The following is a 288358-nucleotide window of genomic DNA, read 5'->3' as shown; positions in this document are numbered from 1 at the left end:
CTCTTTGAACAAATTGGCAATGCAAGGACACAGAAAAACAAAGAGAAATAAAACAAAAAATACGAGTGGTTAAAGTAGAGTGGCTCCAGAAATGAAAGAATTAGAAAAGAAGTATGTCATGTTCAATTTACAGCACAAGAAGGTTCGTGAAATCTTTGGCCTGTATAATAAAAAAAATACTCATACTCTGGTAGATAATGCAGGAAAAGCTATCATTGATAAACGAAAATTATTTGAAACACATTTGAATGAAATTTTAAAATCTAAATTTCTTTATACAATAAAATTAGTCAAAACCAACAAAGCAACTGGATCAGATAACACCCCAGCTTCTTCTTCACGTACCATGTCCTTTCAGAAGGTTACCATTATAGCTGTCTTAATTTTATTCATTGTCACCCTAAATAATACCCTAAATAACAGCTGAACTCCTAAAAATTATACAAGAGGACCATATCAGTGCCATTGTTAAGTTTTTTAATCCTGTATATACTACCGGTTAAATTAACTGAGGAATGGTTAAAGTCTGTTTTTATAGCAATTCCTAAGAAACGGCGGGCAAAAAGGTGCAACGAATACAGATTAATTAGTCTGATGAGCCACACATTAAAAAGTTTTTTCTTCGCATTATCCATTAATGAATAGACCTAGATGAAACCCAGTTTGGATTTAGGAGTGCGCTGGGTACCAGTGAGGCAGTTTTTGTCTTAATTGTACTTTTCCAAAAATGCCGCGACCAACGTAAAGATATTTATGTGGCTTTCATTGATTACAAAAACGTTTTCGATAGGTAAAATCTTGAAGGATTTTGAACATATTAATAACCATAGTTATTGGTTGTAGAGATCTACGTTTCTATGAATGTTTTTAGGACAAAATTTATTATTTCAATCGCCAACCTCACAACAATACTTCCCTACAGATAGACCAACAATACATTCAGGGAGTTACTAACTTTAAATATTTGGGATGCTATATTGCAGACCAACTAGGTTCAAGTAAAGAGACTACAGCTTAAATTCAAAATTATGTCAAAGAATGATCAAATACTATATTTTCTCATAACTGTTACATAACACCCAGACCTGGACTCTGAACGGCAATGCGATCGATTGTATCGAGCGGCAAATACAGCACATATGTCCTATGTTATTAAAAACTATTATAATAAGAAACATTTCATACCTAGCCCATATTCTTCGAGAACATTAGTAGAGAATATTTCAGCCTATCATAAAAGGTAAAATCAAGGAACGCAGAAGAATTGGAATAAAGATGTCATGGCTCAAGAACAAAAGAAGAATGTATCTACCTCGTTAGTTTATTTCTAACTTTTGTTAAAAATGTGATTTTAATTTAAATAAAATGTTTGATTTTAGTTACATTTCTAATTGTATTGCCAAATGCAGAAATAAATATATGAGTTTATAATATTATAAAGTTCTGATAAAGCCAAACATGTATGTAAGAATGGAGTATGGAAAACAAAAAAAAATTGTAAAATTAGCAGCAAAGTTTATTATTGCAAGAAATCTCTTGTTTTATTTACTATTATCGCAAATACGATTAAAAGAATAACAAAGTTATTTTACCGAATTTCCGGTAATTTTCGCAACATAATTGTTAGTTTTTGGTAAAAATGATCACTTGATGTTACGTAACGTTTAGGTAGGGGGAGGGGTCACTACTAGGAGAGATCTCATTTGGTAAAAAATGACAGAAAATTTTCTTTTTAAGCTGATTCTATTACCAATTATTTATTAAAAACGCACAAAAAGACTGTATACTGGACTCCACAAAAACACATTAAAAAATTTGGTTTTGGTACGGGCATCAGAACCCGACCATTTATTGGAGTTGAAACAGCAGATAGAATTCTATCTATATATATCTATAAAGAGTGTCATCAACCAGATTCTATATCTATCTATAAAGAGTGTCATTAACCAAATAGGTACCGGTAGATTCATGGGAGATGTTAAAAATCGAATGTGCTCTAAGTGGACAACATTGCCATGGAGGATATTGAATTGGAAGGAGAAATACTATAACAGAAAATTAAATATATTTTTAATATATGCCTGGATAATTCTATTCCATAAAAATTGAGACTCTCTGTAAAAACTTTTCACTAGAGTTATGAGAATAAGACTTAAAAATGTTAGATTTAAATAGCTGTCAAAGAACTTAAATAGATTTGAGAAGAAAGTGATCCTTGGATTGGACAACATATGGTAAACTAGGACAGATCCTTGAAAATAATACATTAGTTTTATTAAAACCTAAAACTTTTTACCTGTGTATGTTACCAGTTTTAACGTACCGAGCCGAACGTCTTCCCTCAGTAAACCATACCGATCAAATTGAGAGTCGTTCAGAAAAAAATGAACAGGTCAATGCTTGTAATGAATAACAGGGATATAATTAAAAATGAGGAATTACGCAAAAGAACCTAAAGATATGCGACAAATGAATATCAAACGAATTGACAAACTAAAGTGAAACTGTCCCTGGCAGTCGAAAATGACAAAATAAAATATGGCAGGATAAGAAAATCATGTTCCTTTTTGTAGTTTGTACTTTGCAGTTTTGTAATTACGTGTTGATTTCTGATTCTTATAATAAGATTTATCTATTATAATAGTTTTAACGTCCTAATTGACTAATAGGATTATTAACGATATATCTTTTTCCAAAGATATTATTATGTTTATATTATATGTGTTTATATTATTTATTTATGTATAAGATATTATTTGCGTTTCAGATTATTGGACCTTTATAGCTCTGTTATAGATAGAGTTATATATTTTTTATCTACAAAGTAAATGAAAAACTTCGATTAAAGATTATCCAAGTACATATTCTCACCTATAAGTGCCCACACAGACGAACAAGTTGAATGGTGCTACGATGACGTTACACTGCGATACAAGAGGTAATCTTCATTTATACTATACTGATGGGAGACTTAAGTGCCAAAATAGTGATATGGCGATAGAAACGAAAGGGGTCAAACTGTTATAGAATTTCTTCTGTAACACATGCTATATATCATGAACACTTTTAACATATTTTAAAAAAAAGTCCCCAAAGAAAGTGGACAGTCACCAAATGGCTTAAACAAGAACGAAATCGACTTTATTCTACTAACAAAAAATGCGTTATTTAAGACATAACTATATTAAATCAATTTTTAACCGGAAGTGACAATAGAATGGATAGAGCGAAGATAATCTTCAAAGTAAAGAAGGAAAGAGGAATTATGGTAACAAGGATTAAAAATGTCAGGTCACTATTGTTACTAACTTATATTAATAAATCAGTATGAATACTAACATGAACGCATACCAATGAGTAACCTACAGAAAGACATGCAAGATGAAACCAATATTAAACAGCTTAACGAAGTGTTCGTGGACGAACTAAATAAGGCACAGAAAAAGTACCAAGCTAAGCAAACAAAGAAAAATGAAAAACTTACAGAAGACACAAGAAACCTAATGCAGAAAAGAGGGAAATGAAAGATAAGTACACAACAAACATTGCAGAGCTAAGAAATTTAAACAAAACTATTTCAAAAGCCGTTAGGAAAGACATAAGGAACTTAAGCACTAACGAAATAACTAATACCATAGAACAAAACAATAGCCATGGCAACTCTTACCAAATGATAAATTGCGGCAAGTAAACCCAGATCTATCAGCGAAAGCACCAAATTTAGTAAAGGACATGCCATATATGAACAACAAAAAATCCTGAAAATCATCGAAGAGTACTATAGAACATACAGTAGAAATGCTCACATTCCTTCTTCTTCTTCTTCTTTTTCTTCTTCTTTTTATACAGACATGACTCTGTCTGTTTTTCAATGTGCCTCCAGTAAGTTGTCATTCCATCGTTTGCGTGGTCTTCCTACTGATCGTCTTCCTATTGGGGAACCGCCTCTTGCCGTCATTACTACTCTATTTGTTGTCATTCGGCTTATATGATCGTTCCATTCTACTCTTCTATTTCTTACCCAGTTTTTGATGTTCTCCACCTTGCATCTATGTCGTATATCTGTATTTCTAGCTCTGTCCCATAGTGTCTTACCAACAATTTTTCTAAGTGTTTTCATATCTGCTGTTTCTAACATCCTTTTTGTTCTCTCTGTGTCAGGTCTTGTTTCTACCGCGTATGTCATTATTGGTTTGATGACTGTTTTGTAAATTCTGCCTTTCGTTTCTTTCCGATATTTTTATTTCTCCATATTGTTTCGTTTAGGCAGCCTGCGGCTCTATTTGCTCTATTCACTTGATCTTCCACTTCGGTTTCGAGCTTTCCGTAGCTAGATAATGTGATGCCTAGATATTTAAACTCCATCACTTGTTCTATTATCTGACCTTAAAGCTCCAATTTACATCTTAGTAAATTTGCTGTTATAACCATGTATTTTGTCTTTGTTGGGGAAATTAACATGTTAAATTTTCTGGCGGTTATATTAAATTGGTGCAGCATACGTTGTAAATCATCTTCAGTTTGAGAGAGTAGTATTGTGTCGTCTGCATAGCAGATTATTTTAAGTTGTTTTTCTCCTATTTGGTATCCTTTTTTAGTTCTTACTTTTTTTATTATTTCGTCCATAATCAGGTTGAACAATAGAGGACTCAGGGAATCTCTTATCTTATCTTATCTTATCCCATTGCCAGCTTCAATAGGGTCGGTTAGTTCTTCTTCTACTTTTACTTTTATTGTGTTGTTTTGGTAGATATTTTCGATCGTTTTGATTATTCCTAGAAGTATGTCTCTTGCATTCAGTAAGTGGATAACGTCTTTTAATTTGACCCAGTCAAATGCCTTTTTAAGGTCCACGAAACATAGATATGCCGGTTTGTTGTATTCTAATGACTTCTCTTGCACTTGCCTCTTTATAAATATAGCGTCGGTGCATGATCTTTCCGACATAAAACCTTGTTGTTCTTCTGCTAGTGTTATAATTTCATTCAATTTATTTGTTATCACTTTGGTTGTTAATTTGAGTGTTGTGTTTAATAAATTAATTCCTCTGTAATTTTCCGGGTCCGATTTGTCTCCCTTTTTGAAGAGAGGTATTAGGATGCTTGGTCTCCATTCTTGAGGAATTCTGTTTTGTTCCATTATTTTTTGAATTAGTTTTAGTAGTTGTTTGGTCAGATCTGGTCCTCCATACTTAGGAGTTCGTTGGGTATTCTGTCCTCTCCTGGTGATTTTCTATTTTTTAATTTCCTTAATGCTTCCTTTACCTCTTCCTCCTCAATATTTATTTCTTCGTTTGTCGTCACCTCTGGTGTTGGTGGTTCATCATCGTCACCTTTAGCAAACAAGTAGTCTACCCACGTTTCCTTCTGAATGTGTTTCGTTTTTATTAGTTCGTTCATTTTTTTTCTTTGTCCTCTCATTATTCTCCATATTTCTTTTTGTGTTTCGTAGAAATCGTGTTCCATCTGTTTTGAGAAACTCCCAGTGTTCGTTTTTTATTTGTCTAACCAAAGTGTTCGTTTCATTTCTGATTCGTTTATAGTGGTTGTATGCCTCTTGTGTTTGTTGTGTTATGTATTGTAAAAAGGCTTTCTTCTTTTCTTCACATTTTGTCTTCACTTCCTCTTTAAACCATGGTGTTTTCCTTTTTGATATGTTAGTGTTGGTTACTTTCCTCTCTCCGAGTGATTCTTTTGCTTCATTAATTATATTATTTTTGAGTTTTTCCCAGCTTTCCTCGATGTTATCATCGGTTACCAGTTGAACTGCAGTTGGATCCTTGAGGTAATTTAGATGCTTCCGCACTCAGCGGATACGTAGCGTGAGCAACATTAATTTGAATATTTACCAGAAATTATAATAATAAATTTTTAAAACTTTGAAAAATAATTAGAAACCTTTAAAACGGTTATAAGGTCTTTGACCAATGTGTACTGCCAGTTCTAAGGTATATCTCGGAAACATTGACCTTTACCAGAAAAATAATCAATAAGATACAAAATTCACAGAGAGCAATGGAGAAGTCAATGTTGAATATATCCCAGAGACACATATATATATATATATATATATATATATATATATATATATATATATATATATATATTAATACAAAGTTTCATATCATATAATTAGGAGAAAAACTGGATTTACTCTACAGGACATGTTGCCAGAATCAGAGATGGAAGATAGACCAAGAAAATTTTAGAATGGAGACCTAGACACAATGCTTATTGTAATCGAGGACGTCCTCCAACAAGATGGTCGAATGGCATCAAGCACATGGGAGACCTATGTTTAGTAGTGGACTCAAAACGGCTACTAATCAAGACTCTGTTATATAAAGAACTCTATACAAGAACTTTATATGAAGGTAAACTCCCTTTCTCAATCGGACTAAGTCGTTAGTTAAGCAAAAAATTGTTAGTAATAGGAAAGTTTATTTTTCTTAAAGATATTAAAGAAATTCTATTTTTTATTGGTTTATTTCTACTAATATAGTTAATAAAAGACTATCCACTAATCACTAGATTATAATCTTGATCTAATATCAAAAGGCACTGCCATTGATAAATTGACTGGGTCGCTAATAAATGTACCCCATTTCTTTCCAAAAAATGAAATGCCTGTCCTGTCGACCATGACATTTATTTATTATGTTATTATACGAGATCCGATTAGAGGCAAGTACAGTCGTACCAGGTGATAGATGAAAAAACGGGCATGTCGGGAGAAAGTTTTGACAATGAAAAAAAAATAAACGAGAGGACAATTTGGGGACGATTTGCTCTAAGGGAATTGTAATGGAATTCGTTGGACGTTTTAATCTTAGACAATGGGAAGGTTATACACTGGTGGAATATAAATCAATTTTTGTTTTTGGGGGGAAGGGCATTTTTGTTAATGTAGATGCCAATAAATACGAGGATGTTTGTTAGATTTGTATATATTATAGAAAAATGTGTTTTCCCATAAATAATAAAACAAAATCCAAATTCATGACCTATACTAATAACTTCTTTTTCCCTTCAGACTGCTTGTACCTGGAAGGCGCATCGGACACATAGTTTCCATGTATAAGTCTCTTACAGTTCTTCCGGTATCTCTCGAACTATTTTGTTCAGTGATATATTTTTTGATTTTTGTCTTCCCAAATATTATTTGATAGCGAGAGAGTAATAAATCGCTACCAAGTCTATATATCTTACGCGTACTTATTTATAGTACTAGTGGGCACTATAGCTGCAGAATTAAATAATACTTTGATTGGTTTCATAATTCTGTTACGATAAATATATACTGGCCTAAATATATGATGACTAATAATTCTGTTTTGTTGTAGAAATTTGGCGAAGGATCTAGGTTCAAATTATGGTGAATCCTCCAAAACTAGATGCTTCTCGATTTTTCGATGCAAGACAATGCGATCTTTCGATGCTGTTCTAGTATATCAGGATTTCGTATATAAATACAACATTTTTATATGGAGGGCCAGTTAATTCTCAACACCCGCGCTCGCGAATTTGTTACGTACGGATATAATAAATTATTGTCAGATAAGTTAATATAAATAAAGAAATAAATTAAATCCGTAAGTGTTATAAATATTGAACCTTTTAATAAATTCACAACAAATGGTGTCAGAGTGAGATCGAACATAAATTAGACTTATAATAATAATACAAGTGAATATAAAATAAATTGTGAACATGGCTACGATTTATGAGCTCACAGTTACGGATTTAAGAAGGCATCTTGAAGATAGGGAATTAGCTTCTACCGGGAAAAAGGCTGATTTAGTTCAACGACTAAAGAACGCTTTAAAAGAAGAAGGTTTGGATCCGGAAACTTATATATTTGAAGACAAGCATATTGCTGTTATCTCGTCGATTTCGAAAGTTTCTGGTGACATCGCATCATTAGAGAACAAAGTTTCCTGTGACATCGCATCATTGGAGAATAAAGTTTCTGGCGATATTTCGAAAGTTTCTGGTGACATCGCATCATTGGAGAACAAAGTATCCGGCGACATCGCTTCATTAGAAAACAAAGTTTCTAACGAGATTTCTTCTCTGGAAAGTAAAGTTTCTGCTAACATCTCTAAAGTCACTTCTGAGATGTCTGCCCTCGACGATAGAATGTCTTCGTTAAAAGACCAAGTTGCTGCCGATATGTTGGCCTTCGAAGAAAAGATATGGAAAGAGATGGAAAGGAAGATGGAGGAAACAGGGACAGCAGAGAGAGGTAACAATCCGATTACAGTGGAGATAAAAAAAGACGAGACGAAATTTAAGTTGGAAACACGACCGAAATTTGAAGGAAGTGGAGGTTCTGTCCATGTGAAAGTCCCAACTTTCGACGGAAAATCATCATGGAACAACTACATGAAACAGTTCGAATCAGCCGCAAGAGCAAATGGATGGTCTGAAAAAGAAAAGGCTGTAAACCTGACTATCGCTCTTCGAGGAGATGCCTTAGATGTGCTTCAGACCATAGCCGTAGAGGAGACCGATGATTTCGAACAACTGAAGAAGAGGTTAAATATGCGATATGGCCACGAACATTTGGAGCATGTATATCAGTCACAGCTTAAAAATCGTAGACAGAAGAAAGATGAGGCTCTTCAAGAATATGAGGTAGATATTGCCAGATTAGTACGATATGCTTATCCAACAGCTCCCGAAGACATGATGGAAAAATTGGCCGTTCAAACGTTTATTGATGGTCTTCGTGATCATGAAATGCAGAGAACACTGCGATTAGCTCGTCACAAAACGCTGGTTGATGTCTTATCCGCCGCCCTCGAATACGAGTCAGCTACGCAGGCCTCTGGCGGGTACAGTAAAGTTAGAACTGTAAAAGAGGAAGGAGATGAAGATAAACTTGACCAGCTCGTTAATATGATAAAAAGCATGACATATAAGAAAACGAAGACCATCAGATGCTGGAATTGTGGCGAAATAGGACACGTACGAAGCTCCTGTAAGCACCCTAGGTACGACGCAAATCAAGAAACTCACCATCAGGAAAACTAGAACGGGTCAGCCTTAGGGGGGCAGCTTCGACCCAAAACTTTTCCAAAGACCCTCTCATACTAATAGCTTCTTTGAAATGTCGTGAAGATAGTGTATATGTAGATGGAGACATAAATGGTAAAAAGCATACGTTGTTGGTGGATACCGGAGCGACCAGAACCATTATACGCCCGACAGTTATAAACAGCCGAAAGAAACTGTTACCAACGAGGTTACGACTTCGGACCGCTACAGGTGAAAATGCCAACATTCATGGAGAAATCCAGGTACAATTGGGAATTGGGGCAGAAAAGTTTGTCCATACTGTTATAGTTGCTGACATCGAAGAGGATGTTATATTAGGAATGGACGTAATGAATATGCATGGATTCCAATTGGATTTTAAGAATAAGGTAATCAAAGTTGGCAACGAGGAGGTATTTCTCCATCCACATAATGACAACACTGTGCAAGCAGCCACTACAGAAGATACAGTCGTGCCTGTGAGAAGCGAAACGATCATAGTAGCGCGACTACAGGGAATTGTAGACGAAGGGAGACCTGTTATGATGGAGCCTTGGAACCACGACGATGAGGTTGGCCGTGGAATCATAATTGGAAAGGAATTGGTGACTTCGGCTAAAGAAATTCCTGTGAGACTTATCAATGTCAACGACTACCCAGTGACCATAAAGAAAGAGACAAAAGTAGGAACTTGTGTACCTGTGACATCCATAATTCGTCAGGCGACAACATCTGATAATTCCAACGACAAATTCGACCAAATGGTTGCAGTTGCAGGACAGTCTCTAAATCAGATGGAGAAAAGGAAATTAAGGGAATTTCTTCGGCAGTATCGTGATATTTTCGTACCGAAAGGAGGAAAGACGGGAAGAACTACCGTTGTTAAGCATAAAATTGATACTGGTAATGCTAAGCCAATTCGTCAAACAGCTCGACGATTACCACAGGCGAAGAGAGAGGAAGCTGAAACGATTGTTCAGGAAATGAAGAAAGACGGGGTGATAGAACCTTCTACGAGTCCATGGGTCTCTCCGGTGGTCCTGGTTAAGAAGAAAGACGGAACGACGAGGTTCTGTGTGGATTACCGTTTGCTGAACAACGTTACCAAGAAAGATAGTTATCCTCTGCCTCGGATCGATGACACATTGGACACATTGGCTGGAAGTAAATTGTTTTCTACTTTAGATTTGAAGTCTGGATACTGGCAGGTAGAAATGGACCCAGTCGATAAAGAAAAGACAGCCTTCACCACAGGATCTGGATTGTGGCAATTCAACGTTATGCCATTTGGACTTTGTAATGCTCCTGCGACATTTGAGAGGCTTATGGAAAATGTGTTGAGAGGGTTATCTTGGAAAACATGCCTGGTTTATTTAGATGACATAATCGTCTTGGGGGAGACATTCGAAGATCATTTGAGAAATTTAGAAAACGTTTTTAATCGACTTAAAGCTGCCCAATTGATGCTAAACCCCAAGAAGTGCCAGCTATTTCAAGGTAAAGTCAATTATCTGGGTCATATAGTCAGTAAAGAAGGAGTGGCCGTGGATAAGGGAAAAATCGATTCCATTAAGGAATGGCCAAAACCAACTGACAAACATCAAGTGAGAAGTTTTCTTGGACTATGTACTTACTACCGGAGGTTTATTAAGAAGTTTGCAGATATCGCTAAGCCATTAACGCGACTTACAGAGGAAGCAAGAGAATACCGCTGGGATATAGACTGCCAAAATGCCTTTGAAACGTTGAAAAAGCATTTAATAACAGCACCAATTTTGGGGTATCCACTGCCAGAAGGAGAGTTCATCTTAGATACGGATGCAAGTAACGTGGGAATTGGAGGAGTGCTGTCTCAGATTCAAGGAGGACAGGAACGAGTCCTCGGATATTTTAGTAAAGTCCTTTCAAAACCTGAGCGGAATTATTGCGTCACGAGAAGAGAACTTCTGGCAGTAGTGAAATCAGTAGAGCACTTCTATCAATACCTCTATGGAAGGAAGTTTTTAATCCGAACCGACCATGCCGCCCTTAAGTGGTTGATGCAGTTTAAGAATCCAGAGGGTCAGATAGCCAGGTGGATCGAACGACTCCAAGAATACGATTTTAAGATTGAGCACCGAGCCGGAGTTAGCCACAGAAACGCTGATTCTCTTTCCAGAAGGCCATGCCCAGCAGAGTGTCCTCACTGCAACAAAACGGAATCCAAGGAAGCAGCAGTGCTAAGAACGACGATTGTCACCGACGACTGGACGCCTACTAAGATAAGGGAAGAACAAGAGAGAGATCCAGTTATACAGAAAATCCGAAAATGGAAAGAGGAAAACCGTCGACCACCTTGGCAGGAAATATCAAACCTATGCTCAGTAGTTAAGACGTATTGGGCCCGGTGGGACTCATTTATCATCGAAGATGGCTTGCTTAAACGAGTCCTGGAAAATGATGACGGTTCAGAGAAGAGAAGACAGTTGGTGATCCCAAAGAGCAGAATAGCCGAAGTACTTCGTCAGTTACACGACAGTCCATCGGGAGGGCATTTTGGTGTAAGGAAAACCCTTCAGCGAATTCGGGAACGGTTTTATTGGATGAACAGTTCCGACGACGTAAAAGACTGGTGTAAGAAATGTACTATTTGTGCTACGAGTAACGGGCCTCACCGGAAAAGGAGAGCTCCTATGAGACAATATAATGTTGGAAGCCCGTTTGAAAGAATAGCTTTGGACATTGCAGGGCCATTTCCAGAAAGTGAAAATGGGGGCAAGTACATGTTGGTAGTAATGGATTACTTCACTAAGTGGGTCGAGATTTATGCACTTCCAGACCAGAAGGCCGCCACCGTTGCAGATAAGTTGATCCAAGAATATATCAGCCGATTTGGAGTGCCTTTGGAGATCCATAGTGACCAAGGCAGGAACTTCGAAAGTGATCTATTCCAAGGAATATGTGATAGACTAGGCATGAAGAAAACAAGAACTACCGCGTATCATCCGCAATCGGATGGTATGGTAGAACGAATGAATAGGACAGTTGGCAAGTATTTGACAAAGATGGTGTCCGATCATCAGCGAGACTGGGACCAATACCTTCCGTTCTTCACAATGGCCTACAGATCTGCTGTTAACGAATCAACGGGCCAGACACCAGCCAGAGTCCTATTCGGACGCGAAATGCGACTACCTTGTGATCTAGAATTTGGGTGTCGACCTGGAGAAGATGTAGCAGGTGAAGATTATGTGATCGAATTACGAAGAAGAATGGACGATGTCCATGAGTTGGTCCGTTCCCACCTTCAGATCGCTAGCGACCGAATGAAGAAACGGTACGATACACAAGCCGAAAAGGGTTGCTTTAAGAAGAACGACAAAGTATGGCTGTATAATCCCAAGAAGCGAAAAGGTTGTTCTCCCAAATTGCAGCAGTTTTGGGAAGGTCCATACCTCATCATGGAGAAGATCAACGATGTCATCTACCGAATAAGCAAGATTCCGAGGGGAAAGCCGATGATAGTACACCATAACCGGTTGGCATCTTTCGAAGGTGACCACGACGTAGATGAAGAAGTGGAAGTAAACCAAGTCCAAGATGTGTTTAACCTCACGTTTGAGGAATTCATGGGTGCCTATGGAGGTACCGGTAAAGCAAGACATGGTGTTACCACTGAAGAAAAGCAAGATCTACTCGCGCTCCCCGATAACTACTCGCTGGCCCTTACCATCCCGGCCAGTATCAAAGACGCACCAGGGTTGGCATCCGTCTTTCGAAGGAAGTTTGGTCGAGTTGCAGAACTGCAATGCCAGGTGCCAGCTCCCGGTAAAACCTTGAAACTCCAAGATGCATCACGTTACCTTTTCTACCTGGTAACAAAAGACACTGCCCGTGACCAACCTACCTACCGAGATGTATGGGAAGCCTTACTTCAATTGAGAGAGCACGTACTAGAGTCCGACGTGCAAAAGTTAGCCATGCCAAAGTTGGAGTGCCGCCAATTAGATTGGAGGGTTATCCGAAATATGGTGGAGGAGATCTTCAAAGACACCGAAGTCCAGGTGTTAGTCTGTTGCAATCCGCTAAGTACCTTGTGCGGAGAGAAAACCGTCCCTTGTCATTTTTATACAACTGGAAGTTGTAAAAGAGGGTCCAGTTGCCGATACCAGCATACAGTTCCGGTTCCAGTCCCGACAAGGTTCCAGGAGGAACCATCTTTTAAGAGGGGGGCAATGTTACGATAAATATATACTGGCCTAAATATATGATGACTAATAATTCTGTTTTGTTGTAGAAATTTGGCGAAGGATCTAGGTTCAAATTATGGTGAATCCTCCAAAACTAGATGCTTCTCGATTTTTCGATGCAAGACAATGCGATCTTTCGATGCTGTTCTAGTATATCAGGATTTCGTATATAAATACAACATTTTTATATGGAGGGCCAGTTAATTCTCAACACCCGCGCTCGCGAATTTGTTACGTACGGATATAATAAATTATTGTCAGATAAGTTAATATAAATAAAGAAATAAATTAAATCCGTAAGTGTTATAAATATTGAACCTTTTAATAAATTCACAACAATTCGTAATTAAATATTGTTACTGAAGACGATAATGTGATAACAGTGAACTCGATACATTTAGTCGTAGAAAGAATTTATTTAAATACCTACTTACCCTTTGTAGTTGCAATTATTGTTGTAGTAAGGGCTGACAGAAGACGTCTTTGTTGCACCCGTAATGAAGAAAGTTGATTTTTTGCATACACTCTGCGAAGATCGATAAAATTCTGGTCCATTTCGCCGGGCAACGGTCTTATTGATAAAACGACGATTATTTGCCTTCCTTAAGGCCGTATGACACTATGCATTTTCTTGTATCATTTATTATATCGTTTCTGATATAGAAAGTTATTTATGTTTTCTTGTATCGTTTCTTGCACGTACATTTGTGCTCTGTATGACACTATGCAAGTTCTTTTACCGGAAATTGTATGTGATTCGGCACATGATTGGTCGAAATTTTGACACATATAAAAATATGTATAACTACAGTACCTGAGGACCCCAAGCCAGATGCTACTGATTATTTTTTAAAATACTGTGGTTCAAAAATGAAAGAAATAAAATGTCTCAATATTAAAATTAAATTGGAAACCACAATTTTTGAAAATATTCAACAGGCTGTAATGGAAGACAGAAATAATAAATAATTTGGATGTAATAATTTATTTGTTTTTTTTTACAAATTATGTGTTTGAATGGCATGCTCTTGAAATTCTACTCTCTTATTTGGAGATATAAAATAATCTTTAAACTCATCACGAATTTTTAAAGCGGTTATGTATTGTTTTTAGTAATACATCTCCTCCTACTTTCAGTAGTTCCGATGCTATTTGATCCAATCCCTGTGATTTATTGTTTTTCAATTTGGCTACTGCTGTTCTAATCTTGGTTATTGTCACAGACCATACATACTTTGTTGGTGGGCACTTTTCTCTGATGTCTGTTTGGTCTAATTGTATATCAAAGTTCTCCTCCAGCCGCCATTATGACAGAAGTTTTACGTTTTTGCTCAAAAATTGGCGCATTTCTTGTACAAGAAACTGCAGCAGACACAAATTCTTGTATCGTTTCTGATATAAGAAATATAAGCTTGTATGACACTATTCATTTTTTTGTTATATCAGAAACGATATAAGAAATGATACAAGAAAATGCATAGTGTCAGACGGGCTTTAGGCAAGCGGTACATGTTCTAAGTCAAGAAAACGCATGTAAAATGGAAATCTTGGTTCGCAACCTTATCTCGAAGTAATAAAAAACCGAAACACTAGTAAGTTTATTAATAAGATTGAAATATATGATTCGGAGTTAAAGTTACTAATGTTTCCCACACACGTGTTTAATGATATATTCTAATTTACTGTCATGGTTAGTAAAAAACGTTGCATGCTGTTATAAAATATGTATATGTTGAAAATTTTAAAGTGGAAAAAAGATAACGAAGATAAACACTAAACAGTGTTCTCTCTCTCTCTCTCTCTCTCTCTCTCTCTCTCTCTTTTTTTTTCTTGTTAAATTAATGGAAAAAGAGTACAGTAACAAAAAAGCTATCTTGACAAATGAAACATTTAATAACAAAACTGTTACTTTCATAACGTTATATTGTATTCAAAGACTTTAGTGTTCGTGATTTTGGGCTGATTACAGAGTGACAAAAAAATGTTCAGAACTAGAAAATATTTGCAAAAATAAAGCATGTATTTATTCTGTTCTTTTATTTAATTAAAAACATAAACAGTTTTAATAAGTTCTCTGGCTTTATTTAATTTTTCATTTAAGAATAATAAATGGGTGTAACCTTTAGTTAACGAAACACTAACTTGAAACAACGATCAAAGACTATATAAATAATTCAATTCTGAAATATTTATCCAATTCCAGCTTCTTCTTCTTGTAGTACCTATCCATTTCGGATGTTGGCGACCATCATTGTAATCTGTAAAGATTTATGGTTGTTGTGTTGAATCACGTACGTAGATTCTTCAGCCAGGAAATACTTGGCCTTTCTGGGCCTTGTTTCCCTTCTACTTTTCCCTGATAAATTAGTTGCAGCAATCCATATCTTTCCCTGTTCCTCTTAATGTGACCGAAGTATTCGATTTTGGCTGTTTTTATCATGGGTATTGATAAATCATGACATCTGAATAACTAAGCCATTTTCTGAAATTCAGATCTGGCTTTCTCTACCCTACATTTGATTTCAAAGGAATGGTCACAATTTTCATTGACGTTCGTACCATGTTAGGTAGGGAAGAAGAGGGAGACTTGATCCCACCGTTAAATTTTTTCAGATAACTTTTTTTATAACCGATCTAGAACCTTAATAATTTAGTGGAACATTACAAATTTATTAGGTTTTGGGTGTCATACACCCGAAAAATATACTGCTAATAAATAACGATATTTTGTAGAATCTAGTAATAGAGAAAAACTAATCATGTCTCCCCGTACTTCGGGAGACTTGATCCTTGTGTATGGGTGACTTGATTACACCTTCCCAGATTTACAATATTAAAATAAAACCAAAAATTGGATGCTGAAAACTAACTTTACTCAGTCATGGCATAACAAATAATATTATTAAAAATAGAAACACTTTCTGGCAGAAAATTATATTCAAAAAGTTATAACAGTGAAAAAAAAATTATTGTTCAATATTGAACGTTTTCAGTGCTTTAGGAAAGACAAAATATCCTATGAGCTTACTGTAGCTCCTAAAAGTCGGGCTTGGTAACTTTTTTAAAATTTTGTCACTCAATTCAAACTCGTCACTTTCTGCTTCTGATTCACATTCAGTATCTGTCTCTACTTGCATTTCATCATTAGGATCATATTCAGACTCTGACGATGGTAGCATAATGTCACTGCCCCCCGAACTTGAAGATTCTCTCAAATTCCCAAAATTTTTGTTTAGTCAATATTTTTAAGTGCTCTTACTTTGGCCTTTTGCTCCTTTTCTATTTTTTTTTTCTTTAGCTCAACTTCAGCTTCAAGCGCAAGTTTTTCTGGTGTAGCTGTAAGAATTTTTGTAGTTGCTTGCTTTCTACCCTTTTTTGAAGTCCTGGGCCCGGCTTTAGGATGAGGTCTGATCATTTCTGGGCTACTAAAAGTGGCAGAAGTAAAAGGCTGGTTATTGTGCTCCATTGATGTTTGTTGTAGCTGATAATTTTGTGAAGTATCTCTATTTACAGGATGTGATCTAATTATTTGAAGTGTGGTAAAAGTACTAGTAGAAGTAGAAGGCTGGTTTTTGTCCTCTATTAGTGTTCGTCGTAGTCGTTGATTATGTGAAATCGATCCAGTTGAAGATGGTCTAATTATTTCATAGGTGGTGAAAGTGCCAGTAGAAGTGAAGGGTTCGTTATTGTTATCTATTGCTGGTGTTGCAACATCAACCTGAGATAAAGTGGAATTATTTTCCGGATCTTCTCGATCAGTAACATACGCAGACATAAAATCTTCATCGGTAAAAATATTGGAATTGAAAGACCATACCCGTAACTCTGAATCCGCTTTTAATATTACGTGGACTAAATGCTAACTGGAAAGCATAAGCTAAGCATCCTCTGACTTAGTATATTGTAATCGTCCTTCCTGGGTGGGTCACCATTCAATCATTACAGGCAGTATTATAGAAACTCTTGAGAGGGCCAAATACACTCCTGTCTAACGCCTGGAGCTTATGCGACGTGTGTGGTGGTATGGTAGGAAGAAATATTTCGTGTTCTTTGTCATATGTTATGGCTTCGAGAGTAACGTGACTATCATGATTGTCCATTATGATTTAACATTTATTGTCGGTAGTCGCCTTTACATGTTTTTGAAAATGTTCCAAAAATTTGATAAAATTAGAAGCGGTCATCCATCCACTTTCATAAACTACGTAGTTAGAAGGTCTTCACTGTCTTCAGAAATCCGTATAACCAGTGGTAACTGGCTTGCTTATGTTTATTCCACGAAGCAGGTATTTTTTCACTATTTCTCACGACAAACTCGTACGTCAGTTCTTTTGCTTGTTTTCTTGTAAGGCCATGGTGTAATTTGCTGACAACACATAAATAATTTTTAAACATATTTTCCTCTGCATTTGTAAATATTTGACCCTTCTTGTAATCAGGAGAGAAGGATATTTCAACATTTTCGGATCGTTGTCTGCAAACGTATCTTTTTAATGTCATAGTATTTATTTGAAAACGACTTGCCGTTCCCTTCAGAGACGTATTATAACGTTATTTTAGACGTTATTAATAACGTCTAAAACAGCTTCTTTTAACCTCTGGCTGTCGACTGGTGTTCTTTTCTTGGCTCCGTTCCTCTTTTTGTATTGACGTGGCATATCTATAAAATAAAAAACATTTATCTATAAGTAGTTTCTGAGAGACTTGATCCCGGGATTATATCTCCCAGATAAGAAGGAATCAAGTCTCCCCCAATAGGCCATTTTAATATTTTAGTCTATAAAAATATGGCAACAAACTAGAACTCACTGGAAACTATGCAAAACGTAAACTAAATGATTATGGTGTTAAATAAAAATTATACGCTCACCTAAACAAATAGTAAAGAAATAATTCTGAAAACACCTCTCGGTAGGGACAACATCATTGTAATGAACACATGCTCTTCGTTGTGTATTCTAACGAAAACTAAATTACATGGGATCTACTGTCATACTAACAGCTACGCTATATTGCCGGTTTAATAATTATAGGCTGGTTATTTACTGAAATTTTAAAGAGTGATCAAGTCTCCCATATGATCAAGTCTCCCTCTTCTCCCCTATATGTTTTAATTTTTTCTATTCGTTGACCGTTTACACTGATTTCTCTAAATTGTTGTTCAGTCTTAGAGATCATCATACATTTTGTTTTCTTAATGTTTATTGAACATCCATATATCTGACTTACTTTCTGTGATCCTATTCACTAACTCCTGGAGGGCTTCATAACTATCAGAAAATACCATAGTGTCGTCCGCGTATCTGATATTATTAATATATTCTCTATTAATTAAAATTCCGGCTTCAACATCCTCTGTTGATTCTTGAAATATTTCCTCGAGTATAAATATTAAATAGCAGAAGTAGTAGTATACATCCATGTCGGACCTCCGTTTGATTTTTATATCATCGGATTCTCCTGCCTCTGTTTGGATTGACAATGTTTGATACCTCCAGCTAACTGGTAGTTAATTAGCAGTAAAATGTTAATAAAAATAAATCTGATTCACAAAGTATAGTAAAATAAATTCTTGTATACATAGACTTAAGATTCTTCTTTGGAGTGGTTTGATACACAACACACACCACTGCAGAATAGTATTTTCTGTAGTAAAAGTTGATAAAGAGTTTCTAGCTCCACTCTGTTTCGGGCCATGATATAAAATATTTGCCGGCAAAATCAAAACATATTTTTTGAATAATTTGCTACTAAAAATCCAAATAACAAAAATAACAAATAAAATCTTATTCTGTGTCAAAAAATGTATTCTCTGCCTATTAGATCTAGATCTAAAACTCCGGTGAAGAGCAAGAAGGTCTAGATCTATCACAAAAAATAGCTTACACGAGAAAGCTCCTAGAATCAAAGGATGAGCTAACTCAATATTACGATCTTCCCGTAAGGAACTTAAAAGAAAATCCGGATGGTTTATCTGAAGAAATAAAGGCCGTATACCTAAAGTTATACAAATAAGGTAGCACAAAAATACCAAATAACAGTTGTTTTCGAAGGCAGGAACAACTGCCAACAAAACAAGGAACCGCTTAACAGACAAACGATTGTCCAAATTAATATTTTTAAATTTACCTTCACAATAATTACATTTATAATTTAAATTTTTAATGTCATAATTTTAAAAACTTTGTATTGATATTTTTTTCTGTTAAAAATATTAAAGTGATTTTAAACATAAGTGCATCTTTACTTTTCAATTTTAAAGAAAGTCTCATGCTTGTAATTGTTATTGTTTATCTTACTTAATTACACAATAATGTTTCGATATATTGCATATGTCGATATACTTTTTCCGGTATATATCGAGCCTCCGAACGAAAACTGTCGTAACTCAAAATCTCTCATTCCGAGATAATTGCGTTTAAAAATAATTGTGAAAAGTGACGTTATGTAATTTTTTAATTATCATTACTACGTTTTTCATTTTTTCACTTAGTAATTATTTGTGCAATCAGAATTATTGCAAACAACTATAAATTTCATAAAAATATTCGATTTTGGATTTTGAAAGAGTTACTACAGTCTTCGTCGACAAAAATGTTATATATAAAAACGTACTACAATAATAAAACAAATAAAATTAACCAATATTTTATTTTTGCAATGTGTTTATAATGACACTAATTATAATAATAATTAACGACTAATTTCTTAGTACAATACACCGCTATTGTTCAGATTTGGAAAGAGTTTCTTGATCTGTAGAGCACTCTGGTAGAATGTCTTCACTAGCAGGCCGCAGGGAGTTATAAAACCTATGGTACATTGCTGGTATCAAATTGGCTTTACACAAACTTAATAGACCATTTAATTTTTACTGTCAATTGATAAAAGACCTTGGTATAAACTTGGTAGTTTATATTCTTGGGGTTTACGTAATTTTGATGTTGCGATGTCGAGTTTTTTGTAATTTTCTGCAAAACTGTAGGTCTTTTTCTTAAAGTTCCATCTCCTATCAGAGGTTGGATATCATAACGGCTATGGTCACTTTGTTGGCTGCTGCTCTGAAAAGTTGTAGTGAACTACAGTTAAACCATTCTCTAAAGTTCTTCAGCCAGGAGATGCGTCTTCTTCCTATGCTTCTTCTTCCTTGGATCCTTCCTTGCATAATAATTCTCAGCAGCTCATATTTTTCTCCTCTGGTTATGTGGCCCAAATATTCTAGTTTTCTTCTTTTTATGCTGTTCATAATTTCTAACTCCTTATTTAGACGTCGTAGTACCTCAGCATTGGTAATCCTTTGAACCCACTGAATTTTTAATATTCTGTAACACCACATTTCGAACGCTTCTATTTTTCTTATGTGTTGTTTCTTCAATGTCCAAGCTTCCATTCCGTATAGTAAGATAGAAAATATGTAACATCTTAGAGCCCTCAATCTGAGATGCAACTGAAGGTCTCTGTTGGTAAGCATTGTCTTCATTTTCACAAATGCTTGCCTTGCAGTTTGAATTCGGACTTTGATTTCTCTGCTTTGGTCATTTTTGTCATCAACCCAGGTTCCCAGATATTTATATGTCTCTACTTTTTCTATTTGGGTTTGCTCTATCATTAATCTTCCATTTCCATGTTGCGTTTTTGAGACAATCATAAATTTAGTTTTTCTCTTATTTATTTTTAGTCCGTATCTAATGCAATAGTCTTTAATTCTATTTACCAATTCTTGTAGCGATTCCAGGGTGTCTGCCATTATAACGGTGTCATCAGCGAATCTTATGTTATTTACTATTCTTCCGTTTATAGAGATTCCATCACCCAGATCCGCTATCGCTTTCTGGAATATGGCTTCACTGTACACGTTAAACAGTAATGGTGACAGAACACATCCCTGTCTTACTCCTCTCTTTATATCTATATTTTCGGACTTTTGTTCTTCTATCTTTATATTGGCCTATAAAATGGCCTACCTGTAGGTAAAATAATCTTTATAAGGATTCTTCGGATCGAGGTGAATTTCTATAATTTTGCTTATCTTTACCACCTCCGCCGTGTTAGTTCTCTTTCAGTTCTGTTTCTGAATCATTGGTTTAAAACTAAAAAAGTCTTGTTGAGATATTTCTTTCACTCTCTACTGTGGGAAAGTAACTTTTGCCATCTTTATGAGGCTAATCCACTGGTCAGGAGTATAAATATTCGAATGTCGTTAATTTACAACTTCAATCACAGCGTGCATGCTGTCATTTTCGTTCTGGATATGACCCATCTCAATTGTGTTATTTCCAGATCCAAAGTCACCGATGCATGAGCGAACATTGAAAAAATAAAACAATTGCGGTTTTACCCTCCTCAATTATCGGAGTATAACACGACTTTTCGAATGCCATCTTGTTTTGCACCTTTTAAAATATGTCATAAACAGCTTGAAATATTTCATTTGGCTACCTTTTTGATATTTGTTCATGACATACGTAGCAATATCCTTGATTATTGCTCAAGTCGTAAATAGTAAAATTATAAGTTGCAAGCTTACTTACTCTTAAAATAAAAGTTACTTACCTCTGACTTGGGCGTTACTAATACCTTCTGCAAATCGAAGCATATTGTTAAAAACGATTTATCACTTTTTGACAATTTCTTTATTAAGATCTCTAACAGATTGTTTGTTTAAAACATGGCTAGTGTAATTTTCTTCCATCGATTGAGTTCTTTTCCCCAAATCTGTATTGTTATAAGCACTGCATACTGAACACTGATCTATCTTGGGCTTGAAAAATGCAATGTTAACATTGTGAGTATCCCTGTATTATCTTACTGTAGCGACGGCATCCCATTTTTTGAGTTTGGCATATTCCACGTACATTCGGTGCATTACAGATATGTTTAAGCCCTCTTCTAAATACATGCGTTTTGAGTTCTTCCTTGTATAATGAGAAAGTACAAGTGGAGATAATTTTATGTGTTCTACAATATTATCTTTTACACTATCCATGATCTTGTGCGGTCTAGTATTATGTTTCCCTCTCTTCTCTGCTTCTATGGTACCAGTCACTAATTTGTTTCAATGCAGTGCTAACAAAAGTTTCATAAATCGGAAGCGTATTCAAGAACATTGTCTTGCAAATTTGTTTCTCGTCATTACCAATAATAAATTTATATTTGCGCAAAAAGTTTCTCCCAGAATTGTTTACAGTGATTTTCGTTTTACCTTGTTGTGTCACGCACCTTGCAAGAAAATCCCACTGCCTGGTATGATCTCCAAGTTTTCAAAATTCATCTTGGTATTACTTGTTTTGTTTCAAAATTGAATATGCTATTACATTTAAATCTGCCACTATCCTTACAAGGCACCTTCATCTTCTTTGCAGGTATAAACCTATTCTTGCGGTTCTTATGTTCCAGACCGCTAAGTTCTCTTTTGACTTTTTTGTCAATCCATTCGTTCTCATTTCTAACTCGTTTTCTTCCTATCTTAACCATTTCTGTCACTTTTAGCTTTCTTTTTGATGATAGTTTGTCCAATGACACATTACTTCTCTTGTTATCAGATAGATTCAAATTTTCGCTTTCGGCTTCTGATCCTGAGGGAATATAGTTCGGATCATCATCGGAATAATCAGAAGGAAATATATATTATATAAATATAAGTATGATTGTCTTCATTACTTTAATTTTCGGTGTCTAAAACAAAAAAAAATTAAAAAAATAAAATTAAAAAAAAGAAACGTTTAAATAATTAAATACTTAGATTGTCCCTTGATCCTAAGGGAACACAGTTTGGATCATTATCGGAATAATCAGAAGGAAATATATTGGTATCAATGTCAACGGTGTGATTGTCAAAACAAAAAATAAATAATCGGTAAAATAGTTTCGAAACAAATTCAGATTTCTGCTTTAATCTGAACCTTCTAAAAATTGCAAGGTATAACAGACGTTGATAAAGATGTTAATAGAGACATGGGGAATCTAAAATTTGCATTCCACGACATATCTATCAACTAAGCAGAAATCCTTAACGAACTTGTTTCTTGTACTCATACAGAGTAGATCCGAATAAAATGAACTACTCTGTATGAGTACAAGAAACAAATTCGTTAAGGATTTCTGCTTAGTTGATAGACATGTCGTGGAATGCAAATTTTAGATTCCCCATGTCTCTATTAACATCTTTATCAACGTCTGTTATACCTTGCAATTTTTAGAAGGTTTAGATTAAAGCAGAAATCTGAATTTGTTTCGAAACTATTTTACCGATTTTTATATCAGATGTCGCTATTGCGTCCATAACGAAGCCATTTTATTGTTGCTTCTTAAGACAGAAAAGATTTATTTTTCACGTTGAGAACGCATATGAATAACTGTTCTGATGAGACTTATTAAGTCGAAATACGTATCAACAGATACATAGACGCTTTGTGCGTGAAATCAAATCTTTGCTGTCTTTTTCATTTTATTCGGATCTACTCTGTATGAGTACAAGAAACAAATTCGTTAAGGATTTCTGCTTAGTTGATAGACATATCATGGAATGCAAATTTTAGATTCCCCATGTCTCTATTAACATCTTTATCAACGTCTGTTATACCTTGCAATTTTTAGAAGGTTCAGATTAAAGCAGAAATCTGAATTTGTTTCGAAACTATTTTACCGATTTTTCTATCAGATATCGCTATTGCGTCCATAACGAAGCCATTTTATTGTTGCTTCTTAAGACAGAAAAGATTTATTTTTCACGTTGAGAACGCCTATGAATAACTGTTCTGATGAGAATTATTAAGTCGAAATACGTATCAACAGATACATAGACGCTTTGTGCGTGAAATCAAATCTTTGCTGTCTTTTTCATCAAAAAAAAATAAATGAAATTTAAATGAAAAAAAAACGTTTAAATGATTAAATACATAGATTGTTCCTTTGAAATTAACTTTTTTACTGTCCATGCTATTTAAAACATTCAGATTTTAATCAGATCATCATCATCATCATCATTCAATCTTCGCTTATCCACTGCTGGACATAGATCTCCCTCATAATTTTCCATCTATTTCGATCTTGTGCCTCTTGCATCCAATTCCTATGACAACGTTTTAGATCGTCAGTCCAACGTGTTGGTGGACGACCTCTACTTCGGTAAGCATCATCTTTTGGTCTCCATTCCAGTATCCGCTTTGTCCATCTATTGTCTGTTATTCGAGCCACGTAATCAGATATTCAAATAAATATAATGACAGCAACTTACCTGATGCTATTTGTGTATTATTATTAACAAGTAATCCCAAAATTCGTTTAGTTCTCTGCGACATTATTATAAATTATTATAGCAATAAACAATGTTCTTTTTAGTACTTCATCTAATGTGAAAAGACATTTAACATAACTTGAACATTCGCTTGAAACGTATAGCCGTATCTAGGACCCTTGTCACAAAGTTACAGCGAATACTATAGTAACTCCATAATACTACTTTCTTCGCGGTAAAGTAGAGAGAGCATTGAGATATTATTAGTGAGACATTAATGTATAATGTGTTGTCTATATTACGATATGAGTTATTATAGTATTCCCTGGAAGAAATTTCGGTATCATAAAATCTGTTTATGGTAAGAACTTAAAATTGAAAAAAAAATAGTTACAACAGTTTTCGTTGGGAGGGTCGATATGATATATCCATATCTTCACTCAAAGTATCATATGATACGATATATCGATGTTAAATTTTTTTGCCATCCCTATATGCAGTGGATGAACTAGCAAAAACACATGGAATTGATGTTGCGTTGCGCGTCTTCCTCCCTAGTCCCTACCACTGCCAACGAAACCATATTAAACTGACATGGGCAGAAGTTAAAAGATATATAGCTCGACATAATACGACATTTAAATTAAAATATGTTTGTCGCACCACCAAAAATCTACCCATTTTAAGAGATTTGCGTAGATAATAAACCCCCAGTGTACAATACCTAAATTAAATTCACTGGACAAGTTTACGAAGGTTGGATTCGGTTTTATTTGCTTTTACACAGAATACAGAATTACAGTTACTTAAAAATTATATATACAATATTAACAAACTTGCAACACAATAACAACATGACATTAATTGCCTACTTCATACTGTCTCTTATTTCTTCTTTTTCGTGGCCAAACACCACTACGCCTTTCATCCAACAAATTGTTCTAGGTAAAGGCAATCTCTGACATTGTTATTGTTAGAAATTGCATTGTTCGAAAGTTTCCTATTACATCCGACCAAGGAAAATTAGCAAAAGACGATTGAACATGGTGTTAAAAGAAGAAGAAAACATGCGTAATTTCGTCAAAATCTTAATAATAGAGTGTCACTGGTAATATTATCTCTAAATAATGATTCGTCAAGTGAAGATAGTGATTCAGAGACTTTCATATTTCCTGATCTTGACTAGTACACGGAATTGTGAAACTACAGCTAAAATTATTGGTTAGGATAGTGTTTTAATCTGCATTATATGCTGGAATTGTAATGTAGAATAAATTACAATTTTTTTTACAATATATTATATATCTACAAATATTTGTAAATTACTCCATCTTTGTATTTTCACTAGACAAAAGATTAATGAAGGGAAGCAGATCGATTGTTCTTATTGTAGTGCCTATCCGTTTTGGATATTGGAGATCATCATCGCAATCTGTATTTTGCAAACTGCTGCTCTGAAAAGATTTGTGGTTGATGTGTTGAACCATTTACGTAGATTTTTCAGCCAGGAAATAATTCGATTTCCTGATCTTCGTTTTCCTTTTACTTTTCCTTGTAGAGTTAATTGCAGCAACCAATATCTTTCGCTGTTCCTGTGATGATATGACCAAGTTATTCGATGTTGGCTGTTTTTATTGTGGATAACAACTCTTTTCCTTTTTGCATTTTTAATATCATTCGCATAGCGATAGGGTCACTAAATACAATATTGAAAACAAAAAATGTGTCAATCAATCAATCAATCAATCAATATTCTTTATTACATTTGACTTTTATAAGTATTGAATAACTATAAGTACATAAAAGCAGTTAACATAAAAACATATAAATTATACACAAAAACATACAAATTGTTAAAAGGTTGCCTGCAAGTATTCCTCTAACGAATAGAAACTGTTTACCAGAAGTAAGTCCTTAACTGTTCTCTTAAATACATAAATATTTAAATCTTTAACATAATTGGGTAATTTATTATACAAACGAACGCATGTTGGGTAAGGACCCTTGCCCACAACGGTCAAGTGACGAACAGGGGTCACCAAATCATTTCTGTGACGAAAATTGTAGCCACTCATTAAGGAAACATCCTTTCTGTAAATAAAATTGCATCTATGTGACTTTACATAAACAACACAACTTAAAATATACAGCGAAATTACAGTTAAAATATTTAACTGTTTAAAAACTGGTCTACAGGAATCTAAGCTCCTTCTAAACGTCATGGTACGAATAATTTTTTCCCAACAAAGTAAGCAGTATTGCAAAATTGACTGTACATGAGCAAAATAGTAAAGTTTTAAGATATCTAGGGAGACAAAATTCCTGAGTTGCCATAGAACATAACAGTGCACAGACAATCTTCAAGTGTCAAGAACAGCTAAACTGCGAGTCTACGAGTTAGTAATCAGACCCACAGTGATTTACGCCAGCGAAACATGGATTATGAACCAGCAGAAAAAAAAAGAAACTAGAGATCTGGGAAATAAAATTGATCAGAAAAATCTACAGCTACACAGGGTAAGTCCGGTCGCCATTCGACACTGAGAAGTAGGCAGATTGAGACCTCAGTGCCGGTTTGACGGTTGTCGTATTTCTGGATAACAAGATACTGGTATGTCACGAGTGAGAGGAGTAGGTAAATTGAGACCCCGAACTCGAACGGAACCATATCACTCTTTTTAATGGCTCCAAAACGGGTGTCGAAATAAAAAATACTGCAAAATTTGAGACAAGAAAATTTCAAATGATTTTGAAATTATTTGTCACGGGTTTATGACGTTACGTTTGGGAATATCAGCTGTGTCATAAAAATTGTTAATAATTTTCAACTGAAGTATAACGTACTGTAGGGTATATTTTATGCTGAGATTTAAGTTTTGAAATATATATTTTGCCCTCCTAAGGATCGATAAAACAGATCTAATTGAAGGAATTGGATTCAAAATTAAAAATGTACTATAAATTTACTATTAAATGTACTAGGTATATTAAATGTACTATTAAAAATGTATTATAACCATGTGAAATAAAACTTTAGTTTTAATACTTAGTTTAATATTTTTATCGGGTATAGAAAGTTGACGAATTATAATCTTCCCGGCGCGAAGCAAGATTGTGAATTAGTTACATTTCTCAAATTGCTAGCAGACAATATAATTTCGTAAAGTTTTCCTGCAACTCCGCTCATACAAATTCGGCTTAAGTTTACCAACAGTTCGGTAAACACGGTAAACACGATGTAGGAATGTGCGCGCCACTCTCACTGAGTAGGATAGATGCTTGCCGTAATGTTTATAGGAATCTAGTCAGCTTTTATGTTCTAGTAGATAATGACTGTTAGATGTCGCCAGTAGTATAAAATTATTTAAAACATTAATAAGATTTAGTTTATTTTTTATAAATATTCAAACTATAACAGCTAATTCGATAAAAAGTGTATAATTTATAAATGGGTAACTTTTATAACGGATATATCTAATATAGGGTGTTCCAAAATTAAGCCTGATTTTCCTAAGGAATCTGATTTAAGACTGCCTTAAAAATGTTACAATTTTTTAATACTAATACATGTAGGGCTTATGTGAAACTGTTCATATATCTCCTCTTATTCGCTATTTCCTTTCTCAAATATTAAATATATGTATTTTATAATTTTTTACGTCTGGGTGCGAGTTCTGTGTAAGCAACAGCAAAGTAAGGTACAGGCGGCAGAGATGAGATAGGGTGCAGGTAGTGTCTAAAAGAGATCGGGTAAAAACAATGTTTTAAGGGCTTAATTAAAATAAAGTCGATGGCAGAGAATCTTGAAAAACGGAGGATATTTTCTTCTATAGTTTTTATAATTTTCTCATTCTTGTATTTCCTAATATCTCATCTGATAACTTAAGAGATTGCTTTATTTATGGTATAAAAATTTAACTTTAAACCTTAAACCTTTTTAAAAGTGTTTGAAATATCATTTTGATCGATACTACATTTAAATTTTGTTAGATGGCAGAAGAGATTAAGATTTCAGAAGGTGGAGATTCAAATGTTTTATGCAAATTTGTTTATTTGCAATTGTTTCATTATAGTAAACAAAAGTTTTTGAATCGATATGAGACCTAAATGACCAATGGGAAGGTCACGTGGTCGATATAACCGGACCATTAGAAAGAGAGGCAGGGACTGCTTAGCGTCAGTTTTCTCTGTCGCACTGGGGGAACGGGCCTGTATTGCAGCGCTCAGTCTATTTGTATCATATTTCTATGTGTTTGATATGAGTAAGCGCTTAAGCACCCTTCCACACGACCTAAGAAGTCTATTGTGGCTCATCCCTAAGTTAAAGTTGTCCCTTTAGCCCAACCTTTTTAACAAAGTCTATTATGGCCTTTGATGACACCTCTATGAATTCGAAGGGCTCGAGTTGATATTGCCCATTTGTATTAAGCTTTATCCTATCCAAACTTGGTCACTTGCACCGAAAGTGTTCGTCTTCGCCCTCTCGTCTTTAGCCTGATAAAATCTGCGATTCGCACTTTCTGTCAGTCCGTTTTTGTTCATGATTTTCTAGCCGATAGTGTCCTATTAGGAGACCCACGATAATTCGCAGATCTCTTCTTCGAAGGTTGATGTACAAAAGCCTCCGAAACATTAAGATCCACTAGTTCGTACCAGTGGTTACGTTTTATCCGTTTCACCCAGTGAAGAAAATAAATCGGGGCTTGAGAATGCAGGGATGGAAAGTACTCTACTGCGAGAAATCTAGTATAGAAAATACCTAGAATTTCTCATTAGACGATACATTTATGAAGGTTTTGGAGAAATTAAAATTTAGGCCTTTTTTCAGCTTTCGTCAGATCATCATCAGATCAAAGGATGCAAGGATATATGAGATATCTTCTTCTTCTTAACAATTAAGGCCAAAGAAAATGAAAGCAAGGAAAGAATAGTCAAACTCTCTGGAAAATTTAAGCGTATTGGCCAAAGAGAAAAGGAAAACTTCCTTTTCATCACAAGGGCATCAACCGCGAAAGAGAAAGGAGAGACAACTAAAGCTTAAATTACCTCCTAGAAATAAAGATAAAAGTGGGTCCAATAAATATGGCTCTACTAGTCTGAGAGGAAAGACCCTCCAAAAGAAACAATGATTAAATTAATACAGGAGAATTTTCAACATGTCTGCGATGCTTCATATGCCATTAAGGTGGGTACACATATGCGAGCCGAACGGTATACGTACCGTACGCGTACAGATCCTTGAAAAATATTCTACATCGTACTGATCGCATACTTATCTCGATCCATGGAAAGCGACAAACCAACAACGAACACACATGTGCGAAATGATTCATTTTATTTATAATTTGGGTACTGATTTATGTTCCTGTTTTTGCTTGTTTAACAAAAATAAAAATATGTACAATAATCAGTTTACTGTTTTCTCACGTCTCTCTAGGAAGGAACACGTCATTCACACAATGTCGATTTGATGACACAATAAAAATGTTCGCTGCGTCTAGTAAGCGCCGTCCAAACTGAAAGACGAGCTTCCTTTGAAGTCGTGAAATAAACCGCAACAATTTGGTTCGCGACGAGTCACGATGAAACAGTACGCAAGCGGTTTTTTCTGCCGTACACATTACCGAATATAGCGTTCGCATACCGTATGCATACCGTTTGGTTCGTATATGTGTACCGACCTTTAGGTTACTAAGACAGGCCGAATTGGTGGCCTGCGATCGGTCTCAACTAAGGTACTGTATTACTCAAACGTGACAAATCTCAGAGCGTGTATTATACTTAGGAAATATATTAAACATATTTTACTTCTAGGTTTCTGCGCGGAAGAAGCGGGCAGATTGCATACAGTCGTATACTCTACATACTTCCCAGGTGATAGAGTAGCAACAGATCCCCTCTTAGTGCAATTCTAAAAGTAATCCAACACTGTAGAAGGAATGGACTACAAATCATCATCGGCTGTGATGCTAAACATCACATAGACCGATGAACGAGGTGAGTAACTTTTTAACTATAGTCTAGGAGAATGGCTCATATTGAATAATAAAGCTAATGATAATCTTTGTCAACATAAAAACTCAGGATTTTGTTAACGTAACTTTAAGTTCTATACAAATTATTAACAAAATTGTTAACCTTTTGTGGGTCAGTGGTCCCATAGTGGAACCACAATTTCACGAATTTTTATCCTACTGTCCCGGTATGCGTCGGCCGGAACCACAGACCAATTCTATAATCTCCTCTCTTACACTGTCGTCCATGCGGTACGATCAGGTTTTAGAGCCCTTTAGTGTGTTCTAGTAGGTGATAGACGTGACACGATTTTCGCTACTTTGCGCGCCAACTACTAAAATTTCTACTGAACGTAAACAAATTGATAATGGCAGGTAAGAACAGGTAAATTAGGTTAATTAATGGTTGCTAAAGAGAGATTGTATACAATTTTTTTTGATATTTGTGTATATTTTTATATTTTCAAGTCGTCTAAAAAAGTGGTTCCGTATGGACCCACAAGTACTGTTTATTATTTTTGTTGTTTTTTTTTATTTTACAACAGAAACGAAGGCTGAAGGCCTAAATACTTGGTGTATTGTGGCTGTCCAAATATTAAACTAATGGTTGGGGAGGGGTAATTTATTGATACGGGATTTGAAAGACTTTACAGTTCATGACCAATTTTTTCACTTTTATTACAGAAAGAAAACAATGGACAATAAATAATTTAGAAACTATGGAAAATGATGGTGTATTTGGATTGATTAAGGAAATACCATCTGACGGAGAGTCAGAAGCGTGAGATACTAATTCTGATGTTAGGGATCTTGGAAATAGTGAATCAGATAACGGCATCATGGGCACTCAACATTCATTGGAAGAAATAAATCAAATGGTTGACGAAGATGAACATGAAACAGAAAATAACGAAAGTGTTTTCAGTGATTTGGATGATTGTACGCCGCCATCTGTTTCTGGGAAAAGGAAAATAAAGCTTACAAAACAAAAACAAACTTAAACGAAAAAAAATAATATCGGTAATGCAAAGAAAAATGTTAAGATTGTCAAATGGTCAGAAAATATTCAAACTTGTTACAAGACACCTTCAGCTTGTGTTGAAGAAGTGGGTCCTGATATAACGGATTTACTTGAAGATCCGTTGGAGTTGTTCATGTTGTTATTATCAGAGGAGCTGTTAGATATATTAGTGTTTCAAACAAATCTCTATGCAATATGCAACCCAAATGAACCAGGGAAATGCCAACAAATTTACTCCCACTAATCGTCAAGAAATGAAGTGTTTCTTGGGGATAAACATTGTGATGGGAATAAAGCATTTACCAAGCTACAACGATTATTGGTCTTCAAGGACAGATCTACGTGATGGTTTTATTGCATCTTATATGTCTCGCAATCGATTAAGTTGGTTACTGGGACATATTCATATAAATGATAACAGTCTTGAATCGAAGAAAGGTGAAGTTGGCTACGACAAACTATATAAAGTGCGACCAATGCTCGATAAGTTATCTGACAATTTCATTCGATATTACAAGCCAAGTGAATGCCAGTCAATAGATGAGTAGATTCAAAGGTAGAAGCATTTTACGCCAGTATATGCCCAAGAAGCCTGTAAAACGGGGCTACAAAGTTTGGATTCGTGCTAATTAATCTGGTTTTGTTTCATAATTTCAAATCTACACTAGTAAACTTAAAAACTTACCTGAAAAAGGCTTAGGTGCACGGGTTGTGAAAGACCTCACAAGCAGTCTTACTGGTAAATGCCACAAAATATTTATGGACAATTATTTTACTTCGTGTGATCTTTTGGAACAACTTAGGTCCAAGTATATATATATATATATATATATATATATATATATATATATATATATATATATATATATATATATATGGGTGTGGAACAGTAAAAGCTAATACTAAATTTCATTTCATTTCATTTTATTCGGATCTACTCTGTATGAGTACGAGAAACAAATTCGTTAGGATTTCTGCCTAAATGAATAGACATGTCGTGGAATGCAAATTTTAGATTCCCCATGTCTCTTTTAACAACTTTATCATCGTCTGGCCATGTCTTGCAATTTTTAGAAGGCTCCAGATTAAAGCAGAAATCTGAATTTGTTTCGAAACTATCTTACCGATTTTTCTATCAGATGTCGCTATTGCGTCCATAACGAAGCCATGTTATTGTTGCTTCTAATAAGACAGAGAAGATTATTTTTCATGTTAAGAACGGCTATGAATAACTATTCTGATAAGACTTTTTAAGTCGAAATACGTATCAATAGATACATAGACGCTTTGAACGTGAAATCAAATCTTTTCTGTCTTTTTCATTCTAATACTAAATATTTGTCAGAAAATAAATTTTCTAGAGGACAAAACCATGAAAAGGGGATACACTCAATGGAAGATAAGTGATGTTGGTATACTTGCTGTGAAATGGATGGATAATAGAGCAGTTCACTTTATGAGTAATTTTCATGATTCTACAGATGTTCAACTTATTTCAAGAAAACAAAAGGATGGCTCCAAACAAAACGTTACTTACCAGTGTTTGTTCAAAGATTACAACGAGTAACATATGGGTTATGTGGACAGGTCAGATATGCTCAAATCTTGTTACGAAATTAACCGCAAGTTAAAGAAATGGTGGCATAGAATATTCTGGCATTTTGTTGAGTTAACGGTTGTTAATGCCTTCATTATTTTTAAAAAACGATCTGGTAGTGCATTAACACTTTCCGTAAAAGAATTTCGGTTAGCAGTTTCTACAGGACTTATGGGTACTCCTTCGCTTACTCAGAAAAGAAGAAAATCGTCCGATTGTGAGGTAAATAAATTTAAAATCTGCGTTCCCATTGAAATAAGCACCAACAAGTCGGAGCATATACCAATACATGGAACGAAAGTAAGATGTGCACGATGCAGTACAAGAAACCAACCCCATGGACTGAACGAGGTGGCATTGCACTGTCTGTAAGGTGGGACTATGTTTATCTGAAAAAATCAATGTGAACTTACCTCCTTTATGAATATTTATTATCACGTTACTCAATCAACTCAATGGTAATCAATACCATTGGTTCCACCGTGGAACTACCTCCAAACTAAAACACCCCTTATATAAAAAAAAATTATTTGACACTTGACGTTCTCTTTTGTATCACTGTATCCCTAATTTGTAATAACTTTTCAGTTTTTTATTTAATACTCAATTTGGTCCGCAAAGGGTTAACTAGCATGTGTAGCAAAGTCCCCTTGAGCTTGGATCACCAACGCATTGACTTTAACTTATATACAGGTAAACTACCCTTAATTAGCTACAAGGATCCAAATTGCACAAATTGGAAAGGATATCAAACCGATTTGGAAGCAAAGATAGGAAATACAATTATTAATATCAAAACATGTTTAGCCAATCATATCCTAAAGCGATCTTTTAAAAAAGATTATTGTAATATTCCATATGTGGGATATGATTACTACAGACACAAGAACACGTAATGATAAGAGTATTAAATGTTATTCAATTTAATAAAGAGAAAAAGGTCACTTATTAATTAATAAATATAAATTATAATTCAAAAAATTAGATTAAACTTTGAATGTTTGCATGTCATAAGACTAATAGTTATATTCCAACACAAGATTATATCTACACTTCCATGCACCCTTCCGTATCCAACTAGTTTCCTCCAGCCCAAACCTCTCACAAATTCCAACAATTCTTCCTTTTCCAATCTACTTTTTCCGAACCACCTCATTCTGTATTCACGTAGTACTGAGCATTGCCCTATGAAATGCAGAATATTTTCCTCCTCCCTTTCATTACACAAAACACACATTTTTTTCCCATCAGCCCTACCAAGTCTATCACTAAGATAAAATACACCACATAGAATCTTAAATATTCACCTTATATCATTAAAATACACTCAGGTACTCATACTCATATAACCCATGTGAACGCCGAGTTGAATTTAATCTCTATAATGATTGCAGAAATTTGTTTCGGTTGCTCTTTCCAATGCTCTTTCCTTTATCCCAGCAGGAATTGCTCCTATCACCTGTTCCGGGTTATCTACTCAAAAATTTCTATCCTCGCACTCTATGTTAAATTCCATTTCCCATTTTTCCCCTAATTTTTCCCAATCTCTCCTCTAACCACAGTTTGCTCTTGTTATTTCCTGCAGAAGATATTTTGGCAGGAGCCTTCCTCATACTCTAGCACTCTGTTGACATAATTTGTATGTAATTTTATCGTAAATAGATACACATGTTAGTTTCTAAATCCAACTTGTAGTTTGGACCGTACCTAGGAATGTTCAATATTTTTTTTTATAAAAAACTATCTTACCTACTTAACTTCCTTAAATTTCGCAAGTAGTCAAACTTGAGCTCCATAAGTCAGAATAGATCGGACTATCCCTTCATATATGCGCACCTTAGACGACAGTGGATTCGCCTTAACTAAAATCTGTCGCCAAGCGATGTTTATAGCTGCTCTCGCCGCTCATCGTTTTTCGATAAAGTGGGCACTAAAAGAACGCCACAGTGTTAATTTCACTCCCAAATAACGATTATTATTAATGACTTCCACCGTTTCTCGATTTATTTTCCACTCTGGCACCTGCCTTCTCATCTGGCACGTGACTTTTTGAGTAGTTCTAGCCACGGAGTCATGTCCATTGCTTCCATTACCTCGTTTCGAAAAGTTTTATTTAAATGTTTATCGTTATAATAGCCAATGCGGTAAATTCAATAATAATAATTAAGCTTGTTTAATATTACTATATAACTTAATTTTTTATTAATTCTTACTTTATTGCAAAAACAATACATGTGCATATCTTTAAAATATTCATGTCTTGTTAATATTTTCCAGCAGATAAAAACACAGTTTCGACCTTCTGGCTTCCTCGGCATCGCGAATGAAAAAGTTTATTACTTTTAACACATTAAAGTTTCAAACCCTAATAATTCGACGGCATTATCAAACACCCTTCTCCCCTTTTAATGTAGCTACTTTTCCTTCCCCAGAACGAAATATTTTCTTCTCCGTTAAATTTCATTGTGAAGGAAATCATCTACCCTGAATTAAAATATAATTCGGTTTTTTATCTCAGTAAACATTGCCCCAGAGAACGTGATTTAAAATGCTTCCGACAACATAGGCGGGGCTCCGTTAATGAAAGAAAAAACAAAAAGACCTTCAGTAGTGATGTATCTGGTTAAGAGTAATCGCCAATATATATTCTTCAAGACTATCCATAATGTTACGACGTATTTACAAGAATACTTTTAGATCTAAATAGTTTTAAAAGAAGCTAGAGCTAATTTGGCCAAATTCTAATTTTATTATTCTCTAGAAAAAATAGACACATAAAAAAGGAACAAATAACACCAGCTTTTAGAACAAACAACAATTTAGACAAATATATTAAAAACAACAAGAGAAAAAATACAAATCACTTACACAGTGGTGTATACAAACTTAAATGTGGCGACTACCCAAAAACTTACAACGGTCAAACTGGTAGAACCTTTAACAAACGTATAGCAGAACCTAAAAGAGCTTTCAATAATAAGCTATGTTTATTAGAATCTATGGAAATTAACATTTTAAAAATGTTTAAAACACAGACATAATTCTGAATGTCCAACTTGAGACAAACAGTTCTCCCCTCCTCAACCCATTTTGTTAGACTATAAATTGTATATATTCCAAAAATAGATCACTTGAGAAAGGCACTCTAGCGAAACAGCTGTAGTAATAAAATATAATAATAAATTTTGTGGAAGTTTTGAAAAAAAGTTTTCAGTGTTTTATTGTTATGTAAAATGAGTTTCCATCAAGTAACGGTCGAATCCATCACTTATATTATTTTATTAATTTCCATTCAGACGTGAAAAGTTTGCCAATGCTATAATATATGGCATATATATATATATATATATATATATATATATATATATATATAGAGAGAGAGAGAGAGAGAGAGAGAAAAGAAATTTAATCTTTGCAGATTAGTTAAATAGTAAACTCTTAAATATTGGGGAAATCTGCAATTAAGACTCTAATGTGTATCAATTGTTTCGCCGAACGTTTTCGCCAAAGAGAATTAATTTGGCTTCTTCAGGGCTGAAAGAGAATAAATTATAATTAGCTACCATATATTATCTATTAAAACATTATTGATCTTACCGTAACTTAGAATTGTAGAGTTAGAATATTAAAAAACTTAGCTAGTAACATAGTGGTGTTTTTTGTTACTATGTGCAAAAAAAGTTTTTTTTAAGGTTTGAAATGTATGGTAGCTTTGAACTTGACACGTAAAGGCTTACCCAAGGTTAATCGAAAAACCCAATGTAACTACATTTAAAAGGAGGTAATTCTTTGAATTGTCGGCAATAACTAAATTTTTGATTTTTAGATAGTTTAAAAGTGAGGTTCTGTTTTAGCCAGAACGCAAGCGCTGACAACTTCATTGTTCTTATGAATCTTTATGTCGTTAAGGTTCATTGGTAAAAAACGAATGAATTTAAATCCCAGTATAGGGAAATATTATTTTGATTTACTTTATTTAATTATATTATATTGTTCATGTATTATTGCATCTTATTGAGATGTATCTAAGAAAAGCAAGGGAATGTTATATATTTTTTTTTTGTGTTAATGAAAATTAATTATAAAGGTATGTTAGTTGTTAATGGATATATCAGTCAAGTTAGTTATCTGTGATATAGTATTGTTCTTGGTATCTGATTTAAGTAACAAGTGGTATATATCGCTTAGATTCTTGATGTCACTCTTAACTTCTCCATTAATGTTAAGTTAAAGTTTTTTAATTTGTAAACTGTACCCAGTTTCAATTAATTGTTTATACAACTTGATCTCAAAATGTCCATTGTCGTAAGCTTTTTCACAAATTTAATATCATTGACTGCTACATGTCTTTTTAAGTTAACACACATTGGCCACCTTCTTTGTCTTTTATTTCTCCACTTTGACCGAAAAACCCACCACTCTTCGAGTGTTCCTTAATTTATATTGGATTGACGGTCGTACTCCTTTTCTCGATATATATATATATATATATATATATATATATATATATATATATATATATATATATATATATATATATATATATATATATATTATTGTGATATTTAAAGTCTTGGTGCGCCAAGCTATAATTAGCTAATTAATTTTTTTGATTAATTAAAATTATTTAAATGATATGATTATGACTCTATCACAATTTTTAATTCTTTTATCTCAGGGTTAAATTCGTGCTTCAATATCTATGCTATTACATGTGAAAGGTAAGGTCCAGAGAATACCGGAATAATAAAAAACACATATGATCTAACACTATATATTGAAATAAAAATAATGAAATAATTCACACTCAAAAGTTTTCAATAAACAAATCTCATATAAGGATTCTCAAAATTTTGTTCTCCGTACGTGAACAATCAAAAATTAATGGTACAAACAATATTAATTGAAATCTCAAAATCCCAAACTATTCTAACTCTCCTAATCCAAATATTTATATCCTTTCTAAATTACGTGTAAAAATTGTGTTATCAATAAAAGAAAAAACTGCAGAAAACAAAAATATCTCTCTCTGATGATGAGTGGTCCAAATCCTTGTTCCTTGTTGACTGTATTATCTCCTCTCAACTGCTCCCTATGTAATCAGCAATCTTACAACAGATTGTTGCAAGTATATCGTCCTTAATGATCTCCTTCAAAAGCACAAATCATTCAAATTATGATAGCCTTTCTCCTCTCGATAAACTGAATCTCTCGTTGGCCCGAGTGATAAAATGACTCTTGGAATATCTTCTCTTTACGATAAACTGAATCTCTCGTTGGCCTGAACAGTGACTCTTGGAATATAAGTAGAAAAAAATGACTTACAATATTTGGCTGCTATAGCTTCTGTCAGATACACTAACTCCACAAAAACTCACTAACATTCAACACTACTGCTTGCTACTTCTTCGGAATCGCCAGAGAACAAAAAATGTTCTTCTCAAAGACTTGGAAACCAACTGCCTATATTTTCTCTCTCCTCAATCTAGCTAAACTTTCCTTATCCCACCTTTTTCAATCTCCGCCAATCAAAACTCGTCACAATTCCCCATTTTTTCATTTCGATAACAAACAAATTTTTACCTATAATTATAAATTTCCTAAAACTTATTTACAAATAATATTTTTCTATAAATCTTAAAAACTAACAAAAACCTCTTTCTATAATCCCTTCTATTGTCTTTAATCACTGCATTAATGGATTTTGAAAAACCCCGTTCAATTCTTTGGCTTTCACTTAAACTTATGCGGGTCACTTAAGTATAACAAAGAAATGATTGATGTAAAGCTTACATTTTGTTTGGTACAGGTAATTCAAGGATTTAATAACTTTCCTTCTCCGAAATGTTTGTTGGATATTATCCTAAATTATTTTAATTTTTTGTTGAACTTTGAAATATTTTAAACAAACCAATATTTTCTTGATTTTACATATCATAACAAATCCCCGCCATTTGATCTGCCGAAAACTCTTTGTTAAATTTTAAAATGACAAAAGTTTTCCAGGATCAAATCATTTCACTATGCTATTAAAATCTACTTATGGTACTGATAAATGTCGTGAATGTTAAAATACCCCGTATATTGCCTGTCTTTATACGGGATTGGATATATTTTCGTTTTAAATTTTTCCAAGTATTTTCCCTTCAAAGAAAGTTCATAATTTTTAGCCACTCGGTTTACTTTATTAACAAGATCTCCATGGTTTCTTAAAATCTTCTCTATGTTTTCTCCACAATTTATTTTTCTTTCATCCTCCTTTTGTTCATATGTGTTCACTGTCCATAATACTTCTTCACACAATTCTGGATTCTCGTCCATTAGTGCCATTTTTTCTTCTGTTTTCCTTTTATCCTCTAATTCCCTTTGGTATTCCGAGCACCATGTTTCTATTCCTTTCATTTCTCTGATGATACTTTCTTTTTCTTCCTGCTTCCATTCTGTTTTATCGTCGGTTGCCGACAATTCTTCTGTACCTTCTATTTCCTGTTTTTCTCTGGTCTCCATCTTATTTTCCTGCTTCCTTTTCGAACTCTTCTTCTTTTTCTTCCTTCTCTTTTTCTCTTCTGTTAGATCTTGTTCTTGTACTTTCGGTTTATTCTCTACAGTCATATCGATTTCTTTGTGTTTTTCCTGTGCATTGATCGTTCCAGAATTTGTTTTCCTATCTGTTTGCTTTTCTTCTCCTGTGTTGTCTGGTTCTGCTCTGATTTCCATTTTATTTTCCGCAAAATTTATGGTGATATCTTTTTTTCTCAATTCATCAATTCCCGCTATCATATCATGATTTAAGTCTTCAATCACCACACATTTCATAATATGGAATTTGTTTCCCACTCTTATCTGTACTCCCAAACCTTCGTTTACTGTCGTCAAATTTTTATTGTTTGCACCCACTAAATCAACCCTAGGAATCTTATACACAAATCTGTCCAAATTTAATTCTTTTACTAGTTTTTTATTGATTAGCGATATCTCCGAGCCAGAATCAATCACAATTTTAATTGCTTTATGTTTTATAAATGCATCTAAAAATATTAGATTAGAATTAGAGATTTGTCTTTCGTTTCCTATTGCTACATGATTCATCTCCCTTCTATTTTGTTGTTGGAAGCTCTGATTATTTCTATTGTCCCTTTGTTCGTTCGTATTCCTATTCGGAGGATTTTGTGCATCTCTATTCCTGTTGTGATTTTCTTTTGTTCTATTTTGTGTATCATTCCGGTTATCGTAATTTTGTTGTCTATTGTAATTATTGTAATTTCTCTGCCTATATTCGTTTGTTGATCTGGGATGTCGGTTTCTCTGGTCATAATTTGATGAATACCTTCTTTCCGGTCCATTATATTGGTCATGTTGTCTTCTATTTCTCATTTCTTTTCTTTTTGCTTCTTTTAATTGAAGGAATTGGCACAAACTATCAATATCTTGATAATTTCTCAAAATCACGTGGTCTTCCAACGTTTCCTCAAAATGTCTGCTGATCATTTCTACCAGCTGTTCGGTAGAATATTTGTATTCTAGATATTTTGAATTGTTATATATCTGCAAAGCATATCTTTCTTCAGATATTCCCAATTTTTCGTGATATTTTCCATTCTGTAGCTCTTGGTTGATTTCTCTCTGTTTATTTTTCCCCCAGAAATAGTTGAGAAATTTATTTTCAAAATCTGTCCAATTTTCAAACTCATCTTCCTTGCTTTCATACCATAACGCTGCTCCTTCTTTCAAATGGTTTCTAATTGTTTCTTTGCAATCGTCAAAATATCTAATATGTTGTAATTTGGTTTTCAAATTTTTAACAAACGGTACTGGGTGTGTTTTCCGAATATCCCCGCCAAATTGTATTTTCGCCTCGCTTGTTCCATGGATGATAACTTCTTTCCTGTCTCCCGTCTCTCGTTGTTTTCTGATATCCTCAATTTGTTTTTCTATTTCTTTCTTGTCTTCTTGTAACGCCATTTCAAATTTTGTTTCTAACTGTTCTAATTCCTTTTTCTGTACAGTCTTAATATCTTTCATTTTAGTTTCTATTTCTTCTCTCTGTATCTCTAGTTTCCTCTCTGTTTCTTCTCTGACTTTTTCTAAACAGACTTTTACCTCATTTTCATATTTGTCCAAACGCTTTTCCATTTTCCTATCATTTTCTTCTAATTTTTGTTCATAGTTTTCCAAACGCTGCTCTATATTTCTGTTATTTAGTTCTATTGCTTGCCTTGTTTCCCGTTGGTTTTCTTCCATTGTCTGTTTTGTTTCATCCATTTTTAGAGATGTTTCTTGTTGATTTCTATCCATTTTATCCATTTTTTGTGACTGGAGTTGCATTAGTTGTAATATTTTATCTATTCCTGATGGTTCTTTTCTCTCCTCGACTATTGTAACATTTCCTTCATTATCCGATCCTTCTTCCAAAATTGTTTTATCTTCTCTGTTATCCTCCTTCCTTTCCTGCATTTTGCTTTGACTCCTTGTGGTCGACATGTTGTTTCTTTTCGTTACTGTTTTTGTCCCCGCCAAATGTGAAATTTTACAACACTCTATATGTTTCAGAACACGACAATATTTCTCCCCAAATGTATTAAATTTTCACGACAAATATCAAATATGCAATCAGTAAAATTCAAATAATTCAAAATAAATATCAAATGTACGATTGGTAAAGAAAATAAAATCAAATAATTCAATAGCAGTAAATATCCACTAACTACGATCAATCAATAAATCAAATTTATATTCCCTGGAAAAATTGTCAAAATACTTTCAAATTCAAATTCCCTCAATGTTATATGTTTTTATCTCTGGATCACCTGTACTTATTCCAGATCTCCTTCCCTTCCTTCAAATGTAAAGCTGCGATATTTTCAAGCCCCACGTTTTGGAAGCCAGTTATTGTGATATTTAAAGTCTTGGTGCGCCAAGCAATAATTAGCTAATTAATTTTTTTGATTAATTAAAATTATTTAAATGATATGATTATGACTCTATCACAATTTTTAATTCTTTTATCTCAGGGTTACATTCGTGCTTCAATATCTATGCTATTACATGTGAAAGGTAAGGTCCAGAGAATACCGGAATAATAAAAAACACATATGATCTAACACTATATATTGAAATAAAAATAATGAAATAATTCACACTCAAAAGTTTTCAATAAACAAATCTCATATAAGGATTCTCAAAATTTTGTTCTCCGTACGTGAACAATCAAAAATTAATGGTACAAACAATATTAATTGAAATCTCAAAATCCCAAACTATTCTAACTCTCCTAATCCAAATATTTATATCCTTTCTAAATTACGTGTAAAAATTGTGTTATCAATAAAAGAAAAAACTGCAGAAAACAAAAATATCTCTCTCTGATGATGAGTGGTCCAAATCCTTGTTCCTTGTTGACTGTATTATCTCCTCTCAACTGCTCCCTATGTAATCAGCAATCTTACAACAGATTGTTGCAAGTATATCGTCCTTAATGATCTCCTTCAAAAGCACAAATCATTCAAATTATGATAGCCTTTCTCCTCTCGATAAACTGAATCTCTCGTTGGCCCGAGTGATAAAATGACTCTTGGAATATCTTCTCTTTACGATAAACTGAATCTCTCGTTGGCCTGAACAGTGACTCTTGGAATATAAGTAGAAAAAAATGACTTACAATATTTGGCTGCTATAGCTTCTGTCAGATACACTAACTCCACAAAAACTCACTAACATTCAACACTACTGCTTGCTACTTCTTCGGAATCGCCAGAGAACAAAAAATGTTCTTCTCAAAGACTTGGAAACCAACTGCCTATATTTTCTCTCTCCTCAATCTAGCTAAACTTTCCTTATCCCACCTTTTTCAATCTCCGCCAATCAAAACTCGTCACAATTCCCCATTTTTTCATTTCGATAACAAACAAATTTTTACCTATAATTATAAATTTCCTAAAACTTATTTACAAATAATATTTTTCTATAAATCTTAAAAACTAACAAAAACCTCTTTCTATAATCCCTTCTATTGTCTTTAATCACTGCATTAATGGATTTTGAAAAACCCCGTTCAATTCTTTGGCTTTCACTTAAACTTATGCGGGTCACTTAAGTATAACAAAGAAATGATTGATGTAAAGCTTACATTTTGTTTGGTACAGGTAATTCAAGGATTTAATAACTTTCCTTCTCCGAAATGTTTGTTGGATATTATCCTAAATTATTTTAATTTTTTGTTGAACTTTGAAATATTTTAAACAAACCAATATTTTCTTGATTTTACATATCATAACAATATATATATATATATATATATATATATATATATATATATATATATATATATATATATATATATAGATATATATATATATTGATACGATTAGGGTTTATAGAAAATAATTTATAAGTTATATACTACATAATATTAGATATTTGGTTGTTTAAAATAAGTTATATACTAGAGAATTTAATAAAAATTATTTATGTGAGGGTATTTTTAAGAAATTAGCATATAATAATTGTAAAAAGTTGTATTTTAGTAATTATAATGTGGCAGATATATGTAAGTGAGCCATGTGACTAGGCAACCAACTATACAGTGAGTGATAGACAGATATTTATACTCTGAAGTGACGTTTAAGAATATTTACGAATATAAAGTGGGGTTATAATAATATATTGTTTGAAATGTGTATTTTATTAAATTAGAATGTTAAGTTACTAATTTAATTATATATTCTGATCTGAAAAGCCTAAATGTAAACAAAATTATTAATAGAAAAGAATGGAATTCTCTGGATCTCCGGAGATGGCCATGTTTGCGAAATGGTTTGTTCCAGAAAATTCAGACGACAAGTATTTAATAGAACTAAATAGAACATGATCTCTTACCAGATGGTTCTGGAATATCCAAAAGGATATAAATACCCGTGATTTGGATTCAAGAGAGGCAGTTTTTTTAGTCAGAAGTCAGGCCAGTTCATTATGAAAGTTAGTAGATTAGTTAGTGAAGTCAATTGTTCACAGTTTTAGTAAGTCAGTCAAGCAGTTTAATAAGAAATATGAAAGTTAGTTGGAGATAGTCCAATTGTTTAATATAGTGAGTTAAATGAAGATTAAAAATTATGCATATATTTAATGCACATTTATAATTATACACAAATAATTATTGAAGATTATAAAAGTATATTAGAAGAATATTGGATGGACATTGGAAGGAATTAAAATTATATTATGATTGGAGATTAGTATAAATCAACTTATAATAATTGGATATTGGTATATTGAAAAGAAGAATAAATATAAATGGTGTTTGCTGGTGGTGTATAAATGCTGGTGAAGAAAACTATATCTTAAATTGGTAGAAGCTGATAATTGGAAAAAGTAATTTCACAAAAACAAGGATAACCGAAGTACGAAGACATTCAGTGGTGATTAGAATCTATATAGTGGAAAACAGTTCATTTAGGCATTCAGTGAAAGAAAGGTACAAAATTTTGTTAATATAATTTAGTTAATGTCATAACAATTTCAATTTTGAAGATAGTTTGTTTAAATTTTACATTGTCTATAGAATTTAATTAGTTTTATAAGAGTATCAATTTAAAGATAGTTTATTTTAAATTTACATTGGCTAGGTTAGATATATATGTGTGTTTCATAATAGTTTAATAAAGAGAATTTAAAAAAGTACTTACAAACTAATTCTTTGAGAACCGCGATAAAAACCCTATATTATTAAAATACTCATTGCTCATCATTCAAACAAAAAACACATCATAACAATTTGGCACCCAACGCGGTGGCTCTCTATTTAAAAGAATTAGTTTGGGAAGATAAGTGCTCTCATATAATTAAATTAATTATCAGTAGAAAGAAAAAATTATAGATTTTATTTTTAATTATATTTGAACAAGTAAAGTCTCAAAATGTCTCAAGGAAAGAAAGGTACAAGAAACAAAAAGAATGAAGAAGATGTGGAAGTAGAAACACAACCTATACAAGAGGAGAGTTTAGTTCAAGTTCCACAAGATACTGCAGAAATGAATCCAGAAAGAGAGGAAAATGTCAATATGTCAACTTTGATGTCATTAATAATGCAGATGAACAAGACAATGGAAGATAATTCAAAACAAATCAAAGAAGCCATGAAAAAAATGGAAGATAATTCAAAAGAAATCAAAGAAGACATGAAAAAAATGGAACAGAAATTGGAAGAGAATTATAGAAAATTAGAAAAGAAAATAGAAGATAATAATAATAAAATTGTAAAACAAATGGAAAAACAAATGGATAAAAAACTTGAAGCTGCAGAGAAAAGAGTAGCAAATGAAATAAAAAGTATACGGAATGACTACAAGAAAAGGATAGACAATGAGAGGACAGAAGTAAAGAGGATTATTCAAGATAATAAGATAGATATAGAACAGAAAATAGAGTTACAGAAATGTAACTTAGAAGTAAAAATTAACGAAGACAGGAGAAACACAGAAGAAAAATTAGACGATATACAACAAAATATCCAAATAAATAGTAATCAAATAAGAAATGTGGAACAGAGAATAGATGATATTTCACAAATGAGAGACATAGGGAGACCTTACTTAAATTTAACAAATGAGACTGGGATTAAATTCTCTGGTAATATAAAAAATTTGCATCCTAGAGTATACATAAATAGTTTAAAACATAAATTAAGATTTGTGAATAATATTAATGATATTAAAGATTATATTAGAATGACATTAAATGACAATGCAGCAACGTGGTTTGCTAGTATTGAGAATGATTTAGATAATTTTCAAACATTTGAAAATAAATTTTTAAATTATTATTGGGGTGAACTACAGCAAGCCAAGTTTAGAGAAATTCTATATTTTGGAAAGTATAATCAAAATTTAAAATCAAATATGGTAGATTATGCATTGAAATTGATAACAGTTGCAAAATATTTAGAACCACCACTTAGAGAGGATGAAACAGTCTTAAATGTATCTAGACATTTTGATGCTGATGTTGTGCAAACCGTAACTGTACAAAATATTCAAACAATAGATAGTTTTATTAATTTTATTCAAAGAATACAAAGAGGCAATATGACAAGTAATAATAACAACAGAAAAAACAATAATAACTTTCAATATAATAAAAATGATAATCAACAATATAGACAATCATATAATAATTATAGATATGGTAATAATTTACAAAATTTTAATAATAATAACAGTAATTATAATAAACAACATTTTAATAACAGTACTAATAATAATAGACAAGATTTTAACAATAGAAGAAATACAGAGCGACCTAACTATAACAGACAGGTAAATTGTGTTCGAAGGAATAGAAGCTGCGAAGACAGGGAACGAAGTACTAAAAGGCAGGAAAATGTGAGTAGAAGTAATAGTAGGGAAAGACATAGGACATCAGATCCAAGTGGTCAGATACAATCTGACAATTCTAATAATCAAAATTTTGTGCAGTAAACTTTCTGAATTACAAGTTAGGCCATTGCTATTATGAAAAACCTTCTAAATTTATTTCTCTAGATGAAGATAAAATTATTGAATCTATTAATTTAATTTATATAAATGCTTTGGCCAAAAATAAAATGATTAAAATTATGATAGATACTGGTTCAGAAAGTACTTTAGTCTCGGAGAATTTTATTTTTAATACATTAAAATTATCAGATATAATAAAGATTCCAAAAATTAAAATTGTTGGTGCAAATAATAAGAAGTTGGGTGAAATTGATAAACTAGCCAATTTTAAAATTAATATTCTTAATAAAGAAATTAATATGCAAGGATTTATTGTCAAGGATTTATGTGTTGATATATTAATGGGAAATGATGAATTGGAAAAGAAGAAAGTAAAGATAGATTTTGAAGAAAGAATGGTAACTTTGGAAGGGCAAATAATTAAATTTATGCAGAAAGATGAGGTGGAAGAAGGAATAAGAGTTGATAGGATATTATTAAAAGAAAATAGTGATGTTTATGAAGAAGAAATGTATTTTGATGAGAGGGATATGTCCCAAAAGAATGTAAAGAATAATTATTGTAGTGAATATTTAAGGAATGGAAATTTTAAGCAGATGGATGCCTACGAGGCGGAGTGCGTAAAATTGGAAGCAAGGAATAATGAGTACATAATGAAGAATAATTTTATTTGTAAAAAAGAAGATATAATGAAAGTTTTAAATTGCCCTGAAGAATATAAATCAATAGTCATTTCCATATTGCAGCAACACAAGGGACTTGTCAATAAAGAAAATAGAATTGCACAAAATTATATCCATAGTATAAAAGTTAAAGAAGAAAAAGATTTTAAAACAAAATCATACCCAATACCATATAAATACAGAGAAGAAGTAAACAAAACAATTAATAATATGTTAGAAGATGGGATCATTGAGAAGGCAGACACACATTTTATTAACCCCATAGTAGTAGTACGAAAAAGATCAGGTGAAATCAGGTTATGTTTGGATGCAAGGAATATTAACAAGATTACTGAAAAGCAATTTGAAGCACCAATGAGTATAGATGGAATATTAGGAAGAATTACAGGAATGTCATTTTTCACTAAAATCGATTTACAGCATAGTTTCTGGTTAATACCTCTAGAAAGAAAAAGTAGACAGTATACAGGATTTCAGATAGATGGAGTAGTATATCAATTCAAAGTAGTACCATTTGGACTTCAATCATCTTGCAGTGCTCTATGTAGATGTCTTCATGATATTTTGGATCAATATGAACATTTTGTAATTCACTACATTGATGATATATTAATTTTTTCTAAAACGGCTGAAGATCATGAGAAACACCTAAAAATTATAATAAATAGATTAGACAAAGTTGGACTAAAAATAAATCAAGAAAAATGTACATTTTTTCAAAAAGAAGTCATATATCTAGGTTATAAACTTAACACTAAGGGAATCGAAATGGATCCAGAACGGACACAAGTCATTCAGGAATATAAAACACCACACAATTTAAGAACTTTAAGAGGATTTATTGGAATAATTAATTATTATAAAAGGATGATACCAGATCTAAGTATAAAAGAAATTCCATTACTTGAACTACTGAGAAAAGGTGTAAAATGGAGATGGGATCAGAGAAGAGAACTAGCATTCCAAGAAATTAAAAACATTTTTCTGTCAAATTTGAAAATATACTATCCTGACTACACACAGCCATTCATATTAAGAACAGATGCATCAATAGAGAGATTATCAGGGGTATTATTACAAATACATGATGGGGTCGAATACCCAATACAATTCATTTCAAGAATTACAAAGCCACATGAAAAGGGTTACTCAGTTTCAGAATTAGAACTAGCAAGTATAATACACTGTGTCACAAAATTAAGATTTTATTTGTTGGGTAATGAATTTACTATAGAAACAGATCACCAAGCTTTAACGTCTATATTAAATAACAAATATGGAAACAGTAGAATACATCGGTGGAGTCTAATACTTAGTGAATACTGCTTTGAAATCAAATACATTTCTGGAAAATCCAATATAGTGGCAGATGCTTTATCAAGGTTAGAAAATACATCACAAAAAGGGCAGCGAACAATAAAAATTGGATTAAATCAATTAGTAGAAAGTACTGGATTATATTCTAAAGAAGAAATTATAAGAGATCAGATCAATTTGAGTGAAAAACAAAAAGTTCTTAGGAAAGATGGAGTATATTATAAAATAATAAATGGCATAGAAGTATATGTAATAACTAGAACTTTAGCAAAGAAAATATTGAAAAATTTACATAACGATTATATGCATATTGGTTCAAGAAAGCTATGGATGCTATTTAGGGACAATTATTTTGCAAAGAATGACATAAGTATAGCAAAAGAAATTAATACCCAATGCCCAATATGTCAACTAAACAAAGAAAAGAATTTAAAAAAAAAAAAAAACTTACTGATAGATCCATTTCATAGATAGATGGTAGATTTCTTTGGTGTGAATAAATTTGACATCATACTTGTTGAATTTTGTACATATGGAAATTGTTTGGTACCCTAAAAATCATAATTTGGGGTTAGATACAAAATTGATTCTATAAATAAATGTCTTTCTAATATAATAAAGTGGAAAAACTTACCAATTTATATTATTGAAAGTTATTTTGAATGCAAACAATTCCTAGATTTTGTCTATAAATAAACAGAGCACAATATAGATTATATTTTTAATTAAGGTTATATTTTATTCTCTGATAAAATCCATTCTCCATTTGACATGACAGTTTGACCATAGAATAGCCGAACTGTGCAGCGTTGTTCTCTGCTTTGACATAGACAGCGAACAGGGATGTATTTAACACATTTTAAATAATAAAAAAAAATTGAATTATTAATTTATTAAATTTAATAAGGTATGAGAAAATTAATATTTAAAAAAATAATAAGTAAATTATTTATTTTAAATATTATTTTGGGGTATTGATACGATTAGGGTTTATAGAAAATAATTTATAAGTTATATACTACATAATATTAGATATTTGGTTGTTTAAAATAAGTTATATACTAGAGAATTTAATAAAAATTATTTATGTGAGGGTATTTTTAAGAAATTAGCATATAATAATTGTAAAAAGTTGTATTTTAGTAATTATAATGTGGCAGATATATGTAAGTGAGCCATGTGACTAGGCAACCAACTATACAGTGAGTGATAGACAGATATTTATACTCTGAAGTGACGTTTAAGAATATTTACGAATATAAAGTGGGGTTATAATAATATATTGTTTGAAATGTGTATTTTATTAAATTAGAATGTTAAGTTACTAATTTAATTATATATTCTGATCTGAAAAGCCTAAATGTAAACAAAATTATTAATAGAAAAGAATGGAATTCTCTGGATCTCCGGAGATGGCCATGTTTGCGAAATGGTTTGTTCCAGAAAATTCAGACAAGTATTTAATAGAACTAAATAGAACATGATCTCTTACCAGATGGTTCTGGAATATCCAAAAGGATATAAATACCCGTGATTTGGATTCAAGAGAGGCAGTTTTTTTAGTCAGAAGTCAGGCCAGTTCATTATGAAAGTTAGTAGATTAGTTAGTGAAGTCAATTGTTCACAGTTTTAGTAAGTCAGTCAAGCAGTTTAATAAGAAATATGAAAGTTAGTTGGAGATAGTCCAATTGTTTAATATAGTGAGTTAAATGAAGATTAAAAATTATGCATATATTTAATGCACATTTATAATTATACACAAATAATTATTGAAGATTATAAAAGTATATTAGAAGAATATTGGATGGACATTGGAAGGAATTAAAATTATATTATGATTGGAGATTAGTATAAATCAACTTATAATAATTGGATATTGGTATATTGAAAAGAAGAATAAATATAAATGGTGTTTGCTGGTGGTGTATAAATGCTGGTGAAGAAAACTATATCTTAAATTGGTAGAAGCTGATAATTGGAAAAAGTAATTTCACAAAAACAAGGATAACCGAAGTACGAAGACATTCAGTGGTGATTAGAATCTATATAGTGGAAAACAGTTCATTTAGGCATTCAGTGAAAGAAAGGTACAAAATTTTGTTAATATAATTTAGTTAATGTCATAACAATTTCAATTTTGAAGATAGTTTGTTTAAATTTTACATTGTCTATAGAATTTAATTAGTTTTATAAGAGTATCAATTTAAAGATAGTTTATTTTAAATTTACATTGGCTAGGTTAGATATATATGTGTGTTTCATAATAGTTTAATAAAGATAATTTAAAAAAGTACTTACAAACTAATTCTTTGAGAACCGCGATAAAAACCCTATATTATTAAAATACTCATTGCTCATCATTCAAACAAAAAACACATCATAACAATATATATATATATATATATATATATATATATATATATATATATATATATATATATATATATAGATATATATATATATATATATATATATATATATATATATATATATATATATATAATATATATATATTTTTTGAGTAATTTGAGATTTTGAGTAATTTAAATAATTTGATTAATTTAAGTAATTTGATAGATTTTGCGTAATTTAAAATTTTCTTTTTGATTTCAAAATATTTATAGTTGTTACTCACGATTTTTAAACTCATGATTTTGACGTATTTGTTATAAATTAAACCAATGTAGTTGTAAACAAATGTGTCTACTTTATACACAACGAATTAGAAAGAATTTTAATAAAACTAATAATACAAAATAAACCACAACTTACTACATTATAATCAAAAAAAAAGCTTTTTTAAAGAAGACTCTTAAAAATTTTCTCTTACAGCGAAATAGTTGGATAATGGTTAAATTTATTCCATTATTGATTATTAAACATTTATTTACAGGGTGTTAAAAACTTAGTTTCAATTTTGGATTATTCAATATCTAATATGAGGCTTATTTTAAATGGAACACCATGGATATTAATTAATCGTAATACTAAAAAAAGTTTCCTCTTTTGAATGGTATAAAGATGTCCTATACTTAACTCTCATAGTTTTTGCGTAATTACAATTATTTAAACTCTTCATCGGTATACATATAAAAGATATAGTTAGTTAATGTCATTGTCATTTTCTGACATTACGGTCTGGTAATTGTCAAAATATAAATATTCGTGTGTAATTTTTAACTTTCATTGTTCCTAAAAATGAAGAATTACGCTATCCATGAAAGAGTCGACATGGTACTTTGCATTGGAGAATGTTTGGAAAATTGTCTCTTGGCTTCTAAAGTTTATGCCCAAAAATATCCTGATAAAAGACACCCACTAAACGAAAAGGTAAATAAAAATAAATCAGTTATTGGTGACAACGTTAACGAACTTAATGTCCTGCTTTTTGTTACGGAAAACCCAAATATTAGTACAAGAAAAATTTCGGGTGAATTAGAAATTAATCAAACTAGTGTATGTAGAATACTTAAGACCAACCACTTTCATCCGTATCACATTCAACTTTACCAGCATTTGACAGAACAAGATTATGGTAACCGTTTAAATTTTTGTTTATGGACTTTAGATAAAGTTGGAGAAGATCCTGATTTTTTTAAAAATGTTTTATTTACAGACGAATCGACTTTTCATAATAATGGTCTAGTAAATAGACATAATTTTCATTATTATGACACAGAAAATAAACATTTACTTCGTACTGTTGATCGTCAACACCGATGGAGTGTTTGGGACGGCATTATGGGCGAGTACGTTATCGGCCCATATTTTTTTGACGGACATCACAATGGGACAAATTTTTTAAATCTTTTAAAACAAGATTTTTGGACACTGCTTGAGAACCTTCCACTTAGCCTACGAATAAAAATGTGGCTCCAGTTGGACGGAGCTCCTGCTCATTTCTCACGTGAGGAACTACCTTAACAGAAAATTTACAAACAGATGGATAGGTAGAGGTGGTTCATATAAATGGCCCCCTAGGCAACCATGACTAACCAAGATGGATTTGTTTAAATGGGGTTATATTAAAAATATTGTATATGCTACACCTCCTACTACTAGAGATAACATGAAATTCAGAATTACAAACGCGTTTGCTTCAATAACTCATGCTATGTTAAATAATAATGTAAATAAATCATTCAAAGATAGAATCGCTTGTTGTATTGCACAAGATGGCAAGCAATTTGAACATCTGTTACAAACCTGAACATTTTTTACTTATAGTAAGTTTTGGATTAATTTGTATTATTTATGTTCATTATTTATTTCGTATTATTTGTTTTATTAAAATTCTTTCTGTTTCGTTATGTATTTAAATGTTTTCAAAAAAAGAGTCTGTGCTCGTAAGCACGTAAGGTACATAGGTACATCTATTATTATGACTAAAAAAGAAATAAATATATTTTACAGTTTTAATTTTATTTAAATATTAAACTTATTTTAATACTTAAAATAATTCAAAAAATTAAACCTAACGTTAATATCTACGTCAGTTTTGAAAACGGTATCCTCGCGCAGTTGCCTTTCACTTGATGAATCGTAGAAAATCTAAAACATCAGATTTTCAACAAATTTTTTTTTTTATTTTCTTTTCATTATATTTTAATACTAATTATCCTATTCCCAACGAATATAATTCCCAAGACATCAAAATTTTAATTTATTTACAAAAAATGTATTTACAACTATACTGGTTTCGTTTATAAGAATAATAATATGTCAACATGATGGGTTTAAAAATCGAAAGTAACAATAATTATAAATATTTTAAATTACGGCAAAACTATCAGTCCTAGTTAAAGGACATCCGTATATCATTCGAAAGAGATTTTTTTTTAAATTTATTAATTCATTAATATACAGGGTGTTCCATTGAAAATAAGCCTTATATTACACATTGAATAATCCAATAATGAAACTACAAATTTTGAACACCCTATAAATAAATGTTTAATAATTAATCATGAAATACATTCGACCAATATCCAGCTATTTAGATGTATGAGTAATTTTATTAGAATTGCTGAAATAAATTAAGAATGAGTTCTCGTTTAAAGTTTTACATTTTAAAAAAATTCGACATAACTCAGAACACTCAGTACATAGGTATAGGGAAGTCTTATGAAACTATATCTTATTTTTTGCAGACATTTAAAAAATCCAATAAAATACAGGGTGTTCCATAAGAAAAAATATAACTTTGAACCTCCGCGCTTTATTGTGGCATCCTGTATATTTCAGAATAATTTTAAAATGTAGCCTTTATCAACCTACATACTATACATTTAAAAATTTTTCAAAATCTTTTACCGTTTCGCTGTAATCTTCCGTCTCGTTAGTGGTGACTCACCCTGTATATATATACTGTTATGATTTTAAGACACCCAAGGCAAATCACAATTAGAAGAATTAATATAATGTGATAATTTGACAATGCCCAAGGTATTCAACGATGATAATGAAAAATATCTTAATAATTGGTGGTGTTCAAGACATATCATGATTTAAAAAGATGAATAATGATAACAATATTACATGGATGTAGTGTTATGAAGGCATATTATATTAATTAAATAGTTTTAAGATGATATATTTATGAAGTTATGCAATTCAAATGACATAACTTTCAAAACAAGCGACCCTATATAAAGGATTCTGATTAAATAATAGAACTTGTAAATTTGTTTTTTTTTTGTTTTTTTCTTATTTTATTTATCCGCATGAACCACTGGGGTTATTAGCGGTAGGTTTATGATACAAATAGAGAAAATAAGATACATTTTAAAAGTCATAACTTACAACAATATGGTACAATGTACATGTATGTACAGTTAACAAAAATTAAATCATAATTTATTATAGAGTTTACAGTAATTTAAAAAAGACAGAACTTCATTGAATTTTCTAACCAGTGCTTCTTTCAGACTGTTGGGTATCTTGAATATCGCCTTGGCTGAGGTGTACTCTGGACATTCTATTATTATATGGTTGACTGTGAAAGGTGTTTGGCATCTTTGGCACATTGGAAGTGCATAAATTTGTTTACTAGACATATCTTTATTTAAAATTTGAGCAATACCAAGAAGTTTCTTTTCAATTTAATGTATAAGCGTTATATCATTGAAAGATGACTGTTCAAACATTCAAAGTTTCTCGATGTAGTTTGGAGAGACATTTTTATTGGCAGAATACATCCTATATTTTTGAATTTAGTTTGTAAGTATATGAAATTAAGTTATACCAGACTTGAACCTTATAATACAAAACAATAGGTAGATCCAAATTAGAATGAATTAGCTAAAATTTAAGAAAGCATCATGAAATGATTTGCTAAAGTCATAATTTTGGGTTAATGTTAAAAGTATACATAAGTTTGAACTTAAAAAATAAAGTTTCAGGCAAATAATTAATGCAAAATCAATTAGTAAAATCTTTATAAACAATGTAAAAGTTATTTCAATACTCTATTTATACTATTTGTTTAAATATTTGAATTTTCATTTGTAGAAGTAAAGTCAAAAACTATAAATTTTGGTGACATGATTTATTTTAAATGTCTGTAAAATTTTAAAGAAAGCATCCTCAAAAATGAGATATGTAGAAAATTATTGTAGATAATTTATTAACTATAATTCCAATATTCAATTTTACTCAAATAATAAGTGTTACAATTTTCTGATTGGTCCATTTAAAATTTCAAAGCCAGAATTCTTTATTTTGTTTAATTTTCATTGACGGAAAAGGGACGCAAGGGGGTAAAGGTATAAAAACAGTGCATTTGAAGGAATAGAGTTGAGTCCTTTGTGAAAAGTGTAAGGATCTATACGCTTTCTTTGAAGCTGCTTTCATAAAATTGCCAAAATATGGAAAATTTTGTGAATTCAATATAAAAATATGTCGCAATCCTTACTCTTAACATACATCCTCCATTTAAACACATTTATGAAATATGGAACTAACATTTCAGTAAAAAAAAAAGTATAAAAAAGTAACAATAAAACACTGAAAACTTTGTTTTCACAACTTCCACAAAATTTATAATAAAATCTTATCACTACAGCTGTTTCGGCAGAGTGTCTTAATTTCTCATTTTGCCTAAAGAATTGAGCACTTTAATAAAATTACAAAACTGAATTATTTAATTTCTCTCCGGCTTATAAATTACAAAACCAGTGATACCGTGTTATGTAATATTTGTACACTTACCGCAAAATAGGATTTACCTCAGTCAAATGGGATTTATAAGATTTTCCCAACTGCCGATTATCCCTCTCCGTCTCTGAATCTCTCTACTTCCTTCTATTCCCATTTCGATTTACATAACAATTACAGGTAGAGAGATTTCCACGAGATTTTGAGCTGGAACGCCGTTTCAATTGTTCGAATTTCGGGTAGGACCTTCCGGCCCTTTTTTGTATCCGTCCGAACCTTTTCGCACATTGTTACTCAAGGAGCAGGGTTGCCAATCAGAGTTTTTGCCGAATATTCGTTTTCATAAGATATCTGTGAATGCAAAAAACATTGAACGGAGTTTAGTGATAATTGTCTTGAAATGCTGAGATTTTCGCTCGATAGCTTGAAATTCACATATTGACCAAGAACACCCAACTGGCAGACGAAATAAAAAAAGTATATTACATCTATATATGTAAATACATCATTAATCAACATTTTCTTTGCTTCCATATATATATATATATATATATATATATACCCTAATTACATTTCTGCACAAGTTTATATCTTGGATAATATGGACGGAGGAGGAGGTAAGTCAAAAACTGTATGACGAATTTTTGAAATCAGAGGATTCCGAAATTGAAGACCATTTACTAAAGTCACTGGACTCATCTAGACTTAATAAATTAGACTTAATAATAATAAACTCATACATCGGCTGTAAGAGAAGCTTTTAAACAACCTAAAGCAAATACTCCAGTAACATCGGAATACTCTCGTTCCTTCTCTATGGATGATAGAAACGAAGCACTTAACCAAACCAAAACAGTAAAAGCAGCTGCTTCGATGGAATTTACCAGTCCACACTGGTACAAAAACATGGCTACATTTAAAAAAATTATTTAGCGTCATTGTGACTACAGCTGTGCTACTCCCAGAATTTAAAAGAACAACATATCGCAATCCAGAAGCCTGGCAAAAACAACAAGCTGTCTGAAAGATATCGACTTATTGCCTTACTCAGTTATTGTTATAAATTACTGAAATGTAAACTGAAACTCTTATATAACAGAATATGTAGACTATTAAGGCTACTGTATCAATTGAGCAAGCCGGTTTTAGAAGAGGACCAAGCTGCTGTGACCAAGTGCTGTCCCCAACTACATTTATCGAAGCTGGCTTTGAAAGACGTGAAAAATCTGCCTAAAAAATCTCACTTGACCTACCAGCTGCCTATGATACTGTGTGGAGAGAGGGCCTTATTTATAAGTGGATGAAAATCATGGCTCAGTGCTAGCTCCATTATTATTTAACCTTTATACGGCAGACATACCTGAAACAAAATCAAGAAAATTCGCTTATGCAGACGACCTGGCCATTGGCTTTCAAAACAAAATTAAAGAATGAGGAGAAGGAGCTCTAAACGAAGATATAATACCTACTGTAAGAACTGGAGCTTACGTCCTAACACAAACAAAACCAAAACCTGTCTCTTTCACCTGTCGAGTCGACTTACGGGAGATACTCCCTAAATGTAACAGCTATCAAACATAACAACAACCCCAAATATCTAGGCGTCACACTTAATAGAACACTGACATTCAAAAGTCTTGTTAGAAACGCAGCTGGTAAACTGAGAACAAGAAACAATATAATATCAAAACTTGCTTGAGATACTTCTGCGGATAAACTTCGAACCTCTGCGATAGCTTAATTTTTTTCAGTAGCACAATATACTGCACCCATATGGCTAAATAGTGCACATACCAGTGAAATTGATGTCCACCTTAATCAAACCATGAGAATAATCACTGGAACAATAAAATCCACCCCAGTGAGATGGCTCCCTATTTTGAGTAATATTGCTTCACCAGATGTACGCCGTATAGCAGCATTAATGAAGGAATACCAGAAAATTGTAGCCAATCTACAATTACCAATCCATCAAGATATACCACACATCACAAAAGAGTACCAGCGACTGAGATTTAGAACTCCACCAATCAAAACGGTCCGAAATATTGGTGATACTTATGATATACATTGGAATGGTCAATAATATGTATACCGACAATAGAATCAGACTATATCCAGATATTCACTTCAACTCAAGGCTTGTGCTGTTTCGGACTGTCCAAATCGTGCCTAGCGTGGAAAGTTTCATAACTTTGTGGAATGTTAACCAGAAGCAATTGAGAGTCTGTGTAAATTAGACATTAATATTTAGTATATAACAAAACTAATATAATTCCTCCTACTCCATCCATGAACTTAAAACTTCTTCGATTCTTCTCACCTGTGGACTTGTGACCTGTCGCCAAATAATTGTTATTGGATATAATTGTCAGATTCGATATAAAACGTTATAAATAATAATATGCAATATGTCATCATCATCATCATCAACCTGTATGCATCCACTGCTGGACATAGGTCTCCCTCAGCTCTTTCCATCTGTCTCTGTCTTGTGCCGCTTGCATACAGTTATTGCTAACACGCTTCAGGTCGTCAGTATATTTCGTTGGTGGGCGTCCTCTGCTCCGTATTGCTTCTTGCCTTGGTCTCCACTCTAAAACACGTTTTGTCCATTGGTTGTCTGATAAGCTGGCGACGTGTCCCGGCCAATTCCATTTTAATGATGCGATTTTTTTATGGAGTCTTTTGTTGTTGTTCTACGACGTATTTCTTCGTTTGATCCGATTTAAATACACAGTTTAATTTACCAAACGCTGCCCATGCTAATCATATGCGACGTGGGAGCTCACATGTCTGGTTCTCTCTGCCCAATCGAATTGCATGGCCTAGGTACTTATACGATTTAGTCTGCACAATATCTCTTCCATCAACAGCATTATTTCGATTTAGCACCAGATTAGTCATTATTTGCGTCTTGTTCATATCTTTAGTCCAACCTCCAAGTTTATATACGTGTGAAATAAAGCTGATAGAGCGGTAGTTTTTTAAACCTGTTATGTCTCCTTGCTCGTGTAATAAAGTAATGACTGCATTATTCCATTGAGAAGGAGGTATATACCTTGGTATATGCATTCGGTGAAAAGCTTGGCCAAAACCTGGATAATTTTATTTCCACCTAGTTTGATCGCTTCGATCACTACTCCGTCATTGCCAGGGAATTTGTTATTTTTCATTTCTAAAAGTGCCGTTTTGATTTCGTATGGAGTTATTTCTGGCATTAATTCTGGTCCCTGGTTTGTGATTTTGGACAGGGGCTGATCTTGCCTTCTGTCTATGCTCTCATACAGTTCGCGATAAAATGATTCGACAACCTCAAGGATTTTGATTCTATCAGTAGTAATGATAGAGTCTTGTATATGTCTGGTTGGTGTATCTTCATACAGGTCGTTGTTTTCTTGGGGAATCCATTTCTTTTTTCTTGCTTTTAGGATTATCTTTGTTCTTTCCAATTTGACATTTAATAATATCTTAGCTCGGATTAATCTGTGGTTGCTTCCTGTTGAAAATTTGTTGAGTACTTCGATGTCTTTGATTATTTCTTTTCTGTTTATTATGATATCATCTATTATATTTTTGACACTGCCATCTGGGCTGATAAATGTAAATTTACGCTGAGGCTTTTTATCAAAAAATGAGTTCATCATGAATAAATTTTCCTGGTGTAAGAAGTTTAATCAACGCAAAAAAAACAAAATGGATGGTGGTCGGAGAAAAAAATAATATCGAAGACTCAGAACTAAGATTAGATAACAAAATCCTGGAAAGGGTGGAACACTTCAGATATCTGGGTAGCTGGATTGATTGCAGGGTTGAAAGTGACGAGGAAATTTCGACCAGAATAGAACTCGCACGGAAAAACTTTATTAACTGGCGTTCTGTATTATGCAGTAGAAGTCTGTCCTTGACCACACGTCTAAGAGTATTGAAGTGCTACGTCTGGTCCACTTTGTTCTATGGATGTGAAACCTGGACAACAAAAATAAAAAATCTTAACAAATTAGAAGCGTTTGAGTTGTGGTGTTACTGTCGCATGCTCAGAATCCCGTGGACAGCACACATATCTAACGAACGCGTGCTAGAGACCGCGCACAAAGAGCGAGAATTCATCAACATCATCAAAATGAGAAAGGTCCAATACTTCGGTCATATAATGAGAGGACCTAAATATCGCTTACTCCGGTTAATCATTCAGGGCAAAATCGAAGGAAAACGTTGGGTCGGAAGAAAACAACTGTCCTGGCTGCGTAACATTAGACAATGGACAGGTCCAACGGTCAAGGAACTGTTTCATCTAGCTGCCGACCGAGAATCATTTCATCAGCTTGTGAATATGACGATAGCCAACGCTTGAATACAAGCACGGCACACAAAGAAGAAGAAGAAGTTCAGCAATCTTTGCCCTCGTACATTTCTTTCGCCATAGCCATACTTACCCATTGTTACTTCTGCATTATCTAATTAATACACATAATTTTTGTGTAATATGCTGGTGTGGCATGTAACGCTGTTTCTAGGTGCTCATAAAAATTTTTAATTTCTTCATCCGAGGGGGTAGTCGTTGGAGCATATGTCTGGATTACCTTAAGGTTATATCTTGCATTTAGTTTGAAGATGAGATATACAATCCTGGGGCTTATGCTGACAATTTCAGCAACTATATTTTGTGTGTACTTTCTATGTATAATGAGTCCCACTCCACCATTTGAAGTGTCTTCTTCACCTCTAAAATGAAATACGTGTACTGATTTAAGAGTAATTTGGGCCTCTCCTCTTAGTATTATATTCTGGTCTGGTATAAGAATTCTAACATTGTATGAAGTAATATACATTTGTCGCTCTTTGTAGTAGCCTGATTTTTTTCGCGGATTCTTAGCACCCTCTGCTCCAAACCTGTTCCAACCGCTACTTTGGTTGAGGGTGTTGGAGCCGCCGGAGACTGAGGGCCGTTCAGTAGTTTTGTCTTTCATGGAAAATAACTTTTGGGGTTTTACGCCATTAAAACGCCACGCTTGACTAGTGCCTGTTGGCGAGTTGGTTTGGAAGTGGTGGGAGGAAAGGGTGGAGATGGGATTGCTTTGGGTTTGAACATGATTTTCCTGGGGATAGAAGGCTGGGGAAATCCATGAGCCCGCGTGGGCAGGTTTGCTATTCCTAAACTAGATCTATTCCCTACCGGGATCGCAGAGAAGTATCCACCCGCTACCCCTGCATGCAATATGTATATATATATAAAAACTACTAATATATAAAAATTTTATAAAACTTACATAGAAAAATGTACCCACGATTTATGGTATCCTGGGATTCATGGATTATGGGGTAGACACTATAATTTTAAATATAATTGACAATGATGAGCATCTAAAGCTAGTTTATATCCAAATGCCGAATGCAAATAGAAGGAAATATATGACTAGAGCAAAATATAAGATCAAGTGGAGGAAACTCTAAAAAAAATCATCTGGTTGACAAATGAGTCTAACATTGACAAGCAAAGTAGAGCACACATGGGTGATACCGAGTTTCAGTCAAATCAGAGACTAATTTTCTATGCATCGGGCTTTTGGCGGAGATTATTGCGATATTAGCCTACAGTCTTAATGCGTGGATAATCTTAATGGTATTGCAAAGATTACTAGTTCTTTACTACTCTAACTGCGATGACCAACAAAGTAAATTTAATCTAGGTACTGGTATATTCGGGTATGAGAGAAATGGAAATATAAAGACATATTTATTTGTAAGACAGGCCTGATCCATCTTAGCCGTTATAAACTTGGGCGGTATTTATAATATACTCAAACTAGTAACATCATCATACGCCCTCTGTCAGTGTAGTCCTAGGCTGCCATAGGTGATCCTGTTGAGGACACTCTTAAAAGTCTTTTAAGCAATTAAGTTCTGAGGGTAGCGCTATGAATTTAGATCTGATGTAGGCTCTTATCACTACTCTTAGACAAACAAACTAAAGGGCGGGCATTAAGAGGTGATATGTGAACTAGTTGATTTTAGTTGAAATATCTTAAGAGTTTAGTAATAGGCTCTTAAGATATTTTTATTAAATACGGCATAAACAATAAGAGTAACAAACGAGCAATTCAAGGCAAATATTAGGAATAAACACTAATAATGGAAAAACTCAAGACTCACAAAGGTTTTTGAGCCACATAAAATCCAGAGCCAATTATTCATTTAGAAGATCCCTTTGGTACCCGGTCAACTTTTACGAAACCTGCTCCAAGTATTTATGGCATTGGCTAACAATTGCCTACAGTTGCAAACGGTTTGACTGTTCCTCAGCTGGCAATGTTATATAAGTGTTTCGAGGGACCATTCATAAAGACATTTTCACCAGAAAAGAAAAATTTGTTCATGACTTTTTCAGTAAAGGCTTCTACAGCTAAAATTAAATAGCCTTCAAATGATTCATTCGAGAGGTATTTCACATTAACGTATATTAACGGAAATACAAGAACAGAAGTTTTGAATTTATAAAGCATTTAATTTATTTATCGAACTGTTTCAGTTATAATTTAGACATTTGGGTGATCGTGGCCTCTCTCAAACTCAAACAATATATACATAGGAAATCATTTTGTTTTTATCACTTTGTCAATACTTTGTTTTTACCTTAGAGTTTCACATTTTTTGTCTCACATTTTGTCTCACATGCATAAGTGCTCAACACATTGTTTAAGCTTTTTCATAGATCTAAATTATTTTGTTGTAAAGTAACATTCGTTTTGACTTATGCTGTAGATTCTACTGTAAGATATAGTTTAGAATTATATCTAGTGAAATTTTATTACAGCAAACATTATAAAAGTCGCAAATTTTTATACTTTTTTAAATTGTGACAACTCTGGTTAAATATCCCACTTGAAATTGAATTTGTAATAAGCCAACAGCTTTTTCGAATAGAATACCTTCCTATTTAAGATTTTAGCAAGAAAACGTAAATAGGTACAGCTGTCCCAACAATAATAAGTTTTGTTGGTCACTGAAGCAAAAAACCATGGGTGGTATAATACACTTTGAAATCGTATTCCTACATTAAATCGAATTTACTGGTAATTTGTCTATACTGATGGTATTTTAATATTCATTGTTATTGGTTGAATATTGACATAAAGTGTTTTTTCACGGTGACTAACAAGGTTATGAAAAGATTTACTTTTTTGAAACATTTAATTTATTTTATATGTACGAGTATCTGTAAAATATTTGTTAGGACCTGATTAGCTTATTAATATTTGTTATAACTAGATTCTAATCAGCGAGAAATCGTAATTCTCTAAGAAATTAACATAAGCGTAGAATTTATTGAATCCTTCATAACCTGTCCTTGAGCTTTCGACCAATCGGAGAAACTAACACCTTACTTTAGCGATACTTCCAAATCTATTGCAAAGGAATGGTGTCCTAGTCAATTTGACATAGTAAGTGATTGGAAAGAGTTTGTTTGACAGCGAAAATGGCGAGAAGTGTATGTATCCACAAAATTTCGAATAAACCCATACTACTGTTAGAGCCTCACGTTCTGTTGTATGGTAATTCTTCTAAGAATCAGTCAATAAACAACTTACACAGATTATATTGGTTTTTCTTCGGGACCCTCCCCCTGAAGTAAAGATGCTCCTAATACATATGAACTAGCGTCAGTTCTAATGATAAATGGCTTCGTACGGTCAGCCTAATAGAGTATAGAGGTAAGTCAATAGCCCTTTTACTTCGGTGAATACATTTTCTTGGAAGGAACTTCATTCCCAAGTAGATCTCTTGCGGGTAAGTTGGCTTAAGGGTCTGGATATTTCTGCAAAATTTGGCACAAATCTTCGGAATCAAGAGCAGGTTTGTATAAAGTTAAACGCCTGTTTTACATTTTGAGGAGCGCACGTGTCCGTATATGCATCTAAAATTACTACTAGCATACACGTATGACATTGACATTGTGGGAAACACAGTGACCAATGTAAAGTAAACTTTCAAGAAATTGGAGATAGAGCCAAAAAAAAAGAATATAGTAAAATGGAACAATAGACCCATATAATTTAAAATAGTGGAGAGTTTTAAATATCTCGGAGTGTCAATCAGCGTATATAACGATATTACGGAAGAGATAAAATTGAGAATTCAGGCAGCAAACAGATGTATGTATAGCCTCCAAAATACTATTAAATTCAAGACATTAACATAAACAAGTGCGAGACCTAGAGGCTGACAAAAGCAAAGAAAAGAACACTCAGATGTTTTGAGAGACAAATCCTCGCGATGTTGTCCAAGAGATTAAATCCCAACGCTTAAATGAGCTGGCCATGTCCACAAACTCGCTACTAACCGCCTTACCAAGTTAATTTGGGAGGATAGGGAGAAGACCTTTAGGACGTTCACGAAATCGATGGAGAGCTAACATATGGTCAGATTCAACAACAGTGGGGCTACCCACTGACTCAACCATCATAGACAACTGTTCAAGATGGAAGCGGGTTGTGCAGTCAGCCAAGAGTCACCCTGGGTTGTAGTGCTACTAGAAGAAGAAGAAGAAGTTTCTTCTGATTTATGTAAGAAACACTATATTCAATTATATTTTTAATATCTCTTTTTAATTTTAAATTGTTTTTGTCCCCATTCAGAATATGTGGATCATATGTGTTTGGTTAAATTATTTTACTTCAAATTTACAAACACGTTTCTAATAATAATGTTAATGCTTCTAATAATCTTAAATCAACTAAAGCTCCAAAATGTTTTTTATCGACTGTGTGTATATGATGAACGCATATCTATCTCAAATCGATTCTATCTTGATTGATACGAATAAAAAATTTCTGCTATCAGTATCCCTGAAGGAACAAAAGCAAAAAGATAAAGTCAATAGGAACAAAAAAGGGGATCGCTCGCATTCCGGTCGTTAATACCACTCTGTTTCATTAAGTCCCTCTCTGGGTAGCTGGCTAAGGGCAGAAACCTCGCTTATTGATTATTACTACCCTGAGATCAATCAGTATGCCACACACCAGTGTTTGAACATCATGCTTTCATGTAGATTTCCCAGCACATCAATGAAATTTTCGTACGGCAAAAAATTTTACCTTCGTTATTCCAATTCGATTTAGATTACAGTGGCGTTCATTAAAAAAATGAAGAACATTACATATTTACAAAGACACACATAATTAACAACTTAGCCACATAGCTAATTAACGGAGGAGCCCGCAGAAAAACTATTAAAATCAGCAGAAAAAAATTACAGTAACAGTAAAGGTGATCAAAATAACAAACGAAACAGTGGCTCAAAAGAAAACAAAATAAAGGAAGGTAGGCAATATATGTCTAATTTTCCATTTTCTAGGTACCAAATGTTGCAAAACATAAAGGGCCTTTTATATTATAATCTTTAGTTAACAATAACTTAATTTAAAATTTTGTATAGTTGGTTGTATATCAGTACCCACAAAATTTCACCAAACTTCAGTCCACCTACACTAATAACAAAAAAAAATTTCAATGTTCTTAACGTAAATTTAGGACAAATTCATAATTCAAACTACAGCATTGCTGGTTGCTACTGTTATTTTATTATAATTTTAACTTATTCAATTTTAATTATTGCAGGCTACTGTCATATTTAGACAAAAAAATACCTTAGTTACACTGACTGATTTGTTCCGACTTCCGTCCTAACATGTCAATATTGTCATTTCAATCAGTTGTTATCAACAAGTCCTCGTAGACACTTTGTCTCAGGACCAGCAACCTCATGTAGAGTCTTACGTTGCCATGTCATCAATTCCACTTGTAACTTTAACATCCAGCCAGCTACAGGAACTTAATTTCCTTCTGGATTAAAATAAGAAAGTTAGAAAGTCAGAAAAAGTGGTGGGAGACTCTAAATATTTTAGAATAATTGAGCACACCAAAAACCCTAAATATATCCTAAATTTTCAGATAGTAAGTATACCTAAGTTTCTCTAAAAACTCTAATGTGAACTCCCAAAATGTCACCCTGTGTATATATAACGAAAATGACAAGAAAAACAATATTTAATAAAAACTGTATGAATTTAATTTGTTTTTTCGAAGGTGTCAAAGCCACCCGAGATTTACCAAATCCTTTGGTATATGTATTCAGAGACCGAAGTTAACTTTCTACCGCTTGCCACGCCTGTGATTTGACTTTTCCAATATTCTTCTTCTATATAAATGAGTTCAGACAATATGGCAATAAAGCCGGGGAAATATCTGCTGCAAATTTAATATTTTTCTATATTTCACTCAATCCGGAATATAACAGTCGGGAGAAATGCGAAAACATGATAATATGGTGATTAAAGAACATAATTCGAAATATTGTTGTTTGACATGGAAGACAAAAAAAGGATCCTTTAGAGTTTATAGATTCACAAAGCGGACTTTTGGACTGCTTTCTAAATAGGAAAAAAGTCAATTTTTAAATACTAAAAAAAACTGTTATATTTATGGTTATAATGTTTTCTATTCTTTATTAAGAAGGTTTTGGTACTTTTAGTTTTTTTTTTCGCCACTGTGGAGGTCGTCTTCCTCTCCTATTTGGGAGATACTTTTCTGCCTTTCTGTAACATTTTTTTTTTTAATTTCAACTGGATTCAATTTGTGAGTGTTCAAACTAATAAATAATAAACATATAAACCTGTTTTGGAGCTGAATTTATCCCTGTACTAAATAGGTGGGTTTTTTTTATTTTTTAGAGGTTTATTTAGTGTATCTATATATAAAGTTTTAAAAAGTGGTACAGTAGGCGGCACTGTAGACTAGCGCGAAGCTTCATACTATGTTTCTGTATTTTTAAATAAAAAAAAATTATGAAACATTTCAAAAGTCAAAATAACAAACTATGGTCAGTTTTGACATTTTGTATACCCCCCTCGTTAGGTACAGAAAAAGAATCTTTCGCTGTGACTGTATAAATACGAAAATTTTTAAAATGGTTTATTAATTTTGTTTACATTTTATATATTTTTTTTTTTCGATTCAGATAGTAAAAGTCTTAGAGAGGGAGTGTTTAGTTCTGGCATTTGACATAGGCGTTCATTAAGCGAACGATTGTTTTATTAAACATGAGAACTCATATTTCCAAAGGACAGGAAGAAAGACCTAAAATCTTTAGGTAGATATCTATATAATTGATGATATCCAGAAGAGGTTATGTAGCATAAAAGACACAGTTTAAAAAAATGAAGGTTTAATTTGAATTTCCTTCTAAAAAAAATCGGAGCTCGAACAGTTCTACCCTGCACTTTTATGTGCCGGTATTTTACGAGTACCATCATTTTAACGGGTTATAACTTTTTACTCCTTCATTTATATGCTATCTATAAGTTTAATCATAAAACCTAGATCTTCATTTAAAATCAGTTCAATTTTCTGCTCTTAATATTAATAAACAATGGAAATATGATTTTAAGAAAAAAATGTTATCTTGGTTCGTATTGGTCTTAAAATGTTCTGTTTGTTTTTTGGAAAGTCTGTTTTTTCACCAGGTTTTTTGAATAAACCTACCTATAAGTATGTGACCTAAAAAATATCAACGTTATTATAAATGTTTATAAGCTTAAAAGTCAGACCTTTTTCAAACTGTTTTTAATATTCCCTAAAACTGAAAGAATGAATTAAAATTCACAAAATACCTATAGACACACTGTTTGGGCAAATACAATAGTTTAAATAATCGCTCTCCGGGATGATTGAGGAAAATTGTATAACTTATAAACTATTTGGTCTATCCATCGAGTTAGAATCTATAGAGAAGCTATGAGCATATTAACGTGTGTATTAAAAACGGCGTAGGTAGGCGTGGCTAACGATGATACTAATATGGCGGTGGGATCATGACCGGACTCAATATTATTAAAACTGCTATAAAAATATGACTAGTTATTCAGAAGATTTAATCATAATCTAAAAAAGTGCAATACATTTTTAATAAACTATGATTTATTTATCCCGCGGTAAACACTAAAAACACGATATATTATACATAAAGATAAATTAATACAGTCAAATACTATTAATTTATTCTCTGAAGTACGGGCCATTACTTTGTTTACATATTTGTATACTAACCTGTAGAACGTTATTCCTGAAGATTTTTTATTAACATTGCTTCTGCTACTTCAACTACGTTGAGAGCAAGAAACCATTATTATGCACTATCACAATATATTATTACAGTTTTTATAAAAGTATTATAAAACTAAAAATATTCGAAAAACAACAAACGTAAACATACATATACGATCTGTTAAAAGTGTCAAAACAATCTTAACAATATGGCCGAAGTGAGGTCGTTTTTAGTCAGGTGATGCCCTCTCCAAAGATTCTAACTCGATGGATCGATCTAATTAAAAATTAGCACACTTCAAATAACTCATTAATTTCCATAGTTTCACGTGGTTATAGTACATGTAGTTATGCAAAAAACAGATTTATGAACATTTATAAATTACTGTAAAAATAATGGTTTTTTGCAATTGTCTCGGTCAATTGATTATGTATTTTAATTTGGAAGCACTCAAAATTACAGAATTTTTTATGATCTAGAACTCTTATTTGAACCATTTTTCTCTAGAATGTATAAGAAACGTTTTATTGGCAAAAATATTTTTTTGACTTTTCGGCAAAAAATATTTAAAAAAAACAAAGAAAAATCGGCTGTACGTCTTCACGAATTTTCATCAGCTACCCCTCATATACCTTTTTTAAAACCTTTAAATACCTGTAGAAGATTTTTTTCAGTTTTTCTTCTTCCTTGACTGGGGTATTAGTAGTAGAAAAGATATACAATGTTTTAGAGGCTATAACTTCGTTTTTCAATACCATTTATACCAGCGGACAACTACCTAATGGTTGGTCTAATTCACTGTTTATAGCTCTACCTAAGAAAACAACAGCAAAGACCTGTGCTGATTATAGAACCTTCAGTTTGTTAAACCACTTATTGCACTTTTTTCTGAAGGTAATACATGGTCGTATCTACAATAAATGCGACGAATACCTGGATGACACACAGTTTGGTTTCCGTAACGGGTTTGGAACGAGAGAGGCACTGTTTGGAATGAACGTACTTGCTCAAAGATGTCGAGATATATCTGTAGACATATACTGTTGTTTTATTGACTTCTAAAAGGCATTTGATCATGTTAAGCACTCTATATTGATCGAAGCTCTAAAAGACATTGGCTTGGACGGCAGAGATGTTCGAATAAATGCAAATTTATATTGAAATCAAACAACATCCGTTTTAGTAGATGGTGTGTAATCACAGGCTCTTAATATTAAAAGAGGAGTACGGCAGGGATGCCTCTTGTCACCCCTGCTTTTCAACGTTTAATCCGAAAAAAATTTCAGAAAAGCACTTTCTGAAAAACAAGAAGGAATACTTGTGAACGGTGAAGTCATCAATAATTTGCGATATGCGGACGATACAGTACTCCTAGTTTCTAGTAAAGACGATCTGCAAACACTACTTGATAGTGTCGTTGAGAGTTGTAGTAGGTCTGGATCTGAACATACGGAAAACCAAAATACTCGTAATAAGTAAACAACAGTTACCAGTTATTTGTAAATAATACCAAACCTGAGTAAGTTGATAAAATCGTTTACCTTAACAACGGTACAGCCTTTAAATTGTAACGCAGAAAGTCACGGCGAAATTAGATCTAGGATAGAGCAGACTAGAGAGGCTTTTAGAAGGATCCACAAGGAAACTAAGTTCCTGTAGCTGGCTGTATACCATGTATCACAAAAAATTTTTTTTAGGAGGATGTCCAAGGTGTTATGTAACAGAGACTTAAAATTGGCATTGAGGATCCGCCTACTTCGCTGCTACGTGTTCTCGGTCTTACTTGTCGAGTCTGGTGTTGAGTCCTGGACTGTGAATAAAATCGATCTAAATCGCCTTGAGGCTTTCGAAATGTGGTACTATAGAAGAATTTTAAAAGTTTCCTGGGTGGAGAAGATTCGAAACTCTACAATACTAGAACGTCTCAGCAAAACTACTGAGATCATAAAAAGCATCAAGCAGAGAAAGCTGGAGTATTTCGGACATGTAATGAGAGGTCCCAAATATAGGTTGCTACAAAATATCATGCAAGGAAAAATAGCAGGCAAACGCAGTCCAGGACGAAGAAGAACCTCATAGTTGAGGAACTTGCGAGATGGGTATGGTGTTGATACAAGCATGCTATTTAGGGTGGCAGTGAATAAAATTAAGATAGCTATGATGGCAACCAACGTTCTGAAAGGACATGGTCCATGAAGAAGAAGAAAGATATACATACCTTTTGTGGAAAGACACCATAAAAACATAAACGAAGAAAATAAAATATACCTGTTGAATATAAACAAATAAAAAAGGATATAAAAAAGGTATCAGAAGAAGCTTGAGAAAAACAAAATCAAAGAACAAACAGACCTTATTGACGGGACCAGGAAATCGGTATACTGTGTCAAAAGTATTGCGTAAAGGACACGGACAAACAAAAATGCAATATAAAAATGTAATTGAATATAGAGGTAAAACAAGAAGTAATAAAAAAAATAAGGCCTAGGAATAAAATTGCAAATAAAGAGACAACCATCTAAAAGGCACAAAGAATTCAGAAGCATATAAACCATTAGAACAACTAATAAAAACAATGTTAGATTAAGTGCAGTATCTGTCGAAACATGGATAAAGCACTTCGATGATCTGCTGACGGAAAAAAGAGAATAGTTCAAGTAAACACACTTTCAACAAGCTGAAGAAATGGTAGAGCTAAAAATACAAAAAAATCCCCAGATCCAAGTGAAATACACCCCGAGCTAATAACATACGCTTTACAGAAACTGTTTAAGTTGCTTCGCAGATTATTTGTTTAAACACAGATTCCACAGTTGTGGAAGTAAAAAACGAATTTGATACTAAATTAAGTTCTCATTCAGGCTAATCAAAAATATTATGAGGAGAACTGTACAAGAATTAAAATAGGAACAGAAATTTTTTCTCCGTTTAAACTAAAAGTTTAAGACAAGGATGTAGTTTTTCACCCGCCCTATTTAAGATTTATTTAGGAAGATACAGGAATGGGTGAGAAAATACCGAAAGAACAGAAGGTTTTTCTAGAAGCGAAAGATGAAGACGATCAAAGCTATCGTCGGCGACGGTAAAGATTACTTCAGGCCTAAAAATGAATAAGCACAATGTGAATATCTAATAGTGGGCAATGAGGAAACACTCGATTTAGATATAGAAAATGAGAAAATTAAGGTTGTTTGCCTTGATCCCTATGCAGAGTCAGCTTCCCTGATTTCATTTTTTATAAGTATATATAAGTGTCTATTTTGGATCATACGAATATCAATCCCCTTTACAGACATCTCCTGCCCAAGCCTCTCACCCCAGGTCTTCTTTGGTCTTCGTCACCTACTCCTGTCAGAAACCCACGGATTAGCAATTCTTTGTATTGGGTGATTAACGTCTCGACGTTGAACATGCCCAAACCATCTCAACCTATGCTCTCTCATCTTGACATCAATCGGTGCCACTCGTAGACTTACCCTAATATACTCACTCCTAATTTTATTTCCACTTATCCATCTAAGCATTCTCATTTCCGTCACATTCATTTGTTGTTCCCCTTTGTTTTTAACATCCCAATATTCAGTTCCGTACATTACGGCTGGTTTTATTTTTTAGAATTTTTCCTACAGCTTCATTAGACTTTTGTTGTCCCACAACACAGCACACGCTTGATTTCACTTTATCCATCCAACCCTAATTCTACTGCTGGTAGGTCTTTAAAACTACTTTAAAACTTACTTTTCGCAATAATTTCCCCATCCACAGTTATTTGTAGTGAATTCCATCTTTAAATGAACATTCTAAATACTCTTTTTTTGTCCTACTCAATTTTAATCCTTTTTCCTCAAGAGCCTGGCATCACTATTACAGTTTTATTCTAAATCGCTTTTACTGTTTTCTACGAATGCTACATTATCAGCATATATACATACCAGGGAATGTTACCCTGCAGTTTCGCTGTTATCTGATCCAACACTAATGAGAATAAATAAGAACTAAACACCGAGCCTTGGTACAATCTTACTTTCACATGAAGTTTATCAATCTCTCTCTCTCACTTGACCTAAAACTAGTTGTTTCGCTCTCATGCATGTCTCTTACAATCTTTACATTGTCACTGGGAACCGTTTTCTTATTGAGCGCCCACCCCAGAATCTGTCGAGGAACTCTATCATATGCTTTACCAAGATCAAGAAATACCATATGAGCATTTATTTCTTTATATCTGTATTTTTCCATCAACTACATTATAATAGAAATTTTATTTGTTGTTGATCTGCTTTGTATAAAGCCAAATTGATTATCGGATAAATGGTTATCGGTTTCTTTAAGGATACGTCTAACAATTATTAATGTTTCTCATATTTTTATAGTGTGACTATCAGTTTTATGGTTCTATAGTTTGTGCATTATTCATCTGGCATTGGTCCCACTTCCATTCTTCTTCTTCTTCTAGTACTATAGTACCTCTTGATTTTCTTAAAAGCGTCTGTGTGTTTAACCCAGTCCAGTCGCGAATGTTTTTCAGCCAGGGTATTTGTCGTCTACCATGCCTCTGTTTCCTTTGATTTTACCCTTCATAATCAGCTGCAACAACTCGTACTTCTCATTTCTAAGTATGTGCCCCAAATATGCTGTCTTTCTTCGTTTAATGGTGGTCAAAAGTTATGAGATAAAATGATAATATTGGGAGATTTTAACGCTCAAACAGACAATCAAGTAATACCAGGAATTAAGCTAAAACATAACGAGAATGTTAAAAACGAAAATGGAGAACTGAACGAATAGGGAACTTAGAATAAACAACACATTTTTTGACCACTAAGACCAACACAAATATGCATTTAGTAACACCCGTGGACAAAAATCTATGATAGATTATGTTATTACCAATATAGATATACATCCATCTAAAATAATCGACGTAAGATGTCTCAACTCAGCAGATGTAGGTAGCAACCATAGTCCAGTATTATGTAAAATAAGAATCATCCTGAAATAGTTGATACTAAATATGGAATTCACGGACTATTTATACAGAAAACGAATATCAGAGAAGATCGCTGGGAATAAAATATTAGAAAACGATAACATCGAGGAAAGCTGAAAAAAAACTCAAAAATAACATAATTAAAGCAGCACCATAATTACTTTAAGAGAGGAAAGTAACAAACACTAATATTAAAAAAGAAAACACCATGGTTTAGAGAGGGAGCGAAGACAAAATATGAAGAAAATAATGGAACAGGTGGAACATGAGTTCTACAGAACACAATAAGAAATATAGAGAATGATCAGAGGACAAAGAAAAGAAATTAACGAACTAATAAAAACAAAACACATTCAGAAGGAAACATGTGTAGACTACTTTCGATCACTATTTGCTAAATGTGACGATAATGAACCACCAATACCAGAGGTGGCGACGAATGAAGAAATAAATATTTAGGAGGAAGCATTAAGGAAATCAAAAAATAGAAAATCAGCAGGAGAAGACAGAATACCGAACGAACTCCTAAAGTACGGAGGACCAGATCTGACCAAATAACTATTAAAACCAATCCAAAAAATAATAGAACAAAACAGAATCCCTCAAGAATGGAGATCATGCATCCTAATACCTCTCTTCAAAAAGGAAGACAAATCGGACTCGGAAAATTACAGAGGAATTAATTTATTAAACACAACAATAAAATTAACAACCAAAGTGATAACAAATAAACTAAATGAAAATATAACACTAACACAAGAACAACAAGGTTTTAGGTCGAGAAAATCATGCAGCGACGCTGTATTTATAATGAGGCAAGTGCAAGAAAAATCATTAGAATACAACAAACCGGCATATCTATGTTTCGTTGACCTTAAGAGGGCATTTGAACGGCTTATTTAAAGGACGTTATCCACTTATTGTACGCAATAGAGATACCTCTCGGAATAATCAAAATGATCGAAAATATCTACCAAAACAATACAATAAAAGTAAAAGTAGAGGAAGAACTAACCGACTCCATTGAAGCTGGCAATTGGATAAGACAGGGAGATTCACTAAGTCTCATCTATTGTTCAACCTGATTATGGATGAAATAATAAAAAAAGTAAGAACTAAAAAAGGATACCAAATGGGAAAAAACAACTTAAAATAATCGGTTATGCAGGCGACACAATACTACTCTCTCAAAGTGAAGATGATTTACAACGTATGCTGCACCAATTTAATATAACCGCCAGAAAATTGAATATGTTAATTTCACCAAAAAAGATAAAATGCATGGTTATAACAGCAAATTTACTAAGATGCAAATTGGAGCTGGAAGGTCAGATAATAGAACAAGTGATTGAGTTTAAATATCTAGGCATTACATTATCTAGCTACGGAAAGCTCCAAACTGAAGTGGAAGATCAAGTGAATAGAGCAAACAGAGCCGCAGGTTGTCTGAATGAAACAATATGGAGAAATAAAAATATCGGGTAAGAAATGAAAGGCAGAATTTACAAAATAGGAATCAGACCAATAATGAAATGCGCGGCAGAAACAAGACCTGACAGAGAGCACAAAAAGGATGTTTTTGAACTAGTAAAAGACACTATGAAACAGAGCTAGAAGTACAGATATACGACGTAGATGCAAGGTGGAGAACATCAAGAACTTCAAGAACTGGGTAAGAAATAGAAGAGTAGAATGGAACGATCATATAAGCCGAATGACAACAAATATAGTAGTAAAGACGGCAAAAGAGGGTTCCCCAATAGGAAGATGATCACTAGGAAGACCACGAAAACAATGGAACGACAACTTGCTGGAGGCTCATTGAAAAACAGACAGAGTCATGGCTACATAAAAAGAAGAAGAAGAAGATATCGGATTTACAGATTGAGACTTTGGTTACTTACAAATTTCCTCATCTTTAAAAAGGCTGCTTTTGATTGTCTATTCTTGATCAAATTTTTGATACACGAAGATAAGTTTTGAAGATAAACGAAATACAAACGTATTTCGTTTATCTTCAGCAACTGAGTATGCACCTTAGAACTTTTGGGGTTTTCTTTCCCTCAGTTTAATTTTTGAGACAAGGAGGTTATGGTCTGGTGGGACATATGCTCCAGGGTAAATCGTAACGCTCTCTAAATGTTAGATTGGTTAGTATTAAGTCGATCTAATTTTTAATGCAATTTTGTTTATTATCCTGTGGTGATCTCCAGCTATACAGTTTACGGGGTGGTAATCGAAACCATGTGTTCATCATCGCCTCTTCCATAATTCTTTTAAATAAACTTGTTAGCCAATCTTTTTCCTGTCTCTCCTAATGCTGTCCACACTTCCCCAGAAATATCGTCTGGTCCAACTGCTTTATCTTTTTTTAAAGTGCTTCATTAAGATAACATAGGAAAACAAATTGTCCCACATAACAGTTTAAATGTTAATAACGAGAGCATTGGAAGAACAGATACATATATATTTAGGTATAACGATAAATGTTAAATCAGACTATTCTTTGAGATCTGATGTAAAAAGCAAAATTGTCCTTTTAAAGAATGTCAAATTGTTCAAAAGTTCAGCTATTTAAAATTGTTAAGTTTTTACAGTACTTTTCTACGGTGCTGAAACATGGACTCTTACCACAAAAAAAAGTAAAGAATTTTAAACTGTTACATTACAGAATAATACTCAGAATTTCCTGAAAAGATCATATATCCATTGAAGAAGAATTATGAAAACTACATGAAAATATAGAAGTCTTTCAAACAGTTCAAAACCGCAATTCAACATGGTTTCAAATGAATAATATGACATGATCATCATTACCATCATGGCTCTACAGCTCTTAGTTAGCCTTGATCTGCTTTAGGATATCCTTCCATTCGTCCCTACCAAATGTCTTTCTTCTCTATCGTCTCATGCTAACTGTTTTGAGATTCTCTTCCACTTCGTCGAGATATCTTACTCTAGCTCTTTTTCTAGTTCTACTTCCTATGATTGTTGGAATACATGGATATTCTTGTAAGGTTTCCAGAGTTCATTCTTAACACGTGGCCATTCTATCTTAAGCGGTTTATCTTTATTACTTTTACTATATGTGAGTCCTTATAGAGTCTGTACAGTTCAAAGTTATATCGTTTACGCCATATAGCATTTTCAATTATCGCACCGTATATTTTGTGCAGTAATTTACGCTCGAAACATCCTACTATCTCCTCAGTAGGTTTTGGAGCCATACTTTAGCACCGGTAGTATCAGAGTTTTATACAATTTACATGTTGTTTGCCTGGACAGGTTTCTTGATCTAAGTTGAGGGAGATGTAGAATAAGCCGTTTGGCTGCAGTACGACCGGTTTATAATAAAAGGCCTCCTGAGAAAAAAAATTAAAAGAGAAGACCATTATATTATTTGCCACGATTACACGGCGTTTTATTTTTATAATAGCATCGTTTTGGTGGTTGACGAGTGAGTCTAGATAAACGAAATCACTGACACACTCTATTTGTGATTGTTATATTTGCAGCCTTCTATTCTCTATTGGTTGCATCGTCTGGATATACTAGTGTTTATCAGCAGCCCCATATGCGGCGCTGCCATTTCTAGTGCTTAATAATCTTCCGCAATAGCGATTTGGGTTCGGCCAATAATATTTACAACATTGGCATATTCAAGGATTTGCGTGCTTTCCTAATAAATTGTGCACCCTTTATCTAAGTGCACCAGTATCTTCAAAGGCTAAAGACAAATTTCCCTGTACACATACTCGACACACTACGTTCTCAATTACTAACTTCACGAGATTCATCAAATGATTTTGTATTCCCACTTCCTGCATTGCTTAAAAGAACTTGTTTCTATTTATTGTGTCATAATCAGCCAGTCCACAAACAGGTGATGCGTTTCTATGTTTAGTTTCCTTGATTTCTCCAGTATATGCCTCAGTGTGGAAATCTGTTCAATAGTGAATTTGCCAGATATAAAATCCATATTGTATTTTCCAACTAACCTTTCAGCATACGGTTTTAGGCAACTAAAACGAAGTGTGGAAAATATTTTACAAGCGCTATTTAATAAAGTGATCCCTCTATAGGTCGATAATTCGAGACTGTCAACTTTCTGGTATATGGTACAAATTATGTCTTATGTATTCCAGTCGCTACGGAAGGCTTTTCCTGTTCAGATATACAAAATCAGTGTATGTAGATATTTGCTGAGGTTTTCTCGGCACTTTTTAAACAGTTGCGCTGGCACATTGTCGGACCGGATGACATATTGGTATCCTGTCTTCGTTTTTTCTTTCTTATTCAATTTGTGGGTGTACGTATATGCGTTCTTCCCGATGTTCTGGTTCACTTTCTTAGTTAAGAAGTTCACTGAAATGTTCACTTGATCGAAATAATATGTCTTCTTTGTTTGTAATGAGATCGCCATTGTTTTTACTTTGTAATATTCTAGGTTGGTATCTTTTTCCTATGTGACTGCCATTTTTGTAAAATTTTCCACTTTCATTTATATTATTCATTTCTTCAATATTTCGTAGTTCTTGTTCATAAAAAGTTCTTTTTTTCGCTATAAGTACGCGTTTCTATTTCGGTCCTTTGTCCTTATAGCAATTAATATTTTAATGGGAATAAGCGACAATTGAAGTTTAAAATAAGTTTATTGACGTTTCAATTTCCACTTATCAAAATCGTTATCAAAATACAAACATTTCAGCCGATCAGCAGTTTCGACACACATTGCAAATAGGTCGTCATCAATTATTTTCTAAAAAATAGTGTAAATTTCTATTTTACAGTCAGTTTTAATTTAATTAAACAAAGTGATGTTACTCTGTTAGTTATACCTTTAAAAGGGCCTTATTAAAAAGTACCTTCGGGAGTGACAACCCTTTAGTGGCGCATTCAGTGGATTAGTGGGAGAGTCTCCAGAAGATCCTCTCGTTTTCAAACGTTTATCCGCTACCGAACCAAAATCTAGGAATAACTGCAGCTGTTTAACTCAGGGATACCAGGAAAATTGGCACAGAAACATATTTATGAAGAAAGCTGAAAATAAACTTAAAGAAGAAAACAAACTTATATCAAAAAGGAATGCATCCAAGCATCATTCTATACCTGTAAGCAAATTTTATCTTCTAATTCTAATTCTAATATGATTTTGCATGTATCATCCTTTAGAATAAGCGATTCTCTTTTAACAAATTTTGAATCTAACATGGAATCTCAGTACATTACTACCAACAGAGCAATAGAAATGGACTGTCATCCATATTCTGACAGCCTACAAAACTTTGATAAAACTGTACAGTCCCTTTTCCAAACAGCAAAAGAGAAACTATACACAGTATATCCAATATCCAGAAGCAAAAGAGGACATAAACGGATTGGAAAGTGTAACAAAATCTATTTCTGGTAATCTAGATCACGAAGATGCTGAAAGATACAACGCTTCCATTAAATCACTTAAAAATAACCAACATCAATAGCCAACTCAGTCTCAATAAAACAATAATGACAGTCCTCAAAAACAGTACAGAGTTTTGTTCATCCCTCACAAACCTTCCTCAGGGGATGGAGAAATTACGATACATTAACCCCGATTGTGAGCGGTATTGCAGTTCAATAGTCCAGCAGATGAGCAGTTTCGACAGATATTGCACACGGGTCGTTATCAATTAATTTTTTATAAATACTGTAAATTTCTATTTTAAAGTCAGTTGTAATTTAATTAAATAAAGTGCTGTTACTCTGTTAGTTGTACCTTTAAAAAATCCTTTTTAAAAAGTAGTCAAGTCTAGTCAAATTTATTGATCACATGCGACATTATACAAACTACATGTATGAGACAAGTCAATGTTACAGACATACATCTTAAAAGTATATAAATTAATAAACACGATAAAACATACTTAAAAGTTATTTTTAGAATGTGGCTCTAGCTCACAAATGTATTGATGTACACACCTCCGAAAGTTTGGCTGATGTAAATTCATTCGTATATCTATTGGTAATTTGTTAAAGAAACTTATGGCTGCATAATGTGTGCTACCTTCCAACAAAACAAAACGATGTTGTGGAAGCATAAAGTGATTGTCTCTGAATCTTGTTGAAAAAACATGGTTAAATTGAAATTTATTAAATTCATAAATTTTGCTATGTAAATACATTATACACGAAAATATATACCGACCAGGAATTGTAAGAATATTGTTTTGTCTAAAGATGCCTCTACAAGAATCTCTAAATTTCATTTTATACATTATCCTAATAGCTCTTTTCCGAAGTACGAATATCTGCTCTAATTTAGAGGTACAACCCCAGACTTCAATGTCATATTTGGCTATTGAGTAAAAATGGGTAAAGTATACTGTTTTTAATATTGGTGTATGAAAGAGACGTGAAAGCTCAATGCATAACATGCGCTACTTAATCTGGATTTCAAATTAGAAATGTAGTTTGACCATTTACAATTACTGTCTAGAAGTACTCCCAGCAACTTCGTGCAGTCTGTTTGATTTATGGCTGCTTCTATAGTGGCTTGATGGTTTAATAAATTATTTGACGTGAAAATCATATACTTTGATTTCTCTTCATTCAAAACTAATTTGTTGGATAAGAAATAACTGTTGATGGTGGATAGTATCTGTGTAGTTTTATTTTGCAAATTTTGATCAGACGTTCCTGTGACTACAATGTTGGTATTATCCGCATAACTGATGATGTTAACCCCAGTCAATGAATTAGATACCAAAGCTATATCATTAATAAATACTAATAAAAAGTAGAGGACCCAATACACGACCCTGAGAGATACCATAATGGATATCCAATGTGTTTGTTACAAGTTCATTAGATGTTATCTTTACTTTTTGTCTTCTATTCTCTAGGTAGAAAGTAAACCATTTTAGAACTACACCACGAATACCAATCCCCTCAAGTTTTATTAGCAACAAATTATGATCCAAAGTGTCAAAAGCCTTGGACAAATCTAGAAATAAACCACATGCCTTCTCTCGTCTGTCCAAAGCATCCAACACTAAGCTAACGCAATTTGCAAGAGCTGTAGTTGTATACTTAGAAGATGTAAAACCGTGTTGAAATTTATGCAAGACACTATGCTTTTTTAGGAATGCGTTCATTCTAGTATAAATCAGAGTTTCAATTATCTTTTAAAACACAGATAAGAGACTTTATCAAAATCACAACTGTGTTTGGATTTAAAACTTTCGACTATACTAGTTATTTCGTGTGGGTTAGTTGGATATAAAAACATAGAACAACTATTACGGTTTTTTGATGCTGATGTAAACCCACCTGTTTTAGTAGGATCCAAAGCGGCAAGTAACTTTAGAGCCATTTCAACAAAATGATGGTTAAATTTGTCTGCTAAATTACTGTTATCATCACTAGGTACTTTCGAGTTATACCGACTGTTAAGTTTACTAAATGCCAAATACATTTCATTTTATTTGATGATTCGCTTAACTGTCTCATGAAGTGACTACTTTTAGCTGCTTTTAATTTAATTGAATATTCTGCCTTTGCCAAATGAAGGACTGGCCTAAGATTACTATTTTGCTGACAGATCGTTTCTAACAGTTTTAGCTGATCCCTTAAATTGTACAGTTCCTGCGTAAACCAATTCGAACGCGTACATTTTTTATGTTTACATTTAAGTAGTGGAAAATGGGACCGAAAGTAATTTTGGATAGTATTTAAAAAAGCTAATGATTTATCCTCAGCAGAAATTGTATTAAATACCTCTGACCAATTTGTTAACTCAAGGGTTTGAACAAAACGATTTATGTTCCTTTCACTATATGAACGGATGAATATATAAGCATCATTGTATGTGTTAATGCTACATTGGAACAATTGCGCACGATGGTCAGAGATAAAACCTTCCACAACCATTGTTTTTTGTGGGTGATTTATGTTAAGTTCTGCTTACTTAGTGCATTTGATTTGAAATCTATATTAAAATCACTTGTTAATATTATAGCCTTACCTTCGGAGACTAGCACATCAAGTATTAGATCCAGTTTTGACATAAAAATATCAATAGAGCCACGTCCAGGCAGATAAATACACAACACAATACAATTAAAAAGGCAATAGTCTATTTCAACAGCACTCACTTCAAAATTATATTTTTCAGATTGAGAATATATATTAGAACGTTCCTTCCAAACCACACTCTCTTTCACATGAATTGAAGACCCTCCATGTTCCCCTTGGCCACGGCAGAAAGATGAAGCCAGAGAAAATCCATTTATATGGTGTAGGTCTAGTTGTTCTTTAGATTTCCAGTGCTCAGTTAAACAGACACATATATTATGTAGACCTTCGCAGTGCAGGAAGAACTCTAGTTTTTCAATGCTTGTTGATATACATTGTATATTTCGATGAAGTAAGCAAAAACTTTTTTGATTGAAAGTTGAAGCATTTTTACCAACTGTGTCAAAATTAGGAGAATTGAATACTTCTAACTTATCCAATTTAAAACCAGTTTTCTGACACTTGGGATATTTAATAATGTAATATCTGGATCAAAAACTGAGCTTCCTCTGTCTGTTTTTTCTTGCGGTAAAAAAAACGACTTACAACAGCTCCGTGAGGCCAAACTTCGGGATTCATGGCCTTGTTAAAGTTCCCTGAACATATATTTACTTTGAACGATGAGTAAATTGTTGGATGTTTTGATTGAATCATTTCACATGTTGCTTCAGGAAAACTCACTTTAATTAACTCGGTTAGAGTGTCAGTTGTAGTTTCTTTATTAATTCTTGTAACATGTAGAGTTGAAATTTTTGGAACACCCTTAACCTCATCGCTATCTCTATTGCTACCTACTATAATTTTTCTTCGTCCGTTAAACTGATGTCGCCTAGGCCTAATAGTTTTCCATTCATGATCATTTTCCGCCTCATTTTTCAAATTACCTTCGGGAGTGACAACTCCAGAAAAAGAAAATCTCCTAAGGATTTAAATTACTGATATTTATCAAAGTAAATTATAGAACACAATATATCCATTTCAAACATGATCCCTAAACTTTCCGATATATATAAAAACATATAGGAAATGTTTTCGAAATTTAAGCCTTCATAGTTTTTTGTTTTTATAAAATTCCTTGGGTTAAAATTTCTCTGTGTTTTCCTTATACTAGGATTGGAAAATAAAAGCTTGCACTTGAATACAAATACATTTTATTATCATAATTATATATTTCACTAGATATAATAATATCCCTATGTATGTATAATTACTGGTGTATGATAAAATAAATTATAAGTATAATAATGGTATAGCAACATTTATATTATATGTACTTTTATAGTATGTAGAAAGATAATATTGAGTAGAGAATATATAATATTTTCCGAAAAACGTGTACTCGTAGAAAATACAGACCGCATAATACAACTGGAGTGTCCTAATACTTCAAATAGACCAAACATCTCGTTTATTTTAAAAATAAGACAAATTTATACAATCAGCTGTGCGGAAAATAATTAGTAGTCTCGATGAAAAATGTTGGTTTATTCCAATAGGAAGAAAGAACAAAGGCGCCAAAACTAGTACTATTATAACTGACTTATTTTTAATCATATTGAATCTATTAATCCAACATAACCATATGTATGTTCTTTCTGGTTGATTAATTAAGGTTCCTGACCAGAATAAAAATTATAGTATAAAAAAACCAGCCAAGCACATTCCCTTGTTATATTTTTTTAATTTTACCCAATGACACAAATTTTTTCAATATAAAAATACAGAGTCTTATATCTATTCCTTTGTTGCTGCTATTTTTATCGTCGAATTGGAGGTGACATATTTGTTTAAATTATATAAACAATTCGTTATGATCTTCCACTATTATTGTCTGTATTATCAATGTCATCATTGTATTATCAAGTTCTCGCATCTGTCATTCTTATCTTTTGTAGATTTACTGTTAAATTCTGCTCCTGTCTTCCTTTGACCTTCTAGTTTGGGTACACATATAAACTCTTGAATGATTATGGTATGGTAGGTATGTACCCACTGCTGTGTTTGACAGCATTTCATCCAAACTGGGAAGAATATAAAATAAGTGACTCTTCTGAGCGACTCCACAACTAAAAGTTTAGAGGGAACGAGCAGTGAGGAGTGAGGCTACCTCGATGGCGGACTCTGTCTCCGCCAGAAATAGGTCTCAATCACCACATTCAGCGACCTACACACCAAACTTCAGCACAATAAGGCAGCTTAGGCAGAACTTACTATTGCTAAGGGAGGTTTCGATGGCGCCTTGACACAAGAGCCCTAGTTTTAACAGGACCAAATAAGAGATCAATCGGGGAGAGAAGAAAAAAGAATGATCTATGGTGCAGAGAAAAACAAAGAAAAAAAAATTAAAGAAGAATGGAACGATCAATGATATCTGTATATATATATACAGAGAGAAAGATCATAATGTGAAGTAAATATCATTAATAAAAGGAGTAGCAGCAAAGATTGTGTTCCTTTTTTTTTATTCAGGTGGCTATTGTTTCAAGAGTTACCATATTAGTTTTTATATAATATAGGGTCTTCTAGCATTAATGTTACAAAAGGCTTGCCTTCACCTGTAATGATCTTTTCCCAAGTTCATTTTACCTCTTCCAATTTATCATAATAATGGATTTCTAAATGGTAAAGGTCTCCTCTTGTATTAGGTATTCTTTTTGGTTGAATTTTAATAATTTTTAATATGGATTCTTCCTGTTCAAGGAAGTTTATTGGTTATATTCAATCTATGTGTTATGTATATGTGTTATTTCTTTTTAATAATTTGGCTGGAGTTAATGAAAAAAATATTAGAAGAATAATGAATGGAACAAAATATTTAACTTTGTTTAGCTATTTTTTTTATTTGTCAACTAAAAGATGAAAATATGGTCAGTTATACAAGCCATACTATTTTTTAATTTGTTTCCCCTAAAATAACTATATAAAACTTAACGTGCGTAGTAAATAACTAACTAATTTCCACACGCTTTGATATAGCATGTTCTATTATTTCTAAAAATAACCGAAAAACAACTCTATATAGAGTTTTGGGACAGACCTCACATGTGTACACTACGTATATATTTTTATCATAAGTATTAATATTAAAATATATATATGGGGAGGGGATAAACATGATCGGGAATGTACATTCACTTCTTATTATACGTCCTCATAGTAACAACCATTAATACATTAAATACAAATTGTTCCCAAACGACTGCTCTTGCAACTATTGGCAATATAGTATAGCTTAGGCATAATAAATAACGTCATTCAACAAGTTTTTAAGCAGCAAAATGAGCACTAAACTGGCATATACAAAAAGTAAACTGAGGAATAAAGTCTAAAGATTGTAAAGAGGCGTTGACAATTAAGGTTTGCGACTTTTCATTTCATTTTGAATATCAGTTTAAGACCATTTTAATACCATTCTCAGAATATTTAGAAAAATATATGACATCGAAGTAAAACACTTCTGTTGAAAGTGGTATATTTAATTAAAATTAAATTTAAAAATTCAAATGAATTAAAAGTTCAGAACGTTTTCGGACTAGTCAGTCCATCTTCAGTGAACTTTTGTAGTATTTGCGTAAATAACCGCAAAATCAAACAGTGGTTGGGTCTACATTGATGAAACCCTTCTTTAAAGTATTAAATAATATGGCAGTATGCCGATGAAATTGGATTACTCACGGGGAATATTTACTTCTCGAAAAAATTCAAACATCCAAATTGTCTGAATGGAAAATGCCAACTCAGTCAGTTTGAATATAGAAATAATTTTTTCGAGTAGGGATGTTTCCGGTTAGTAATCCAATTTCATCGGCATACTGCCGCATAATTTATTACTTTCAAGTATGGTTTCATCAATGTAAACTCAACCACTGTTTGGTTTTGTTACAAAGTTCACTGCAGATGGACTGACTAGTCCAAAACCATTCTGAACTTTTAATCCATTTGGATTTTTAAATTTAGTTTTAATTAAATATACCAATTACATCATAAGTGTTTTACTTCGATGTTTGAGTTTTCTAACTATATGGTATACAGCCAACTCCCGGGAATTATCCCTTTTAAATATATATAATATAATTATTTTCCCTTAAAATGTTTATACTTTATTTAGTGAATGCTTTAACCCTGTTTCTTAGCGCTACTTTTAAGGTTAAATAAATCCAATCTAATTCCTAAAAACAAGACTGCTAAATTAAATAAATGTGTACACAGTTTGTTCAGAAACTACCCCAGAAAATGTAACAGATGATATCATCAGAATGAGAGAACCGTCAAAGCTCATATTCTTTAAAAGTGTGGAATGGGTTTATATAGATTCACTTTATTTATTTGGGATAGACATGAAACTTTAATTGAATCAAATATAGAAATTAACGATTCTTAGGAAATAATTAAGAAAGCTATTATCTCTTTAAGCGTCAGATGTAATATATTAAAATGGTTATAAGTAGACGATTTGAAGGTAAACAATACATCTTACTTGATTAAGAAATAAAGTTATTTGACAAATTAATCTGCATTTAACGGAAAAATTCACGTTAAACCCATACATATAACGACATGATTTTTTCTAAAGAACCTTCCGATAAAGTTGTCTAACGCATTGTTGCCATAACCTCTGCTTTATTAAATATAAAGGACTGCTAACAATATACTGGTATATTAGATATTTTGAGCAACATGATATTTGGGAACAACTTTTCACAACATCAATGCATGGATATACATACCATGAACAAATGTATATTATTTCACACCGAGGACACGTTCAGTGGAACTTTTTAGTCTCAAACGAAATAAAAGAATTAACAGTATGTCCAAATGTTGTCCAAATCAGTTTAACACTTAAAGGAAAAATATCTCCCTTTAAGTTTCAAAGCGTCTATTTAGGACAAATTGGACTATAAAGGAAAATATCTTCTGCAAAAATATCTATTTTTAGTATACAATAAGCAAAATTTTATAATAAACATGGAAAATGTCATTCTAAAGCTGCATTTCAGATTTCTAGCGTTTCAGAGTTTACTGCGTAGAATACAAAATTAGGTATGTAATAAATATATTTCTATATATTATGATTGAAAACTGAATCTATTCCCATGAAGCATTATAGAAAAAGTCTCTAATACTTAACAATTTGGAACAAATATAAGAATAACTAGAACAAGAGAGAAATTTGAGTATGCAGAAAAAATGAACAAAATATTCCTTGGAAAGACAGTTAAAAATTAGGGAATCTTAGGAGAAACAACCAATCGTAATATAAAATCACAAATTTAATACCAGGAGCACAAAACAGACAAGAGCAGAAAATATTATTAGAGAAAGTCAATCTTCAGAAATGGAGTCCTTCTCCATTGACTGACAGAACTGACAGAACTAATAATACAAATCCTGCCATTACATAGACACATAGTCTATAAACAAACCAGTTTTATGACAAGTCATTATAGTAGAGAATGGCATACAATTAAAGAATTTGGACATGAAAATCATGTCGTATATGAAGAAGTAGATTAGATAGTTAAATAAGTATAATAGATTTAGGGTTTCTTTGAATAAATAGATTGCATATTATGGAATAACACCCTTAAATTAGATCGCAAAAACATAAGTGAAAATAGTAGACAACATATTCTGCGGAAACATATAATGTCTAAATAAAACCAGTAACTATTTATCAAAAATATAGATGAATTTATTTATTCTTTGTTATATTAATTTAAAGCAATATCTAGATTCAACTTTAAATTAAGTATAAAAATACTTTAAATATAATGTTTTCTACAATATAAGTGGATTAATATGCCATAAACATATAATTTAAATATAAATAAATATAAGTTTTAACCTGAAATGCAGTGAATAGACATTATAAATTTTTTAGATAGATTATCTTGTCGCACGTTCAAAAATAGTTCTTATTACGAAAATAGATTAATTTTTCAAGCATTATTTAATATAAAAAGAGGGGTATACTATGGATTAAAAATTTGTAGTGCGTCTTTCTTGTAAGAAAAATGTATGATCGAAAATATTAAAACCTTCACCACAACGGCTAGTTCAATGAGTTCTTACATATGTTCTTCTTTATGTTTTTTTTCATAAACCTGCTGTTATAGGCAAGCTCATTGTCTGTGCCGGCTTTTGATCGGTTTCACACCATTGTTCCGTTCTTGCATTCACAAAAATACATTTAAAAACGTTTATAAAAAGTTTTTGCCGAAATATTAGCTCACATTTTCAGTCCTTTTCAGTAAAAGAACGGAACTACAGTGCGGCGTCTAATATTTTCGTCACACTTAAAAAATAAAAGCTGTCACTAGTTCCCTATACAAATGCTATATACCTTCACCATCTACTATATCAAAAGGTTATTTGTTACACTCAACACCAACCAAAGAGATTGTTATAGAAAAGGTACTAATAACCACAACATATGGCTACATTCTAAACTCTAGATACGCTCAGCATGTTCCAGGGGTAAAAAACGTGACAAAGAAGGAACATTCTGTGGGTAACTAGAGCCTAGGTTCAGGACAACAGTGAACATGCACATTCAATAGATAGAAAAGAAGGGACTTGTGGCGAAGTACACGAAAATTATCCAATATATGTCAAGGAAAGAAAATTCCTTGAATTTCTTTATATACTCATACTTTACATACTCACTACGTACATATTGTGCAGTTTATACAGAGTTGAGAAAAAGTATGAAACCAAGTAAATATCTTTGAAGCGATAAAGACAATATTTATGAAATTTTTTATGCAATAACAATGGCACTTAAAGCATCTGATGCCATATGTTTTTGTTACTATTCTACTTCCGATTTCAGCGAAAATACCATTAACTTATTTAATTTAAATAGGAAACCTTGTATAATATTGCAGATTTTAAAAGAACTTGTTATACCTAATTCATACATATCAAGTTTGGTAGAAAAAATGAACGAATACTATCTATAAGTATCTATAGTAGGTAACTTATTCACAGAAATAAGTTGTAGATTAAAAATGGTTCATTTAAGTGAAAAATATGGTATTGACATATTAATGAAGATCAGTTATGTTACACGTGTTAGAACTCATATAAAAGCGTGTAATATTTTTAATGATTTGCATCCTGAAAGAAATCCAATATCTCATTTACCGGTTACTAAAACATTGCATACGTGATAAAGTTACACAAAAACAGTAACGAAATAAAAGTTCAAGGAGGTGTCAGACAGGGTGACACACTATCACAAAAGCTTTCTATAACTGCACTAGAACGTGCTTTTAAAACCCTGAATTGGGATTCTAAAGGGATAAGTATCGACGGGAAAAGATTACACCACCAGAGTTATGCTGATGACATAGTTTTGTTAGTATATGTTAGGCGAAATCAACATTATGTTAGAATAACTGAAAAGAGCCTGCAGAGAAGTTGGTTTAAAAAGAAATACCCATAACACGAAGTACATGACTAACCTCGTGCCCAGTAACAATATAAAAATTCAGAAAAACGAAGTATAACATGATAAATCCGTATACATTGGACACAAAATTAGAATACACAAGGACAACCAAACAGGTGAGGTATCAAGAGAATGGCGCACATGGATGAGCAGCATATGGAGCTCTTCAAACGTATTTAAAGACGGCAAGATACCGATTACCGATATGAAGCGGAAAGTCTTCGTTCAGTGCGTTCTGATAGTAATGACATACGGTGCAGAAACATTGTCCCTAAGAAAAAACAATGCTTTAAAACTATAAGTAGCACAAAGAAGGGTAGAACATTCAATGATATAAGTAACAACAAAAGATAAGATCACAAACGAAGACCTACAAAAAGGATCCAGAGTTTCAGATGTTGTGGAGAGAGCTTGCAGATTGAATTAGAGGTGGGCTGGCCACATAGCAATAACTGAAAAGAGCGAAAATGAAGGTCAATAAGCAAGTTAACCGAATGGAGACCAAGGACAGATAAACGAAACAGAGGAAAACCACCTAAGCGATGGCAAGATGATCTGCGAAAGATGACGAAAAATTGGATCCATACTGCACAAGACAAGTCCCTCTGGATACAAACATGATGATGATGATGATGATGATAATGAAAACATTGCAACGTTTTAACGCGACTGGGATGGTCAAACATTTGCTAACAACTGATAAACCGCGAATCGCAATGAACGAAGGTATTATACAAAATATTACAATTGATTTACAGGAATCAATTCAAACTTCCACAAAAAATTTGGCACTAAACCATGGTATAAGTCGACGTTCTATGAGGAAAATATTTAAAGTTAAAAAGTGCCATCCTTATACGATACAATTGAATCAAGAATTATTAGACGATGATTTTGAGCTGTGGATAGAGCTGTGCGGGCGACACATGGGCAATAATTGTAACGACGAATAACATTCTGCAGTTATGTAGTATTTTCCGATGAAACTCATTAAATTCATAAAGCGCTTACCGACCATCCAAAAAATCTTTTAAGTTTGGATGAGAATTCTCCAGAATAGGTTTATATGTTCATGTTTTATGAACGGAAACTTGACTGGTGACAAGTATTTAGATTTACTAAATAACCAAATTATTCATGCAGCTGCACTTCAACAAAATGGCCATTTACCACAAAATGGAAAATAGACAACAATCATACTTGCAGGATTTGACACAAAGAATTATTGAGGAATGGAAACTAATAGTTGAAGAAATCTTGGAAAGAGTGACCCAAGAACTTATTAATATGAATTGATTTGATCTTTCCAAACTGTTATTCCGATTAATCTTAGTAAATGAATTTACCTATTCTTTAACTGTAAGTGATTTTTTTCTCGTTTTAACAACAAAGCTCTTTTAAAATATGCAAAAATACATAGGTTGTCACTTCTAAATTATATAAGTTGAAGATATTTCCGGGAAAACTGGACGTAGAGTGGTAACAATGAACATGGCACCAGAGGCGTTATATGTCATTGTAATTGCATGCAGTTTCGTGAATATCGTCTTTTTCGTTTTAAAGATATCTACTTACCTATACAATATACAATATCCCAACTCTGTATAAATTAAATTTAATACACTAAATAAGTTGTATTTAATAAACCGCCCATTGGCTGGATTGGACAATTTTTGGGAACTTCAGGAAAAACTGAGGAGAGGATGGTATTTAATAAGAAGTAGAAGTCGATTACGAATTGGTCACCGAATTAATACTTATCAAGTACGTTGCTATGCAGTATAAATTTGGGACAATCTAAACAACATTTAAGATCGCATTCTTCTTTCGTACTGTATATAGATTAAAATTAGTTATTGCTTCAATCAATAATGAATATAAAATTATAGCTGCATAACAATTGTTTTCTAGTAACTTTGAGTTTTGGCACCAGATTACGATTAAAAAATATTTTGTTTACTGTATAGAATCCACTAATAGTCGATGTTCAAAATGTTCCCCAATATATAGTTATTGTTATGTTTTTTTCTAACGTGCAAAACGGACCTAACAAGTGGATATTTTAACAAAAACATCGAAAAATATGTGACTATTAATAATTTTCAGAACAACTGAACACCCTAATTAAAGATTTATTTAGATATCTATTTAAAAATATAAACATAGTATCAGATAACAAGGAAAAAGAAATAGAGAAGGCCAAATAAAAGAAGGAAAAGAAGGGGGTAATGGGAAATATAAATGAAACTAGTAAACTAAAAATATCTTCATTGAGATTAAGGTCATATTTGTTTAACCTCCTCGGACCCCAGGTATCATATATATTATGATACTACGGCTCAACAAATTATTTTTCGCATTCGACAGCAAACGCAGTTATTAGAGAGTTAAAGTGCAGGTAACACGTAAACGTTAACACTGACGTAAACGTAAAGAAATTACGTTTACGGCCACTATACGTTTTAACTGTGAAGTGTAAAACGGTAAAACGTCTAACGTGCGTTTCTAACCTTACTTTTACACAGATTTGTTGTGGATTGTTTACAAATTTGAATGATTAGACAGTGTCCTTTTATATTTTTTTCCTGGTTTACGTAGATTTTTTATAAAATATTTTGATTGCTTTTACAGCAGAATGGAAGATATCCTTAATATTCAAATGTTTGGGGAATCTGATTTCGAGGATAATGACATGGACGATGCTGTACTTCTATATGTGTTTGGTAATCATTTATTGGGAAATTGGTTTCCGTCATTTTTTTCACTATTCTTAGGTTACAATAATACAAACAACAGAAAAATCTTTGGTTAAAATCACAAAACAACAAAAAGTTTTTAATTTTCGGAGATTTGGCAGACATTCGGTAATACTCGGAACAATTTGGATAACGTTAAGGGAATTCGTAAACGCACGCAAGGTTACGGAGACCCGTTAACGCAAACGTGTGTATTCCTCTACTGCGCACGAGTAGCTGTCAAATTATACGTTAACGTTAACGTTTTGCGCTGTACTTTAACTATTCTGACGCTGCACTATTCTGACCGTAAGTATCGCCCTTGTTAAACACCTACCATGCGTAGAAAATTGCGCCGTGGCATACTTCTCAATTGAAATGAGTTATAGTCAGACTTTTGTTGTGAGTAAGTAAATACGTCATGGCAGGCAGACGCTAAAAAATCAACAATATTAAAAGTAAGTACATATTTAGCATGTTTCTGTGTATGATCAATGCATTTTAGTGTTAAAAAAGGTACTAAATTGAAAGTTTGATAAATTGATGATAGGTACAATAGTTCTTTGGCCCTAAACACAAGGTATCATTGATGATACCTTGGGTCCTAAACGGTAATGTATTTTAAAATATTTCTCTTATTTTTAGGGCTTTAGGGCCGCTGATGACTCTGATTTGGATGTTTTTTCTTTTTCTTGACAGTAATGATCATGGGGATGAATGGAAAGAATCTAGAAATCTGGATGAGAATTAAACAATTATTGAAAGTGAGGAGGAAAGGAGTGACAATCACGCTGAAATCAGTGACATATCAGACGACGATTCAGATAATGACATGCTCTTGGCAACCCGGCTTTTAAAGGAGAGTAACACGGCAAATTATATTCCTAAAAAAGACATTAAAGAATGGAAGAGAACACATTTTACACCACAATTTGCCCAATATCAACCCTCTGTGCAAGATCACTTGAATCCCGAAAATATTCCAAGACCTATTGACTACTTCAATAAAAACATCCACAACAATTTTTTTGAATCCATGGCGTTGTACACAAATATGAAGAAAGTAAAAAAACTGGAAAATCTTTAGAGACTTACCACGAATCCGAATGTTTTGGCAAATGGATATCAGGGTACCAATAGTTTCAGACAACATGTCAAGAAATCGTTTTTTTTTGCCATTCGAACACGACTCAAAATTATTGTTGACGATGATTCTGTAACCAAGGAGACTAAAGAAAATGATAGATTCTGGAAAGTAAGACCATTGTTGGATCAAATTCAAAGGGCTTGTCTGAATAATGAAAGAACTGAAAAAGTATCAATCGATGAGCAAATGATTCCCTTTCATGGAAAAATATTAATGAGACCCTGTAGGATTGAAGAATTTTGTCATGACGATTACGGGGGGGGATTCCATTTGATTTTCACATGTATGAAGGTAAAGGCAGATTTATTGAATCCAGCTTGGTACTTACACCAGAACGGCTGGATATCGGGGGAAGGGTTGTTTTAAAACTTACAGATACTCTGCCAGTAGGAATATCTATTTGTGTTGACAGATATTTGACGTCAAAAATATTGATTGATGCATTACATTCACGGAAGCTTTATGTAACAGGAACACTAATGAAAAATACAATACCAAAAACTGATGTGACATTTAAGACAGATAAAGACCTAAGAAAACCAGGAAGATGCTCCCACAATATGCTCGTTAACAAGACAACAAAATAGCTGTTACAAAATGGTTTGATTCCAAACCAATCTATACGGCTTATGAGCATTTGGAGCTGAACCCTTGGGAATGTGTAGGCGCTGGTCAGTAAAAGATAAAAAATACATAGAAATAAATCATCCAGCAGTGATTAAGCACTACAATGAAAGCATGGGTGGACTAGATTTGCTGTACTCTATGAGCAGTAGAATAAATAAATGAACAATACGATGTATTTACGCCTTTATTGATTTTTGTATTGCAGTTAGTTGGCTACAATACAAGAAAGATTGTTTAGCTGCAGAAACTCTAAAAAAACATATTCAAGATTACCTGTTATTTAAGTTTTCGCTTGCTAGGTGGCTCTTGTACTCCAAGAACAGAAGTGAACCCACATCCGACGAAAGTGACGAAGAACATGAAAATGTAACCAGAAAAAGAAGAAAGACTGCACCAATCCCTGATAAACGCTTACGGTCAAAGGAAGCTAAACACCTCCCAGAATTCGTTAATGAAAGCCTAAAATCAAGATCAAAATGCAGGTATCCTGGATGCCACAACCTGACGTTTGTCAAATGTGCCCGGTGCAAGGTTTTTTTACGTTGTAGTGTCAATAGAAATTATTTTACTAAATTTCATCAATAAAAATGATAAGTGAATATTAATTTTTTTATTGTCAGTCCAGAACCAAAGTATCACTAGTGATACTACAATTTTTGAAAAAACCAAAAGGCTTTTTTTTATTTTTTTGTTTTTTATGATTAGTAATCCCAAATTGTAACATTCTTTTGATTGGCAACAAAAAAATCACTGCAATTCATGTTTGGGTCCGCGGAGGTTAATGAAATTGTGATTTCCTTGTAGCATTTTCACCCAATTTTTATATTTTTCCTCTTGACACCTTCGTGACCCTACTAGCTTTCCTAGTATTGTACTAAAAGTTGGATTGGCATGGGTTTTTTTTTCAATTTTTCTTGTTTTATACTTATTTTTTGCTGTACTTGATGTTTCTCGTCTCTTACTATAATACTATTATGTACATATATAGTATGTAATGTTATGAAAGGACTCACCTCATATTGTACTACCCATCTATTCCCCAGCCAATTCCTATTCGGATCGCAAATCCAGTTGTGATATTATACTAATATACATTTGCGACTATAATTTTCTTTCTTCGAGATGTTTCTATTCTGGTTTTACATCATTGTACAATTGCATTTATGATTTCCATCATATACCAGAATCAAGGATATTGGAATCAAATATATCTGGTTTATTGTTTGTTATTCCTAAATCTTTCAACTCAAGACGTTTTGTTTCGAATTCCTCACCTTGTAGTTTGAGTATTTTTAACGCTCTTTTTCCAATAGAATACAATTAAAATTAAAAATCAGTACGATCAAATGACACTCGCCTTGACATCTCTCGTCTACGACACAAAGATTTTCTTTCGCCTTGATTTTGTACTTTGTAGGCTCATCTTAACAACATTTATTTTTACAGAACTGCCTAGACAGCAGTGTCAGTTGTCTGTAAATCTTTGGCTGACGACGTTGTTTCCACATCAGGAATTTAATGTTTAGTATATAATAAATTAGTCATATAATAATTATTTACCTCGTAGTCCGAATTTATTGTATAAAAGATTATACAAAATGATTGTATAAATAATAGATTTCATTTAAATATGAACATACAGTAACTACAGCTCAATAATATGAATGAACTATACTTTGGTAAGTTATGTCCTAAGTCCAAAAGCAACTCATTTCTTACATGGAGATACATCAAAACAACTTATCAAAGAATTAATGAACATAAAAGTATAATAGTGTATATTTAGGTACCTATATTGTTTGACAGCTTTTGTTAAAATATCCACAATCTTCATGATTTCTGAAAAATAAGCAACAATGATGATACGACTGACACAAGCGATTCTTCAGCATTTTTGGCTAAGTTTTAAAATACCAAACTTTATTATTATAGTATACGTATTAACATATTATGATAGAAACATATCTAAATATTTTTATCTATAAGTTTATAATAACTGGAAAAATATTAATCAGACATACAGTCACACATATACTTTTTTAATATTTTCCGAAAGACTTTAGCGCTGTTGGTTGCACATGTGGTTAAAACGTACACCGGGGCATCAACAAACCTGTCTATTTTAAATGGAGCTCACGGGGTGAGCACCGTTTAAAATACAATGCAAAAATGGCCGTTTAACGCCCTCTTCAAAAATTGAATCAAGAAATCAATGTTTTTCTTATAGTTTAGAGGAGATTTCTTTATTTACTAGCCCGAAATAACATTAAAGTCAGTCTTACGAATCACAGTGAAGCTTTGATATGATGAAATTATTGTGCTCTGGTTACTTACAGGGTGTGACAAAAAACGATATTTTGAACACCTCTTTTATGCAGACAAAGTACCAAAACCTCACATACTTCTCTATTGTTTCCTATTAAGGACTCTATAAATAAGAGAAATTCGTGGTTTTGGTGTTTGTCTTTTATTATCTCTTACCAACTTTCTATAATATAGCTATAAGTTGATTCATATATATCTTTCTATAATTTTATTTATATCTGTTGAATTAAAATAGATCTACTATTATATAATAAATAGTTTATATAGTCTGAAAACACTGTGTTTATCGATAGATTCTCTATGTGTTATTATAAAACCATCTCATTAAGGCAATGATCCAAATATGGAAGGAAATTATTATTAACAAACTCAAGTTAAACGCCAAAAGACTATCAAACACGTTAAAAAAAAGCATTTTACCTGACGTAACATCGCAGTTTTAGGAATGAATCTTGTGGTGCTACCAGATCTTTTGTACAAATTTCGACAGAAGAATTACTGTTAAGTAGAAGTATCATTATTTCGTTAACTGTGACAGAAGAATTATCTATTAATTAGTCTATTACACACAGTAGACGTTGGAAAGCTGCTACTATCTTGAAAATGTTTGAAAAAGTTCACTGTATCGTATTAAACGACTGTCGAGTAAAAGTGCATGAAATAGTGGACCTAGTGAAGAATACACCGGTACAAAAGCTGTATAAATGTTTTTCGCAACCGTTTTTTATGTTAACCCCAAAATTCGATCGATTTTTTGCACCGTGTCATAACTCTCAATGAAAACTAAGTCTTCCATTAGAATCCCGAATCGAAAGAACAGTGAAAACAAAGGACATACGAAGGTTTTTCGGTAACCAATGAGTTACAATCGATTTTGATAGAAGAATAGTTTATGGGAACAAGATTTTAGCTTTCTCATGGAATGTTCTTGGTCGACTACTTAGAAAAGGGAAAAACAATAAGTGACGAATATCATGTCAATTTATTTCAATAACTTAGAAACAAAATCAGACAAAAATGGCAAAATTTGGTAAAGTACTTTTTCCATTAGTCTCCAATGGTCAATAATAGAAAAAATTCTCGCGACTGACATTTTAGAAAATATTTTAAGTAAACTGTTACAATAACCTTTTGGTGAAAAAAGTACTGCTAATAATTATCCATATGGGGATAACCTGCCTTCTAACAATCTATTTTAAAAATATCGGGTTTTTTGTCGAGCCGTGTCTCACATTACTTTTAACCATTTGGCTGATCTATTCTTATTGACAGCCGTTCTTTTCATTGGAATGTAAGATTGTGTACAAAAATAATGAATTTTAAAAAACTAATTTTCTTTTTCTAAAAGTTAACCAATTTGTGCTTGTGTTTTACATATTTCTTTGATGGACAAAAATCAGTCCCAAAATGTATTTTGCCGTCGAGCGATGTTCAAAATTTATTTTATGTTTTCAAGTTTTATTAGGTAACAAGCAGATATCGGCGACACCCATCTCTATTATTTTAGATTATTTTTACGAAAATAATCTGTAATTGTTTAAAGCGTTGGTATTTTGGGTGTATTAAGAGCTTACTTAGTACATCTCTCAAGAGAATTTAAGTTAATAATGTAATTTTGGATTATAAGTTGAACTTAAATCGGCACTGTGGATTTTATTGTTTGTTGAACCGCCCCATATAAGTAGAGATGAGTGCCGCTGTTGTAAAATAACGGGAGAAAATCACACGGCGAAATACATATTCGGGTATATCCGCCGAATTTCTGGCGTTTTTCGGGTAGAAACCAACAGCAGTAAAGCATAACTTGTTTTTTTTTAACATAAATAGTATGAAAGGACAAAAATCTAATCATATAGTACGTTCAATTCTTGCACACTCGTTAATATAGAAATACTTTTTTAACATTTTGCAGCTAAATATTTATTTTGGTATATAGTATATATACTTTCATAATAAATGCTGAGCGGTTTTTGACAGCTAGGGTCGTAAGGTCTTCTGCGTACGGTCAAAAATTCGTCTAATCTACACTTATTTTTAAATATAAAGTAGATAAATAGATTATAGATTTTACAATACTAGTTATTTCGTTATGTTATTGCTCTGAGTTACATTAGAAGACAAAATTTGGATATCGATTTGATATCATGGGGCTGTCTTTACTTGAAATACTCAAAATATGTGTATATGCCTAAAGCCGTTATTAAATCAGAGTGATCCACGGATTATAATACTCTCATTTCAATGATTTTTTTTGTGTTTTTCTTTTTATTTATTATTTAAAATTGTATTCAATAAAAATAACAAACTTGATATTATACTCACAGTGCGAGTAATAAAAACCAATACGTGAAAACAAAAAAAAATAAAGGACTGAGAAAATCAATTATACTACATACAACAAACAGACTATATTTAAGAAACATTTCCACATTATTGATTATATATTACATGTTTCATTGTGTTCATTTGTTTCTTTCAGATGTTAAGGTTCGAGTACAAAATGTTATTGGAAGAACCAATTTTATGCAGAAAGAACGTTTAGAAATTTTATAATCAGAATAGTTTTGATAACAATGACACCGAGTAATATATATATATATATATATATATATATATATATATATATATATATATATATATATATATATATATATCCTGAACATATACAAAACACTATTAAGAGAACGATGGATAACAAAACAAATTTTTTGAAAATTAACTGTTGATGCTTCAAATACTTATTTTAAAACATATGTAATTTTCTTAACGGTCAAACCAACAATACACATTTGTTAAATATTCTTTTCATAGTAATAAATCCTGTGGATATTTTCGTAGTTAACTTCTCTCGGTTTATCGTGCCAAATATAAAATTGTAAAAAAAATCATGTATTTTTTATTTCAGTTTTGGTTAGATGTTTCTGAGCAGCTAAAGAAACCATAGTGCGATGAAACATGGCATGTACCAGTCAATATACGGAAATGTTTCAAAAAAATAGTTTACATGAATTTATTTTGTATAAAATGGCAACACGTTATCTATAATATAATAATATATTTGAAAATTGTAAACTATTACAAATAGAAGAAAGATGGAGATGAATAAAAGGATACCTCATAATAACAGTGTGACTTATATCTTGTAAAAATTATGTTTATAAAAAATACTTTTTCCTACAAATGATTGACAATAACATAGAATCGTCCTTAATACAACTGACAGGACAATCAAAAGCTGTCAATAGATGATGACAAGCAACCCATTGCTTTAAGAAGAGAGATAGTTACTGGATGAATATTTTTTATTATGAAATAAATAAATTCAAATGAAAGTAAAAAATATACTACTATTGTATCTCCTTAACACTGTAACACCTGACGAAGTCAGAATGTTAAATTTTGTGGTGAAGCCATAATGTAGTGGTTATGTCATGTGGTAACACAGTCACAATCTTTAGAGCAGATAATTTAAATTTATTTATTTTAGAAAAATATTCACAAGAAATTTATTCGTAACTCGTAAAGTAGCAATTCTGCCTATTTTGGCATACGATATGGAGAGATTGTTATTACAGAAACAATAACAAAAAAAAAAAGAAAATAGAAAACTTTTGGTTTTCTTGAGGAGCACGAGTAAAAAGGTCATGAGATTATGAACCTAAGTTTGTAGTCTAAGTGTGGAAGTCTAAGCAGACTTTGAGAAAATAGCTGGGAGAAAAGATAGACGAAAAAAGCCGATTAACAAAACTGCAGAAAGACTAAAAGTTCACGATAAAGATGATAATAAATTTTAAATTAATAGCTTACTTCATAGGATTTGTTATTTCTATTAAATAAATATAGTTAGATTAGTTAGTTAGATTAGTCTTACTAATCTTGATACTGCAAATGCCGTTGAACACTCTGTGATTTGTAATGATTATAAAAAGTTACCTCAAAAACAAGTGCTCTCAGAGATGCTCGCGATTATCTGTTCTAAAAATGCATTGCAGGATTGTTCATCTATCCACAAGAACTGTCCTAGCGTGAATACTTGGTTTTTAATAAAATCTATTAAGTGCTTTCACTAAATATCAGTCGCCCTATGTTATAAACTTTGTAGTATATTGTTGCTGTTAGGAATGCGTGGTTGTCATCAGCTGATAAGCAGTCAATATTCGACTCATTAAAGGCACGTTGATTTCGATAAGAGGTAACAGTAGAATGCCATATCTGCTAGCTGTTCTCAACAACAAAAATCGTGTTTCACCGGCTCATTTAATACCCATAGATACCATGTGCGTTTATTGAAATTGGACTTAATTTCCTTTCCATTTAATGTAAGAGATAGGCATTTACAACCTAGACCGCTGAGGATTATAGTTTGTAACAATGATACATGAGAGAATGAGAACCTTTTGTTTCCTTGAACAACTTCATACCTTCCTAAAATCCTTATGCCTTCTAGTTTATTTCTTTTTAATATCTGTGATGAGAGCAAGCTGCTCATAACGTAAGAGGGAGCAATCCAATAGTGTTCATGAGCCGTTTGCCTTCTTTAGTCATGAAAAAAATCGGGTATCCTGTTATTGATTACACTTCAGTGAAACTCAGTGATCTCGATATTTGCTGGTGGTACACATATGCAAATGGAAAGTACTGTTATTTCCTATGGAAAGTTACGTATTATGGTTATAAAATGTTAGTATACTCTATCTAAAGTATGGAAAATGTTTTTATGTGATTTAAATATTTTGAAAAATCCTGTCAACAAACCTAGCTGGCGTACCAGAAGTGGTAGACCATCTTTTGTTGATAAGATTTGTGTAGGATGTCATTGCCCACGGATTTTTTAAAATTTATATATATATTTTTTTGGTTACATGTAGTGACGGCGAACTCGGTTTATTTTGTGAATCGGTGGATTTGGATCCGATTTTTTTCTAGGTCAAATTTGAAGTTAACTTTGAAACATCTCTATATTGTGATAACCGATAATTGCTGCAATGTTATGCTAATGACGTAGTTGCTTGTTTACGTGATGTTTTTGATTATTTAGGTATTTAATACTCAGTATTCAGTATTAGGAAATCCGACTCACCGATTCACTGATGATCCGATCAGCTCATCACTAGTTATTTTTGATATTATTACAACCCTATGAAACCTCGTAACAGCTGAACCTGCGACCCTATGCAATTGTCACTTACAGGATGCTACAAAAAGATATATCTTAATTATATAAATATTTTTCTTTACTTATATAAATACGGTATTTTTTTCTAAAAAACATCTATATGTATTTTTTCCTTAATCTAATTCAAAAAACTTTCATATATATAGTAAATATGAAATATAGATTATTACTTAAGATTCATAGTTAGGCCTGTATATTCAAAAATATGCTAATATACAGTGAGATTTGCAAAAATTTTTAAGTCGCAGTCAATCTGTGATAGATGAAGCTACCCCGCGAAGCAGCACTGATGATGAATATGCATATAAATACGAAACGAAGGTCCAGTGGCTGAGGTTACAGTTGCTAGTTGCAGTTTTTTTTCTTCGTAAAAAGAAGGTGGTGATACAAATCTCTGTATTTAACAAAATTCTTATTGGTTTCCCATATATCATGAAACACCCTGTATGTTCGTATTTTTTACGTTAATAACTTCTAGGAACAAACATTTTTACATCAGGAAATTAGTACATAATGAGAAACAATCTGAAAAATATATCTTATTTGATCTTTCCCTTTGAAAATTACGGGCTTACCCAATGTACTAGAAGTTATTTAAAAATATTATGTTAAATATTGACCAGCGCAAACTCTAAAAATTAATTTTCAGCAACATCCGCTTCTTTATTAAGAAAACTATATAAATAAATATTTCTCAAAATAGTAAATATATCCAAATCGTTTCGAGGCCAAATTTTATGTTCAGCTTATTAAGAACATAAAAAATGAAATGAAGATAATAATGAAGAAAACGTAATAACGTAAACGCAAAGAGAGCAAAGACGATAAAGAGTTAGAATAGAGAGATGATGTGTTAGAGAATGAAAAGTCAGATATATAAAATGGTTCAATACGACGATTTTATATCTTCTATCGCTTATGTTGACTATGCAAGAGGTGCAAATAGATTTTGTATCTGCACAAGTCCGACTACTTTAAACATCAACAAAATACTCAACATACCATTAGTCCGAAAAAAGAAAATGGGCGGTGCACATTGATAAAAAAAATTTACCATAGACCTGAAAATCAATCAATCAAACAAGAAACAGAAAAAATTATGGTAGGCGACGTAAATAATTTTTTTACAACTACCTAGAAGTAAGAAATAAGCAATGCAAAGTTAACTTGAAACCAAAGGAACCAAACGAAACTAAATAAAGTAAAAAAAGAGATGCGAAGGTGATGTGGTAATATTCTTTATAGTAAAGATGTTTATGAAAATGGGGTTTACAGATTGTAAGACGGATTGATGTGAGTTACAAACAGATTTCGGCGATTTCCGCTAAGATAAATTTAACTATAATAAAATGACACAGGTAAATACTTTCCATGGGATATAATCGCCTTTAAAAGTATTATAGAAAAATATTTTTAATAAGATGTTGCTGGTAATAATTAATAAGTACTTCTTCTAAATAACTTCTTGTATGGCGAACTGCCCCACATTAAACAATGTTTAAAACATTTTACGATATGTTTGAAGATTGACATAAACAATCATGTGATTATTTTTAATGTATGCCTCTTCATTCTGTCAATAACAAAATTTAAGTCATCTCCCATCGCATACCACATTCCACAACAGGCAAAAATTAAAATGGCAGTATACTTGGATTTTACAGATTTTGGAGTCCAATATTTTCGGACGATCCAGAAAGTCCGATGGGATATGACTTAAAGCATCATCCGTTTCCTGTTGAATATTAATCAAATACTTCTTCGACGCAACTTAACCTCATTTTTCCACTTTCGGCAGCTAAAAACTCGAGTTTGAAAAGCACAGTTCCTAGCTATTCTTATTCGTAATTTTAGCAATCATTATTTATTCAGTCTATCATACGAACTGGCCTATCAATCTGCGCGAATATACCAATTTAACTATCTAAATTTCAAAATTATCGATGAAAGTTATGTTGGCATGGTCACAAGCGATTGCAACCTAGACAAACAGCTGATTTAAACGATCAGTATACTTCGGTAGTTGCAAAGTATCTAGCAAACGCGTGTGATCATGATAGAGTGCTTTCAGTTTAGTCAGAAAATGATATGAGAGCTCTATTGACAGACAATATATTAAAATACAAAAACAATTATGGGTAATTTGTACTTCTTGTACATCAAATGAGATAAAGAAATGCAGCTCTTGCTCTATTGATAAAGAATAGTATATTCCCGTCCTTAATAGGTAAAACGAGAGGAAGATAGACAACAAATATTGCCATAAGATTGTTTCCTCAAAAGCGGCAATTAGAAATAATTGACTAAGCTGTCTCTTTACTATATATAAATTAAAAATTGAAAAATGTCAACTATATTTTTACATATGACATTTTTTTAAGTGTATCGAGGCTCTGCAGACATTGTTAGATACAGTGGTAATCAATGTATCGAATTTGGTTTGAAACTGAATGTGTCATAATGAACCCTTTACAAAATTTGTGAAAGTTATTTCTGCGAATAAACCGCGCGGGAATGCTAAGACCAATATGTCCATTGTGACTTTTTGAATGTGAAGAATATTAGAATTATGTAAAGTACATAATTTACAAGTGACGCCAACAATGTGAGACGAATTTTTTTCGCCTAGTCATGAATAAATTACATAAAGGAAAACTACAAAACTAACGCTCCAAGCCACTCATTTTGTTCAAGTACCCATAAAAACGTGATAGAAATGCTTTTTAAGTTGTCTGGTCATCAGACTCAGATAAAGTATTCAAAACTCGTCATTTCTTGGCACTATTTTGGTTTATTTTTAGTTAGTGGCAGTGTCTTTCTATACCGTCGCTAATGCCTTTAACAATTTGGTACAGATGTTGGAACACGTTAATAGGATGTTCGCTTTCTCTTTCTATTCCCTGGCTGGTGACATATTTCATATAAATTTAGAACTTCCGGAAGGTGTATTAAGAACGTTATGAAAGCCTTGATTTGTTATGTGAATATTAGATTAGAATTAAACTGTTTATTACGAGTAAATTATTTTCTTACGTTATTTATTTTTATTATTTCAATCTAAATTTCGAAATCTATGATGTTTTTGTTTTCACTGTACCAGAAATCATCGATTTATACTGTTCAGGTAAATTAGGATACATGAAACGGAAAAATAATCCGAATTACATAGTTTATCCATAAAGATTTATTTAAAAAAAGCAGTTGCAAAACAGTAACTAATAGACGTGAAGTAACTAAATACCAAGGTTTTGATTAGAGCATGTTCAATCTCGAAATGAGAATGAGAACGAAGAATCACTTATTGTTGTCCAATTTCTCATATAAGTGGGAAAGATCAAAAGTGGTAGTGAGAGACAGTTAGTCGAGACATCAAAAAGATTAATACTGATATCTATGATGCAAATTTATTATGGAGAAATTCAAAAATCCCCGGATTTTCAAAAACGAAAATAATATAACAAATTACGCAGCGAAAATATGTGCAAAATTCAAGAAAACCCACATATTTTTAAAAGTGTATTAAACACAAGTGAAAATGAAGGAAAATTAACTAGACTTATTATTTGCTGCGGTTGCTCCTTGTTTAGTTACGTCATTTGCCCAGCTTATTAATGAAAGTTTGATAAGTAAGATAAAATTAAATGAGTCAGTTTGAAGATTTTCGTGTATACATTTCACTATATTGGGTTTATTATTCTCTAATCGTGCTATATTGTCTAGTAGACATTTTAGGATGTGTATCAATTGGGCGCCTGTTATTGCATGTCTATCATTGGAGTTTCAACAAATTGTATTATACCCTACTCTCTTTGGAAAATTAATTTCAGTGGATCACGGACTTTGTTATAATCGCCAGGGAAACATATAATCTCAAACTTATATAAAAAGGCACGAATGTGAAAATGTTTTTATTCTAAAAAACTGTTTACAATATAACAGCTATTTTGAACGTTAATTGAAATTTTTCCAATTTAAGATTATAATAAATGACTTGTTATTATTGCGCCGTCTCCTTTCGAAGATTGGCGATCCAAATGGTAATTGTAGCTGAACGAAAGATTTCTTTCTGCGTATGAGCGGTCATACCATCTCCTCGGGTCTTCCAGCCATGAGTTCTGGCATGAAATTCTTATTCCATTGTCCACCTTTGTCATAGAGCAAGACAGAAAAAACGTAACATCTGATCATTCGGATTCTGACCGCTAAGACGCATTAGGCACAGCCAGGCTACGGCAGTATCCCGACGGCTTACGGGAGCCCGCTCACTAGAACGCGCCCGCTAGCGGACCAGTGGGTATTCTGAAGGAAAATGAAAATGGCTGCCTTCTGTCTTCGCGCACTTGTGTTAACCAGAGCTATTTCCAACGTTTTTACAGTCTCCGCACGTTTGTCGTGTCAAGCAGACCTATCGGAAAAATTATTTCGGTAAGTTGAAGCCGTAAAGAGATTTGGGATATATCTTCTGAAGAATACAGTGATCGAGAAGTGAAAAAACGAGGATGTCAAGAAATTACCAATATAATGTGAGAACGGTAAATAATTATGACCTCTTCCACGTCCATATCACTTTAAGAAACGGATAAAACTACCAGGTTGCTTAGTAAGCGGGGGCCCTAAGATCTAATCTCGTAAAAAATGTTTTTTTGTTCATGCTTGTTGATAGAATTTCTTTTTTTGAATTACACTTGCTGTTTATATTTGATCCCAAATATTTTATAGAAATTACCTCCTTGGCATACAAATGTACGTTTATTGGTATCTTTGAAATACAGTGGAACCTGCTTAATTCGAACGTCGCTAATTCGAAATCTTCTTTAATTCGAATATTTATCCTGGTCCCTAGCATTTTCTATATAAGTAATGGTAAAAAGTCGTGAATAATTCGAACTTTTCTACAAGTTCAAAATGCCGATTTCATGCTGGAAATTTCCGCGAAAAGAGGTAGTATTCTTTCCTGTTCACACCCCTTCAGTTGGGTTGCGTTGGCGTTGTCAATCACAGCAAATCACGTCAGTGTGCCACTTCGTAATGAGCGAATATATCGTCACATGGTAAACTTCGAACATACAAAACTTTGACGTAATCGGATAAAATAGCGACAGTTAAAGAAGTAGAAAAGGGGACGAAGAAAAAATCTGAGATTGCCAAGGACTTTGGAATTCCTCCTAACACATTATCCACCTACTTGAAGAATAAATAAAAAATTCTTAACAGTGAAAGTGAGTGCGGTAAAGACCGAAAAAGATTAAGGGAGCTAGAAAATCCAAATTTAGACAATTGTGTTTTAAAATGGTTATATTACATATATGAAATATAAGTAATAAATATTAAAGCTGCATTTCTTATCTATTGTATAGAAGATAACTTTTATTTAATCAATATAAATTTGGCAAATGGTGCTAATCTTGTTTGATGATATTCGGAAATTTTAATTGCTGTAAATAAAATTTATCTGTCAAAAGAACACTTTACATTTTCGACACCATTAGCTAGTATTATTAATTTGGAATATTTAACAATATTTAATGAAAATGAGTATGATTTTCAAAAATGTGTTAGATGATTTCGGGCGGGAAGACTTTTAGTAAAACCATCGGTTGCTGCAGCACCCTCGTAAAAGTCGTGCCCTAGAGAACGGCGCACGCCAAACTTGCCTATATAGTTTCACATTGACTACCTAACCTAGAAAATCCAACTACATGGCGCCGTTCTACGACCCGAAAACTTTAAAAGGATTCTCGAACAAAAGACGGCTTAGCTTAATACTATACCTCAAAAATATATAATAAAGATTTTAATTCAATAGTAGATTTTGTAACAAATGTATTTCCACTGCATTTATCATTAATGAGGTTAATGTTTGTTAATACTTACTTTCATATTGCGACATGTCTGACCAACGTATTAACTCTTGAATATACTTAAACTGCTACATACATATAGAATAGAACAGCTTTGTACTGTATCCCAAAAAATATTCTTAATACAAATGAGGTTTTTGTTCATTAATTATTTCTGTCATTTTAGCACATATCTGTATCAAATATAAACTCTAAAAGAATATAATTTAACATGTAACATGAATACAAATATGCTTAGAATAGATCCTAAAGGCTTGACATGAGGTGGAGGGGGAATATGTCCCTGAATTACAAGAAAGGACTAAGTAAACATATATAATAATGTGTGAAGACAATAAATATAAAGACAGCACAATGGCTAGTAAGATATATAAATATGGGACTATAGTTTCGATAATTCAGTCTACTTCGTAGATAACAAGCATTTCACCAAATCACCCATGACAAACGTTATAGAATTGTACATTTTTTTCATCATTATGGCCACAAACATTTAGTACATCAACAAAATTAAAATACAAATTGGAAGGTATAGGTACAACAGACACACGAACATTAAATGTAATGTTAAATAAGATCAATGCCTTTGATATATGAAGTAACTAAGACTAATTTTGAAAGTAAGTAAAATTAGAGAAACAATACACTGTTGAAAATTTCTGGGATAATCATAGGGTCTTGGCATGATCTTTAATGATTCATTTTACAAAAGAAAATACGGGAAATCGTTAATCAAGAACAAAGAAAACGCAGAAAATACTGCTTCCAGCGACTAATCCGGAAAAAAATCTCTATGGACTGCATTATTTATTTCCCATGTTTAAACTAAACAAACTTTGGCAGTCATTTACTTCAAAAGATATACGTATACTTATATATACAGTATACTGAGAAATATTTTTTAGTAAATGCACCTAGAGAGAATATAGAGTTTTACTACGTTGGACAAACTTACCGTTGTATGACAGTGAGAATTTGAAGACATAAAGATAAACAACACAGTCTTGTGAACAATGAAGTGATTTTTTTGTGTTAATGTGGATAGTAGAAATGTTATATGGAAGATAAGTACACATTGCATTTAAGAAACCATTTTTGGATGCCAATATTGTTATATTTATTATATGAGATTTTGAGATATAGTTAGCGCAAGTGGTTGGTTTTAGTTCGAGAATCCCCATACTTCACTCGCCATCAACCTTATTGAGCATTATACATTACTTATTTTATTATAACATATATATACTGAAAAAATGTCATTTAAAGTTGCTACATCTACTATTACACGCGTACTAAAATATCTTCTTATGATATTATAAAATATAAAACGCGATTTTCTTCTTTTCATGTTTTTTTGCTTATTTTTTTCTATAAATGTTTAATATAAATTGTGCCTTGTGAGCTATTCTAGAGACTACAGTACTCACTAACATGCAGGGAATGAAGAACAACACCCAACGACTAACGTAACCATGCGGGAACACAACGAAGCGGTGGTCTCGTATAATGAAAAACAAAAAATTTCTAATTTTCGGATGGCAAACATGTCTGAAAACAAAATTGGTGACGCTTTATCGTTTATACCTTTTTCATTGTCATTTTGAATTTTGTGTCTTTATGTAATATGTGTTAGTAGTAAAATGCTTTGCTTCTAAGTAAAGTCGGCGTCGTTATCTAAACAAAGAGACACTTATTATATCTCCGAATGATTGTGGTGACTCGAGCAACAAAGGACACGCGAAGTTTGATAATCAAGCATTTTTTCCACAGCTTTGTAAAGAGATACTCCACATAACTGATTTGTAATTAATTCTTGTCCAACTCCATAAAAACAAACGAAAGAGTAGTAAATCTTTTAGATTAATGTTAACAATTTTAATACTAGTTTTTTACATTTCAATGAATTAAGGGATTTTTCAATGGCTCATTGAAAATATAGAAATGTCCGAGATTGGTGTTTATCAGTGGATCAGAATGTCAGCTTAAGAAAAGGAAAAACTGTAAGTTCTGATAAACAGACTTTAAAAAGTAGTCATGTTTGAAGTCTTGAAATATAAATAGATGGATTAGGGCTTTCCCTTAAAATGGTTACAGTTCTAGTTTTACGTTGTTTTTGTAACTTTAATCCACATATTTTCCAATTTTTTCAAAATATGAACATGGCGAACCCTTGAGTTGAGATCTTTTAAGTTATTATAACTCATAATATTGTGTATATGAACGGTTTCCAACCATCAAGACGATACAGATCGCTAATTAGATTACTTACTGTTTAATAATATGTATATATTTTAGACATTTATCATTTGTCGACGATGTAATGAAGAGAGTGAATCGGTGCAAACAGCACGAAACATAGAGTCATATAAATCAGAACTAGTAAGATTGATTATGCCTTCAGAGGGAATTTGTGATTTTCACAACATTACTGTCTTATCTCCATATCTAACAAAGGGCCTATCGTGGTGAAACAGAAAACATTTTTTTGGTCCTTATTATGATCAAAAGAAAAAAATCACATTTTCTGTAGAACCTTTCGTTTCAAAAAGGTTCTATGTAGTACTTGAAAACTGTCCCAAGGATTGTTTATTGTACTCAACGAAAACGATATTAAAATATTGAAACATTTCTTAAAAGCTGTTAGTGCATCATATTTATCGAAGGACCAATTTTTGTGTTTAAACAGTTGCCATAACCGAGATAGCAAAAAAGGAAAATAAAAAAAAACAAAAAATATAAATCACGAAAATTTTATTTGGTAGCAATTAAATTTATATAAAAAAAGTCAAAAATCTTAATTATTATTTTGCTAGCGCTCCAAGGTTCAGTCAAAGTGGCTATTGGCGGTGTAGTCTTGTTTCGTACTCAGCATCTAAATATTAGAAAAAAATTTACCGCCCCCCGACTTTCACTGCCCTCTAGATTGAGACCGCTTAAGCGTAAGGTCAGTCACTATTTAAAAAATTCGTACTAATTTATAAATTTCTAAATAGAAAACACACTTATACATTTAATATTCAAAAACCAATAAAAAATTACAAAAAAGAAATCACTTCCAGGATACTTTTTGTCTAAAATATCAATATAAATATATAACTAATTAAAAATGTAATTATACTATTCACAGCATCCCTTAAACCAACACAGGATTTAATTTCGACCTTTAAACTCCTTTCATACTATATTCTAAACTTATGTATAGTTTTGTTTAAACATTTTAGCTTAGATCAGCGCAAGAGACACTGCGGTTTAGATTTCACTATTTGTTTTTAAATGTCAAAATATTTTGTCTTGGAGAAATGTTCTACTCGTAGTTATTAAATTTAATATTGAACTTGCGTAGCTCTATTGAAATACTGTATTATTTATTGCCTAGCTTTTGGTCCTGTTGATGAATCATGAGCAATTGCGCAAAATGAAACTACATACACACCGTACGAATGAAGGTGTTTGCTGTAAAAGCCAAAGCCTTGATCTAACATCAAGACTACTTCTAAGTATCTAAGAAAGCTATGTTCATTGTTATTATTCTTTTGAACAAAGTTGATACTCTCGTATAAATTGGATCTAGGTTATAAAACTGTCAATGTCATTGTAGTTTTATCGTGAATATTACTGTAAAAATTTATTGAGAAAATGTCAAAGAACGCATTAAGGATTATATATATTAAACTTTCAATGTTGTAAGGAATTTAATTTTTAAAGTCATCCAACTTCGTTTCGACATCCAAATGTCTAAGAAGTTATACTCTAAAACAATTACTAATTAGAACTATTGTGAAAGCTCAAGTGTCTATGGAAGCTTGAAGAGTTGATAGATGTTATAAAATTTACAAAAATATAAACTTTTGAGTAAACCAATTCATTAAAGAACTGACGAATTTGAAAGCAATTATAAAACTATATGCAATTTATAAAACTTAAAATTTATTTTTTAATCTTTATTAAAATGGATCAGAAAATAGCATTACAATGAATAATAGTTAAAAACATAGTTTAGAATACAGTAAAACTAAACCTAAAGGACATACATTAATACCAAAGGCATCCAGAATATCTGGATCCATTTGTAATAAATCCTGTGATGTGTTGAGGTCAGCAGCGTACTCTCAAACAGTCATTCTGCACTCAACTGTGGACATGTACTTGTACTAACATTCATAGTTAAATATCTTCACAAAAATATGTAAAAAAATAAAATAATAATTGTAATAATATGGTATTATAGTTATAAAACAACAACTTATATACAAACGTACAAACAAAACTAAGTCACGAACTATTCTCAGACTGACTCAGACTGGCTAAGCAATAATAATAATAAAATATATATAAATTTATATAATATCTAATAACGATTTTTTCCAATTCTACAATAAAAAAATAAATAAAAACAAAATATAGTTTCTTAATATATATTTAATAGGTATATAAGCGCATGAAAGCCAGTCTGCGCCAGGCATTGAGTTTCGATAGACCATTTTCTAGAGAACGGCTATCCTATCATCGACACATCATAACCACTACATCTAAAAGGCCTTCAAAGACATGTTGATGCTTACACGACGCGTGCGATGTAGATGTTTAAGTAATTCCAACAGATTATCTAAAAAAAATTTCAAATCTCAAAGGAGCTCTTGGCACTGTGAAGGAACCACAAGCGATACAGTTGATTTAGTTTAAGTGGCTTGAAGAGTTACAAACGTTTGTATATTAAAATATATTCCATGTATAGGTACTGTGCAGAAATAAAAAAAAAACTTATTGCAAAAGTGCCCATAAACGTAACGATAGTAACGATAAAATGAATTGGAAGAACTTGAAACAATTAATATACTGTCACCAAAATAAATATGGCGACGAAGAGAAATAAGAGAAAGGTGGAAGATATAAACTGATCAGTTAGTCATAAGGAAAACAGAATGATTCTTGAGTCAAAACTATTCGATCAAAAAATGTAACAAAGCTGTTTATGTGATAAAAAAATAGACATAGGATAATTTCGAGAAATTAAGTATTATATTTTTGGACTAAAAGAAGCTTATCAGATGAAAAACTGATGCGTATGATGAAAATAGTTAAATACAGTCTTGGATGGTTTTACTTTGTAGAGGCATAAACAGCTACATATTGTAATAAAAAAATAACAACTTTCGGGCTACAGTTGACTGCAATAAAATGGTATTTTCAATCCCAATAAATACAAAATTAGTAATGTAGATATGCAAAACAGCACTACCCTTTACCCTTTATATTACGATTTCTATGCGCATCATATGTCTTTGTGTGCATATTAAAAATAGTGGATAATGAATGGTCCCACTATCCGTCGCCTAGGATAATCCGACCCTAGGGTGAGGCCTAAATTGTCTACTAAAAAAAGTGCAGGCAAGGGGAGAAATGCACGAAAAAAACAACCCGGACGAACCGGGGTAAGGGGTGACATGTGAATACTGAAGGATCCAAGCAAGTGGCGCAGGAAAGGGGGCCACGCTAAATTCTATATTATTTTAATATTTAATTTTGTTCATAAAGGGCTGCACTACATAGCACTAGTTGGTTAGGTCTCCAACCAGTTAAAGAAAATTTAAAATTTAAAATGGAACAAACTAAAGATTTTTACATTATATGTCATTAGTATTTATGTGTCTTTCTTATTATTCCTTAACCATGTGCTTTGTAGGTGCCTCTTCTGTATTTATAGGTTCGTAAATTCTACACGTGATCAATTCTTAATCTTTTGATACAAAAAGCTGATCTAATCACAATAATACTTATTAAATACTTTTCACTGGGATACTCAAAACAGAATTTAATACTTCTGAATGAAAGTTAAAAATACTGAACAAAATTGATCCTTTTTTAGATTTACAGTTTGGGGGTTTAAGAATCTTAATACTTCTACGTAATAATGATGCTGCCATAAATAATCACAAGCCTAAGCCAAAAATCCCCAAAAGAATTGACGAACCGTTCAAGTTGGACCAAAATTCAAATTTATCTAATAAATATTTAGCTGATGGGCCCTGTTGGGACATAATTCAGTTTTTTATTAACTATCAAAAGCCGCATCGCAAGACTGCCGGTGTTCCAGTAGAGTTACACAATATAAATAATTTATATTACATTATAAAATCTCTCACAACTTATAGAAATATAGAAATATATGTATCACATCACATAACAGAACAATAGCAACAACCACTGATCAACTAACAATAAGGGATATGTATTTCGTTATTAGGGGGGTGTACTCCTTTCCGACGACTTGCGAAGCGGCGAGTGGCAGTTTTGGCATTGATCACAGCCGTGAGGCCCCCTACCAATCTCCAGACGCCGCCAATATCCCCTACATTCTCAAAATCTTGCAAACCTACACTCCCGCTAATGTGAGAGTTAAATGTAACTTTTACAAAATTGGCGCAGTCAGAGAGATTTGAGTATTAGTTAATACTGGTCAAATTTTTTTAATAAAATTAAAGAATTGGATTGAGTTATTAAAAAGAATATAAAGCACTTCTACTATTACTTAATGATGGTATTTGTAAACTAATAGATTCAACAAGATTGCAGTTTGAAAGAACTCTGTTAAGCCGTTCATTGTAAATTGTTAAATTATGTTCGTAAGGTGGTATCCAATCCTTGTAGTGGGTATAGATAGTAAAATTTTGTTGAAGATTTTAATACAACGAAACCATTTTATTGTTACAACAAATGAATGAGAATGTACAGGATGTTGGCAAGCGATGTGTTTAGTGGCCCCTGCTTCCAACCTTGCTAAATTTGCATTATTCTCACCGCACAACCAGGCATCTTTCTTTCAGACTACCAAACTAATTCTCACTTCAGTTATCATATATATTTTTTATTATTTTTGCTATGTTTTTTATCCATATATTATTTTAAAATTTTTCAGTTTTATATCTTAAATAATATTTTGAGAATTGCTGTTTTCAGACTTTCATAATGTGACACTTCACATGGCGAAACTTAAAAAAATATATTTAAAAAAATAACGAAACACTTACCGGTATCATAAAATTCTAATTGTAGTGTAGCGTCTTGTCTTTTTTATGTTTACGCTTATAAACGACGAAATTAGAATACATACACAAAAGTAAAAATATAAAATAAACCAATATAACTCTAATACTATCAAAACCGTGATACAATATAAAAGAAACTGTTTAAACTGGCATTAGAAGATGACTACGCTTCAATTCGGTCAGTCTCTTAACTACACACCGATTAAAATAAATTTTATACCTAAAATAACAAATTATAAAACAAAAAAGTGATTCCGAAAGTATAAGAAAATAAACTAAGACTAAAAGTAGAAAATTTAGCATTCGTTGTATGTTCGTGAGGGTGAAGTTAAGAGCGGTACCGAAGCTGAAGTTGAACACGGGGCATACGCGCCCAGGGAATGCGGAGGTGGTTGGAGCGAGATCGATCAGTGGCCGATGATGGGCTTAAGGGTTGGGCGAGTAGATGCGGATCGCTTGTATAGCAGGAAGGGAGCAAACTGGACATTGAGACTCGCTGCCCTCACATACTCTAGTCGCACAATCCATACAGAAGAAATTATGGCCGCAGGGTACCAATGCGTGCGTTACTTTGGCATCGGTGCACACTAAGCATTTGGTGGTTGAGCTGAGCAATGAATCTGCGGGGCTTGTGCTGTTGGCTGGTGATGGTCTCGATGGAGCTGACACAGTTGGATATGACCAGATGCTCGACAGCGCTGTGGATGTATCGAAGCTGGGGGAATCACCTAGACCTTCATCTCTGTCGTTGGAGCTCCAGATCGCTCCGAGGTCCCTGCCGCCGCTGCTGGAGGAACTGCTCGAGCACGAGCCTGAACTAGAAAAAGCTCCACTGCTACCGGTTGAAGATGTCATTGTCGGAAATGTATCTGTAGTGGGCTCCATGTAATTGAGAAGGGAACTCAGACCAGATTTATACAAGGAAGCAATCAGATCAGTATCGTCTAATCCGTTTAAACCCTGCAAGCCGTTGATGGTAGTTCCATTGCCAGTACGCATGGCGATATGAGCTTCGATTTCTCTTCTGGCTGCTTCTACACTTTCTGGCAATCCGGTAACTTCAAATACTGGTTCTTTATCACGGCTGGGTGTGACGATGTATGTGTGAGTTTGGTGTTGAATTCTCTTGATGGTAGCCCCCTTGGGTCCGACTACCAGACCGACTACGCGGTAAGGTACTCTTACTTGGATGGTAACGTGACCGGGGATATTAGCTGGTGGGCCTGGTGGTGTGCTGGCGCCTGAACCTAATCCAGCTAAATTGTTTTTTCGGGAAGCTCTAATCTGTGAGAAATGCTCTGCTGCTGAAAGAATTTCTCGTTTGGCTTTGGCGACATCCTCCTTGCGTCCTGTCACGACAAACACCGGTTCTTCGCCTCTAACCGGGGTCTTGATGTAAGTGTTGGTCTTTGCACGGAGAGCCTTGATTTTGCATCCTGAAACAAAGAGAAACAACATTAAGGATTTGCCAAAGTATCTTGTTAAATTAAATATAAATTTTTCGCCTTTTCGTGTAGTCAATAATTATAATGTCTGGGGTATCGGTATACCCAACCGCAAGTCCAGGTAAGAAGTTCACCGCGGTGAAGACAATAGATATTGGGTGAATGGACTTTGCTTTAATAAATAATTCGTCCGGGTCTGATGGTTCATAATTTACGTTATACAGGGTGTAGAATTATAACTAAAATCTAATAAAGTGGTGAACTGCAAATGCTCAAACCAGTAACATTGTATTTGTTATATTATTTATAGGCGGTGTTCTATTCAAAAATACTAAACTCAAACGATTTGAGAGTATAAAGTTATTTATACCTTTAAATTCATGTTTCTATTAATTAAAGAATTCTGTTCTAATCCTGAAATATCGATATAAACAATTAGCAAAACAAAGCTTATTTTTAACTACTACTAATCAAAACGATAAAAATGATAAGGCCATGGTAGACATAATGTAGAACATATATTATAAAATAATAGGTATTAAAATAAATAATAGATGAAAGAATAGATCTATCTGCCTTGCGAAGAATAAAAACCTTTATTATTTTCAATATAATTGTTATATATAAAAAAAGTTAGTTTGTTTGCCCTGTAGCCGATACACTTATTTTAGATTTTGTGTGTACATTGAAGCAAAAATTACTTGTATAAGGAAATATTCACCTTGGAACTATTGGTCTAATGATTTGGAATATTAATTTAAATATAAAATTAGTAGAAGTAATTTTAGTAATCATCTTAATAAATGAGTCTAAATATAGATAATTATCGGTTAAAAATATGATATTAATAATAAATAAGCAGAATAGAGAGAAATGAATGAGACTACCATTTAAAAGGAAAAAAGAGGGTACACATAGGGAACAGTTAGTCAGCAACTTAAGCACCCTCATATATTATTATTTGTTATAAGAAATAAAGAGTTAAAAAGAAAGAACTTTCGAATTAAAAGAACTGTTGAATGAGCAGGAACGCGATAAACCAACTTAACGGATTTCCTTACGAAAACATGATATTTCTTCTAGATTTGATCACAACATACGGTCGTTAACATAAAGTTCTCTTTAGATCGTCCAACACTCCGTACGGCCGAACAATCATACGCCGTAAGCGCAAACATTCCCACGATGCGGTGTCAACTTCAGACACTAAAAAATTAGAAGAGCGTCTCTTCTTAGAAGAACGGAAGTGCGACTATCGACCCCCCTTCTGGGCCCCCTTTCGACCACGGCGACGTCGCCCTTCAACCTGCCGCCAGGTCAGATGCACTTACCTTGTGCGCGGGCGCCTGTAACCGTTGCCCAGACTGCATGAGAATTGCATCGCGGCTCCTAGTTAAAGATTACCGTCATGTTATGCACTTCAGATCGAAATGTCTCATAAGTAGATCACATGAACGCTTGTTTTTATAATAATAACGGGTGATATGTGCGAGGCGTCATGAAGCTTATATCTTATAACTGGAGAGAATAAAAAGAGTAGAAATCATATTTGTCAATATGTTCCTTCGTTGTAATGTCTTTTAGTTGTACTGTTATTCGTATATAATATATACTGATAAGAATGTGTTATCTTTTCTGACGGTATCATTGATCCTTAAAAAAATTGCTGACACTACTCTCACAGAAAAGGAATAACAGCCAGTCACTTTGTCTTACCTTATATCAAATAGCCTTGTACCAAGGTATTCTTGTCTGACATCTCCTGTTTGCTCAGTGTCTCCATACTGTGACCGACCACAGTAATTGCAAGAAAACGTAGTAGACATATTCAAATCTTAAAGCCTCAGTCTGTTTTTGGCAATTGAAAAATGAATAGATTTTCCTCAACTTTGCACACAACGTAAAACAGAAAAAACTATATGTAACCAATCAAAATCAAGAAAATCAAGCCTGACACTTAAGACACTAAGCTCATTGTCAAAAATAAAAAAAATTCAATCCAGTTATTTCACCTGTTCTAATACACGATGCAGAAATATGATTTCGAAAATACGATACAAAACATCGTTTAATAACGCACTAGCAAGTCAAAAAAGTAACTACAGTTCCATTTATATTGAAGTGCACGAAATGACGTATTTTCATATCAAGTTGTCTGACTCCTCAACTGACGAAACAATTGAAAGCTCGGTATTTGTTTAGTGGCGTATCTGAGATACTTTAGGTATCTGAGATACGGAGGAAAGAAAAAATGAAATTAGTCATCCAAAACCTCGCGTCGTAAGCGGTGAAAAGTAGCCGAAATCACGTGTCAATCATGAATTCTCGAAAATTTTAAATTCAATCATTGGCGGCGCGTAGGGAAATGTTTCCTTGCTGGCCACTTTATATTGTAACAATATATTATATTTCTGCTTATAATAATAAAAATAATCCAATTTCAATATAAGCTGATCTTAGACGCATCCTTTCTCTGCTACTGACACGTTTCTTGGTAAAAATTATATCCACAGCTAAACGATACGATAAACCATAATAATCACGAGCATGATTCATTTCATTTTTTGCTTGCAGAATTATAGCTATTTACTATTCTGACCCAATTGCGCCCGCCATTGCTTTATTGCCACGCTTTACTTCAATTCCACTAAAATGATGGGCGACACAAAGAACAATAAACCGAAATTTACATTAAACAAAAAATTGACAAGAACACCATAAAAGTAAGCGACCAAAAAACAAAAAGTAAAAAGAATTCAATCAAAGGTATGTGTCAGTCTAAGGCTGATTTAGATTAAAAAATCCTAGAACACGGCATAAAAAAGAAGGATAACTTAAGCGAAGAAAAGACAGAAATACAGCACCGAAATTATATTCAACGATTTCGCCAGAACTGTAGAAAAGAAAGAAAGAAAACATATCTCAAAATATTATTTCTTCTCCTTACCAGTACAATAGAAACAATTTAAATTATTTTAACTGATGTGAGGTCCATTTTCATATATGTATTCTTTTTTTGTAAAAAAAACAAATGTGTATACCAACGACTTCTTATTGCTAAATTCTGGTCTATAAAATGTCAAGACAACGGCTGAACTTGTCTCATCGATCCTCAATATCATTGATCAAATTAAACATTGTTTATATTTCTCTTAAATCTGATAATAATGTTGTAAATTTAAATTACAAAGAGCCGATAACCGCCATTAAGTTTATAAATAGCCTCTTTTGAATAATTAATATGAAACCAGCTGAAAACAAGAAGTTTCTTTATTTTCGTTGCAGAACCACATACAGGACCGGCTTATTAACATTAGCACTACAAATGCTGGCCTATTGGTATTTAAATAGAACTGAATGAATGGCACAAGGAAGCATGAAATAAGCTTCAGATTAATTCATTTGACAAATGCTTTCGCCGATGTCTATTAGCGTCAAAAATTATAAAAAGTCCCAGAAGACACTCATCTAAAACAGTATAAGTTCACACATTTAGTGTAAACCCAGATTATAAACGTTAATTTTAAGTTTACAATCTGAAAAAAAAATTATGAAAATGCTACTAATATTACAATATTTCGGTCTTTTAGCGTCTTAAAATTTCCAGTAGGGATCAATAAATAAGCGACACATGGTACTACCCTTACCATACTAGTCAGTAGTCATCGATAGTCCGATTCGATTTTACTCGTAGCCTTCAATTCGAGACCACAGGCCCACTTGTGATTTACGTAAATCTAATAAATTACACCCTTCTTTTTCATTTTTCTTCCAGTCCACCGATACAATTATTATTCAAAACTAAGATAAAAAACTACTACGAAACCGTGGACCATGTAGTATTAAAGGAGCTCTTCATGCTCGATCGTGATCGCTATGTTATGTCATCTCGTTTATATAAGGGGTAAGCACAATTGAATGGAAGCTAAAGACTGCTTAACTCTGGGTATCATTCGCCTTAATCCGGCAAGCTCCTCCAAAAATGACCACTCATTTGCTAGCTTCTCGTGTGCAAGAATGGACAAACAAATAAACCAACCAAAGAAGGGGGAGGAAGAAACCAGCCTCAGTCAATAAGAAACTATGGAACTGGATTCTTTTACAGGCCATAATTTTGAAGATGAAAAAAAGTACAGAAGAATAGTCAGGAAAACACCAATGAAGTTCAATAAGAACTGAAAAAGGTTCAGCATGCTAGAATGCGCAGCGCAGAGACGAAAAGGTTTAAATACAGAATATGTAGTAAGCGCTAAAACCTTCGAAATCCGCAAAAATAGATGTAGATCTCTGTTGTATGCAATATTTATCTTTCAAGTCACAGAATGGAAACGTCTATAAGGCAAAATGATACCTTTAGCTACAACCTACAGTCTATAACAAAAGAAAATTAATAAAACCAGCTGATTCTTATTAATCTTTCAATATTTTGATGATTTTCTCTCATTTTTACATGTATTCTTTTGGTATTGTCATGATCATTGTGCAAACTTAAAAATAAACTCCGTTTAAAAATTATTGATCACGGCTATGTAGCACAGCTGATAATTCCTATAATGTACAGCTGTAATGTCTTAAATCAGTGACGAAAAATTTAAAAATCATTTGAAATTTCCTTGTCTCAAATGTTGTAGTAATGTTACTAAAAGCAATAGTGTACTAGGGTAGGGTAGGGTAGGGTACCTACATAGTATCATTAAGAAACACAGTTTCTGAGAAGGTATTAAAATTTCCAATCGTCATAAAATTTCTCGTTGTCATTTGATTCAGTTAAGATTTACATGTTATAATTGTTAGTTTACTACTAATAGCGATAAAACCACAAACGTCTAATTTTACTCCAATGAAATTAAAGTATCATTTATTGAACAGTGCATTTGAAGAATGTAGTGTCACTATTGTACATGAACACTGCACTAGTACTGATCGGGATATAGTTGATAAAACCTTGACTGCTGTCAGAGAAACAAATATTTATATATTTTTGAAACAACAAGGCACGCAAATATTACAGAAGCACCGAAAACATCAACAGTAAAAGAGCCCCAGCAACTAGACGATACTCTTAACCCAGTTCATCAGTGGCTGGTAAATTTGGCTTTACCCAGTCGTGGTCGTCATTTTCGTGTAAGTGCTCAATATGTTCCTTTTTAGTTAAATCTTTAATCACCATCAATTTTTAAATTTGAGTAACATTTTTAACATGTAAATCAAAGTTAAATATTGTATTTATACGGGATTAAATTACAATTGCTTATCACAATTGAGAATTACATTTTACAGTTTTTTTTGACGTTTGATGTCACAAGTTTGCTGTTGATCAAGTAGCAAAAGAACGTGGACTTACGGTGTTGTAATTACCACTTTACCATTGAGAATTTAACCCCATTGAATTAATTATGGTGCGCGTAACAACACCCCGTCTAATCTTACTACTAATCTTACGTCTAATCGTCAACTACTAAAGGACTAAATTCCATGTGACAACTGGCAAAAAGATAGAAGACATGTCAAAGAAGAGGAAGAAAATATTTTGCTTGGTTTTCTTTTCTATTCTTTGACCACGATCGTGTCATCAAGTTCTGAACATATGCATTCGCGTTGTGTCATCAATTATTGTTGAACGTGCACTCACCATCTTAATCTATGATCTCAGACCTAGAGTGTTACTACTTCTCGATACTCATTTAAATCTCATCTAAGCAGTCCTATTTCTGCAACGTACACTCTTTTTTTTTGTAACTGTACAACATTCAGTGCCGTATACTCAGGCTTATTTCATTCGAATTTCTCTGTCACACAACACATCATTCGCATCCTTCAATGTCATTTATCCCGTTCTACTGTACTCCCGTTCTACTGCATTTATTTTTCCATTGTTCTATAAACAAATTAGACATACATACACATAATAGACATATATAAAACAAGACGTGAAGAATAAATTCACAAGATATAAAAAGTATCAAATATTGATACTCCTGATATTATATGAGTCCAACTCTGAGTTTGCACAAGTTGCAGAAACCGTGGTGCTCTTATAAAATAAGTGAGTGTCGGGTCCATTGGCCAGAGGCACCCGTACACAAAGATAACCTTGGAACCACCGCAAGAATGGAGTACCACCGTGGTTCTCCAGGTAAGGTCGGGATTTATTATGAACAACTCTTCATTCTTTTTTAAGTCTTCGAGAACTGGTTTCGTTTGAGGAATTCTCTCACCGATGTTTGGTGCTCTCTTTATTTCTATTAGGTATTGAAAGGAGAATGGAACTTTTCTATTTTGGGCGTGATAAGTTTCTTTCGACTTAAACGGATAATTAATTAATTTGCTAAATATGTTTTTGTGTTGTAAGATAATGATACGGTAGGTTTTTTAGAACGTTTTTCGCCTGATTTAATTAAATAATAATCAATTGAACAATTCATTTACAAAATTTGAGGGCGAATAAAATAAATATAAAAATAAAGAAAAATAAAATTAAACAACTGTTTAAAACATTATCCTGGGACAGACCTGTAAAATCAAAAATTATTCGAATATCTTATTCATTATTGCAAATTTTTTAGTTAATATTCAGGGCATTAAAACAATAAACCAAATTTTATTTTATAATAAAATTCACAGTGAATAGAATGTTTCTATTAAGGTTTGATCGCACTAATTATTATTAGATGAAAATTAAATATGTTTAATTGATTCTTTTTATTCCACTAAATTGAAACCATTCAAAATTCAAGAGTAATTAATTTAATGGGTCCTAGTGTTGACAAAAAAGTCACTGCTGTGAGAGATGAGCATCAAATTAATTTATAACGGATCTTTGGAACGAATCATTGATTCAACTCAGTACTACTTGCTATCTAAAAATGATTTAGTTTAACTATATTCTTTTAGTGTGTATCAAACATCTGATAAAATTTGCTTGTTACAAATATACAACTTTATATTTATTTACATTTTGATCTCTGATGTAAATAGTATGTGTCCTGATTTGGACACATACTAAGAAATAATAAATATAGCCTTCTGCAGGTCATCATGCAGGGTAGAGTCGATGGCAAAAAGGGAATAGGTAGAAAGAGGAAGTCATGGCTGCGAAATATTCGAGACTGGACAAACATGACTGTAGACGAATTATTCCACGTTGCAAAAGACAGAGAAGCTTTTAAAAATGTGGTCGCCAACCTCCGTTAATGGGGACGGCATAGGAAGAAGAAGAAGACATTTTGATCATTTCAGTGGCAATCATCTAAAATGGCAGAATGTCCACATTTTGTAAAATTATTTTAAATGGAATCATACCGCAAGTACTACTTCATTTAGAAGCTCGTTTGCATTTCTTATTAATGAAATATGCAATTAAAATAGTAATTTGAAAACAACAGTTGCCTCATCTTATTTTCTGAACAATAAAACTATTGATTAATATGTTGGGTGGCTAAACTAAGGCAAAAGCTAATTATGGCATTTCAGTGAGATCATAGTTAAAAGTGACGGACTTAATTATGTCATTGACAAAAATTATGTTGGGGAAGATTTTAGAACCGAAATTATTATTATGGTAAAAAACAGAAAACAAAAAATTTTTATTTAAAAAATTCCTTTATAAAAGGTATTTTAATATAAAAACCCTATCGGGCCACATCACAGAACGTTTTCGGAATACCTATTCCATCATCAGTGCTATCTTAAAATAAGTATTACCACTTTCATTAAAGCAAACGTGAAAGTTCAAATTTTGACCAAGGTTATAACAATCCAGTAAGTATTAAACCACATTTTTGTTATAGCCTTAGTCAAAATTTTAACTTTCACGTTTGCTTTAATTACAGTGGTAATACTTATTTTATGATAGCACTGATGATGGAATAGTTATTCCGAAAACTTTCTGTGATGTAGCCCGATAGGGTGTTTTAATATTATACCTTTTATAAAGGATTTTTTAAATAATTTTTTTGTGATTCATGGTGTACACAGTCAACTAAAGGAATTCAGTTTTCTTGTGGAAACAGAGAACAGTTTCAGTTTTATCAATCAATACATTACAATCAACAATTTCATGTTAAATTAATTGTATCTACACATCTGAAGCAGCCAGAGAGTGAAAAAAGATGTGTCAATATATTGAAAATTTTATAGTTTTAAGTTTACTTTGTTTGAAAACCGTGTTAAATCTTTCATTAGAACTGAAATTTGTGAACCGAAGCTTCTATAGTGACGTTGTGTTAATTTTTCTCTACAGTAAAATGCTGAGGCGGTCGTCACGAAATTAGAGACACGAAATAGTTGGAAGAGTACATTTACTTGACAATGAGAGTCCGTTAGAAACATGTAATTTTTTTCAATTTTATTTCAATCTATAACCAACAGCGGTTTTATGTACTTTCAAATATACAAAAAATTGTTAAAATAAATAAACTTTGTAAATCGAAGATTGAAAAAAAAATTTTAAAATAAAAAAAATACATAAATAATAAATTTACTTTCATTGAAAAAAAAGATAATAAAATTTGAATCTTGAGCAATTCAAATGATTTGAATAAGAGAATATGAGTAACCGATTAAAAACACACCTCTATGCGTTTCACTGAGCGATAAACAAATATTTAAAGTGATCGTACACGGAGATATTCACATTTTAGTAGATGGGAAATGCTATAAAAATCCTTTCTTAATATAGCCTTGTGACCTCCGGATGGTCTCCTTGCTTATTCAACGTCCCCCGTCAGGCGGCTTCATTAAGAAACGACGTTGATATCATTAACGTTCCTTCGAGAATTTATCAGAGCAATTGTTTTGGGTAGAAGAAATGCGTCGTAAATTAAAACGACATAAATAAGTCAGATGATAAAACCTCGACTATTTTTATTGGATTTTTACTAAGAAATTAACAACGTATTGTATCGTGATATTGTAAGTTTACAGAAAATTTAAAGCTTTACACAAAATATTTTAATTAGAGAATCACGGGAAGAATATTGAAGATATAAGCACTCGAGATAAGAACCACACAAACAGTAAAAGGAACGTAATATAAAAAAACAAGTAAATAATAGTGACGTGTGTAAAGAGACCGATTTTTTCTTTGCCTTGAAATTTCATGGAGATCTATTTTCAGCCTATTTCAAGCAGTTACACGTAACAATTAGGCACAAATATATGTACATACACACTGGGTCTTTACAAATTCTTATAACAAACGAACTGTAGGCTCTTTCTTATATGCATTTATTAGATGAAAAAAACCAAAAACATAGTTTACAATAAAAAAGGGAAAACCTCGTGTTTGTTTACAAAAAAATTCAGTGTGCGTAGTACTGAAATTTTTTTTTTAATTTTTCAAAAGATTAAGAGAATATGAGATTCTGTTGATCTTCTTGTCATCTGCCCAAATATTTATAGAAACCGAATGGCAGATAACTAAATCACTCCCCTCTTTTCGAAATACTAATAGTCCATTTTGCTTTTTTTTTTAACTATGTCCTATATTCAGTTATCCGTACCAACCTGAAAACCCGTGTCAGATAATCTATTATTTTATAAACCATTAGAGATATTTAAATGTACCAAAATGCAAATTATTCGTTTTTGAAACTATGACCAAATTAAACTAGTAAGCTTTGTAAGTAAAGCTAAGTAAGTTTAGTAATCTTTGATCCGACATTTAGAACCGGAGTTAAAACAAAATTCGTGAAAAACAATTGCAAAATAGGCTTTCGATTTAAAAGTATATCTCAGCTTTCATGTATACTTGCAATTAACTATCAAACCCCACTTATTTTAAAGGTAATTGTTTCAGCCTAAAAAAAAACTTTTAACGCAACGTTCATAAAAGGCAAAGTTTTATCATTATTAATAAAAAGGTTATAACAATTAACATTAAAAATTTCACTAAAAAGTTGCGAATTAATTTGTTTGTAAAAGATCTAAATAAAATTAAGCTATCAACTTTAAAAATCTGGCTAATGAAAGATATAGAACAACTCAAAACGAACATTTTAAACTTTGGTAAATGTTTTTACGTTCATTTTTGATCCAGATATGAAACTTTTATTAACGCGCTTATTAAAGCTGAGTTATACTTAGAAAAGCCCCATCGAATCCCCATTTTGAAATTGTTTTTCACGAAATGTATTATAACTCCACTCTAATCTATTCTAGAACTCCATTCTAACAATCGAATTAAAGTTTTACCAAACGACACTGTTCATTTTTTCAAAAGGAACAATTTTCATTTTGGTAAAATTAAATATATCTAATGGTTTATCATTTAACCAATTAAATTGTTAATAACAAGTTACCTGACCGGTTTTTAGCCTGGTAACCTGGAAAAATAGAATCTACGCACCAAAAAACATAAAAAAACGTCAAGGTACCGAGGGACATAAAAGTGTATACTAAACCCCCGGCCTTCTAGACTATCGCCTTTATTTTTAAGTTACACTGGTTAGGTTTTCCTGTTTATTTAGTCCTCTGATTAACTCGGGTTGTTGTAATTAATAGAAATATTCAAACTTATCAAAAAGTAAAAAAAACTTAAAATTTAAAATAAATTGATCCATTAGTAAAGTAAGGTACGTCTATGGTCACAGTACTCTTATTTACGTTCTCGGAGAGCTCGACCTTACGTCGAGCAACAAAAAAATTGTCCAGACATACAAACAAACAGAAAAACAAAATAAAAAACCGATTCACGTATGTAGGATATGTTTTGCAATGGTAAGTGATAATGGTCGGTAGGCCAGGTACGCTGTATCAACCAATTAATTTGTCATTATGCCCTGATGATGGCAAAAAACGCGATGACCGATACGTATAAGGCCGTGGAATTATGATCTTTACAATGCTGAAAGGGAAACCCGTTGGTTACGGCCCCATAAAAAGCTGAATAATGTTAACACTTTACTGACAAGATTATTCTCGTTAACTGACTTGATTATGTACTTATTCGGTATAAAGGATGTCCCTACCGAGAGTTTACGGTGAAACGGGGCTATTATTAAGAAGAAAAAAACAAAAAGAAGATATTATAGTTCGAAAATGTCTCTATATATGATATTTCTATACCTTACAAGAACAGAATGAGAATAAAGACATTTGAACATAGAGAAGAAAAAATCGCACCAAATATGGGACGACCTAGAGCAAATATATCGAATCCAGGACAATTATAAAACTTATAATAGTTCCAAGAAGCGAAAATTATTTTAGTTGAAAATACTATGAAAACACTTGAAAATAATTTATTGAAACACAAGTCTGAAAATGTTTATTGTGAACTAAGAAGCCTGTCAGTACATCCTCAATATTCAGGGGAATGAAATTTACGGGCAGGTATTTTAAAAGGTATTCAAAAATTTACCAACAGAGAGCAACAGTTAATATTTGTTTCAATTTGATATTGTGTTTTCCTTAAAAGGCATACAAGAAACGCTTTAAATAATTGTCTTGTCTTTCCAGTTAATACAGTCCAATTAGAAGAATATCTACTTCATTATCAATCAGAAGAATATCTATCAGGCCATTGTCCTGGTCTTCACCGATTTTAAGCTTGTATTCCCAGCTGTGATGTTCACTGCCAACTATCTCGTCACCTGCTACAAGGTTTGTCCTAGTGGTATCTTGCCTGTTGATATTAAATATCTTTCTTATTTCGGGTGATTTTCTCTTTGCTCATTCTCGTGATATATTTATGACATACTATGTCCTGTAAGTTACAGAGATCTACTAGTTGTAGAATACTATCCTAGTTATCTCAACGTTCTCATTTCTGATATTCCCAATATTCTCTTGATTTCCGCTGTGTCAGCTCTTGTTTCTATCGCTTAAATCATTAAAGGCCTTACACATGATTTATATATACGTACTTTCCCTTCCATCGTCAATCTTTATTTCTCCAGATTAGATCCCTCATCCTGAACATAAGTCGCTTTGTTGGCCTGCTTTCGGACGCTCTCTGTAAGATCTTTATAGCTAAAGAAGAATATGATAGATGTAATTGATGGGCTTGATGTTAAAGCATCTCCGGTATCTCATTTAAACACACAAACAAGTGCAAAGAGACAAACATCTAAGGGTATTGGTCATTGTGATTAGTATCTTGTGGGATGTGTTATTGTTTAATTAATGCAATTTCTCGGTCACAAAGTCTTACCCATCCTGATATTAAAACACATTAATGCCGATGGTCATATCAGATAAGTTAATTACGTTTTAGACTTATTTAAACTAAGCGCGTGTTTTATGTTTATTCGTTGCAAGACTGTGACTTTATTTCACATTATATACTTTATGTTTTACCGCATTGTTTCTGTTTCTGTCTAAAAGACAACAGATTGCGTTTTCTTTTGTTGTATTTTTTCGACGCGCATGTCGGCGTCTCACGAGGTGTGAACTGTTCAGCCGGGACCTCAGCGCTCTTCTCCAGTTCACGTCGGCGAAGAGAAATAGATAGTAGTGAAAAGAGCGCAGTTGGCCCGCTACGTTACTGTGCAATTACCTTTTGATAACTACCCCAATGAAGCACGTCCCTTCAAAATCAATTGTTTAGTTTTGTCAACCAGCGTTAGCGTTAAAAATTTTAGTAAGTTGGGTAATTTATACAATGATAAAAATTCCAACACAACTTTGTTAGAACTGCATAGTAAAATTAGCACTACACTGACCGTACGAAATGATTGATGCACGTGAGATGCATCAGCTTCGAATCTTCCTTTGAACCGTGTTGATTTACCGATAAACGACGGGGCAGCACTCGCTCTATTCCATGGATAGTAAACCACAAATATAGATAGACGCACTATACTTGAAATCAAATCTTAACTGTCTTATTCCTTTTAAACCACAAATATTGAGAGGTATTCGTTTCGTCTGACGGGAAAAGACGGGAACTTTTGTCTTTTTCTATTATGCATTGTCTACTTCTCTTCGTCTATGAAGAACGCTGTTCCACGTTCAGTCAGATCCCGGCTTTACTTGATTTACGCATCTGTTACACTTGTTAGGTATTATATATTCGTTTATCGCGAAGACACAGTTTTTAGACGCCCTGATAATTAGCTGTAAAGAAATTTCGGTCAACAAGGGGCCGCCAGGTTTTTACTAAAAAGGAATCGCTTATTTAAAAAGGTTAAATAACATTTATCTAGACTATTATGTTTCTTGTTGCAGTAGTTTCAATTCCTTAAAGTTTTACATCCGGCACAGTGCAATACAACATGATTCAATAATTTTCAATGGAGAAATTAATAAGGATCAAACGTTGATGGGAATAGAGTGGCTATCAGGTGAAGCACGAAACGACAAAAGCTGGAATAAACAAGATAAAAATAATCTCTTTCTTAACGAGATGTCGAAACACTTGTTTACGGTTTTTAATCATTTGCAGAATCGATTCATGGCCAAATGGACAACATAATTCACGAGCAATTTATTTATTTCTGACATATCAAGAGCACCGTCGCTTATTTAATTAAAATATTTCTTGTAAATTTTAAACCGATTGCAACTGAGAATTTTGTAGGAAATGCATTCCAAAATATCGGCGAAGTGTCGAACTTATTTCGAGACAGCGATATATCACGGATAATTGCTTGTTGGTATTTAAAACAGTGTCTTCAAGTTCTTCGAATGATTGTTGCTTGTTGCAGATAGAGTGTAATAAATGTGTGATATCCTAGTCGGCCTTCCTACACAAATGCCAATGTTCTTTTTCTTCGCCTGCTATACAGGGCGAACTAACCGATAAGTTATTGGTACCAACTTAATTATTCTCGTAGAACTTCCAGATATCTCGTTCAATCCCGATAAAATACATAGTAAGAATAATGCTGCGCTAAGAATAACTAGAGAGTAAAATGGAACTGTAAATTTCATCTTATTTCCCATCAAGTTTTCCAACTTTCTCTATCTAGAAAACTCTAATACAAAAACCTCTCGAAATTCACGAGTATGTACCAAAGATTATTACCGTGACCAAATATGACAATTTCTGCGATGTTTGTAGAATTTGTAACCGCACGTGCTTACGCAGTTATTAGAAGAACAGCATAAAAAAACAGAATAAGACTATATAGATTATGAAAAGTTAATACTTGTTATACTGAGAACTGAATTGCCAATAACCTCCTTTTGAAATAATTGGCTATGATTGAAAATGGAGAAACACCAACACCCTGTAAGTGGAATTGTTGTAAAGCAATTACAACTATAATCCAAACAGACGACAGGTACAACGAACCTGCGGTCAGCATTAAACTGGCGTAAAAATGTATGTCGTATGTGATTTATCTTATAGCTTCCAAAGGTTCTTAGAAAATGCACAACTTTAATTGATATTTCAGACATTAGAAGATTGGAATGTGCAAAGAAAAAGATACGGGAGTATAACGATAGTACAGTTCACATAAAAATACTTATTTTTATAGATTTTATTGATAATAAAAGGCAAAATAGAAGGAAAGCGAGGAATTGGAAGAAAAAAATTGTCCTGGTTACGTAATATCAGAAACTGGACAGGACTTGGATTTGAGGAACTCTTAAGAACAGCTGAAGATAGACAAACGTTTGCCACCATAACCGCTAACCTCCATTGATGGAGACGGCACTTGAAGAAGAAGAAGACTATATAAATATTAACTAGAATTACAGCAAAACTAAACAAATTATGGTGTAGAGAATTTTGGGAATAAAGGTATCCTGGAACGTGCTGGAACAATTTTAGAGACTTTAGTGATATGTCTATTGGATTTATACATTTTTTATACTAATGTGGTATTCTGTACTTCTTTTCTACATGATTTCTTCCTGGTTCTCAATTTTTGTCCTGTCTTATTATTCACAAGCCATTTTAAACAAGCCTTCCCAATCGACGCATTCGGCGGTTATGATTCATTACATTACATGGATCGATTTATTACGTTAAGTCAATTATTTACATTAATGTGTAAACAAAATTAAAGTCAGCATCTTAATAGAGATCAATAGACTATCTAGAAAAGATGTACTGATATTTCCTTATAACTGCGTAAAAATCTGTTACAAGCATTCTAAAAATATTGCTTTTTACCAACGTGTCAAGCGAATCAAAGCACCTATTGTTAAAAAGACTGTAACCTGTCACCGTTCTGACAAACCCTCGGCAATGCTTCTAAACAATACACGTATTGAAAATCCCGCATTTTGTTTTTTCTGCAAAACACCTGAAAGAGGGGGATACTTTCGCATTGTTCGGGATTATTTTTACCGCTTTCCATTACAAACTTTACCATCTTTTCACGCGACGTGACAGATACATTTCTCACTTGAAATCTGACGAGCTTGTCGCATCATATTTGTTACACGTCCAACATATCACTTAGCAGAAACACCGGCGCAGGCAAACACGAAGTTTCTTGGAAAGGGATGAAATTTATAAATATGGCGCATATATATATATATATATATATATATATATATGCTGTCACTATTTTTCCGGGTTTGACTCCGCGTTGTAAAATGCTGGTTTTCTTGAAAACCATTGTTTTGGCGACGTTTCGGCAAGGTCTCACTTGCCATTCTCAAGCCTGGTGGAACTACTTCTCGTCGTTACTCGATTAGTACTAATCGAGTAACGACGAGAAGTAGTTCCACCAGGCTTGAGAATGGCAAGTGAGACCTTGCCGAAACGTCGCCAAAACAATGGTTTTCAAGAAAACCAGCATTTTACAACGCGGAGTCAAACCCGGAAAAATAGTGACAGCACATATAGCTCCCGCGGAAACCTCAAAACAAACATATATATATATATATATATATATATATATATATATATATATATATATATAAACTGCGATGTTGATGAACACTGAAAAAATTTGTAGTTTTTCTCAGAACATGAGCCAAACTAGTTGATAAATTCAACCCCGCTTAAAAGCGCATTAATATATCCATGACAATCCAAAGATTAAGTACGGTTTGAAACTAGCAAAATAGTGACTCATTTACAGTATTTTTCCGGGAATGATTCATATTAATGCAATTAAATCTTAATAATCAAATGCTTGAAACCCATTGTGGGTTGTAGCTTGTTCCATGATTTTGCGGTATTTGTTTCTCGTTTTGTTTTTCCAGTTGATACACTTCACAAATTTCTTATGATCTTATTCCACTTGTCCCATGTATTCCATTATTTTCTTTACTATTTCACTCTCCTGAATCCGTACAACATGGCGTAGGAATTTTTATGTAGTATTTTCAAACCCATATTTATCCGACTGATCTGTCATATACTTTGCGTATACATTATTTTTTGCTGCTAGTTCGGATATTATCTAACGATCTTTTCTTGGGTCTGCCTTATCTCTTTTGTTTGTCTCGGTCAGGTATAGAGCCCAACACCATTTTATTTTTGTCTCTTCTACTATATCCATGATTTTAATCTTATTTTTTATCTCTTCTTTTCTGTCTCTGACTCTGGATTCTTCGAAGTGTTTCAATTGAGGATCCTTCTTGATGTACCCATCCGTGACGAATGTTGGCGATCATCATGGAAATTTTTATCTTATCTGCAGCAGCGCGGAAAAGCTGCACAGATATGGTGTTGAACCAGGTTCTGAGGTTATTTAACGAAGATGTTCTTCTTCCTGGACCTCACTTTCCAAATATTTTTCCTTGCTATATCTTAATTTATTTCGCATAATGTGTAAAGTATTGTATCGGTATCGGTTCTTCATTGTCCTGAGAACCTCCTTATTTGTGGCTATGTCAATCCACGGGATCTTAAGCAATCTTCGATATTGATAAAACACAAAAGGATAGCATCGCAACATTCTTACTTTTATACCAGGACAAAGGTGGTGGATCTTGAAAAAGGCTCCCATCCGGTTGAAGGTCTTTCAACTAGGCTTTGGTTGACGTAGAGTTGGCTGTTATCTTTTTCATGCTAATTATCATGAGCTTGGTTTTCTTCACGTTTATGTTAAGCCTACTCTGTAATACGTGATTTTGTTCGTAAGGATTTGTAAGTCTTCTAGGTTGTCCACACATACTGTCATCTGTTGTTTAGCCAGTACTCGTGTAGAAGAATGCCTTTCTCAGTTTCGTACAAAGCTTCGATAAATATTCTTTCTCAGAGTAAAGATTAAAGATTAGAGTAGAAAAAAATACTGCATTGTCTCACTCCAAACAGGATTTTCACATATTCGGTGTGTTCACCTTGGTATGTGGATACCGAATATGATCTCAACATTTTGGTTTTCTGCAATTGGTTTCTTGATGTGTCCTAAATAGATATTTTTTGACATGCTGATGTTAGTAGCTTCTTAGTTCATAATTTTTGTTTTGCTGTAATTCATTTTTTAGTTTTAGCCTTGTGTTTTGATTTGATTGACCTTTTGATTAAACTGTTGAAACATTTCATTTAATTCGTTGGTTTTACTAGCTATTAAAACTGTCTTCCGATAATCTGGATTTGTGGTTTGATGGTTTAGGCAGCAGTCAACGATATTAATTCTTTTATCATTCCATTCTTCTATTTAGAATTCTCTAAGACTTAAATAGTTTCGGGAAGGTATTGCAATAAAAGTAATAACGCAGATTTGTGAAGTATGTATGTTTGTATCTATATGTAGATATAGTCGCTATTTATAATGCAGTTATTAAGAGACAATAAATAGGCGCCTATATTGATATTAGTATAAAACTCTTCGAAAGGATTTTTTTGTTAACTCATTTGTGTTTCTTGCTTCGTTTATCTATTTAAAGTAATAGTGTTCCATGAAATACTTTCATAATGAACTCTTTCACTAATTTCCGCCGAACTAATACAATCAACATAGACTCCGCTCATAAATAATCAGAAACGTGCCGACGGAGCGCCTCTGGAGGCTGGTGTTGGGAGCTGCCATTAATCTCGTGGCAATCTCGTCAGATAAATGCCCAAGCATCAATATTGATAATTCGCAGCAAAACCGGGAGCTCTCTAAACGAATGAAACACTATTTGTAATGGTAATAAAGATAAATAGGTTATGTTTAGCAAGTATTGCGATGTTGGGAGAATAATTTCAACCTGCGCTGTTTTGTAGATTACTCCAAAATACAATCAGTAGATAAATAGTTCGCTGGTGGTCATGAGTTTTTAATTTTTCATGTTTAATTAGTGCTATTGTACCATCAGGATACATTGAAGTTGATCATTTTCTATCTATTTTTTGGACATCCTATCGTCTCCTCAACTGGTCTCTATCAAGTACTGTTGTCATGCACCTTATTTTAGCGTGTTTCTGAATATGATCATCACTCCATCTCATATGAAGTTCCTCTCTTGTATTTCCATGGTCCTCTACATATTATCTGCTTCTTCCATATCTCATCATGTTGTCGAATAGTACAACAGAATAGTATGTCAAATAGTAAACATGTCGAATAGTAGTCGAATGTCGAATCTGTAATTTTTCATTTAGTTACACTACTTGCTCTCTCTCTTTTGTCTCTCTCTCTCTAAATTATTCATTTGTTTTTCGATATTGCGTTTGAATGGCTGGCTACGTTTCTGTATTAAAGGATTAAAAATAAATCTTGTGTATACGGTAGATAATTCGCGTATTAACCATTTATTTCAATATTTCGCTCCTCGTCAGTTGAACATGTAATGTTTTGACTGAAACCTTGTTTCGTTTCCGCCTTACTGGTTGTTATAGAAAACTAGGTTGTCATTTAATTTGTTTTACAACAAATTAATTTTCTTTTGCAGCTGCTACATAGTAATAACAGAAATAAGTCTTCTTTCATTCACTTTTCGAAAGAAGGTATAGCGATTTGGTTCAAGTGAATATTCATCCCCGAGGAATATAACTTAAATATGTACTACAGTAAGTTTCTAACAACTAGGTACACCGTAAATTATAGAAAAAGCTCAGTAAAGTCAATGAACTAGATACAAATATTTTTATTTAGACAAATGGACTGACAAACGAATTGATCTCAGGGAAACATATTACCTAAAACAGAAATAATTACCATATTATAATTTATCCTGACAATTATCCTGAATTATTAGTATCTTTGTATAAATTAAACAAAACAGAACAAACAGGATTGTGAATAACTAAAAATTAAGTCTGAGCTTTCAAAAGTCCAAAACAGTCATTAGTCTAAATTTTTGCACGTCATAATGTCATAATGTTTATTTTGAGTTATTGCCATTGAAAATAGATATAGTATTAACGATATTATAACTTACTGAACTTACCACGAAGAAAAGAAGAAATCAAAGAAACATTTATAAAATTACAAAACCAAACCAGGACAATATACACAAAATGACACAAAAATATAAATTCTAATATTCCAATTATTAAATGTTAATTACTTTTAATTTAAATATAATTTAAAACCTGGTTTGAACGAAATGGCTCATATCCAACGTGACATGTTCGTCAAGTAGAAAAATATCTGATCGCGGTAATTCCAATTTGATAATTGCATTTTATTTTTTAAATCCCTAGAGAATGTAAACTAGAAACCGTCTGGCAGTTTCCCCATATCAACATCATCATCATAGAGAATTATAACGGATAAATATGACTGCATGCTAGCCTTATCGTCGCCAGGAAAATGTCACAAATCTGGCTTGCATCCAGCCCAACTGGATTGCACTCATGCTTCGTTTTGTTGGATGAAGTCGGTCTAGCTGGTAAGTCTAGAAATATCTTAGGGTAAATGCCATTCGACGATAATAGACAGAGTAGTGTCGCTTGTTCTTAATGCGAGATGCTAGAGCGTCAAGCAATCACTATGCGCCGGCGACAACTTGAAAAAGTTCCTGAAATAAATACACCTATTCTACAGGGTGTTCTACTACGATACATAATTGAATGTATATAATCAAAACTATCTCAGCCCTAATATTCTAATCGATTACGACAAACGTTTACTCAATTTCTTAAGATGAATTAATTATTCGTAATTAATCTCCGGCTCCAAGTAGATAAAAACATGATTAAGTATATTATGACAAAACATCGCCATATTGCATATATAGAATGTTGTATGTATATTATTGAAAATGAAACATCTAATTCTTCGGTCAATATTACATTAACAGAGTTCCGGATTGCTATTTCGGGGACTAAAATTGTCAGGAGGGATGTAAATATGAGTACAGGAAAAAAAACCAAAACAATAAAAAAAAAGTAAATAACCAATAGTACCTTACGCAGTAACATTCGAACATTTCGTCATACAACCAGATGCAAAGTAAAGAAGGTAGTAACTATCATAATGAGCCTAAAACTGCAATTTCGAACGTGTAAGATTATGTAACAACTACAAGTAGTAAAAAACTGCATAAGGCATGGATAGCACCAGAGATAGATATTGGACAAACGTTAAAAATGTCAAAAGTAACAGCAAAGCTGGAAAGAAGTAAGAAAATTGAGGAAAAGAAGAAAAAACATTAGTCGGTCAGATAGTCCAGCGATCCAGGCGCGAGTTGCATTTACATTGATGGTTCAAACCCTGGCCAGAAAACAAAAAGGCTAACGTAGTAATATAAAATCTTGTTACTTGGACTAGAATACGCTGGGATATCGGATCAACCGAGTGCTGGAAGTACGGCCAGAAATGGGGGCTTGCGTCTCGGTGTTACTCACTCCATAGATTCCTAACGGACGAGCGTGTACGCTTAAGACAGACATAAATACAAAGTGTATTAGGTAATGTTTATATAATTAAAGTGCTTATTGAAAATGATGAATAGCCGAAATGTTTAAGCAATAATTAAGTATTTTAGTTTTAACTCATTTGAGTTTCTACACATCATGCATGCTAGATCCAAGTGTTTCTTTCAGTAGACGTTAATTTTATGCTTATAATTTGACAATACGTCAGAAACTATTACGTGAACAACAATATGAAAAAAACACCTTTATATACGTGGCTCAAAATCGAAGCCTTATATCAAATCATATTATCTCAGCAATATTTCATTTGCTATCCAATATCAAGATACTGTTAACCGCGTGAAATTAATTTATGATGGATGTGAGGGGGAAAAAAAAAGCAAAATAGTTTTAGGCTTGTTACCGTACTGGATAAAAACTAAGTGTCCCCGCGAACTTGACACGCACTCAAACGACGGTCTACGGGAGCCCACGCATTAGGCTGCCAAGAATCTCTGGCTGCGACAGCCACTAAAACGCGCTTGAGGCACTGGCAGCCCGTTGGCTGCTCGCAGCCAAAGCGAGTATGGATTCTGAAGGGAAATGAATATGGCTGTCTTCAGTCTTCGCGCTCTTGTCGTGTCAGCCAAATCGTTTTTAAAATGACTTTTGACACCGAAAAATTTATTCGGGAAATTGAAAGCCGTAAGGCGATGTGGGATATATCTTCTATAGAATATGGTGATCATGAAGGTTAAAACGAGGATGGGAAGAAATTACAAATATAATTTCTCTTATCTCTTTCACGTCCATATAGTTTCCGTTATTAAGGAACGTACACAACTGACCGTCGATTGGCTGCTCATATTTGTCGGCTGCCGCAGCCAGGCTGCATAGTGCGCGGGAGCTCTGAAACTTGAAAACAATTTTGTATCCCAAGATATATCAGGATATATTTTAAAAACATGTGACAATTATTCTCAAACAGATTTTGGAGTTTGGAAATCTACACCCAGATCTTGGTACTTACAATTTAATGTGATCAAAACCTATCGAGTAGCAATTAAATGTAACTCAAAAATGTGAATAAAAGTGCTTATCGGAAGTAAATCAATTACAATATATATGCAAAAATGGGTGGATATTTTCACGATATAGATCCAACCATCATGATTTTCCTCAGTTTCCATTTTTGCACTTATTCAGAGATTATTTAATTAATATATTTTTGGGAAATACTTTATTTCTCATTCTTTTCAAAAATCTTTCCTAAATTTTCATTTTGAAAACGATTTCGGAGCTGGAAGTCAAAACACGTCAAAACACTAAATAAACTATTTCTAATTGCATATGTGACACGATTCTTAAAAATATATTAATTACAAAGTAAAATTTCACAATTAAATAGCTTCAAAACCATATGTAGAGTCTGTTCAGCTCTTGATTTAATTTCTTTTAAGAACAGAATTCTTCAATTATGTTGTTGACATTTGAGTTCATGATATAAAATATATTGAAACGGGTAATTTATCGAAACAGGCGTGTTTCAAGGAACCGTGATATATGGAAACACATTAAAATTGTTCTAAAATTAAAACTTTTGTGTTTCTCTTTGTATACGTCCACAGGATTTTGAATCATTTGAGTTAACAGATGTCAACGTACTAAACCATTCCCCGTTTTATGATTTTTCTGTTTATTTTGACTCTCCGAGTTCATCCTACGAGTGCCCTTAAAATGTTCTATTAATAAAAACTAGTATGATTGCCAACTGAATAACACATTCAGTCACTTAATGAATAACTATCATTAGATTGCTCCATTTGTATCCGCTAGGTATTTTGGACAATGTTTGATGCAAGGACTGATTCTTTTTGGGTTGACTAGATCAATTCTTCTGTTTAGTGACTATATATTTGTTTATATTTTGTTTATATCAAACAGTTTATATCAAAATATCCAATATTTACATCTTTATACAGACATACATACAAACTATAGTTTTTCTAATAAAAAAAATAAAAACTAATTTGGATTCGATCACGCGTATTCTTTTGCAAAATATGCTTATTATAAAAACATATATCGTTTTAAAGTTTAGTGCTAATTGCAATAAAAATGTTTCCCATTTAGAAGTGCGCCCTTTCCAATATCCCGATACAAAATTCTATAACAGCACTAGTCTCTTATTAAATAGGGTACACCTTATTTAAATTTAAATGGGTAATGCCACAGAAAAACTAGAAAAATACGTATATCTGAGACAAAATCATCAAATTGAACAGAGAGATAAGACATACAATCAGTAATCCGTAGAATACCATATAGAATAGACCACACTTGTTCTGATAAAATGACAGAAGGCATTACAGAAGAAAATAAGATGATTGGTCTGTTAAAGACGTGACAGACGACATTTGATTGTTAGTCCACAAAAATAGGTTGAAGTTTTTGTTGTCTACGAAAAATACGGTCGCCATGTCTAGTCTCTAAAATACAGAGTAATACAGTCACGATAATTCAGAGAAATAATCGTTTGATGTTACGAGTGAGAGGAGGAAGATACATTTTCCAAGGCCCAAACCGCCCATTCTCTGATTAATTTGATAAGACATTTGACAGGTGGCGCAATTTTAGTCCAGGAGAACTTCACAGTCTGTGAAAAATACGGTCGCCATTTTTAGTACCTGATACGGTCATGATTTTAGTCAACGAGAAATCAGAGAAACAAGCGTGTAACGTCAGAGTGGGAGATGCTATTGAGATATAAAATTTTCCCAGGCCCGACCAAGCACATACTCTGCTATCATCTGTTGGATAAAGTTTCACTATAGGTAATTTTCACTGGTTTGAACTAATGAATTTTAATTTCGAAAATACCTTGAAATTTTAAGAAGATTTAAATATATGCAGATCCATATTAATAGAAGTGAATCACCAAAAGGAAAATGTGAACCAAAATTAAGACCAAAAACAAAGAAAAAGTATAAAAAGTAGCATGCAAGCAAGTAAAGCAGAAGAAAATCATTGGTGAAATTATTTCATATTAATAAAAATACATCAAGAGTTACCACTTAAAAAGAAAAGAATTGCTAAAATAAAATTGCTGAAAAAAATGGAAAATACAAAATATGTAGTCGTCCAAATAAAAAATAAAAGACAAAAGCTGTAAACTATTTAGACATATTCACCTAAAGTGTTGATACCAAGAGTCTCAGGAAGAAATAAAGAAAAAAACTAAACAAAAAATAGTAGTTTGGCTGATATAAATAAAAGAAAAAATCACCAAAAAAAAATGTACGTCAAATTTAACTCTTAGTACACATTAATACACCTAAGAATGGCGTTAAACACGTAAAAATGATATAGTCTCCAAACTTATTCAGTGAACATTATAATTAAAACTTTTTAAGGTTTCCTCTTAAGAGTTTTAACCTATTATTAAGATGAATGGGACCGTCACCCACCCTATACTTCCATAACAAAGCTCCGTAAAAAATGAGGCACGCAAAAACACGGTACGGGTTTCATTGTGGATTGTCGAAAAGGATATACAACAGCTGTTCGATTCACGATGGTCTTTTTTCTTTTCTCCACTTTTTTGTCGTTTGTTAATGTTGATTGGAAAGATATTTTCTAGTGTAACGATATTTGTGTTTCTCAGTAGTGGTACATATAACTGAAAAAATTTAATCGAGTCGGTCAACGTGAGTTTATTCAGTACCGTATGGACGTACGCTAATACATACGGAGTATGTAGAAATGATGTATGTCTACGTAGAGAATATAATCAAACTCATTATGCAAACATTACCAGAAAAGTAGATTGCAGTAAGATCAAGAAGGCGATAATAGAAGAGATCACGTGGACAAAATAAATTAAACGAGAACTGCAGAGTGGACAGATTAAAAAAATTTATTTAAAATCCTTTATAAAATACTCAATCGGGCTATATCACAAAACGTTTTCGGAATCTGTATTCCATCATAAGTGTTTCTATGTGTACATGTTTTGAGTCACTAAATATTTGGGTAAAAACCCGTTAAATGTTATTAATTTAAATTTAGATTACATTATTCGATCTTACATGTTAAGATGTTAAAGTTACTAGTGGAATTGATAACAGGAACTTAGTTTCCTTGTGAACAGATGAGATTTCAATAAGTATAAGAAATCTATCTCTAATGCAATACGAAAGAAGAATATTTTTCTGTATATTTATATATGTTCATGGCTTAAATAATTATTATTCGTATGTGTGACAATTTATGAAAAAAATATTAGGATTGAATCAACAAGCTATTTCTTGATATAAAAAATACAGTCGAAAATATGGTGGATGCGATGGGTGAAGGTGATTTCTGTGTAAAAAGTCTGTATACCTATAATTTTACATTTTTGTGGTAACAATCACACTAATTGTCATTGAAATTACGTGTTTTTAATATTATGACTTCATTATAATATTCAAAATATTGAAAGTAAGACGCCATAAGAAAATATTTTCAGAACCAAGAACAGAAATGCGTAAGGAGTGATAAATAATTTAGCAAAACTACTTTGAGTTATATGTTTGGGAGAAGTGATTTCCAATGAAAAAATAGGTCCCAAACCTTGTAGGTAGAACACACCTATTTGCTATATAAAATTCTTGTGTCGAGTGGGACTAGAATAGTTTACAGACTATTTTAAATGTATAATATAGTCCGTTTTTCTCTCAAAAGACGCCCAAAATTTTATTCTTGTGTGGCCTTAGAATTATGTGTTGTTTATTTGTATTTCATGGTTTGGAATCGGCACCTTTTGTTTACTTGTTTGAACTAGGCATGTTTTAAATAGTTAGTCGCTTAGATGGTAGTTTAATGTTTTGATAATTCCAAAAAGACGAGGACTCGATAAACAGTGTGGTGGGCCAGTTTTTAAACATTCCACCAAAAGAAATAACTCATAAATGCTGTTGAATAATCTTCAACGCCAAGATTATTTGATTCTTGTTGTTTCACTGTAATTTAGTTATTTTGTAAGATCGTGAATCGTTCCTGCACTGTATAAATATCATTTTTTCCTTCGTCATAATAAATTCTAATATAAAAAATAAACATTTCCCACAATCAATTTCATAATCTACTTGCTAATGTCATAAAAAATTAAAAGCAGATATTTATTCAAATAAAAACAGTATGATCAATATAACAGTTGATTCATCATTTTCCATAATATCAATATTTGCCTTTTGTCGGCCAGAAGTCAGATTATAATACGTTGTTTACTGCATAAATCCTAAAAGAATACAAAAGACTGTTGGTGACACGAGAACTGATTTATGTTCAGCCTTGTTATCAAAATAAAAAGTAACAATCCATTGAGACTGCTCGAAAACGGTCATGATCAGTTTGATTTATTCGCTGGACGTATTTGGTCAATGAGAAGCTTGCAAAATGAGTGGGTAAATATTGAAATGTCTGTTTATAAAGGTGTTTTAATTTAAAAGAATAATGAATGTTAACAAGACCTTATGAATATTCATTAAACGAATATTCTACGAAAACTGAAAGAAAATGCAATTTTTTTAACAAAAATCTGTTTTATTGTTCACAAGATAATATTCACACGTGAGTTTTAAAACATAATTCAGGAAAATAAATCCCAAAGTAAACAATAAGATATAATATGTCATCTATCCCGCCCACCGGACCTAAGACCGTTATATCACGGTACAATTACCCCGTATAAACAAAAATTACAAATCGGCACTAGCTCATTCACTCTAGAATTTCGTAGTTACTCAATTAACGGGACATACATAAAGAGTGGTCCTTCAGATAACCAAAATAGACACTTAGCGTGGAACCAGCGATATATTAAAAATAGATCAGGGAAGATCACGCAACGATGTCAAAAGACTTGGAGAGGTAGACAACCTCGGGTGATTGGTGCGTAGATGTATTAGTCAGTGACGTAGTATTTTGGTAAATTGTAATTAGTTCTAATGTGATTTGGCAGCGGATTTGAATTATTTCTGAGAGACAATGTCCGACGAATACATATACAAAGACAAATAGTAATTTCTTTCAGATTATCTAAATCATACACTTGAAAATATGAAGACGTGGTTGAAAAAAGAAGATGTTTGTATAGCTAGCAGGAATTATATTTACAAGAAAATCCTAATCCATATAAGGTGAATGAAAAATCTCGAAGACTACTTCCTAAAAATGTCAAATTAATCTTTCTAAGACCCGGAATTCTGACAAAAGCTAGGAAAAACATATTTATAGAAATTAAAATGAGAAAATATTAATTACTATAGTGTTAAAATGAAGAATTATTTGAGTTAATACAAATAGTAAGAGAAATAATTGGTGTGACACAGCAAAACAGAGAAACGAAAGATAGAAAAAAAACATCTGAAATTCTGAAAGTTATTTCGGAAAAAAATATTAATAGTATAATTGCTAGCATAAACAATATTAACTATTGAAACCAACCATATCCAACCAAATCATTTCGACAAGGTAACGTGATACGATGTAACAATAAAGCCGGGATCTCACACAACATTGAGAGGAGCTCTTAACCGGTTCACGTCTGCAAAGAGAAATGGAAAATAGATAATAGAGAAAAAAAAGAGAACACGGTTGGTGCCCCACGGTTGGTAAACATGGTAAGTTGGGTAATTAATACAATGATAAATATTTCAACACAACTTCGTTAGACCACACTTAGTAAAATTACCACGAAATTGACCGTACTTTCTGACTTCTGGTCGTCTTTTGAACCGTGTTGATTTACTGACAAATGACCGAACTGCACGCGTCGACCATAAATAGACAGTTTTGCCCTATCCAAGGATTCGTAAACCACAAATGTAATTTAGATTTTGTATTCTTCTATTTCTTTTCGTCAACTCTGAACCGACGAGAAACGCCGCTCCACATTCTGTGAGAACCCGGCTTAAGATATATCAAGATTAACATATTTTAATAAGCGGAAACAGTAAACTAGACGTTTCAGAGGACACAAACGGCAATGGAATGGTAAAATAAAACAGGGATTGGAAAAGAGAGTAAATAAAATTGGTGAAGTGTAGATAAAGTATGAATATACGCATAATAATTTGTTATTATGTTTTGTCTGTATGTTATGTCTTTAGTGTCCTCCTCTACGGAGTACCAAGCTGGAGACTTACAGGAGGCATTTGAAATGTGGTGCTACCGACGTATGTTAAGTAAGGAACAGAAAATTGGCTTACTTCGGCCTCATTATGCGTAATAATAAATAGCGACCTCTACAGTCGATTCTACAAGGCAAGCTTGAGGGTAAGAGAGGCCCTGGGCACAGATCTACATCGATTGGTCTGAGTCAATTGATCTATTTCGAGCTGCCGTGAAAAGAACAAGATGCGTCAGTGTAGTCGGCAACATCACTAAAATACACCTTTAGAAGAAGAAAAAGGAGAGCTAGTATGAGACAACGAAGAAAAAGATGATACGATTTGTATCAGACAATCCGTTGCCAATAGACAAAAGCACGTTAATAATAAAATGAAATCTCAAAAGTAAAATTTACCTCTTCCTCTTCACATTCACTAACTAAAAAAACACTTTAAGCATTTAACAAGTTGATATCGTGACAAAAGTTTGGCCATTTCGAAGGCTCGTTCCAGCCTGATCTTATACTAGTAAGCGTCCTCGTATCCACATTGTGTAATCAATGTATGCTCTTAAATAAATCGGGACACTTGATATCTCGGACACCTGGGGAATTCTGTTTCTGAAACCCTGTTCTTTCATTAAACTTAATAACCAGGTCCTATGCTCTTGATAAAAGTTAATAACTTTTTTTACAGTGAGTTTAAAGATTTCTCTTGGCTCAATAGTCGGTGTATGCTAAAAATAATATTGTTTTTATTAGTTTTAAATCGTTCCTTCATCTATGGATGGGTGATAAACCGGAAATAGGAGTGAAACGAACACATTAGTAGAATGGCAGAGGTTAGGATAGTACGAATAGCACGAGATAAGTCACCAAATGGACGAAGAAGTATTGGCACACCAAGAAAAAGATGGTGCGATAATTTAAACAATTTAGGAGGCTAATATTGAAGAAGAAACAGGCTTTAAAGCCTACATCCAAGAAGGAAGAAGAAGAAGATCTATGGAAAAATATTTTTCAGAATTGATTTCAGACCCTATAAATATTGTTAAAGGTGCGCCACTGCTGTGCACGTACCGCCGCACTGTGACATCTTTTACTGCATCACGGTGATGTTAACCAGACATCTTATGCTCTTTAATGTAGCTTATTAAAATGCTTATCACTTGTGTTATGGTTTTTCGAGAGTTTTCGATGCGCCATAGAAGAGGTGCGTAGCAAAGTAAACAAATATATCTTTCAACACAAACACACACGATGGGCAGTAGCGTTGAGATTCAAAGAGGGCTTTGTTTCAACTAAAAAGGATTTCGCAACTAATGCTTTTAGATAACCACGTGTTTTTTATGTATTAATCTGTAATTTTTTTATAAAAGGAATATTTAGGACAGTTTCATAATTTAATATAAATAAGCAGTTAGGAAGTAGTGTACGTCTTTTGAATAAACAATAAATCTAACTATTGTTTATATAGGATTAAGCCAAAATTATAATGAAAATAATATGTTTAAGTAACCCGTGTTTGACGTTCCAATTTTAACACAGGGAATCGTTCTTAAAAAGATTGAGAACGATTTCCGGAGTGGAAATCGAAACATCAAGTACTAGTTAGTTAAAAATATGATTTTAGTTACGACCGATAAAATGGGATTAAATCCATCTAAACATATTATTTAAATCAGACATGCCACAAGAAAGTAGTTTCAGAACATTGCTAAATAATAAATCTCTCCATGGTAGGAATTATTATAAAAAAAAATGTTTGATATAATTTATAATGATTTTTTATTACTTTGAGACTCAAACCACCAAAAGGGTGAATTTACCTAATGGATAAATCAAGTAAGGGTTGCATGGTGCCTACAAGGTTTTTGGTTTTGTTGGTATTGTAAGTCGATTTCAAAATCTACACTAGTAATTTGAAGAAGATTACTACAACATGGTAACTTTGGAATCTGAAATGAATTTAAAATTTGAATTAACCAAACATTCATGAATAAACAGACCGAGATGTGAGCTATAAAATATAAAATTGTGCAGGATGGGCGAAATGGAAGGAAGCGATACGTTGATTGTGTAAAGAAAGTATACAACAAAACTAAAAGAGAGAGTGTGTGAGAATAAGATCAGGTATAATTTATGACATCTAAAGAAATAACATGCTCTAGAAATGCATGTTATAGAATAATATTCTTCTTCTTCTGGGTGCCATGTTTCTAGGCGACTACCATGCTTATAATATTATATTGATCTAGGTATATGTAGCAATTGGTCTACTAATAAACCTGTCCACTGTCGCAAATTTCTTAACCATGAGAGTTTCTTTGGCCCTATCCATTTCTTTCCTTCAATTTTACCGTTGAGAATTAGCCGAAGGAACTCATATCTTGGTCCTCCCATTATATGTCCACTTCGTTTCTAGTTCTGCTGGTCCATGGTATTTTGAGTATTGTTCGATACAACCACATTTCAAATCCCTCGATTTTATTCGTGGTATCGATGTTCAAAGAAGTTTCACATCCAAAAGTACTGACCAAACATCTTGCAAACTTTTCGAGGATTTCCAAATTCAATGAATTATTGGATAATAAGGGCCTACATTTTTGAAATGTGGTTGGTGTCTGTTCAGCTCGACATCTGATGTCGAAGGACGGATCTAAATTTTGGGTAATACAAACCAAGGTATTTGAATCATACTGTTTCCAGCGTTTGTTGGTTTAATACCAGTTAAGTTGGGCTGATATTCTTTAATGGTCCCATATATTTAGTTTTGTGGATGTTTATTGACAGTCCCCAATTTCTGCATTCTATGTCAACTCTATTGATTAGCTCTTGTAGATCGTCGATATTTTCAGCTAGAGTGTGACTCTGCTGAATTGTATGTGGGAAAAACGGATGAAATTAGAAACTAATATAGTACGTAAAACCTCAAGGTGTTGCATCCGTTGATGCAAAATGGGAGATATGTGAAGATCTTTAAGGCACATTTAACACCTAAATAACAATCGTCCAATACAAAGAATAGCTAAGTTTCTGGTCGGAGCAGATGATGAGGCCCAAAAAAATTTTGGTGGAAACCGGTGTCTGTAAAGGATATTAAATGTATGTGGATAAATGTAAACAGGAATGTCAAAATAGGAATAAAGACAAAGGGTATTGATGACTGGGCATGATGGTGACTGTTTCTTGTGCTATAGTGAAAAATTATTATCCATGCTTCTTTTCACTTTGGCACAGAAACATATTTACCTATTTATCATAGTGTAAGTTATTTAACGATTATCTTTGTGAGTCTACTCGATCACCTCGATGGCATTGCAACTTCTGATGGGGTCCGCCCCGCAAAAGCATTCGCTACGACCTTCAAAGAAAAACATTGTACAAAACGGTTCTGCAACCCGCCGTGTACTCTGTGTTTTGTGACACAACCCAATATTCAATAATGTCCCAGCGGTAATCCATGTCAAGAGTAATCTCATTATTACATAAGCTATGTGAAGTTTTGTAATGTTTCTACCTGCACGAGCAGCAATTAGTACGTGAGCTAACGCGAAAAAAAAATTCGATTTGGGTAAAATATTTTGAACTAAGCGTAGGATAAAATTTTTCTTGATTTAGATACAAGAAATGTAAGTATATCGTTAAAGATATAGATTTCTTAAGAGTCACAGTTGCAGATTTTAATTTGTAATTTTTTAGTCATGTTAGTGCCTCAGGTTAGCGATTATACAGAGGAGTTATACACGTAAAGTAATTAAACCGTGAAAGTGGGATTATAATTTATGTTTTACAAAGGATAAAACGGATAAAATGGTATAGGAAACTGCCATTGTTGAACTGTGTCAATATAAGTCCATAATACCTAGGTTATAACGTTGGCAAATTGTTGAATCCGAAACTATTGCACAATAAACAGTATTTAAAGAGATTGTGAGTTTTGATCATTACAGTGTAACCTATTTACCATTATATAAATGTCAGAAAGCCGAAAACATTGAACATGGTCAGAAAGTTAATAAAAGGTAGTAGCAGGCAGGCTCGATGGATATTGTTCAAGCAAATGCCTACAGATCTAATAAGTTACGACCTTAAAGCGATCGTAAGTATGGTCCATAAGTGGCTGATCGTAAAATCGTGGCTCCATGGTGCAATGTATACTTACAAATAAGTTCCTTACAATGGTAAATTATTTACCTGAAACAAAAAAAAAACTAAATTAAAAATATATTCAAAATACATATTTTGTAATATAAAACATATAAATCAAAACTATTTTCCAATTTCCACAATGTGGCTTCTCCAGATGTTACGTTGTACATCAACTAGCTTAAAAAGTACCATTTAGTTTGGTTTGATCTGTAAAATTAGTGAGGTAAAAGCACATTCTCATGCGTTTGCAGTTTTAGTCCTCACAGTTGTATTTCAATCAATTAGTTGAACTGAATGAACAATGTTTGGGATATTGTATCCTCCTGCCACCGTATCTAAATTTAAGTGGTTACGTTCTTCAGTATTCGTTTACTCTAGTTAAGCATTTCTGTACATTCTAATTTGTAATTTTTTTTTAGAAACAGAACTCTACACAACGAAAGAAGTATTGTCAAGGCCAGAGCAACATTCAGCAAAATAAACCAAAATTTTAAGAAGGCGCAACTGAAAGTTAAATACCGCTGATGCTACATTTTTTCTGTTATTCTGTACGACGTATCTAAGGCCTCAAATCAAAACTGGTGACGAACTACAAAGACGACCTCGCAAAAGAGAATAATAGACTATAATATGGGTGCTGGGTCATGAAGGTGTGCATGGGAATGTACCAATAGATTTGTTGGTAAAATAAGGCTCAAGAGAAACCTTTGTAGGTACCAGTGCGTGGTATAGTAAACCAGTGTGTGACAACACCAAAGATGTCACGAGAAACGAAGTTCAGAAGGAATCATCAAAAGAAATGGAGAGCCACTGAAGGGCAAATTCAGACTAAGAAAATAGTCAAAAATATTGATAAAAAACTCAAACAATTTGATGAACCTCAATAAATGAGGTATTAAAACGGTCACCGAAATGGTGACTGGACATTGTTGTTTAAGAAAACGCCTATACAAAATAGGTAAGGTAATTATAAAATACAGTGCAGATAATGCGAAATAGAAGAACTGCCATAAATCTGCGAAGCTATTTCAATGTGCTAAGTGTTATGAGATAGGAATTCACTGGTCAACTGAAGCTTGAACCAGAAGAGTTCCTAAAACTACCAACGAAACTATAGGACTTATTGGAATTTAACGGAAAAAACAAGGTATGGTACAAAGGTCTTATGATCAAATGCCAGAGACTAGTGTCTTGTCTGAAGTAAGAAAAAGAAGGCTTCGATAAAAAAAATTGAGGCGTTTGAGATGTGATTTATTTATATTGGGGATTTTTAAATAGACAGAACTACCAACAACGAGATTCTGCAAGGAATGGGGAAAGATCGCAAAACAAAGCAGCTAACTACTACAGGACATGTTCAATGAAGTCAGAATATCCATATTAGTATCCAATATCCGTAACGAAGAGGATTTGCCAGAAGAATTTCTACACAATTAAATGTTTTATAATCAACGAGACCTATGTATAGTGTTAATATGATATACATTAGTTTTTGCTGCTAATATTTTTATAAATCAATTAGAAAATCAAAAGAGATATACATTGAAGATCTGGTTATCAAATAGTCTTTACATTTGTGATTAAAGTTCGTTTGATTGACAAATATTAGTGACTATTTATAGTTATTTGAAATAATATTCTTAAAATGAATTAAAAAACTTCGAACACACCTCACTGACTAAATTATATGTAAATGCCGTCCTCAAAATAAGGTTACTAGGTTCACTTACGAATAACTTGGTTCGATTATCATCTTATTGATTATTGTTTTCTTTTTATGTTGTCATTACGAGATTATACTAGTTTTATACGTAACTCGGATTGAGGATTACGACTTCTTCGGCACTCATTTGGTAAATAATGGATATTTCAATAACATTCGTAATGTCATATATCAATATTTAAAATATGAAGGCGTTTGTTGATATGCGACAGGTGTGAAATGAATAATATCAAAAATTAGGAAGTACAGCAAGGTTACATCATATCCGCGCTTTCAATCAATATTTATGAGACGTGTAGCAACATTTTTAATGGATGTTAGGAACTGATAAGATTTATAACATTTTTCGATCGATTACAGCAGATGTACATGCCACTTAATATGTCAACTCTTATACTTTTTATTTGATAACTCTTTCATTTCTATTTCAAAAATCTCAGAGACATATAAGAGGTAGAAATAAACGATATTTTAACGGTTTCGATATTATTCTGACACATGTACAAAGCTTACACAATATATTTACAAACAGAATATGTCGCCATATGTTCACATTAATGGGTGCATCTTCTTTAAAAGAATTAGCCGAAAAAGAGTTATTTATACTTACAAGCATAACTAGATACATATAAATAACCGATTTAAAAGAAGTGTCTATTGCTTGCTATTAAAGAGCCAGATTTTGTTCCTTTGATTTTGTTGTATTTTTGATAGGAAGACAAGAAAGGGAATCACGTATACACAAAAAGTACTACATAATATGACTCAAAGATAGATGGGAGTTTTGATATTAGAAAGAACCTGTAAAAGAAATAATAAGTTAACGACCTCTCAGTTTAATTTTATAAACTCATGTAAAAAGTCTCTTACTATGAAATATTTTTGATAATAAATGTCACATCAAAAAGATCTACGTTATACGTCTCAAAAGAATTCTTTTGATGTTAAAACAGTAAAAAATACTACAATACTAATAATAAAACAGATAAAGAATGAATCAGGTAATTCTGAGGACAGGTTTTAACACGTACCAATACACTTTACAAAAACATTCAGATCAAACTACTTCTTTCTCTTAAGCTTTTACCTATTCAGGGGTCACTGTTCTTTACTCTTCTTCACCACTTATTTCTGTCCATCGTGTCTTCTTCACTTAAACCTTTCTCTCTCAAGTCCCTGCCACCCAGTTCTTTCATCTTCTCCTCAATTTTCCTCTACCTCTCCTTCCAACAACTTCTAACAGCTCTATCCTTCATCCCACATACTTTTGACATGTCCAAACCATTGCAGTCTTTTTTCTTGAATATTTTTTAAGACTGTAGTTATCCTGGCTTATTCTAATCAAGTCGTTTCTGATCCTGTTCGTTCTAGTTTCACCCAATATCCAACGTAACATTTTCATTTTAGCTAACTCTATCTTCTTTCCCTGAATCTTCTTTATATGCCATACTTCACCTCCGTACACCAACGCAGGTCACACCACACTCTTGTATATCTTTCCTTTCGGCCCTTTCGGATCGAACTAAATATTAAAAAAATTAGATCCGTGAGTTCTGCGATGTCGGTCTGTCCATCGAAGGATTAGAGCAAAATATACAGATTACAGACCAACTGGTGGCTGATTCGGAAGCAATACGTTATCTGTGAGACAATTTTTACTTCGGGATCCGATGAAAATAGAAAACGCAAATGTGTGTACTTAAACTAGATATTGTGCATTAATCTATTAAATGGGGTCTGTCCGCATAAGTTGGAATAATGACCGGAGTTTAATATTTTTCAATTTAAATTTTATTTATAATTTTAAAAAATAAACTGTGATAACTAGAGGCATTTTGATAACGAATTCTTCATCAACGTGTAACATAAGTCTATACGATTCCCTCGTTTCCCCTATCTGCTAATTTTTCTTTTTTTATATATGCTTTTTCTTGCATCTTATCAATGTTTACTTTTGAAAGTGTTAGGTAGTCTTCCTGTTTAAGGTAACGTGTAATTCTTTTTATTGTGGAGCTGAATTTGTCGTGTAGTGTCTTGTTGGTCTTTTTATTTGTCTTAATTTTACTTTAGAAGTTAATAAGAGATAAATCACCAATCGACAGAAGAAGTATCGGACGACCGTGCAAAAGATGGAGTGACAACCTTCTATAGAGGTACTAATCTGCCAATGAACAAGCAGAAGAAACAACACACCGACAAAAACCCTCTATATTGAACAATCTTCATATTAGTTTATATAGAAAGAAAATTTTTACATTTACGTGGACTAGAAATACTTCTCGAATGTGCGTTTCCTGACCAATGAGGTTTATGAATAAATCATCAGATAATTCAAGGCAACCTTCACTTTTCTACAACGTATCCGACCACATAACACGACGAAAATGTGATTTATTCCCAAGATAATTCACCAAACCCTTCGACGGACAAAGTAAAATCGAAAGTTTTTCGCAGATCCGGATCGACGATCTTTGCCAGAACCTTTCCTGTGGCAATAAATACTTGTACTCGATGTAATACAGGAAATCAAAGGGTAATTTGGATGAATGTTTTCATTGTTTGTAGGCGAAACCTGAAATGTAAAATTGAAATATTTGTTGGATATACAACTAAATTATAGTTTCTCATAATTGGTGGAATTAGGATACGCATGGAAAAATAATAGCGCTATAAGAGATAAGTAAAAATAATTAAGATTTAAAAGATTGAAGTTATGGATTATACGAATGGTCAGCAGCAAAGTTAAAAAAGGAAAACTGATATAGAAGCCAGATTATGAAAGTTAAACCGAGAATTAGCGATGAATAGCGGTTCAATCCACTAGTTGATAGAAGAGACTCGAAAGAAATAAAACGTCAAAACAAAAATTAAGAAGTAGAAAAAGTAGGCGGAAACAGGAAGGCATGAAAAGTACCAACAGAACATAAAGAGTATAAGAAAAAACGAAGTATAAAGAAATATGTAAAAATTATAAATAATTTGTTCTAAAATTTGAGAAGTTTCTTCGAAATGTCTATTACTGTCTGTCCGGAGTACATTCTAAAACTACAAAACTTAAAGACCCTAAAGAGTGGCCCTACGTAAAAGTAATTATAAAAATAAAAAATTAATTTGAACAAACTGGTAGAAGAGAAACACAATTGAAATCTTCTCGTGACGAAAAAATGTTAAAGAAAGAACCAGATGATGGACCTAACCAGAAGATATATACAATATATACAAAGTATAATATAAAATCAGTTAAATCAAGTTAAAATTTTGAATTATCTGTTCCTTTGAGCTCATCTTCGATTTCTTCCATACTTCCTTATTTGTAAGAAATTTTTTTTTAAGGTGATGCAGAATTTTGTACATGTTGATGAGCCAGATGTCATACCGTTCATTAAAACACAGCGACTTAGGTGGGCTGGACACATAATACGAATGCCAGAAAATACGATTGCTAAAAAGCTAACCACAGGAACACCTGTAGGAAGAAGAAGCAAAGGCCGACCGCGAATTAGGTGGTTAGATGGAGTTGAAACCGACTTACGGATATTAAAAATCAAAAGATGGCAACATGTTGCCAGAAACCGAACAGAATGGCGACGAATCTTAGAGCAGGCCAAGATCCACAGAGGATTGTCGAGCCAAAGATGATGATGAGAATTTTGTACAAAGTCATCTGCTAAATGAACTAGTAGATCCCTCACGAATTCATGTATTACGAATCTGGTTCTATCCTCATCTGAAAACTTATGGTCCTAGAACCAAGATGAAAGAAATATAGTAGAGATCTTTAGAAACATGTCTATTGGACTAGACAACTGGATCATCGTGGAAGAGAGCTGTACCCGAAATTAAAGGTTAGATTAAACGGCCTAGCTATCTTTATATTACATCGTCCTAAAGAGAGTAAATGTAGAGTAGTATCGTAGAACAGGGAATGCTCAAAATATGGATGACTTTGGTCACTTCAACGATAATAAACCTGTACAACCAGACAGAGAATTAAACTCGAACCAACTTGTTTTAATCTGAGAATAAATACTAGCAATTCCACATATGGATCTGATACAATACAAGAATATCACACGTGTCTTTTGCAAATTATGCAACTCTTAATCTCCAGTTTGTGATTCCGTGTATTTAAGCCCTATGTAGCAAGTTTGTATAAACCTATGTAGCAAATTTTTGGAAGTTTAAAAATTTTCTTTAAAAGTTATCGCAGATAGAGATACGGGCACCCAAAAAGACGACAAGAAGGACGTGTTGAGTCCTTAATGAATTATAGTCTACTTCTTCACTAATCATTTCTGTAGTTTTAGGGCGTATATAGTAGTAGTATTACTATTGTAGATATATGTAGATTGATCGTAGCAATGCACTTTTTTTTATTCTACCATGACAACTTATTTTTTAAAATAAAATAAACAATCTAAGTAAAGATAATTTTTTTAGAACTGGAATGACGTTTGTTATTTTTGGATGCGGATCTGCTTTTTCTCTCCGTACAAAGTCTTTCCGCGGCTCTCGTTGACCTGCAACTCAAATAACTTTCGATAAGAAGTAGAATCGCTCGATTTAAGCCTTGTTGAGTTTGACAAATTTCTTTTTGTGACTTCTTTGTTGAACCCTTTTTTATACCGCTATCAGTGAAAACGAGATGAGAAGTTTTTTCATCCCGGTCGTACGTAACGGAATGGGCTTCAGTAGATTTGTATTCAAAGTTGGTTGGGTGATTTATTTTCGAGAGTAGCGTTTTACTTTTTGTTCAATGTACCAGCTCGAATGTTTGAAATTCTAGGAAGCTTCAGCCTTTGCTGTGAAATGCTTGGATTATGGACGTTGATTAGCTTTTAAAACGGTTAAAACTTCACCGAATAGACAAACTATTAATAACAGACGTAACTAACTACTGTCCTGTGTCTGCTGTTTACAGTCAAAAAAAAAGAGGTGTGCCGAGGTTTCTAATTTAAAAAGTGTCTGTATTGTAAACTACGTTTTCCTTATGATTTATCCAATATTCTTGCCATCTTCAGGAACAATATTTCAAGATCTGATCTTACGATGATCTTACGTTACAGGCTCTGGATATTGCTATTTCATCCAAGTAAGTACTTATTTTAAGTATTTTTCTTATGAGGACGGTCCTCATCGTCGAGAGATACGTTATCATTGAACATTTAACTTTAAGAAGAAGTTTACTTTATCATTGTACTAAAATTTGTTACTTATTACCTGGCCTTTTTATTCCTTTGAATTATATAGAAGTTTTTTCATGCTATTTGTACCACTTGGTGCTGGTTACTGATCATTATTTCGATTAAAAGCTCCTAATGGGTCCGTATTTATTAACGGAAAAAGGGGTGGAATTAAATCAGGTGTACCAGCAGCGCCACGTGCCCAAGAACACCGAAAAAAATCCCCCTCCCAACGGACTGTAACGCTTATGCAAATTTCCCTTTTGTGTGCCGCAGTTCCATAACCGGACTACTTGTTTTTCACCCTGCAGGGTCAATAGTACGAAAGAATTAGAATGCCACATAAAAAAAAGTTCTAGAACTTCTATATTTTGTGTGGAATATTCTATCAATTTTAAAAGATTTTTAAATTCCTCCAAATATATCCAAAAGCTACCATCTTTTTAGATCTATTTTTTTTTTTCAGGAAAAGTTATATCATAAGAAATACAACATTGAATAAATGTGGGGAACATATACAGCTGTTCCTTGTTTCGATTGTTTTAACCTTCTGTTAAGAAGGCTTTATGTAGCGTAGGTGAATCCACCATCTTTCGGAAAAGGGAAAAATAATTATGTATTAGTTGTACTAATTTTACTGGACTAATGTATTTCCTAGTTTATTATGTACCCTTTCTCTGAGCTATCCGTGGCACGCTATGAACTGCCAACTGCTTGAACAACCTTCAGCTAATGATTTTCAGCTGTTTTTGCTTAAATAGCGGAAAAAATAGGACATAAAATTTTATGTCGCGTTTTTTATTTCCTCCACAAATTCAAGAAAATATGAAAGTGGAAAACGGTATTTCGCATCGTAATGAGAAAAGTACACGAAAGTAACAACAGCATGAGGTCTTAAAAGGCGAATTTAAAGAAAAGTAGCTGTTTTATGTACACAGTGATCCACTGTACGATAAAAGGATCTTTTTATTTTTGTTTTCTAAGCAGAAGCGATTTTGATCTCTTCATTTAAGAGGTGTATTTTCAGAATGAACAAATTTTCATAATGTGGGAAGGAAAAACGCAGCCTATAACAAGTGGACAATTAACAGATATTATTGTGACAATAACAAAAATTAGATACAACACGAAGAAGGGACAAGGTTATTAAAAAGTGGGGGCAGTTTTATAAAAATGTAAAGATACAACAACAAGCACTCGCCAACATAGAGCTAGTTAATCTTAATAATTTTCGTTAACTAAAGTGTACAGAACAACAAAAAAGGTTTTTTTTTCAAGTGTTTTTTCTAGTTTTCTGGTAACAGAAATAAAAACTGGTTTCATAAATAAGTTAATGCTGAATCTTAATCGTTATCAATTTTCCTATTATAGTTTTGCCTGCACTAACCCCACGCGCCGCACAAAACTAAAGAATTGTTTTTTTTTATTTATATTTTGATCCACATTGAGATTACTGTGATTTGTTCACACTATATAACATATTTTTTCCTTCTTAAATTGTGTAAACTATTGAATATTATAGTATTGTGGTAGATAAATATTTAAAATAATTAAAAACGTCAATTTAATATGACAAAATAGCCGCACATTATGCAAATCAGCTTAGAAACACCACACTATTATTAAAAAGCAAATAAGCTAAAATTACACAAATATCTAAATAATGTAATATATTCATCCGCCTCTAAGGTTGTTTTAGTCAATCGTGAGCCCTAGGCACAATCTCACGTGAGAAAGATATGCACAAAAAAAGAATATGCAGTACTTAATAATCGTATCTGGAATATTGCTGTAGATAGTTGAATTCGGCACGCCATGGATGAGACTGAACAGGTTTTAGTTTTGAAAGAATTATAGTATAAATGGCAATGTTAAAAAAATGGATATGAATTTAAATATAATACATTGTAGTAAGACTGCTGCTAAATAAAGACGCGATAGAAATAAAGAAATCGAAGAACGAACTTCATTACAAAGACAAAAATTCATTTTTGTGAAGTATGAAAAAGTGTATAAAACAGGCATGACAATCTCAGTCCTTCCCGTGGATAAGAGAAAATTGTTTGATAACTAGGTCGTTTAATAAAAAATAAATCTCAAACAAAAATGTTTATAAAACAATATTTTAATTAGTAACTCCTTCATTGTGCGTCAACGAATCATACTACCAATATTTTCCAGCGTCTTAACGCAGATCGGAAGGAACCAATGAATGAACATTCAAGAGTCCTGAGAGTCATGAGAGCCCATCTCATCGTTCTACGCATCCATCAACCAACTAAATTTCACTCGTGACCTTTAAATTCAAATCCGCAAACCCCTTTGATTTTATTTGGCATTTGAAATATTGAAATACTGGCTAGCGAGTGCACAACTGCCCACTAAGCCATCGGACTAACTTGTCAACCAATCCATATCCTCAAAATAGCTATATAATTTATTTAACAACGACTACCACGGAATTAAATGACAATACTGCTGAAGCATTTTTACAAGTTTAGAAACGAATGATAATCACTGGGAATCAAATCTGTGGAATATATCGAATGAGGCAACAACTCCAATTAATTAAGTTTGACCATTGCAATTGCAGACTTGGTGCAAGTGTGTAATCCTAATGTCTAAGTTTATCAAATTAGATCGCTGCTCTTTTGACTAAGTCAATTGAGTTGTTGAAATGAAGGAAAAAGAACGATAAACAAAACCTTTTTTGTTCTAAATAAAGTGAGATGAGGTCTTTTAGGTATACATAACAGCTCGAATCAGAAAACAATTTGCCATAATGCCATCCTTTAGTAATGTATAATGTTCAAGAAAATCATACAAGAACTGTCCTTTCCCAGACGTACTTCTTTATGGTAGTCCGAACGCCCTATACGGTCTGGTATACCATGTATCTTCGATCGATTACTTCCATGTAAATAGACCAAGTAATAAGCCATGGGTTCCAGTAAAGTGACACTAATAGCTTTTTAGATAGATCAAGGCCGGATAAAACTTAACGACCGAGAATATGCCACAAATTGATTTATACTACCGCCAACGATCCTCAAACCGATACTTCAAAAGATATAGAATAATTAGAAACTTATCCATTTGAAAATCTTTGCTATAATGTTTACTTACATATTTTTATAGAAAACAAATGTGGCATTCTGTCTTGACATATGAATGTTGTGACTCGTTACGTCATCCAACAGCGCTTCTATGAAATGAAGCTATAAATCCATAAATACAACATGAAGGGTGAGAACGGGCTTTTAGATTAGGGGTAGATCTCGACTAATAATTGGGAGGGGTCCAAAAACCGCAATCTAGCGCAGGGGAAATGGAAGTCGACGAAACAGTATCGAATTTTCTCCGCAGGAGTGGCTACTCAGCTTACATTCGTAAAAAACAAATAGTAAAAAACTATAAATTATAAAATATTACGTTAAGAACGTTGGAAAATCTTGTTTTTCTAAAGTTTATATAAAATCGCTAATAGTTAAATACAAAATACTTTTAAATAGTGCGGAAACCATATAGAGAAGGCGAAAAATTCTGATTCGTTCGAAAAAATATTCCCATGGGACTTTTTTGCATATTCACTTTCATAAGATACCCCAAAATAAGGTTCAAGAGATCGCCCAGGCGAAAAATTGTTCACATTAAACTTAAAAAACGCAAAATGACTTTCAAAATGATTTTCAAGGGTCACAAAAACAAGTAAAAAAATATTATTTTTGAAATCATCAAGTGCCTTGCCCCAATAAGTTCAAGCCTTCTTCAAGTAAAAACAATGTTTTAAAATGAAACAAGCTCAAAATAATTATCGGGGAATGATAGAACAACGTTTGACCGTGAATTAAGGTCCTTGGAGAATTTAAAAATAAAATTTTTTACATATATAAAATGGCCACTACTTATGTAATGATCGCCAATTCTACCCTAGTCAACGGAACGCGAACTGGCAAGATTGGAGCGAAGACTGGTACATCGCGCGCCATTGGGTCTCTGTTTTACTGTTCAAATTTAATACATAGTCGGTTATTGATCCGAAAAACCTTGTTCTTAAAATACCTTTTATTTCGATGGTTTTCAAAAGAAGCAATGTTGTGTATGCGTGGTTGGGCATATGACTGCGGATTACTGGAGCCATTCGTCTAACCCAGCAGCAATTTTACACACCACGACAGAAAGAGTTGAAATCATCGAAATTCTTTACTGTAATCAGCAACGAGTGCGCTAATAGAATAGCGGAATTATTTAACAAGTGACATGCGACGTGCAACCAAAATATGTCCTGGAACGTATTGACGAATTTCAGGAACTGGATCGAAGGCCAATAGAAAACGGAACATACACAATTCCGTGAGATATCACTATGATCAAAAATAGATATACGATAAACAGAACGAGGAATAACAAATGTTTCAGAAGTGAAAATGCTTAGAGAAAGTAATGTAAAAAGGGAAGCACAGGGACACCAAATACAAAAATTGCCGAGTGCTGTAGGAGGCGAAAAAAGACACAATGTTTCTATCGAAGCTTCGAGTTGTAATTTTATATAACAGTACTTTTTTATACATCTTTTTCTTCTTCAGCCTGTTTGCATCCATTCCTGGACAAAGGCCTACCGATGAATTATCCACTCTTCTCTGTTTTGTGCTATTTTTTGCCAGTTTCTTCCCACTTTTGCTTTGATGTCGTCTAGCCACCGTTTTTGTGGTCTTCCTCTACTATGACAATGCTCGCGTGGTCTAAAATGTATAAGTATGTATAGTGTCCTACCCAGCTTCATTTCAGTTACGCAATTCTTCCAGTTACATCTTCCACCTTCGTCCTGCTTTCCACATCTTCATTTCGTATATGTTCTCTCATAGAAACTCCTAACATAGCCCGTTCGACCGCTCTCTGTATTGTTCTTAATCTATTGGTTGATAACTTGTATCACGGTCTCTATTCCATAGGTTATAACTGGTAGAATACAATTGTTGGGATACCCTTTCTTTAAATTTATTGGTATGTTTTTGTTTTTCAACACTACACTTTTACTTCTGTTCAAGTCATTATGATTATTTATACATAAAAATATGAAACAGAAAAATATAGAAAATAGCAAATACTAATTAAAGAAAATGGGCTAGGACTATTAAAAAATATATAAGTAGCATTGGATATAAAAAGCAGTAGCCACAACCGTAACACATGTATACATATTCCTTTCCTTATCAGCACAGTGAACTGTATTCAAGATAACAATAAAGTCAAAGGATTGGTATTGAAAGTAGAACATTTCCCAGAATAAAAAGGCGGACGAGTAAGACCGATGTCTGCCAAGCATAAACATAAAAATATTGCGGATAGAGAAGGGGAAACTTCATTTCAATAGGAGTTATAGGAAGGTTTTTCATCAAAAGACACTGCTTATAATACATTGTCAGAATATTCTACTCTTTTATTACGTGACTTCTTTTTCATCATCAAAATAGAACATGTCATGGTAGACTCTTTTTTTCTGGATTAAAGTCAAGTAAAATAAAATAAAATATTAGTTTTCGTAAGACGAATGTAATTTATTACTATTAAATTTCCTGACTTCAAATAATTCAAATTTGACGCCACTTCACACATTTTCTTGATATATTTGCAGATGCCGGAAAGATAAAAGAACTAATTAAGTATTGTAATGAACTAAAACATTCGGTAAAAAAACTGGAATATATTAGGGAGACCTGGTTCAACAGTACACAAATTGGAAACTAATAAAGCATTATGTAAAAGAAAAGCATACATTAGATATCCATTCGTAAACAAATATTTAGTATTGTGAATTTCAATTAAAGGATCGCTGGAATTCAAGACATTTCAAAGGGATGAGTAAATAATTACATAGAGGGTGGAATAGAAACAGGGAACTGAACTCTCGTTAAATGAAACACAAAATGCCTAAACATTGATTTATTATGCTTAAAAAGTACAGTAAAGATAGACTAGTTATTAAAAAAGTACAAAAAAAAAGGTTAGCTAAACAAATACAAGGTTGGAAACTGATAATGCTGAAGTCTGATCATTGTTGCAGAAAAAAATTAAGCTTTGGAAAAAACTCTCGTTTTAATGATACGGATGGTTGCTGTCACCTAGCACGACAATTATTCCAATTCATTAATTCAAACCAAATGAACAGAAGGTCTCCTGTTCTTCTAAATATATTTTCCTTTAATACATTACTTATTTTCCTTTATAATAGACTACAGACCGTATTGCTTTCGGTCTTTCATGTAAAGTTTTTTTAGTTTAAACATTTCACTATGTTTGAAATTTCATATGATCATCCCCCATTCTATGTAGAATCCAAATATTGAAAAGTCGGTCCAACTAGAATTGTCATAATATACGATACAAAAACATTTTAGAACCCTTCACACGAAATCCAAGGGCTTAGCTTCCATATCTATAAACTATAAGCTAAACAGACCCTCGTCAATATGGGTCAAACATACACAAGTCTAAAAACCAGTTAAACAGATATTAATGCCCAATGACAATTTGCCACACCCTTTAACAAAACTCGTGTATGTTTTTGCCTAGTTTCTAAGACCCTTTTCGGAAACACAGGGAAATACGTCGAAAACTAGTTCGAAATGCCAATGACTCTTATTGAACGTGAACCGACACGACCCCGGCAGAGGAAAATCGCCGCGTTGCCAAGTTTATACGCTTTTCCGGATAAGAAAATTATGCCGTACGCCAAGAGGACACGTCAGCACCACAAAAAGGGAGAACTTAGCAGTTGGATACAAAGTATTAGAGTAGATTAAGAACATTATTACAAAAAATAATGTGTCTACTTACAAATTTCTTGATAAACTGTGAATCCTAACCTTTTCAAAATTAGTTTCCTGTACCTTTTGCTCCTAAATTACATTAATAATTGTATCAAACTCTTTTCAAAATATCTACATTTAATATATTTTTATTTTACTCAAATAATACTCTGCTAAATATCAGCAAATCCTGTTTCAGTATACGACGGCAACATCGCTCAGCCGCCGTTTGGAACCATAGAACTTTTGGCGGTCACAGGGAAAGGAGGCGGGCTGGAGCGCGCTGCATCGGGTCACGTGACGTCTGCAACCCCTATCGCGCATTGCAGCAGTTACTATGACTACGATTCTTCCGTCTTCGATATACGTTGTCATTGATTGAGTCAGTTACGAGGGTAAAACAAAATTAGTTTTGTATAAAATAAAACTACACGAGGGGTAGGCGTACAGTGTGTATTCTACGTAGTTAATGCAAAATAATAAAGATTAAACGGTTTTACTATATATTACATATTATTTTGTTAACAATGCATACCGAATAAAAATATCCTTTAATTACATCTTGAACCAATATATTAAATTTCCCAAAGAAACTCTTGTAATCCTTCGCCTTTAGTAAATACACAATATTGATCGAAATAAATTTTTGGGTCTTTAGAAAAGAAATAAAAATATAAAATAAAAACTGTGATTAAACACTTACAACACATGCATTTTCTCTTGCAAATATTTAATATCATTTTACGAATATAATGTACAGTGTAAAATTGGTTTTGCGCCGTATTCAATAAAATCTACCCAATAAAATGTTTTTTGCACAAATCCAATAAAATTTAAATTGAATCGTTAATTGCATAGGAAAAAAAGATCCGATTTTTATGTTGTGATCCAAAAGTGTTAAAATAAAAAATAAACAGGTTGTAACAACAAACATAACCTCTCCCTCGAAATCGACGACGCGTAAAGCCAGATAGACAATTATATGGAGCGCAATTAGCAGACATTTGAATTGAAAATAAGTAAACACCGAAGTTCTGCTTTACAAAGTAGTTCAGAGACCTTGCTATCGCAAATAAAGACGGCAAGAGAGAGATGGTAGGAACCACGGGTATAATACGAATGAGGTGACGGTTAGATTGAGTTATTATGGAACGGTTACCAAGTATCAACCATTATCGTATAGTTGAACGTAATATTTTACATTTCTAAAGGTGGTACACATATGCGAGCCGAACTGTTTGCGAACTGCTCGTGAGCTGTTCGCGAAGAGTTCGTTGAAAATATGTTTATGTTCAGGCTATCCAATACTCTAAGTATCTAATAACAAACCGAGAATTAATTTACTTCGTTATTCTAAACATTTCGGTATTTTGTTTACATTATCTGTATTCATTTCTCTCGTTACTTTTGAATAAGCCGCGCTCGTTCAGCAATTTTGTTTAACCGAATGATTTCATCGCACACCTAGCAGAAACAATTTATAGTCTCGAACACCGTCCAAATTTAACTGCGAACATTCTTTGTGTTCGTCCCAAAAACCGATAGGCTGTGGTTCCTGACGAGCAATGAACGAACAGCTCGCAAGCGGTTCGTCCCGTCGTACAAATTAACGAATATAGCGTTCACAAACGGTTCGCGAAGAGTTCTGTTCGCATATGTGTACTTGCCTTAACACTACTTTCTTTTGTTGACTACCAGTATGAAGTATCTACAACATTATTTAGATAGGTTGGTACTCAAAAGCACCCAATTTGGTCTCAAAGGATAAAATGGAAAACAGTGAGCAGTAATATGATCTATAAATAGCAGTGACATTGTAAATTGTAGATTTCGAAGGGTTCGTTTGGTCTCTTAGATCTTTCAATACTGCGATCTATAAGATCTTGTGTATATGTTACATCTTTGTTTTACTCCAAAAGATCTAGACTTTTAAGAAAGTCTATTATTCACTTCAGAGCTACGTTTGTTACCTGATCAAATTATGAATTACCCTGCAGTTGAAGAGAATATATCAGAGTGAATAGTGTCCAGGAAAAACACCCGTGACTACTCAGTACCTGTAATTTCTTTTTTCGGAAGATCAAGAGCATTTTCCGTAAGAAACCGGTTGTAATAACATTTTGGCTTGTCTTGGGTCTTGAATACGTTTAGTCTGGTTTCCTAATTTTAAGTCGAGAAATCGAAGATTTAGCCTTTAACCTATCTTTTTAGATGGTGCGTATTTCTCTAAAAGCTTATATAAAATAAATAATAATTAAAATAGAAAGTTTCACCTATTTATTATTTACTATTGAAAAAAATGGAAGAAACTTTCGTTTTCATTGAGTTAAGAAATACAAATACCTTTTCGCCTTGCAGAATCACAAGCACACAGAGGGCTACTACGTGTTGTCGATATTACGCCTACATCGAGCATTGATTGAAATTTTAAAATATCTACAATTTGGCACGTGTAACGTCAACACGCGTTTATTTCATTTTGTCAATAGTAAACTGTCAAAATAAATTCAAACTTTCTATTTATATGCATCTGTTAGAGAAATATGCACCATGTAAAAAGTTATGAGGACTAAAAGTTAGGCTAAATCTTCGATCTCTCGACTTACATTTTTTAGTACTTTACGATTTTACTAGTAAATTAAAATATTCAAATTGGAAAATTTATTTACGAATCTACCCTTCCATGCATACAGAACCCTACTGCCGGACTATGAATTATACACTCATTAAGTTAAAGGAAACAGAAACAGTTATACTGATTAGAGGTAGTCTGACAACATACGTGGGAAAAAAAATTGGTAAATGTGACAAAATTGTACCATTTTAATAGGGTTTAGGTTTAAGATAACGTAAAGAACGAATTTCCATAAAATATTTTTTGTTCCACTATTTTGAATTATACCACCGCTCCAACCTCTATTATACTCGCTAGAATTGAATAATACACAATTGTTTATAGACCGCCAACCGACATAATAAGCTTTTTTCAGTTTTCGGAATCCTTTCTTACCAAGGTCATTGCTATTTAGATACCATGCAATGAAAGAGATAGTGCCATTCAATTCACGTGAACTGAATTGCATGCATATACAACGGGGATAACTCTAGCATGTAATTGGAGAGAAAAAGAGATTATAAAGTTGATTTAAACGTTATTTTTACTAGCGCTGATGTAGCTATTAAACATAAATGTATTTAAAAGAAACTGAGTTTCTTGGGAGTAGAATTTCCACACGTTTCTTTCTCAGACCATACCAATATTAATAACCTTCGCCGAAATGTCTTATATACCGGTCTATCATTTGATCTTCTTTAATCTTCCTCTACTTTTTTCCAACACACTCATCCATTTTTTGTATGGGGTGGTATATCAATTCGGCCCTCACCATCTGATTTTGTTCTGTAATTTGGCATCAATCGACAGTGAATGATACACAACACAAACATATACGTAGATAAGTTGCCTATGCTCAAATTTGGGTATGACACATTAAGAAGAGGATTCATAACTTTCAGTGTTGATCTAGTCTTAAAGAATTTGCCTTATTATTACCCATTACTCATTGACAATTAGTAATTACTAACAATAATTTTCATATACACTGGCCGAAAAAATATGCAAAGGAAATTATAATTAATTTATATTATTTTGTATATAAAACAAAAGAAATGAAAAGTTCATCAGTGCGTCACAGGCGAAGGACAGAAGGACAAGCGTCACAGATGTCAGAGCTCGTAGCATACAGTATGAACACCACAAGTAGACAGAAGAAGCAGATGTAGACCATCTACACGATGGACAGAAGACGTCAAAAGAATCGCTGGGAATTGACTGCAGGAAGCTCAAGACCAACAGACCAACAGAACTGAAAGAAATTAGGGGAGGCAACTTTGGACGCAGAAGGCTGGATGATGATGAAGACCGTTGATCACTAAAGTGAATGAAGAACAATTCCCATTGAAAAGTTTTCAATCGATGAGCAAATTCTTCCGTTGTTACAACACAAAAAACCGAAAAAATGAGGAATTTTTAAATTTATAACTAAAGCTATGTCAAAACCAGAAATGATTTTTAGTGTCCATATTTAAAATTCATACAATATAGGGTTAATATAGGACGAATTAACAAAGTTGGTTCTGCATACTGACATTGATTGAACAAAATTGATTATGACGGCTGTATTCGACTGTACTATTAATGGATTGATAACAATCGATTACAATCGAATATATAGCCACCCAAAATTACATTATTTTAGTTGAATTTAGTCCAACGGACCACATTCAGGTCACGATGCACATGATCAATTCATGCGTAAATCGATTTTTAAAAACGCTACCCACGGAAGAACGGAAAAGAATATTATAAGTTTTCCCATAGTTATTATATCACTTATGGTTATTGCGGTGACTTGTAATAATATTACTAAAATTAATTTAAGTTTCATAAGCGGAAACCACAATAAGAACACGGGAATCAAAACAATCAAGCAGGATTTAATGCGATCAACGAAAGTGTCTAACTAAAGTTTAAATTGATTTTAAAAACAGATTTTCCATAAATTTGCTTTACAGATACACAAGTGACCTTATCACCTGAACACAACCAGTACATGTAGTTCTTTTGAATTTTGGAGGATCTAGCAATGAGAACTATTAAAATATTCTGAAATTTATGGCTTGTTTAATGTAAATATTATTTTAATTATGGGATTAAACCACAATTGATTGAAAGGTGAATGAAATTTTACCTTTACTTTAACGTTTCGATTTACAATGCGGAAATTGTTTTCAAAGAAACAAAAATGATAAATTCTTCTAACCTGTAATTTTTTATAATTGGGAAGAATGAGAACTATTGTTAGTTCTGTAGTTAAAAAATATATAGGTACTGTGTGCTACCAATTCCTTGCCTTATAATTTCGTCCATACTGACTCCACCCTCTTGTCGCATCCATATAAATACTGGAATTAGCTTTACTTCGAAATTATACAGTTCGTCCCAGAATTCAACACAACTTTATTTAATATATTCAACAGCTCTCCAGGACGACTAATTACTCACCTAGCTGGAGAGCTCCTTTCCAACAACAAAAGTATCATCCCTCAATTTAAAGAGGAATCTAACTGTGATTAAGGGTCGGTTAAACTCGGAAAGAGGGAAAGTTGAGGGCCGCAGAGCATCCATTTTAAATACGGGGCTTTGGGGCATTTGAGAAAATCTTGAAGAGTTTCTTATTGCGAAGTTGTTTATAAAAAGGTTGAAAGTTGACAAAACCGAAGTATTGTTTTACGATTAAAGTATTTTTGAAGTTTTTTGAAACTGATGGATTTAAAGATTGGTTTGAGGTAAATTAAAAAATAACATAGGCGCTTGGCAGATTTTATGGCTTGCCGTGTATTAGTCAACTTTAAATGGACAATAAAGGAAAATGAACTCAATGAGCAGGTAGTGGTTCTTCATCAGGATAACCTATCTGCTGCAAATGTCTGCAACAGCATCCGTCAAAATCCATGAATTCTGTTTTAAATAGAACCGGGACACACCTGTTAAGGCCGGGACACACCTGTCATACACACTTTCAATCCCACTAGGATCATACAGCAGATCATACGACTGTATGACAGGAGATTGACTGTGTCTTGTTATGCCACAACTCACAAATCTCCGTTGCTTGACCAATCCTACTCCCACCCATTTCTGTTGTCTCGTCCGATCATACGTGAAGGCTACTCGTATTTCGGCTGCGGAAAGCTTGTCGGTTAGTGTTAATGTCTTTTTTTCCTAGCATCATGTACCCAACATTATCATTGACTCTATCAACTATTTTATTTAATTTGATCTTCTTCATCCAAACAGATAGCCACAACAGCTAAATCACGGTTATTGAAATCATCATCTTTGGCTTGACAATCCTCTGTGGATCTTGGCCTGCTCTAAGATTCGTCGCCATTCTGTTCGGTTTCTGGCAACATGTTGCCATCTTCTGATTTTTAATATCCGTAAGTCGGTTTTAACTCCATCTAACCACCTAATTCGCGGTCGGCCTTTGCTTCTTCTTCCTACAGGTGTTCCTGTGGTTAGCTTTTTAGCAATCGTATTTTCTGGCATTCGTATTGTGTGTCCAGCCCATACGGTTATTGAAATGTTTTAACATAACGCTCAGAGTACCTTCCACGATCAACTGGCTAGATAGAAAGGTGTACCCACTCCTTTATACATGAAAGGGTACATAGTATCTTATATAAATTTTTTCGCTGAATATGAACATGAAGTCTCCCATTTCATTTTACATAAGATAGAATAGTTTTCAACTATCCACCCTTCTATATATACAGAAAGGTACCCAGTCGCCGAACTATGTATGATCGGAAGGTTGTATGATAGATGTGTCTCGGTCTTTAGTCTCATGTCCCTCAAATTTAATTAACCACACCGATTTTCGTTTGTTTTCTAACTTGGAAACATGGTTCGGGAGTACGAGATTTAGGAATTCGTAAATCATAAAATAAAGGCGTTGGTAACTTGGAACATCAATGGAATAGGCTATACAGAAAAATAAGTTACGTAATTATCGAACGATCCCCGTATTAAACCGATGTTAAACAATTTATTTGGGATTGTTTATAGCGTACTTGTAGTGGGTAATAAAATGTTTTGGCTGAATCCTAGATATTTTAAATCTAGATTGTTTCGTGTAATACAAAATGAACATTTGTTTCTGGAATGTAAAGTTTATTACTACACAAGCAAAGTTGTCCAATGCAGAAAACGTCATTGCAGTCGTTAGTGCAACACAGGGTTGATGGGTGCAAAAGGGTGCAAAAGGGGTGCAAAATTCCGCTATATATAAAATATATATTGTTATGATCCGCAAAAGTAGAAAAATTAGAAAGACACAAAGAAAAGGAAGAATAACCAAAAATTACAACAATTGGTTATATTCACATATGGTGTTTTATGTGTTAACAAAGATATGGAAAATGTATAATAAAACAATTTTGTTTCGTAGCAAATCCCACGTGGAAAAACCATTTACCTGTTCTCCACGGTTTGAATAAACAAAATATAGGCGATTACCGGTGTATATTGTGCCTCGCATCGGTTTGAAAAACTCTGGGAAATGTAGAAAGCTAATTATGAAGGACCATTATTTGGGCAATTATACAGATTTGGGCAATTTTATGAATTGATTTCAAATATAAGTACCTTCAGGATTTCTATCGTTTTTAAAAACGAGAAAATTGAAAATCACTTCTTCAAAGATCTTCATCAAAAATCAAAAAGATTATTAGTTAAAAAAAGAAGGTGGAAGAAAAATTTTGATTTTGATGGAGATTTGGAAGAGGAAAAGATGGTGATCTATTGGTGGCCTTAGAGATAAGAGCTTCGAACCCTGAGAAACTAACTAGTGCAGGCAGTTTTTGAACGGTGTAATTTTGTGAGTAATAAGTGGTATCAATTTATTACTCACAAAACACAAAAAACGAGGAATACTGATTGAGAGAAATTTGCAGTATTTGAGTTTTGCAGTATTTGTAAGTACAAATAAATTTATCATTCATCGGGGGAAGCGTAGACAAGGATATTTTGCCAGTCAACAGAGATACGAAGGATTTTTGGGACGTATAAACAGAACAACAAGGAGTTTTAGCTAGGAGTGGTGTTAGTTACTGCTTAGTGTTAATATTATCTTCTATTTAGACATACTTGCGTCCGTCACTTATGTTACCAAAATTTACTTAACTAGTGTCTTAAAATGTGCGTTACGATAATTGAGAATTGAAAAACTCAGTGCCCATTAGTTTCGAACTCACGACCGTAAAATATCTCGTTTTATAAGTTAAGTACAGTCTTGAGAGAGATCTCGACGTATTTCTCTTACGTAAGTAAGAAATGGCTAGAGAAATATCCAGGTTTTAGGTTTGGCAGAACTTACAATGTACTGTGAATCTGGCTTATTCTTTATTTTACTCTTTTTACTACGTTTAGACTGAGGCTGAATGCCACAACAATTGTTGAATATATTTGGTACGATATCTTTCTGCAGGTCTTTACAAATGTAAATAAGCTGGTCTGACTAACAATTAAGCCAAATTTATACTTAATGACATTAGAAGTGTTACACCTAGAAGGAATACATTCTTGAACTTAATTTTTTGGCAACAGAATGACAACATTTAAAACATGCTATGATAACAATATCAATGTTTTCTACTATCTTTTCTACTTTTTGTAAAAATAAAGATATTGATGTAAAAACCGGTTTGTATAGAAATTTTTAGTTATTATTCCTCAGTCTAATTGTATTCAGTGTACGAAAATGCCTCGAGTTCGAAGACATCAAAATTACCACCATGTAAGCGATTTTGACAGGGGCAGAATTATTGCGTATAGAGATATGGGTTTGTCGTATCGCGAAATAGGCCGTCGCGTTAATTGTACGGCAATGACGGTTATGCGTGTCTGTCGTGTGTGGACAAACGAAGGTAGAGAAACACGAAGAAGGCCTACTGGTCAACCGAGGCGTACCCCAGAGCGTCAAGATAGGCGCTTTAGAGTACTGATGAATCAACATTCTGTTTAGGAATGCATGATGGTCGTAGGATGGTAAGACGCCGCCGTGGAGAGCTCGAGATATCGGGTTTGTTGTTGAGAGACATGTACACAGGACAGTTGGAGTAATGGTTTGGGGGGCTATTGTCTATGGTAGCCGATCACCACTTATGTTTATTCGAGGCAATATGACAGCTGCGCGTTATGTTGATGACATCTTACAAACCACTTTACTGCCTTATCTCAACGGCCTTCGAGACGTTCATTTTTTAGCAAGACAACGCTCGTCCCCATATTGCTCGTCAAACTATGGACTTTCTCTAAGAAGCTGGCGTTAATGTTTTGCCGTGGCCACCCCGTGCTCCAGATTTAAATCCTATCGAACATGTATGGGATATGATGGGAAGGAGACTGTCCACTTTGCACCATTCTCCACAGACTCTGGCACAGTTAATACATGAAGTTCAAGTTGCTTGGAAAGAGGTGTCACAAGCAGACATCGATCATCTCATTTTGTCAATGCCTAGACGTATACAGGAGTTTATTCAGCTACGGGGTAGCGAAACACATTATTAATTTTTTTTTATTTTTTATTACTTGTTAATAAAAATTCTTGACAACGTTATCGTTTCATTCTTGATGTAAATCTACCATGTTGCCAAAAAATTAAGTTCAAGAAATTATTCCTTCTGGGTGTAACACTTCTAATGTCACTAAGTATATATTGCTTTATATTGAAGAAATATAGACAATAAATGAGGCTGTTTATCCCTACTTGGACTCTAATACGTCTGTGATCCCCCTCGCTGAATTTTGTGTTTTTATGGAATTAAAATTGTAGTTTCTCTTCCTTTTGACTAGCTAGGCATATTGATATTTTTCTCACAACAGAAAAACTGTTTAACTATTTCCACACATAATTTGAGAAATCTGTAACATTTTAACATTTCAAGACTTTCCAAGAAGCTATAAAAACATTTTTGTTAACTAGATAACGGCAACTAATTGGTTGGTATAATACCATGTTAGTTGCATAAGTGTATAAAGTTACCTACTACTAAAACTTACTGTCATTTGGAGAACTAAACGTCTTGACTGTATACATACCTGTAACAAAAAATACGGTTTAGTAATGGTTCATAAATAGAAAGAGTTATATTACCCGGACAAAGATTTGTACGAGCGTTGACCTTGGTTTTTTTTATAAATGACTAAAAAATTAAATAAACATTTAAAAAATGAAACCAATTATATATAGCTTATATTAAACTTTTTTCACGAGTTTTGTAAGTATTCTTATTCTTTATCTTTAGTCCACTATAAACTCGTCAATGTCTCCTTTTTAAGTGCATAATGTGTGTATAGTGCGTATAGGTGCTGGTTAAAAGACAAATGTTTTTTTTTTGTTTTTATTTGTAATGGTACCTTCAAATTCTTTCTTTTAATTAATAATAATTAACTAAATTCCAGTAGTTTTAATTTTCAATTTTTAAATGACTTTAGTTATATCTTCCCTGTATTAAGATCTCTCTCCGCTTTTCTTCATTTTGACTTTAAGATAATGTTTACATTCTCTCTATAAATGTATTCATATCATCACATATTTACTGCCTGATTTTTTTATATTAGTACTCCATTATTTTCATTTTCTTCTCCAAAAGCCGTTTGTTAATACCGGTGGTATTGTTAATACTGTAAGCAATTGTTTTATGGTAAGTCTTCTATTAACTATTATATAAGACCTCGTGACTTAGTAGACCAGAGTAGTACTCTCGTCCAACACCCAACGAGTCTGCTATACCTAGGGCTCTTCTACCGAGGCGTTATACAAACTTTCCATAGCAACAGTCAGTTCTGCGGAAGTTATACTGCTAAAGGTTCATTTGGGGTATCTATCTGTTGGTTCCCTCTACATCTATATCTGCACTCACGACTGCGTCAGGACGAAATTATGTTAGGAGTGCGCCCATACCGTATCAAGGCCATGATCCCCTGAGTTCGCCAGCTCTGGGATAAGGCTTACGCAATACGTTCACCCCTGTGTCATGCATTCGTGGACACGATACTGTCTTTCAGGATTGCTAAGCGCAGTAGTTCCAGTGCAAGTCTCACCGTATGGTGATTCAGTTGTGGTCCAGACGTTTGGTGATTTGCTGATTGGTATGTAGAGAATTATGTAGATACACACACTCACACAAATATGTTTATGTGTGAGAGTGTGAGTGTGTTAGGTTCAATCAACAAATCTACAAATGTTACTATTTTATTGCAGTAACAGCTCCTAAGTTGATTAGAGGGTGTTTATTTGACTATACCTTATTCACACCTGTCCTATGGTCCTATATATTAAGGTCCTGTGTATTAAGGACGAAAACTTCATAAGCCAGTATGTCGTGTGTGGTGTACTAGTGAGCTGGAACTCACAGTTTTTGATCGGCACGGTACTCCAACCCTTGGTAATACATATATTATTAAGGGTGAATGTTTTGTAATGTTTAGCATTACATTATCAGCCTATACTTCAAGCATTGTCGGTTTATTTTCATATCCCGTACCATCCAGTATAGTTCCTTGGGTAACTGAATAATTTAGGGAGATTATTACTACCAATTTAGTTCCATAAACTTTGAAAATGCATTTGTAATATCTATCGGAATAAAATTAAAACGCGAATAAAAATGTTTGTCCAATGTATCCCTGCATACATCTCTATTATTAGAACGTATATATTTCTCCCCAAGGTACAGAGATATTTAAAATAAAAGTTAACAAGAACCTAAAATACATCCTATCATTGACACAAGTAAGGCCAGATCATCTGTATATAAACATTTTACCTTCGTTAAATTTAACAAAATAAAACATGTCTTGGGCCAATTTTCAGTTGACGAAACGCAAGAGAGTAAACTTCTTTTATTGACTTAGTTTAATATTATGTTTAACTTATTTATTTACGTAACTTTATCAAATTAAATTTGTCAGAGATCAACAAAATTAATGATCCCCTGGCAAACAAATCATCAACATAACCTTAACAATAATTCTTATGTAGGCAGTAGAGATGGGTAAATTAACGAACGATTGCGTAATTTATAACAAGTAAGGATATTCGCAATTATATACAAATATGTAAGTTGAACTTTTATTAGCAATAATCGAAATAACAAAACCTGTATTGGATACCGCCAGGAGTATTATTTTAAAAGATGTTGGTAATGTGGCGGAAATTTTGTTTTAATCTAATGTGTTGTTGAGAAAAGCTTAAGTACAGTAGCAAATATTTTAGGACCATGGCACTGTTGAAAGAGGTGGTTCCTTTGATATAATTTAGCAGATCTCAAAGCGTTGATTCAGTATGCATTTGGTTTTATCAGGTTATACTTAGAAGAATAAAGAGTAATCGATTGATATAGCACATTTAATATAAAGAGGATATTTTACACAGCAACTATTTTATGAATTTTACGAAATAAAAGAGCGTGTTTAACAAAATTGTTCATTTTTACCCGTTTTTAAATATCGCGCAAAATAGCGAAATATAACACTGTTCACTGCATTTTTGAGAGAGTGTCACACCAATACCTTACTTAGCGACTGGAGATCAACTGCAATTAACTTTTTGGGTTAGACACAATTTGCGCAGGAGTTTATTTAAGTCCGACATAGTGGCATCAGTGTTTATAAAATACCAAGCTTATATGGCACTTTCAAGACGAATATTTTTGTAGGCAAGTCGGTCCATAAGATTCAAACCAGCATTGGTACTCACAGTAGTCGTTCAGATATAATAATAAGTGATTCTTTGTTAAGACAATGATGCCGACTTTACTTATTAACAATGCAATTACTTACACACACTACAACATACACAATCTAATATAAGCTAATACACTATCGACTCACTGTAATAAGAATGATAAGAAAAATGAATATGTCTCTCTGGCTTCACGTTTTACGATCGGTAATGAACTTTAATTTATGAGTAAAGTATTTAAATTTCTACATTATATCAAACTGGAAACTTTCTGGACTAACATTATGTATGCCAATTCTGTTTGAATTCCTTTGAATACAAATTAATTTAAGTAGTATTATACAACTTCTTGTTAAGCTCGATTATATATTTTTTTCTATGCTTGTCATAGACAACGCATGTTAAGATAACATTTGACAGTGTTATACCTAAAAATTAGAAATTACTCCTTTTTGGAACTTTTTTGTTTCCCATCTCTACGCCCGTCGTAATCGAATGCATGTGTTTCACCTCGAATTACTAACAAACCACCACAACACAATCTTTTTTTACGAGGACCTCTCCTTACATATGCTTATGCCATGCCACCTACGATGAATCTCACCCGATACAAAGTAAAACATCGGGATGGATCAAGTGACACAAAATTTTGATGGCGATAAACGAGGAGTTTGTTTATGAACTGCGTTTTTCGAGATCAGTGGACTAAAATTATTGAAAACGTGGTTAATCAGCCGTGTTACAATGGACGTGTGTTTATAATACGGCAGAGGCATTCATTAAAGCTGTAAAGGTACCAACATTTAGATTTTTGTCATATTGGCATTTTATTTTCTGGTTGGAGACTATTTTCCTATAACATAAAGAGTAAACGGAAAGTATCTTTCAACAAGGCCCATTGGACAACTGATTCGGAACAAATTTAAAAATATTATATTATTATATTAAGCAAGAACTTCAGAGCAACATAAGAATTGCATGTTTTGCCTAATTATTTCTATCAAAACAAGCAATTGCATTATGCAAAGAGAAACAAATAATGAAAATATTCGAACAATGTATGTCGGTTATAACAAGATATAAAAAGCTGTACTTCCTGGCCTTGTCAATACGTCATATTGTTTATCTGGAAGTAAAAACGGAAAAATTCTGTGATTAAAAGCCTACCCCTGCCAATCATCAGGTACACCGCACTGCAAAATCAAAGTGAACAAATCAGTTGAGATATAACGACATATTGAAATACCTTTTATTGTTATAGAACATATTCCCATGCACAAAATAAAAACAAAAACAACAAGAAATACCACATACTAAACTTGTTAGTCATGGTATGTGAGGCAAGAGGTTTTTAACACTGAACCGTCTACGGACTCTGCAGCCGCATCGTGTTGACAGTGTTTCCTAGAAGAACTTTTAATGAATCTCGCCTGTGGCCGAAAGTTCAAACAACTAATAAAAATTTGTTCTTTTTCTATTTAATTAATCATTGATAGATTATTATTGCGTTTCTGCTAACTTCAGTTAATTATAAATAAAGCGTATTAACTAAATTAACTTAATTAATTCTTATTATTCTAATAATATCTCCCTGAAACACAATTTTGGAAGTACATATTAATTTAATGTCATGTTTTGGTCGCTTGGATTTTTTTTTATTTTAGAATGTTGATTATATTGTCTTATATAGTTGTTTTCGCTTCTGCTTTTCAACCTTCACTATGCTTTGCTTGATTTTCCATCTTTAAAAAATTGTTTCATACCAAACTTCTTTTATTATGGGTACCTCTGTTATTATATTAGGACCTTTATTTTATCTTGTCAGACCTTCATGTCTTACTTCCTTTTCCAGTTTTGCTTTGATCTGCAATACTCAACAGCTGAACTTACCCCGCAGAATATGGACCATAACATAAGAAAATTTCTTTGTCGATGTATTATTTGAGAAACATTATTATGTACTTAATGTATTTAATGAAAAAAAAACCAACGTAATGAAATTCATTCAAAATACAATCATAGTTTGCAAAACTAGCGATACATAAAAAGCTCCTGGCAAAGTCAATGAACAATATCACATAATGAATGCTTGGTCAATGGTCTAGATTTGACAGCTCTTAATTATTGTAATAGTGACGGCCGTAGCTCAGTGACTATAGTACTAGCTTACCAAACCGGACCGCTCAGGTTCGAAGGCCCGTGCCAGTCCTTAACCCAGACACCAGATGAGCTTCCTCTTCCTCCGTGGCAGCGTTGCAGTGTCACCAGGCTGGAATGCAGGGACAGTAATGCCGCAATTGGTCGGATGGCTCCTGTAGATCCTTTTTCAAGTTAATTTGCTCATTTTCTAACTTGACTGCACCGTACGGATGACGACCAGTAGTCAGAAATACGTATCAACGGTTGCCTTCCACCTGCATCTAGTTTCTTTTCTACTGAGTTGCAAGTTTTGCCAATCATTTTTTCTTTGACCTTGACCTTTACAATTTTGTAGAATCGGCTGTGGTTTTAAAGTGACAAATTTTTGAGAAACTGCTAAGTGTCGAATTCTATTTTAAAAGACGCTTGAAACTTGAATTAGTTGTAAATTGTCGATAAATGGATCGTTTGGCATCGTAGACATTTCAACACTGCGACCTTGAATATATTGTTATCTGCTATCGAATCTACTGAGGTATCTCAGTTAACCAGTTAAATCTTGGCTACAGTTAACGTTTTTATCGCCCGCTTACTTTTCATTAATTCGTTTTCATTTTCGGAAGTATGACCTGTAGTAATACTAAGGTCTATAATGTTCAGATGCCAGATGCTAAATTTTTCATTTTACTTTGCTCCTAGGGAAAAGTTGGTCAGTCCTGACAAAGCCAGGAAAAATATAATGCAACCTAGATAGTATCGTGGTGGTTTTGAATGGTTAATAATTCGACTACTAAATTTAAGCGTGCTTACATAAGCACAAATGATAACCTTGTAGTGGAAGATGAACCGGAAAAAGTTCACGGTATCGTACAAGATCATACACAACCATCGAATAAAGGGGCGTGAGATTAAAAACTGTCCTTAAATTACTGCAGTCCTTTCTTTCTACGTAATTTTTATCTCTATATTTTATATCTATATTGGCAATCTCCGTCTGCTAAATGTGGCCCCAAAACATACATTTCAAATACATTAATTTTCGATTAATGATGTTAAAAATATCAAATATAATTCCTACCGGAATCAAAACTTTGACAGAATTATTTTAGGCGTCATCTTGAAAAAAAAGTCGACAGCTTATGGAGTATCAGAACTTCTTTATGTCCGCACAAACTCACGGCCGAGGAAAAGGAAAAGAACCCGTGTCTCTCTCTCTCTCACCAAATAGAAAGGGAAGCCCTTGATACGCTATGCCAAGAGAGGCTTTAAATATAATCCTTTTATTTTTATTCATGTGAAGCGTCTCGAACAAAGAATCTGCAGTAAAACACGTATAAGTTGTGAAAAATGAAGGGGTTAAACAGAAAGCTCCGAAAAAGAGGATATTTAATAAAAATTTGTTGTAAAAGGGACTTACCGAAAGTTCGACGTAAAAATAGTACATTTATATTGTTTTCTAGTATAGCATTTGATCCATTTTAAAAAAAGACAAATTAAATTAAAAAGTTAGTGGTATTAAATCTGCTTGATCAGGTGGCCAGTGTAAAAAATGGAATCAAATAGAAATTATAACAATTTGCTAATGCCTTATTTTTTATTTGTGATGTAACAACTTAGAATTGGGATCACTCTAGACAAATCTAGTTGCATGCAATATTTTTTTATATTTTGACTCTGATGTACGTAGTGGAGACGTGGAACTTAACAGAAACAGTAGGAAAATAAAAAAATTCGGAATGTAATGAATGATATTGTAGAATGAAAAGCCTAGCTCCAAATTTAAATAACGTAAATAACTAATGTATATCGTATGATGAGAAAAGATACGTACCACATTCTTCAGGGTATAATTCAGGGTAAATTCAAAAGAAGAATACTGGCTATGTGACGAGTCTAGTGGCTGAAAAATCTACTAAAATAGACATTGGGGAGTGGATTAAGTCGATTGTCGATATCACTAAAAGCAGTGGCGCACCCAGGGGGGGGGTGGGGGATAACCCCCTCCCCACGAAGTCACTATTCCAACACAGTTACTCACAAATTTTAAGGACTCAAAATGGAGATAGCAAAAAAAAAGAAATTCTAAATGCCGAGCCAAAACCCCAAAACCCCCCACAGGAAAATTCTAAAATTCTAGGTGCGCTACTGACTAGAAGAAAAATGCTCTGTAAATCTGTTAATATATAGGTCACATTTAATTTAAAATGTGATGCTTGTTGCCTTGCATGGTACCCAATAATGTTTATATTCAACAAAATCGGGGCATAAGAGCTGGAATCTTTTCTTTTCGAGTTCATTTAGCACTAGCATGGACATTAAAAGTTCATCCAGTGACTCTACACTCGAATACACGCATACATACATACAGAATGCTGCAGATAGAATAAAATGGGCCACGATGATCGCCAATATCCTTAAAGGATGATGTACACAAAGAAGAAAGATGATTGTTTACTAGAACTAAATAAAAATTATTAAAATATTTGGAAGTAGGTATAGTATATATAAAAATGATGACTGAAGGTTCAGCGTAGTCACAGTCACTACAGCGACTAGTATTTGAAAGTTCTCGTGAATAAGTAACAATTACTAAATATAGAAGATAAAAACTTTAACAAAAGTCAAAAATTTTACAGACCAAAGTGTTCCTTTTTAATAGGTAAATATTTCTGAATACCTGAGACGAAAAAAAATTTAACACTTCGAAGAATGAAAGAGTTTCGCCATACAAAGCCATGACTAATAACTTCAGTATGCTGTCTGATCGTTTCTGCTTCTTTTTTTAATCCTTACTTTTTAGTTATGAGGATGAGAACGTCCGTATGCATATCATACACGTGAGTGCTCGTTTCGGGTTCAAACTATATTATTTTTAATGTTGTTTATGTGGTTCTTTGACCGAAGAAAATAAAAACCCGCCTGAGAGTTGTAGATTTACTATGAGGTTGTTTATTAGTTTGCATCATAAAGAATTCCCATGGGCGGGTCAGCGAACTCTTATAAGTTCAATTATAATTATTCTTAATACAAATTAAAACAATTTCAATGGTAAATTAAGTAAAATAGTCGCTCTATTTACTAATATCACGAATACCACCTTAATAGAGATAGGTCCAAGGCATCATGTATTTTTTTGTTATACTCATAAGAATTTTTTTTCCTACAATGTAATGCTTGTAATTTTCTTTTCTTCTTTAATACGAAAGTGCATCTTGTTTTTGAAATAAATTTCATTAATTGTATCAATGATTATTGCATTTATTTATGCAGTATCAGTTTTTATCCCTATGAGGATTCAACTTTTCGATTAAATTTCTTCACTGGATACGATCTTGCAACATCCAGATTTTCAAAGTATTTAATTTTTATGAATTTCGCTTCAGTTTCATTGGACTCTTTATGTTCCACAAAATACCTTTTGCGTCGTACACTGAAAAGAAAAATTCACTCATGATTTTTATGTATTTTTTCGTTTTTATAAAAGCATTTAATTTTTTTGAATATTATTTTATGTTCTAGTAGAGATAACGTTTTTTTCTTATTTAAACCTGTTTATGATTTTTGCAAACAACAATTCTACAAACTTAGTGTCTTAAATTAAATAGCATTATTTTAAGGTTATTTTGATATTTTAAGTGTTTACAAGTTTGGTTTTAGCTTTTTTTTTGCCTTCTCCTTTTCAAAAATTGCAATAGAAAAACGATGACACCAAAAGAAGTAACACAAGCTGTTGCTTTACAGGATGATGGGCGGAGCATTCGTTACGTCCCAAAAATACTTTAGGAATTTCCGATAGGAAGTACAGTGATTGATGCAATAAGATTTCGAGAAACATTTCAATACACCAGGAGGCCAGGTCAAACTAGATGAAGTAGACAAGTCAAGTTAAAGCTTGCTTGCTTAGATTGCAAGCGTTAAGCGATCGTACATTCTCGGCAATAGTACTTGTTTTACGATAAAACGATGCCCGTAGAAACACAGTTTGCGCTTATACCGGTCGAATATGCTTAAATGAATCCGATTATCGGAGGCAACGTTTATACTTCACTGGGTACAATAGGGTGCGGTGGTCTTCGCGGCTGAATCAAAATTTAACAGATACTCGTCAGATGGCTAGGATTTGGAGAAAAGCTGGTGAATGATATCATCAATGTTGTTTTACTCCCAGAGTTTAATTTGGTGAAGGTGGTATAATGGTGTGTGTGTGACCAGGCGTTTCCCAAGAGACCCACACAGAACTTGTTACAATTCGAGGGGGCAATTTAAATGCTGAAAGGTATATTGAACAATATTTTGAAGATCATGTAGTGCCATTTGCCCCATTTGTTGGAGAAAACTGGAGTCTGATGTAAGATAATGCTCGTCTGCACATTGAAAGAATAATACGGAATTACTTGGATGAAATTGGAATCTTTATTACCATTGCCCGCAAGGAGCTCAGACTTAAATTGCAATAGAAAATACATGGGATATTCTATGACGACATGTTCGACGTAACGAGAGCCGTAATTAGATCTCGTGGAGGTATTACAAACCACCAAATATTGTTTTTCTTTAAAAAATGTTTAAAATTAAAAAAATGAATGTATTTCTTTGTTGATTTTAAATTTTTTGTAATTTTTTATTCTTTTTTCTTTGTTAAATTATTGATATAAAATAAATTTTACTTTTAGATTATCTAATACTTAATTCGAAATATCTTAAACTTTTTTATACTTAAAACGTTTCTTTGGAAAAATCTGGGTGTCCGGTTAATTTGGCACTGCAGTGTACTTTATTTCCTAGTTGTTTTGTCTGGCGATCTTTTAAGCCTACTGATAAAAGCCTCTCACAATCCACAAAATTTTTAATGATTATCCAATTTTGGACGAAATTCTTCTATCCTTTGAAACGTCTGTGCCGTTCCTATCTCTACTGATAAACTTAAATTGTTGGTTAACACTTTTAAACTTATCTGGCAATTTCTTTTTTCGCAACTGCTGAGCTCGTGTATCATTTCGTAAACAATAAATAAGCAATATATCTTAATTGACAATAAAGTCGATCGATATTCAAAAAAGGGCAGCCAGCTAGAAAGTCTTGAACTCATAAGATGTATTATAAGTATATATGCCCACTCTTTCGTCTGCAAAAACTCGGTCAGGGCAGGGGTGTCGAAAAAATCAACAGCAAATCGTCTCTTTCAGATGCCGACACGTACTTATAGTTTGTATGCATTTTTAGGCCAGTTTATAGACAGGGAGATGAAAATAGTCGTTTAATAATATATTTGTCAATCACCGTTCATTGCTTTATGCATTACGAGCTAGAAATATAAACAAATGCCAATTAAGCTGAAACCAAAATATTATTCCTAATCTGTAAGTGAAAAGTAGAAAGTACAGTATACTAAGTATCGTAGAATATTTTGAAAATTTCAAATGTGTTCTAAAATACATTACTGAACTTATGTGGAAAGATACAAACCAACTTAAATGTAATACAGAAAGTCTAATAGGAAGAAATATATGGCATGCTAATTTTCATCTAGTTATATCTAAGATTCTATCATAGTTTCAATCTAAACATAAAATTACATCTGAATTACTATCTATATCGTCTTATTCTATCCATTTTTAAACAAAGGTCGCTCATTCCACTGGTGGCTATCCAGTTATCCATGTTACTCCATCCTAGCTCTACTCTTGTATTTTCATCTCCGCTATATATGCTTAACCCATCCCTTCATTTTCTTGACTGTAATGGCTTGTAAAGTTCCATGTAAGTTGCACTACTTGCTCTGTAATGTTCACTTTGTTCAATTTGTTCACTTCCCCGATCAGGTCATTTAATTGTCGATCGATTAGTGTATTTTATCTGATCTCTTTATATTATATACTAGAAATATTGTATTATGGTTTGAAATTCTAACCTAATATGAACTAAACAACAGAAGCATTTGAAATGCTTGTAAATAAGCATGAGAAAGAAAAAAAACTTCCGTTTTTTACTACTTGCTCAGTTGCATTAGACCTGTTAAAAAGATGTTTTAGGACGTCTACCAGAGCCCCAAAGAACAGCAACAAGCAAGGTATTATACCGTGATTAAAAGAAACTCCTTTCTTCTTTCATATTAGGCCCATATCCCACCCACTGGGAGCTCTACAGTTATGGAGAACCTCCACCGAGAAATTTTAGATATCTCAGCAAAGAAGAAGACAACTCACGACTATTAGGGTAAGACGATCATACCACGGAAACTTCCGGCTACTTTTGGACAAAAAGCTGACAAACACAGGCTGCTAAGCTTCTTGTGTGTAACAGAAGTACTCCCAACGAGAAACAAAAAAGAGCAGACCTGCTACTTTCACCCTAAATTATTGCGGTGTTGATGGATGTTAAAAAACGTTTTAATAACGATCAATATAGCAGTGCTTCCCACAAACTACACACAGAATATGGTGACCGAGAATGATATAAAATACCTACATCACAAAAGATCTTAGCCCAACTTAATAATAAAGCTCTATAAAGAGGAAACCTTTAACTGAGAGTCCATTCTTAAATAAAAAAAATTGATGTAGACGAAATATCCATCACAAGCTGTAAGATCCCAAAGATTACGGGACCAAATTTTAGCGGATTGGAACTAATTATTGGTATAGTATGCAGCAGAAATCCTTATAAAATCACCATAACAAAGTTAATAACTTTCCGTTTATAAGCTGTAAACATTGTTTTAATCTTTCGTTTAAGTCATAAACATATAACTAATTTTGGCTAATCATATAACCATAATTTGTTGTTCGTGGTAGTTATACGAACTTGAGGTTAAAGTTCATTGGAATTATGTTACATAAAAAAAATTGTCACCATAATACTACACTTTTTCACCAAAGGTAAGATCATGAACCAACTGCAAACTACCATAAATACAAGAAGTAGCATATTGATAACGTAATTAAGAATCTTTTAAAGAAAATCAGTGTTGAGATCAATATTATTTTACTATAATTGGCAACTATCCCCATTTTTTAATGCTGAAAATATTTTTCTAAAAAAGATGTCTTAATTCTTAGTTATCCTCTTTTGTAAAAGAGCGTCATTAATTTGTTCTCCTCCACCGGACTAGGCAAGATTTATTTAATAGTGATGATCTACTGAAAATTGCAAAATTATCTTTTTAACAAAGATATGTAGTGGCCTTGATCAGTTAAATATATGTTAATATTTTATTTTTGTTGTTAAATTGTTGAAAGTTGAATTAATTACTACACAGCAAATCATATTGCTTCGTTCTATTAAAGTTTCGTTAACATCACAAATGTATTTTTTGACTTCTCAACACACATTTGCATAGTCCATCTTTCGTTTTTTGGGTACAAACATTAAGAGACTGGCCTATATGTTTACATGCAATGTCAAAATGGAAAGCAATGATTGTTCAATGCGGTAAGTAATCATTTTCATAACAATGAATGAGTTCAACCAAGCCGATACCGGTGTTGTACCGTCAGTCCTAAAACACCTCCGCAATTTAAGTGGGCTGATATAGTAACATGCACTTTATTTTACTTGGGTGTTCCGCGGGGAGCTGCTTTAGAATCTAAGCGGATTTTTGGGAAAGCGATTAAAAAAAATTGTCTTGCACAAAGTTTACGTTGATACCATTGATACAACGAAAACATTCCCAGTAAAAAATTTATAAAAATTTTGAAAAAAAAAACCAAAATTGTTACTCAAATATTTTAAACACAAATGAGACAGAGTTGTATACTTTTGGTATTGATTGATATTCAATGTATATCACCGAATTTATTTTTACATTTTATGGCATAGAAACATAGATGATGTCAAATAACAGTAAGAACATGCGGAAAATAGAGCAAATATAAGAAGAAAATCACAAATTCTCAATATGATTCAAGTTTTGCAGACTCCGCTGGCCAAAAAAAAAAAACAATTATTTTCTTCAAACTAATGATGAGTAGATTTGATCACGTATTAGGTGAAATATTGTATCAATGATTGCTAACAGCAAGGTAGAAATAATAAGAAAATCGATCTAACATTCTATCACCTTTAATGTTTTCCAACTTACTACGACCTTATTCCTGTCCTATCAGACACAAAATCTAAATTTAAAAACAGCACTTTTCGTTCTATGTACTTTTATCAATCCTCCATCACCGCGGCATATCATTATCACAGCATGGTAATGTCTGCTCCGCTGCTGAATAGTCCGAAAGTTTTAAATAAACAAAACTTCCTTTGCAAACATATCGTAACGATAAATGTAGAATTTTCTCTATTTCAGCCAACTTTCAGCCATTTCAGCAACTCCACTGCCAATATAAATGTTTGCACGTTTTCGTAACGAGCTGAACTCCGTACGAGGAGGGATTTTGATATTCACAACTTTAAAACAATTACTGCAAACTTCCAATTGGAAAGTTTGTATTTAGAGTTTTAGTTCCATGACGTGCTCAGTTTTCCTTATTTTATGATATAACGTGTTCCGTGCATATTTTTTCGAGTACAAACGATAAGATATTATAGAAATTGCCATTGTTACTGTATGTACTTACATTCAACACTATCCCCCAAACGTTAAAATTGAATAAGTGTCTATTAATATAATGACAAGAAAATCTCAAGAAAAAGTGAATAAATAGGGTGAATCTTGAATGGACTTCTATAAAAAAATATTATATTTATTTCAATACCTTTCTTTCAACAACTAACAGTATATCTATTTACCATAAAAGTAAATTTTGGCGTTCATTTTATTTATTTATTTGTAAAGCATAGGCAAGTTTGCTAACTGATTTTGGTTTATTTTTTATTTTCAATAAATATGATTATTAATATAATCTTTTATTTGTCTATTAGCTGGATAGGATTAGCTCGTAATAAAATTGTAGTCTTGCTAAGAAAGGAAACTGAGCTTCCACAGGTGTTCCCACTCATACAGGACATTGGTCACTCACTAAGACATAATCACTGTAAAATAGCCCAAATAATAACGTAGCCCAAAAACAGATACCTTTAAAGAATAGACTGTCTCTTAGATATTTTGGACTAAAACATAAATATGCACGAAAGATCTTTCAGATCGCAGTGTGAAAAGATTTTTGAAACCAATCTTGCTGAAGAATGCTTGGTTCTTTCGGCATCTCTACTTTTCTAAGTGTTGCTGTTTAAGAGCTTTAAAAAACAATATACCATCATTTGTTAGATTTTTACGTAACGAAAATGTACATCACGTGTTTTATTTGTACAGTTTTTTAATGGCATTCATTAAAAATTTAACGTCTTACTAACTGATTATAAAAATAATGTGGACATTGCTAGTTTAAAACAAAATTTTGGACAGCTCATTGACCCAAATAAATTTTGGACCGCTCATAATTTAATATTATCAGAGTGATTTATAAAACCGTGTCATATTTATTTTATCAATTAACGTACCTACACCAAGGATCCTCGTCACAATTTACGTTAAAATCTTATGATTTTTTATCTAAACCTTCCGAAAATACGAGTCAACTAACTCTGGTATTTATATTTAAATTCTTATGATAAGAAAAGTCTTGAAGATACGAAAGAATGAAGCTGTAAAATTTAACAAGTACGAGATACAAAGGATTTTAAAATTTTATGTAAATGTATGCAAGTCAAAATTGATTTCATAATATCAATCAGTGTATTAAAATTTACAAAATGAGTGTATGGGATAATTTACTTTATGAACTTAAAAATTCAACATCCTTTTTTATATAATAACGACAACTGAATAATAAAATTCTCGAGGTTTAAAACAGTTTACTAAACGAACAATTTTTAACGAAGCCGGTAGAACCTTCGCTTAGCTAGCATCTACAAAGACTAGAAAGCAGCCTACGACTCTGTAAATAGAAATGAAATGTTCAAAGCAATGAAGGAGCTAGGAGTACAAAATCTAGGTAAATTTAGCAAAACTATCTCTTGAAAAAGTTAAATGTAGAGTACGAATCCAGGGGGAACTGTCTGAACCTTAAAACACATAACGGACTGAGCCAGGGTTCTCTCCTGCATCCGCCTCTGGAAAAAATTATTACGTACGTCACAAATCGCAACCGCCGGTTCAATATATAACAAATCGGTGCAAACGCTTGCCTATGCTGAAGATATCAATATTGTTGGGAGAACGGAAAACGCTTTAAGAGGTCCTAAAAGAATCAGCTTTAAAAATGGGTTTAATTTAAATAATCTTTTCATGGCGCCGTCTCCTTTCGAAGTTTGGCGATCCAAATGGCAATTGTAGTTTTGGAAACTGCTGCGCGAAAGATTTCTGTAGATGAGCGGTCGAACCATCTCCTCAGATCTTTCGGTCTTTCAGCCACGAGTTCTGGCGTCTTCCTACTGATCTTTTGCCCTGTACTTTTCCTTCCAGTATAACTTAGTATTAACTAAGTAATTCGTATCTTTCGCCTCTCAACACATGACACAAGTATGGCATTTTCCTCTCTTTAATTATTCTTAGTAATTCTTTTTGTTTACACAATTTAATAATAAACACCAACAAAATGAAGTAGATATATGAAAATAAGCACTCAATCACAAATCTTACGGCCATCTGTTATAGAAAATAGCATCATCAAAGCAGAGAACGAATTTATATCTCTGGGAATGCTCGTTAACACTGAAAATAATACTACTACAGAGGTAAAGCGCAGAGTTTGCACGGTCAACAGATGCTATTTTGAGTTCAATCACCTTCTTAAATCCTCAATTATATCGAGAAATACAAAGGTAAAACTATACAAAACAATAATACGCCCGGTCCTAATATAGACCTTCAGACATCTGGACTCTCACAAGAAGTAATGAAAACATGTTAGGATGTTTGTTGCATGGAGCAGTGAATGACAATGGAGTGTGAAGAAGACAATACAATTTCTAACTTTACGGGTACCAGAAACCAGATATCGTAAATATATTAAGATAGGGCGTTTGAGGTGGATAGGGTTCCATACAGTGCGGATAGAACAAAATGACCCAACTAGACACTCTTTGATAGACCCATTGGTCCGACAAGCAGAGGAAGACCCCGGCAAGGTTCCTTGATAACATCGATGAAGACATGAGAAATATGGGAATACGTGCTTGGCGGAGGAAGCCGATGGATATACGACAGGAAAAAACTTATTATGAGGCTAGGACACCCACGCAGGGTTATAAAGTCAGAATGATGATGATAGTAGAACTTTAAAGGCAGGAACAAGTAATAGTAACCAAAATAAGCTGAAGTGGTTTGATCAGATGATATTCTTGAGAAAATTTGGAGGAATAAGCTGGCTAACATAGACATATACTGGCTAACAATAAGAGCTGGGACTCAACCGTAGAAATTAAAAACGTATTCCGTAGCCACGATCTTAGTATTGACCTTCGCGTTAGAATGACATATTGCTATATATTTTCAGTACTACTGTAAAAAGTGAAAGCCTAGAAAAGTGAGACTATGCTTAAACGCTTTAAAGCCTTTGAGATATCGACAGACAGACGACTACTAAAAATAAGCTGGCTTGACAGAGTTAGAAATGAGGAGGTCCTTAGACGGCTGAACCAAACAACACAAAAATATGAACTTTTGTATCTGATCATTCAGGGAAAGATCCAAGGTAATCGTGGTCCTGGGAGAAGAACATCATAACTAAAAAATGTAAGTCAGCACCGACTACATCTTGATTTAGAGCTGCTGTCAATAAAATCACGATTGCGAATATAGTAACCAACATAATATCCAAAGATCGATAACGGTCTTGGAACTGGAAGAAGAAACGATAAAGACAAAGAGATTTCTAGATTTTAACATTAGTGGCCTTCGTGATCAAAATTAATGATCCAAAATTCAATGTGGTTCTTTTTAAGGCCAAGAAAAATATATATCGTACAAAGCTTTAACCCTTAACGCGTGAGTGTTTACAGACACACAGACAACGACATGATTTTAATTTCAAGATGAACAGAGTTTTTACATATTTCAAACAGTACCTATCAGTTTTAGCAATTGTACATACAAGCCCCAACAAATAATTTTTAAAAGCAATTCTATATATACTTTCGACACGTTAAAATGTGACATATGAATGTAAAACACGTAAGTGAAACAGTTAAATCCTGACCTATATTTCTATTATCAGATAATACACAATGACAACACTGCCATGGAAGTTGTCTGGCTGTGAGATACACAATAATTTATAAAAATAAGGTCATCTAGTTATCGATTTCTGTCTCTGCTATTAAAAACAGTAAATAAATTTAAACCATTATCATTAAAGCTCAACGGAATCTTTATAAATAAAACAAATAACATGGTATAAACGATATACGGATATTTTATATAGTGATGTATATTACTAATATATTTTTTTATTCGTATAAACACAACTGATATATCTGCGAACAATTGCATTATTTGAAAAGATTTTCATTATAAGTGTAATGAAGATGTTCAATTGTTTATTAGGTACGAAAGACCAAATGTGACTAATTGCTAAACCTATTGGTCCAAGGATCTTTTTTTGGCCGTTTTTTCTTTACCCTGATTCTTTATTACTAAAGACTGAAGTATCTTTATGAGATTTATCAGTTTCTAGAAGTAGTTAATTACGGATCAACCACATTTACAATGATCCACTTATTTATAATTTTTATTATCGAACACTTTGGTGATCTTTATCATTTATCATGGTTCATGAATATGACCGAGATAGTTTGTTTTTATTTTATTAATATCAGTTTTCTTTTATATCGCTTCTTACAATTAACTGAATTTATTGACTGCTTGATCTACTTTTTGTGTTATCTTTGTTATACCTATTAGTCAATTAAGAGTATTTCCGGTGTTGACTATAAACAACTTGACTGATATTTATTAAACGACAAACGTTGCATAAAAATTACAAATCCGCGAAGATAACCATTATCTTGGCTAGTCTGCTAGAAACCATCTCCTTAATTCGACACCAGGTCGTGGAGGTGCAACGACGGTCCGGCGGACGCACTGTGATGCCGTTGATGGTGCCAAGGCGGTGCACCGTGTTGCATTGAGTGTGCGGATGTTGAACTAGGTCCGTCTCAAGGTCTTCCGAAGGCGCGAGAGACTGAACCACGAAGAAGATGTAGAGGAGGCGGAGAAGACGGCAGGAAGTGTGACGAAGATGACTTCCAATGTCGTAGGTGGGCGAAGAGTTTAAGGCATCTGAATTTGCAGGACAAATAGATTATTCATCAACTGAAGATAATATATATTGAGAAAGTAAGACCGTAATGGCTCATTTATTTTACATGTTGTTACAAAGTTACTGAATACCTTACTCTAGTGTTTTGTTGTATATATATATATATATATATATATATATATATATATATATATATATATATTCTTCTTGACTGGCTTTATAACTCGGGGTGAGTCTTCGCCGCATCCACTAGCCCTTCATCCTCTACGATCTTGCGCTTCGATTTCCCATTGTTTTAACCCAGTCCTAGATAAATCGGCTTTAACATCATCCTTTCATCTTTTCTGGGACGGCCTACTGATCTTCTATAGTTTGGTCTCTCAAAAACACTGTCTTCCTCTGATCTTACCACATGACCTGCCCATCTTATACGGTTAGCTTTTTTATGCCTGACGATGTTTTCAGTAACATACAGTCACCAATTCAGCATTGCGGTGCCTTCTCCACTCTCGTAACAATTCACCTCTTTGAGGTCCAAATATCATTCTGAGAACGTTCCTTTCAAATAGCAGCAGCTAATTTATTTCCCGCTGATGTAGAGTCCATGTTTCACTTTCATATATGTAACAACTGAGCGAATAAAAAAACTATGAATTACATTGACTTACCACTTTGATATTGATCAATTACCCGAAGTTGAAAAATCCTTACCTGCAACAAAAACAAAAATTATATCCAAATCATTTAGAAGGTTAATATATATTATATTATACAAGGATATTTCAAAAGCATTCAGCAAAAATAAGGATCTAATACACTGTCTGCACACGCATTTGATTGAAGGTTAGATCTTTTGGTGTATGAAAGATAAGATTACAATAAGGAAGTTGATATAAATATCAGGTCAAAATATTCCGCAAATATGAATTTTATGTGGGTTACAAAATTTACATGACTGCGGAATGTTATTTTAGCAACGATTTTTCAGCTGTTCGCTGTTCTATACAATAAGAGCTGTAATAGATATCGGAAATGACGATAACCTTATGTGCTAGATAAGATATTTACTGAAATAAAGGATTCCTCTTTCTGGTATTTATGTTCAAAGGAATGACGAACATTTCGACCATATATCCAATAGAAATCAAATTAAAAAGCAGAAAGATTTGTAAGGTTATCAAATTTCAAGAAACTGACAGAAAAAAAAACTTGATAAATATAATATTAAACAATGTTAATAATTCTTGTTCTACCTCTTTATATTTTAATTAATTTTATTGGTTAGTTTTAATGTGTAATTTTTGACATTTCTTTGGTAAATTTATTTTCCTAAAATATCTTCAAAGGATTAAAATATTATTTTTAATATGTACATGTCTGTGAAAGGTCGATTATTGCAATTTTTATTTTTGTGAATAGCTCGTAAGAGAAAGTAATAAGCGGCTATTGTTTGTGAATAGTTTTTGTTAGATACCTTTGTTGTTTTCAGATAAGAATAGACATCAGTTAATTGTGCCGGCATTGGAAAATTACCCAAATTGAAAAGGTATAATTTTAGATGCTAAGACTGATTTTTACTGCCCCTCCTATCGATATTTTGTTATCCATTTTTACAAGTTATAACATTTTTGTATCATTACCAAGCCAAACGTGAATGTAAACAACTCTTGTCGTATATTATTTTAAATTAATAGAGTCTTCTTTATGTGCCGTCTTCTACCGAAGGTTGGCGACCATTAAACGATAGGTTTCTCTGTTTTGTGCCGCATGTATTATGTTCGCAGCTTCTGGTATTTGAAACCATTCTCTCAAGTTTCTCAGCCAGGATTTCTTCTTTCTGCCCAAACCTCTTCTACCTTCAATCTTGCCTTCCACGATAAGCTGAAGCAGACTGTACATATCATAACGGAACACATGGCCCAGGTAGGACGCTTTCCTCCTTTTAACAGTTGTTAACAATTCCACCTCTTTACCCATTCGTCTTAATAAATCTGTGTTGGTCACTCTGTCTGTCCAAGATATTCTCAGCAACATTTCTAGAGCCGCTAACTTCTTTATAGTTGCTGCTGTTAACGTCCACCCTTCAACTCCGTAAAGTAGCGTAGAGAGTACGTAGCATTTCGTGGCGCGCCATCGGAGGTTAACACTTAGGTGGCGGTTGCTTAAAGCTTTCTCATTTTGATGAATTTGGATCTTAATGTTTCAATTCGGATCTTAATCTCTACGTCTGGGTCCCACTTATCATTTACTGTATATCCCAGATATTTAAATCGGTGTACTCTTTCAATACGTTCGGCTTCAATATTCAGGTCGATATGTTGAATGTTCTTTTTACTGATCACCATAAATTTAGTTTTCTTTCTATTGATCTTCAGTCCAAATTGGTTGCCAGTTGTATTTACTCCATTTAGCATCATATGTAAATATTCGATGTTATCGGCCAGTATAACAGTATCATCTGCATATCGAAAATTACTTATTGGTACGCCATTACTCTTGATGCCCTCGTTGTACTCTTCCAGTGCCTCTAGAAATATTTGTTCCGTGTACAGGTTGAAAAGCAGTGGCGAAAGAATACAGCCCTGTCTAACCCCTCTCGAAATGGTTACGTTTTCACTCACCATATGTCCATTCTTCATGTGGGTTGTTTGATTCCTATATAGATTACAATATACTATCAAACATGACAAACTCAGAACTATTACATATTACAGGACACTAAGGACATCCAGATTATAAAAAAAAATCTAAAAAATCTATATTGGAATCTATATTTTAAATTAATAGAGTAATAATTATAATAATAGAGATTTGCAATTATTATATGACGGCAAACTAAAACTTTTAATGTGTGTTTTCCTAGGGTGTGTGCCTGCATCTACTCTCTCATTTCTAAATTATGATTATTGAATGAGAATGTATTGCATTAGCCGACGACTTGACAGTAATATATAATAGCTGAGTAAGAAAAATACGGATTAAAAAATTAACTAAGAGCAGACAAAATAAACGAAGAGGAGACCAACATTTGTATACCTAGATTGGCACAGAGGTTTATAAATAAATTTTAACTTCGATATCATATCTCTTTATCAGAAGACTCATGATAATTATATACAGTGAGGCTCTCTTGCGAGGATGCTATTGTAAAACTATCAGCGTATCCTAACATAACGAATTTCAAGTATATAATTTTCTTTTTTCTGCTCATATTTTTATCAACTTTTTTTATTTATAAAACAATATCAAAACTTTCGATGTCTCTTCAATTTATATTAGATGTATTTGTCAGTTAGTTTAACATGGGAAAAAAGAAGAGAACTCATACCCAAACAATAATGAAACAAAAAGCACCCTACTTTAACGTTTCTTTCTGTCCCTGCTCCTATGTTTATGCAACCTTCATCGCAAGTTTGGACATAGAAGCTAGAGAGCTGTTGTGTTTACTCTCTCTTAGTATTTATTAAACAAGCAACAGAGTTTTTCTTACTAATGATGGCAAAAACCAAACACAAAAAAACAACACTTGATTTAATTTAAACTTGGAATAACCCCTCCCTTTTTTTGTGTACTTTTTATGTGGCTTTTATATATGTATATGATGTTTCTTTCATTGATATATAATATACTAGCACTTAGATTATCAATTATATAGCACTTAGATTTTATTCAAGGTGTTCTATATTCAACCCTGTTTCTAGGGATAGTATAGAATCAACCTGGTGAAGGGCAGCAGCGATCACCAGTACTAGAATTAGGCGTAAAGGAAATGATCCTAAACCGGCTTCTTACTAGAATACCGTAGGTGAGACTGAAACAGTTAGAGGGCTACGGTACTGCGATGCGGAGAGCAAGTAGGAAACTACCGCATTATATTCCTCAGGACATCCGTCCGTAGATTTTTTCTTGTCATGTTGGAAGAAACAAAACAAACGGCCCCTAGTCCCGGGCAGGCCTTAAATGGCCAAGGGGTGCGAAGAATCTCCCGGTTTCAACTTGATAAGACAATCAAAATTGCTACGTGGAATGTTAGAAGCTTATTTGCAGCAGGCAAACTACAAAATCTAATTCAGGAAATGAACAGAATTAACATCGATATTCTCGGCATAAGCGAATTGCGATGGGAAGGCACAGGCATGATCAATACTACTGGTAAAACCCTTTACTACTCATGCAGTGATAGCACAGACCCTCGCCACAGACATGGGGTGGGAGTTCTGATAAGCGAAAATTTGCGCGCCTCCGTGAAGAACTTTGTCCCGATCTCCGAAAGAGTCATACTTATTCAGTTGCATGGAAAAGTTAACATAAATATTATACAAGTCTACGCCCCTACAGCAGACAAGCCAGAAGAAGAACTAGAGCGATTTTATCAACAGCTAGACGAAGCCTTAAAGGTGACTAAGAATCACGAAATTAACATCGTATTAGGAGACTTCAACGCAAAAGTTGGGGAAGGAACTGTAGATCACGTAGTTGGAAAATATGGTCTTGGTCAGAGAAACGACAGAGGGGACAGATTGATACAGTACTGTCAAGACAAAGATCTAGTCATAACGAATACTTGGTATAAGTTACCACCCAGGAGGCTTTACACATGGAAGTCGCCTTTAGACGGACATCAGGGCATTATAAGGAACCAAATAGATTATGTGACAATTAATAGAAGGTACAGGAATACTATTACTAAGGTATCTGCATTACCTGGAGCAGACATAGGATCCGACCACAATCCCTTAGTAGCAAATATCAAACTGAGGCTCGCTACAGCTAAAAGAAAACACCAGAAGGCATCAGTAAACATTAGAAAACTCAAAAACAATGAAACAAATGAAGCGTACACAGAGGAAATAAACAATAGGTTCTCTAATATGGCAACTGAGAATGATGTTGAAAAGTCATGGACCACCATAAAAAAATCATTTGATGAGTTGAACAACACTTTTCTACTCGAGAGTAAAACAACTACCAAGAATGAGTGGATGACAGAAGAAATATTAGAGATGATGGAACAACGCAGGCAGTGTAAGATCAGGCAGGACGAAGTAGGGTACCGAAATATACACAGTCAAATTCGTAAAGAAATTATAGCGGCGAAGGAGATCTGGATGACTACACTTTGCGCCGAGGCTGAAAGCCTATATAAACTCGGCGACAGCTTCAATCTTCACAAGAAAATTAAGGAAATTGCTGGTGTCTTCAAGAAAAAACAAGTCACTGGTATACATAATGACCAAAATGAATTAATAACGGACCCTAGCGATATACTTGGAAAATGTACACAGCCAATTTGTTCAATGATGACAGAACACAAAAACCACCACAACTGGGAGACCATTTGTATGGCCCAAGTATTTTGAAAGCTGAAATTGTACACGCTATCAAACTATTAAAAAAAACCCAAAAAAGTGAAAACCCCAGGACCAGATGATATGTACGCAGAAACAATCAAGTTACTTAATGAAGAAAACCTAGACATTATTGTCAAGCTCTTTAACGACATCTACGATACGGGCCAGATTCCAAAAGATTGGCTTCGATCTACATTTATCGCCCTACCAAAAACACCACGTGCGAACTTCTGCAAGGACCACCGACTAATAAGCCTAATGAGTCACTTTTTGAAACTTTTCCTGAGAATACTTCACACTAGATTGTTTAAGAAATGTGAAGAGGTCAGTGGATGGAGTCAGTTTGGTTTCAAAAATGGACTTGGCACGAGAGAGGCGATCTTTAGTATGCAAACATTGATACAGAATTGTTTAGATCAAAGAAAGGATGTTTTTATCTGTTTCATCGATTACGAGAAAGCATTCGATAATGTAAAACATGAATTGATGATAAAATACCTACAAGAGTTGGGATTGGATGCAAAGGATATAAGAATCATTGCCAATCTGTATTGGAATCAGACAGCAACAGTACGTCTTCAAAATTCCAACGAAACAGAAGATTTCTCCATTAAAAAAGGAGTAAGGCAAGGTTGTATACTGTCTCCAATGCTGTTCAATTTATACGTAGAAAAAGCCTTCGCAGAAGCAGTGGAAGACTCTAATAAGGGTATTAAAGTTAACGGCATATTTATTAATAACATCAGGTATGCCGATGATACAGCCATAGTGGCAGATAACATCGAAGATCTTCAGTGCCTTTTGAATGATCTAACTCTTGCAAGTGAAGCTCGGGGTTTGAAAATAAATATCAAGAAGATAAAATCAATGATTATAAGTAGAAATGATTACCCCAACGCAAAGATATATGTCTCTGGAGAAGAAATCGAACAAGTCAGGCAATTCAAATACTTGGGATGTTTGCTGAATGAGGGTTGGGACCCCGAGAATGAAATAAAGAGCAGAGTTGAACAAGCCAGAAATTCTTTTTTGAGGCTTCGTAAGTTTCTGACTGATCGCAAATTGGACTTCAACCTCCGATACAAGATGCTTAAGTGTTACGTGTGGCCTGTTCTCCTGTACGGAATGGAAGCATGGACGTTAAAGGCCAGTTCCATTAACAAACTTAAAGTGTTCGAAATGTGGTGCCTGCGTCGAATGCTCAGAATATCATGGACGGACAGGGTCAGAAATGAGGAAGTACTCAGAAGAGCGGGCTTACAGGATAGGGAACTTTTTAATTATGTAAAAAGTAAGAAGACTGCATACTTGGGGCACATTATACGAGGAGAACGATACACTTTTCAGCAACTGATACTCGAAGGGAAAATAGAGGGTAGGAGAGGTCTCGGACGTAAAAAAATGTCATGGCTGTGCAATATTCGACAATGGACAGGAATCCACAGCTATGAAATGCTTCGCAATGCTGCTAAAAACAGAATTATTTAATCCAGAATATTTAACATCTCACCTGACAAGACGATGTACGGTGGACGCCTACGCAGAAATGCATGGCACCTTAAGAAGAAGAAGAAGTTCTATGGGGTTTTAATTAGATCCATTTCTAAAAACAATATATTACTGTAATTTCTTTCCCTTGCCAATATTTTTACTTGGTCATAGTTTGTGACCCATCCGGTAGTACTATATATATATATATATATATATATATATATATATATATATATATATATATATATATATATATATATATATATATATATATCCTTATAAATCCAAAAAATAAAATAAAAAAATTATGTGTGTACCCCTTAAAAATGAGTCCTGACTACGATCTTGACACCGACAACTAGCTGCCTGCGATTGGAATGCAAGAACAAAGAACTGCATCGTCAAGAGCGATCACCGCTTAGTTGGTTATTGTTGGTTTCCACAGAACAACGCTCTTCATCAATGGCCTTCCTCTTAATTGATCGGTTTTTGGTCGATTTCGGTTTCGATGCCATCCTTTTTTTTTTGTGGACATGTCTGTCGAAAATACGTAATTTTGATAATCGATCCTTTTACGACCGATATAACTAAGAGGATTATAATGAGGAATTTTCGGTCTACGTGGTCATCAACCATACTACGGTTTTTAACTTATTCGTTTAAATACACTATAAATTTAAAAAGTAAATGCATGTACCTAAAAGTATTTGGCATAAACCATCATGTAATTTATTGTTCTACATAAGGTATTTTACAAGTAAATTTGAAAATATTTAGGCGTATAAACGTTCGTTTTCTGCAAAAAATTTTGTTCTTATACTGAAGAGAATATTATATTATTAGAAGAAAAAACTTTTCTTCCTATATTTAGTGTGTTGTTTTCAGATCGTCACTTTTTATTTAAGTCATATAGCATTATCGTTGCCAACACCTACTTCTGTGATTACATATTATTTTACCTAGATATATTAATTTTTAATTTTTTTCTTCACCACACTTAACCACTCTCTTTCTCTCTTTAGTATCGGTTCTCTGTCTATTTTCTTCTTTTGCCTTCCTAGTTACCGACGTCCCACCATAGTTCCACTAAGCGTTCTACAAGGTGTTCTGTTATTATCCATTCTTATAAGGTCACCTGCCAATGCAACCTTTTTAGTTTTGCATAATTTGCTGTAGAGGGTTCTTTGCAATATACACTTAACCACTCACTTACTTTTATTCCACTCCGCTCTTACTGTACTGTCTATTGCGGTACTAATCTCCATGGATTTCGCCATTGCTCTGTAATACCAATCTCAGGTAACAAAACCTATTATTTTTCACAATCATTTTACCATCTACAGTCATCTTCTCATTTGTAGTAGTTTTCAAATGAACATCCTGGATATTCCCTTTTTGTGTTAATTTTTAAACCTTTTTATTGAAGAGCATATTTCCACTCTTACAGTTTTTGTAGTCACGTAGTTTTTGAACCGAAGCTTCTATTCTGGCGTTGTATTACTTTTTTTCTATAGTAAAATGCTGAGGCAAGCGTCACGGAACTAGCGCCACAAGATGACGTCGTCACGGGTAGTAGCATAAAATAGCGGTTCTTCATATCGATTCACTACTCTCCTTCAATTCGTTTATAGGTTTAAATTAAGAACTGTATGAAAATAACAATAGCAAAATAAAGACATTAAATGAGAAGTAAAAAATTAAAAGACTATTTTGTCGATAAAAGATTCGATTCGCAACGATTGTTAAAACTTAAGTGATGAATGTTTCATAACAATATTAAATCATACTCAATATTCTTTCGTATGTCCTTTGGAGATATAACTAAAAAAAAATAAGGCATGGAACGAATGATAGTTGATCCAGATAGGGGCAAAAGATCCAGAGGAAGATCTCCAGCACGATGGACAGACCAAATAAAAGGTTACTCATTCTCCGAAGCAAAACAACACGCACATGAGGGATAATTGGACAGATAAGTCCAACAAATTACATGACGCCGCTACATCCTTATGAAAGAGAAAATTTAGTAGAAGAAAGATCTTTTCGTTCCTCCAGTTTTCTTCTTTCTCATTTGCATCCATATTTGAGTTTCACGTAGTATCTTCTAATACTTTTTACACACTTCAAAAATACTTTTCTTTCCCATTCTTTGATTTGTTGTGAGTGTGTACAAAAAATCAGTCTTTTCATTTTCGTACTTTGGTTTCAAGCATTTACGTTTTAAATCGGCTTATTTATAAAATCTGTAAAATTCCCACGTTAAATAAAGTATCATGATTTTTTACGCCTTTTTTAAGATAAAAGTAGCTGATTGTCTACTGAGAAAAAAATATATGAATAAAGCTTGTTATCTAAAGAGCTAAATACTACTTCTGAATATTCTGTATATTATTATTATACATATATTGAAAGAAAAAAACCGGTATGTAGTAGGTATTGACATTTTAAAATGTTACTGTTTTGTCTTCTGCCGTAATTTGGCAAATAACGTGCACTTTTACTGTCGTCGGCTACATTTTCAAAACGGTCGCACCGGCGTTAATGGGGGGTCCAATAATTGTTAAAGGGTTGTAAAAATTTTATTATCCTTCGAATTATGCTCCTAAATTTTATTTTGGACGTTAAACTGAGCTGTAAAATGCGGCACGAGGTACAAATCTTACTAAATTATTACAAGGCTGGTTTCTTGTTTCGGAATTATGTCATCTTGTGCGGATTATGGCTGTAGACCGAGAGAAATGAGTCATTTTATAAGTAATTCGCAAAAATACATTAGAATAAACGAAAACTGGATAAACAGGGATGAATTATGGCAAATTGGTTGCAAAATTCGTATGTATTTGTTTAAATTAATCAAATTTAATTTGCGATTCTAGTAATGATATTTCTCTTGCAATTTTAAAAATCACACTTTAAATTCAATAAATCTTTGTATTATATATTATGTATATGTTGTAACGTCAGCTGTACGTCAGCTAACTAAATGTATTCAAATGGTCAAAAGCTCGATCATTGTACTCAGCCATTTAACATACATTTCAGTGCCAAACATAAGGCTATGTTTGACACTCAACTTATCTATGGCTGGGCTGATTCGAATCTTAAGATATATACGTTCCAAAAGAGCAATAAAGGAAATAAGAAAGAATCATTTAATGAATCATACGCATAATTAATAGGAATAATGACATAAGCAGCAAATAATTGAACCAATTAAAGATATGAACAACGCATAAACAGACTAGAATTTTGATGTACAAGATGATAATACTTTACATAATAAAAATAAATATAGTTTCTATTGAGCAGGCAACAGAAATGAAACCAAGTTAATTCACAGTTCTAAAACTAAAACTGTTTTAGAAGATTCCAGGTGTCCACTAAAAACTTAGTTCCTCACTGTTTTGAATATTGTATCATCCGGAAAAGACAATGCATCAGGCTTATGGAGAATATAAATATAGAACACATGATGAAAAGAACATGACACAGTCTACATTAGGGAGAGGATCTACAATAATCAGAGAATTATACTTTTTTTTTCAACAAGGCAATTTTGGCAAGCAATCAACAACAAAAAAACCTTGTCTATGTATTATAAGAGGGGCAAAATCTGCATAGATGAATCAACGAGTTGTTGGAAACTTGTGTGTCAATTGTTAAAAACAACCTTTTCATTATTCAAAAGATAATAGGATATTTTATTTTTGGTTAACTTGATTTTAATAAAGTTCATTCAGGTTTATGCATAATTTCAGCGGTATTATATTATCAATCCCATAATATTTTATCTGCAAGTGATAACCAGGGTTTTTTGGTTATCACTTCTAAATTTATAAATATTTTTGCCAAATTTACTGCTCTTAATTTCGGGAAAATTAGAAACCGATAAAAGGTAAGCGAAAACAAATTATGACAATTACGATCTAAAAACACCCAAAAATAAATCAAGCAATGTAGTGATTAAAATTCTAAAGAAACACGAATTAATGACAAATAGAAATTGTAATTAGAAATGAAACCACAATAATAGCAGACATTAAGTAAATCGTTAAAACGATATGGATAATATATATTGAGCAATGACCCATTGGCAGGATACGAAAAGATAATCTACAATGATAAAAATAAAGTTTGATACCGGCAATTTTCCCGGAAAATCAGTATTTTCGAGTGCTTGGCAACAGTGTCGTCCATCCAGCGCGTCACAGCCAGGCCGAAGACGTTGTTACCCGTCAAGTTTTCACTCATTTCACTTTCATTAAACAGCCTCCAACAAATTTATTTACAAGTAATTGATGAAAAGTATCTTTATGAAAGACAAAATACTAAGAGACGCGCGAGGTGGGGGCCTTGATACGAGAGCCTAATTACCATAATTTTAACAGGTCTGGCTTTTTTAGCGTCGTAATTTAGCAGCTTCTTCTGGTAACTGACAGTACAGGTTCGAAGATGTGGGCGCCCGGGTTGAAATTCCTGTAGAGCATATGAAAAAAAGCCTCAAGAATGCCGTTTGATTTTATTACTAGACATGAACTGGGAAAAATTTAATACGAAATTAGTAGTGTGTAGAAGCTGATGTTTACGAGAACAGCAATAAATTAAATACCACAGAGTACCGAAAATATTGATGTAATAGTTTCATCACTTTTCTATGCTTTTTATTTAATATTTAAATATTTGATAAATAATATTTTCACAGAAATGGGGTTTGTGGATAACTCCCTTATTTACGTGGTCTCATTTCATTTCCGAAATTATAATAAACGCTTTTGCTTGATACAATGAACAAAATAGAGGCATTTGAGATTTAGTCTTAACGGAAAATGCTGAAAATTTCCTGGACTAGACACAACCGCGCTGAAGAAAACCTCAAAATGTGAAATAAAGGTCGGGGGCTTCTAAATGTTCAAAACGAGAAAAGTTAGCTACTTTTGACATGTAATGAGAGGCCGATCATCCAGGGAAAAGTAGAAGGTAAGGGATAAAGTGGTCGGACGAAGATCACATAGTTGCGAAATATAAGAGGTTGGACCGTGTTGGACGTACTACTTTTGACATGTAATGAGAGGCCGATTATCCAGGGAAAAGTAGAAGGTAAGGGATAAAGTGGTCGTACAAAGATCTCATGGTTGCGAAATATAAGAGGTTGGACAGTGTTGGACGTAGAGCAACTTTTCAGTGCAGAAAACGACCGATTCGGCCTGAAGAAGCTTCAATGTTTCATGCTTCATTTTCCTCTTTCAACTTACCTTAAAATTAGTTCTAGTTTTAATATCTAAATAAGCTACAATGTTATACATATATCAAGTATTAGGAAATACAGTGGAAACTTTTTAGAAACAAAGCTGTCATGGGATATTATATCCTGTTTAAAGTTTTTCTCGACTGCCGGTATTAAAAGATTACATCAAATAGTGATTAACAGGTAATTTTGCTAAAACTTAATGTGTGTAGGGGATCAAAGTATAAACCTAAAATGTAAATCACAAATCTACGACAGTGAGTATAAACACCTGAAGAAGGACTTTAAGCTGGTCATGGCGGGAAATGAAGCGGCGGTGGCTCAGCGGCTAGGTACTCCTAAGCCAATTCGATCCTGGCACAGACACTAAAAATGTTTTATTCTAATTTAACCTAACCGCCACCTTGCTTCGGCCGGCAAGTAAAGCCCTTGGTCCCGGCTAAGTAGTCGTTAACAATAAAAACCTGGGCCAGAAGGTTATAGGAATAGAAGAAGCCAATTGCAACTTCCGAGAAAAAACACGGCAATGAGAGAGCTTGTGAACTTACCAGAGGAGGATCACTACAGAATACTCCAACATAAACAAAGCGAATAATAAACTGGAAACTAACACGGAGAGTGAAAAGAGAACGTCCAAAAGCAACAAAAGATGGCCATGACTGTTAGTGAAAGAGGTCTGAGGGAGTTCAGCTTGAAGAAAAATAAAAAAGAAATTTCCGCTTTTTTATTATCAAATAGTCAAGGGAGAACAGAAAAGCAAGAATACAATATTCTTATTTCGTCGATGAGACATTGTAAAGAAATTGTGTTTTTCAACAACTACATATTAGCAGAGAAAGATGACCAATGTCTTTTTTTTTTGTCGAATCATACATTTTGAAATATAGGATAAATAGAATCCAATTAGGAATTCTAGGATCTAGTCTTAGGATCGACACCTGAGAAGGAAACTAATAACAACGTCACAATCCCTTGCGTTTTAAATATTGAAGAAACAAATATTCGGATCTTGTGAATGACGAAATTTTAGAAAATTGTTTCTAGTAAAAGAAATACAACCAAATATCTTTATAGCAATTGCAAAAATCGTATGTCTCCAATTCACAAAACGATTTTTGTTCGATGCTTCGAAGAATAGTATTTGAAGCTTGAATATTGACTTTTTTAGTCAATTTCAACTCCCGTGAAAATTCCTACAACTAAACAAAAATTTGATTTATACTAGTCTCATAGACGACACGTCAGTACTTATGTCATACTATTGGTATCTTACGTATCACCTTTTTCAGTATCCCACAAAGTTTTCTAATTAGTGTTTTAAATATATCACGCATGGGTAAGGCCAGCTTTGATGTTGGTTTCGTAATGGAATGATCACATATTTGCAAGGGGCTTCTCTAATTGTTTTTTTAAGAAATGTTTACTTGATCTAGATTAGATAATTATAACGTATCACATGAAAAACTATTTATTATTCAAAATAACTAGCAACTTGTAAATTCCACTCACTATAGGAGAAATGTTTTACCAAATTTAAATAATTTCTCAAAAAGTCTGGGACCACTAAATGTATATTGTTTTTATTTGCCCAAAATGGAGCCCATCGACTGATTCAGTAACCGACATGCTTCACCCAATCTCGAAATATATTAAAATCCGCTGATTGGCCATGCCTCTGTCGGTCGGTGAAGAAAAACAAACCAGCAAATTAAACAATTCTAATCGAATCCATACTAAACAGAATGAAAGGTCGGCCGCAAAAAATAATGAAAAATTCTAACAACCTTAAAAAGATGAGTGGAATGACTTCTTAATATGGTAACACCATCCACCGTCGATCAAGACGGCATTGGATCTCGAGAATTACGACTTTCAGGTCGAGTGCATTCCGTCCTGTGTTGTCAAATCGTGAGATAAATACACGTAAGCACGCAGTTTTGCTTAACTAGTTGTCACCAGGCACTGATTTCTTACCTAACCTTATTATCATTTTTACCTTTATCAGAAGAAAGTTTTCTTACATTTTTTTTAAAAGCGCCATCTTAGGTCTTGGCTTAGATTGTTTCTTCCTGTCGTTTCGTTTACAACTTCAGCTAACATCAAAGGCGATGAAGGATCGAACGTAGACGTAAACTTCTGCTGATTCGGTTTATCATGAAGGTGATGAATGAATCGCAGATCTAGAGGGGTTACGTCTACGTTCACACTCGCATCGTCTTTAATGTCTGTCATAGATAAAGACGATACGTCAGAAAGGAATAATTCTAGACCAGGAAAGCTGAGCCTCGTTGATAATGTTTATCTGATTCAACGACAGGTTTTGTCTGACGTTCCTCCATTATTAACCTTTATTTTTGCTCTGCTACTCCCCTCAGGATCTTATATGTACTCACAAATTCTTTGTATTGGGTGCGATCATGTCGCTTTGAGCGAACCCTAACTTTTTTAATCTATGCGTTCTTACTCAATTTTATCATTTTTTGTCAGTCTGCTAATCCATCTAAACATTCTAATTTCTGTAACATTATTTGTTCTTTCTTTATACAAACTAACTTAATCTTCAAACGAAACTTTTAGATATTCTTGTCTTTGTCGCACTCATTTTTAGATCAATGCTAAATTATTTATAGCGTCTTGCTTTTGAATGCTGTTTTTTTATTGTTACCTATGTATCTTGACTGTAAGTCCTAATTAAAGTTACTATATTGACAGTTTTTTAATCTCATTTAAAGACCGAAATTTATAAATTACTGGTAATACAAAAAATTAAACAAATACACAAGTTTAGACAAAATAGGTTGATTAAAATGTGACAAAACCTACACTTATAACATAAGAAATACCAATATTAACGTCTTTTAAAAATAATGTTGGTATTTTTGAGACAGTGGTCCGGCAACATTGCTAAGAACAGCACATTGTCTTTATTCCTCCTCCTTTCACCTTCAACCATAGTCCGGTCCTTTTCTGACCCGACTGCTAGAGCTAGAGCCCCGATCGGTCTAGATTGCACTCGTTGACCCAATATAAGATACAAGTGTAATAATTGTAATGTAAGATCGCTCCTTCTTATTCTAACGCACGCTGCAATCGCAAAACGTACGTCTTCGCCGATGATCACTGGGCGGTCGTGGCCAGCCATGACCTAGGACACTGTTCAATGACTATTATGACGCACCCACGCCGTTTTTCACTTTGTTTATAACGATCGGGCGAAATGAGTAGAACCAAGTCATTGTGTGCGTTATGGTGGGAAAAATCAGTCTCAATGGCCGGGTAAAAATAGACGGATTTTATTGGAAAATGTTATTGTGGAATATTTTAGTCAGTTTTATGCATCAGTGACTACAGTCTCGTTGAAGGATTGTCTGATGGGAGGTCCGGCTTCAAAGTCATGGGAAACGGATATTTTTTGGAAGGCCGCGAGATACGATTTATCGCTTGTTTAAGTGTTAATAAACTGACCACTATAAACTCATGGCTGTCTCCAAAATCCGCATGAGACGTTCACATCTGCTGTTAAAAGTTTAAATATAATTTATTCTATACTGAAAAAAATATATTTAACCACGAACTTAATAAAAATATATTAAAAAATAAATTGAAATTATATTTTTGGGACATCTCGACTGTATTTACTTGTAGACAAACCACACTTGAAGATATCGTAAGATTTTAAGGTATAAAAAAATCTAGAAAAATCAGCAATAAATCTTAGTTAGGCAGAACTAAGAAAAAGGCCAAACTCATAGAAAAATTAATAAAATGTTCTTGAAATTAGGAATAATATATTAAACATGTTCATTGTAAAATAGTGTCAAATTACTACACAGAAAAGTAAACCAAACTACTAATAAGAATTTCGCTACTATATATATATATATATATATATAAGTCTCTTCAAACCATATAACTCATCAATATCAATCATTACTTAAAGACTCAAAGAGATGACATAGTAAACAAAGTCGATCAAATGTGATCAAATTTGAATAACAATAGTAAATGCTTTCACCGTTATCGGTTGAGAATTTCAAAACTCTGGAAGAATAAGGTAGAACAGTTTTCTTGAATACTGTCTTTTACTATCCTATTAATAATAAGAAAGAAACAAATACCTATCTGATCTATCATGCTCAAAAATGATATAAATCACATGTTTCCTTCTGAGAGGATTTATCCAATATTTATACAAAAGGAAAGTGACTTTTTGTACAAAAGGAGATGGTTTGAACGCTCATCCGCAGAAATCTTTCGTGCAGCAGTTTCCAAAGCTACAATTGTTATTTGGATCGCCAACCTTCGAAATAAAGGCAATATGAAAAAACTTTCACACTAGGTGAACTTAGTGATTGTATTCCAGGCAGAGATTTATTCATACTTGCGTAGTGCGGGAGAAATTAACATGAAGACTTTCGAGTAAAGCGAAGTAATAGAATAAGCACAGATAGCCAAGCGGCCATGGCGGCTCTTAGAAGATGTAAGGTGTGTAGGAATGCCGAGAAGATCTCGACAGACTGGCGGAATATACAGTGCCATGCTAAGTTCCAGGTTATCGGAGAATACACGGTTCAGAAGGAGCTGAAGAACCTGCTAGAAGAGGATCAACTACAAAATACTTTAGTTCTGAGCTGGCCGTTATCGAGAAAGTATATCAGGTCAATTACAAGACAAAATGTATATTGGATGGATATGCGCTACTAGGGCTGAAGTACAGCTGAAAACAAGCAGGAATCAGCTCAGAATCATAAGAGGCTTTCTTATTGGAGATGCGCCAGCAACGGGACACCTTTTTCATCGACGGTTCAGTTTAAAATTTAAGTTTAGTTCAGACCTTTAGAAGTATTCATGTTGATTATTTTGAGGTTGACAAGATGGCTTTATAAAAATAGCCCATAATTGAACTACAATAAACTACTGTATCAAACACTTTTTCGAAGTCGATATTTCGTGTAGCGACGCGGAATCAATAAATGTGACGAAATAAATGTTTTGGACGCTTTGTGATGTTGAATAATAGGAACATTCAGATTCAAAGAAATGAAGCCAGTGCAACTACAGTTTTTAGTATGAACACTATCTAGCCAGATATCAAAGAGTACTACTGCACATACATGTTACACTAGACATAGATTCAATTCCTACCTATATTCTCTGTTAAGGACAGCTTTTAAAGATTTTTCACTAGCATTTTATTTTTGTCCATTCATTAGTAAGTTCACTTATAACAAAAAAAGAATGGACCAATTTAGAGATTAGAAATATTTAAAATGAACTAAAATATTTCATGTTGACTAATAACTTCGTATCACTTGTCTTATAAAATCGTTGATTTTAGTAATCAGGCTTATATGGGTAAGGTAATTAAACGAGATGTCGTAAATAAAACGATTTCGAGTGAAATAAACAACATCCATGAGCTTCTAAACAAAACGAAATTGTTATTAATTCCAGATACGGGTACGGACATGAACTGAGGTGAGGTGATACTGCTCGTAAACGTCGCAGTTGCAAGAGTCATTCCACAATGTTATGAAGGTATTATTTTTAGAACGAATCGCTTGAGAAAGGTCAAGATTTTTACATTTGCGCTACGTACGAGGCCTTAGCCAGTTTCTTTTTGCTCTTAATGCTCAATACCGTTCCTCGCCAGATTAAAAATATTCTTAAAAACCTTGGCTTCGGCATGGAAGCGGAATAATTGGTGGTAATGGGGATGTGCGAAGGTCAGGCCGTGCATAAAATCAGTGACGTTACACCGGAAAGGGGTTGGTAGTGAACTGGGAGTAGGATCGATACTGAAACGAGAACCGTGTTAGTGACGTTAAATGCAGCTATTTTAAACTACATGAAATACCACTTGTCCTTATCATAAAAAACCTCAAAATCTTGATACGTATATTTCACTAGTTATTGTTGACAATTTTCGTTTAAATTGCAGAAATTTCAAAGAATAATACCATTCCACAAATTGGTAGAATGAAGCATTAAATAATGTACTATTATTCGATAACAAAGAAAGAAGAAAAAAGGAAGAGTTCAAATGAGTTAGTGTAACGATTCTAAGAAACATGCTGAAACAATATGGATGCCAAAAGCACGGGATGGAAAGTATAAGTGTGAAGTAGGGGCATAAAAAACTCCTAGCACCTTTCCAAGGGAAAGTCACACTATTGTAAGATACGCCCAGTTAAAATTTTACAAACAATTTCGTGAACAAGATATTATCATAAAGTTCGACAGTGAAACAGCTGTCAAAGCACCGAAATCGCATGAGATTAGCTCAAAAGTATTATGGAAGTACTAGGGAAATTATACAAATTAAGTAAAGAAAATGAAGTTATCTATCTAAGTTCTTATCGGAATGGAGGAAATATATTGTAAAGCGTAAGTATAGTATAAAGCAGTATTAGTGCTATAAAAATCGAAAGGAAAGTAGTTCAAAATACTAGAGAAACTATAACCGTCGATGATTTGAAGAATCCAAGAAGTTAAACAAAAAGGAAGAAGTGCGTTTTAGAACACTTGCAGACTAAGACAATATCTGAAAATATTGTAGGTATAATAGATTTGACAGAATGCAAATGATAAGAGGTAGCGAATGAAACATGTCCGACTGCTGCAACCTAGGAACGACAGAGATTCAACTACCATAAAGCCAATGGATTTACTAAAGTTGGGGGAATACAAGAACTTCGTGAATCGATTAAAAACCATCAGTAAAAGCAAGAAAAAGGGGACACAACAGATCTTATAGGTCGCATAACTTCTCACCTAAACGTAATAGTAACAGTGACTTGTGGGGACCTATAACCAAAACTGGATAGAACAAGAACTTTGACACAAGTGGAGCACAAAACTTATTATTTGCTCATTAACTCTACAATAGAAATATCTCTCACTTTTTATCCTAATATCAAAATATATAGTTCTGCATCGTAAAACTCCAAAAATAATCCTGCGGTTTAGATATTTAAGATATTCGTTTGAATATTTATTGTAAATACGCATCTTACTCTTAAATATCGTATTTATATGGGATTAAACAACACTTATTTTACATTTGTTTCAAATCATGTCACAAAGAAACAGCTTCTGATCCTATTCACCTTATGCTGTGTCTTGAAATTTGCTTCTCGGACCTCGATTTGTTGTCTAACGCTCAGTAAAAACTCAGTAAACCATTTTTTAATTATAAATATTGCATCAACCGTTAAATTATTGTGTTATTTTACTTCAATTTGCAAAAGATATAGTGACATATTCAAAGCAATCTACAACTGCACGTTTTAAAAATACGAACACATTATATTACACAGGCTACAACAAGTCTGGCGATAGTGAAGTCCACATTGAAATAAGTCTATAACCAGTTATAAAAACATTTACCTGAATTGCAAACTTTTGTACCTAGACCATTGTGCGCACGAGTTTGCCAAACAAAGAAGTCCCTTGTTGGGCTGTGAAGGCATTTATTGTAGGAAAATATCCAAGGCCGCCTTCAAATTTTATTACCTGAATTTTGGGTAGCAACTATGATTTTAGTTTTATTTGTTTGTGCAGTGTTGTGAAGAAAAAAGAATCCTTTGCAGAGCTAGACTAGCCCATTAATAGACAAAACGTAATTTTATTTTTTTGTATAAATTTTGATTTGATGAGACACTTTTCGAGTTTGAACAAAAATGTTGATATAAAGGCTCAAAAAATATTCTTGCTTTATGTCTAAAATTCGTATTGGGCAAAATAATAAAAAAAATAAAGTATCAAAAAGTTCTTTTTCTTACAGCTTTACCGTGCTGAAAATCAAAACGAGCTGAAATGCTACTGAAAAGTTGTGTTAGGACATTTTTTAATTCAATGAATAGATCAAAATACTTAAGATATCAATCATATATCGACAATTATTTACGATGTGTTGGGCTTTCTGTTAAATAAATCTTACTAAAAGGATCAGTAATTAGTAGATATTAATGGCAAACAAAAAAGTAGTTTCCTAGTGATACTTACATCCTAGTAAATCTGGTAAAAGTTGCAACATGTAAAAACCTTATTATTCCTCTCCAAACCTATGTTTTTGACTAGAAGTTAAAAAAACCCTTGGAAAGGTTCTACCTTTTCCCACATTGTTGTCTTTCCTTAACTCACAAATATATATCACTAAATAATGTGTTATGTTAATGTTAAAAATAAAACATAGAAGCCATTACTATAAATATGCCATAAGACTTAAGAAAATCTAAAAGTTTTTCTGTACGTTAACATAAATCGGTCTATTGTACTCATGGATTTCTACTCGAAAATGTTTCTCTCGGTTCTGTGTGTTGCATTCTCTGATTCCTGCCCTGTGTATTTTACACCAACTTTTATTACTCTTATCTGGAATTATCTTTAAACTAACAACCCAAAGATTTTGAAAAGATCTTTTGTACTTTCGAATTTCACAATTTTCAAGTGCTAGGTATATTATTCAGGTAGATATTATACCTTAGAATTAGATAGAGAGTATATAATAGTCTCTCCCATGTCATTAACGGTTTTCAAATGATAAAGATGACCCTATCGGATTTAACTGTGAAATTTCGGGTTTTTTGTTATCTTTTTTTCTTTGGGGTTTATTTTTAGTTTAACACAGATTATCTGTCAGGTGGTTAAATCAGTGAGGTAAAAATTTTTTTAAGGTTTATAAATTTTGATAACCATATTTGATATTTTCTTTATAAGTTGGTAACGACAATAATTTGTCTTATTTGCCTTATTCTACTGTACTTTTATTTTAGATGAATAATTTCTAAGCTGACCATTACAATACCAATAATTGGTAGCTTTTTCCAAACTTATACGTCTTTCTGACGTAAATGATTTCATTAAATTTAGTAATTTTACCTATATTTTACCTAAAAATGACCAGCAACTCCATTTCTTTGTAAATGTTTAATTGTTATCAACAACTTGAAATTGCTTTTTTTATTAAACCAACGTATGTATGCTGACTCCGTCTCGTTGACTGTGCGGGAGGAGCTCTTTACTGAGTAGGACCTGACGTAGGACAGACTTCATCACCAAAATGTGGATGGCAAAAATATAAAGGGAAACAGGACTCTGTCTTTGTCCCAGGAAGGTCTTAGTGGTCCCAATCAGGGTCCTAAAAGTGAATCTTCAGTACAGTAATGCAACTTCGCTATACTTACTATGAGACGATTCAGTTAATTTAGCCTTGATACAAGAGCCCTAGGTACATCAAAGCTAAATTAAAGGTCTATCGGTTGCTGGCGGAAAGCATATGTATACATTTCTGAAAATCTCAGTGATACGGAACTTGTGCTTACTTTGTTTGACGATGATAGCATAGAAGAATGTGAAATAGTTTGTTAAAAACTATTGATGAGCTTTTTATGAACTCAGTGTTCAGTGATTGGGATGAGAAAAGCAACCAGAGAAAAAAGAAAGAAAAATAGGTTTGGAAATATTTAATGCCAAATGTTTTTAATGGATCATAAGAGAATCTTATAGAAAAAGTATCGAAAAAGAGATAAAATATGAGAGATGGTAAAATGAATAAAAAACCGTTTATAGAATATCAGTTTCAATGAAATAAATTTCGAAACTGACAGAAAGTTTGGTATCTCACTCAGTTCGATAAAACTCCGCTAGATATATATATATTTTTTAAGAATTTCCCTTTACATAATTTTTAATAATACAATACCATTAAACGTAACAGATCAGAAATTAAAACCCAAGATAGCCAAACATTTTGGTTAAATTTGAGGTTGTATTTGAGTTAATGCTGCAATAGTTAGCATGAGTTGATAATAATTTTTGCGATAGTTTAAAGTTTTGCAACTATTCAGTTTTCTAGTTTTTTATTTAAAATAATTATTCCTCGGTCCTCAATTAGGAACATGAACGATAAAATTAACAACACAGGCAGTACATACTCACATTGCCACTAAAAACAATGGAACGTTAAGCATCTTTTCTATTATGGTATAGCACATGTTAGGTAATTCCGCCAAGGACGCGTTGATTCAAGTTCAATAATCTTAGGCTAATTACCAATTACTATTAATGGCGCTATTAGTTTGCTGGTAACTTTTCCGAAGTCAATGTCAAATAATATGAATGCTGATGTTTGCGACGGGACAATAATTATTAACACGATAAACAAGTAGACCAGAAGGCGTTTATTGGCATTTATGCCGGTTAATTTGATTTCTTTATTATTAATTGGCCGGGTTCATGGCTTCTTGAATCGATTGTGTGTTGGTTTTTTTATTATTAACAACGTCAATATTCATGTATTCGATAATTAGCAATCAACAAACAAATGTTGCTGTTTCTTTAGTGAAAATCAACAATTGGAGAATGTATAAAGAGCGAAGCATTGGATTTCTTAGAATGGGGCATTAAATAGGTTCCCGTTGAGAATGTGAAAATTGTGTGAGGGTATGCATTATAGTGTAACAAATGAAAGGTGTAAAAGGGAGAATTGTGAGAATATTGTTTCTTGAGAAAGAAGAAATTATCAAAGGCTAAATGTTAAATCATTAGATATTAACATGCTTGATTCGATAACAGAGAAACTTTAAGGTGATTTTCCGAAATGATTAATGTTTGCTAATGAATTATGACAGTGAGTGGAGTTCCACAAAAAGTTCTAAAACTAAGGAAAAAGATGGTATGACAAAAAATGTATGGTTCAATAAGATGGTAACTTTGGATGTGTAAATTATTTAAAATCATAATATTTTTAGATATCTAGGTATCAAGTTGATGAAGATGTATGAAGATATGATTTAGATAAGGATGAAAGGAATAAAGTGGATGTGTTATGTGAATGCAAAGGCGACTAAAAGGAAATTCTATGAGATCGAACGAAATATTCTATTGTAAAAGCTCAAAATAGGTCACAGACTAAGCAACACTTTCTGTACCTGAACTACAGCGCAATTTATGATATAGTTCATGAAAACTATGGAAACAATCGTATTTCCCGAAATTATACCTATTCTTTCTACTCTCAAAGGAGTAAACCAAAGAAAGAGTATTCATGTGCATTATTGTGCATTAACAATTATTAACTTAATCTAAAACATGTTTGTGGATCTATTTTAAATTGACCAAATGCAATCTGCGCTACATCTAATTTAAAAATCTGATAAAACAAGACGTAGAATAAATAATGTTGTCTACGGTCTTTTAAGGGAGAACAAGCGACTTATGCGTCCCTGACTGCTACTTTTCTGACATGTTTTGTCGTACTTAATTATAACCGTTTACATTGTTGCTTGGAATGCTGATGGAATGGATTAAAAGTCTATACAATTATAGATTTGTAGATCTCGAAGTTGACTCGTAGACCTTTTCCAGACTGCGATATGAACGATCCTTCGTGTCTCTATATTATTTTTAATACAAAAGATCTAAATTCATAATAAAGGTTATAAAAACCAGTAGCATAAACAATAGGTCTGCATCTTGAGATGTACACAAGGTAATAAAAGGTGGTTTTCACAGGTGTTATATATAATAAATCAAAGGTAGAAAAGGGAAGTATTTTTGAAGCGTGTAAACGATTTTAATTCCTAGTTGAGCACTTTCGGCTTATAAAGCCATCTTCGGAGCTATGGTCAAATATTTAAGTATCCTACTAGGAGAGATCATGGTAAGCCGAAAAATGTTCCAGTACACTGGACTCCACCATTTTATTGGAGATGAAGCAGCAGATATAATTTCTATTTAATAATTATTTCTAAAAATAATTGTTTTTGTGCATAAAAACATTCCTTTAGGTACTCAAAAACCAATGGAAAATGTGTAGATTTTTTATAAATATATACTTAATTTACTATTGCCCTTTATTTTATTAATCATTCTCAACCTTTTGCTTAATTATATTATATTGCGGCAGAATACATTAAACAATGATAATCAACTGTCTGGTCGTTCATTCACGATAGCTTTAAAATATTTTTTATGGATTGGTAACCCTGAAATCGACTATTGGCGGTTGTTGACTCATTTAATAGGTATTTTATTTAATTCGTTTTTAAAGAGCAGGTACACCCATCGGTCCATCTGCGGAGAGCATAAAAATACCAAGAGACTATATAGAACAAAAAGACCCTCAAAAAAGCATCTAGAGAATTCTGTTTGTTGGTTCGTCGCCGACCGTGTTTGCCTTCAGGGTTTGTAGAACCTAAAATTTACTATTTTTTGTGGCTCGGCAGGAATATTTTTTTGGGAACCGTCTACAATGGGAAAATCAGAATTGCAAATGGGACGAAAATGGCACCAAATTGATGGCAATCTTTTTGTGTTTAATTCGGGCTTCGCTTCGGTCTTTTCTGACATGTCTAATTGGGGGATTTTTGAAAAAATAATAAGATATTTCTAGTGAAATCACTAATATGGTTAATATCGATATTCACGAAGAGTTTGAAGATAGCTGCAATTTTGAATATTATAATTATTATGGTTGAATTAATCGTGCTGCTAAGCTTTTTTCATTTTAAAAAGTTTGTTTCTGTTATCATCATCAATCTAAGCCAATAGTATTTAATAGTATGCACCTCACACAATAAAAGACGAGAATTTTGAAAGACGTGACATAAAAGTTAAAAACAATGATTAAAATATAACAAACCTTTTTTACTATTTTTATTGCGAATTAACCACAAATTCAGTTTCAAATTCGTTTCTTTTAACGTTTTGAATTATACTTCGGAAATTTTTCTCAAAAAACCAATGTTTGATCTGATTATAACATGTAATAAAGTTACGGCTGAGGAAGTGGGGAATTATTAATCCATCTGTATTGGAATAGATGCATTGGTTACCAAAACTTAAGAAAGTTAACAAATACAAATAACAAATAAGGAAGAAAGAAGAGGTCAAAAATGAACACTTTATATATTAAGTAAAATCTAGGATAATAAAGAAAGAAAAAACTAAAATAATCAGTATACAATCATCGAAAAATACTTATAAAACTGACTATATTAACTTTTCTCTCGAAAAGCTGGACTCCGTCAGGTGTAACCATCAATTCTCTAGTTTTCCGTGGAACAAAAATGCACAAACAGAGTAGCATCAGTCATCCAAAAATATGGACCTTAATGTCATCACAGGCCATATTTCCGAAGATGAAGCAGACTTACTGAAAGGCGATCAGTAAAACCGCGATAATGCTCGGCAAGGATCGAGAAAGGTCCATAGTCCGAAGTACCAATCGAAGGAAAACCTTTATCTAAAAGAAGCTCAATAACAGGCGCTAAAACCTATCTGAAAGCCATAAACAAAGATGTAAGCTATATACAACAAATCTCTTAGATCGGAAATTGGAACGGTCTAAGGCCAATCGATACCTTTAAAAACAACTACATTGTTTTTAGTGCCGATCTAAAGAGCTCAATTGTAGTGCATTTTAGTAAATTTATAATAAATTTACAGTACTTCTATTTCTAAATGGCCATGTGTCTTAAACAAACAGTCATTGATCCTCCCAATTTTTGTTCATTCAACTCGCTTTTAAAAATACATAATTTTTCTTTAAACTTTCATCATATCGTAACATCATAAAAAAGAGCCCTTTGCAATAAGAGGATTATGTATTTATCGTCACATAAGCCTATTCAAATAAAAATTTGACAGTTGAACTTTTCTGAATGAGAAAAAGCCCACCGAAAAAGCTGGGCCACGTGTCGGGACATAAGCCGCGGTTGACTTTTCAATAAAGGTACTCGAGGAATTAATTTTTATGGTCTTCTTGACATTGATGTATTTCATGTTTTATTAATCGAAACAAATCGTGGGATGACCGTAAGTCACATGTCAAGGTTTTTTTAGAGAGATTGCGAATAAGTATTATAATTAAAGAGAGATACTGATACGAAATAGACACGAAATGAAATAGACTGCGAATACCAAGCAGGTTTCAAGAAGAAACACTTGAACATCCGATTAAATATTAACGTCTTTCTTTTCTTCTCTTGTGTTTTCAAAGTGGCCAATATATTTTTATGTTTATTTGATGGCTCATCATTTGGTAGTACTCCACCATTTAAATTTTACTTATTTTACTTAATTTTTCTGTAAAGATGCCTTTTTGCTGTCTGATAAGCTTTATAAGCTGTTCCCCAAATATGTGTCTAATGTGATTTTTTGCCTTTTTAATGCCGGATTTTATATGAATAAAGATCTGACTCATGTCTTTTAGTCACAGAAAAGTCAATTAACTTCGGCATTTGTTTATCCATGTGGAGGAGTCTTGAATATTCATAATACAATTAAGTCTTACTTCCTTATATTCTTTAATATTTATTATTTATTCTACACGTGCCATCCATCGACTGATTAAAATTCTCATTTACCAAAGACTTTTAATTAATTCCCACAGTTGTATTTTGACAAAGTCTGTAATTAAATATTTATTATTCAACACCAGATCCATAGTAAAATGATTTCTTTAACATTGTCTCATGCTCTTGGACAAGCAGGAATATAACCACGTGATTTACGATCATAATTAAAGTTGAAAATAGAATATTATCTCTTCAATGTCGTGTGTTTGCGGTATTTGACCGACATTTTGTGCGTGCTTTACTATACCCGATGGATTTATGTCAGAAAATTATCACTTCATCGTTTCATATAACTGACTTTCAACCATCGATCTAATATTTTCCTTCGCGATTTTCCTCAGTTATAACTACATATTTTGTTCCCTGTTATGGTTCTTTTGTTACATATATTGCTGCTAAAATAGTTTGAACCTCTTCACTACGTATTCTTAGATTAGATGCTAAATTGCGATTTTGAGACTACCAGCGACTACTAAGAAATGAGTACTAGTTTGTATACCGAATATGTGTTGATAATATGGTTTAGAACGCCTGAGAAACTAACAGCCCACGAACAACTATCCAATATACAGAAGATGGAAAATTAATCAACACTAGTAAGGGATAAAAAAAATAATAGTACAACAGTCATGAAAATAAATGATAGAAGAGTATAACAAATTAGGTAAATATATAAAACGATATAAAGATATAAACAACAAAAAACTAATGGCCACATTGTCATGATGAACCCTGACATAAACAGAAATAAAATAAAGAAAATGAATGCTCAAATAACAAATAGAATAAATAAGGAAAATAAGCGGGAGCAAAAAACATGTTAAGAAAATGCGGATAACAGAGAATTTGACTACTTGTAAGAAATTTTTATAATAATTATTGTTGTCATAGTTTTACTGCAAAAAAGATCGTTACATGATGTGTAAAAATTATTTTAACATGCACGTTAACAAAAGTAAAAAGTAAATCAATAATCTGAACGATGCTATAATAACAATTGTGATACAGCACCAACGTATCGTTGTGCTAAGACCCTGAAACGGTTTCTTCCTTTAGAAAATAAATAATTGTAATTGAAATTGGGTATTTCTGTTTTCAAATGCCCTTGGACCTTATTTCTTCACACAATACCCAACAAAAAGGTACTTTGTGGGGCGAATTACAGCAGGTCGAAAAAGATGGCAGTGGAAACCGACCCGCCAGTCCGAAGGCAAGAAAAGAAAGACACTCTAGGCAAATATGCGTTCATGTATATTAGCGGCAGCTGTACAACAGACTTTGCTCGTTCTCCTGTTGCCTACAACGTCGTCGTTGGGCCTCCACATGTCGACCACTTTCCGGCCAGCTGCTCCTTTACCACACTATGAACTAAAGAGCAGGTCTGGCTTCAGAAAATATTTCAGTTAGAAGAATTAAAAATTTAGACTACAGAACAAATTTCTTATTAATAATCGTGATAATATTAGTCTGAATAAGTGCCGTGTTTTAAATATAGTAAGATGAAAGGAAAAAATTAATTTAGCTATCTCTTTTCATTCATTTAGCATTCAACAATTTCTTAAAAGTAAATTTCGAAAAAAAATTTCTCTAGATTCGGGGAAATTTTGAGAATTCTGAGTTTCATTCTGCTCGCTTTGTGGTGGAGGTAGAACGGCTCATCGGATAGTGACGTACGAGAGCGAAAAGTACATACACACCTCACAAACGCACAAAAACAACATCCTCAAAGTTCAGTAGAAAGGAACGACATTACTACGGTATTAGGAGGAAGAGAATTTATCGATATAAGTGAGAAATTAGAAAAATGGATTGCTAATTTAAGTACTAAATTTCTGAAGCAGACTGAGACATCTACTTTAAATCGCGCGATTCGCGCAGTAGATGACACATCACCTATTAAACCGAGGCAACCAGAAATGCTCATAAACCACCTGACTAAAGACGAAAAAATGCGCACCTGGATGGGTAAACCTCTGCACGGACGACACCCCAATGAAGTCAGTAAAAACTATGTCGACAATATAGCGTGGAATTATTGGTTGACAACTAAAAAAACATGTTAAAAACCCTCAGGTCCAAAATCACAAATGCCGATATGAATGTTAAGCCCAAGAACCATTAAACATCTTACCAGGGACTGGTAGGAATTTGCTGCAACTGGATATAAGGAAAGACATGACTCAGTGGAAAAGATCCTTCATCAAGAGATGGCTATCAAACTGGGACTTCACCAAACTAACCATCTCCCATATTTTAAATAGATTCCTGATAGTATGGATGAGAATGACCATTACAAGTTATACTAGGACCGCAATGTTCTCACAGATCTAACAGTGATATCGAATAGACCAGATCTCATACCGGTTAATAAATTAACGAGACAAACAACACTAATTGATGTGGTGATACCGAACAACAATAATCTTCGTGTTAAATGCAATGAAAAGCTCGTACGAAAAGTACAGAGTTTTGGACATTCAAATACAAAGAGAGTAGTACGAACGCTGTACTACTCTCGACGTTCAGATGTGTACGAACATTTTTGGGTGATACTCCAGCCTACAAGTCACCTAGGACTAGATAACACGGAAATAGCCCCACCAGAACTCAATCCTTTTGATACCGGAGATGTCATAGAAATAAACGATGTTTAAGATATAATTACACGCCAAAAATATAAGCAAAGATATAATTATTCTCAGCATGTTACATAACTCTACTGATACCGATAGATATGCAAAAGATAATATTCAAACAATTTTTTGAAGCTGTTATAAACTTTCGTACTGCAGCCAACTGGGGTTATTGTATATCTTCCATTCGTATAACCTTCTGACTCAGATTTTAGTGTTAACGACTAAAAAGCCATGGACACACCTGTCATAAAGCCTTCCGATCTTACATAGTTCGGCGGCTGGGTATTCACCCTTCCATGTATGCAGAAAGGTACCCAGCCGCTGAACTATATATGACTGGAAGACTATAATGTGGCGGGTGTGTCCGTAACTTAATTACGGACCGACGGCTTTACGTGCTCTCTTGAAAAAGTTCTGGTGTATGCCGGGATCAAACTCAAGCCAGCATCTTGCCACTAAGCTATGGCCACCACATCGCCACATGAATAGTTGTTAGCTGAACAGTACCTAATTAACAAATTTATTATTTGATAATTTAAATTAAATATTGGATATATCTTACTTATTTATTATGTTTTTTAAGACATATTTCGGTATTAAAACATAGTCTCTCTCTCTCTCTCTCTCTCTCTTCATCGGGGGTTAGGTGGAAGAGCAGTTTTATGTCGCTGATATTACAGCTGGTATACAAACTTATTCTCGTCCTACTTTTATATCATATTATATAAAGTTGATTTTTTGGTAATAAATATATCTATTATTATTATGGCCCATGAATACGGCCGCCACTTCCACCATGTTTAGTTTGTTAGGTATACTCATTTTGAAATATATAAAATTCTATTTTCACTATTTAATAATTGTGTAGTCATTCAATATAGTAAAACAGTTAAAACCGGTCCTGGTTACCGAAATAGAAATAACCCGTAATGGGTAGAGAGATAAGGTTGAGTTGGCCTGGTAGGTAACCGAAAACGCCGCCTGCCGATTTTTTCTTTTTTTTTTTATATAAGAAATCATTATCCCCAATGTAGTCCGATTGGTTATAGTAGTAGAACAATGAGTAGGCATTGGTAGAAACGTTGAATTAATCGAAGACTGTCCTTTTCTCGAATGCTAATGGATTAATTGGCCCTTTTTTCTCGTGTTCGGTAATTCGTATTCCAGCTGAAACACGATAAGTAGGATTTCGGTCTGTGTAGCTCTCATCGAAGTTGATAGCTCCGATGCTTTGATTAGGCAGGCTAATTTATCAGGCGAATTTGGTGAACTTTATTTGAAAGAGCTTAGGAAAAAACTTTTAACCTTTTAATGTTCTACGTGATCCTCGTGAAAACAACGCTACTTTAAGACTCACAAATAAATTAAATTCAAAAGTACTTAAAACAAGTTATTAGGCAAAGCTACGAAATAAATATAAACCAGAAAGAAATTAATTTAATTAAAAACATAATTGTTGCCCTTAAAATAGATTCAAATACTAACATCTACTTTCTAAGTGATTCTTACGAAAAATACACGTATGACACCAAGAATTACTATAATATCTCACCAATAAGACCTTAATCACCAACACCAATTTCGTGTCTAAACAGTCCAATGAACAAACAAAACAAAAAAGAATATAATGGTTCTTTAACATGAACCGATATGGTAGCAAAGTTTTGAAAGAAAAAATGTATGAACAAGGCTGTAATAATTAACAATTCTGTGTTTAAATATTAATTATATTAAAGATCAAAATGATAAAAAGAGTTATATCAACTGGTGGTACACGCCCAAAAGTAAGGTCTGACATGAAGAAGCTTTAAAAACTAAACAAAGAGCTCGTTTGTTCAACGAAAAATCAATTCCATATAATACCAACCACTTTTTTCTTTTATTTACAGGAAATAATGGATTCAACGATAACTTTTAAATTTTGTCGAAACAAAAAAGTAAACAATTAACAAAATTATACCTAAATACAATTTAACCTTAAAAATCAGACTTTATTCTGAACATATTTATTAGACATTGGGATATTGTATTTAACGCGTATTTAGTTAAGTAATGAAAACTCTTAGGTAAACGGTGTACAGATTGTTAGCACAGAAAATCGAGGAAGCTGACGTTTCAGTGAAACACATTAAGTTAATAATATTCTGTGAAAATTAAAAAGAATGCTCTGTTTTTTATGAACATGAATTTCAATCAACTAACCGCCAATTCTATAAATAGCTTGATGAAATGGTTGACTCAAAGGAACTGAATAAAAACTGGAAGTGAAACATGAAGAGTACCAAAGTTCTAAGCAAGAAAAAAGAAAATTTGATAAATCTATACATGAAAAAATAAGAAAGGCTGAAACATAAACAAAATAACTGAAAAAATGGCGCGTGCAATTTGGGGAGTGCTGATAGAAGTGAATACTTTTTATAGCGCATTATTACTATAATGTGGGCTAATGAAATTTTATGTCTTCTTACTTAAATAGTCAAATATATTCGTCAAACCGATACATCACCCATTTCATATAATTCTTATAGAATATGCACTATTATACAGCAATTATTGTCAAATTGTACTTTTCTCACTCTTCTAGCTCAACCCAAGCTGGCTCTTTTCCTGGCATTTAGTACAGTTATAACGCTTGATGTAGTTTTTTATTACTCGTTAAAATATAATTTAATATTTACTGTATACTTACGAAAGTACATCGTCTCTTTCTATTTACCTGTAAAAACAAGATAATTATTATTATCGTATCGTTTATCTATTTATATTTATAATTATTTTATTCATTTTTTTAATGATTATGATTATGATAACTTCAGAAGGTGAAGCAAAAATTAGGAGATTACATACAAGGTTTGTTGTGATTAATACGAATGAAAATATCATTAATACTACTGTTGTACTATAGGATGTTGTATGAACCTTAACTGCTACCTGAACTACTCCAATTAGTATATTCTTTTTATGTCAGAAGGATATTTAATTATTTAGTCTATCAATAGAAAGTGTTTATTCGCTTCATTACAAAGATTTTTTAAAAATAGTTTTATTCTTCTTTAGTAAAAGAATAATTTAAAAACTATGTGGCCGACATAGATTTGTTGAATGTACGATTGACTGCTGTCAAGTAAGCCGTTCGTCGGACAGTAGATATTGTTATAAAAGGTACTACTAAAAGTTCAAAAGCTCTCAACGACAAACTGATGATGATTACTCCACCATCGCACAGTGTTTAAAAAATACTGAATGTAAAATTTAGTCCCGAGTCGGAATCTAAAAACAAACCATAAACCATTTTCGTCACTCTTTCTCAAAAATATATAGAACTATATCCTTGGATGAACGATAACAAGTTTCAAGATAATATACAAGGCGTACGACCCTATTCAATTTTATTTTGTTTGAGAAAGATAACACCAATTTTTCGAGCCATGGTTTTTTGTTAAACTCGCTCGTAAATAAATAAAATCGTAAATTATCGTTACGGTAGTATTCATATTTTATTTTGTTGCTTAAAACAACGTCATAAAATTTTACAGTAATCTGAAGCGTGAACTGGATCAGAGCAGAAACAAAAAAATTAATAAAATGCAGATAAAACATGTTTATTTAAAGCGTTAGAAGAAAAATATTGAAAGATTCAGGAGAACGTCCAATATTTTAATAATCGTTGAAACATTCAGTAAGTAACGAAGACGGTATAAGAGTGTTTGACAAGACATGCCTGTGAAGGAGATTATTATTAATGGCCAGGCAAAGAGAATTATGAACAGAAAATGGCCCTAAAAAATCATGTGAAACAAGCAAAAACAACTTATTTCAATCAATGTTAACATTTATTAGAGATGGTCATCTTCATTTTATCAGTTTGTTTAACAGTTTGTTTCGTTTTCCCGTAATGTGAATTACGCAATATTTGATATCAAATACATGCCATTAATTCCTATAGGAAAAATAAACAAATAAAATAAACAAACTTTTTACAAAAAATAGTTTAAAAAAATACTGCGTAAAGGCTGACTCTAAAAGTGGTGTACAAATTTAATACAAATATTGAACCTTCGAGCATTATGATAAAAGTGTGAACCGTTTTTGTGTTAAATTCGTCCCTGGACTTAATTCTCGATTTTTTTAGTGTTGCACTGAATAAAAAGTGAGGTGATATCGTTATTGCAAAGGTGTTTTCACTTGATAATACTGTTATTCAATATTTGCTGTGCAATATTATGTTCGCGTGTGGTAATAGCATCAAAATATTTGTTTTATACATGAAATTATAATATATATTAGAGATACGATTTTTCCAGCTTTACATTAAATATTGAAAACTAACATGGAAGAACAAAAAAATGAGGAAATATCGAAGAAAATAAACAAAAAGAAAATTGAATGTCGGAAGAATGTAGAAAAAATTTTAGAAAACATACATGAGTTTTGACAAAAAGTCCGAAGCAAAATGAACCAGGTACACAAAACCCAGTTTTGTTATTTAAATAAACAAAATAAAGAGGTTTTTTTGCTGGAGACAGTCACCGAACTGTTTCCAACAGTAGTATGGTGTCCGGAGAGACGTCGGGGGCTGGATGAACTAGCTGTAGCGGTGGGTCACCTTAAGTCTGGCACGACTGTCGGTTTAATGGTATCGCGCCTGGCCTGAGGCGGTTGTACGTCTGAGCCGTTTGGAACTCACGGGGCTGCTGGATGCTCTTCTTGCCGCGCAGTCGAAAATCTCGAGGCTCTTGTTCCAGCCTAAATTCAAGATAAGAAAATATCCGTCCTATTTGCCTTCTTCCTTGCATTGTATGAGAGAAGAGAGATGCGAGTATGAGAGAGAGAGAATGTTACGTGCACGTATCAAGAAGGTGATTGTGATGTCTTGAGGCCTGTCTCCGAGACAGTATGGTTTCTGCCAGGGCAAGAGTACAATGGATGAGATCACCGATAATCACCGACGGGCGTCCTGATTATCTTTAACGTCCGAAATACTTTCAATATATTGCAGTGGAGTCACGTAATGAGCTCTTTGGAAGTAAGGAACTGTCCGGGGTATCTGAGGAACGTAGTCGCTGATTCTCTTTCCGAGAGGATTGTGGTCGAAAACAGTGTGATGGTGGATGTAACAGCTGGGGTCTCGCAGGGTTCCGTCCTGGGTCCGGAGCTGTGGAACCTGGCATATGAAGGGGTATTAAACTGCGAATATGAGGAGGGTGTTACCTCCTTCACATTCGCGAACGACCACGCTATGCTTCGGATTACGCGTGCGTGTATTCTCGTTGAGGGTTGGATGAGAGAGCATGATCTTTCTCTCGCGGAGGATAAGGCGGAGAGGCTGTAGTACTCAGATACTACAGAAAGAAACAGTGATGTATTTGAGTGCGCAGGATCGAGTGTAACACCCAAGAAGTACGTCAAGTATCTGTGAGTTACTCTCCACAAGTGTGGGAATTTGGGAGAACCTTTGAGGGGGGTGACTCGCAGAGCTATTCAGAGATTGGCTGTGCAGGGGAGGACAATGCCTAATATCGGTGGACCAAAATCCGAATGGAGGAAGGAATTAGGTATTGCGTAAGAGCTTCAAGCTGTCGCCTATGTTATCAGAAAGACAAAATAGCATCTATCAGTGTACAGCCCTAGTGAATCAGGTGAAGTTTTTCAATCAGGGTTTATCCAGCCGAACTATGTCAAGGTGAAGGAAGGATGTGTTCTACCACAAAAAGATGATGTTGTCAAAATGAGAGAGCATGTTATTGTATATATATTCAATAAACCAATAAAAAGAATCGAAGTGTATGCTCTCGTTGGTAGTACAAAGAGGAAGAACAAAGATCTGCCAGATGATTCGAATAAACAAAAGCTATAAATGAGACTACTATTGGTATAGCCCATAATAGAAAATATGCCTATCGCGCATTGGCATAAAAGTAAACAGAATTATAATGACTAAGTCGTATATATAATACACTGATTTACAACAACTCTAAATATCTTCTTCCTTCTCCTTCGCTCTTCTAGGCAAATCGCCTGTTTAAACTTCATCCACATGCATCAATGTTCAAATTGTTCACTCCACTCTTTTTTCCTGCTTAGCACCAAATCTTTAATATCCAGATCCCAGATGTATCTCTTAAAATTTACTCAATGTTTTTATTTTTGTCTAACTTCTGGACAGAACCACGTGGTCATCTGTATTCCAACATTAGCTGATCGATTGTTCATTTGGGGTTCCGTGTATTTGTGAATGTAAATTTGTACTGAGCTTATACAAGTAAATAGTAGAGAATACAAGAAAGTATTACTTATACTTTGCGTAGTTCGTTGAAGGCGCACATGTTTATCATTATTCTCCATTACCGTTCAGTACATTTTCGTTAAATCTAAATACCTATTGTGGGAAAAAAAATTTGAATTAAATAGACAAAATAAATAAATTACTATTTTCCAATTTTTTTTCTTCCAGAAAAAGTAGAGAGTACTACATAAAAAAGAATAAAAACCAATGTACCAATTTGATGTACGTTATTTTTTTATCTGTAGTTGAGTATATAAAAAAAGTGATTTTAATGTACATTTTCCACAGCAATTACTTTTATTTCGTTAACAAAAACCACGATACGGTGTGACCGATAACAAGCTGATTAAATTCATATATTTACTACGACATAGTTCCTCATCCGATAGGAAATAATAATATGTGTTTGATTAAATAGGGCAGATGGAATAGTTTCCGGGCGCAATCTGGGCCCAAAATTCGAGGATGGGAACTTGATTGAACGGAAGTCGTCTACGCGATGTAACCTCGGCTTAACCTTGGCTCGATCTGGCGGGAAGCACATGTCTGGATTTTTAAGTGTGTTTGTGATGTCGAAGACCAAAATGTGTTATATTTACTCATATTTCTGTGAAATGAAGACGGTAATGTGTTTGTACAGGGTGTTTGGTCGTTCATTGTTTTAATTCGAATTATTTTCGACTGGCTGTGTGAAATAAACGGAAAAGGCGATTAAATAGTGAGTTCTGGTAAACATATCACATATTATTTATCCAAAACTAAAAATCATCTATCTGAGAACTATGTTAGCAAAGATAGTAGGTACTAACAATCCAAAAGAATTATTTATTGTTATAACATGGGGGTTTCGAGGTTTACAATATATATCTATCATCAAGTCCAGTAGTAGAAACTTATAAAGGCTAATAAAATGATCATTATGAAGTTGTGTAAAAAGGAAATCAAAATATGCTAATATGATCCTGCATACTACTGATATTAACTGTGTGACAGTGATTAAAAATATTGTTTATAGTGATTATCAAAACAAAAATTATTTTCCAACGTTCAGATCAATATAAGAATTAATAAAGTTTCAGTTAAATGTGAAAGTTCCAATCCTCTATAGGAGACAAATTGATGATAAATTGGACTTAGTTAATAATTTCCTTAAAATTATAACATTTCAAGAGTAATATTTCAAAATAATATTTTAAACCTCGCAATAATTCCGATGTGGCATGCGCATATGATAAAACGTTAAAATAAAGGTTGTTTGTACAGGAACTGACTGTTAAATGACATATATTTTTTATAACCTGGAAGATAACCTCTTGTTCCGATTTTTCGATCAGTTCCCAGAGCACAATCAGATCTTCCTGTTAATGTGACATTGTCAATGGCAATGACCACCGGACATGGGTAGTCATTAAACTCTTGGGCATCGTTGCCGCATGTTTACCGATTATTATTTACAGAGGATTTATTTATCTCTTACCAGAAAAATAATTTCTAGAATATCAGAGCTACAAATAGGTTTACTAGTAGACACAGGCCGATTAATCGGCTCCAGGGCCAGCCATTTCACATGTGCCTTATTTTCATAGTTTTCATATATGTTATTTATTATTATCAGTTCTATTACAAAACAATTTGTTTAATTTTTTTATCACAATTTCATATTTTATTAATAAAAATCTGGTACACATAGTTAAATGTTTATTATTTAAATAATATATTTTTTAGTCACCTTCGGCTTATTCTTAGGACGAAGGACTCACAGATCGAAGTTCAACTTTGGATAAAAGCTATATTCGGTCTCTCGTGTGACCCCTAGCTATTCCTCGATTTTTGCAATAAATATGCCCCTTGAATCAAGATTACTAGACATGAGACTTTTAGATTTTATGTGAAGTATGTATGAAATACTCATATTTAATTTCCTTTTACCATAACGGAACAATTCTTTATTACACAAAGTACCGTGGAATAATAAAAAACTAAGAACAATAATTAGCTAAAGCAATTATATGATATAGTTTTGAACCACCACTAAACATGATTAGATGATGACCAAGTCAAGGAACTAATTTATAAATACAAAAAAATAGAAAGTTAAAAAAAATCGTTTGACACAAAAAAAGATGCACGAAAACATAATCTACTAGAATTCTAGTTCATTTCGAGATATTTATGTGTAAAAGAGTTCTCAAAACAAGAAAATGTACGTAAACGCATTCCGCACGTCTGATATTTTTTCTAACACGTAAATTTGTCTTCCTAGCCCACCTTGCATCTTGTCTGTTTGGCACACTCTCTAGGAAGTTTTTAAAAACATTGTGAAAGACACCATTTGGTGAAATTAAGAAGCGAAGAAGTATTTTTAACATTGTCGATCGCAGAAAAGGTTTCTCAACACAAATACCATGATCGGTCTAGCATAGAGATCTAAAAATAAACTCTTGTTTACCAGGAATCATTCAAAGTGCGTAGTTTTTACAAAAAAAAACAATGTGGACGGATGAAAACATTTATATGTATAAATGTGTAGTAAATGTAGAAACAAATGAGTTGATATTTACACTGAAATACAGAAAACGAACAATAATATTTCTACTGCACAAATCAAAGACTAAAGATTCAAACAGTTAATCGCGTTAATTATTATTAAAAAACCAAAAATCATAGAAATTACACAACATTTGGCACCAGTGCCCACAAGGCTCATGTGAATTACTTGTGGAAGTCGTGGTTACTCGTTAGCATGCTTACAACGTATTTTCTGACGTATTTCATTGTTTTTAATTGTTAGGCACTTCGATTGGCGATTTGAATAGAAGATGTGGCCTTTTATTATTGTTATGCAATGCATTGTAGTAAAATTATGTCTCAATGAAAACACAAAAGTTGGATACAAGTAAATGAAATGATATATTTCGGAACATTTAGAAATAGTCTCTGACAAATCACACGGGCAAAATAATGGATAACGACTTAATTTCTATAATTCCACCTATTTTTTTGTTCTTTTATTTGGCTATTTTTACGCAGTTCCATTATGTTCATTTAATGTCCTTACATTTAATACATCGTTTCTTTTTTATATAGAATTTGCTTCTCCCAAATTTCTAATTCCTGAATAATATTCTGAAACTGTTTGGTTGACAAAATGCATATTTTAACGAATCTGTAATTGTTAATAAATTGTCGTTTATAAATACAACCCTTTGACGTTTTCGTTTGAACGATGGCTAAAACAACAACTAACAACATATACTTCAAAAGAATGTCAGTAACAATACCGAACTTACCCGAATTAGAAACTAAAAGAGTGAGTATAACAACCAAACTGAGTTTGAAGAAATTTGGTATCTATCTTGTGTATAAGCACGTTAGTCTTATTTTCATTACTTTTTTATAGTTTATTTGATTAATCGTCTAATTGGTATTATTTCATGTTTTTTTTTATTTTCAGGAGTTGCGCTGTTTGTATAATCTCAACATCTGTTTTTAGAATACTATACACTCTTATATTCTTATAGGTTTATATATACAAGTACCTATCAATGATTTTTATCAAAGAAATTCTCTATTACAAAATGCGCTATCTATGCATATTACATACAATTGAGCAATTTGTGTATGACGAAAGATTACAATTTAAGTAGTTTATTTAAACAACCCGAAATGTTCCTTTTTCCTTGTTTGCATTTCATAATATTTTTAAACAAATTCATCTGTAAAATGATAAACAATGTCAACAACGAATTGTATAATTGGTTGAATTAAAAATGTTTCAATATATTTTCAATTCTGACTCAAAAGATTTGTATTTCTTCTGCTGTATAGATATAACACATCTTTATACAGTATCGAAAGTTTTTTTTTAATTATTAACGAATATCATATACAGTGTGACCCATCTACATTAGAAAGAACTCTTTTATTAGCGATTTTTTTTATTAAAAAAATTCTTTAATAGCTATGACAGAGGTTTCAGAAATATATATATTGTTATTGAGTCACAATGCTCTAATCGTGGTGCTGGCATAACAGTAATTCTAGAAGTAGAATTAACCACTTTGTCAGCAAAGTTCTTGAACTCCTTATCTGTATTTTTCTGGAATCTCGTGTTACAGTGCTGATTCATCATTTGTACCTTTGATGGAACTCTAGTTTATAAACTGCTCAACTACTTTGAATAGACAGTAATTAGACAAGTATTTTTGTAAGTGATACCCGTATTATTGTCGGGTATATATTAGTGGATTAATAATTATTAATGAGATATTTGTTATTGTTATACATATTTGTTATTGATATATGTTTATTTTGTAGTTCAGTGAATTAAATAAAATTAGATACATTAACCTAAAATTTTAGAACTCACTAAGCCAAAGTCACCAAAGAACACTATATTAATAGACTGTCTACACAAACATAATTTTAGTTTATATCCTATTTACCTCTAGTAATTGGCCATATAATTGAATACATTTGTCATAGCACTAAGTGTCATAGTTCTAATTACATTTATTAGTTTCCACAAGGAAAATGAAATTCCTGTAGTTGGCTGTATACCATGAACCACAAGCTTTATTAAAAAATTTTTTATAAACGGTATATAATTAAAAAGATCCTTTCATGCAACGTCACAGATGGTTTTCGGACAAAAAGTCTATCAGTGTATTACCTGGAATAAGTATTACCACTTTAGTGAATGTAAACGTAAAGGTTAAATTTTGACTAAGGCAAGCCACTAAATATTTGGGTAAAAACCCTTTAAAATGTGTTACATTTTTGTTAATTTAGACAATGTCTGAAAGTTATATTATAAATACAATACAATATAACTGTTTCTTACGTTTATTTGGGAGGTTTCTAAATCCCACTCTATATACACATAAGACAGTTTAACCCTCTGTCTTTGTTAATTAATAACTCCACATCATACATGCATCTTACGTTTAATTTTCCTGCTGACAGAGGTAAATAACACATTTTTTTTAAATTTATACTGTTTAAATACTCATATTTGTATGAATTTCTATATTCATCTTATAAAGGTGTTTCCAATCTAAATGGGCCACACCGTATAAGAAAGAATTATACAAAAGACTTGAGTAAAAAAGGTTAAGTTGTGAACGTTCTAGAACATGATACTTTAATAAAAGATATTTTTCATACTTAGCTCTATTTTGATTAGCTCTAACAATAACGAACTTTTGAGTGTTGAAATTATTAATTTAACAAGGTGAAATGCCAGAAATACTGATCGGTATGAATCAGTAAAACGTTGGCAAGGGTTTTAAATTAAACTGCAAATATTTGCATAGTTGTATTTACACGGTTCTGATGATGTGTTTATTTTTTATCGCGTTCGTTTAAAAACAGACGATTCATTCATGAAAAGTTAAAAAATACGAAAGATTTACCTTTCAGTTTTACATAGTTTACTAGAGTTCAAATTTGAATCTAGCAGCCGAAATGTTTGTTTTAAAAAATAGATAACTCATGTGGTTATTGCCATTAACAAAATGTAGAAAAATTGATGGAAAATGAAGAAGGTATTTCTGAAAAATCTTTTTCTACTAACAGAACTTAAAACCCAAAGTTTTAAACTTAAAAATTCAAGCTTTGACTGTGTCAAAATCATGACATTCTTGTTACCAAAATTTTATTTGGGTTTTAAGTTTTTAAATGAATTTTTGTGCATTGTAGTTGGAAATTTTTTAACGTAATTATTAAAGCGACTAATCATTAACTTGGTGTTAGACGTAGTAAGTAATTAATTAGGTAACTAAGATCAGATAACGCTGCAACAAAAACAAAAGCAAATGTCAAATATACAAAAACCTTAACAAGACCGGTACTCACATATGGTTCAGAAACCTGAATACTCTCTCTAACAAAGAGGACCCTTTATAAATACTACCCACCTTGCGACACATATGCCAAAGCATAAAATAAAATACAACTTTGAAGTACAAAAAATATACCAGGATCAGGATATCATAACATTCATTAAAATAAGACGGCTGCGTTGGATGGAACATGTGGAAAGAACGGAACCAAACAAAAAAAGGAAACAAGTACCAGTAAGATAAAGAAAAAGAACGAAGCTAAGATATATAGAACAAATAGAAAAGGATATAACAACGTTAAAAATAAAAAAAATGAGAAAAAATAGCACTAAACAGATCAGCATGGAGAAGAATCCTGGAATAGACCAAGACCCAAAAAGAGTTGTTGAGCCAACGATGAAGATGATGGTATTACTTAATATAAGTAATATCATCATCTTCATTATTGTCTATTCAATGTAATATCATCATCTTCATTGTCTTAATATAAGACAAAAATATAATTATATTTTTGTATTCGTTGTAGAATTTGGTGGATTAATTTGTTTTATTTTTTTTTAATTTGTGGATTACCTTTGTTTTGAAAATTTTAAAGATATTTACATCAGAAAAGCAGTAAATCAAGGAAAAGATTGAAATTAAAGACAATTCGGTCTACTCATTGTAAATCAAATAGTTAATAACACACCTAACATACAGAAGATAACAAACTGTCGGATAAGACTTGGCAACAATGTTCCAAATTTGCTAAAGACCTGCATCTTCGCTTTGTCCTGAATTTTTTTATCATCTGCGCACTTCACGGCTCTTCTCGCTATGATAGTGTTCATAAATTTATCTTAAACCTTTTGTATAAATTGAGTGGAGACACAAGTACAAAGATTCATTCACCAGACAAAATATGGTACCGGTGCAAAAGTAATCAATGAATGGAATAAAAACAAAAAAAAATTAAAGAAGTAAGTAAGAGTGAGGTATCAAGTAGTCAAATACATTTTAATGGCTGAATGGATCAAGTTATCCAGAGCCATTAATTAAATAAAAAAAAGAATGATTAAGTAAAAAATACTGGAACAAAAATATCAATGGAAAGAAGAAAATATCACGACAAACCAGTCTTTATTTTTCAGCTTCTGGATAGTGCTGATTGGAACATAATATATTATATAGCAAGAAAGAAATAGATTATTAAATCTCCTAAACATCCTGAACCATACTATCTATAGTTATTGTAGTATTGAATAAGTGATTTGCTTTATTTATTAAGAAATAAATTTGTGTGGAAATAGTCTATGATACTTTACTTAAATTGTCACTGCTGTGGCATGTTGCGTAGTAATTAAATTATTTATCCTATTCGACATCCCACGATCCAACCAATCATATCACTCGATCTAACACCAATACATTTTTTCCGAAACCTCGTTTCTTATCACGGCAGCAAGCTGACTCACCATAGGCGGTAAGTAGCGAGCTGTAACCGCATTTTTTCTGGTTTGAAGTAATTACGCTCTATTTACAGGTCGTATTTCACATTTGGACACTCCCTTAGTTGTCCTCTGACCAAATAAAATGGTTCGCATATACATAAAACGTATGCAAATTTCTATTCCGCATGTTATGGTCGCAATTCACACACGTGCCAAGATTAGGCCGCGCGGTACATTAGATAACACTAATTGAATTGTAGTTTTGTTGTACTTTCCCTTATGGACACTAACAGTGGCGTGGATGGACGATAAGCAAGCGGTAGATTTAATAAGAAAAAGTTAGTAAATCGAACCTAACAAATGTAAATCTAATAAGCTACTACCTTATATCATAAAGACCCATTCACAATGCTTATCATTTACGAGGTTATAATATTATAGACAGTAGTTATTTGTAGAATTCAAGATATTGCATCACAAAGTTAATGGGATTTAAACAATTATTGTAAAATAGAAGATTGGCGATCACGTAGAAGAGAAACGTCCTCATTTGGTGAAAAAAGAAAGCATTTATCCATCAGTATAACGCACCTGCTCGGACTCGGAAGATTATTTGGTTTCTAAAAAAATCTTTCAGGAGTACGAAACTCCGGCATAATTGGGAGGTAATTGTAGCTGGAAATAGAGCAAACGTCATTTATGGTTCGATACGCGAAATGCCGTAACCGAATTTTCGTAACTAGTTACTGAGGCCTCCGAAAGGCGTAACGATCAGGAGCTTGGTTTTCATTCAACGGGGTATCTGTGGTATTAGTTACTGCTGAGTTTCCATGCTATCTGCTATTGATAGTGTTCGTCACTGTTTCATTGTCATGATTTACTTAATCAATGCTGGTGCAATATAATCCATGGACCTACAATTAAGTCAGGTTAATTTCATATATCGTTGGAATAACTGCGTTAACCAAACAGAACATTTTTAACAATACATACTGAAAAACAACAGATAAAAAAAAATTTTTATGCGGTCAACTAATTATTTTAACGTATGTACCGATCTCGTGTATCTTTCTAACTTTTATGGTATAAATGAGATTGGTTTAGAGAATACCGACGCCACTGTTAACCTTTCGCAGTTTTCCCCTGTTAGAAAAAGCTGCAACTGAATTATTGTTTTCTGTAACTGTTGCGTCACATATTTTCAATGTGCAAATATCGCAATTGTGCCAGTTGGAATTTTTTAGCAGCTCGGCATATTGTGTACACCCACCGTCAACGGCTACCGTTGTTTTACTATAAAAATGTATGCTGGAAAGTTCGGTATTTTGTTTCACAATTTATATAAAACTGGTATTCGAGTTGAAGAATATATTGCTTAATATTTTGTACAGATGGCAAACGATTTTTCTATATAAAAAAGCGGATTTGACGAAACTGATAAGGAGAGGTTGGTATATTTTCTCGTTTTAGGAGAATTAGGCAGGTGTTGTTAAAGGGGCTAATATTTTGGAAAGAATCGCGGATTTAAATCAATGATTGATTCAATTGCAAGCCAATCATACTAAATAAGTTTATTTTTGGTCAAAAGATGCACACAGAATACACCTATCAAACGCATTCGTGCTAAACTAAAAATAAATATGTATCAATCATATCAAAAGGAAGGTGAAACATTTTTTTAGTATGGATACACTTTTACAGTTTAAAAAATAACAAAATTCAATTCCCGATATACATGATTGACATTAACTAGGAAAGCAGACAGATTCAAAGTTACCTAAGTCTGTAGGATTACAACAAAACTATCTCTGTCCTGTTTGAAATAAAATAATATGTTTACTCTACATAGCATGACAATCATTAACAACCCACGAAAACAAAATGTAAACAAGAGAATCGGTTATAAGTAATATATACAGCTTATTTTAAAGTCGTATTTGCTAACTTTTTGCAGACTAATCAGAGATAAAATTACGCGACGTAAAAATAAAACTGCTATATGCTGTTTACCAGGAATAAAATTAAGCAAAAATATGTCTTGAGGTCAGGGACAAATGGCACAAGAGTAAGGCATTGTTGTCAAATTTTTGGTAATTTTTAATAAGACAGAACTGAACTTTTGTGTTTTCACAACCAACAGTAAGTTATTTATAATATATTTATATTGGTTATTCGGCTAACTAATATTATGTATCTTCAATATTAATATATTTATATTCAAAATACAAGAGCGTTAAACCTCTGTAGTTCTGCCTCAAGACTTTTTTGCCTTTTTATGAACAGGGCTCATAGAATTTTTTCATTGGTCCACAGAAGTTGCTGTTATTCCCATTGGACTTTTTTTTCTCGATAGTTCTGGTTTAATGGTTCGAGAGTACCCGGTGCACTTTTCCAGTTTTAAGTGAACTATAAGCTCTAATTCTCTGTTCTAGTTCTTGAATATATACTATTTATAATCTGTTGTCTCTTTGCCCTTATAAATACATTTAAAGCGCATTTATTGTTCATGGGTTGCATTCAGTTCACGAGTTATTATATAGCCTCGGGCATGTATTTATCTGTACTTTAGATTGCAAAATTGTAGACAAGAATCATTTGCCTTCAGAGATCTTTTGATTATATCCTACTTTAATGTTTGCTGCTTTCGGATAGGTTTTAGCGCCTGCGCTCGAGCATCTTTTGCGTTGAGGCCTTGTTCAGTCGGTACCCAAACCTATTCCTCACTACGCTGCTTATCCTCACTCCATGAATCTTTTTCCTGTTTCCAGATGAAAGATGACCTGTTTCCAGTTTCATATTCTCTGGAAGACTGCGGCTGTTTTGTTTATTTGTTCCTGGTTCATGCTTAGCCTTCGAGAAGCTAGAAAATAGTGGGCCCACCACCTCGGATATACCCTCGACAGGGATGAGCCGTGTAACTTTCCCTTTCTTTATAATTTTTAATCATGTCAATGAGCAGCACTGAACTTTTTATTTTCTATTTTTATTAATATATATATATATATATATATATATATATATATAAAATAATGTTTTAAGAGCATCCTCATTTATTAACTATTTCTGTGAATTTATAACAAGCACCATCAAAACAAACAACAAAAATTGAGAACATCCTTATTATTTCACTCTCTGTGAAATCAACAACCTCATGCAGAATAGGAACGTAACCTAGCTACGCGACATTTTCTGTCGGATTTCAAATATGCTGATAATAAAATAGTAAGAACATTGTCCATAAATTTTTATTCGGTAAATCCATTCCAACATATACCAATTTAGTGTATGTTTATTAATAATATTAGTGTTTCCTTAATATTACTGAAATTTTTTATTATTGGCTTGGTTAGGGAAATTGTTACGATCTGACATTTGATTATAACATAAAGTATCATCGGTGACTGAACTGGTAGAGAAAAAGTTAGGAATGATTTTCATTTTTATATTCTGAATATTTTCAATTATTTTTCCATATTAAAGACTATTAATTATTAAAGAATATTATAGCGAGAAAATTTATAACTAGGTGATAATGTAACGTCAATATATTTCTTGCTATTTGATTATATTCCGTACATAAAATAACTTTACATTATTTATGTGTCTTCGTAAACATTGCTCTGAAGGGTGAAATGGAAAGCCTGCGAAAACATTATATTATATTCCTTTCGGCATGTCCTATCTGATTTTTGCCTTTCTGTTGTCTTATAATGTTTTTTTAATGGCTTTATCTCGCTCTTGATCATTATACATCTTAAGGAAATTACTATTTTTTATAGAGAATAAGCCAAAATTTAAGTTTAAAATAAGTTTATTGACGTTTCAATTTCTACTTTGGAAATAGTTTCAGCAAAATCGAAAAATAGCTTCAGAACTTTATATATTCTTTCCCTTTTTTGCAGCTAAATTTTTTTTTAGTTCATGATATTTTTTGTAATATTTATGTAACTGTCTGTCTGTTCTTCACACACTTTCGTTCAATATTCTACCGTTACTTTACTAATATTTCTCGATTATCAAAAAACAAACAATAATTAAGACATGTTTTAACATCTAATTAACTATTTAGTTACTAGTCTGACTCAGCAAATGCTCGTTTGTCGTCAGAGTGATTCATTCAATTCTATGAGGGAGGCAAGCAAAGGAAAAAAACCACCAACCGTGAGAACAGAGGTCTATAACCCACATCACAGTTTTTAAACTTACGCGAAATAAAATTTGGTTCTAATGAATTCTGCTGATAACCTTGAACGATAAAAAAGTATAATAGAAGGAAGATAATGTGGTAAGAAGTGTTTAATTTATACATTTTTTGGACACGTGTATTCACGTATAAACTATAGTCATTTTGGTATTAATGAGTAATGTTTAAAAAATGTTAAAATAGAATCTTATTATTTTAAATGTGGTAGGTATTATTATTTTTTGTCACTTTTCCCTTTAGTTTTAAGCTTATAAGTCGATGATCAAGTTCCAGTAGTAAGGTAATTAAAAATTCACTAATTATCTTTATTTTGCCAATTCGTCAATTACGTAATGTATAGGAGCTTTTCTCTCGATTCGCTTATTTTCCAGTAATTCTAGTTTTGTTCCAGAGAAGTATTGCCCATCTAATCTCTATTCCTTCCAAAGATAGGCACCGTGTAATTATAAAATATTCATTTTCCTCTTCTTTATGTGCCATCTCCTCGAATCATTACAATTCGTATTTGTAATACCGCTGCTCAGTAACAGGTGAACGAAGCAACATCCTAACCAGGTCCTCTAATTGTTCAATCAAGAAATACATATCCTTCCTCGACTTCTTTTCTGAATTCTCCCTTGCATTATTATGTGAGGTTATAACGTTCCTCTCTCATGCTGTGTCCCAGATATTGTAATTTTTTAATTTTAATCGTAATAAAACTTGCTTGTCTTTTCCCGTTGGACGTTTGTGACTCGATCTACCCAGCCTATTTGCAGGATTCTCTTGTAAGCCCATAGTTCAAAGGCTTCAAATCTAGTGGTAATGTTTTGCGTTAATGTCAAAGATTCCATTCCGTAAGATAACACGCATAACTCGTAGGACCTCAGCAGTCTTATATTTACGCCCATTGTGATATATCTGCTACACCTTTGGCATTTTGTTGAATGCATTGATGGTCTATCTTGTCTTAATTTCTCCAATATATTTATTATTTTCGTTAATTATTGTTACTAGATTTTTATTGGATTCTGTTTATTTGGTCGGCTTTGCATTCGTAGAAAACTTGGCCTAGCTGTATTTTTCACTATAAACATTATCACCATAAACTGCCTTTTTATTGTATACGAAATAAGCCATTTTTCTAGGCACGTAACGGCACAAAAAAATCATTTCAGTAGAGAAAGTGAATTCTTAATTTTTTACACAATGTATTTCTAACATTAGTTAACGATCTCATTTTAGTGATAACATTTTGGGGCAAGGCAGTATTTTTAAAATATATTTGAAATCAATATTAATCGTACTCAGCCATATATAGACTATAACTGAATTTTGTGTAAGTACTTTTTGAAGATGTCGCAGTTCCTCCAGTGCATATTTATTGTCAGTTCAATTAGATTCAAAAATACTGAAAACCTTTCTGTGTGCGTAATTATGTCATTATTTACCTGTTGGAACCTTTTGCTCATGTCTTTCCTTCAGAACGATACTTCGAAATTTTTCTTAAAAATGTTTTCCAGCAAATTATCTTTTTTGTATTAATTACTTATCAAAAGAGTACGTTATCAAAATAATTTAACCAATATATGCTGGCATGGTTAGGAGATTTAAGGTAAATTATTATTGTACACTTACAACAAAACAACTATATAGTCATACCTACATATACATCAAACAACACCCAATACACCCATTCAATTTTTGTAATAAATGCTTAACTTAAGGGAAGACACAACAAATAAATCAATTAAAATCATATTAGAAATAGATAAAAACTATTTTCCCATGAAGTATTTTAGCAACTCAATTATATAGCATTACAATAATCGAAAAAATCAAGCCGTAACTATTTAAGTTTTAATTTTCCTCATTAGTTAGAGTCGCACCAAGTGTTTTTCCATTATCCGACACGCTCTGAAAATCCCTTCGCCATCTTCCTATTGTACCTTCCACTTTTTTAAACATGAAAAATGTATTCCTGGGACAAAAGCAAGCTGAGTGTGGATAAGTACAGAAATACGTCATTAATGTACGGGAAGCTGAAGTTTTCTCTGACCTTAATGAGCGACTGAAACGAGCCTGAAAAAACTACATGTATGTGTGTCACGCATTGAATAATGGCTTCTACGAAAGTTTGTAAAAAATAGAACGGGTTCAAGCGTACTTAGTAATTAGAGTATGGAGTAATTGGACTTCGTCGGTAATTTTAATTGGAAAATAAGGGTTAAACTGTCGGATTATTGGTTAGTAGTAGTTGGTTCATAGAGGTCGGCTGTAATTATGATTTATAGAGCATATATTAGGGTTTTTGGTTTATATTCCATCTATAGCCATAAAGTGCAAACTTTAACCTTAGCTAAAACGAATTCATAAAAAAGGTTTCACAATACAGATATTTTGGTCATTACTTAAAAATCACAGAAAAACAACGAGACACAATAAGTACAAAGAAGAACTGGTCTAGGTTGGACTGAATACACCAGATTGAAGGACACATTTAATAGTTAAATTCCTTAAGAGGAAGGTATACAATCAATACGTGCTTCCGCCTATAACATATGGATCCGAAGCACTGACGCTCACTAAAAAAAATGCTAATAAACTGAGAATCGCGCAGAGGAAAATTGCAAGGATTAAACTTACAGACCGCGTGAAAAACGAAGAGATTCGCAGAATAAAAGAACGGGAATAGACGACATAGAAAAAACATCAAGGCTAAAATGGAGATTTGCAGGACATGTAGCACGGTTCAGCGATGACACATGAAGAGATTGTGTTGGAATGAAGACCCCGTGTAGATAAGAGAAGCCGGGGAAGCCCACCAACGCGACGGACAGACGACATATGGAGAATACAGAAAAACTGGATGCAACTTGTGCAAAATGAAATTTCTTGAAGGCGTATGGAGGAGGCTTATGTTCAGCAGTGTACTGTACCGAAAAGCTGAGTGATGATGAAAAAAATTCAACAAAGACATACTATACATTCTAAAAGATCTTTTGTATTTACCTCACATTTATGTTTGTGGCTTTCGGATAGCACTCGCTATCGAATCTGTTTTTGGTTAAGTCCTTTTCTAAACTTTTCCTCGTTTTGATGCCCATGTCCGTGTTGAGCTTCATCGCAGTTTTAGTAGTTCCGTCTCATCTTCGGAAGCATGGCCTGTAACCGTATACATAATTTCCGTATGACTTTGTTGCTTTGTTTGTTTATGATACCACGAGAAGTTAAGGAATGGATTGTCACTCCCGACAGAGCCGGATGATAAAACCTGAATGATAAAAATCTTCCTTTATAATTTGTAGGTTGAAAGCAGTTAAGCATCATTTACGAGTATATGCTGTTTTTTAATCAAGTCTTATCTGTATGTGAAGGACCAGACAAGAAACAAAAAGAAAATTGACACAAGTTAGAAGACATATGGATCACCAATGGACTGGTAGAAAATTGATATAAATTCCTAATTTATAAAGAAGAGTAATTCTAATTATTTTAAATTTATTCATATCCTACTGCTTGTTGTTAATCTAATTTCAATTATTGTTCATTCGTTATGATTTTAATACCACCCTGAACAGTAAACACGAACTATGGGACGTGACAATGAAAAAATGCCTTTTCTTACCTACAAAACCTGTCTCTCTAACCTAATTCTAGCGTTTCGTCAAAATGCCGTTCACGTTTAAAGACTTTTTATGTTCGAGGTTTACTTTTTTAATTATGCCGTGAAGAGATAGAATGACTTCACTGAGTTCACCTACTATAAAAAACGTAGTTGATTTACCAGGTACTTACAAAAATTAAAGTGGTCGGATGACCGCTAGTAAATAGATATTGTGTGTGGGAAACTAAATTGTAATGTAAAAAAAAATAGAACTACAAACAGAAATGATCAGTATTGAGGGATATCTGCGAAGGTATACCATGGACATATAAATTTATTTATACGTCCATGACATATACAGTGGAATTAATTTTATAGTAGAAATTAAAAAAAAATAGTCAATAAAACAACATTTTTAGTCAGATCATTTGTTATTATTTCTGATAAGATTGGATGCTGAGTAAATAAAAATCTATTACTGCCACTAAATAAATCCATGGGCATATGTGCCTCTTTAATGGTGAAAGAGATACAACATCGCCAACCCAGCTGTCCGAGTAGGGGACTATCATACAAGCAATGTTAACCACTCCAAAACTGTAGTAAAGCATGAAACACTTCTAAATTGTACAGATCGAAAAGTTCATCCTGGTTTTAGGTGACATATATAAAATCCAGGAAAGAGTAAGCCACAGCAATACGCAGATTCCATATTTAATTAGAACCTAATTTTACTTGTTGAATTGTGTGTAGTGAAATAAATTAACAATACTATAAATATCTCGTACCCTAAAACACTGGTGAAATGGAGCGTTGTGTGACAGAAAACGATTATGAAAACGATAACAGATTACCATAACAGATTATGAAAAATTTCGGCCATTGCAAGCAATGGCCGAAAAGTTGCACAGATGACTTTATTCGCTCCGTGCGTGACCATGGTAGGGGTACTTTGAAACGATGCCAGCGTGCGTAGCGGCGAAATATGACAAAATTGACCCTACCTTTTTACGCATAAATTTTATCAAAAATGTGTGCAAATACATATTGCGTATTTAATTGTGCTAATAATAGCAAAAATAGTAAGTGTAGTTTTTATTGGCGATGTCAACGAACTATAGGGGGCGCTTTGACAGATGATCAGCTGATCACGCACGTAGGAAAACAAAACAGAGCTTCCATAATCTTTGTAGGTGAATCATTGTTGTGTGTAAAAATTATCTGTATTTATTATTTTTTGTTAATGCAATGGCAAATAAAGAAATTGAAGTTAGTCTGCTCGATACTTTGAAATATATAGGAGACACAAAAAGACCTTTAAAAGAAGGCGAGGCCTTGTTAAAGGCTGGCCACGTTTTGTTGTGTGGCAAATATAATATGATATATTATTTCCTAAATATATATAAATAAAACACTTGGTTGTTTTTATATCACTATTATTCCAAAATGGTACAATTTTTTTATGTTTGATTAGCATAAAAAACAAGCAATATTACGATTTGTTTACTGATCGAATAATAAGTAATTTATTTCTAACCTAAACTAACTAACTTTTTCTAATCTAAAGTCTTACTTAGCAGTTTGTCTTTAGTTACTATTATGACATTTAATATATTTACATATTGTAAATGTCCTAATAGTAACTAAATTATACAATATTATATTTACATTTTACTACTGATCACTTCTGTACAATAGGAGAACTTAACTTTAATATGAACATTGGTAAAACAAATATTAATACATTTAAGACTAGTTACATTAATTACAACAAATTAAGAAACTAAAATTGTGACACTTCAAAATAAAATAAAAGAATGTACTTATGAAAAAAAAAAAAAACGAAGGAATGTCATGTACGATCTTGTAGATTTTTGTCACGAGGAAAAAAGTGCATACTTATTCTTTCCGATCGATAATTTCTGCATTGCGGTGCAGAACAATACTTTTTAACATTTTGTTACCTTATTGTGCTTTATTTAATAATATTTAAAATGTTTATAACTATGTCATGTGTGTATAAATAAATACAAAATGTTTTGTTATCCTACGTGCACTAGTTCAAATTTTTACCGCACCGTGCCGCCTCTTTCGTTTGACATCGCCAATAGGTTCCCAAAGATTACATATAAATTAGAGAAAAGAAAAAGATGGATCCGTGCTATTAATATGAAAAAGTAAATATCACATAACTTCATTTTTATGCAATTGAAATAGGAAAGATTTAAATAATTTACCTTAAATGCTTCAAGCTAACTGCAGAGTGCCTGATGACTTTAGCTTTTATATTATAACTTTTACTATTACTGTTTTTAAATATACATATGCTCTTTCACGTGAAAAACTTGATTTGCCAGTACTAGATTTTTCCCTTTCTTTTCCTTTTGTGGTTGAAAAGATATATTATGATGAATTTTGAGAAACCCAGTTTTTAATACTACATTTATTTTGTACATAAACTAAAAAAATATAATTAAAAAGTTAATTATTAATAATTGTCAATTTCGCATGTATTTAACAATGTCAAACATGTCATATGTTTAACCTGAAAATTGGTAGGTCCAAAACTGTTAGATGAAGGCGGTAGGTGTCGCGTCAGTCACGCACGACCAACTATTTTTCTTCTAAAAATAGTTGGTCCTCAACTCTTCTATCAATTAAATATCCTATTTAATATTTCACTTATTATATTATATTCCCTTTATCCAGACACCATTTATTCTATGCCATAGACATAAATATATAAAATGTCTATTATGTTCGTCATTACAAACGATATTTGTCAGATGACTTCTCTTGATTTCTGTCATGTCAGTTGCACTTCAATATATAGAAGGGAAAGGTTTTTTTAATTTTTTTTTATTTTTTATATCTGTCTTTTTATAATCTCTTAATTTTGACTTGTTTTTGTGCGTAACATACACACTACGTGTTATCTTTCAATGTATTTAACCCTTGCCAATTTGCTATTTTCTAATTTTAATATTCTCTTAAAATTATAATTATTGCAATTATACTGCAGTAGGTGGCAGCTGCTATGAAAACTGAACATATAACCTTGAAGTTATAACTTCAACCAGTATTTGAAACCAGCAACCGCACTAGCTGCATTCTACAATCCATCCAATCAGCATTTGGAGTCACCAACAAGTAATCCTGTATAAAACAAATTAACTATTTAAAACAAACAATATAAGCTAGAAGCATAATTTTAAAATTTTTGTGTAAAAAAATCTATAGACAGGATTGGCTTTGATTTTTTATTAATGTTAAAATTTAAATTCATCTGGTATAATAAATATGATTAGTTAACCGAGAGAAATTAGAGAGACCGACATAGACGAAGCCTTAACAATTGGCTCCCAAAGAAAGTTCCCAAAGGCTCACAAAGAATGTTTTATTGTTCTACATTGGCTCCTTCTTTCAGAGGGTAGTTATATTGTTACACCATAAAATACTACTATTGTATTTCGTAATACATCTAGTCGCCCCCCTGTACAACCAAATGCGTAGTAAGCTAATCAAAAATCATTCTATGGGAAAGATATGAATTTATTTGTTGGGTCTTTGAAATATTTCATGGACACTTCGTTGATGGGTTCACTGGTCTTAATCTTATTTATAGTGGTTACGTTTTAGAAAGGGAACCCGTACCATTTCCGCGTTCGAGCATTGCTTTGTCGTCCTTGGTGCTTTTTGAGGTACTTACTAATTTTTTCGCGTTGTTTTTTTTGTGTATGACAGATGTTTGCCGGCTTTCGACATTAGTAAAAACCACAAGGCGGTTAATGATCTTAAAATTATGGTTCGAAATTATTTAATTATTTTGATGTTTGTTTAAATAGTTGTCCTTTTGGAGCGTACGTTAGAGGTTCAGTGAACTTAAAGGTAATGCGTAGTTAGTTCTGGTGAAACATTAGATCACTTTTTTATAATACACATTAAATCATATTCCGAAGCTACTGAACACTCGTTACCTCCATAACTCCGCTATCATCAAGATTGGCGATGACGCCTTTAATTTATTCACTTTAATCAATCACCTAATACGCATGCTAGATTTTTTATATATTGATAAAAATGATATTATTAATATGTGCTTAACATTGCATATCGTTATAATATAAGCTGTAGTTGTCATCTTTGCAATTGCATAATTCGATATTCTTATCTCAATTTTCTAAACATTTTCCTAGTCTTTTCTTTGCATAAAAATTCATTTTAGTATTTAAAACAGTTATCTACATTTCACCACAAAAATGTTCTACCCAAGCTATTATCTTCTACCTCTTTAAATCAAGTATTATTCTTTATCAAGTTTTCCAGTATTCAATTTTTATCTTCCTGCTGTTTCTTCGACGAATTGAATTGATCGGCCTGCAATTAAAGGATTCATCATCATGCCTTTATTTATCATGTCCACTGCTGAACATAGGCCTCCCTTAAACTCCTCCATTCCTTGCGATTTTATGCTCTTATTAAGGATTACTAATTGAAAATATCGTCGAAATAAGTGGATTAAGCCAGTAAAAAAAATTGTATTTTGGTTAAATAAGTTAAACTTGTATGTTCATTTTTAGCCCACTCAGTAATCGAAACAATTTTGTACTCAATTTATGAATTTTCCATCCAGTTAACTTTCCATAAAATTCGTCCCGTGCAGAAGTAAAGACATAGAAAATGGATTTACTGACGCACCCTTGATGAAAATTATTTATTATATTGATTCACCCTTTTTACACGATTCCAAAGACCATTATTCTATTTTACCCGCATCACGAGCTGTTACCAGTAACATATGGAACTATATATACTCGCTTTCCAGTTTAGAAAGCTACAAATTTACTTTATTTTAGTTCGCTAAATTAAATATACATAGTCCTACTATATAGAAGGTTGACTGGTACGGCTTTGGCATTTGAAAATATAGTAGGGCACTGAAGATTATAAAAACATCAAAATAACGCCCTAACATCTACTGAAGGTATAATCTACTTAGATATAATTGGTGAATATAATCATTGCTGTTTAATAACCATTTTTACCTCTAGGATTTTATTGGAAACCTCGAAACACAAGTTTTTAGTTTACAAAAAAAAACAGGTAAACAGGATTTAGTCTAAACTATCATCAATGAGGAAGGGATAAATAACATTAGATATACACACTTGGCAAGAACATCGGAGGAGCTTCAGCTTTTACTAGAGAATATGAATAGAGTTATGCAGGAATTACGGTACAGTCTTTAGTAAAAATCAAATTCATCATAAATGCATTATACTATAAACAATACCCCCATTCAGCCGATGAATAATTCGGTACAAATAATTGGGATCTATAATACAAGAGGCAAGTGATCAAAATATACAGATCAAAATTTCGAGATAGTACTATCGACGAATAGTAAGAATAAGTTGGGTTGACCGCGTAAAAAATAAAGAAATATTACGTCAAATGGCAAAAAGTCGAAGTAATGCTTACCATAAAAGAGAAAAAATTTGAATATTTTTGGACCATCTAAAACGGGGACAAAAATACAGATTTCTACAAAATATAATGCAGGGAAAGATTGAAAGAAGCGGGAATCCGGGCCGCAGAAGAATGTCCTGAACGAGAAATTTAGGGTTGTTTGGTTGCACCACAAACGAACTGTTTAGAACTGGTGTAAACAAAGTTTACATGTCTCTCCGATAGGAACAGAAAGAAAAATATACCAAAATGTATCAACAATACATATTATTTAAGTTCGACTGTCCATTTACTCTCATACATCACCTGTATTCAGGGTTCGCAAACAATCCACCTAAAGTAAAATTGATATTATTTATTAACGAATTTCATGATGGTAAACTATAGTTTTAGATGTTGATCAAACAATGCTGCGCTAATATTTACTTATTAGATCAGTTAGGACAAGAAAATCGGGTAATAGTGCTTGAAGAGACACTTTCCAAAGATTTAGAACCATAAAACGAATTTAAAAACTTAAAAAAACTTCAATGAAATACCTACTCCCAAAACCCAGAAAAATGAAATAGTTTAACATCTTTTCCAATGAGAAATTGCGAAATACATAACGTGCATTTTGTTTATTCTATGTAAACATCCTGCAATACAATTGAGTTAACACGCGCATTCGATACAGCATATTTTTCAAGGTGTTTTGTAACAATAGATCATAACTACGTTCGTAGTAGTCAACGGTGACACCATCTACAGATACATAAATAAGTAAAGTAAGGAGTTCATATTCATATCATTACACAGAACATTTTTGTGAATTTATGTGGTAATGATCGTTTATCCATATCGTAGGGTATATAAGTATTGACTTTTGAGCAATGTTCCAAAAACATAAATTTAAGTACTAAGTTTGGGACTTATGTCACCCATGCATTCCTCGCTGCTGTTTGAAGGATGAAAATAGAATGGCGAACTAAAAAACGAAGACCAAACAGGAACATACTGAAAATAACCAAGAAAGAAAATATTATAAAGAAAATAAGTAGAAATGTTTGCTTTTAAATTGCTCTCTCCGGTTTCTTTGACGAAGTTGGCAGTCACACATTTTTCGGACGCAGCTTTTTAGACGGATCATGTGAAAACTACAAGAAACGAGTGCACGTCTCTCTTGAAATAGAAAACTACGCATAGTTCAATCGACAGAGGAAAACGAATGTGGATAGAAGCTGAATATCATTCAGATGAAATACCTACTAATGGATTTTTAGAAGGTCGACTGACAAACGATTTTTGGTTTTAGAACTCAAAAAATCGTGATTAATGTGATAATTTCAAATATCTAAAATTATGACAAAAAGAACTATTGTCATCTTTATCCAATCAGCAATATTTCAATAAATACTAATAATCATATTTTAATTTTATAATCTCCATAAAGTTCAGACCATAAAACAGCTGTCAACACATTGTCTACAATGCTTCACATATTAGTAGAAAATACAATGATCTGAACAAAATATATCATGAAGAAGCCCAGATATAGAGAAAAGAAGAGAAGAGCATCCTTGCAAGGTACAAGATTCTGTTCATTTTTTTAAATTAGTTGGATCTCATTAGTTGAATCTCAAACATATTCAGTTTCAGACTGTTTTCAGACAAATAACGGGGAAAATTCCAAGAAGACAATAATTTGTGTTTGACGTTTGCTGTTAATGTTCTTTTTAAGCTGGAATTACTACACATTATATATAATATATAATAGTTTTAAGTATATAATATTTAGGATCAGTTCATTACAGAGTAATGGGGAAACAAAGAAAATGATGAAGATGATGAGTACAGTCTCCTTTCCTACAAAAGAAACAATACAAATGGTTCTACATGCCAGCTCCCTCATTGCGAACAATCGTTTGAGGAGCGGAGGATCTCGAAAATAAACAGATAACTAGTGTCGTACTCGTTGATCTAACAGGTGCTTACGATACCGTGAACCTCAAAAAATATTAAGTAAAATATAATACCTTGTCGTTACGACAAGGATGCTGCCTCTCTCCAATACTATTTAAGATCTATTTAAATGAAGCACTAAAACACTGGAGAAGATCATGTTCAGGAATGGGGATCCAACTTGACGACGATACAACATTATACACTCTACATTTTGCGGAGGACCAAGTAGTAGTGACAGCAGACAAGGAAGATTTAGAATTCATGACGAGACGGTTGTTTAAAACATATGAAGAATGGGGCCTCTCTGTAAATAGAAACAAAACGCAATACTTATGCATCGGGAATGAAGTAGAAGATCTAATGGTCAACGAACATGAAACAATCAAGAACTGTGAGGAATATATATATTTGGGAACAACAATCAACAAGAGTGGGAGCACCGAAAAAGAGATAGAGCAAAGAATCGTGAAAGGAAAAAGGGTGATAGGATGCCTAAACCCGATGCTATGGTCAAAAGAACTATCAAATCAAAGAAAGCATCTCCTCTTTAACTCCATCTTTAAAAGTATAGTGCTCTATGGATGCGAAACATGACAACTTACTAAATCCCTTGACCGACGCCTACTTGCATTGGAAATGGACTTCTGGAGAAGATCAGCTAGAAAATCAAGGCTTGATAGAATACAAAATCACCATATCAGAAATATAATGGGAGTCAAGTCAACCATCATTGACGAAATTCAAATGAGACAACTGATCTGGTATGGTCATGCGAAAAGAATGGACGACAGGCTGCCAAACCAAATTTTAAAATGGACGCCAAGGGAAAGAAGGAAGAGAGGAAGGCCAAATCAATCCTGGCTGGGCGGCATTCAGAAGGCAATGTCGGAAAGAAACCCGACCGAAATGACCGACGTAGCTGGAAACTGGGAACCGGAAGACGGAGAACGCTATAAAAAACCGGGATAATAATAAAATATAATACACTGAAAGACCCGAACGTAATGAAGGTCGTAGAATCCATGCTATAGAACAGGAGATTCTACGTTGTGTTACACGAGAAGAAGAGCAGATGGAGAGATAAAAAAATGGCCAGCTCTAAGGAAGCGTGCTTGTCCCAACTCTGTTCAAAATACACATAAACGATCAGCCAATAACGGAGAACGCAAGTCACTTTTTATATGCCGATGACCTGGCTATTGTGATAAAATCGAAGAACTTCAATAATATCGAGGGAAATCTCGAAGCTGCCCTAAATAATGTCTAAATATTACAGATAAAAATACCTTAAACCGAATCACTAAAAAACAGAGGTAAACGCCTTCCACCTAAATACCAGAAATGCGAGGAGGGAAAGATTCTGCAGCACACGGACAAACCTAAATGGAGTTACGTTGGACAGATTTTTAACATATGAGTACCATTGTTATAACACAAGACAAAACGTCAACACCAGAAACGCCTTACTGAGAAAGCTGGAAGTAGTTGGGGTGCAAGTCCTGACAAACCATAAAAATAACAGCACGGGCAATTTGTGTTTCAACAAGAGAGTATGCCTGCCCAGTCTGGGATCGATCAATCCACGCAAAACAAGTTGATGTAATCTATAGAACAATAAGCCTGTCCCACTCAATCTCGTATATAAGTCGGCAGGTTTCTCATCATCCAAAGAACGCAGAGCAGCTATTTAATATAAAGATAAATTTAAACAAACCTGCGATGAATACCTCCCACTGTAAAAAGCTGCCTGTGTTGTGTGTAAGTCGACCCACCATCCCAAGAAGAGAGGTCGTCCGCTAGTAGCCTCTACTGGAAGACGTTACACCGTATTAGAACTGGCGTAACTCCAGTAATGACCAATAAAATAAGTGGAAGCTGCAAACTATTAATGGTCATATATGCAAATGTGGAAAACAAAATATGAAGCATCTTCTGTTACGCCCAAAATGTCATTTAACATATACCCTGAAGGATCAACGGTTGGTCAGCAATGCAGTAATCGACGTGGCCCACCTAGAATTAGATGAGAGTCTGGACTCGATAGAACAAAAGATTAAATCGACAGTTACTTATTATTGTTTAAGGTGTTTTTTATCCCACTATTTATGGGATTTGCAATAAATTTGCAAACAGAGAACATTATCTGTATGAAGAACATTTTACACATTCAGTAAATATGAGAACGAGGCTCTATGATTAAATAATTCTGTGGAGCAGTGTTTAATTATTTTATACAACATTTTCAAGCATAGTTTGCGAAAATTAATTACTAAATATTTATGACTTGTGTAGATGACAACAAGCGTTGGGCAACAAGCGTTGAAATAGTAAAGTCCATGGCTTCTACTTTTCTTATGTAATAAATATTCTATTACAAAGTCGAATGACAACAGATATTACAACTAGTACGAGATGTTATTAACCTTGTTAAAAGGTGCAATTAATTATATTTAAATATTTAAATTGAGTTGCAGTTAATTGATTTTTACAGTATGTGCCTTTTAGGTTTGCAGATTTTATATGATTTGATTTTAGTCTTGTTTCAACAAAAATCAAATCAAAAGATGGGAACTACATGTGGTACTAAATGTTAAAATCTGTTTGTTTTACCTCTGTCACTCTTGAAAGTTTATCTTTACCGGAATGCAAGCTAATGATACGTTCCAAAGGCCATCTACATGATGGTTGTTGGTAACTACGAGTTAACACTAAACTTCCAATCATCAAATGAAGCGAAGCTTTCCATTTGTATTGATGTTGCAGTTGAGAAACATATTCTTTGATATAACAGTTCCTAAATTGTTGATACATAATATGTATCAACAATTCGTCATATTATGACGAATCGTTTTATAGTTGGAGGAGGGCCTACCTATTGGAATTGTGCTTAAGTTAGTGTCGGGAATTGTAGTAATAGGACGGCCAACCAGGAAATGGGAAGAAGTAATTGGCGTTAGCTCAGTTGGGTCATTAGAGAGAGAAAATATAGGTCTAGAATTCAAGACTATTCGATCTGAATAAGTAAAGAATTGAAATCCTCGTAGATTAGTTTTTTATCGAGTAACAACCCTCTTTAAATGGTGTCTCATGCTTTTGACTGCCGCCTCCAAAAGACCGCCAAAATTGGGCGCATACGTGGAATGAAATGCAAAATTATATTGTAACAGAAATTGTCCAAATTGTTTAAGTTCATTGTAAGCTCCAACGAAAGTGGATCCGTTATAAGAATAAATGTCGTTTGGGATACCTAGTCGAGCTAGGAACCGCTTCAAGCAAGATAGAAAACAGTCAGTTGTGAGATTTGAAATAAGTTCAAAATGAACTGCTTTAGTACAAAAGCATACAAAAACACAAACGTAACGTCTTGTTTCTTTGGCTCCCCTACCTGATTTATTGCTTAGTATAAATGGTCCAGCAAAATATGTGCCACAGTGCTGAAATGGCAGTGAAGAGGTTGTGCGCGCAAACTGACCATTGGACAACTGGTAAAAGTAGGTTTTAAACACTGAAGGATATGGGTACGTGCATAAAACAGATCAGAATGATAAACTTCATAAAAAAGAAATAAAGTGTAAATATAAACAATAGTGTAACAGAAAGTTTCGGTGTCAAATTGGAAGGACGCGAGGATGATCCCGGATTATTCATAGTGTTTAATATAACATTAGAAAAAGAAGCAGATATGCAAATAAAAAGAACTGTTCTTATCGACCACGTTAGCAAAACATCATCGCTTAGCATTTTCCGTAGATCTTACAATTTAGCTTAGGAGTAAGACAGAGTTGACAGAAACAGCTATGAAAATGAAAAAAGCAATGAACATTGAGGTGTATATAAAAGAAAAAAAAAGGTATATTTGTGATTATAAATGAGAATCTACAAAATTTAAAGTGTATTTTTTAAAGCATGCAATGCAGTGTTTTCCATCATCAAGTGTTTAGGCGCCGAATCGCTTTACCGAAAGCTCGAAAGGTGTTGGACGAAATTATTTTCGTTACCTAAATATTAAACATAAACTGTACTTCATCACTCAAAAGTTATACCACTCAAAAGTCCAAAAATAAATTCGCATGGAATAATTTCAACTTAGCAATTTCATAATAGGATATTGTACTATGCTCTGTGGTCAAATTATGCTGTTAATCTCGTCTATCAGTATACTCTCATAAAGCACCATATATTTATGGAAAGGAGTAGTCTGCGTGCAAAATTAAATATATTCAATTACTTCTATCACCATAAGAAGAAGTTCTTTCAGATCCTTCCCCTTACTTTCCACATTTTACCACTTTATTAAATATTGCAATGTTATGTCTATTATTTTTAAATAATGGCGTCAATGATATTATTTTTGTAATTTAGACTTACCGATGAATTAATACTAAGTTTCTAAAGTGAAGTACAATACCTACCTGAAACAAAACGAAAAAAATATTAGCGAGATTCATTAAAAAATAATGTAATAATCCATAACAATTATATAAAACCAAAAAAAAATTAGTAAATATATTCATTTCATGGGGAACCCAACCCCAAAACCCAAAATCATTCTTCCATTCATTATTTACACATTATACAAGATTTGAAGAGACGAGGGGTTCAGATACAGAAACTAGTCTCAGGTAAGTTATGTACCTTTTACCTGTTCTAGAACGGTTCTAGAAATTCTCACAAGTCGGTTTCGTTGACGAGACGGCAGCTGCAGAAATCAAAATTGTTTTCTCATGGCAGATGGAAATATACGCTGGTTTTAATTTTTCTCAGAGGGTCTAAAAACGGTGCAGATCGGTATCGATAGAGGTTGGGAAGTTTATTTAGGTCAATTTTTAATTAATATAATAGATTGTATGTATATACTGAATAGCTAACTCCTCGTTACAAACAAATAAAAAGAAATGAAAAGACATATGTTTTTTGTACACCACTTGTGACAAACCAAAGGACGGAAAAAGGAAAGGATTTTATGAACTTTTTTACACACTTTTTTCTTTTTCCAACTTTTAAATAAAACGAAATAAAGGACGGTTCACACAGACTGAACTAGTGACCTACTCGTTTAACCAGAAATATATTCAAAATTGTAAAAATATTAAAAATATTTTTTTGTGTAAATACAACCCAAGTTTCCCTTTCCAACGCTTTTCTTATTAGTCCTTGATTTATCTATCTATACAAATAATTAAACACTAAGTACAGTAACAGGGCAAATAATTATTAATCACGTGCATAGATCAGGCGGGAAGATTGATCAGTCAAGGGATTTGCAAATAAGAACCGATAAGAGAAGAAATAAAACATAAAAACTCATTAAAACGACAAAAAGGACATCCAAGATTAACCTTTAACGACAATTTGGTGAGCGGGCTACCAGAAGTAATTTTTTTCCTCAACTGAAGCCCCAAAATCATCGTAAAATTTTACTTTTACGAGTCGTATCTCATCAAATTAAACGAAATCAAAGCTTTTCCACTCTTTCAGATCTCTTTTCTCAATACATTAACGCTTTTACCAGCCGGACGGTTCAGCCTTGGAAGAAATAAAACAAATAATTGAAAAGAAAGGTCTTAAAAGTTCATTTTATTTTATATTGTTAAGAAATGATTATTTGGTGTGAGAAACTCTCCGGTTTTGATATTTCTTTTTCATAGCTTGGTGAGTAAGCCATTAAAATGGTACAGAGCCGGAACTAGGAATGTAAAAGCCAAACTACTGTCTACAACAGCTTTTTTTTCTATGCTAATTAGGATGGCAACAACGTCATACTTAATAACGAGAGATATCGGAATATAAATGAGTTTTAAGAAAAACTTTAAAACTTTTTTCTTAAAAACTTTAAGAAAAAAGGTTAATACAAAATTTGCGAGTGCGATACGACCAACTTTGGATAGTGCAAGGTGGAGAACCAGCGGCCAAGCTTCTTGTTAGAAGACGTTTTTCTTTTTAAAATTTTCTTTCCTCCGTAAGAAGCTTCAACAAAGTGCAACAAAACTTAAAAAAAGACGAATGAAATCGGTAAAGTCGGTATGTTATCGCGCGACGACAGTGAATTATATTTGTGGAAATATACACTAATCTAACCAAACCTCGCGTATTACCCGATTTGAACCTTTTTTTTTCCTTGGCTTGGACACAATCGTCATTCAGCCAGTTACAATCAGCATGAGATTTATTAAAGCTACAACGTATCAGCAAACTTAATATAAAAAACTGAGTAATTAAACTGTATTGTTTGTTTTGTTAATTTTATTGAATTATATAAAATCAGTAACTGTATAGCTGAGAACTGATAAATTTATTTGTAAAATTAATTCATAAGTATAAAAATTCTGTTTTCCTTTTCTCTCCTGTAAATAAATTGGTAAAACGTCTTTTATCAGTACATACTGCGTTTTTTGTTAAATAATTATAAAAATATACAAAATTAGCATTTCTAACAATAAAATGTAGACATCCGCGAAAATTCGTTATTATTTTTATGATTTTATAAAAATATCCCATTACTTTTCCGATATGAATATAAACATCCGTTTCATGAATGTATTTATTCATTTACTTAAAAACGTATACTTGATGTGAACCGAGGAAATAGTCCGCTACTGAACTTTGAAGCGTTTTATCGTAAAATTTCAGTTAAAGATAATTGAAGTCAATGCTATGGTAGTATAGTACATAAAGAGATGGTTTGATGGTTACCGGTACAGAACGCTTATGTTATTATGGAAAGCTGAGTTCAAGGTCTGTGCACGAGATAAAAAAAGTACTATGTAATGAATTTAGTAAAGAAATAGGAAAAAAATAGACGACTGTCGCGTTTAACGAAAACAAAAACAAATCAGTTTATATGATTGAAAATACCTAATCATGGAAGGGAAAAACGTAATGCAAAAAATAAACAATGTAATTGATCAACAAAATGATCACACATACATCATATACATCATCAGCTTGGCATTCATACAGTATAATTCCTGAAGAATGGCTAAGATCAACGTTTGTCCCTCTACCCAAGAAGGCACATGCTAAGCAGTGCAGTGATCATCGCATGATCAGTCTGATGAGCCACACCTTAAAAATATTCCTCAAAATAATTCACAATAGAATTTACGAAATCGGAAGAAGATATAGGAGAAACTCAGTTTGGATTCCGGGAGGGATATGGAACTCGTGAAGCATTATTTGCCTTTAACATCTTGACACAGAGGTGTTTGGATGTGAATCAAGATGTATTTGCTTGTTTCATTGATTACAACAAGGCGTTTGATAACGTCAAGCATGACCAACTTTTAGAGATCTTGGAAGCTAAACAGTTAGACACTAGCGATATAAGAATAATACCTACTCTGTATTATTCATTAATCAGAAAGAAGTCGCACGCATCGAAAATAGCACAACAAATGAAATTCAAATTAAAAAAGGAGTTAGACAAGGATGTGTGCTATCACCATTGCTATTTAATCTCTATTCGGAAGAAATTATGAAGAAAGCATTGGAGGAAGAAGAGATTGGGATAAAAGTTAACGGCCAACCAATTAATAATATTAGATACGCAGATGATACGGTTTTAATGGCGGAGACAGTAGAAGACCTGCAAGCCATTTTAAACAAGGTAGTCACAGCTAGTGAAGAGAAAGGGTTAACAATGAACGTCAAGAAGACGAAATTCATGATTATTTCAAAAAAACCAAGATTGAATGCACACCTGTACATTCACAATAACGAAATCGAACGGGTGCACAAATATAAATATTTGGGAACAAGCGTTAATAACAAAAATGACATCACAGAAGAAATAAAAACTGCTCGAAAGAAAGGCTCGAGCTGCTTTTGTTAATATGAAGGACATTCTAGGAAGTCATGACATTAACTTAACCTGAAAATGAGATTGGTTAGATACTACATCTTCTCGATACTGCTGTACGGAGTAGAGACTTGGACTTTAAACAAGAGCGATATTGATAAACTAGAGGCCTTCGAAATGTGGATATACAGAAGAATTTTGAAAATACCTTGGACAGACAAAGTAACAAATAGTGAAGTTCTTCGAAGAATGAACAAAGAACGGGAGCTGTTGATCACCATCAAGAGAAGAAAGTGGGAATATTTTGGTCATGTGATGAGAGGGAAAAAGTACCGATTGCTCCAGTTAATTATTTAAGGAAAGATTCAGGACAAACGAAGCGTGGGGAGACGACGTATATCTTGGCTCCGCAATTTAAGAGACTGGTGCACATCTAACCAATTATTTAGAGCAACAGCTTCAAAGAAACGAATAGCAATGATGATTGCCAAACTCCGTAGCGGAGAGGGCACTTGAAGAAGAAGAATTGCATTCTTTCTTGCTAAAGGTTTAACTGTTTGTTCCTTTATAGAATAATATTGTTGTAATACTCTCTACTAAAATGTTAAAAATCTTCCACGAGCGCCACTGCTATAAAAAAGTCAAAACCATGAATGATATTTGCCATTTAATTCTGATAACTCTATTCCTAGTGGACCAAGTACCTAAGCGATGATATCTATTATAACATATTTATGTATTACCCTGCTCTGTTGGGTCAATCAGCGCTGCTCAACAACTTTTCGGAATAGTATGGAATATTATATCATATTAATACAGTGAATTTATTTAACAATCAACCAAATACTCAAAGTTATGCCTTTACTTCTTCTTCTTCTTCTTGTGCCACTCCTATCGGAGATTGGAAATCATCAAGGCTATCCTGACCTTGTTTACAGCTGACATAAAGAGTTCATTAGTGGTACAGCCAAACCACTCTCTCAAATTACGCAGCCATGACATTCTTCTACGGCCTGGATTCCGTTTTCCTTCTATTTTTCCTTGTATTATATTTTGAAGTAATGCGTATTTATGTCCTCTCATCATGTGACCCAAATATTCGAGTTTTCTTCCTGATTAACGTCTAGGCATCTTTGTGTAAGAACACTCAAACAGAAGAGAGCTTCTCGAGTACCTAATCCCTTTCTGAACCCCATCTGTGTATCACTAATATCTGAATCCAACTTTTGATAAACTCGGTTATGGATGACTTTTAGAAATATCTTTAGTAGATGGCTCATTAAAGATATTGTTCGATGTTCTGAACATTCTTTTGCAATAGATTTCTTTGGCAGTGTAACGCAAGTGTAACGCACGGCAGTGTAACGCACGGCAGTGTAACGCACAACAGCCACTCTTGAGGTATAATCCCAGTTTTGTATATTGTGTTAAATAAGTGCAATATTATACCTATTGAGTCATCATTCATTTATTCTATGCCTTTACAAGAACATATTATTAGAAAAAAGGTTCTATCCACACATATCATTGAAAAATGATTCATGTTATCTAAAAGAAATATGAACTGCGGCGGTGATATCTGTGAAGGTTGTATTACCATCAAATTCAGATTTGTCAGCATATATATATTTTTGTTGATGGTCGAAAATTAAATGATCTGGTATTATCTAATATCATAGTGGGAATTACAGTAGCTAAATGGTTAATCGGCAAAAATGTTGTTTAAAACTATATTATTATTAAAATTATTATTAACTTTACACCAATGTGCAAATGCAAACATCACCAGAAATATGAAATAAAACTGATTAAATTTTAAAAATTTAAAAATGATTAAAGTTTATTTAGTATTTAAATAATTTAATTTTATAAATTATTTAGTAATCTTAATTAGTATTAAATATAGCAGAGTATAGTAAACTGAATGATTACTATATTTAAAATTAAATTTTATTATGTGCAATAAATTTTAATAAATATTATATTCATTTGATTTGCCTCTAATAGAACAAAACCAACATTCTTACTGAACATAAAATATGGGAAAATAAATAATTTACTTCTGTGATTGGAATTAAATTTTAAAGCAACTGTTTGAGACCCACTGATCATCGCTTAATTACATATTATGGGATGATGAAAACCCAAAGTGTTTTCAAACTTTATAATGAAGTAAAAAAAAAAGAATAAAAAAACAACACTCCTTGTACAACTTTAAACGTTTTAGATCAGACACAAGCTTATATTTTAATTATTTAGTTACATTTCACCGATTACTTACAATTTCTATTAATTTAGAAACAATTTAAAAGTTACCAGCCACGGATCAGAGCTTAAATTGTTCCAGTTCAGACATACTCTTCAAAAGGGTTATACCTGCCACACAGCAACGGCTGGGTAATTACAGCACTATTAAAAATTATACCGAGTGGTTATGTACCTTCGCATTGAACATCCATGCGACGCAATGCTCATCGGAGTGTGTGTTCTATTGTTTTCAAGTTAAAAGAAATCAGCCGAGTGTGTAATACGTCTTGTCCGCAGAGCTGCACAACCATAGTACCTTCGCCAGTCAGTGTCTTGGGTAGTTAGTACGAAGGAACTAGTTCGGAAAGATGAAAAAAAAAAGTCACAAAAATGATAAAATTTAAACAAGAAAAAGATCAGAATTTACTAATAATATAACCGTGGATTGTTTTACAAGCAATTGCACAGTGTATGGTGTTTTGTGTGATTAATTCACGCTTCACGCAGAAGTTTTACAACATTACAACGTACATTCTCAGTTAGTTCGGTCTTCAGTTAGTCCGGTCGGCTCTTTGAGCATGATTCACGCATTTGACGAGTGCCAGGCAGACGCGAGCTGGCAGCAAGTCTCAACTCGTTTACGTTATTGTATTCTCTGGCCAACACTGTTTCGCGTCGTGATAAAACTGTTTTTAAAATGAGTGAAACGCGTAAACGTAGGTACAAGTCAATGGAACAGAGACTACAAGCTCTGTGGCGCAATAGAAAAACTATCGAAGGCTTTTGTACACAAATTGAAACGGAAAAAGTTCTACAAAAGCGTTGCACACCGAGAAAAGCAAAACATGAATTGGTGAAAGATGTTCTGTGGTTGTGGTTCGTTGAAGAACGAAGACGAGGAACGCCGTTAAGTGGATCAATCCTAAAAGAAAAGGGTATTATCTTGCACTCAAAGCTTCAACCAAAAGAGTCGTTCTCGGCTAATGAGGGATGGCTCTCCTGATAGAAAAAGAGACACAGAGACGGTTTTATTGGAGTTTGTGGTGAGAAGCTGTCAGCAGACCCAACAGCGGCCACCAATTTTTCTGCAAAATTTTTAAAAATCATTGGAGACCAAAACTTATTGGCGAACCAGTTAAGAGTCCTACAATTTACGACAGATATAGAGTTTTATTTATGGATTCAGAAAAGTCACTCATTTAAAGTCCTTTTCTGGGTCCCCTCTTTTTGTCCCGTATTAATTTTGTTTACACGAGATGCTATCAGACACAACAGCCAATCCCGAATAATCCCCAGAAGTCGCCAGCTCTCTGGAGACTCGCTTGGGCAACATTTTTTTCCCTGTAGCATGCATCCTCTGAATACGAGGATGTTAAACCTCAAGATTGGGGAGCACAGGAGTAGCAGGAAAAATCTGACATGATAAATCATTTGTACTGCGTCCGCCTGCTGCAGCATTTAACGATTGACCATGGTGTCGATATGCTTATGTGTATTTGCGTTGTTGTATGTGTTAGTGTGTTATGTTAAATCGACAGCTAATGACGTATTAACGTTCGTAGTGTATATTTATGCCTTATTCACACGTGTCCTTTATGCTAAATATGCATTAGACCTTTCCTAGTGAAAAAAACTCTTTTTTGTTTCTCTTGTTTTGGGAAAAGATTTTTGAAGCTAGTATTCTACATTTGATTCCAGTATTGTTATAGCCAAGAACTAGTATATTGCAATAAATTTTGTTCTTTGAACACAAAGACGTGCTTTTAAATATATTTTTTAAACTATTAGATATTTCAATCGGACTAAATGGTCTTATATCTAGTGAATAAACTCACGGCCTTGGTCTCATAAGGTCAAGGAGATTGTTACGCTAGGCTTACTTGGATGGGTTTAAATCCTCTCATTAATAGAAAAAAAGAGAATAATAAAAACTAGACTGGTTTAATGATGTTTGTGGTGGGTTGACGGCTTTCTGTCAATTCGGCCGGAAATGAGGTAAGATTTTTGGTTGTGGTAGATGAAGATTATCTTCGTTAATAAACAATCCGTTCTTATAATTCTATTAATTTCTATATTTAATATGAAAAGAACATTGAACAGAACATAATCTTGGTGTGAAACCGAAACAAAGCAAATTAGATATGAGCGTCCAACCATATAGTGTAAACACATTTCTTCTTTTTAACTATATTTGTTATTAAGATTGAGAAGTAATGTGTAGCAAATCTTCATCATGGTTGTCTAATAATTTTCATTATAACGTTTTTACGTATTTATTATAATATTCCTTTCCTTATACTAATACTTTATACTAATTAAAATTGCATATGCTCGTTCCATAAATAGACAGAAATCAAAGATATAGACAGAATCCATAGTATTTATTATTGACTCTCGAATTTGAGCTACTGATAAGTAGCTATTACAAGCTTATTATACAAGTCATAATGGCTACTGATAAAAATACAGAACAAATCATAAGAGCTCGTATTATTATAACGAGGTGAATGTGACTCAAATTTCATATTGTCGGTCATATTGGCGAATGATAAAAATGGATTTATGTGACACATATTACAAAGAGGTCTTTATTACTGGGTACTCGGACTTGTGTTAGACATTATCGTATTCCTTTACATACTTTGAGGCGCCGATATTATCAACACCCTAGCAAACATAACATTATCAGATAGATTGTTTTGAAGTAAAATATGCAGAAAAGCGCTAATGAACAGATAATGGCGGAATTTTAAACGACAAAACAATGTCTAGACCTACTTGTTACAACATTGTATACCTTATACGCTTTGAAAAGAAAACTTGTACATCCAACTAGTAAAAAATCTTGTTTTAGCATCTGGCATTTCGCCACATTGAAAAATCATTACTGTACCAAGGAAGGAATATAAGTTTTTACAGCCAGTGTTTTGTAATGACATTATCAATTGAGACGCGGCCATAGTCGAAAATGTTTGCTAGGTTGAGACTGATAGCGATTATCACTAGTATGGCACTGTAGCAAGTTTAACTGGGTACCAGGGTATGATAGTCATAAGGGCAATAAAAGCAGATGAAATGACCAAACGAGGCTTATTAATGCCACTTATTGGACCAGAACCTTTCCGCAGCATTGAAAAGGCAGTAACAAGAATGTCTCCAAAAAAATGGGTAGCTCACAAATTTTTGGAATGGTGGAGGAATTCACCACGACAAAGACAGAAGAAACAGGTCATTTTAGAACATTAGTCAAAATTAGTATACCTAATAAGCATGAAAAGACAGGAAATAGTCAAAGCCATAGTAGATCTGCTTGCTAACAGGGCGCTGTAGAAGTCACTGTAGTAGTCACTTAGAAGAAAAAACAACAGAGCACATTTTGGATCAGTGCGACACCCTGGAAAATGTGCGGTTCTTTACATTAGGCGATGATAAACCACCGTAAAAGAGCTACATGGAAGGTTCAGTCTCGAAGCTATTCATCATCAACAGCTATTCCATTCATCGTCGGATGTAAGCCTCCCTTAGGTGTGCCACTTATTTCTTTTGTTGTTTTTTGCATCTATTCGTCTCTAAGCTATTAGACCTTCTAAAAAGGGTTAGGCTAGAGAATGTAATCTAGGATTAGGACCACAATACATCGCAGTGGGATGGGCCAAAAGCCACCTCATTGAATCTATTTATCTACCATTAGTTTCAGTCAGGAACTATATAAGTACATACACCATATAAGTTAAATGTTATCTAAAGCTAAGTATTATCGTCGTCTTAAATTGCCATATTACAATATATAATTTTAAGCGTTGGCAAGCCCTCTACAGTTATCTGTGATATACGGGAACGGAACCTACATTTTAACGTCGAATCCGAACGACTAAGTGTAGAGAAGCTGTACTGGACAGATAACGACTTCGTGGTTTGTTAGAGGTAAAAAATTATTTGTACGGTCTTATCACGTCTAAAACTACTCTTTGTTCTTGGTTTACTTCTGTTGGATTATTTATCGTTCCTAGATAAACTTGTGAATTTATTATATTTGGTGTTTCATATATAATACATAATTCCATGCACATTTTCCGTGACTAAAAGAAAAACTTGCTTAGCAATTTGCGACAAAACTATCATGAGTTTGGCGTATTACCTTAATTTGTTGCCGCTTATAAGGTTCAATCATTCCTTCACGATCTCCACACCAGATTATGTTATTCATTGAATCTATTACTCAACAGACTAGCATAAAATAGGGTTGTTTAAATAAATTATTTTTAATCCACATTTCAGTTACATACAGTTTTTTCCACAATTTGAACATTCGGTAATTAACACACCTTAAATTTCTTCTAGTGGAGAAAAAGTAAAAAAAGAAAAACTAGATCAATAGCACCAATTTATTGGTTAACATAATAATCAAAGTATGTACCATGAGGTTAAACAACCTGATATAGTTAACACCATCCTCTCTGAATTTATGTTCCGTAATCTACCATCGATAAATTTTACAACGATATTTCCTCATTGTGTGAGTAGTAAGTAATTCGAGGAAACTGACAATAAAATTTTTATGGTTGAGACTTTAATTTTGCAGCACGGTGAAAGAGACGATTAAATTTACTTACGAAACTGTTAAATACTTTAAACGGCTTTTCGCGACATTTGATCAGAATAAACGTTTGCGACAGTTTGGAAAATTAGTAAATTTTAAAAATAATCTATTTTAATCTGTAGTTTTTGATTTTTCTAGTAATAACAGACCTTCAAGTTTTGATTGTACCTTCTTCTTCTTCTTGATGTGCCTATCCGTTACGAATGTTGGCGATCATCATGGCAATCTTTATCTTATCTGCAGCAGCGCGGAAAAGCTGCACAGATGTTGTATTGAACCAGATTCTGAGGTTATTTAACCAAGATGTTATGATTGTACCTACTGTACCTATAATGGCGTATGGCGTAGCATTCATTCTGAGCAACCTCTGAGATACCTCTCTCTGACAGGGTCATTCTGATGAAGCTGCAAGGCAGACCCGTTAATACGAACATCATTCAAATTTACGCTCCAACATCAGAAAAACCAGAAGAGGATATCGAGGAGTTCTACGCAATTGTACAAAAAGCACTAAAATACACCAAGAAGAACGAGCTAACCATCATCATGGGTGATTTCAATGCCAAAGTTGGCAAAAGCAGTGTAGAAGACATCGTCGGACAACACGGCTTAGGCGAGAAAAACGAAAGAGGAGACCGACTCATACAATTTTGCCGGGAAGAAGATTTTACCATTGCTAACACGTGGTTTAAACTTCCCCCAAGACGACTTTATACGTGGAAGTCACCTGCAGATACAGCCAGCAATATCATCAGAAACCAGATAGACTTTATTCTCATTAACAAAAGATTCAAGAACAGCTTGACTTCGGCGAAGACCTTCCCAGGAGCAGACGTCTCATCGGACCACAACCCATTAGTGGGCCAGATAGAACTCAAACTAAAGAAACTCATCAAAAATAAACCTAAACAGAACCTGGATTATGACACTCGAAAAGACCCCGTAGTTCGTCAGAACGTGAGAGATACAATGAGACAAAAACTAGAAACGGCTCAACAACAAGAACAGAGTGTAGAACAAAAATGGAGTTATATCAAAAACGTCATGCTGAATGCGGGAAAAGAACATCTGGGAAAGAAAAAAAAGAGTAAAAAATAAAGAATGGATGACTGATGACATTCTGCAGATGATGGAACAAAGAAGATTAATGAAAAACAGGGACGCGAAGAAATACCAAGAAACCAACCAGACTATTAAAAAAGAACTACGAAGAGCCAAGGAGACATGGATGCAAGAAAAATGTAAACTAATCGAGGAGCTCCAAGAGAAACACGATCATATAAATATCCACCGAAGGATTCGTGAAGCCACTGGTCAATACAAGAGGAGAAACACACACCTCCTCATAAATAAAGACGGTAATCTGGCGACGACAGTGAATGAGAAGTTGGTTACCTGGAAAATATATATCGAAGAACTTTTCTGGGACGACCGCGGCAACCTTCCGGAAATAAATTGCATGACAGGGCCGTCAATTCTAGAAAGCGAGGTAAAGGCTGCTTTAAAACAGTCTAAGAATGGTAAGGCTACAGGTCCGGACGAAATACCCGTTGAACTTATTAAGGTGATGAGTGAAGTGAGCACAAAGGAGGTAACTGAACTGTTCAACGCCATATACGATTCAGGTAATATCCCAGATGAATGGCTATTCTCAACATTTGTAACCCTACCAAAAAAACGATCTGCGAAAACATGCGAAGATTTCCGAACTATCAGTCTTATGAGTCATGCACTTAAAATTTTTCTTAAAATCATACATGCCAGAATTTACAAGAAATGCGAAGAAAATGTCGGTGAAATGCAATTCGGATTCCGCAATTCTATGGGTACACGTGAAGCACTTTTCACCTTACAAGTCCTACTTCAGAGATGCCGCGATGTCAGTTGTGATGTCTATATTTGTTTTATTGACTACGCCAAGGCATTTGACCGTTGTCAGCACCAGAAGATGGTCACCGCACTACAAAGAGTAGGATTGGATGAGAAGGACATTCGGATCATCATGAATTTATACTGGAACCAGCGTGCTCAAGTCAAGGTCGAAGACCAACTGACCGACCAAGTGAAGATCATGCGAGGAGTAAGGCAAGGATGTGTGCTATCGCCGACTCTTTTCAATATATACTCTGAGGAGATTTTTAATGAAGCCCTCACAAACCTAGACATGGGAATCCGAGTGAACGGTGAATACATCAATAATATCCGCTACGCCGATGACACTGTGTTACTAGCAACCAGCCTAAACGATCTGCAGGCCTTACTAGACAGAGTGCGAACTGTGAGCGTATCATACGGACTGAACCTTAATATTAAGAAAACTAAATTCATGGTTGTCAGCCGTACAAATTTAGATCCCGGGGCACTAATGGCAGGTAGCGAAGAGATCCAGAGAGTCGACAGATTCACTTACCTTGGAACTACCCTCAACGTACAATGGGACTACGCTCAAGAGATTAGATCCAGAATTGAAATGGCACGGTCTACATTTATTAAGTTGAGATCCTTGCTGTGCTGCAGTGATCTCAGTTTGGGAACCAAGATGCGGATAGTGAGGTGCTACGTTCTTCCAGTATTACTATATGGAGTTGAAGCCTGGACACTGACGCAAGCCACTGAAAAACGAATCGAAGCCTTCGAGATGTGGATATACAGAAGGATACTAAAAATATCTTATGTGGACCATGTCACCAACGTTGAGGTCCTACAGCGCATGACAAAAGAAAAAGAAGTGCTTAATTTAATTAAACAACGTAAGCTTGAGTACCTCGGCCACGTGATGCGGAACGAAGAAAAATATCGAATTCTTCAACTTGTTATGCAGGGTAAAGTATTTGGCAGAAGAGGACCGGGACGCCGTCGTATCTCGTGGTTGAAAAATCTCCGACAATGGTTTGGGATTACCTCAGCGGAGCTGTTTCGCAGAGCAGTCAACAAAACCATGATAGCCTTGATGATCGCCAACATCCGGACCGGATAAGGCACTGAAGAAGAAGAAGTACCTATAATATCTCGTAAACTGTCTATATTGCCACTGAATACGATTTATTTTCAGTTCCCTTTATAATTAATTTCGTCTGTGTTTGGTTTATGTTAAAAATACGTAGTACCTCCCACGAAACCAATTGCGTTTGATAAACACAGCTGCACTTTCCATCCCGAAGTACCATAGAAAATTGTTTATATTAACGATTCGTAAGTTGTCTGGCAATAGGGTATAACATACCCAGACGCCGAGTTTTGATTCATTTTTAGTTTAGTGTAGCAATGGCATCAGACGTTAAGTAAGTAGTCGTTTAAGTACAGTTTTTTGTGGCAAGAAATTTTACGGCAAGTCTTGTATCTTCTTGTCTTTAATACAAAGATTTTTTTTTATCTTTTTAGAGTACTTTTGACAGACAGCATTTAAAGACCCGCATATGATATGTCATGAATTCTCTGTTTACCGGCGAGATAAGAATGGAATCCTACTTGAGTTCGAGGGTTGATGCTTTTTTTTACGTTAGAACATATGGAGGCTTGAGTTGAATGACTTCAATTCAGCTACTGTCTGTTTTTATTTAATTAATTAACGAGTGTTAACAGTGTAATTAGTAACATTTAATTAACGAATCAATAAGCTTTTTCGGTTGACAAATTGTGGTCCCTATTCCTTACTTATCAATTTTGAAATGTTAATTTTTGGCCGATATAAATCTAATGTGTATTATATTGAATTGAGTCACTCCCATTGTAACTTTATTCTATTTTGTCTAGATATAACGATAAATATCAATAAAAAAAAAAAAATAAAGGCTATGCTCTTTCCAACTATTTAACAATCAAATATTGGTCAACATGACAAAGAAAACGTCAAGAAAATCTGACAAAAATTAAGAAGAGTATCTAAAACACTATAAATCAGGTACTTATATTAAAGAAAAAATAACAAAAAAAGCATGATGTAAACTACCTAATAGACAAGTTTTCAGGTATCAGCATATTGTATTCATCGCAATATCCTTCTGAGTAGATCTGTTTTGAATTATTTTTTCACGATCAGAAATGTTGCTCGATTTATAATTAAAAAAGCTGTTACGGAGAGTTAATGGATATAGTGGCGAATCCTTTAAGATGATATCACTACGTTACACGTTTTAGTATATCATCCTGTATAACAAAGTTTCTTGTGCACTAAAAGGTATTGATCATAAAACGCTGTAATCCTACACATGGTGTCCGTCGTGGCTCTGCTTTCAAGTCGGTTGATGGGTCTCAGATCAGTAGCGGCGAACAATTTTGCTACGTTTACGTTTTTCAAGAAAAATGTTTTTGTTCTCATTTATTGTTTTCAGCAATAATGAAAAATAGTACGACGATTATCGAAAAATTATATAATAAAATATTTTTATCTATACTGTTTTTATGACACAGCTGATAATCCCCAACGCATTGTCATAAACCAGTGAGGAATAATTCAAAAATTATTCGAAATTTTCTTGTCTCAAATGTTGCAGTAATTTTAGTAAACTGATAATGTGGGTACCTAAATAATATGCTCAGGTATAAAATAATATTAAGATTTACCTAACCTTCTTGGGAGTGATTAAAATTACCAACTGACATACAATTTCTCATTGTCCATTATAACACACAAACTTACAGATTTACTGTCGGTTTAGACCTTTAAGGTACTAGTACATTAGTAGTTTAGAAGGCTAAAAAATCCATATTAAAAGAAAAATGCTCCAACATAATTTGTTTTTAAATATCTTTAAAAAGTTTTTTTTGTTTTTATTTCCTATGAATGGCCAGTTTTCTAGAGGGCGCCTAAGTTGTTTATATCTCAAAAAAAAGGTGTTTGATGGCGGACACTAATATTCAGAATTGGTACATCTTAAAACAAAAAATTCCAACGAGATTAATTAAAGAGAACGCCCGTGAAAGACAATCAACCACTTTTAATCGAAAATTAAAATCAATAAAACAAAATGGACAGTTGAAGAAAAAGTTGAAAAAAAAAATCATCGATTTTTTTTTTACCAATTTTTGTATGCCAAAATAAGTTTTTATTACTTTTTTTCTAAAAATTGCCCTCTAAGAAGAGTGGAAGAATAGTATAAACGGTCCATCAAATTTTGAAAGTGCAATTTGATTAAGCAAAAACATTTTTTAGAAAATAATCATAAAAAGTGAACGATTTATGTACTAATTAAACCAGCTTCATTAACTTTTGACGTCGATAAACATTCCATTTTGTCATTCGTATCAGAGAATTTTCCTCTAAAAAAACAAACAGTGCAAAACGCTGTTCCTATTGGAAAACACGAATGGAAAATGCTTTACCCATGTATCACTCGAATACATATACCAACTCACCGCTCATTTTCCAACGATTTTTTTCAGCCCTAAATAATTAGCGGCTTGAAAGAACGAGCTCTGCTTTCTGTACAATCACCCTCGCTTTGGAAAACACGGTCAATTGCGGTGTTGCCAGTTCTAGGGGTTGGCATTAGATATTTTAGTTGTAGTCAACATTATTGAACTAAAATATTAAAAAAAAAAACGTACTAAAAAATTTTCTACAAAGTTTATTCTTCGATTAGTCATTATCGTATTGGGTATAACAGCGCATAAATGTATTCTCTAGAGAACATGTTAGAAATTCTTTGGTTGCTATTTACAAGTACACTAAACTGAAACTAGGACTGAGCACAGCCTTTTAAGCCTTTTTTAAAATTTAAGAAAAGATTATTTAACAAGACGTGACAAGTGACATGAAACTTCCACTCTTTGTGCACTTACTTCCGAGCTATGCCTCGAATATTATACTTTAATAACTACATATACAGCCATGTGTAGAAGATTCAAAGTTTTCAAAATGATACTCATTAAAAGTGAAATTTTAAAAATTTTGTGGAATGCAAAAAAATCATTTATTGAGCCAAATAGTTTCGACTATGCAATTAGGAACAAATGACAAACTATTGCAGCCGATAATGGAAACCAATAGAAGAATAATATCGTAGTAAAAGAATGTACCTGATCACAGTCATAGCAACATAAACCGAATACCATGCAATTCGTTGGCTAAGTTTCTTAAATCACATTGTAAGCTACCGCTCAAAGTACTGGGGTAACTGGTGTTGTTACTCGTAAAAAAAATAATAAATGGAAATCTGTCCCCTAAGACTACTGAACTGATATAATGTATCTTCTTAGGTAAACTGATATTCAACCATTAAGGACCATCTGTAAGCTTGAAGCCGGACTCAGATCAACCGAATAATCCAATATCACCTATTTGTTGACTATGATCAATCAACATCTTTAATGTTGATTCTTATGCTTCTATTTGATGATTCTTATATTTTAGTGCTGTTCAAAAAGAGCGGCAACATCTAAAAAATGCCAATGCGTCATGCCTCTCAGTGTAAGAGTCCGTCAAAGGCGGCGACATGAAAATCAATATGAACAAATGCAACTTTTAATTTAGTTAGGCCTTCGGCTGTGGTTGTATTTATTGGCATTCCAATCGTTATGCCCGATTTACAGCCCTTTCTTTACCTCAGCTAAATGCTTGTGAATATTTTTGCAATCACATCTGTAAAATGTTACTTCTCAGAAATTCACACTGCAGGTGCGGAACGGAAAAAGTTTCCCATAGAGAAGCACAAAATTTTATAAAAAATTATTATATAAGGAAATATAAAAGACGATAAAAAAGCGGAAGGAATTAGACCAAAATAGTATAAGATCTCAGTGAAAAGTGCAGAAAATAGTGGATGTCATTAAAAAATAGAGAAAAAGAAAAAACATTTTTTTAAATTAATCAAACATAGACCTTGGGTGACCTTTACTTGATTACTAAAAAAATAAATATATATATATATATATATATATATATATATATTTCCTACATATGAAGAATACATGTGGTAAAACGTGTTGTTTATATCTATGTAAATTATTCGAATTATTATTAAAAGTCGAAATTATTCAAATATTTTGTTTGAATTATTTATCTTATCATCATTATTCATCTAAAATAATGATGCTGAACTAAAATTTTTTTATGATGACATAAAAACTTTAATTTGTAAACCAGATGGACCAATTGAAATATAGAGCAGTGGAAAGACTCAATGTACCCATTTGCCAAATAATCAAGGAATATTACATACATATATGATCAAGAAAAGTTTAAAAACAAGAAGATATTGAATTTTCTTGAACTACTGAACCAGGCAAAGTTAGACAAAGGTAGTCAAATGTAACATGATAGAGAAAAGCCTAACTTTAGATGCCTTCTCCATTCCTGAAGGATTATCATTTGGCTAACCTTGGCAAACGATACTACCGCAACCTCTGATAAATTATTGTATTAACATATGCTGTGTAGTGTATCAATCTCTAAAGAAATAGTTGGGAGTAGATGGTCTTGATCTCACTCGACGATAATTGATATTGAGAAACAGAATGAAAATCTGAAAAATGATCTGAAAACCTTATTAAATTAAACACTAACTCCTGTGAGGTCAACAAACAATGAGAAACACTAAAAAACTGTCTCCGTGAGACTAAGAAACAAAGATTATTAGATGACCCACGAGATACTGGATATGATGGACCAACGGAGACAAACCGTGAACAAAGACAGTCACAAATAAGAAATCATTAACAATGAAATAAGAACAAAATATAAATAAGACAAAACAAAGTTAATTTAAAGGAAAATTATAAGGAGGCATATCTTCAGAACAAATACGACCTATTAAACCTAGTTAAAAAGGTTAAACGAAGGTATTGCAAAAAAGGAACCACAATACAGCCTATTTAGATAAAAATGGTAACACCATGATAACGACTGACGAAAACCTAAAACGATGAGAAAAGTATATTGATGAGCTGTTTGAAGACGAGAGGAAACCCACAACACATATCGTAAGAAGAAAAAGAAAGACGTGAAGTAATTAAAAAGGAAGAAATAGTGTAAGCATTAAAGAACACGGATGTACATAGATCTCCTGGTAAAGCTATTTAATGAAATTTATCAATTGGTTGACGTACCCAACCAATGGTTTACTTCAACATTCATTTGTCTACCAAAAAAGAATAACGAAAATGCAACGATCACCCCAGCACAAATCTGATTAACTCACATACTTAAAACGTTTTTAAAGTCATGAATTCTCAAACGCATGAATCGAAAACTTAATATGGACCTTGAAGAAACGCAATTTGTATTCCGTACCCGGCACCGGCGTAGGTACCCGAGAAGTCCTCTTTGGAATCAATGTACTAATCCAAAGATGCTTGGACGTTAATCAAAATATGTACGTCTGTTTTATAGATTACAACAACGCTTCGATAAAGTCTACTATAAACAGCTAATGTACTCAAAACAAAACATAAATTATAATGACCTTCTAATTATAACGAATCTATATTATAAGCAGAGGGCAGATATACGCATTAATGAACACACTACAGAAGAATTCGAAATTAAAAGAGGAGTGCTACAGGGATGTGTATTGTCGACACTGCGTCTCTATTGTCACTACTGTTCAACGCATACCCTTAGAAATTATGAAAAGAGCTCTTGAGGAAGAAGTAAAACTCTCTGAAATAAGGGTCAATAAAGCACCCATTAGCAACAATACGTATGCGGACAACCTCCACGACTTTCAAAGGCTAATAAACAAGATAGTTACGAGTATGGAGAAGAATACTCTCAATAAACATCATAAAAACTAAATAAATGAGGGTATCAAAAACACTAAAAAAAAGGAAAGCCTGATAATTAACGGTTATATTATTTAGAACAGCAGAAAACTACAACACTATCTTAGCAGAATAATTAATCAACGAACGATTACCTTAAAGAAATCGAAGTTCGAATAGAAAAAGCGCGAACAAATTTCAATAAAATGATGAAGATACTTTTTACAACAGAACTGAAATTAGACTTGAGAGTTTTATTTATAACATTAGTACAACATTTTCAAGAGTATTATCTGAAATTTTGGTACAAAAATTAAGAAAAAAATTAGTAAGAACCTGGAAGCGTCGGAACTGTGGATATGTAGAAGGGTCCTGAAGATCCTTCTATATATCCACAGTGGTACAGACCGAGCATGTAACAAACAAGTAAGTCTCGAGAAGAGTAAAAAAAAATGGATATAATGGAAACCATCGAAAAACGAAAGCTGCAATACCTGCAGCATGTCATGCGTGATGAGATAGGACATACTTCAATTGATTATACTTACAAGGGAAGATATACGACAGGAGAAGAATCTCATGGCTGCGTTACTTGAGGAAATGGTATCATCCGTATCAATCGAACTATTCAGAGCAGACGCTTCCAAGATCAGACTAGCCATGATGATTACAAAATAGCACATAAAAAAGAAATTCTTCATGTTGTTTCCTGAAGACAAAGATATCACGAAGTGTAGTCAATAGTGGGCAACATTAGATATTTACTCCTAGAAACCCAGTACAGTTATATCTAATAAATACATATAAGTTCTTATAGAAACTTATACCGAACGACCAATGATTAATGTAGAGTTTGTTAATTTTTTGAATTCGTTGTAAAACTCATCTATTGTTCTTTATTTCGTCGTATATCATTCGGAAGAAACACAGAGAATCCAAAGATGATGCACCAAGTGCAATCCTCAAGGACACAAGTATAGAACAAAATACAAATCTATTGTATGCTTCAGCAAGAATATGATAAAATAATATAGACAAGATACAAAGATCAGTAACTAACAGCAAAATATTGTACTGGGAGAGAATACCATTCAAAGAATAATATAAAATAGCTAGAATATACTCAATTATATTAAATTAAAAGCTTTCGGTTTTGCTAGATTCAAGAATAAAGCGGGAGTTTGGGTAGAGCTACAAACGAATCAAATGAAGGCATCTACAAAAAAGATATATTATGAACTACACAACAGAATATTCGCTCCAGTGAAATTAAATTAATTTTTATCCATTAGCAAAATCTTGAAATGGTAAAACCAAAAGTCCGGTCCTGCACCTGACTGGTAACTTCAAAGTTACAGCTTCAAAGAAACCGGCATACGTGTCGATTACCGTGTATACATAAATATAAAGAGGAATGAAACTATATTTCTATATTATACTTTGACAGGTGCTTTTAAAGGCAAGTCCAGAACATGATTTGTCAGTTGTTAACGCATGAGATCAAGTTTCTCTATTCTATAACTTACTGCAAAAAACTACAGGAGTTTCTGATTATGAAAACTCTGCTATGTTATTTCATAAAAAATGATGAAAGTGTGGAATTATGAAGCTACTAGGCCATAACTGACCCATGTCGTTAACAATATAGAATATATAGGGTTAATAAAGACCAACCGTCTGTTATCATTACTTGTACGAGGGAGACTTGAACTCACGAATTGTGCTTCGAAATTTATTTTCTTATAAATAAATTTTGTCATACATCTGGTTTTCCAACCTATCTATATACTTCATTATGATACTGGTCAAAGTTTCTTGTTATTGAAGTATTTCTTTTTTGGTTTCGATTTTTCGTCCTAATTTCACTGCTGAAATCTCACCTTAATGTCTCTGTTGCTGTAAAGCTGATCTTAGATGTCTAAAGCTATTACTTTTCGAAATAATTTTAGCATCCAAAGTAAAGTTCATTCACAATTATAGTAACTTGATGTAATGCAGGATTTAAGACTACCCACTGATAAAATCGAACCGATAAAGGAATTTACCAAGTTCAGCTGGCTAATAGATAGTGTGGGTTACTGTGATAATTTCACAATAGAACATTACAACTGTTTGTTTAATCTTATTGTTGTTTCGTTATTGGAATATTTTTTTAACTAGGCACTAAGTCTGATATAAACGAAGTATATATCCGTTTTTTTTGTACCAGTACCATTAACTAATTTTTGCTTCAATTCCATTTCAGTCGTTATATCTATGATACAGTGAAACTTCCGTGGGTATGTTACTCCTAAAAATAACCATTTTTCAGAGCATTGAACTATGCCTTGCTGTAAGTGGGAACTAGAAAAGGGGAAATACTTTATCGACAACGCTAGAATCAACTCTTATATTGATTGATTACCAATGTAAACGGAATTCAATACGGAAAAGTATTTATCAGACGAATCCGCACAAGAATTCCAACCTCATGTACCAGGATACCTTAATATCGTTATCGTGTTAATTATTTTTAGTAAATCATTCGAAACCGAACATTTATAGATACTTAATACCCAACAATACTTAAGTCCTTGCGGCGTACAATGCTTGATTCTCATCAATCACCGACTCGGACGGTTAGGTCTAATCGGAAGTTCAATCAGTTAACGCCCTGTATAGAAATTGTATTGTACGCTGAGGCTGATTTACATAAGAATACCTGGTTAGATGAATGACTCGTTATTTTATGTAGGTAACGTGTGTTGTCGCTTGGAATCCCACTTGGTGGCGATGGGTTCATACCAAAACGTTATTTCGGAACCGCGACTTAATTTTTCAGTAGCCATAGTTTAACGAAGACATGTATGCAAAGTCATGAGTTCGTTGCTTATTCTCCTTAAACAGGTAATTTGGGGTATATTAATGTTATTTATTATCGAGAAACTAATATCAAAATCTTTTTGGAACAGTGACTTTTTGTCACTGACTGCATGTAAAGCTTTAACTACTTTGTGCTTTTATAAATATTTCTATTTAAACTAATGGTACCAATATACCATTCCATTTACTCACTGCTACAATAAATACGCTCTAACTTGGTAGTTCAAATCCCTGTAGCCAATCTAATTAAGTTGTAGAAATAAAAGCTGATTACAATTAGTTATTAACTAAGTAAGTTTTGATTTAAATAATGGCAGGTTACAACATATAAAGATATTGTATGTGTAATTTTTTCTGGTCGAAAATAAAACTTTTACGTTCTGGTATCTGAACGGTTTCAGTTATTCTGATCTTGTAGGAGTCACATCTCTACATGGTATATATTAATATTATCATTACTATAGTATAGACTGAACCTATTATTATAATGGGCGTCTTAAGTTGTTAATTTTAATATAGCTGTTAGATGCTAGTGTCATTTCTGAACAATTTACCTGCCGATGGAACTGATACTAAGAAAACCGACAACTAAAACAGAACATCCAGAAACGAAATGGTCAGAACATAAGAAAATATGAGTTTAAGTAAGAATATTAGCATTGATAGTTAACAAGTGCGAAAGAAAAGAAAATAAAAGAAGAAATGGCAAATAATAAAGTAAAGACATGCAACATTATACACGTATACACAAATAGGAATGTATAAGGACCATCATTTTATATAGTAGCACAAGTTGATCATGAAGCTGAAATAAAAACAAATTCAAAACGTAAACTATTACCAACATAGCAGAAGTAATCAAAACAACGTTTATGAAGATAAAACGTAAAAGTTTTGAATCATTTTTAGAACTTAATGCATGAAGGACCATCATATTTAACAGTAATTTTTTTTAAATGTTTATAATTCCGAAAAACAGATGGTTAGACCAGGTAAAATAGCGATGTTCCTGTTAGGTCTTCAAAATTGTCTTTTTGTCTGTCATTGTATAGAATAACATGCAACCACGCGAACAAAGGCCATTCATTGCACATCCTGTGATCGACGTAGCATCGAATTTCGATCGATTTTTCGCACGACAAAATATAGAATTTCATCCCTGCAGGGCGTTTCCATAAAAATCCGTCTCTTTAATTGTTTATTGCCTGCATGAAACAGAATATCGGAAGGTAAGAGTATTTTTTACGAAATTCGAGGATGAATGTCCGCTTCTCTGCTCCTTTTCGTGCCCGGATTATTATTTTCCTTTGATGATTGGAATATGAATTTGTTGGTGGTCTTGCTTACTTCTTTTGACAGTGATTGCGAATGTTAATAAGATTTTAAATTATTTTTTTGAAGCCACTGAGTCCAAATAAATTTATATTTTAGAAGGTCATGGTTCGGAATCTTAAGAACATAAAATTCTGTGTCAATATTCATTATCTCTACTGAGTAAGTACCGAATATCCAAGAATTACCAGTATAACATTAGCCATAAGCATATTTATACAAAAAAGAGTTGAAAATGTATTCGTATTTTGTTCTAGATGGTTTACATAGTTGGATGCAGCTGAGAGGTATATCACTTCAGTGTCACTGGGAATCACTTGGCTTTAAAAATTTCGGGTTCGTTTCGAAGTAGGACTTATAAAATGCAGTATTTTTACTGACATCCCTTATTGGTTACCTGAATTAACCGGAAAAGCTACAGATGTAATTGATATTATAGACTTGTTACAAAAATAAAAGTATCATTGACTTTTCTCTATTTTAATGAAAATAGTAAATAGTGCCTAATATATTCGCGGTCAAAGCTCCATTATTTACTTTACTTTTACGTTTTAAACCTTCCCGGTATGTTTGGCCCAATGTTTACACTTCTTTGGATTGCCTCTGTAGTCCAATGTATACATTCATCCATTTTTGGTAAATGCATTCGAAAAAACAATGTAACTTTCACTGGCCATTGTGTACAATTCGAGTACGAGCATTACCTCCGAAACCGCATCGGACTATTACACAGTCGAGTCGATGAGAATGAGTGAGGTGCTTGCTTGAGCTAATTCATAACTTCCTGCCATCGTTGTTGGTAGTGTGGATACGGTGGAATGACTAATGTTGGTTTACGGTTTGAATTTAAAAATGTTTATGGCGTCAGTGTTATTCATTGTTAGTAAAAGAGACTTATAACAACATGCAGTTGAAGAATTAATGATACAGGAAGCACGGGTAGATTTAAGAAAATTAGTAGATATTGCAGGATAATGTTAAGAATAAAAAAGGAATATAATAGAAGTGCAAAAGAAGGCTAAATACATAAAATATTAAAAACCCAATTTTCTTTTGTTTTATGTTATTAAAATATCATGGGGGAGTAAGAACAACAATTTAAATTTTTCAGTAGTGATCACTTTGATCACTACTACGTTATTTTCCGATCTTACGAGTTTTATATCTAAAATTTATGTTTCCATTTGAATTTGATATTCAAATTGTTCTTCAAATATCTTGGTAGTTTTTAATCTGAAGCTTAATACATTTACCGAATTCTGCCAAAATGAATTTGATATGTTGATTTGTTTCTTTCGTTATTTGTGTGCTGGTTCTATTGTGTTTTGTCTGCTTGTGGTTGTGGAATTTTCATTAGTGTTTGTTACAGTCTTAGTCTTAATAAAAAAGAAAAAATGTGTTCTGTTATTTGACCATGTCTTAATTTGAAATAAACCTCGAAGTCAAATGCCATAGAAGGTAAATTATATATGACGGTTGTTTGATACATTTGATGATACTTTGTAAACTACTGCTTCAAATTGGTATGCAGAGTCTAAGAAAACAATCTGTATTTTTTGTAATTACAAATAGCTACTTTTATCTAGACCTATATCAGAGGCTACCACAATGGTCAATTTAAATTTTGAGCCCCACACGCGTTTTCTCGAAAATAGACCAGCAAAAAGGAGAAAAGAACGGCTGAATATATCTGATACTCTCTATCCGAGACTGTCTCTGTCCGAGAAAGTATATTTATATAATAAGAATTATAAAGACCTCCCTCCTCAGTGGCCCAAATAAAGGAATTCTCTTCTAATAACCAGAATAATTAATGATTTTTTGCTAACAATTTTGCCAATTATTGACTCTACGCCCAAACGGTTTTAATCGAGATATAGTTATACATACGTGTATTTGTCAACGCAGAATCATTTTTTCAGCAGCAGGCTACGTACATGTTTTTAATTAGCACGATGATCCTGCATAATATATATTATGTAATGGGAAACGGATTTGGAAGGACCAATGTATTGATTTATTGTCGAACTTTTGGTAATATCTCAAATTGCTCAATTTTAAACAGCTGAAGATTACTAGACATGAGAAGTAAAAACAGAGCATATTTACTTATGCAACAGGGCCACAGATCCCCACAAGCAGAGGAGGAATATAAATAAAACTATAGATAAATAACTATAGAAAGAAGAAAAGAAAATCAACTTCAGAAAGAAGAGAAAAAATTAGAACAAAGAACTTCAAGAACTACAAGAAGTAAGTAAACCAACAGACAAAAAATTTTTACCAGAAACTGAACAAAAGCAGAAAAGAATTCAAACAAAAGATGTGAAGAGATAAGCAGGGTAATGTATTGACAGAATAAGAAGACAACAGACAAAAAAAATTTACCAGAAACTGAACAAAAGCAGAAAAGAATTCAAACAAAAGATGTGAAGAGATAAGCAGGGTAATGTATTGACAGAATAAGAAGAAAAACTATGAAGATGGAATTCAATTATGTGTTCTTATCGTATTCCATACGCTAAATAAAAATAAATTCTCCGCTACTGACACGCTTCTTGGTAAAAGTAATAACGACAGCTAAATAATACGATAAACTTATTAGATTACGGGTATGACTCATTTCATCTTTTATTTGCTGGAGTAGAGAAATTCCTCTTTCAAGATTTATACAATGGTTAAGTATAGGTTAACAATGTGAGTGTATAAATAAAGACCCCTTTTAACTTTTTACTCTATAACGTAAAACAGAAAAAGTATGGGAATTCAAACGATACTGGAACTAGGCGAAAGACACAATAATATAACACCGGTTTTGACGGATTATCTTTTGAAAGGAGAAAAAAAATTCTAAAAAGAGTTTCCTGCTTCTTTTGCAATTGTAATCACAGTTACAACCATCATTTTCATGTTGTATTCAATGCACTATCTAGTACAAAGAATACCGAAATATAAACTAAAACACTAGTAGATAGTAAACTACCAGATGTGTGGCTTTATCAAAATAGTTTATTTGTGAACGTTGGTGGGGCATATGCATTTTGATATTTCATTATCAGTTATAAAGCAAACAATTTTATTCAATCATTTCCTTGAAATATATGTATTTGTAGAGTATACCATTTGGAAATTATGGATTTTTAAACGATTAGGAAAGATATATTTTTATAACTAAAGAAGAAAAGAACACATTTGATATTTTTGAACCTTCTTAATTAGTGGAGGCTTGTAAAAAATGTTTAAAATAAGTAAAGAAACTAATAATAGTAAAGAAGAGAAATTTTTGTATAATAGAAAAGGTATTATCTACTCGGTACAAAAAATACAAAAAAGTACAAGTAATTGAAATCACAAGTATTCTCACTGAATACTGCTCACTCATGTATTAGCTCAGTAAAATGGGCAAAGTAGACCGAATAACATCAATGAATATAGAATACTTCATTAGTATACTTGAAAATACTCCTGTAGAAGGCGACTGCATAAACTTTTTATATTTGTAGATTTCTACACAGTTAAATTACTGTCTGCCAAATAATTGATACGAATTGTCAAATTACATAAACCTCCCCAGTGGGTGAACATGCAAAGAGACAATATCGATACCACTGCCAACTGAAGCATATTGAACTGATATGGGTGCAAGTTAAAAGATACACAAATTTATTTAATTTAAAAAATGTACAAGCATTGTTAGAAAGTTCCCTATTACCTGTGGCCAAAAGTCGATCGAACATGTGTTAAAGAAAAAGGAAACATGTGGAATTTGCACAAAATTTTGGATTTTGATAATACACTGTCTTCTGTAATATCAGTAAATAATGACTGAAGCAAACATAGTGATTTAGGGACTTATATGTTTCCTGATCTAGGCGAGTACACTGAATTGTAAAAGTACAGCTAAAATCATTGGTTAGGTGAGGTTTTCAATCTTCATTATATGTTTGAATTGTTTATAATAAAATTTACAATTTTCGTAAAATAAATATATCTACAAAATATTTGTAAATTAAGTCCATATTTATATTTATTTATGAAATAAATTCGTATATTTACAATTAAATGCCAGTTTTTTTTATTCTAATAAGTAATTTTATCAAAAAAAGTTTGTAATTTTAAGAACTCTTCAACCTATTTTACAGAAAAAATCATAAGTTCATCAAGATGTGAAACTTTTTTACAGCTAAGTTTTTTTAGATTTTAACCAACAAATATTTTTAAATATAAAAAGAGTTCTTCATAAATAAATCAATTTACCTAAATTTTTTACACAAAAAAAAATTAATAAGTCATATGAGCACCACAGAATTTTCCCAAAAGTATGAGCCTTCAGGGCTTAAAAGGGATTAAAATAAGAATCAGCTACTGTGAATAAGGGCCAACTATTGTTATATTTCCTCAATACCGGTGGACGCAGGCAAAAGTCTTTTACACAGGCAAACATTTTTAGGGACAGACTATTAAAATATGTATATATTTTGTTGGGGCCTCCCATGATATAAATTTCCTTAAAACTTTATTACTCTGCCTGGATTGTAAAAAGATTATAAAACTTCTATAGGCTTGCTTCTATAACATGATATTATTATGAAGCCTTTGACAAAAGAAACTATGGGAAATAAATAACTCATGAAGCAAAAAACACCTATTACAAAAATATAAACATACCAAAATATATTCTAAGATAATAGTAAAGTTGTAGATGAACAACAGCTTGGTGTGGTATATCCATACTTTCCTTTTAAAGTTCATTCACAATTACAGGTATTGACTTATACAGGATTTAAGAGTACACCTGACAGCATTGAAGGAATAAAGAAATTAGCCTACCTCAGGCAGCTCCTAGGAAGCTTGGGTTATAGTGATTCCACAATATAATATTTACAAGCGTTTTTTAAATTTTGTTGCTGTTATCAAAATCACTTAGGATTGTTCTGAGTCTGATTGAGATTAAAATATGGCAAGTGTAATAAACTAGTAGTGGGAAACATTTGTACTCGATTCATACATTTTATTTCTAAATGCATGCCTCTGTTGTCCGTTTAAGAGTCTGTAATTTATTTCATCACCATGAAAAGATTCTTTCAATAAATGTTTAGTTGAACTGCCTGCATTGTGGAGAAACCCAACAGCAATTAGGCTGTTTGACACACCCAGGTTATGTTTTGAACACCTAATGATGTTTCATGGCCTGTGTGATTTATTACAATCAGCAAATGTATTGATAATACAAGAGATAAAAGAAATATGTTCATATCAACCAGAGCAGTATAGATTGTGTTTCATGTTGATACAAATATTTGCCTGTGGCATTACGACTAACAATTGAAAAATGTAATCTTTTAGCTATATCCAAACAAATAAATGAGACAAGAAACATTAAAACATGAACTTTATTTGAAGAAGTCTGAATGTGCGTAAGTGTCGATCTGAATCTTATGAAGACTTTTTCAATTCACAAAAAATTTATCTTTAAAAATACATATATACAAAGTACGCTGATACTACTGAATTTATGAATTAACAGTATTATCAAATGCCTCACATTGTTTTGTTATCATAAATAAGCCCAATAATAAGATAATCTATGCATAAACGTAATGAACCGTTTGAAAATTTATTGCCATTACTATTTTATAAAGTAACAGCACTGACAAAAGTTTTCTTATCTTAACTGAGCTTAAAAAAGGTACTTAATTTAAAAATCAGTGTATTTTTTTAATTCATAGAAAATATGGCTCCTTCCTAATAATGCAATAATTGTACTTATATCATGTAAATGCAATTTTTTCGTTGTCCAGCTTTATAAGTGCACTTTTAAATACATTACTTTAGTTGTTTTTGAGTGACTACTTTTTAAAATATCTGATCCGGATGTTAGTAGTGTGTTTTGAAAAAATAAGCTTTAGAATTTACTTATTTTATCTATTATAGATGATAATGAACACACAATACTGTACAGTTGATGGAAATAGATAATACAAAATATAACACCTTCAGATGAAACAGAAACTGAAATAGCATGTGAAGTTGAAGATTTGACCTCAAATTTCTCCACAATCACAATATTGAAGGTCTTGATCTCAGAGGGTACATTTTTGAAGATTAAATTCAGTTTCAAAAAGATAATTTTGTAATCTAGCAGGCTATTGTTTGCCATAGCTTTATGACAATATGATAAACAACCATAATGAGTTCAGGTCATTTACCTGAACAAAAATTAGACTAAGTGTACTAAACACATTCTGTTAATTTTGCATAGATAAACAAAAACAGTTGAACTGAATTGTGGGAAATTGAGCATAAAAAGCATATGTGATTGTTTTTTAGTATTTGGACACAGAAATGCATACAGTTAAAAACTATAGACAATTCAACATATTTTTTAAATATTAAGAAATTGTTTTTCGTTGTCTATTATATAAAAAAATAAACAGTATATATAAAAGTATAAAAAGAATGAGATTTTTCAGTATTTTGATATAGAAGTACATATAATTAGGAAGTAAACATAATTATTTAACAAGTTTTAAAATATTGGACACAATTATTTTTCATTAATATAATTATTACATCGTTTAACAAAAATAAACATAAGATAAACTATTAATCAATTTAATTGAACGGATATTCACAAAAATCAGTACCTGGTTCATGTTGATGTTTTAACGATAACGATGCAAAAATAGAATAACAATGAAATCAAAGCTTTTGCATTTGAAAATGTAAGAAAAATTCTTGACAAATGTTTTGGCCACACTGTAAGTATGGGTCCCTAATTCTAAATTTTATTAGTGGCAATGACAAGCAAAAATAAAAATATATATGCCAAATTATACATATACATATTTAAAACGTTAAGTACTTGTATCTGTCTTAGAATTTGCTTATAAACCTTTAACTCAGTTAAAAATTGTTTTTAAAATTTATTTTTAATACTGAAATTTTGCATGACTATCTTTTTGTCAACAATAATTTTGCATTACAAAAATAATTCCTATTTACCTATAAGTATAGTGTATAATGAATTATTATTTTTATAGTGATTGTTTTTTAGTGTATAACAATAAAAGTAACTTTTTGTCATGTAAGTGTTTGAAACCAAAAAACCAAACTTTTTCAATTATAGTTGACAAATTTAATCCAAAATACGTTTATTAAAATAGTAAATCCCGTAACTAGGACAAGCAATTCCAATGCCGAATGATGCATAATAAATGGTTGACTTCCTATAACAACTCACCGTAGAGATAATGTGAATGTTCTAGATAAAATGCACCTACCTTGTCTGCCTACGATTTCGGCCACATGCTCCGAACTGGGAACGGGAACACACTCAGTCATGTTCTGTGACTTCTTGGATCTGACTTCCTCTAAGCCGACATTCGCGAGAGGGTTGACGAAAGAACTTAGATCTCCAGGGCTATCTGGCTCAGAAACCGAAGGAAGAGGCTCGCTAAAACCGAGCATTGACAATTCCAGAGCTAGTTGTAGAGCCCTTTCATCGCCGATCCCACTGCCGCGATCCATTTCAGCGAAAAGATTCGACGCCGGCATTTTAACACCAGAGAAAACACAGTTTTTCGATAACAACCAACTTGATTGTCGCTGATATTAAGCACTAGACCTTCGATTGCTGAATATTAAGTCATAAAAACGACGCTAGTAGTATTAAAAACGGTTCACTTGTACAAAAATATATTAATATCTACTTTCTAGTATTATTAAGATACAAGCAGAAACAATCCGCTTGCCTGCTTGATTTGATACTGACTGATTTTCGGTTACCCAGCGTGGTTGGTCTTTGCCATGTGCGCAAGAATCCGGTAGAGGGCATGCGCAGTCAAAAGCCGGGCCGCGAAATTTAAAGCCCAAGGCGGTATTGGCAGTTCGGTCGTGCTGTTCGATTTTGAAACGAAGAGGGGTCGGTGCTTCATTCGACTAACACCGGTCGGTCGGTGATGCCGAGCCAAAATAAATTGTTTATTGCAAACAAAGAATAAACACGTGCTTTCGCTAGAGATGATCTTTAGCGTTATTTTTCACTGTTTGTTATTACTCCCCAATTTTATTACTAATAACGCTTTCATTACTCGAATAATATACACTATCAAAAATTTTAAATGACTTTCTGATGGTCTCTGATATTTATCTCAGTTGTGAATTAGATAACTCACAATTTTATAAATGGTTTATTGAAATAATAAAGAGGAATGTTTGATAAATATTTTTTTTTCGAAGGAAGTTTGTTATAACCGGAGGTAGTTAATTGTCTGCAGTTTGTTTAAAAAAAATACCTCTTGTTATTTGCATTTCTTGAGTTGACATATATGACTTTGCCGATTGATTTCAATGTACATTTCGAATAATCTGAAGATTCTTAATAGCAACTCCAATTTTCTTGAGTGTGTTCTTCATTTTTTGATGTTTTATGCTATCAAAAATTTTTTGATAATCTATAAATGGTATGATGACGTCTTTATCTAGGTCATAACATTTTTGTGCGATCAATTGTATACAGTATATGGCTTCACTAGTAACCATTGCGTTTAAAAAATTAAATTGGGTTTACCGTCAAATTCATCACATTTTTTGTTTATTCTTGAATAAACATTCTTTAGAAATATTTTCAAATCATGACTCCTTAGGCTTATAAATCTATAGTCTTCACAGTTACGCGCGATGGTTAATTGGTAAAGCTATAATGACAACACATCAGCATGGATGTTACTTTCCTTTGTCACCTTTCCGCTTATTTAATATTTAAATAATAATTTCATCAAAAATCAGGTAGGACAGACTGGGTGAGGAAGGTCTCGTGGTCTCAAGGCGCATCCCAATGAGTAATAGGGAACATCTTATTAGTATAGAAGATCATAGGACAGATGAATAAGATATAACCAAATAAACATGGGCTGATCAACTGAGAATATGACATAGGTGCTGCAGCTGTATCATTAACTGTAGCTTTGTGGATTGAAAGTGTTACTCACTCAGAAACACACGCACACGTACACAATTAATCACAAAAAACACATAATATACCTGCACATCGACACATTGGGATTTATGTTTTGTCTACTGGGTTACCCAATTCCGAGGTAGAACACCATGTCACCCATTAGATTATAGACTTGGCGCACTTTCGTATATGTCACATTTCGACCTGACTCGTGGGAATAGAATAGACAAGAGACAAAAAGGATTGCTCCAGAGATCTGCCTCTGTGCAAATAGGACTAAATGAGTCCAACCGATGTCCCAAACGCGAACTTCAGCAGAGTAAGGCAGCTTCCACAGAACTTAATGTTGCTATGGGTTCGAGGGTTCGATGTCGCTTTAATACCAGGGCGAAATAATAGGTCCATCGGATATTAGCTGAGAGCTTTCATATAGCAGGTCAGCCAAAGTCCCGAGAACTTTTATAATGGTTAGTGGAAGATGTGCAATAAGTTAAATGGCTGCACTACGACCGGTGCATAACAGACATCTCCCAGGGAACAAAAAATAAGCCGTTTTTCTTACTTTTGTAATATATACAAGAGAGTTGTAACATTTGTCAGTAATGTAATAAAACTTTTAAACAAGGTCATTCAAAGTTAAACCTTATTTAGCTGTGAGTAGTTTGTTTTAAATAATTTCAAAAGTTACCTTTTACATTAAAATGTGAATACAAAGTGTGACGATATAATTACAGTGTTAGATTCAAAGACGTATACGAACTCATCATTTTATAGCTCTCCTGTAGTTATAATTATTAGACCCTCCGAGATATAGCTGACTGATCACCAGCATCTTGTGGAGATCCGTAAACTCATCACCGCAGATAAACTCATCACCAGCATTTTTTCCTCAAGACCTGTTACCTGTTACAATTCTTGTTTACTTGGTAATCTATTAAATTCAGAAATTGCTTTAAAATTTAACTGATATATTTATATCGGGTGTCTCCCTAATGAATGATCTAATAGCCGTATCTGCCAATTTAAACGGATTTAAAATCTGAAAATTCAGCTGCGTAGGTTTTTAATAGTGAACTTTTTAATGAAAATATTTGTGAGCTTCTTGTGAGCATCTGATTATATCTGAAATAGTCCCCAACTTCTATCATTATTCTTTCAAACTATCAAACCTTAGCAGTTTGCAACCATTTGTAACCTGGTAGGCCAGTGATTGCAAATCTCTCTGATTCTACTTTAAAATCCCTGCTTTTATTGCGGTGATGAGTTTGTATAATCTACGAGGACATTTATGCTAATTGGTGATGAGTTTACGTGTACCAAGATTCAAATTAGAGTGACAATATTAGTCTAGAAAACATACTTCAATGTAGCAAATTGTAGTACTGCATCATTTAAGCTTATAATCGCACTCATTTAACTATGAGTGATCAAGTGGGTCGACAGTTCAAGTTATGTCCAGAAATCAAAAGCTCTAACGTACTAGTATAAAATCCAAATGGATCTACAAGTTGAATAAACTAGACCTATGGATGAGCAGGACTACAGGAGATGGAACCTTGCGGATCGGTGATACTCCATTTATCCCTGCGGGATGCGGCAAGAAGATAAATAGATAGAGAAAATAATTAGATAGATAGATCAAGAAGATAAATGTATAGATAGATTGATATATAGATAAATAGGTAAATAGATGATTAAAACAATTTATGATTGTCAATTTTTAAAAATAATAGAACAAGTGATGGAAACTGAATACTTGGGTATAAAACTGTCAAGCTACGGAAAAGTGGAAGAAGTACAAAACAAGTGAACATGGCAAACAGAGCAGCAGAATGTCTCAATAACACAATCTGGAGAAACAAATACCTCACAACGAGGAACAAGGAAACAAAAAAGCAACAAGGAAACGAAAACCAGGATATATAAATCAACAATAAGACCGATAATGACGTACACAGCGGAAACAAGAGCAGATACGGCGAAAACACAAAGACTACTGGTAAAAACAGAAATGAAAGTCTTACGAGAAATAACAAACCAAACTCTAAGAGACAGAGTAAGAAGTGAGGAAATACGAGCGAGATGTGGTATAGAGGAAATAAACGCGTGGACCAAAAGAAGAAAAGTGGAATGGAATCAACACATCGAAAGAATGACAGAAAATAGTAGTACGAATAGCAAGAGACAAATCGCCAAATGGAAGAAGATCATTGGGACGTCCGAGGAAAAGATGGCCAGACAACGTCAATTGAGGCTAAAAACCGAAGTAAAACCGGCATTAAGCCTATTTATAAAGTAGGAAGAAGAAGAAGAAGAATTTTTAAAAGAATTAATTAAATTTATTTTTGTATTAAATTTATAATTATGTCCACTTTATCAAAACTTGGTCATCGAGGGGGAATGAGTCAAATCTACAGCCACTTGCCTAAATAGAACTAGGCAATTTATGAATATAATTTTACTGCACTTTTGTACTCAACTACTCGTATTTAAGGTTCATGGATTCGAAAATGAACACTACATAGCGTGAGCATTATTTTTTTCTTTCAATCAAGTTGAATCAACAGATTCATATATCACTGCCTTTAATTGTTTGAAGGTGGAATGTTAAAAATTAAACGCAGATTTAAATCCCAGAATCGTGTATGCCGATTTCGAAAAGGGGATCCAAATCGCTATAACCAAAAGTTATCACAAATACGTAAATCTTAAGACCTAGTTGAGAATGGAATTTCAGTGTTCTTGCTTATTATCCGATTATATCAAGATATTCAATTATTTCTTTAGTCGTATGTGATGTTGCACCATCTTGTTGAAAATGCACATTTTGATAATTCCTCATTATTAAGTGGAGGTATTAACGTACAAAGTATCTCACTGTGATATCTTGTAGCAGTAAGTGGGCCTTAAAAAAAATAGGACCCACCAACCTTCTTCGACATATTTCAACTCAAACTCCACATTTTGTGAATTAACGTATCTAGAGAGATAAAACTAAGTTTCATTTATAAGCTTAATATTTAAGACTTTTTTGAAAATAAGTTGACATGTGCATATGACAAATCTGTTTTTTGAGTTACTATAGAAATGGGTGTTTTTGGGTTTTGGTTTATAATTTAAACGAAGAATCACTTGCAGTTTTTTGACCAACGCTACCAGTATCTCTTCAATAACCGCATAGAATTAAAGCCTGACAATCATTATCAGTTTGTCACAACAACTTTTCTAGTATTCACATCTATACCATCCTTTCATACCAGTTTTCACCTACGTCTACTACTCTAAAAAGCCAAACCAAAAGTGACAAAGTCTAATTTTAGACTATGGCATAAGGACTCGGTTAGGTTCTGTTACGATCGTGCTAGATATCTTTGTCTTTTTGTCTATCTTTCATTTGCTATCTTCTATGATAGGGGTTTCACTGGTCACAAGGTAGCCTAAACCTTTTTCTACTATCTCAAAGCCATAATTTTTAACAGTGAAGTTTTGCTTAATATTTCTGGTTGTGTATTACTCGGTTTTTTCTAATTATCTTTTATGGCTAACCTAACATTCATTCCTTTTTATTTAATATTTATTTTCTTTAAGACAGAGTCAGTTCTTGGTCCTTTTTATTTTGCTATAATAGTCAGAATATACTTCTTGGTGCTCATATTGGAACCCAATTATTTTCTCATTCTTAATACACAAAAGAAAAGATCTCCACAAAAACTTCATTCTTCACTCCATTTTTCTCTTAAGAGTTGATTTTTTCCGTGACGTTTTATTTTTGTTTCAGTCTTATCACATCACGCATCTCAAACTCACAAGCGTTTCTTCATTTTTATCTTTAATGTTTGGAGTTGGGTTATATTAGTAAAATGATGTTTCTTTACAAAATAAAGTTTTGTCTCATTCTTGAAACTTAAACTTCCTTCCAATCGTACTGTTGAAGACATTATAATTTCGTTACGTTATAATCGTTACTCTGGGACAAAGTACAGTTGCCGCACCTCTAGCTTCCTATTCTACCGCATTAACTTAACCGTCTGGCAGACAACCTCCTCTTAATGTTTTTGTTTTTATTCGGAGGTTATTTCTACTTTGCCGCCAAAATTGTTTTAATTGCTTATCAAGCAAACCTCTCTATATAACATAATAACTTTGCGGGCAAACGCGGACATCGATTAGAAGGGTCAAAAGGATTATGTTCGAAGGTTCGAGAGTAAATTTTCATACTCTGTCTGATTTTGTACAAATGTTACAATCATTGGCATTTTTATCTTTATTTATGAATATTTGATAGTCATCCCCAAAAATATTTTTAAGCGGTTCACTCTCGTATATACAATCAACTGCATTTTTACACCCTGATACGTTTTACGTTAAAAGATTCTAAATATTGTACAGCTCAACAAGTCCTAAATTTTGGTGGCTATGTCTGATTGAATACCGTAACTTTGTTTTTGTCGGGGCAAATTTACGTACATGTATTTTTTTAAATATTGTGTTTATATGAAATTGTAATAATAATTAAGTCACAATTGATTTTAATAATAATTATATTTTCACCTACAAAAATTTGACGTTTCGACTTCCACTCCAGAAATCGTTCTTAAAAAGATTATTTAGAATTTTGTTGAAAAAAATGTATAACGGCCAAAGTTTTTTAGGTTGTTATGTCATTTAACAAAATTGAAAAATTGTAATAGCCATGTTTTGACTGAAAAGATTAGAGGGTGGATTTTTGCCCTATGGAACTTCAAATTCTGATTATTCTAAATGTTGTGCATTATTAATATGTGCTAGAAACGTGTGTGTGAGAGAGAGAGAGAGAGTGTTCGTGTATTATGCATGTGTTGCATATGTATTGTGTATGGTTGAAGAAGAGTGTATAAGAGTTTCTTAATCTGCTATTGTTGATATATTCTTGTTGTTGTTGACTTCTTCTTTCAGTATGAGCAACCAAAGCCTGCTACTTATAGATTTACAACAAGCTATTTTCTTGTGGCATTTTAAATTAATTACTATTTAACTGGGAATAAGCCACAATTAAAGGTTAAAATACGTTTATTGACGTTTCAATTTCCACTTCGGAAATCGTTCTCAAAATACAAACATTAGTAAATTAAACAAATTTTGTTTTTGTTACTTAGTGAAAAATTCTTCTATTAATTTAATTTTATCTGACTCATCTATATTGACAATTCAGACATACATTATACATTTTAAAGTAGACGACTTTAAAATGATATTGCCAATATTGTTGAGTTGCGTTCCTGGGACGACTTTACTTATAAGATAGTTCATTCGATTACATGAAATCAACTTTAACTTGAGAATATCCGTCAGAAAAGATCATAACATGTAATTCGTCTTTAAAAAGACAAATACATGCCATGATGACAGTAAAATTCTCCTGTTAGTGATTCCATAGTAAATTATGAGGGAAAAACCAGGAAAAAAACCTCATAATACTATCCCGACATGGTAAGTATTTGATCTTGCATTTATTTTACCTTCAATAAATACCAAATTCCGATTTTATATGTTTGTTATTTAAAAAATATAAATGATGTATTCTCTATATGTTACTGACTTACCAATACTGGTATTTTCTTTTTAATAACTTCCTCTTTCAATATGGGTAACCAGATCCTACTACATTCTGCCGAGGAATTCGCGACACAATTGGTCTCATTTAGCATAATTAGAGCCGCTTCTTTGATTTTTCTCTTTTTACCATCCGTTTCTTTTAGGACTATATTTGAATCATTCCATTGAACCCTATGTTCATTATCCCATGCATGTTTACATATTTGAGATCTATCAAATTCTCTATTTTTAATATAGGATTGATGTTCACATGATTGCGTTCCTGGGACGACTTTACTTATAAGATAGTTCATTCGATTACATGAAATCAACTTTAACTTGAGAATATCCGTATATCCGTAAAAAAAAA

General features: G+C 33.1%; 1 protein-coding gene across 1 annotated transcript; it reads right to left on the bottom strand.

The window, feature by feature from the left end:
• Window positions 1–108986: 108986 nt before the first annotated feature.
• LOC140450585 (RNA-binding protein MEX3B) lies at window positions 108987–281368 on the bottom strand. Its single transcript, XM_072544243.1, has 2 exons — window positions 280736–281368; window positions 108987–114734 (listed from the first exon to the last, which is right to left on the bottom strand). The coding sequence occupies exons 1-2, from the start codon at window positions 281007–281009 to the stop codon at window positions 113725–113727; spliced, it is 1284 nt and encodes a 427-aa protein (XP_072400344.1). The 5' UTR covers window positions 281010–281368; the 3' UTR covers window positions 108987–113724.
• Between the last annotated feature and the right edge of the window lie 6990 nt (window positions 281369–288358).

This window comes from Diabrotica undecimpunctata, chromosome 1 (assembly GCF_040954645.1).
Source record: "Diabrotica undecimpunctata isolate CICGRU chromosome 1, icDiaUnde3, whole genome shotgun sequence".
In the NCBI taxonomy this organism is placed as follows: Eukaryota; Metazoa; Arthropoda; class Insecta; order Coleoptera; family Chrysomelidae; genus Diabrotica; species Diabrotica undecimpunctata.
The sequence above is the reverse complement of the archived record's forward strand: the minus strand, read 5'-3'. Positions and strand labels throughout refer to the sequence as shown.

Coding starts and splice junctions, on each gene's coding strand:
- LOC140450585 (XM_072544243.1), bottom strand. CDS start 281,009: ATGCCGGCGTCGAATCTTTTCGCTGAAATGGATCGCGGCAGTGGGATC. Junction 114,735..280,735: donor CGAAATCGTAGGCAGACAAG/GTAGGTGCATTT, acceptor TCTTTGTTTCAG/GATGCAAAATCAAGGCTCTC.